General features: G+C 46.0%; 1 protein-coding gene across 3 annotated transcripts; it reads right to left on the reverse strand.

Annotated features, from left to right (window-relative positions):
• Positions 1 to 2,189: 2,189 nt before the first annotated feature.
• On the reverse strand, positions 2,190 to 236,911 carry LOC138526959 (T-cell-interacting, activating receptor on myeloid cells protein 1-like). Of its 3 annotated transcripts, none has more exons than XM_069637914.1 (6): positions 236,869 to 236,911; positions 231,096 to 231,131; positions 171,892 to 172,182; positions 68,513 to 68,800; positions 8,762 to 9,079; positions 2,190 to 6,024 (listed from the first exon to the last, which is right to left on the reverse strand). In XM_069637914.1, exons 1-6 carry the CDS (start codon positions 236,903 to 236,905, stop codon positions 5,885 to 5,887), a joined length of 1,110 nt encoding a protein of 369 aa, XP_069494015.1. In that variant the 5' UTR covers positions 236,906 to 236,911; the 3' UTR covers positions 2,190 to 5,884. The 3 variants fall into 3 exon arrangements, with proteins under 3 accessions (XP_069494015.1, XP_069494005.1, XP_069493996.1); XM_069637904.1 differs by having other exon boundaries at positions 8,771 to 9,079; positions 171,892 to 172,197; XM_069637895.1 differs by having other exon boundaries at positions 171,892 to 172,197.
• Between the last annotated feature and the right edge of the window lie 51,447 nt (positions 236,912 to 288,358).

Below are 288,358 nucleotides of genomic sequence, written 5' to 3' on the forward strand. Positions count from 1 at the left end.
TATAAACTGTGTCTACCACGTGCCCTGTCACTGCCGACCTGCCTCTTCCCCCATGCCCACAAGATCCAGCTCTAGTGACCCATGCCAACATGATAATGTAGCTCTTTCTCGTTTTTTAATGATTCCTCACACCCATGGAGAGTGATAATTCCACCAGTGACCCGAGACATGGTTCCAAAATTGCGTTTTCCATACCTTTAAATGGAAGGTCCTTGTAGGGTACCTTGGAACAACGCGTCCAGAATCTTGGTTACAGGCAGCAATAAAAGAGTATCAGCTACAATGCCTTTTAAACTTGCTCTATACCCTGCCCTAAACTGAATATCTTTGTACACACATAAACTAAAGAGCTGCATAGAGAAACCCACTCTTATGGACAGCTGGCCAACTAAAACTTAGTGTCTGGACCACTGCCATGTTGTCAGACCAAAACATCAATTTTGATGGCTATATATGTCTTTCTACAAATAAAGAGGGTCTTCCTTTTAAACTCATCACATGACCCTCATGCAGCATTACCAGACCCCGGTAGGACCTTTTTTCAATATTCCAATGATAGTCTAGTGAACGTTTCTAACAATGGGTGGCATTCCTTTCCTGTTGGATCCTTATCCACACTCTTGCTTAGCCGCATCCTTTCCTGTCATCTATGATGGGTCAGACCCGTCCCTGTCAAATTTTTGAAAGATAAATATGCCATTGAATATCCTTTCTAGATTGTTTTCTTAGGTACCCACAATCACTCCGACCGGAGGAATAATATACAAGGCAGTCAGGGCAAGGGTTGCAACCAGCTTTAACTCTTAGGCGGTCATGTCCACCTGGTCAGCATCACTTTCGTAAGTGGTTTCCTTTGATGCCCCAAACCATCCTCTATGATCTTTGGTCCAGGCTCACCTCTTGCCCCATTACACCCTATGTATGGCCACATCTGTTCAGTTCATGGGGATGACTGTTTCCCTGGATCACTGGCTGTTTTTGCTATGGTTACTCGCGTCTTCCCCTTTCATGCTATCTGTCTGTAGTAGCTTTATCATTCCCTTAACATTCTGCTTGGCAATACACAAGTCCCTTATTTTACCAGTGCCCTACGATCAATGTTCCCGCCCCATCAGACTATCAGCGCACTTATTTGTATCAATGTGTGTGTAGCATCAACTGCATCTCCCTGTGTTAATGCCCCATAATAATTGACTACCAGCCCTCCACTGTGACATCACTTTGGGTGCAAGGGCTAGTTGTGGCAAAGAGGCATGGGAGCCAACATCTCGTATAATAATACTAGAAACTGATGATCAGAAGGGCCACCGCTACAGTGGTGCCTCCCAAAGGAAGAGCTCCTCCTGCAGGTACGGGGAGCATCTAAGTATCATTTTCGATATGAGATATAGGCAAAATGATTAGTACCCCTTTCACTGGCATGATGCATGTGGTAGGTATTTTAAAGAAAAAAAACATGTTTCTGGGCTGGATTGGGTGCCGTTAGGTGATAACTGATCTTGTGAACGATAACGTATTGCCAAAATGCCTTTTTGTGTGCCCTCTGTTCCCATGATCTTGCTGACATCATTGCTTTTACAGCCCCATCGAGGAGATATTTTGAACAGATTGCTGCCTTCTTCATAGCAGGATTTCTTGCACTATTAGCATGGTTTCCATGTCATTTCATCACAGGATGTTTTTTCGCAGGGTTTTTTACAGTAGATTTTTTTATGAAAAAACTCATGGCATTTTTTTTGGGGGGGGGGGTTCAGCTCCAATACCCCATCACCTTTCATTTTTTAGATATTGATCAGGGATGTCATTTAGGGGTCACCAGAGGTCGCAACTGCAACCTCTGAGGTCTCCCTTGCGACCTCAAAATAAAAAATGCAAGCTCCTGCGCTCTGGCCAGCACCATGTGGCTCTTTACTTCTTGAGTGGCAGGCTTTCTTGTTCAGGCCCCTTTAAAAAAAAAGAAGAAAAATAAGAACAGGAATGCCATAACACTTTCATCTCTGACCCTAAATAAGAAAGAATAGGAATACCAAATAATGTGTCTTTCTGGAATTCTATACAATAATTGCCAGACTCATTAAAGGTATATTTCAGGCACACTTCAGGGAGTGAGTCACTGATTTAGTCTGTTCTTAAACGCCTCAACTCAGCCTTTCATACTTATGAGGTCGATAAATGAGTACCAACACAGGTTTGGTGATATTGGGTGTATATTTTTTCTATATAAAGCGCTTAAGCGTAAGTGCTACATAATAACACATCATTATCATTTGGTCATGGGCGTCTGCTCGCATTCGCAGTCATTTGCTAATATGGGCCTATACACAATGATCTTGATGAAACATATGGCGATCCATTCTTGTATGAAATGTACATCACATTATAGTGATATCGTAACCATATTTTTCGTAGAGTACAATGCTATGTGATGTCACTTCCTGTTTTGTCAACTGGTGAAAAGTCGTGTTCCATCGCTTCCCGTGATATCACCTTGGGGTGGGGTAAAATGACATCACTTCCTGTGATGTCACCAGGGGGTCAAGGGTCGTGTGATGTCACTTCCGCTACCACTGGCATTTTGGTGAAATGCCGTCTCTGATATTGCTGAACACCCACGCCCAATTTATATATTTTTCTAACCGTCCCAAAAAATGTGCAGGAAATAACGCAGCGAAAAAACACCCTGCGATGAAAGGACGTCATACCATTAGCATGTATCATAGCAGGTAGGGCAGTTTCTAGGCAATATGGCGCCATGGGCAAACAGCTAAAGTGCGCCCCCACCAACTTACGCACAGCTCCCTCAAATGCTGCAAACTTGCCCCTGCACGGAGTCTCTTCCCCGAGGCATACCCAACATTAGTGTAGCCCTCTTGACTCAGACATATCATAGCAGAAGGTACAGCTTCCGCAGCTATGGGCCCAATGACCTGGGGGTGGCAAAAGCAATTGTGCATGCTGGCTCCCCACACAGTTAAAGGCCTTGCCCCAGCCAGATCCACCTCTAACCCCCAAACACTGCAATATATTATTCACATCACCCATACATCTCAATCGTTTTGAGCCGCCCAGGTGAATAAAATCAGATTTAGCATAGAGAGCCTGTTGAAATCTATGGATGGTATTTGCCGGCTGTGTTTACGAACTGGCTACATTATGGATGACATGCGCCAAAGCTGTCTGAGTTGCGAGGTTTGCTGTTAGGAAACGATGATACCTTGCATGTGATGATGCTGTGAGTGAGACAAAGCACAAATCAGCATGTGGTGCACATTGCACAAATGATCAACATTATGTATACATATAGTGCAGACATTAAAACTGTGTATGAAAACGTTTTTTGGGTATGCAGTAGGGTGTATTGTAGGCTGGAAAAAGGCCTGACATTTTTCAGGTGTTAGCCAGCCACATGGGGCTTGCAATATGTTTTCAGGAACTGTTGGGAACCGACAACCAATACCAGTAATTGTCCGATAGGGCTGAGTTCTGACACTTACCCGTGCCACCCCCACCAAGTAGGTAACATACAACCTACCAGACAGAGAACCAGCTTGTTATAGAGTAGGAGGCCTCCAAGATCCTGGGAGAGATGAGAGCATTCCATCCATCTTGTTCCCCATTTCTGTGCGTGCAGCACAACCTTTCCTGATCCCCTTCTACTGCCTGTTCCCATCCTCTCCATCTAACATCATTTCTTTTTTTATTCCATTCTGTATTCCTTTCGTTTTTTGTTTAATCCCCTGGTTTCCTTTATTGTTGTTTTTCATTTGACACTTGATTTGTTCTCTTCCTCGTTAATTGCCTTTTGTTTTCCATGCAATGTTAACTTTCTTCCTTTCCCACCTCTTTTCTTTCTTTTTGGCATTCTTCTACATTTTCTTTCTGCGTTTTTGTCCTTTCATTCCTGTGTTCATGTTCTTTGCCCTTTTCCACACACTAACCCCACCCTTGATCTAGCCCTTTTCCACACACTACGCCCCCCCCCCTAGATCTATCCGATAGATCAAGGGTGGGGTTAGTGTGTGGAAAAGGGCAAAGAGGAGGACCTCATTTTCTCCCTAAGTTTGTCCAGCACCCCAAATTCCCCCTTCACCCATCCTGCCTTTCTCTTTAGTTGTACTTGGATTCGGCTTTTACTGTCAGGTGTTTCAGCACCCACTCAGCCCTGGCAACCCCCTCCCTGTGGGGGCTAATGGTCCCAACTTGTCTAAGGCTGGCAGCGCCCTGCGAAAGCTTAGGGCCATTGAGGATGATAAAGAGGTGCGTATGCTTGTGGGAGGTGTCCTGCTGCAGGGAAAAGCAGGCTTCTGTCTTTTGTCCATGGTCAGTGCGCCGCTGACAACAGTCAGTCCATCACTGTATGTAGTCCGATACACACCTGCCCCTGAAGCGCCCCTCCACCACCACTCTCAACCACGGGGCGCCACCCCTAGAAACGGGTCTGATCGCGCGAACTGCACAACACTCCCGCATCAGAAGTAACTTCAGCAGATGCTGTGCTGCTGTGTGCGTATTCGGCATTCCATGCACTGTGTCACTGATATTTCACCACAATAAGTCTCACCCTGTAACAAACAGGAAATCTTCCCTTGGTACACAATGTCCTGTCTTGCATGATGCATCGGGACCTTCAGGTTTCTAGTCTGGAGGCCTGCTGTGTAACATAAAGGCCTATCTCAAAGCAGGAAGTTCTCAGTTGGAGTAGAAAATGCGACCTCGGGACCGGAAGTTCTTTTTATTGCAAGAAAGGCTGTATCATCTTATGTTTATCCTGCTCTTTTTCCTTCCCCAGAGGTCTGGATTCCCCGGGTGTGGTCACAATGTGCTGTGAGACTACTATGGAAGTGATTTGGGGCAGTATAAAAAAACTATTAACATAACAATGGAACAGGAAACCTCACCTTAAAATAGGGCGCATTGCCTTTTAACAGGACCTCTTTCCTTGTAACAAGAATACTGCAGTGAAAATCATTGTGGCGTGCACCTGTATGATTGGTGGTTCTAGCTGGTGGCTCCAAAAATAACGAACTGTTTAGGCTGTTCTATGTCAAGTGACGCCTCAAATGTCCCCAAAGATGCATCCCATTGGCTAAAGGTAAGCAATAAAGTGTGCACCCGCCATTGCAAGTGATAACCATCATTATAGCAATAAACAGAAAACAGGTAGATGATTCAAACAAAAAGGTAGGACCAAGCATATCAGAAGGCCACAAACATACAAAGGAGGGAATAATGACAGATCACTAAGGCAGATGTACAGTCATACACACTTACTATTTACCACTAAACATACCAATAGTTTTTGCTGCAATACGTCTATCTAAAGTGATACTTATGAGCAAAAGCCTATCATGAAAAATATTTGAGCAGGAGGGTGATGTGATATCACAATAAAGAACACAGGCTGGAGGTTCCCTCAGAGCTAAACACTGAAGAGTCTTTCAGGATTTTGTTTTTGCGATTTGTTAGCGTTTCAGTAGTTTGCGTCTACAAACACGGTGCTAGCATTACAAAACGTAATGAACATCCAGTGTACAGAGATTTCTCGCTCTAGTAAGGGAGCAAACATATGCAGTCTGAATGGAGCGTAACACGTCCAATTGATGACCAATTCCTAAAGGGTGGCCATTGCCTACAATAGCCGAAAGAACTTGCTTTAGTGTAGAACATGTGTTGTGCAATCTCGCCTCTCTGCAGTTCACAAACTACCATCCTAGGGAACTCTGTGTTGCGACATATTGTAATATAGTTTGGCTACAACATGTTGATGGCATCCCTTACAGCTTCGAGTCCCACTCTGGTCAACCTTTCATCTCACAATTATTTGGGAAAATATGGGTTCTACCCAACAGGAAGTACCCTGCTCTGGATGGCAGGATTTGTAGGCTTAGCTGCTCATGCGCTTGACTCCTCTCTCTTCAAAACATGCCTCAGCGACGAAGAGCAAAGCCAACAGCAGGACAAGAGCAGCCAGTCCAATCCGTACTAAATTTTCTGTGGAGAGATGGGCCACTTGCGGTCCGGGACCTGAGGTAAATAAAAGCAAAAGAGAACACAAAGATTTTAGTCTGGACTGATCACATAGTGAATACTGGCTTAAAGGGTACATCAGTACATTTCCTGACAGGTCAGTGTCTTTGAATTTGATAATAGAAGAGAGAGCTCTGCCAGAGGCTTTCATGTCACATGCAGACAAGAAAGTTCATCACAGTGGAACTCAGGATTCAGACAAGGGTAATCTATGAGACTGATAGGGTTAGAACGAATAACGGGGCTGGCTGTGTATTGCCGCTGATGCTGGGATTTTCTTTTAAAAGATTAAAGGAAGTAGTGTATTTATCTGTTTTTTGTATGCTCCTAGCTTGTTGCCCTGAGGTCGCTGCATCACCCTTAATGTATGCTCTAACTGCTCAGACAAGGCCTTTGGTCTCATTGAACGATGCACAAAACTCCAAACTACGTTTTGCTTTCAAAAGCAGAGAAAACTTGAGGGACCACCTTGTTCCTTGTTAACAGAGGATAGACATTGAACAATGTAACCATACAATGTAACCATACCAGCCAGAAGTAGTGTGTACTGCAAACATACCCAAGAACCACAGACAGTGAAGTGCATAACCATGATATTGAAGAGGAATTAGGCAAACCTACCAACCGTTGTATTATTTGTACCAGCAAAAATGTCTACACAGGGTTGACCTCAGGAGCAGTTGATATTCGAATTGGGGAAGCCCGCTAAGGTGTTCCATTACAACATATGCACGCGCTTCTAGTCACACACATTTTTTCCAATATTGCCAATGGGATACGGACTGAGATCTCATTTTACCTGACCAGAGAGAGTTCTATCTAGTGTAAGTGATCTTCAATAGATCTCCCACCTAGGCACCTATAAAGAAGGGCTCAATGGAGCAATTTTTGGGCAATTTATGGGTACACTTTACTAGCAAAATCCCATTGATGAAATGTATTGTATCTCTTTCTGCATGACACGATCTTGAATTTTGACCTGCAGTTCACTTTGTGTAATATTTATGATCACAACACTCTGTATGCGAATTTCTGTATCTGCAATTGTTTCCATATTCAAAATAAAATGGGTAGGGCTCATGTAAACTCTGCACCTACTGTCTAGATAGCATACACAAACAAATTATACCTGTTCGCTCAAATGATTTTGAATGTTTACAACTAAACGTATGACATCTGATATTTATGGGTACAGAAACATCTGTCGCAATATGTGACCTAAAATTGGTTCTGTATCTTCTAGAAACATTCACAATTAAGAAGGCTTTCCTACTGATCCGTGCCAGCAGTAGGCACCCACATAGTAATTTAACCACATGAAACATGCTTTTGTAGCCCTACAGATTCGTTACTAAATTGGCTGTATTTTTTAATCTCTTAAACCTGCAAACCCCAGAATGAATAAATTAACCCTAAAATCTCAAGCCATTTAGTCAGGATGAAGACTGTGTCACATATGAAATGTGGGCAATTACCCAAACATAGTTGACTCATTATGGAATCAACATTCTGCATACAAACTTAAAAGACACAATAAATATTGGATGCCTTTGTTATAATTAATACACGAGTGACAAATGTTATACCCGAGAAGGTTCGTATATTTTTTTTTCTTGACTTTGTCTACATGGGTATATCTATTTATATGTGTTTTTGCTGTAATCACTTGGCATGGTGGTGTTGGGTTATTTAGGTAAGGAAGATTAGGTCTTTACATTTGATTTATTTTCATATTTTATTTCAATTTACCTATAAATACCTTTTATATGAATAGATGGCTTGATACACTGTTGTCTTCTATTTCCTTTAGGTTGCTTACATTTTGTTTACTTCCTTGTATGTCTATGATTGATCCTTTCGAGAACTTCCTGTTACACTGCATGCTGCACTGGCTCCCACTGGGTGTTAGAGAGGTATACTCCCTTATCCTGCTTAGAGGACTGTCAGGAGGGACAAAGGTGTCAAGGGCCACCTAGTCGGAAAGGCCCGATATGGCACAGCCTGTGGTGTCTGTTCTGCTTTTCTAGTTTTTATAACTTCAATAAGCGCTGTTATGGAGGCTACAAATAGTATAAGGCTAGTAGCTCAGGATATTCACAAGCCTTGTACAGCTCCTAGGAACCACTGGAGCTCCCACGATGCTAGGGATAGAAGAGAGGTGCGCCATTGGTACAACTCTGGATTCTAGATGCAAGCTTGGTTTCTTTAGTGCGAGTAAGCTTAGGGGCCTATCCAGGTATTATGCTAAGTGCACACGAAACAGTATATTTGTAGGAATATACTTTATTAAAAAGAACCCACAGGACGCAATGGTCTGCTGGTGGAGGCATCAATCCACAACTGACCCTGGCGTCCTTCTCGAACTCCTCAGGGTTCGGAAACAATGCCGGAGCTTACATCATAACACCAGGTTAAAAGTTTGAGTTCAATAGTTGGATCAATATCAGTTTGCAGGTCTCTGGATTGTCTATGAGATGCCATCTAAGTCCAGTCAGCTGAACCATTATTATGCATGGTGATGCTGGTTGGATTTGTGGAAAAGCTGATGAGATTCTAAAGAGGAGGACACCCTCCAAGTGAGCATAACCTAAGATCAGACAGATAATAATAAGCAACAGTAACATGGGGTGTATAGCGCATACTATGCTCTATCTAGGTTCACAGCAACTTATTTTACATTACTTAAACCATTTTCCCTTGTGGCAAGTTTTCCCCAGGCATTGCAGGAGCTCACCGTTTATACCTGGAGCTGAGTGAGGGACCAGCACGGACTGAACACCAAGCGTGAGGTCCTCCTCTGCCTGGTACAAGCAGCCGTATCTCTCTTGTGGGCCCAGAAACCACTCAGTGTCAGTGACGTTAAAGAAGACGTGCATGGTCCTCCCATGATGCACAGGTGACCTCTGTCTGGCAAGGGGTTCCTGCTCCCCTTCTCTGAACAAATAGAACCAGCCAGCTCCCGATGCAGCAGGAGTGGCGGAGCAGTTCACTGCCTTCGCCTGCACTTCTTGGAAAGACTTCACTTGGTGCACCGTTGGCTCAGAGGGTACACCTATGGAGGCAGAAAGAGGAATCGGAAAGGAAGCAGTCAGTGTGGTGGTTAGTTGCAAAATTCTAACAATTGAACATATCCTCCCTCTATTTTCCATGAGGTTTGCCATATTGGTCATCTTTGCCCTTCGGTAGGAAAGTGAAAAGGACCTCAAACCTTTAGGGACTTGCTAGCTTAATATCAGGACTGCGACCAAACATGCGCCAGTAAATTGGGACTGCACTAACAATGGTGGGAGGAGTAGTGCTCTTGTTACTGATGCCCTGGATATCAAAGAAATAATGAAACAGAGCTTGTTGGGTGTTGTGACTGAGTGGAACATGGAACGTGGCCGAACGGAATACAGAAGGGGTTCTCGAGGAAGGAATGGAATGGGGAGGAGGGAGAGGGCGGCGAGAGAGGTACGGTTGGCAGTTAGAGAAATGCAATAAAGGGATAATGAGACAGGCAGAGTCTTGGAGTCATTCCTAATGATATATTGGGTGCTTATATGTATCTGGTGCCAGAATACAACAATTGCCGACGAGGAGATGACCCACGCAGCCAACTAAAAAAAGAAAAGCGACAAGACTAGAGAAACAGTGACAGCCTGCAGAGGAGGCTAAGAGAAGCACACAGCCTGTGGAGGTGGCTAATCGTATTGGTGGAAAGATATCGAGGGACGAATGAGTGACTTGAGGAGGAGGTCGCGATTAAGATTGAAAAAAAAGGGATACAAACAGGGTGAAGGAAAGAGCTGCCGGAAGAAGCCGAAACCGGCAACTGAGAAGCTGATTAAAAGAATGGTTTGCTGGCGAACAATTGAAACAGAGCAAGCAGAACAAAGGTAATGCGAGGAAAGCTGCGAGCGCCACCAAGTAAGAAAGAAGCAGCAACTACGGAAGCGGTAAGATGCGCTGCATAGTCAAGTCCACAAAGGTAATCGAGCCCCAAACAACAAAAGATACACTAAGCTGTGATTTCTTTGACTGTCATCAGACTGCAGCGTACATACTTATAAACATTAGTAACATTAATAGTGCACTGCTGCGCAAGCATTTGTTAACTGTTTAAAAGTCGCACTACTCACTGGTGCATGAAGATAGATCCAGATTCCAAATCAGTATTGAGGTCAGGACGCAGCAGCACGTAACTCCAATTTTAGAGGAAAGGACCCAAACAAGTAAAGAAACGTGCAGCCATATTGGTTTCCGTTGGTGACACAATGAACGTTGTCATAGCAATGCAACGGGGAAAAGGCATTTCTGCTGTTGCAACACTGACTATATAAAGTGAACGAGTCTTAGTGCGCCATCACAGCGCGAAATCAATCTAGTTAGCTAAGGCAAATAAAGACTGCACAAACCCAACGGTGCAATCAAAGAAATAAATAAAAACAAAAGTACCATAACAACATGCATAGTTAATAAAGGTATAAAGGCTACACACAGAGAATAATCAAACCGCACAGACTGCCAAATTGATATAATCAATAAATCGCCTCAAGAGGAGCGACCATATCTAAATGACACCTGAGAGCAAATACTGACATTTATCTACCACGTTTAAAGTAGCAAAGTGCACACAGATGCAAGAAGCAGGAAAAGACAGGTAGACATGTCTTTTAGTAATGCAAGTGGAGATACAACGCTAACCCAAAACATGCTTGGGACACCTACAAACCCAGTTAATTACTTACGCCACCCAAACCCATTCAGCCTGGAGCCACAGGATGATCAAGGACAGTGTTGGCAAGAGTGGGTAGATGAATTTGAGGAATTCCTGGGGGCAGTAGGAAATCAGGATGCCCCGAATAAGTTAGGCATTTTCATACATTTTGTGGGGAAGGAGGTGAAAAGCGTCATTAAGGCCATACCAACTCAAGAAAAAACAACATATCAACTTTGATTACTGCCATTAGCGGACGATTAGTAATCCATCCCAATAGAGATTATGAGCGCTACATATTTAACCAATGCATGCAGGCACCACATGAAACCATTGCGCAATTTGTTATTACGACTACAAAGGAAAGCAACATACTGCGAATTTGCAAGCTTCAATGACGATGAGGCAATTAGATTGAGAGTAATTGAAGGATGCATTATATCACAATTTCGAAAACATCTCCCTCTAAAGGATGTCCTAGAACTGGAAAGATTATATGAGAGAGTCGATACACAAGCAGCGAATATTAAAAATCCCCAAAAAATAGATACCATTGCCGCTGTGGGACCAAACATGCAAGGACAGCCACGATATTTAGGCATGTCACCTCGCCATGATACGTGGAATAACATTCGTAGAAGTCCGCCAGAAAGACAATGGGCCTCATTAGGAGTTTGGAGGTAGCCATGCCGTTTTTAGCAGCATGGCTACCCCCAAACCAGGTACCGGGTCCGGGTCCCAAAAATAGGGAATTACCGGGACATGCCGACTTTAACGGACCCAGTACATCCCCATTCCCATTAATGGGAATGAGGAGGATGCTAACAGGCACATTAATGACGGGCCCGTTGTTAGCATCCTGGACTGCTAGCGGGTCCCGTTCTGCACATCTGGTCTGGCCAGGCGGGCTGCAGACATCGTAATGTGGCGGCCGGGAATGAGCGGTGCCGGTCCCTTACCGGCACTGTTCATTCCGCGGCCGCCTTTGTTGTAATGAGGCCCAATGTTATCGATGTGGATTTGAATTTCCACATAAAGGCCAATGCCCAGCCCTTGGTCAGATGTGCATGCGGTGTGGCCAAGAAAATCATTTTCAGATTGTGTAGCGAGAAAGCCCCATTGCTAGCAGCATACAAGTCCAATATACAGATATTGCCGAATAGGAAATATGGCATGAAAAAAACCTCCAACACAAAGTCATACCAGGAGAGAGACAGCATACGGCCTAACCTTAATAGGACTGCAATAATGTATCAAACACAGCCAGGATTTATTAGGGGAATGGAAAACATGCAAATCGAAACGTCTGAACGTGCAATACAAGAACATGATCAAAATATATAGTCATATCAGAGGGAAAGTCAAGAAGAAGAAAGAGAGACACCGTTGGGAGATCCTTATGAGAATCCACCAATTGAAGAGGAACAATAGTTTAGTTTAGTTTATTTATTTGCAAAGCGCACCTAACCCTGGGGTAACTGGGCCTGTGAACTTAGGACATGGTTACAAGACATTCAGAGACAACATACAGAAATAATAAAGTGGCAAGCCGACAAGAGTTACAGGTTCGGCGGCATACATGTTAATACAGGTAAGTGCTCAAAATAGAGTTGCTGATGGTAACAGTTGGTCTCTGGCGCAAGTGTGGGTAGGTGGCTGTTAACAGGCCTTGTTTGCTAGCCAAATCTTTACTTTGGGCCTCATTACGAGTTCGGAGGTAGCCATGGTGCTATTAGCGCCATGGCTTCCTCCAAACCCGTGTCCGGGTAGTCGGAATGGGGGCTTACCGGGTTATTCCAACCTTGGAGGACCCGGTAACTCCCCATTCTGAAAACCAATCCCCATTCCCATTCGAGCCCCCATAGGGCTCAATGGGAATGGGGAAGGAGCTAATAACGGGCCCGCAAATAGCGGGCCCGTTATTAGCTCCCTGGTCCCTTAGCGTCTCACGCTAAGGGTGGCTGGTAAAACCAGCCAGCCTTAGTGGGACCCGCTAAGGGACCTCGGAATGCGGCGGTAGGGGGTTAACGGCACCGGCATCCTTACGGGTGCCGTTAACCCCCTACCGCCGTACTCGTAATGAGGCTCTTTGTCTCTGAAGGACCATAAAGATTGTTCAGTTCTGATCAGGAGAGGGAGGGAGTTCCAACATTTGGCAGCCAGAACTGGGAAGCTAGCTCCTCCAGCAGTTTTTAAGTTAAACCTCGGGATGCTGAGACAGTGTGAGTATACAGATCTGGTGGGTCTGGCTGGTTAATTTCTGGAAATTTTGTCAGACAGGTATTTTGGTGCAGTGTTAGAGAGGCATTTGTGCATGATAGCAAGAGTGCGGAGCACAATTCTGTCGTGAATCGGGAGACAGTGAGAGTCCCGTCTGAAGCTTGAGATGTGGTGGGACCTGGGTATGCTTAATGCTGCCCTCAAGGCTTTGTTCTGTAGACCTGTAGTCTGTTAAGATTTCACTCTGAGGAACCTAAGAATAGAGAATTGCAATAATCTAACTTAGATAAGACTAGGGCCATAGCTAGTGTAATGCAACTGTTAGGGGACAGGTAGGATTTGCATGCATTAATAAGTTTATTAGTGTAGGCAGTATTGGAGGCAGTGGCGCTCTCTTGTTTCTTGAGTGAGAGGGTAGAATCTAGATAAACTCTGAGGGTCTTGACCTCCTTGGCAACCTTAATGTTGTTACCGTCAATGTTGAATGACATGTAGTGGGGGTCAAGTTTGTTTAAGCGCGCTTGGGTATATCATGCGGCTCAATATCAAGAGTATGATATAGTAGGGAATACGTTAGACTCATCCATGATACCTCTGATGATAGTATCGCTCTGAAGGTAACAGTACATATAGGGGGACAACCTACACCATTTCTTATTGACACGGGAGCCACTGTAAACGTGGTGAGTGAGAACACCTATGAGGGCATAGCGAGCATACATCCTTTGCAACCATCACAAGCCCAGATTTTCCAATGGGGTGCAGTTCAGCCCCTAATATGTAAAGGACAATTTTGGAGTGACCTAGTTCACAGTGGACAATGTGTTTCCGTCAGCATGCACGTCATAGACAGCCCAGCGGTGGGAAGGTGCCTCCTCAGCTGCAAGACCGCTACTGAGTTACAACTTATTGATATTCAGGGGTTTCCTCCACAAACTCATGATTTGCAAGCCTTATCAAAGAAGGAACTAGATATTGATGGACTAAAAATACCTTTCCAAAGCTATTTCAAGGTGTTGGAAAACTGAAAGACAATGGGCTTCATTACACGGTAGGAGGTAGCCATGGTGCTTTTAGCACCATGGCTACCCCCTTACCGCATCCCGGGTCCGGGTTCCTGAAATAGAGACTTACCGGGTCATTCCAACCTTGGACCTTGGAGGACCCGGTAAGTCCCCAATCCGGGAACCATTCCCCATTCCCATTCGAGCCCCCATAGGGCTCAATGGGAATGGGGATAGAGCTAATAACGGTACCGCAATTTGCGGTACCGTTATTAGCTCTGAAGTCCCTTAACGGGTCCCGTCCCCAACACCTGGTCAGACCAGGTGTGAAGGAAGGGACCCGCTAAGGGACCTTGGAATAGGGTGGTAAGGGATTACCGGCACGGGTGCCTTTACCGGTGCCTGTAATCCCTTATCACCTACCGTGTAATGAGGCCCAATGTCATACATCTACACATTGACACTACTGTTCGTCCCGTCCCACAACATCCCAGACAAATAGGATTTCATCTCCAGGCAAGAGTATCTCATGAGTTACAGCAATTACTTGAAAATGATATCATTGAGAGATGAGTATTTCCTTTGGTGGTGGTACCCAAGGTGGATGGGTGTCTTCGCCTATGTGTAGACATGCGAATCCCTAACATTGCGATACAAAGAGAAAGACATCCTGGGCCCAATATTGAGGATATGATAATTAGACTCAACCAAGCTACCAAGTTTTTAAAACTGTATTTGAATCAAGGATACCATCAATTAGTAATTGATCCTACATCTAGGCCCATCACCACATTCACTACTCATGAAGGTCTTTTCCGTTACAAAAGCCTTAATTTTGGTATCTCTTGAGCGGCTGAAATATTTCAGGAAACAATAAGGCGACTCATCACACCTGTTGTAAACGCCTTCAATTATAGTGATGACAACCTAATATTTGGTGTTACTCTGGATCAACATGATGAGGCACTGAGACAGGTTTGCACTATCCTGCAAGACAATGGTCTTGTGCTAAATGGCCCAAAGTGTACCATCAATAGACACAGCCTATGTTTCTTTGGTCACATATTTTCTGACAAAGGGATCAGAGCAGATCCGGATAAAGTGAACGCCATCATGAGTCTGAAGGCCCCACAAGATGTGACAGAATTGCAGTCTTTCTTGGGAATGGCAGGTTATTGTGCCCGTTATCTCCCGAATTACGCAATGCTGACCAACCCGCTCAGACAAATGCTTAGGAAAGACTCTGTATTTACACGGGATGGAACCTGTCAGGCCGCCTTTAATGCAATCAAGAGTGGACTTACCAATAATCACCAACTTGCATACTTCAATCCTGACTGGGATACTGAGATTAGAGTGGACTCTAGTCCGCTTGGCCTGGGTGCCCTCCTGGCTCAGACGGATCCAAAAGGAAAGCATGACAGACACATCATGGCATACGCCAGCAGAGCCTTGAATACCATTGAGCAGGCGTATTTGCAAGCTGAACGGGAAAGCCTCATTTGCAGCGAGGGAGATACGGTTGGCAGTTATAGAAATGCAATAAAGGGATAAGGAGACAGACGGAGTCTTGGAGTCAATTCTAATGATATGTTGGGTGCTTATATATATCCGGGGCCAGAATACAACAATTAGAGCTTGTTGGGTTCTCTAGTAAGCATCCCCGGCCTGAGCTGATGTCCCTCCAACAACTTTTGCAGCGACTGACCCACTCTAACAGTTGGCCTACCAATGCTCCATTCTTACGTAGCATGGAGCATCACAGTAACCATTGCATTCGTTGTCATGTACAGACTCATTCCACATTCCACATTAGCACCCAATCAGGTGCGCCAGAACTCAGCCTTGGATTCCTGCTAAAAGACCATGTTCCCTCCTGCTGGCCGACGCCTTCCAGCCTAGCCCTCTATGACCTGGCCTTCCCTTGATGGGTCCCTGCTGCTTTCCCCCCGATTACACCCACTTCCCGCGCAACCCTCCACCCCTCCCCTTGCACCCTAAACCACCTCCTTACCTCTTGCACCACTACACATGCAGGGTGTCCCCGTAGCCTTGTTTGGCTTCCTCGCCTTTCACAAGCAGTGCCTGCCAACTGCATGGAAAAGAAAGAGGCGCTCTGTGTGCAGCTCTGACTTTTTTCTCCATGGCAACCATTTTTTTTTAAAATACATTTCCACAGGCTATTCACTTGCCATAGTCCGTGGAATATTTCTTATTACTAGCACTTAACACTCCAACGATTTCAGCGGAGTTCTTCTAGCAATAATGACACAGCCCTTATACCCGGTATTGAAGAAAACTATGATTCTCACAAGTGTGCTGCGCCACTTAAATAGGTAAACTTCAGCCACAAATGGTTTATGGTCTTCGTACTCCTTTATTAAATCACAAAGCCCATTACTGAGACCCGTGTTTCGGCACGTGCCGTGCCTTTTTCAATCAGGGCAGTCTTGATTCGTTTGTTCATTTACATATGACCTGAAAGGTCTAAATTCTCTGGTCTCATTGATGTCAAGGGTTAAATCCCATCTATAAAAAGTTCCATGTTAGCCTGCGTGCGTCGGCAAAACTGTGGCTCGGTATTGTTGCATAATTCATTCTCACGTGTGCGCGCGCGCGCACAGACAGATCTGCCTATTTTTTACAAAATGTTTAGAAATTATAACTGTGCAAACCGCTGCCCGGAAAATAATGAGAATGGCAGGTTATATATCACATAGTCCTTGCAACTGTCTGGTTTCTGATAATGACAAATAGTAGATCAGTCCATTTTTTAATCTGAGTCATTCTGTTCAATTAATTTCCCTTATAAAGATCTTTTAATAATATGGGCCTCATTACACGGAAGGCGGTGGACCAAGGTGCTATTAGCACCTTGGTCCATGCCGGTAAAATACCGGCACCGCCTTGGCAGAAAGGGGATTTACCGCCCCATTCCAAGGTTGGAGGGGCGGTAAATCCCCCTTCCACCATTGCCCTTCCCCATTCCCATTTCTGCCCCATAGGGCTCTATGGAAATGGGGAAGGCGCTAATTACGGCACCGCAATTTTGCGGTGCCGTAATTAGCTCCGAGGTCCCTTAGCGGGTTGGATTTTAACGCCTGCAAGAAGCAGGCGTTAAATCCTCCAACCCGCAAAGGGACCTCGTAGTACGGCGGTAAGGGTTAACGGTCACCGTTGCCATTAACGGTGACCGTTAACCCTTACCGCCGTCCGTGTAATGAGGCCATTTGACTGTACTGTGATCTAATCTAGCGCCAAGATACTTACGGGTGTGGGTGCTATCAACAAATGTAATAAATAAATACATGCTCATTTTCAGATTCCCAAATAACAATGGGCCTTATTCTGAGTCTGGCAGTAGTTCGGTGGTAATTCCACCAAATTATTACCAAAAAAATCAGATACCGTTACCGCCACTTGGTCCCGTGGGTTCATCACGGGATTACAAGTGGTCATAGGGCGGTGTTAGTTTCCATTTATATGGACTCCATTGGGCATTTTTGACACAATTACCACCGGCGGAATTACCTGCTGATTACATTCTGCCCATTTTTCGTAGAGAAGTGTGGGATTCACCTCCAGTATCATGTTCTCTGCAGCAAGGGCACGTTGAGAGAGCAGATTTAACAAGATACCAAACATAGTTTTACAATGTCAGATATTGTATACATGGCTGAAACCCCCTCTTAGTCTATTGATGATGTTGCCTCTGTTTATAAAGAGCTGGCAAGCACATGTGCTTTTTGGAATTTGGCAGGTCAATTTACCAGAGAGCAACTCATAGGCCCTCATTACGACCCTGGCGGAAAGGGAAAAACGATGGCGGAAATGCAATACCGCCATCGAATAGCGCTCGGTGCGACTATGACCCGTCACCGCAAAGTACGAAGCCATTAGCGACACCGTAGTGAACGCCAACGCTAACTGCACTAAGCACGCGCGCGCGCGCCATGCCAAACCGCAAACACCACCATGGTGCAACGGTACGCCAATTCCGACCCTAGCGGACATGTACCTAACGCCATCAGGCATGGCGGAATGGACCATTCCGCCATGGCGAGAAGTCCGGCATCGCGAATCAACCGTAAACGGCCCCACTGAGTGCCTGTACACCGCTCCCTGCCCACAAAGTACAACTCCCTGTAGGTGCAATGAAGTCACAATGCAACCATTGAAATGTACAAAGCACCCATGCATGCCAACGAACAAAAGAAACACAACAGGGGCCAATGGGAGCTGCAGGGCACCGATGGCACGAATACAGAAGCCATCCCAATGGACATGACCACAGTCCCCCCCCCCCGAAACGCACGCAAACACAGGCACCTGTGACCAGCAACATTCCGAAAATAACAACATTCCACCAGTCCACCTGGCTGACCGCCATCTGTCACACAAAACCCAATCCCCCGCCCCTGAGCATGACAACATCCAAACTGTCATATAGGCAGCCCCCATCCCTGACCTCACGGGCTCAGTAGGCAAACGCGCCCAGCACAGTACCACGCAACTAAACCCCGAAGCAGGAACCCAATGCAGATCTCCTCACAATACATCGCCCCACATATAGGCACATGCCACATCACTTGCAAAGAAAAACGCTACACGGCCCAAATCAGAATAGAAATTTAATGCACAACAAAATCACCAAGCCCATACAGCCATCAGGCCATGAACTCCAAAACACATTTCACCATTGTGGGCTGCATCCGCAAGAAAAGACCAGCCACTACTTGTGTGACGCCCTGTCCCATCATGGTACACAGAGCCACAATCACGTACGAAAAGGCAAAAAGGAAGCGCACACAACCGCAGGGCCGTCCCAATGGGGAGGCACTAGTCCAGCTGAAAGGCCGAAATGTTGCTCCGAGCCACCAGTACTGCGTAAGGGCATGTGGGCCACTGGCGATCGTCCCATAAGATCGTAATGCTGCTCCACCGATTAACACGAAGCAGCAGGTGTCGGGAGTAAAATCCATCTGCAGGAGTGGCATACAGATGGCAGTGGCAAAAGGGGAGGAGATACCTGTCAACCAAAAGAAAAGAACAAGAACAGAATGGCCATCAGAACTACATTCGAACAACTCACTTCAATGAGCACACGAAATCCACAGCCATATGCATGCCAGCCCACTCCAAAGGATCATCAACACCCCAAAGCCACTTGCGACTCATAACCATCTATACCTAGGTGTAAACACCATCACGAACGAGTGTACCTGTGCATGCGTCTGCCAAAACAGAATCCATCAGATGGGAATGTTAACGTGCATGGACACAAGTGTCTGAGGGCGCGTCGAGACAGGGAGGGCTCAACAAGGCCAGATAGACGATGGTCCCACTATGGCAGCCCTGCATCACATAGCGTAGGGGAGGCGGATAGATCCCAAGAAGCCCTGTACATGGCAAACTCTGCACCAAATCACCTGCCCATGCATCCATTCATCATTCCCTCATCCCGGGATCAAAACGCCTGAATTATTACTCACATGACATTAGAAACGTCCATTGAGTCTGTGCGTAATGCAGCCTGCTACATCCACAGTGCCCCAGCCCGTAAATCCAGTGTTGTGAAGTAACATGTATTTGGGAATGGCCGGCCTCATCGCCCACGTAGCTATTGCGCATCCCAAACTATTCATATCAATCATTGCTCCCTCGCCATGGGCCCTGTCTCAAGGACATAGAACAATAGAACGTTACATTTGCAGTCAGACCTGTGGGCATCTCCTCGCCGCTAGCTGGAAACCGAAAGCGCCGCCCTTCGAATTCCTCATTTGCAACATCACGTCGAAAAGGCATCTGTGGCCGTTTGAAATCACTAATTATTCCATCGAGTGCGGCTGTGTGTGAAAATGGCAACTGCCTTCACCCACAAATGGGACGCCCCGCCCGTCGTTGCAACTCGGTACAGTGATGCATGAGGGCCCACCGTTACTCGAGTACTACGTTCCACTGAGCCTTCACAAGTCCGTTCGCGACTGCACAGATAGTATGGGAAACAATGGGACCACAGCAGAATGAACATATCAACCAATCTTACACGCCCATCGGGTACAAATACATGATTGCAATAGCAAGATACCATTACCCGAATTGCAGCGTAGTGCGCGGGACGTGCTCGGCCAAAGGGGAGAGCCGTTTGCACAGGTGGAATCAATCACCACAGGTGGAGGCCATACAGCCTGAAAACACATAAATTGCACAGCCAGTCTCCTCCCACAACCACAGCGAAATGCTACCGGCAGGACTCGCGATGTTGGCCCTGGGGGACCTGATAGCACTGCAAGTGCTCCGACTCCAAGAAGAAGACGAACAACAACTACAACCAGCCGCACGGAGGAGACGCAGGAGGAGGAGGAGGCCAAGGCAGGGCCAGCAAGGCCCAGCAGCACAGCCACTACCACCACGCAGGCAGCCCGCAATCCCACGCCTCCGAGCACATCCGTTCAACCTCACTGATGAGCAGATCCACACCCTCTACCGTCTGGACCGGGACACCATAGCCGCCATTGTGGACATGACACAGGCTGACCTAGTCAGCATGATAGATAGCCCAACCGCAATCCCACCCCTACTGAAGGTGGTGTCTGTACTCCACTTCCTGGCCACAGGCACCTACCAGCACACAGTCGGACAGTTGCATGGCATATCACAGCCACTGTTTTCACGGACACTATTCCAAGTGCTCGATGCCCTCCTGCAGCACGCAGACGACTACATCTCCCTACCACGCTCGGAGCAGGAAATTACGAACACAAAAGTGGGATTCCATGCACTTGCCGGCATACCGGGTTGCATTGGTGCCATCGACTGCACCCATGTTGAATTGGTCGTCCCACATGCCATGGAGGCCCAGTACCGCAACCGAAAACAATTTCATTCCCTGAATGTACAAATGGTGTGTGACTCCAACAGGATCATTACGCATTGTTGTGCCCGATTCCCTGGATCAACCCATGATTCCATGGTCTTGAGGAACTCTACCATACCACGCTACATGGAGCGACACGCAGGGTACAGATCCTGGCTACTCGGTGAGTCTCATCTCATGCATGATGATGTGGGGTATGTGATTTGGCAATGTACTGGCAGGAAGGGGGGGGGGTGTGCGTACGTATCAATGGCATTCCACATCCTACGTTTATCGTCCACATACAGGTGATGCTGGATATCCACTGAAGAGATGGCTCCTCACACCAGTCCGGAACCCACGGGACCTGCATGAGGAGGACTACAACCATGCCCACTCACGTACCCGTGTAGTCATAGAACAGGCATTCGGCCTACTGAAGACTCGTTTCCGCTGCCTCAGCAGGTCTGGCGGGGCACTCCTGTACCGCCATGAGAAGGTTGCAAAGATGGTCATGGCATGTGTCATGCTCCACAACATGTGCGTACGTAGAAATGTGCCCATGCCCCCTGACGCTGAACTGCAGCCACCGGATGATGGTCATGATGAGGGTGGGGATGTGGCAGCACCTCAAGGAGTCTGCGAGGCACCGGAGGGCCGTGACATCCGTCAGCATCTCATTGATGTATGCTTCTAGCACTCACGCCTGGGGGCTGATACATGGACACGGGACTCGTGGCACTGCGTGTGTCTGGGACATGCACAATATGGACTGTACGCCTATGATGGCCTAGTACACAAAGATCAATGTCCACACATCTCATTGGGTGATCGTGCACTTTTTATGGCATATGTGATATCATGTTGAACACCCTATCGACCCGCCACCCAAGTGAGCCCAACACACCCCCTCCACCCTCCTACCTCCCACCCGAACACCAGTGTCCAAAGATGCTCATTGTCAGTGGCCTGTCGCTATTGCAAGCCCCCTCTGCGGGTATCAGGGGCACCCCTGCCTGTGGAGCGCAGGTTCCTCCCTGATCTACGTTGGGGGCTGCCCTGGACGGAACTTGCAACGGATGATGTGTCTGCCTGCTCACGTCCATGCATGTCCCTAAGGGTTTGCGAGAGCTCAGTGAGCACACGGCGCACTGCGGCAAGTTCGGCACATACGTCTTTGGACGTCGCATGCTGTTCCCCCCTCAGGCTCTCGGTGCTTCTCTCCATTTGGACTCTCAGGCTCTCGGTGCTACTCTCAATTTGTGCCCTTAGCGTCTCTGTACATCTCTCCATTTCTGCCCTAAGTGTCTCTGTTGATGTTTCTATGTCTGCCTTGGTGCCCCCACATTCATCGGCATGGTCCTTGAGGAGTGTGGCCATTTGCTGCTGTTGGACGATTAACTTGTCGAGGGACTGTTGCCTCTGCTGGGCCATGCCCATTTGCGGGGGTGTCACAGAGGGGCTGTTGTCCTCATGTTGCCTTGCCACAGGGCTTGGGGGGGATGGCCAGTCGTCGTCTTGTGGCTGCCCCTGCGTGGTATCCTCATGTTGTACGGGATGGGACAGACAGGGGGATTGGGACAGGTCATGGATGGATCTGACCTCGACATCCCCGTCTTCTGTGTCCGAGCATGCTGCCATCAATGGGGTGTCACCTATGGTGCTGCTGCCACCAGAGGCAGTGCCTTCTGTGGCATCCATTGGGGGGACCTGTGGTGGTGGTGTTGTGGCCATGCTGGCTGCTGGGGTGCCTGTTGATGTTCCCTCCTCTGTGCTACCACCTGATTTGTGCTGCTGCCGTGTCTTGATGCGTGCAGCTGAGGTGGAGGGTCTCTGGCCGTTGGTCTTGGCCCTCTTTGCAGGTGTGCTGGTAGGGGTGTCCTGTGGCTCGTCGTTTGGATCGGACCCTGTGGTGGAGTAAAGGAGGGCGAGGGTTATTGATGGGTCTGTGGGAATTGGAATGGCATTGTATCACATGCTTTGGGGTGGTACCTGAGGGTGATTTGGGTCGGGTCCTTGGAGGTGCTTTGATTTGTGTGTGGAGTGAGGGTGCAGTTGTTTGGCAGCCTGCAGTTTGGGTGTGCCTGCTGCACGTGTAGTGCGTGTATTAGGGGTTTTTAATTATTTATGTATTTATTGTGGGTTTTAACGTGCGCTATCAGGCCGATGTGTGTGGACCTTATCCTGGACATGTGTTTCTGTTGCACTATGTGGACGCATGGTGCTTCACATGGATGGACTGTGTGGCTTGTTATATCTGGCCCACCTACCTGAATCTTCGGATGTCTGCACTCCTTTCTCCATCCCTCCGACTCCCTCAATGCTCTCCATTCCGATGGTGGAGGCACAGATTTCTTCCCAGGGGGTCAACTTGATGGGTGATTCAGGACCTCCCCCGGTGGCTGTGGCAATGTTGCGGTTGGCAGAGAGTATGCTGCGGACGCGTATCCGCAGGTCGTCCCATCGCTTGCGGCATTGCTGTGGGGTGCGGGGTGCGGTCCCCACCGCACTTACCCGCTGTGCCACCAGAGCCCATATGGCCTTCTTGTTTGCAAGTGCCGTCCTGGTCATTTGCGTGGAGAAGACCACGGCAGCATTCTCCTGGAGGGTCTCTGTTAGCACGGTGAGTTCCTCACGGGAGAAGTGGACCTGCCGCTTGCGGTCGCACGCTTTCTTCGCTGCTTTTCCCATTTTTCTTGGTTTCGCTAGGGTGGTTGACGGGGTGGGGTGTGTCTCAGGGTAGTGTTTTTAGTGGTTGTGTGGTTTTAGTGTATTTATAGGTGTACGCCGGGATGTTTCCCGTTCCGGGCCCGTGTTTTAACTTCCGTTTCCGTATATTTCCGGCCACCGTACTTTGCGGTAGGCGCACACTGCGGTGACCGCTAGGAGGGGTGGCGGTATTGCACCTGGGGCCCCGTACGGCGGCGGTGTGGGCCGTTTTGGGGTCTTTTCCGCCATCGCGGACTTAGCACTTCCGCCATGCCGTGGTGCTCGTGCCCGATCGGTCGGAATGGGCCGCACTTTGCTCCTTCGTGCAATGGCGGAAACGCTATTTACGCTGTGGCGCTCCGGTCAGTCGATTTCCGCAAGGGTCGTAATGAGGGCCATAGTGCATTGTTACGACTCCAAATTGCTGGAAGCGCGATGTGTGGTTAAAGGTCCTGTGCTTCAGCCTGTAATCGCCATACCGAAAACAGTCACATTTCCCATCCACTCAATTAGAGAGGTCAAACACATGCAAGTCAAGGAAGAAGTGTGTGCAGTGTTATAAGCATGACAGCACTGGCCTACCCCGAAGACCCATGGATGAGGGCGAATGCAGATGCCCCTTCAATCCTAGACCAAGAGAACATGCATACGAGTGGTTCTGCTGTGGCAGTGAAAATCATCTTGCTAAGGACAGAACATGCCCAGCCATTGGCAAACAGCACATGGAATGCAACAAGATGGAGCGCTTTGCAGCAATATGCAAATGCAAGCCACACTGCCCCGTAGCAGCAGTACAAGATGACCTAGACATGGAAGAACCAATTGCACAGTCAGAAAACTAGGTCCTCTGTAATCATGATGATGCCCAACCTCGGAGAAAACCATTCTGCAATGTAGTCATTGATGGCGTTACAACAAGGCTCCTGGTGTATTTATTTCCAGGATGCAAGAAAAAAGTCTACGAGCCAAACAAATCGCTGAGTGCCTATGGCAGGCACCAAATTTATTACTGGGATACTGAAGAAGAAACGTACTCTTCAAAGTCAGATCCGCCTAAGTAAAAGTGTATATATCAGTCAAAGGACCAGCAGTACTAAGCTGGGATAATAAGAGACTCCTAGAAATCAAGTTTGATCCATATTCCAAGGAACAAGTGTTCTCTGTTCAGCACAAGTAGATACCGGACATCCTTGTTCAGCACACAAATGTGTTCCAGAAGACAACTGGTACCCTTCAACAATATGTCCATAGGGTCATCCTGTACCACTCACGGCACAGAAAGACCTCAGGCTTCTACTCGAGGACTTGCTACACAGCAAGATCATTGTGCCGATGGAAGCACAAAATGCCCGAGCCCAGTGGTCCTCATGAAAAAACAGGACAAGAATATAGTTACCTATTCATATCCTCTTTCCAATATCACAGCCTGGATCTTCTCGAAGTTAGACCACAAGAGTGAATGCCTCCAGGTCCACTTCCACCCAGACTCCAGAGCTAATAATGTTTTCATTACCCAGAGGGCACAAATCCACGTACAAGAAAGCCCTTCAGACTTTCGTCCACAGCTGCAGTCTTACAAAGACTTATCAACCTTCTTCGGGACATACCCAACGTAGCCTTCTTCCAAGAAAACATATTAATCTAAAGCTCGCGTTGGCCAGAGTCCTGCAGAAACTGGAGGATAGCATATTGACCATATCTAAAGGAAAGTGTCAGTAGTGGAGGCAGCTTTCGGTGCGGAGGTTAGGGGGGGCGGGATAATCAGGGCACCAGCAAGAGGCTGGGGCACACCTGGCGCCAGCGGAGATCCAGGAGGGGTGGCTGCCCCTCCCACTCTCCCCGAGCCCTGCCACTGAAAATGCAAACACGAACAATCAGAGCTGGAATGCCTTCGATACACCATTCCAGTGACTGAAATCCACTCGGAAATCTCTCTAAAGGATGTCATTGCCCAGGCAGCATGTCCCAGCAACAAAAAACAACTTTGCTCATTCATTGGCTTGACAGAATATTACCCAACGTTCATCAAAGCATTTGCTTCAAAGATGGAGTCACTCTGCCATCTTCTCAGAAAAGGAGTTTACCTATGCTTGCAGCGTGCCTCTGGGAGTGGGCATCCTGTTTTCTAGCACAATGTTCTGCACCATATGGGCAACCTGGATAGTGCCTCACACTATCACAATGCCCTGTTGCGTCGCTGGAGGGATGCCCTCAGACATTGAAAGTAGCAAGGGAAATCTCAACGACATGCCGGCCCATTCTGATTGCTGCTCCTCTGTTACCTTTCTTTGCATATTATTTTACGTAATTTAATTACAAGTTCACATCATCAGCATTTGTTTATATGACAGGGATTTTATCATTTTGGAGGAGGTGCAGATTTTGTTGTATGGGGTGTATGCTAGTATTTTGCCCTCTGCGCTATTTTGTCCAGCCTATGCCCTGGAAATAGGGTACACATTGAGTTCAGGGAGAGTAGAAAGTGTTCTATTTAAGCAATAATACCACATTCTGAGGGAATTAACCATGGCCAAGTTAAAACAGGCTATTACCATCTGGTATGGCCTGATGAACTGTGAATTATGGCACCAAGATGTAGGGAGACATTTTAAAAACTAATTCTGAGATTTGAGGGCTGGATCAAGACTGTCCTGGTTTTTTGGGAGACCTGATTGAAGAATCCAAGATCGGGCTGTCTACCACTCTCGCCACTCATTTTTCAACCCCCTCCCCATACCTTTTCTCTTCCGCCAGGTCCTCTCTCTGCTAATCAGTGTTCTCTGCCTCTGAAATGCATGGAGACAGGCCACCGACATAGAAGTAGGACTACAGTTTAATCAGAGTCCTGTTGTGTTTTAGTCCTTTTTTGTATTTATCACTGATGCAACTGTAGTCCTACTTCTATGTCAGTGGCCTGTCCTGGATTTTTATTTTGAAAATCTGATCACCTTATCCTGTGGTGCCTTAGAGGATGTAATAGAGGGAAAACGTGGGTCTTTGCAAGCGTGCTACTAGTGGATTCCATTTATGTGAAAAAAATTAAACATGGTTTCCATGCAAATGAAAGCTGGGGCGCCGAACGAAGCCCCTCTTACATTTCTCTGGCATAGATGTCGAGGGGAGAGGCAGGGGGCTAGAAATCGAAGAAGGGGTCTGTTGAGTTCAGAGTCGGGAGTAGGGTGGCCAACTTTTTATATCCTTTTGCGGGACACTTGTTTGTTTGTTTTTTTCTTTATTTATAATGCGCGCCGGACCCGAAGGTATCAGGGCGCGAAGATAAGAATACTTTAGGCTTACAAGTTACAAGGTTACACAATCACAAAAACATACAGATCAATGACAAAAACATGCAGCTCAATGACAAAAACATGCAGATCAATGACAATATAGTCAGTAATACATTTACATAGCAGATAGATACAGTGGAAAGGTCGGTTTAGCTATTGGTCAGTTGGTTGGTAGGTCCACCTATGGCTCGTTTTCTCTGAGCCACTTGATGCAGTTTGATCTGAAGTTTGGGTATGTTTGGCCAATTCTTAAGGTCGGCGAGAGGGAGTTCCACAATTGAGCAGCTTTGACCGGGAAGCTGTTCCCTCCAATTGTAGTCATTTTGAAAGGGGCAACTGCGAGGCAGTTCGTATAGGCAGTTCTCATGGGTCTAGATGTGATTCTTCTTTTGAACCTCTCTGAGAGGTAGCTGGGTGCTAAATTATTGAGACATTTGAATGTTAGGGATGCCGTTTTAAGTTTAATTTCGTTTGTCGTGCATAGCCAATTAGATTCTCTGCTGATTTTTGAGATATGTTCTTTTTTGGAGATTCCTAGTGCCGCTCTAAGGGCGTTGTTTTGCAGTATTTGGATTTTCTGCGTGATGTATTTATTTGCACATAAATAGAGAGCATTGCAGTAATCCAGTTTGGACAACACAAGTGCTCGTGTCAGTGTGGTGCAACTAGTTGTAGAGAGGTAGAGTTTAGCTGACCGGATTAATTTACAAGTGTAGGCTGTGGATTTGTTTGTTTTGCTAAAGTTAAACTGGCGTCGAGGTAAAAACCTAGTGTTTTTACATCCTTGGCAACTTTGATTATGTAGCCGTCTATGACGAAGGTTGTGTAGTCTTGACTGAGTTTCTTGATGTTGTGTGTAGACCCCAGTACGATGAGTTCCATTTTGTCATTATTCAGGCATAGACCATGACGGGCCATCCATGCCTGGATGATGAGGTATATCTTGTTCACCAAGGCCAAATCCTGTTTGTAATCCCCAGAAAGTGGTATGAGAATCTGGGTGTCATCTGCATAGTTAGGGTAGGTGACGCCCAGAGGGTCTAAATCATCAAACAGGGGCTTAGTAAAAATGTTATACATGGTGGGGGAGACGCAAGATCCCTGAGGCACACCGCATGTGATGGGCACAGGGTCGGCAGCTGCTGAGGTGGAGAAGACCCTCATTGTTCTCTCACTTAAGAATGATTTAATCTAAGCTATGGCTTGTGGCGAGAAGTGAGCTGCTGATTTTAGATGGTTGCAGAGCACTTTGTGATCCACCAGGTCGAATGCTGCTGAGAGATCCAAGAGGAGGAGTAAGGCAATTTTTCCTTGGTCTCGTAACTCGTCGACCTGGGCTTTGAGATTGATAAGTGCTGTTCCAGTACCGTGTTGTGGTCTGAATCCAGATTGCCTAGTGCCTAGGAGATGGTGCATCTCCAAGAATTTTTGGATCTGTAAATAGGCCACTCTATCTAGAATGTTTAGTAGAAAGGGCACCGTAGTCATGGACCTGTAATTTGTTGGTATCGCTGAGTCTAGTGTTTGCTTCTTAAAGAGCGGCAGCATCCAAGATTCCTTAAGGTTGCTTGGTATGGTGCCGGAAGAGAATGAAGAGTTAATAAGTTTAGTAATGAATGCGGATAGGTCTCTGGCAGCGTCTTTTATTATTTGAGCCGGGCAGTTATTGTCTCGACAATTTGATGGTTTCAGAGATAGGATTACTTTTTCAACTTCCAGTATGGAGACTTTAGTGAAGTTAAAGTTTTATTTATTTTATTTTATTTTATTTTATTTTTTTACATTTGTTGTATGCCCAGACCCGGAGGTATAATGGCGTAGTTACAGATAACTTGGGAATACAATCTTAGGGTTGAAACAGAATATACATTGGTTACAGACAACTTGGAAGTACAATCTTAGGGTTGATACAGAATATGCATTGGTTACACGTTATTACATTAAGCAAAATGGGTCGAGGACCCTGGAGTGGCTAGGGTTGGGTGATGGAGGTGATTAGTATTGGTCGAAGAGCCAGGTTTTCAGCGATTTTTTGAATAACTGGTGTGATTCTTCATTCTTGATGCTAGTCGGTAGGGCGTTCCAGTGTTTGGGAGCTAGGACTTTGAAGCTGCTGCCCCCAGCTCTTACTCCTTTGTATCGGGGGATTTCAAGGAGAGGGGTGTTGCTGGATCTAAGGTGTCTTGAGGAGGATTTTTTGTGATTGTGTTGTTAATGTATGTGGGGGCTTTGTTAGCGAGGCATTTGTGTGTATAAGTTATGTTCTGGTTTGGCATTGGTAGGTGAGTTGTTAGTTTGGGTGGTTGTCGCAAGTATGTTTAGTTTTTTCTTGTCAATTTTGATTTGGAGTGTGGCAATTTTGTCACTTGGGGCCTTCTGGATGTTAGAGCACCATGTTTTATTTTTGTCACAGTTATCTGGGACTGGGATAGGGTTCTCTAGTTTCTTCAGGATTGTGAAAAGCTCCTTAGTTCGTGATTTGGCTTGCATTATTCCGTTGTCAAACTTTCTTTTTTGGCTCGCTTTATTTTTGTTTTATATTTTGTGGAGATGTTCATGAGGGAGGCTTTATTAATTTCTGATGGCAGTAGTCTCCATGCGGATTCGCACTTGCGTTTTTCTTTCCTTATTGTTTTTAGATAATGGGTAAACCAGGCATTTAAGTGTGCTCTAGGTTTGCTATTTCTTAGTTTTAATGGGGCGATAGTGTCCAGGCCATTGGTCATGACAGTGTTAAATTCTTTGACTAGAGATAAGGGATCTAGTGAGTCCTGCAGCGAGTTTAGGGTTGGGAGAATTAGTGGTAATAGCCTGTCTGTTGTTATATTTTTTTTGTTCCTTGTTAGCGTAGGGGGTGCTAGAGTATTATTTTGAGGTTGGAAGATTTTTACCTCTACAGTAAAGGATATAAGGGCATGGTCTGTCCAGGCTTGTGGGCAGACGGAGGTGATGGTAGTGTTACAATTGTGGTCAGCCACCCAGTCAAGTGTCCGGCCTTTCTCATGGGCCAGCTGTGTCACTCTTTGGGTGAAGCCCAGCTCTGACAGGACATTGGTGATATTTGATGCTTGTACATCTTTTTGATCATTAAAGCCTAGGTTCAGATCTCCTAGTAAGAGGGCTTGTGAGGAGTTTTTCAGGTTATCTGAAAGGATAGTGGAGATGTCCTCCTTGAAAGTCCCAATGGGTCCTGGTGGTCTATAGATGAGGTGTAAGTTGGTTGTTTGTGAGTTAGCTGTTAGGAGCTTGACAGTTAGGGACTCTCAAGATTTTGTGTGGGTAGGTGTTTCTATTCGAAATTGATAGATTAGTTTTGGCGATGATGGCTAGACCTCCTCCGCGGGAGATAGTTCGGTCTTCCCTGAGAATGGTGTAATTGGTCAGTACCGCAAACATCAAGGCTGGGCCAGCCGCTTGGTGTAGCCATGTTTCAGTAATGGCTTGGAAGTCAAAATTGCCTGACTGAATAATGTCGGCTATTAATGACCTGGCATTAATAAGTGCTCCTGTAACTGTAGGGCTGGGTGTGGGTAACGTTGCGGTGGCAGGTGTGTTTTGTTTGGCTGGCTTAGTTTGTGATTTATGATCATTATCTCTTTTGTAGTTGTGATTAGTAGAGTTATTCATCGAGGAGCAGTTTAGTTTTGTAGTGTCCTTCTGAAGACTTCTGCTAAAGGCATTGAGGTGCCTGGTTAGCGGTTCTTGGATTTAAGGTAGTCTCGCGCATAGTTTGGAATTCCTTTGTATGAGATCGCAAGGAATGTTGGTTATAATGGGGTTAGGATAGGGTGTTTTTCCTGGGGTGAGCATATCCAGTCTGGAAATGCAGTTGGCGCTTTTAGTAGTAGTCATCTCTTGAAGGGGTAGGCTCATAAATGACATTATAGGCCTAAGAGCAGTCAGGTAAAGGAGGATGGTGAACATTATAAACTGGTACTGTGTAAGTATCTCAGAAGTGATTGGCGATGCTAGGTAGGATAAGGCAATGGGAGGTCAAGCTAAACAGGGCGTAGGCATGGCACTTGCATAGCATAGCATTGATAAGAGTAACATGGGTTAGGTATAGTTCTGTTGGAGAATCTCTAAATCACAGGCATAGTACACTTAAAATATCCTTAATATTCGTTCTACCAAGAAATGTGATTTTAAAAAAAATTGACAGGCTTCCAATATTGGGCACTCGCATACATATGCAGTCAATGTGGATCATGGTCAGCAATAGCATTTGTAAGATATTCATGTGAAATCAGACATTTGTATTACAATAGAGAAAAAATGTTGGTACTATTAATGGGCAAGGCAGACAATACTAGTTGCCAATGGGATACAGGTACTCTCCCATACCAAGCATGGGGTATAAACAATAGCCATGACATAACAGTACAGTCTTTGGTAATGGCTGCCTTGGGAGAATGTGATTTGCAGCTTCAGGACAGTAATGTTTGTATGAGAGTCTAGTAGGGGGTTTGATCGTGTTCACCTGACAGTAATTCCATGTCTAAGAATTACAGCAGTATAATGGCACCTGGCTCCTGTGGCGCTCTGCCAGATCTGTCAGCATAGGCCTTCTTTCCTAGGCCTTAGTTCGTAGGCCAGCTAGTATCCTGCCGGCTCCTTTGCACAGTGCTTCTTGCCCACAAGGCTGTGATGACATCACAGCATCATTCACGTTTGGCCCGCCCCATTTGTAATTTAAATTTGTTAATGGCTCTTAACACCTGGCTTAATTTCAATGCAAATGGTTTGTCCTCGGGAGGTGATGGTCACGTTTTTTTAACTCCAAACGTGACCATCACGACCCCAGGAACAAAGCATTAGCATTGGAATGAAGACAGGTGTCAGAGCGTTGGCAGCTCGACCTGCAGGCTGAAAAGGAGCTGGGGCTGCGCAGTCGCCCAGAGAAAGAAAGCAACTGGTGGCACCGCTGTGGCGTGTAGACAGCCACTTTAGATTGCAGAGTGGCTGTGCTGCCTGCAGGTTGTCCCGACTTGCTGTCTGCATTTGTCACACTCGGGCGAACAAAGCAAGTCGGGACAACCTGCGTCCCGCACAGCCAATGTGCAAACTGCGGGACAGAGTCTCCAATTACAGGACAATCCTGCAAAATACAGGGCAGTTGGCCACCCTAGTCGGGAGTGGGTAAGAGGTTATAAAGGGACAGAGCATGTGTCAGGAAGGGGCAGGGAAATGGATAGTGGGGCGTGGGCACAATTTGATAAGTGTGGCACAGGGGTATAAAGTGATGATCATCAGCTTTGAACATAAAATTCAATTTTTAAATGAAGCCGGCATTAATGTAAAGATGATTGGCTGGTGGGGGTTCTCCGGGTGACCATAACACGTGACGTCTCCTGTAACTCCCATCAGTTGGCACCCATGCCCACATGCACGCATTCACGTGTGCACACTTACAGACACACACATCGACAAATACACATGAATACATACATATATACAAAGTTTTTGTTTTATACATTTACTGCACTCCCGCTGCCAACACAATGATCTGGATAGCCCCCCTCGAGTAAAAAGAATATTGTTATCAAGCACCCCTGGAATAGAAATAGTGTTGTCGGTCCCCCCCAGATGCCATATCTGCTGATATTTTCTATTGAAAGCAGTCACTTAACCTGCTTTTTGAAGAGCCTTGCGCCTCATTGACCATCCTTCGGGCTCTGCTAGGAGGGCCAGACCCACAGTTTCAAGACCCTTGCTCTACAGGCTGAGTGTATATCCAGCACTTTCCTATGTGTCAACACAAGAGGTGGAGGGGTTGCAGGGCTATGACAAAGGATGATGATTTTGCAAAGCGGGGTTGTGAAGCGAGCTAAAGTATGGTCTCCGCGATAAGAGAGAAAATGAGGCCAAGATGATGTATGGTCAAAGCACTCTGAGAATGGAGGTGGAGTGGGCGTGTGGGGGTACGGGTTTGACGGCAAAAGCAATAGAGGAGCGGACAGTGGGCTACAGTGAGGGGTGTTCGTAGCAGTGTGGGAGTTTGAAGGGCAAGGTGTTGCGGTTTGGCAACAAGAACACTTAGTGAGCTAAGGGGGGTACCCTTCAGTAGGACAGCTCAATAGTCCACATAACCACTGCTCCGTGAAAGTCCGCCACAGGGGAGGAGACAGCGACGATGCTGTGCTGTGAATGAAGTAGCTGGCATGGCTGGTCCTGCACTAGCATACAGTAACAAACGCACATGCTTCAGGATTAAATATTGTGGGTATTAATATGTTACATGGACATTATTTGAAGTATTTACAACTATGAACAGTTGAGACGGCAGGAATAAATACATGCGCAACCACAGTTATATGGACATATTCTTTATATACCGGTAAATGTAAGGACTTGCTAGAGGTTAGAGGCAGGTCATTCCAGATCAGAAGTTCTATAGTTGTATAGAGGAGCCTTCTTAGGTCAACTGTGAAGTCCAACATGAACCAGGACCACAGAACATCAAACTTTTCACAGGATACCCAAGTGGTAACGAGGGAACTGTTTTAACTCAGTGGGTATACATTCTGCTACAAGAGTGAGACAGCTTCAGATTGGCAGAGCAGGATACTGGTCCTGTTTCTATGTGACCCAATGTTAAAGGAAACTGTTATGTAAAGTAGATCTTTGTAGTGAAGCAATGATTAGAATGCAGGGGTGTTATGATGTAGATTAGTTCTAGGACAGGAATGTTATGGTGTTAATTCTTGAAAGTTAGCAGTTGGCTTGGGAGATCAGGAGAGAGAGATGAGGGTCTATTTTATGCTGCTTTAAACCCACAATAAAGCCCGTTGTACCTTTGGTTTGGTGTGGTGCCCATCTTTTCATTGGCGATGAGGATGGGATTAATTTTTCAGCATATCACTTACCTGGTGTGTAACTCCTCATTATGGCAATGGCAAGGGTCCCAGGGCCTCAAATGTTTATGCCTACACTGGAACAGCCTAGGATAAAGTGGGGCCAATGAAGAAGGGTTTCCTACACTATATGAAGGCAGCGTGTGGGAATGGAATGTCTACGGAACGTAAAGTATCAATGTTAGTGCACTTCATAGGGTATGAAGGTCAGAGGATATATGAGACGCTGCCTGATATTCCGCAACTGGATGTGGAAAGTGGTGGAAACAACTTTGACTTGGCTTTGTTGAAGATGGATAAACATTTTGAGACCAAAATTAGTACCGTTTTAGAACGGTACCATTTTGGTATGAGGGCACAACAGGAGGGAGAAACTAGAAGAATTCATAACTGCTTTGAGACATCTGTCTTTAAATTGTAAATTTGGTGTGAAATTGGATGAACACATTAGGGATCAATTTATGCTGCATTGCTCGAATGATAGGATTTGTGAGGAAATATGGTTGAAAGATGACCCAGATCTCAAAGAGGTCATAGGGATAGCGAAGAGGGTGGAACACCCCCTGCAGTGTGTTGCTAAGTTAGCAGGCAAGGAAGTGAAACCTCATGTAAGTGAGATTTTGAGGGTGGTGGAGCAGAAAAGAGATGTTCGCAAAGGTAAGAAGAAATCTAAGGAAAAAAGTGTAAAAGAAAGAGAAGTTACACATGAGAGAGGGGAAATAAAGTAATACCAAGATAAGCCATGGAGAAAGTGACTAAAAAGTGGGAGGAAAGATTATGTTTCTGATGTGGTAGTGCAAGGCACTTATCAACTTCTCCCATATGCCAAGGGAGAAGAACAATTTGTGGGAAATGTAAAAAGTGGGGACACTTTGAAAATTGCTGCAAAAACTACGCAATAGGTGACGGTAGAAAAGTGATGTATGTTGAGGAAAGTAACAAAGTCTCGTCTGTTGACGAGGATGATAGAGAAGTCGAGGTAGTTACGGTCCACATGGTGAAGTGCAAGAGAGAGGATGATTGTGAACATCCCATCGCGTGGGTCTGTGTGAATAGTAGATCAGTAAGGATGATGACGGACTCATGTTCCAAAATTACACTGATGTCTCAAAATGTGCATGAAAATGTAGTGGGTCAGACAAAATCTGGGCTGGTACAATGGCAGCAAGATTGAGGTGATTGGGTGTTGCGTAGCTAGTTTTGAGTTTAAAGGTAGAGTGACTCAAAGGAAAATATATGTTACAAGGAGAGGCGAAACACTATTGGGATGGAGGGAGCAGAAAGGTTTGGGCATAAGGCTAGATCCCAATAAGGAGGAACAAGTTCTTCATGTGCGGAATGAAACAGGTTTGATTGAGAAATACCCTGAAGTATTTACGAACAAGGTGGGTTGCCTAAAAGGAATGGTGCACAAGATTGTACTGAGAAGTGACAGTGTCCGGTGTGTTCCAAATTAAGGTCAGTTCCAAAGTCTATGCGGAATGCCGTACATGAGGAACTGGAAAAGTTGAAAAGGGCAGGAATTATTGAGCCGGCTAAGGCGGTGGAATGGGTTTCGTCTTTGGTGGTGGTAAAGAAACCCAGTGGTGAGTTAAGGGTCTGTGTAGATCTAAGGAAACTGAATAAGTGTGTTATAGCTGATCGCCATCCTTTGCCAAATATGGGAGAATCGTTGAGTCGCATAGGTGATGCTAAGTTCTTTACTAAATTGGACATGGCAAGTGCATATTATCAGGTGGATTTGGACCAAGAATCTAGAAAACTCACAGCATTTATTCTCTATGATGGTATATTCCAATTTAGGCACATGCCTTTTGGTCTAATATCTGCCTCATCAGTATTCCAGAAAGTAATGGATAAAATATTGAAGGGTATGAATAGGGTTTGGTGTTTCCAGGATGATGTGTTAATATGTGGCTAGAGTGAGGATGAGCATGAAAAGAATGTTGAAAGAGTGCTGAGGGTTTTCAAAGAACGTGGGATAACTCTCCTGGGTGAGAAATGTGTGTTTGCCACCAAGGTGGTGGATTATTTGGGCCACAAAATCTCTGAGGAAGGATTGAAACCAAAGAGAGATTTGGGTGAAGGTATCAAGAGAACTCAATCTCTGAGAGGTAAAGGTGAATTGAGATAATTTCTGGGAACAATAGAATTTTACCATAGATTTGTAGAAAACGATGTCGACGGAGTAAAGAAATTGAGGTCTCTATTGAGGAAAGGAGTGGATTTCGAATGGGATGAGGAGTGTGAGAAGGAATTCTGCGAGATAAAGAGAAAAATAGACATGTCAAAGGCGTTAGCCATGTTTGATATGAGCAAGGAAACTATTCTGTCGGTGGATGCAAGTGATTCAGGCATAGGGTTCGTGTTGTCTCAGGTTGATGCCGGCGGAAATGAAGTTGTGGTAACTCATGCCTCAAGGATGTTGATGGGAACTGAACAAAATTATTCGGTTCTTGAAAAAGAGGCTCAAGCGTGTCATTGGGGCATTGAGAAATTGAGAAATTTTGTGTGTGGCAAGGAGTTTGTTTTGCGGACGGACCACAAACCACTCAAAGCTATCTTTGAAAGTAAGGGCTTAGACAAGGTATCGAGAAGGGTTGCCTGCTGGGTGACCAGTCTGCAATGCCATAAACTAAGGATTGAAGTTATACTGGGCAAGGAAAATGTTCAGGCTGATCATGTTTCGAGACTAAGGGCAAACGAAAGCACCAAAGGTATGGATAACGAGAATGATGATGTGTCTGATATGGTTTTTGTCACCAATGAAGGAGTTATTCCCAAGGACGAATGGGTAAGTGCACTGGAAAGAGATGAAATGTGGAGGAGAATAGTTGGATTTGCGCGAGATGGGTGGCCAGAGAAAAGATTGTTGAGTGGTGAGGAGAGGGCATTGTGGGAGGTGAGACTGAAATTGAGTTTGAAGTAAGGATTGGTTTATCGGTGGGATCGTTTGGTGGTGACAAATGGATTGAGGAATAGGTTGATAGAAATAGGGCATTAGGGTCATATTGGTATTTATAAAACCAAGGAAGCCATAAAGGTAGATTATTGGTGGTCGGGACTTGATCGAGATGTGAAAAGAATTGTTGGAAGATGTGAAGAATGCACCAAATCAGGGAAAAAAGTGCAGTCTACATTGCAGCCGATGAATAAAGTAGAGGTACCAGGAGGTGTCTGGCAGGATCTGGCTATGGATATCCTTGGACCAGTGGACTTGGGATATGGACGTAGAAGATTTGTGATTGTGTTGATGGATATGTTTTCGCATTGGAGCGAGTTCAAGGTGGTCAGAGATGTGACGGGGAAAAGTATGGTGGAGTTCCTCCAGAACATATTTGAAAGGGAGGGTTTACCTAGAACGATACTTACGAACAATGGTTCACAGTTTATAGGAGGCATATTCAAGGAGTATCTGAGGAAATGTGGTGTAAAGCATAGACGCATTGCGTTATATTAGCCTCAGAGTAATGGAATGGTGGAGAGAATGAATCGAAGAATTATGGATGCTGTTAGGCTGGCTGGTGTTTGTGGTGGTGATAGAAAGGTGGCTATAAAGGAGCGATTGTATGGCTCCCCATGTGGAAACGGGGATCAGTGCGTTTGAACTCATGAGAGGTAAGAGACCTAATACCATTTTGTCACCGGCATGGTTAGGAAGGGAAAGAGAAACTGATGGCTTTGTGGAAGAGATTAGAAAAAGAATGGATGAGAGAAAGGAACGGTGGGTGAGAAAAAACAATTAAAGGTTTTCAAGAAGAGCAAATGATGTGGAGATTGGTGATATGGTACGGGTGAAGAAGGGTGTGGTGTCGAGAAAAGGAGATCCATTATATTCTGATCCTGTGAGGGTGGTGCAAGTGCTCAAAGGCGCTGTCAGGTTGGAAAGTGGACAAGTGTGGAACATGTCGAGGATTGCCAAGATAAAAAAGTTGAATGATAGAGATGGTGAGATAGTGTGTTCAGTGTTTTGCCCGACGTTAGATGCAACAACATTTGACTAGATGTGTTATTGAGATGACACATATATATATACAGTCATGTTTTTTTTAGCCAAAGTAAATATAGTTATCAACATCAAAAATGTAATAATACATTAGTGTATTGTGTCTATGAAAATTGTTGTATATAAGGGAGGGGGATGTGTTATGTAAAGTAGATCTTTGCAGTGAAGCAATGATTAGAATGCAAGGGTATTATGATGTAGATTAATTCTAGGACAGTAATGTTATGGTGTTTATTCTTGAAAGGTAGCAGTTGGCTTGGGAGATCAGGAGGGAGAAATGGGGGTCTATTGTATGCTGCTTTAAATCCACAATAAAGCCTGTTGTACCTTTGGTTTGGTGTGGTGCCCATCTTTTCAGAAACCCCAGTGTTATAGACAGTGTTTTTTTTCCAAACTGCTCAGGTGCTGTTTTGCAGGTGAACTGATTGGCGGTAACCTTGTGGTCTCCAATTTCTGACCAATGGCAGTGAACTCTTGGCCTGGGTCACGTCAGGGTGAGAGGTCAGTGATGGCAGGGACTGTGGTTCGGTAATATGGTGGCTGTTTAGTTGTATATAAATATCTTCAAGTATGAAATACTGCTGTGGGTTCACTGTGGTATTGGTATGCAAAGAAGATAAAGTACTACTGAAGATGGGCTATTGTACATCTCTTTTCCGTTCATTGGAGTTGGAGGCAACCTGCCAAGGCCAGTGCAAAGTGACATCATACACAAAATGAAATCCCAGGAAGTGATGTCAAATGTTGTTTAACTGTAACATAATGGGAAGTGACGTCGCATTGCCTTTGACCCTGATGACATCGCCACAAGTGATGCTGTGGAGGTAAAGATACATGTAAATAAGCCTTTGTATGAATAAAATAGCAAATAACTAAAATAACGTTTTCTACTTTTAGCTATCAACCATATTAAAAACTAGCATGTTGCCTTGATATGCCATGGGTGGTGTCATCATATGACAAGGGTATACCCAGCAGAACCCACATAGGCCTCGATATGCCAGTACCATTGTATATATGTCCCGTTAATGTCCACTTACTTCCACCTTATGCAAATGATATCCTCACCTAACCCCCCCCCCCAAAAATTGTCCATAGGTGCCCCTCTTTGAGAACAAACACAGCTAAATTGCCTGTTCTTTGGGAAGGCACCCACTCAAGAGTCCACATCCACACTTTAGCTCACTGTACCTTTCACAGAAGGGAAATACCCATTTGCATATGAGTCTTTGTCCTGCCCACATGGGCGGTCCAGCACCGAAATGCTATGGCAATTCTCTTCTGAACAAGAGTACCAACAGCAACCCCAGACACGTGTTTCAGCCTTGTTGGGCCTCATCAGTGAGGTGGAGCTGTGCCTCTCTGAGCACAGGGAGCAAGGGGCCCACTTCTGGATGACCCTAGAAAACCTAGGGTGACTAAACCTAAGTCCCTTAATCAATAAAAAAATTGTCCATAGGCGCCTCTCTTTGAGAACGAAAACTGATATGCAAATGGTTATTTCCCATCTGTGAAAGGTACAGTAAGCTAAAGTGTGGCTGCAGACTCTCGAGTGAGTACCTTCCAAAAGAACAGGTCAATGAGCCATGTTCGTTCTCGCAGAGGGGCGTCTGTGGACTATTTTTTTTTTATTGTTTAAGGGACTTAGGTTTATTCACCCTAGGGTCATCCAGACGTGGACCCCTTTCTCACTGTGCTCAGAGAGGCACAGCTCCACCTCACTGATAAAGCCCAACAAGGCTAAAACAAGTGCATGTGGTTGCTATTGGTACTCATGTTCAGAAGGGAATTGCCATAGCATTTCCGTGCTGAACTGCCCATGTGGGTGGGACAAAGACTGATATGAAAATGAATATTTCCCATCTGTGAAAGGTACAGTGAGCTAAAGTGTGGCTGCGGACTCTCCAGTGGGTACCTTCCCAAAGAACCGGTCACTGGGCCGTGTTCGTTCTCGTAGAGGGGCGCCTATGGACTATTTTTTTATATCCTCACCCAGTACAGATATTGCATGTTAAGTACAGTTTCACATTCCCTGGAGCAGGCATTATATGCAAATTGTAGCTTCCTATATTCAGAAACTGCCTTCTTATGTCTGCTGTAGCCAGTAATGTCAATTCACCAACACGTTATGACTTGCAGATGTGACATCACATGCCCTTTATACCGGCCGGCCTTGATGATATCCCATGAACCACTGATACAACTGCAGGATGTGATGTCATATGAACTTTCACTCCTAAGACATCACAGGAAGAGTACGCTGATGTAAAACAAAACTACAGTATTATAAAAACAAATACACGAATAACTACTTAAGTAGATAGAATAATAGCAATTTGCAAATAAACAAATTACGCTATACATGTAAATTGCATTAGCACTTGGCATGCAGTGGACAGCACAAATACCTTGGCTTTCCACAGTTAATCCAAAACTGTGCAAACTTCCAAACGGAAATAAATATCATTGCAGAGCTATGCAATGGCAACAAAGCAGAAAGTCGCCACAATTGTGCAGATGACGATTTTGGGAGCCAGCATGCAGCTCTAAACGGGTCATTAAAAGGTATCAGGAAAACAAACAGAACATCTTTTTTCAGTGCCACATCCATATGCGCTCCTCCCTGGAATCTGATTGGCTGTTTCCCAGGGGTCAGAAGCAGGGTCCCGAAAGTATCCAAGGTCAAGAACAGGGGTAGTGTATTACGATTGATACCCGGCCCCACGTCTTCAGGGGCTGGACCCACTCAAGATTCGATACTGCTGGGGGGAGGAGGGTCTAGTGGGTGACCTCGACTTCTCTGAGCGTTGCTTTATTCACACCTGCAATCGTGTCACCGTTATGCCTGGTCATTTAATGGGTGTCTTCCAGCTCCAAAGTAATGCAGCAAGTGAAGATGAATTCAATAAAATGAAGAAGCTTCAGCATCTATATGAGAACCCAAAGCATAGCCTCTGTTTCCCGGCCCTGGTCCGTGCAACGGTGTACTCTTCCCTTCACCAGTACAGAGACTGTTCCCATGGATACCACCACCCCCACCCACCAGTCCACCTGGATAGGGAGGGGTGCTGCACCTGCTAAAATAAAATCGTTGTTAACCGGAGATGGGCTACACCTGAGTCTTTTGATCACTAAGGGACACAGACATTAATTTGATAGGGATCCCAAAGGGGACCTCTCTTTATTTAATAAAAATACTTATATAATTTCTATTTCCCCTGGGTTTCCCCTTGCGTGAGTTCCAACTGACGGGGGACCTGCTACCTCATCTCACCCTTCCTTGAAGGAGTCTTAGGGACCCTTAGGGTGAGTCTGGTGCAACAGACTGCTACCTAACGAAGGTAAAACCCATATGGAGTGTGAGGCCAGATGATGGCCTCTGTGGGTGGTCTCATCTTTCTAGGGAGCCTCAGGCAAGCTGCCACACTATCCCACTACCTCACGCCAAAGAACCTCTCCTCTCCCCACTATTTTAATTAATGGCCATCTTTACATAACGTGCTACCCCTACTTAACTTTTAAATCTATTTAACATACTGCCTATTTCTTACCTCAACACTCTCCTTCCCCCGAATTAGTAATTACTGTACATAACAATAATTGAATAAATATATACATATAACATGCATATATACACATTGACTTACAACATATATACAATATAAAATGGTATGTCACAATGGGATGACTGCTGTAGTCAGTCACTCCTTCACAGCACATTGTGTGTCCTTGGGGCGCTGGCTCTGGGCGAACTGGTGCGGGGAGGCTCTTAGATGGTAGCTGGCTGCAGACAAGACTGAAGCTGACTCTGCTGGCCCTGGCAGCAAGGCTGGATGTTGGCGGGCAGGGGGCTGTCCCCTCAGTTGATGGCTTCCACCTGGGTGGGCTCACTTGCCTGGGTGCCCACCGGACATCGCTGCTGTGCCTGTGGCGCCATTTTGTCTTCTGGCTGCCTTCCCTGTTGTCATGGGGTCGCCGCCATGTTCACTGCATCGTTGCCAGCAGCCATCTTGGGTTTGGCTGCAGCCCCATGACAACAGGGATAGCACTCTGCGGCCCCTACGGGTCTTCTGGCCCGCCCCCTCTGTAATGCTTCACAAAACGCAGGGGGCAGGCCCGCTGCCTTTAACTGGGCTGCTCCTCTCGGTGGCCTGGGCCTTTCTTCACCCGGGCCATTCAACGGGGCAGCCCGCGACTTCCACCACCCCCTCTTCACTTTGATCACAGCTTTGTTCACTGCTCCATCCTACTGGGTGTAGCGGGCTTCATCGCTCCCTACTTCACCTCCGAGGATGCGCTTAGCATGCACTGCCCAGGAGGACTTTCACAAAGCGGCAGCCTCACTCGCCATGAGGCGGCCCAGATGGAGGACACGGCCAGGCGGTCCTCCACACACAGCCCGAGCATTCTGCTCTTATTTGGTTCAGGCAGCACCTGGACAGGCAGACATCCACAACGGCCCAGTGCAGCTGAGCTGCCCCTAACATAAGCAGCTTGGCGCCCTTGGATTAGTCCTGGGGGGAGGGAGCTCCCGCAGGCCACCCAGCACCATTTCATGGATTTAGGCTGGTGGACCGCTCAAGGCAGCGACCCCCCCCCCATTAAGTCTCTCTCCTTCTCTCTTTCTCTCTCCCTTCTCCAACTGTCTGCCTTAACTGTCTCTTTGTTTCAAATCCTCTTTGGATTCTTTTTCTGTCCCCTGCCAAGCCCATTCTTGGGCAGGGGAGTTCTGTCCTATTCTCTCTTTACTTTACACATTCCATAAAGTCCCATGGTGAGCTGGATGATTCTGTCCAAAGCACGCACACACACACAAGACACATAAATAAAACACTCACTACACTTTTAATAAAACCTTTATTGCCCTGGTATCTGCATCTTTATTTATAGGTATTCCCTCAGAGGGAGGGCAAGCATGTAGCTGCACTAGTCGGGCCCTCCACCACGCACCTTATTGGGAGACAGGTGTAAGGTGGCACAAAATATACTTATTATATCACTTTAGTGATGACTTGACCCACCTCTTATCTATCCCAAACCCCCACTTCCCTGGGTCCAAGATCACCCTGACAAGTCCCGCTGTGATGTGGAAGAGGAAAGGGCAGAAGGTTAGGGTAGGATTTTCCCCAAATGTCCCAAAGGAAAAAGACACTGGGTTAAAGTAACTGGCACACAAAAGGAAAGGCGGTCAAAGGAATGTTTGTGTACAGTTCTTTTAGTTGTTATAGGCTCAGTTATACTTTTCACTTCCACTAGACCAGCATGGTTTTGAGAGTTTTTTAACAAAAAGGGGCAATCACAAGACATTATATACAATTAAATGAATCCTAGAAGCTGTGTATCTAATAAAAAATATAAAGAGTCCTTTCAAATATTAAAAATGAACAAAAAGTCTTAAAGAAATATATGAACAATTCCATACAGTGCACTGTATCAAAAACTATATATATAAAACACCTTACTTATGAGGCAACCTGGCCAGGGCTGTCTTAAGGTCTTTGCTGCTGTTGTGTCACGATGTTCTCTGGGTCTTGACATTCTCCCTTCTGATGGTTCTGGCAGTCAGACAGCGGGCAACAGCAGCTACAGTGTGTGGGGGCCCAAAACTCTTATATGGCTGGGCTGCTTATGCTAGGAGCAGCCCAGCAGGTAGCAGCAGCATAGAGCGAGTCCCCTATCTTAAGTTGGCCAGGCTGAGTATGTCAGATGCAGCCTGGCGCTGTCTGCAGCAATAGGGGGCCCACAACACTACTGCCAGGTGTGGCCAAGGGAGCCAGGTGGGTCGCCTGTAAGGGGGCAGCCCCTGCATTTATACGCAGCCCAGGGGGACTGAAAACGACTGAAAACGTTGGGTGCTCCCCTGCTGTGGGGAGTGCTGATAATTAGAGGTACGTGGAGCTTGGCGGTGACAGGATGCCACGTGGGAGCGCCAGTGAGGTTTTTCAGGCACCCCCCTATTTGTTAGGGGAGTACCAAACTGAAGGCCCGGGCATCACTGGTGAGCAAGCGCAGAGGGAGCGCCTGTCAACCCTTGTGATGGAGGGGTGAAACCGTTTTTAGAACGGCACTCTGCGCACACCTATAACAGAGCTTTTTAGTAGAGTAAAGGATTCCTTGCATGATCACACGTGAGGGTTTTTTACTCTAATCCTTTTCCCCCCTTTCGCTTTAAGGACCCCTGGCACAGTGTCACATGCCAGGGATCCTTCTCTTTTTTTAAAACCCCTATAGGGGTTTACACTCTCCCCTGTCCCCTATTTAACTATCCTTGGCCCTGGGGATAGCCTTAGCCTGTTCTATGAAGTTGTCAAGCCATGATTTAGAAGGCCAGGCCACCGATAGCCACCAAGTACCCTGAATCTCAGGCATCTCCCACAGTACACCTGAACTCCCAGGAAGATTCTTTAAAGAAGGAGGAATGGGAAATGGAGAGGAACAGGCAATGGGAACCTCACAACGGAACCCTGGTGAATCCTAGGTTAACTTCATAACAGGTCTGCTCTCCCTGGGGGCACGGCCTCATCTAGGTTTTCCTCTTGAACCGGCATTGTGCACTGTGCCACATAAGGGTCCCTGTTGCCCAGTGGAGGAACAGGTAAGGTTTCCTCTACGACAACCATCGTAGTAAGGGTGATTGGAACAGGATCTGCATCGGACTCTGATGGAACACTCTCAAGATGGGGTTCAGGTCCTATGGGTGCAGGGACACATACTAGTGTCTGCTTTCACCATTGGTATGGGTAGACGCCAAACTGATTGCCCTCAGCGTCAGCATCTTCACTGGCTTCCAGCTGGCCTTCTGATTGTCTCATGGTCTCGGTAGCTGGAGAAGCTTCTGAGGATTGAGCCTTCAAAGGATCTTCTTCAGGCCTTTCAGTGTTAAGTCGCTGCTGTCTTGTTACCGGCCTCTTGGCCGGTTCTTCCTCAGTCACCTCTGGTGTCAGCTCAACCTCATTCCTGATTGGGAGCAGTTTGTTCCGTTGCCATTCTTGATATTCCGTGGCCGTCCTTCCTCTCGCAGTCAGTAGACAGGGAACTCTCTTGGCTGGTGCTCTATCATGATGAAAGGCTGAGACTCCCACTTTTCACCTAACTTGTTGCGTCTTCGCTTTCCTAGACTGCGGATCAGAATAAAATCACCAAGTTGAAGTGCATGAAACCGGACCTTGGCGTCATAGCGCTGTTGTTTACTTCCACTGTCTTCTCTGCGTCAGCCTCGGGAAACTGATGTAATTGCTCGAATTGATGATTGATCTGTTTTACATATCAGGCATAGTTCTCTCTGTCTGTTCCATCCATGGACACTCCAAAACACAAGTCTACAGGCAGCCGGGCGTTACTCCCAAACATCAAGAAATACGGTGTAAACCCGGTGGTATCATTCTTTGTAAAGTTCATACAGTTCGTACAGTTCATACAGTTTGTACAGCTAACTCCATCTATTCTTCTCCTCTGGCCTCAGGGTGCGTAGCAATGCCAAGAGGATTTCATTAAACCTCTTCACATGACCATCCCCCTGAGGGTGATATGGAGTTGTACGGGTCTTCTTGATGCCAACCAGTTTTATGAGCGTCGATTTGAAAATCCAGTCCCTGGTCGGAATGAATCCTTAGCGGTCAACCGTAGTGCACAAAGTATTTTTCCCACGGCAGTGGCACACTGATCTTTTTTGGGAATCGCTTGCGCGTACTGAGCGTGTGGAATCAGAAAATACAATATTAAGGCTTTTACACCATGCAAAGAGAAATACACCAACACGGGCTTGTAAAGATTCCCAGAATCTTTATTGCAATACTGTACAGTTTACAAAATAAAGTGCACAAATAGCTATTTGGCCGTCAGTACATCACAGAGACCACCAGAAGGTTCAATGTGAGCAGTGAACAGGAATTGCTAGCTGGACATCAGCGTATTCATACAATTTCTTCATAACGATGTCCAGCCTCCTACAAGTTAATCATGTACTGGTCTAGGGTCGCGCCAGGTTCATTCCTAATTTACATATCTCGTGCATGCGGTTTACTTTTTAATACATTTACTAACAAGCACTATTCTCTGGGTTTAACTTTACACTCTTTACACATTGCTTTGATGCAGGTCAAACAGATGTTTCGCATGACATGTTTTGTAAGTGTTATTGTTCTTATACACTTGTAGGTTAACATCACCGATTCAAGTAATCCCCTGATCCCGAGGTCAACAAAGGACAAGGTCTACATGACCCTAACATGTAGCCTGCAGGCAGGTTGGACATTAACTCTCCTACAAAGGTTGAAGAGTTTAAGTTAGAACAAGAGAACACAGGTTGGCCATTTTAGGCCACGGGGTGACTTTGCACGAATAACTAAAATGGCGGCTTTGACCTAAAATGGAGGCTCGATTAACTTAAGGTTATGACCTTGCAACGCGGATTTTCTCCCAGAGCAACTGGGCATAGGCCAACATATACAATGAGGACGAAACAATACTATATCATTTTTAACAAACCCTCCTTTTGGCCTATGCCAAGTGCTAAACTACCTTCAATCACTCTGCGACTAACTCCACATTTCAACGTCTACACACCCCGAATCATTATCAGACATATCTATTGCCATTGCCATTAGATCAGACACTACAGTTTCTTTCAACACGTACTCCTTGGAAACCTTATCTGGGGCGTACATTCTATGCCCTAAAACACTTGTTGCTTGTGCGCAACACCCCCCTAATACCAAACATATACCAGGGAGACACTGCATACAACAACAAAGGAATAGAAAACTACCCAAGATAATCAGCAGGGTCGAAAACAACTTCCATCCCCATGACCCTAGGAGGTCCCAAAACCATGTACTAAGTTCCCAGTTTCCCTCAGGAACATGTACTTCCGAACTAAGAACATGTAGATTTTGGATCGCCCTAAAGATTGTTGGAGAGGTGTCTGGTACAGCAAGCGGACCCCACCAATTTACATACTCCTCCACGCTCTGCCAGAATGACATCTAATGCCATCCGGTTCTGAAGAGCTACTAGTCTTATCGCTTTCTGTTCTAAAATCATATTATAGAGTATTTCAGTGGTCCGGTTGATGGTTCTCTCCAGTACTCTCGCTAGTCCCCTGATATCTTCTGAATTCATAATTTGCCCAAAAAATGGCACAAAGGATTTCATGATGTCCCCTAGAGTTTGCGCTGGAGTATCCCCCTTCACACCTCGTCGCGGACAAGTCTTCGAAATTTCTGCAGTACTGGCAATAAATACCCCAGGTAACAGAATCCCTAGATAGCAGGTTCCTTGCCAATCCCTGGGCAACCATGGAAATGCCACATTACCGCAAACGAAATAGACAGGTTCACCTACATACAGAGGTCTGTTCTCACTAGTCAAATCCGCAACGTTGGCGCATTTTCTAAAATTACCCATTGACCGTGTTCCATTCCTCTGTATGCAGAAGGAAACTGAATCGGGGCTATGGTTAACAGAATAAAATGGAGGCATGGCATCCTTATTGCCTATAAGAGCCATTTTGAAAGAGATCAAAGACTGAAAAGGATGAGACAATCTATCAGAGGGCCTAACAGAAGCAACATTTGGCTTACTCCTATTTGCAAAAAGCGAGCATCCCAGGGGCATCAAAACACGTTTTTCAAAACTATTCACATTTGTACCATCAAAGTTCCCTGAGATGCTGTCATTCCATCGGCCAAAGAATAGTGCCCTAAGAGAATCATAACAAGCAGTTGTCAAAGGTAAAGGATGAATGTACCAACCTATCCCCTTATCCGCATGTTGCGGTAGATGTGAGCAGATCCAGCAGTTGGTCCTATTCAAAATTGCATGAGTGGCATTCATTATTAACAAAAGAGTATTATTCTGATAATTCCGTCTATGCGAAGAGTCTCTAGGCGACAAGGTATGCAATTGCACGGAAGGAGTGGGGAAAACAGATACATTTTCAACAGGTAAAAAGTCCCCTAGCGGATATGCTTCCTCCAGATACCATAACCCAAAACCAATAGTTACTACAAACCCAGTTATTATTACTAAAAGGCAACAATACATTTTCGGGGTCCCCTTACACGCTTGATCATTGTCTCTGCTAGCCACATTTTAATCTAAAAGTTCAGTGCGAGCGGTAGCGTGTGCAGGCATCGTCGTTTTCATTCGAAAAACACCAATTGTTCATTTTCTGGCGACTCCAGTCACGCGTCTTCTTAAAGGGATGGTCTAGTAAAAATTTTTATTTCAAAAATAGATAGACCACATAAAAAAAAAATACTAGCATCCTCCGTTTTAAAACTTCCTATGTAAAATTTTGAGCTATTCAAGCTCAAAATTCGAAAAAGCAAGCACAGTGGCGCAGCCATTTTGTGAAATGGAGGCCCTCCTGTTCTGGCTTTTGCTTTTGCGGCACTAATGAAGGAAAAGCCAGCCAGCTGTAGTAAACAAAGTCTACCGCTGGGTGGCTTTCCCTTCATTAGTGCCGGGACTCGGAGGACGCGGACCGGAGACCAGAGCAGGAAAGCTGCAGCTGAATCTCGGTAAGTGCTATTTATTTTTTTTACAAAAAATAAGCACTAGCTGCGTTTTTTTTTCTAAGTTTTCCGGGCTGGAGGAGCCCGGAAAACTTAGAAATAAAACCACAGCTTTAAAAACGTATTTATGTTTGCAGTCGCTTTTGAAGCGACCGCAAACATAAATACAACGTTATTGTGTCGGAAAACGCTGCGGTTTTTCGTTCCAAGTTTCTCAGGCTCCTCCGGGTGCCGGCACACGTCTTAGCGAGCTTGTTTTTTATAATGCTGTTGTGCCTTTCCACTAATCCGGCACTTTGGGCATGTCTGGCCGAATGGAACCGTTTATCAATCTGCAATCCTTTGCATATTTGTAGGATTACTGCTGCGATGAAGTGTGGCCCATTATCCGACCAGATGACTCTCAGCAGCCCGAACCTAGGAAAGAACTCCTTTAACAGAGTTTTTGCTGTGGTTATGGCTGTTGCATCTCTAACAGGGAAGGCCTCAACCCACTTGCTAAATGCACACATGACAGCCAACACATATTTAAGATTGTTGCAACGTTCCATCTCAATAAAATCAAAGTGGATAACTTCAAACGGAACAGAAGTTGGAGCGAAGCTGTCATGATGCCTACCCCCGGGCATCCGGATCGAGTCCATCAGCCCCGGGAGCAGGCATTCAGATACTCATTAAAACCCCAACAGCCCCGGCTGGGGGCTGTTTGGATTCAGTCCTGGCGCCGTAGGCGCCAGGCTCATCATAGAAATCAGCCCTGGCACCATAGGCGCCAGGCTCATAGACTTTACTTACCTTATGCAGACCATGTTGCAAATGAGTCCAAGCCAACGTGAGGCCTGGATGGGACTATTTTATTACAGGGACTATTTTTCACTCGGGTGTGGTTCTGGGGAACTTCTTACCTGGGAGTACTTTGCAGGCTATTTAAACCACGCCCGGACAGCAGCCCATGCTTTGCGTTATTCTGCATCCAGCAGCGTAACGCTTACCGTGTCTGCAAGTCAGCATCCAGTCTTCTGCCACGCCCGCCTCGAATCCAGAGCTCCTAGACAAAAGGCAAAGAAAGGAGAAGAGGTTAGATCACAGACATTATTTGATTCCTTACCTGATTCCGGACCCAGACAATCTCCGAGCCTGGAAAGGACATTATTTCAGCACGCGTCGCTTCGCCAGCAGCAGCACCGCGTTATACTCACCAGTCCACCGCATCTTTTGACTCGACGCTGCCTCCATCATTTTCTTCGTCGAAACCCAGCACCTGGGGGGGAAAAAAAAGGAATAACAAGGTGAGCTGAGAAAACCAACAAGGACCATAGGCTTACCTGCTTTACCACCGGAGGTATTATTCTTTAATTCGCCGCATCTTCCTATGCCGCACCTATAAAGGGAGAGAAAACAGCAAGTTAAACTCATGCAACTTTTACCAGACAGTGTTTGGTAATACAGACTCTTACCTGAACGCCATCAGCTGCCTCCAGGCAATATTCTTTTGGACCCAGCTGCAACCTAACGAGGGAATGGAACAAGAGTGAACATCGGACATATTGAACTCTTTGAACTTTATAGACACTGGAGTCAATATTCCTCCGGAACTCCTCCAGTACCTTCAACCCAGTGAAGTAACTGGTATCTATGCACCCCTGCATGCCATGCAGGATGGAGAGCTCATCATTTAAAAACATAAGGTGATGTTACCAAAAGGGAATATCGGAGGTGATTAGTGGGGAGAATGAGAACTGTTGGGGGGCCATCACTAAAGTCCACGGGTGGCTAAATCCCTTTCTCCACTTGCAGGAGAATACTTCTACGAGTCCAACAGACTAGATTAGGCAGGCCAGTCCAGACTGTCATCTCTTCACTACGCATCACGTTGGTGGAGACCGCAGCTGTCCGGGTCCGATCGACGCCCCTGTGGGAACCAGATGAGCGTAACTTCCTCTAGGTGTCGAGGTACCTTTTCCTACATTGTGCTGCAAGCAGACCATGCACCCTTGGACAAAGCGGTCCGCAATTTTGAAAAATGTTTCATTGGCCCATACACTGTGTAACATTTTAGTCAATTTACACGCGCAGACATGGGTCGGACCATGAGCCATAATGACCATCATTGTAATATAGGCGTCAGGGAGTAACCATTTTCCTTCAACATTGTCCACCCAACACCCATCACCATCCAATCTCCCTGCACCCTCGACCCATTTCTTGGTCTCCTCTACAGTAGCATCTGCTTGAATGTCTTTTACAGAATCGATACTTTCACCAAAAGTGCAAACATTTACAGTTTCCCTTACAGCATACATTTCTGAACTAAAGTTGGTAGCAGTTTGTTTAGCTATCTGATCAGCGAAAGCATTCCCTTTTCCTATATCGTCTGTAACCTTTTGATGTGCTGTACATTTTACGATGGCTAACTGCACAGGGAGCGCGAGCACTGAAAGTAATTGCACTATTAAAGTGCCATGCTGAATTTTTGTGGCATGTGAGGTCAAGAAACCTCGTTCTTTCCACAGTCTACTGAAGTTGTGAACTACTCCAAAGGCATACTGACTGTCGGTATATATATTTACCGTAAGCCCTTCAGAAAGTTCACAAGCTCGAGTTAACGCTATAATTTCTGCGGCCTGCGTGGAATTATGCATAATTCTTTTGGTTTCCACAATCATGCTTAAAGTAGTGACGGCATAAGCAGCCGTGGATGTACCATTCGGAAGTTTGAGACAAGAGCCATCACAAAATAGCTCTCGTTGTGGGCTATTCAAAGGCGTGTCTTTTAAATCAATTCTACCTTTAGTCTCTTGTTCTGTAGTATAAAGGGAATCGTGTGACGTTTCGTCACCATCAACAGTATCTTGAGGGATAGGTAAAAGTGCAGCCGGATTTAGTACACAACACCTCTGAATTTGAATGTGGGGAGCAAACAAGATCAATTCGTATCTTGTCAATCGTGCAGAAGTAAGGTGTTGCATTTGAGTTCTATTCAATAAAATATCTACAGAGTGAGGTACCATTAGGGTTAACGCATGACCCAGGACCATTCCCTCGCTCTGTTTTACAGACGCAGCAGCAGCAGCGACAGCTCTCAAACATCTCAGCAAAGCACATGCAACAGGATCAAGGATGGATGAGAAATAGACGCACAGCCTATTCTTCCCTCCATGTTCCTGCGTTAACACAGCCAAAGCACATCCATCGAGGTTCATGCACATACAACACAAAGGCCTTTTCATAATTTGGAGTTCCTAAAACCGGTGCCGAACACAGCGCGGTTTTGAGCAAATCAAATGCTGTCTGGTGTTCCAAAGTCCATGGCAATGGCAAAGAAATGCCCTTCTTTGTCAAAGCCAGCATTGGTTTAATCGTTAACGAAAAGTTAGGGATCCACAATCTGCAGTAAGAAGCCATACCTATTAGGGCTCTAACTTCCTTTTGCGTATTTGGGACAGACATGCCAGAAATAGTTTTTATCCGTTCAGGTGTCAACCTTCTTCCCTCCTTTGACAGGAGATAGCCTAAATAGGCGACCTCCTGGCAACAATATTGTAATTTCTTGAATGAAGCTTTGTGGCCATGTTTTGCTAGATGACAGAGCAACAACACGGTGCCTTCTTTACAGGCACTCTCAGAATCAGCAGCCAAGAGGAGATCATCTACATACTGTAGTAACGTGCAAGTAGTAGGCAACTCGAGAGTATCAAGTTGCTCTTTCAATGCTCTACTATAAATACTTGGACTCTCAGTACTTGGACACCCTTATGGTGCACGAGAGAATGTGAACGAGCGTCCACCTAGGGTAAACGCGAACAAATACATACTATCGTTATGTATAGGAATACTGAAAAATGTGTTTTTTAGGTCTACAACGCTAAAGTGAGTAGCAGAAGCCGGAATCATAGTTAGTATCATGGTACCATCAGGTACAATGGGAAATTGAGGAGCCACAATTTTGTTAATAGCATGCAAATCAATTATAAATCGAAAAGGAATCGCATTATCACCTTTTTTATATACTGGCAAAATCGGGCTATTACACACACTACCTGTAATTTCCTCAATTACTCCACGATGTACAAAATCAGAAACTATACAGTTCAAAGCCTGTTCGCCTTCAACTGAGATCTTATATTGCAGGATGCGAGGCAATTTTACTCCATGTTTCAGAATTATTTTAACAGGTTCAATTTGAAGAATGCCCACATCATTATCATCAATTGCCCATAAGCATTCCGGAATGTTACTGAGTTCTGGCGGTAAAGGTTGAGTTAAAAACTGAGAGGCGAGTGATTGCTGAGGTGAAATTGGTAATCGAACTCCGTCCGGGGAGCAATGTATTACTGCATTCAATTCCTTCAACAAATTCAACCCCAGCCAATTCTCCCCACAGTTTGTAGTAGGTAGAATTGGACAATGCTCCGTAAAGGGACCAAGTGTTATCGGTACCGGCAAAGAGACCGGACAAACTACAGGTGTGCCTGAAAACCCTACGGAAACGTTGGACTGCCCTGACAGGGGAATGTTTGGAACCCGTGAATGGTCAATGGAACACTTTTGTGCTCCGTATCTACTAAAAATAGATGCTTCCTATTTCCCACCGCCATCTCAACGTAGGGGCCTTTCTGATGAACGGGAATAGGCGTTGGTTCCAAATCCTGCTTCGGGCAATCCTAACGAAACAGAATGTCATCAAAAGGAAGCTCTTCAGAGAGGTACGCGGCAGAAGGGTGATCAAAAATGTTTCTATTATCCACACTCGAAACTTGTTTATCCTGTGAGGAAGGTTGCTGTGATTCTGGCGCAAACTGACCTCTGCCAGGGCCCCCTGCACCTGGGCGACCTCTGGATCGTCTACCCATGTTCCCAAATGACCTTTGCTGCAAGGTCGGACATTGTGCGCGCCAGTGACCTTCCTGTCGACTATAGGCACACTGGTTAATGGTTACCGGCGCCAAGGGCGTACTTCCCTGTGGAATGTATTGACCTCTAAATTGATCACCTCCTCTAGGGTTTCTAACAATCTGTTGCAATAGTACTTTTGTTTTTAGGTCACCCTTTTTTTTCTCAAGTTTTTCCTTTTCATTATTTACACGATTTTCATAGTACTGAGCCATGTGCAGTACTTCTGATTGGGACTTCGCCTTCCAAGCGCTTTCGGAGGACATAATCTGTAACTGGATGTCAGGCAGCAATCCACGTACAAATTTGTCGACAAACAGCCTTTTCCCTGACTCTGTGCCTAAGTCTTGTCCACTGAAATCCGAAAATAGCTGTTCAAACCGATTGAAGAACTCAGTGGCACCCTCAGACTTTCCTTGGACACAGGCCGTAAGCTTGTCCCAAAGGATTCTTTTTTCAGGAACTATAGTTTTTAATTTTACAATAATCCTATCGGGCAAAGTTAATATCACTTGAGGCGGTCGCTCGCCAGCTGGTCTTTCTCTGTCGAGCCTAACCATGTTATCCCATGTATCTCCTAACCCAGGTACATCATCTACAGTCCTAATCTGTTTCCATAAATGAACTGGCAGGAGTACGGGAAATAATAAATCGATATCACATAAGGTGAATACCGATGATTGTAAGACCGACTCTATTTCTTTATAGAACCCCGTCGGATTCTTTCTTATATCAAGAATAGATTGCTTTATGGTGTTCACTTCCTGTCTTGAGAACGGGACGTGAACAAACTGCGATACATAATGTGCAGGAATTTCCCCAGCGAGTATAGCTCATGCAGCATCGGCCGCAATCTCAACTTTTGGGACAAATTTCGGAGGGACCTCTCTCATAGGCAACTGAGAAGTAGGCAGCTCTGAACGCTTACTAAGCAACAGGGCCAAATCAAGCACTAAGGCAGTCGAAGAGGTATTCATCGAAAAAGCTCTCTTACAAACACTCAACAATTCTGTGGGACAACAAATCTTTTTTTTTTACACACTCATTCTGCAGGTATTCTACCATAACCTGAATCACTTTCTTTTGCATTTCTAACGTATACTGACCATACGTGTCATATACTTCATCTGGAGTTATCGACATATCCGAAATCCATCTTATCGCATCCTTTGTACAAATTCGTGCTTCCTCACCTTTCAATTCATGGTGAGGAGAAAACCGTTTCTGTAAGAACATAGTACCTAAACTTTCATCCTCTACTTCTTCATTCTGTAACTCTTCCAACTCCTTCCTATACACAAAAATCCTCTTGAAATGCTCATATACTTTCTCCGCAGTATCTCTAGACAACGCTAAGGCGTTCAAATCGCGTAACCCTTGTGGGAGATCTACATCGTTTAATCTATTCCACATTATGCTCAATTGAATTCCTAACCCTTCAATAAAAACATTTTTCTCAGGAATACTTTTAAAATTTTCGAGTGTGGAAAAAACATCCGCTTGTTCACCCTTCTCCATACAATGTTTAGCCCAAGCAATCAATTAATTCTTTTTATCTTGGGACACAGTATTACGAGTCACAACCCTTGATCCCACTCCCTGGTCTACTACAAACGATACGGAATCGCTTGGAAGAGGAAGAGTAGGCACATTCTGAATGTCAACAGGTCTAGGCAAGGGGGCAGGCAAAGGAGCGGCGGCTGGAGGAACAACAGGAAGAACAGCAGGGAGGACCGGAGGAACTATAGGAGGAGGAATAACAACAGGAAGGGGCAAAGCAGCAGGAGGAGGGGCATACGGGGGTGGTGCAGAAGCATCGGGCCTTCGTTCATGCAAAAGTTTGTTAATCAATTCATCGGACGTATGAAAATCTTTCGAAGGGTAGATTTTCTGAATGCCTAATTGAAACGCTCTGTCTGTGTTCCCAATTGCTTATTTTGATCATATAACCATGCCTTTTCGACACTTGTCTTATGTCGACCCATATGCTTCTCTCTACTCTTTTGTTGCTGCAAAGCTTCTGTTTTCCAACTGTGCAATGCATCAAATGCTGCAGGTCTAGCCTTTTTCTTTACCAATACAGACTCTAAATATTCTATACGAGGGATTTCAAAGCTACCATTGGTTGGCCACCGATGATTAGAATTATGTCTGGTCTGTCTGTGCCAAATGTCATTAAATGCTATACTACCAAAGCCTTTCTTACAGTATATAGTACATGCCGGCGACCCCTCCTGTGGTGCGGGATGCCTATCTTCCAAAGATTGTCTGTCGCTGCGGAATAATGCCCTGAAGCAGGCAGACAATTTCCCAGGCATATCAGAGTTCTGGTGTTACCTGGTCAAATAATTGTGCCAAATACAATGCGCCAAATTCAAATTGTCAGGGTCAGATTAAGAATCGGGTCACTATTCACCTGACCAAAGGACTGGGAGGCCCGATCGGGTTACTAAGAACAGTTCTAAGGACCCACGTGTCTGGTGATTTCGGCAAATTTACCCACCTCGATATATGGACCCTCGTCAAGACGTCGTCTCGGGCTACAGCTCACCGTTCAGGGATCGGATCGTGCTGTTCCGCCGAGGAATTCACTTCTCGTCCAGAGGGGCCGTTTTGTTCGCACCGTCCGATCCCGGTCCGATAGCCGAGCCAACCTTCAACGAGACAAAATCAATCTTGAGTGTCCCCATTCGGGCCCCATCTGTGGAATCAGAAAATACAATACTTAGGCTTTTACACCATGCAAAGAGAAATACACCAACACGGGCTTGTAAAGATTCCCAGAATCTTTATTGCAATACTGTACAGTTTACAAAACAAAGTGCACAAATAGCTATTTGGCCGTCAGTACATCACAGAGACCACCAGAAGGTTCAATGTGAACAGTGAACAGGAATTGCTAGCTGGACATCAGCGTATTTATACAATTTCTTCATAACGATGTCCAGCCTCCTACAAGTTAATCATGTACTGGGCTAGAGTCGCGCCAGGTTCATTCCTAATTTACATATCTCATGCATGCGGTTTACTTTTTAATACATTTACTAACAAGCACTATTATTCTCTGGGTTTAACTTTACACTCTTTGCACAATGCTTTAATTCAGGTCAAACAGATGTTTCGCATGACATGTTTTATTAGTGTTATTGTTCTTATACACTTGTAGGTTAACATCACTGATTCAAGTAATCCCCTGATCCCGAGGTCAACAAAGGACAAGGTCTACATGACCCTAACATGTAGCCTGCAGGCAGGTTGGACATTAACTCTCCTACAAAGGTTGAAGAGGTTAAGTTAGAACAGGAGAACACAGGTCGGCCATTTTAGGCCACGGGGTGACTTTGAACGAATAACTAAAATGGCGGCTTTGACCTAAAATGGAGGCTCGATTAAGTTAAGGTTATGACCTTGCAATGCGGATTTTCTCGCAGAGCGACTGGGCATAGGCCAACATATACAATGAGGATGAAACAATACTATATCAGTTTTAACAAGTGAAGGGGTCTGTCACCACCTGAATGTTTTGTACTCCTCGCCTGTCCATCTCCAGTTTGAGGAAGTCAATGCAGACGAGGTCCATGGCCGCGGGACTCGGCAGGTAAGGAAGACAGGCTGCAGGACAAGCTGGAGTCTTCCTGGGGACACACCTGGTGCAGTGCTGGCAATAATACTCGGCATCTGCTTCTAGTTTGGGCCAGAAAAACCTTGAACGGACCAACTCAAAGGTTCTGTCACTGCCAGGATGTCCATGCTGGTCGTGGTATGCATATAATACAGCTCGACAGAATCTCTGTGGCAACACCAGGGGATGTGGTAGCCTGTCTCCAAGAGTTGCTTTCCCTGTACAGGATTCCACCCTTTTGTACAAGTGTCTTCCACTCCTTCAGCATTGCAGCTTGCTCAGGGTCATGAGAAAGTCTCTGGACACATCTGCTCCCGTGGTCTTGGATTCCAGTAACGGAGCGATGCTAGGATCCGCTAGCTGTGACATACAGATCTCATCTCGGGTCAGACGCATTGGCTCAGATACCTTCAAACTGGTGATGTTGCAGTAGATGGCAGGTGCCGCTTCAGGTGAGGATCCCAAGCTATCCATGCTCCTGGCTCTGTCTGGCTCCTGCTGATTGAGCAGGAGGCCTCCGAGAGAGGGCATTGGCTTCGATGTTAGTGCGCCCAGGTCCATACTGTAGACTGTATTGTTTGTGGACAGTGTGACGAGCCATCAGTGTCCGTTAGTATTCAGCTTCGCAGACCTCAACATATACGTAAGAGGTTTGTTGTCCATCCTCACCATGAAGGTGGCACCGTAGAGGTAATCCTGGAACTTCCTGGTGTCTGCATCTTTATTTCTAGGTATTCCCTCAGAGGGCAAGCATCTAGCTGCACTAGCCGGGCTCTGTTGGGCCACTGACTACAAAAGCATGGCTCCTGCCTCTCTGACTACTCCACCCCTTGATCCCTAATTAATACCAGACCTTTTGTCTAAATGTAGTCCGCCCACTCTCAGGTTACCTCTTCATAGGCCCAAGGCCTTGTCTATCCCTAACTTCCCAACCAATCTCATTGCCGTGCATTCCTAAAGGTCCATAAAGCACCTGATCTCAAAAGTCCAATGTCCGCCCACAAAACAAACCCGTCTTTTCTCACCTTGAAGATGATCCACTTGTGTGTGCCTCCAGATTCTCTAAGGACAGGCCAGTGGTGGGGGCCAATGAAAATGTAGCTTCCAAGAGCTTGTCAGCACCACCCCCTTCCTCCAAGCGGAGTGACATTTGTTCAAATGCCGCTCCTGTCCCCCACCCATGTGTTCTTCATGACAGGGCTCTTAATGCAACCGCCCCTCTCTCCAATAACAAGCTTCGTCATCTGTATAGGCATACACAAAGGGGACTGTGATGAATCTTGCAGAGTCCTCACAAAAACCCTACCTAAAGTCTCAACCCAGGTGGCCAGGGGAAAGCAGCTGCTACCTGATCCCAAACCTCGGGGTGGTATTAGCTGGAGGATCACCTGGTGGAGAGGATCCCCAAGGGAGTGGGAGAGCTCCGTTGGGAGGCACATGGTATCTTTCTTCCTCAGAGAAGCAATAATCAGTTATTCCTTAATTTATAATGGTTTGCTGTCAGAGGGAACTATTCTTTCCCAAAGATATTTGTGTGGATGATGACAAATTCTGTTCTCATCAATCCTGTATTGGTAGTGAGAATCCTCTTCCCAAAGTTGCATATACATGTAGAAGTGAAAGCTCCCATGTTCAGAAGTGGAACATTAAATTTGAATCTTTAAATGTTAACTTATTAGATTCTGAGCGTCCTACTTCCCCATGAGATTAAAACTATTCAGTAGAATCTTGTGAAATTCCTTTTAAAGTGATAATTAAGGAAAAAGATAAAAGTGTAAATAATAATCAGATTAAAAGGAACAACTTGAGCATGGGGGACTTCAAGTCCCATAATGCTAAAAGTACTGGGACGAAGAAGAGGAATGCAGGGGCCCTAGCTTGCCAGTTTGGGGTTAATAGGGTTAATGACCCACACCTGGGGGAAGCTGGGAGGCATGAAAGGTACCCTCAGGTTCAGGCCATAGAGAAGAGTAGCAGTGGAAGGTGGAGTGGTTGCAGGGACTCCACATTACAGAAGTTGCAGCTGCAGGAGCATCGAAGCGCCAGAACCACTGTGGCTTGCAGTACGGATGCCGGTTCTGAGAGGGTTTTTCCTTCAGAGACCTCAGATGCACAGATTGTGCAGTGGGAAGCATTATTTTGTACAAGCATCCCCCCTGAAGATCGTGGTTGCAGTGGTAGCGAGGCGAGCCAACGCGCACAGCAGACACGGTGAGTTCACTTTTGTTTTGTGACCCCGGAGCCGTCCGTAACTGCCTGCTTGCCCGAAACAGGTCTTTTGAATACTGAACTAGTAGAAAAGAAGTAAAGTGGCAAAAACACAAGTATGTAGTATGTCGAAATGATGAAAAGCAGAAAGATTATTCTTTTGCATACCAAGAAATTGGCAGTATAAGAGCTTAGCAAGCAAACCATCAGACTATCCTTGTGAGTGTAAAAGTCAGAACAATAACCAACAGTACAAGAGGGCAATATTGCTAGAATCAAATATAAACAACCATTGCCAAAGCCAAGAGGGAACGATTAAGAAACAAGATGTTTGTAAACCCTATTGTTAGAGGAAGAGAGAGGGACAAAAGGTGTACAGGATGAGAGGAGCAGAACCTGCATTGCAAGTGGCAATCAAAAGTGTGTAACGAACAGCATCAATGTGTCTCATGTTTTCCCCAAGAAGTAGTACAAATATTTGTTGAACAAATTATAAGACTTTTGAGTTGTCTGAAGATAAAACTAAACCAACAGATTACTTGTAGAAGTAGTAGTTTTGCTAGTCCTGGCAAGGGAGTACACCAGGACAAAGGAACCTTGTAGTATAGGCCTGGCAGGTGAGTGGCCCAGGCAAAAGTCGCTGAAGTACATTGCTGTGGTTAAAAGTGTTGAAGAAGAAGTGGCAAGTCCTTAAAAGCACATTGTGAATCAATTGTGAAGACATCCTGACCAATCAACAGTGCTGATACAAGTATATTGTAAAATATTGCAGAATCTTCTTGAAGGAAGCCTTTTTGTTGTTCTTGATAAACTCTGTAAACTTCTTTATACTTTGAGGAAAAGTTGTGTCGAACTCTCTGCTTCAAGTGGAGAGACCGAAGAAGAGTTGAATACTTTGAACTGTTTGTTAAATTCAGTTGAGAGACTTATTGAGAATACATTGGATTTTTATTGCAAGGTGGGATTTCCTTATTCTTGTGAACTGTCGGTGGAACTCCTGATTGAATCTGGGGAAGGGAGATTCACCCAGGTCATAAGGAGAAAAACAGTTATTTGATCTTAAATGTAACTGCTGATTTTGTTGTATCTGAATTGCCATATGTTACCTTATTGAGTTTGTTGTATGTACAAGTGTGAGGGAGAGAATTATTTGATTTGATTTATTAATTTCATTTGTTATACACGACCAGGACCCGGAGGTATCACAGCGCTAAATTACATACATAGTTACAGTACAGTACAGAGTTTGTTACAGTGTTTCCTTTAGTTTGCTTTAGGCAGGGAAATCCTCATCAGGGTTGGGGTAGTGAGGTGTTTATCAAACCCTTTTTGAGTTTAATAAAATGGCATCTTTTGATAAACCTTCACAAAGTTGTCCACCTCACATTTCTGACCCCTCACAGGACCTTCAGAATCAAGCTTAGAAATTATTTCACAACTGGAGGGGAGGCACCATGGCATCAGGAGTGGGTTGGCAATCAGTCAGGTTTACCTTTCTCTTCCCAGCCTCTGTCCTCAATCATAGAAGACCTCTCAAACCAGACAGAACTGAGTGTCTTAGCATCACCCATGGCGGTGCCACCTCGTCTTTCAAGCTGATTTATAATACTTGGCACAGCATGGGAGCCTACTCCCTCCAGGATTCTTTTGCATATCCAGCCACACATGCCCGTCTCTGCTAAAACACATGTATAAACGTCACATAAGTCTTGCTTATGCATAGAGTTTGTGTTCATACATATTGTACAATGCAATGAACATGGCTATATATTACCGAAAATAATAGGTGACACTGCATCACAGCAAAAACTAGGGGACTTTAAATTACATGTTGCTTAAGGCCACAATCAGTCATAAAGTCTTCATCTGATACCACACAAGGTGGTCACTTCTGACATGCTGGAATCTCTGGCGACCCTCAATTGACATCCATGATCTCCTGTGTTGGAAGGTACAGATGGTACCAGCTGAGGCAGTTCAGGAAGGAGATGTATTCAGAATACTTTTACTCTTGGGTTTCTTCTAGGTTGCAGCTTAGTTCTCTTGGTTCAGATAGCAAATGCAAGTGGTGGGCTCCGTTAGTGGCCACGGATCGTTGTTTCAGCATTGTTGTGTCAATTATGTGCTGGTCAGGCCAGCATGGCTTTCCCGAAAGCAGCAGCTCTCGAGGGCATCTGACTAGGCTGGGTCTGCTGGTTCTATGCAAGGAATCCACAGTGTTTACTTCACTAAGGTTGGTAGAGTTTTGCTGTCCACAAATACTGAGCAGCGTTTTGCCATTAAAAAGGTTCCTGGAGTGGAGAGCCAAAAGAGCTTCCTCACAATTGCTTTTTCCATGTGGCGTCTTCTTCTTCTGTGCTTTGGAGTCGTTCCCCGTTTGGAAAAGTGAAGGGCCAGGCCTTGGGTAACCCAGCTTCTAACTACAGGATGTGGCCAAGCAGTTTGGGCTGGACTGCCCCTTTTGGGGCGGGACCAAATCCTGATTTGCATATGGTCTTACCCCTTTTGTAATGGCTTGGCAGGCAAAGAATGATGGTCTGGAGGGATGCCCAGAGCAATGCCAGAGGTTAGGATTAATTCTAAACCTTCCAGCCATCACCTCTTTTGTTTTGCTGTAGTCACCCCGAGTGGGACGGGTATGCCCAGACGTGGTTCCCGTGCCTGCTGGGTCTAGAGACCCAAGGCTACTCCTCACTGATGAGGCCCAACAAGGCCGAAACATGTTTGGGGATGCTTGTGGTCTCTTGCAGAAGGGATGTGGCCAAAGAGTTCCAGCTGGACTGCCCCTTTTGGGATGGGGCCAGGCCTGATTTGCATATGGTCTTTCTCCTTTTGTAATGGCTTGGCAGGCGAGGAACAATGGTCTGGAGGGTTGCCCAGAGCAATGCCAGAGGTTAAGATTAATTCTAAACCTTCCAGCCATCCCCTCTTTTGTTTTGTCACATTCATTCAAACTTTTGGTGGCAGTTCAGTCACTGGGAGGCTTCCAGATTCCACTTTCTATGTCACATTTCTGGACTTTCTCTCAGGTATGGATTCAAGCTAGAATCCAAGGCACAACTCACAAGCAGGTAATATCAGGTTCTGGCAACTGGACCCCTTCCTCTTCAAGGCAGGCAATAGTCATGCCCATATACAGCCACATCTGTATATCACCGACTCACTCCTAGGAACAATGTCTAGCCATTGGACTCTGTCGTGCATTTAAACAGGAAATCTCTGTAGGGACTAGAGGCATTGCTAGGGGGACTGAGGGGGCTATAGCCCTGGGTCTTTTGGTTGTAGCCCTGGATAGAAGCACATGGGCTACAACCAAAAGGCTAGCTAGCCCTGAATCCCGAAAGTCCCAACATTGACATAGTCCCAGATCTTTTCCAGACTTAGCAACACCCATGGGAGGGACATCCCCAAACCACAGCCCACTGAAATCGTAGATAGGCTGCAACCAAACACTGGTGACCATGCAGTCAGCTGCACAAGGATACTTGCACTTGGTGTACACTGTTCCTAAGAGACTTAAGGCCTCATTACAAGGTATCTGGTCCGGTAAAATTTTCTCGTAATACCGGCACCAGCATTTTTACCGGACCGCGGAAACCTGAGTGTGCCAGTGGGGGTTCTGATCTACAAGGCAGGCCTGACCTGCTGGTAGATCAGGCCCCTACTGGCAAAGACATTCCAGAATCACAATCATTCCGGCAATCCCATCCCATCGAGTCCTATGGGACTCCATGGAATAGGAACTTACCGCTGTCTCCACTGCCCGTAATATCCCGGGAAAACCGGGATATCAGTCAGCAACGACAGTAGGCGCAGTTTCCCAGCATGCCACTGGAATTGCCGGCAAGATACTGGGAAACCTGTAATGAGCCCCTTACAGTCTCTTAGGAAGCACCATCAATATTTGCTTCTCCAAAGAGGTCTCAAACGAGGACCAATTATGGGAAAGGTCAAGTTAATCAGATAGAGAACATTTGGAAAAACCTGGCTTCCCACTAGAGGCATCCGATGGAACTTTCAGTCTCATATTTTGTCACTGGTTGAAGGGCATATGCCATATGCGCTCAGTAAGAACAATATCAATGTGATGCATCCCAGGTAAGAGTCACAGTCAAATTTGTGTCTTATTAGCAGATTAGCCCACATGAACAACAGCTAAGCACTGCAGCACCAGAGTGCAAATTAGACAGACGTTTACTCTCTGTAGACACAAGTCAATACAATTCCAATAAGCCTCAGACCTGCAGGTTGGCAGGTATAGTAGCTTCTATTCAGGCACATACTCATCTGGCTTTCATTCCCACATGCATGCAGATAGGCATAAGGTAATACTGCCGAGAATGCTGCCAAAGCCCCAAACTAATTTACGTTTACTGCATGCAATAAAAATAATTTTTCAAAAAAAGTAGCAGGCGCTCCTCTCCGGAAAGAACATTGCATGATAACCTGTTCTGAGATGAGAGTTTGCAGCACACGCTTTTTGCTCACTATACCTTTCACAGATGGGACATTTTCATTTGCATATTAGTCTTTGTCCCACCAACATGGGCAGTCCAGCACCGAAATGCTATGGCAATTCCTCTCTGAACAAGAGTACCAACAGCAACCCCATACACGTGTTTCAGCCTTGTTAGGACTCATCAGTGAGGGGAAGCTGCGCCTCTCTAAGCACAGTGAGCAGGGAGTCCACTAAAAATAATGTAACTTGAAGCATCAGCACGAGTTAGTCCCCATTTTGCAAACCCCTAGAACTCCATGGGGATTGCGTACTAATGCATGTGAAATTTACCACATGTGGTAACGCTTTTGTGCAGTGGTAATTACCGCCAAACAAACGCAGGTTAATTTGAATAGGTTCAAACCTGAAACTCACAACTTGTCAGTGTGGTAAAACATCAGTTATTCTAAAATACCTGATGTTTTCTCACTACCTCCAAACGTGTACTCAGGCCTATAGGCATTTCACACAAGGACCTCATTCCAAGTTGGTCGGTGTGATAAAAATGTGGTGTTAATACTGTTACTTATGCATTACTGCACCGCCCAACTACGAGTTTGGGGGTAAGGTGCAGGAAAAACCTCCAGCAAGGAGCTGGAAGTAATTCTGCCACCTTACCATCCAAAATTGCCAATTCTGTGGTATTAGAGCCAACGGTAATAACACTGAAATCACCATGGGAGTCCTATGGAATCCAATTAATGGGAACTAACACTGCATACCAACACCTGTAATCCGGCGGTAAGACCGCCGGACCAATTGGCTGCAATGGTAATACAGTTTGGTGGGATCTCGGCGATACTAGACTTATAATGAGGACCAAAGCAATGATTAGAAAGGTTAGCACTGCCACAGGATGGAAGGGTCAAGGGCTGACCATGAGAGCGTGGCCTTCATTCCAATTATACCGGCGAGTTACCCCTAGACCCGAAAAAAATTACTGACACCTGACTTCCTGGTAACACCGGGGTATTACAACCCCAGCGGCCGGGAAGTCAGGTGCCGGTAATTCTGTTAATTCCCATTCCCATAGAGTCCATTGGGACTCTATGGGAATGGGGAACATGGTAGCACTGACACTGTTAATAACTATGCCGGGGCTACTGTTACGGTCTGCTTACCGGGGCTGCTGTGCCCGGCAGAGTCAGACCTGCTGGGCACAGCGACTCCGGCATGCAGGCCCTTAGTGTGCCGGTCTGGAAACAATAGTGCCGGAAGGCTTATCGACACCGTTGTTTCCGGACCGGCACACTTGTAATAAGGCCCATTATCAACAGTTACCAGGTGTGATAGTGAAACTCAAAGATGGCAGGAAAGTGTCCTTCCTTACGAAGAGTGGAAAGGGGGAGAGGTATTCACCTGCAGCATACGTAGCTAATTAAACAGTGGAACAAACAGCACCAGTGGGCGTTGCCTCCTTATGGAACAAGTTGTGCTTGTTGTTGTTGAAAGTCAAAGACTCTACTGATGTTTTGAAGTCACCCACACAGCAGAGTACCTGTAGTAGTGTTAGGAGATTTATCAAGGAAAGGGATTGTTAGTGGTAGTCCTGGCAGGAAGAAGACACTGAAGTACTATACTGTGGTGAAAGGTTGTGGTGGAAAGAAAATGGCAAGGCCACTGAAATATCTGATGAAATATGGGGAAGGTATCCTGACAAAACATTGTTGTGTATAGAGAAGATTAATACAGTAGTTATCTTTCTCAAGGTAAGAAAAGGTCATATTGAAATATTCATTGGAAGAGTGAAGGCAAAGCTTTATGTTGAAGAGTGTTGAACTTTATTTGATTCTAAGACAATTATGACGCCAAGTGAAACCCTTCAAAAGTAAAGAAACTTTCTGTTGGAAACAGAACTTGGCTATTAGGAGAAACGTGTGCATGTTACCTTTAGAAGTGGAAATTGATTATTGGAGTGAACTTTATTCATTGTAACTTTTTTGGGAAAATTTTGCTTTGATTATGGGGAAGAGGATCCGACCCTGGTTACAAGACTATTTGGTTCTAATTATTATTTTGTTGAATTTGAACAGCCATACGAATACCTGAAAGGCTTTTGTTGTATGTATAAGTGTGGAGGACAGATATCCTTGTGTATTACGGTGTTTTCTTTTAGTCCTAGTTGCATAGGCAGGGAAACCCACGTTAGGTTAGGCAAAGCGAGGCATTTATCACACCCTTTTAAGAGAATAAAATGGCTTCTTGTGAAAAACCTTTACCAAGTTGCCAACCCCGCATTTCTGACCCCTCAGAAGACATTGCTAAATGTAGTTTGAAATCTCTACAGTGAGCCCTACGCCAGAGTTGTGTTAGAAAACATCCTATCACAGTCAGAAAGAGGGATAAGACAGGAGTGCCCACTCTCCAGGACCTTTTGGTGAGCAACTTAGAAGCATGGAATTCTGAACCATGGAATCCACGCTAAGGGGCACACCCATTGGCCCATTCTACATTGCTTCTCTTTATTTTATATACTCTGTTGTCCCTGAGAGAATACATCACTAAGATATTAGGAATCACTATAGAGCTCAGGGTTATTTCAGGATACACAATACATTGTAAGAAACCTGAGAGGATAGACCTGTACCCTGCTTTGGGTGATGTACAGCAATCTCTTAACATTGAAAAGAGACCTGTGATTAGATACCTGGAGATTGAGCTAACAAAGAACCTGACTGTCTTGGTCAAACTAAATTTTGGAACCTTGTAGGACCAAGTATAAATTGACCTGGCAGGATGAAAGGGGCTCACCAGATCACAAGTTAAAGGCACAGATCATAAAGATTGGCAAAGCAGGCAAACTCCCTTCCCTTCAAGCATCTGATATTAGCCAACTTGAGTGACATCTAGATACCTCAATCTGGTAGGTTGACAAAAGATTGGACCTCTAGCTAATGTTGACAATTACTTTTTGGCTTGATAAATACATTTGTAGAAGCAGAGAGAAGATGTACTGGAAAACAACAACTGTGCAGGCCTAAAGCAGATTGGGCGAGACAAACATTTAATTCACTAACCTTTTTAAAGGGATTACAACACAGACAAAGAGCATCTGTCCTCCCTTTTTGAATACTCAGTAATTAAATCCCCACAGATAACTATATCTCTTTGTTGCATCCTTAAGAAACATAACATGTTGTGTTATTTTACCTTCCCGCAATCTCCAGCCAGGAGAAGAAACCCACAAACAATCACAAAAAACAGTCAAAAGCAGACCCCTACTGCTCCTTTGCCAAGGATGAATGTAAAGAAATACTTCAGCGATGACATTGTCACCCAAGTGATGCCACTTCCACGCTCATCTTGTATAACATCACATATAGGATCTACTGGATATCACACTGGATTTCTTCACAAGCCTGTGCTGGAGATGGTGTGGGAACAGAGGCTCACAGGTTCATTTTCTGTAGGATTATCCAAAAATCAAGCAGTTTTGGGGCAAAGTCTGTGACTTCAATGCAGAAGCAATGAGAACTAGAAGTAATGGGCACGGCTGTTTGAGCCAATTGAATTTGCAGAAAGAGGTACAAGAATGGACAAATGAATGAATAAAATGAAGTGACACACTGTTGGCAGCAGCAAGGCGTCCTATTCCCAGAATGGGCTAGGCTAACCATGGATCCAACACCTTGACAATCTAACATAGAAGTTTAGCTCTCTGGTCAGTTCATCTAGTTCACGGAATTGACCTTTAAGCTCACCAATCAGCTGACCAATTTAGTTCTCACCTACCGATATGGGGACTGGAACTTGGTACTTGGGGACAAGCTAGCAGCTCCTTTGAGGCATCAGATCACAAGGTCTACCTTCAAAAGAAGAGGTGTCTACTTCTTTTGGAATTGTTATGTGGAAATGTTTCAATACAAATTGAATGTAAAATTGTATGTAGTTGTAATAAAACGCATCAGACAATCAAATTTAAATTAATTGAATGCTGAACAGTCACAACTTACACAATAACTATCTGATGGCGGGAAAGTATTTCATGTTGGGATGTTAACTACATTATAGGTCCTCGATTAGTGGCACAATAACTCTCTTATGTGGACATGTTTGATGAAAGCATAACTTAATGTTTGACACATGATCATTGGCACAATAACTGGTGTGCACATGTTTACTGTCTGAATGACCTGTTTGGGGAATGATTTCTGGTGCAATGTATTGTTGGGATGCATGCCTTTATAGCAAAGTAATTTATAATGAATGCCCATATATGAAATCTTTTATCTTGAAAAAATGTATAGTGAATGTGTTTTTATTTTATTTTTTGGCCCCGAACCCCCATTTCCCACCCCTAAAAACCCATCCCGACCGTTTCCCAAAAATATTTAACCCTTACCCCATCCTAAATACATTCACTATAAAGGTTTTCAAGATAAAAGATTCGATATATGGGCATTCAATATAAAGGATTCGATATAAACACTGTATACCATATTGCTGCTGCGTCTATGGTTATAGGGACAATACTAGTCATCGGCTAATTTTATTGTTGGCACAATAACCTGCTGTGAAAGGCATGATTGCTGGCACAGTGACTGGCTGTTGGGTGAGGTTTCCTGGCACAGTAACTCCACAATTTTGACATGTCTACTGTGTGGATCCATGCTATTGAGAGCATGTTTTCTAGTGCAATGCAAGTTCAATCAGCACATTTTGGAATTACAGATATCTCTTTCCAATTGATACAATCCTAGATGACTTTTGTTCAGAAAAAACACATCACAAAATGTTTTGTATTACTATAATGAAACGGCATTGTTGTCTATATCCAATTATCTTGAACACATTGGGGGTCATTCCGAGTATGGAGGTAAAACCAGGCGTCCTTAGCGGGTTCCCGCAAGCAGACTCGTAGTGGGGCGGTAAGGGGTTGATGCTCCAGCATCTTTACCGGCGCCGTTAACCCCTTACTGCCTTGGTCGTAATGACCTCCATTATTTTTTTAAAAGCACAAGACTACTCCTGACTTTAGTTTTTATGACATACATCTATGTTGGAATATCTGCTTTTACATGAGTGAATAAACAATATACAAAAATACAAATAGCCATATCAAAACAAAAAATATCACAAAAGCAGGATATCTAATGGAATCTCACACTGTACCTGTCACTCTCAAGTTCAGGTCGTCACTGGGATGTGACCACAGCACAGGTACAGTCTGTCTGTAATAGTAGCAGTTGTATCGTCCTCTCTGGGGAGGTCCCACACTCAGGAGCTGAAACCGGGCAGCGTGCTGCTGGTCCTTGGAGTCTTGCTCATCAATTAAGATTCGCCCCTTATAGAGTGCAAAGGTCACGCCACGGTGAGGCCCCTGGCAGTGGACAGTGGCAGATCCACCATTCTGGATTGGGTTGCTTGGGCTCACAGATATGGCAGGCTTGGGGTACAGCCCTGCAAGTCAAAAAAGTCAGACAAAGAAAAAGTGTGAAGAACGGGTCTTAGCTGCGCGAATGCAGTAACAGTCCATGGAGAATTTGGGACCATACTGGTGCGACTGAACAGCCGGAAGGCCATGGGTACTGTTAGACGGAAACATGGGACTGTCTTTTCTCCAGCCCCGTTGGCCTTCAGCCAATGTGAGGACAAAAAACGCTACTAATAGTAAACAGATCTACTCCTTTGTGCAACTCCTTTCAACTGCAGTTTATTAGTTTGGATAGTGTTGCATCGTAGACCAGATGCTGCCTTGCTTTCATTAGTTCCTTAAAGCATATTAACATAGCATACCGTTTGGCACAGTATAAAGGATTTCTAGTTCAATGTATCACATTACAGCCCATTGCATCCTATCCATTCTATTTCTTGAACATGACCTCAGGTCCAGACATTTACAGGCCGATTCATGGAATAAATGTGCGCCGAAAATCCCGGCGCAGAGGGGCCAATACGTGCGCTGCGCCTAAAATCAGCGCAAAGCGCAGGGAAACCAGCGCACGTCGATTCATGGAAGTCCCTGCGCAAGAAAAGCAGAGGACGTGCGCGGAAAAAACGCGCGGCGCAGGCCGGCGCACAGGTCAACCAACGTCGTGCGCCACGGCCACTGCGCCATCACTCCGAGCGCAGCGCACAGCTCTAAAGTAGGCGGGACACAGGGCGGGACACTCGGAATGGGGAATAAAATGGGGCACAACACTCGGAATGGGGAAGAATGTGGGCGGCACGGGGAAAGTTCAGGAGGCAAGTGCGCGGAACGCCCACACGCTCGCATACAACACGTATTCATGGAATAGAATAGGGCAAAAAAGCGCACGCTCAAAGCAGCGCACAGGCACAAACAGGCACAAACACGACCGCCACAAGAAAGCAGGCGGTAGCGTCTCTGCGCCTGCAAGAAATGTGCGCTAAAAGGTGCGCCAACAAATAGCACCTATATACAGACATGATCAATGTCCAATACTGTGGCCCTCCAGGACAAATGACGTACAAAGGGGTACCCACAAACACAGACACGCGCAGAGAGAAAAAATAAACGTGTGCGTGCATACCGGGGTGCGCGGTAAGTTGCACACGCGATATGGCCGGGTACGTGGATTTCAGGGGTGCGCGGGAAGTTCCACACGCGATATGGCAGGGTACGTGGATTACAGGGGTGCGCGGGAAGTTCCACACGCGATATGGCCGGCTACGTGGATCCCAGGGGTGCGCGGGAAGTTCCACACGCGATATGGCCCGGTACGTGGATTGCAGGGGTGCGCGGGAAGTTCCACACGCGATATGGCAGGGTACGTGGATTGCAGGGGTGCGCGGGAAGTTCCACACGCGATATGGCCGGCTACGTGGATTTCAGGGGTGCGCGGGAAGTTCCACACGCGATATGGCCCGGTACGTGGATTGCAGGGGTGCGCGGGAAGTTCCACACGCGAAATGGCAGGGAACGTGGATTTCAGGGGTGCGCGGGAAGTTCCACACGCGATATGGCCGGCTACGTGGATTGCAGGGGTGCGCGGGAAGTTACACACGCGATATGGCAGGGTACGTGGATTTCAGGGGTGCGCGGGAAGTTGCACACGCGAAATGGCCGGCTACGTGGATTTCAGGGGTGCGCGGGAAGTTCCACACGCGATATGGCCGGCTACGTGGATTCCAGGGGTGCGCGGGAAGTTCCACACGCGATATGGCAGGGTACGTGGATTCCAGGGGTGCGCGGGAAGTTGCACACGCGAAATGGCCGGCTACGTGGATTTCAGGGGTGCGCGGGAAGTCCCACACGCGATATGGCAGGGAACGTGGATTTCAGGGGTGCGCGGGAAGTTCCATACGCGATATGGCCGGCTACGTGGATTGCAGGGGTGCGCGGGAAGTTCCACACGCGATATGGCAGGGTACGTGGATTTCAGGGGTGCGCGGGAAGTTGCACACGCGAAATGGCCGCCTACGTGGATTTCAGGGGTGCGCGGGAAGTTCCACACGCGAAATGGCGGGCTACGTGGATTTCAGGGGTGCGCGGGAAGTTCCACACGCGAAATGGCGGGCTACGTGGATTTCAGGGGTGCGCGGGAAGTTCCACACGCGATATGGCCAGCTACGTGGATTCCAGGGGTGCGCGGGAAGTTGCACACGCGATATGGCAGGGTACGTGGATTTCAGGGGTGCGCGGGAAGTTGCACACGCGAAATGGCCGGCTACGTGGATTTCAGGGGTGCGCGGGAAGTTCCACACGCGAAATGGCGGGCTACGTGGATTTCAGGGGTGCGCGGGAAGTTCCACATGCGATATGGCCGGCTACGTGGATTCCAGGGGTGCGCGGGAAGTTGCACACGCGATATGGCAGGGTACGTGGATTCCAGGGGTGCGCGGGAAGTTCCACACGCGATATGGCCGGCTACGTGGATTCCAGGGGTGCGCGGGAAGTACCACACGCGATATGGCCGGCTACGTGGATTCCAGGGGTGCGCGGGAAGTACCACACGCGATATGGCCGGGTACGTGGATTGCAGGAGTGCGCGGGAAGTTCCACACGCGAATTGGCTGTGTGCTCCCAGGCATTACCTGTACACCCTCCACGGCCCCTGCAGGCAGCACACACAACAGGGAACTACCCTGCACACCTGCTCATGTCTCCCACCACCCCCACCCCCCATCCACCAGGGACACCCTCCACCAGGCCCCCACCCATGTCTCCCACCACCCCCACCCCCAGCACTGTGGGGAACCTGCCAGCAGGCCCCCACCCATGTCCAACCCATGTCTCCCACCACCCCCAACCCCCCATCCACCAGGGGCACCCTCCACCAGGCCCCCACCCATGTCTCCCACCACCCCCAACCCCCCATCCACCAGGGACACCCTCCACCAGGCCCCCACCCATGTCTCCCACCACCCCCACCCCCACCACTGTGGGGAACCTGTCAGCAGGCCCCCACCCATGTCCAACCCATGTCTCCCACCACCCCCAACCCCCATCCACCAGGGACACCCTCCACCAGGCCCCCACCCATGTCTCCCACCACCCCCAACCCCCCATCCACCAGGGGCACCCTCCACCAGGCCCCCACCCATGTCTCCCACCACCCCCACCCCCAGCACTGTGGGGAACCTGCCAGCAGGCCCCCACCCATGTCCAACCCATGTCTCCCACCACCCCCAACCCCCCATCCACCAGGGGCACCCTCCACCAGGCCCCCACCCATGTCTCCCACCACCCCCAACCCCCCATCCACCAGGGACACCCTCCACCAGGCCCCCACCCATGTCTCCCACCACCCCCACCCCCACCACTGTGGGGAACCTGTCAGCAGGCCCCCACCCATGTCCAACCCATGTCTCCCACCACCCCCAACCCCCATCCACCAGGGACACCCTCCACCAGGCCCCCACCCATGTCTCCCACCACCCCCAACCCCCCATCCACCAGGGGCACCCTCCACCAGGCCCCCACCCATGTCTCCCACCACCCCCACCCCCAGCACTGTGGGGAACCTGCCAGCAGGCCCCCACCCATGTCCAACCCATGTCTCCCACCACCCCCAACCCCCATCCACCAGGGACACCCTCCACCAGGCCCCCACCCATGTCTCCCACCACCCCCAACCCCCCATCCACCAGGGACACCCTCCACCAGGCCCCCACCCATGTCTCCCACCACCCCCACCCCCAGCACTGTGGGGAACCTGCCAGCAGGCCCCCACCCATGTCCAACCCATGTCTCCCACCACCCCCAACCCCCCATCCACCAGGGGCACCCTCCACCAGGCCCCCACCCATGTCTCCCACCACCCCCACCCCCAGCACTGTGGGGAACCTGCCAGCAGGCCCCCACCCATGTCCAACCCATGTCTCCCACCACCCCCACCCCCCATCCACCAGGGACACCCTCCACCAGGCCCCCACCCATGTCTCCCACCACCCCCAACCCCCCATCCACCAGGGACACCCTCCACCAGGCCCCCACCCATGTCTCCCACCACCCCCAACCCCCCATCCACCAGGGACACCCTCCACCAGGCCCCCACCCATGTCTCCCACCACCCCCACCCCCACCACTGTGGGGAACCTGCCAGCAGGCCCCCACCCATGTCCAACCCATGTCTCCCACCACCCCCAACCCCCATCCACCAGGGACACCCTCCACCAGGCCCCCACCCATGTCTCCCACCACCCCCAACCCCCCATCCACCAGGGGCACCCTCCACCAGGCCCCCACCCATGTCTCCCACCACCCCCACCCCCAGCACTGTGGGGAACCTGCCAGCAGGCCCCCACCCATGTCCAACCCATGTCTCCCACCACCCCCACCCCCCATCCACCAGGGACACCCTCCACCAGGCCCCCACCCATGTCTCCCACCACCCCCAACCCCCCATCCACCAGGGACACCCTCCACCAGGCCCCCACCCATGTCTCCCACCACCCCCAACCCCCCATCCACCAGGGACACCCTCCACCAGGCCCCCACCCATGTCTCCCACCACCCCCACCCCCAGCACTGTGGGGAACCTGCCAGCAGGCCCCCACCCATGTCCAACCCATGTCTCCCACCACCCCCAACCCCCCATCCACCAGGGGCACCCTCCACCAGGCCCCCACCCATGTCTCCCACCACCCCCAACCCCCCATCCACCAGGGACACTCTCCACCAGGCCCCCACCCATGTCCCCCTGGCCCCTGGTCCTGACGATACACAATAATGGCAGTAATGGCCAGCATACCCAGCACAAACACCCAGGCAAGGATTGCATGCACCCACATAGTGAATGCAATCACATGACACAACCCCAAAGGCAAGTATGCAAAAGAACACATGTCCGCCACACACACATACACAATGGGTGCAAGTGAATGTCAAAACCCATATCATGACATGTAAGAAACCAAAGAAAAAATGACACAAGTGTAAGATAATATAAAAATGTATTAAATAAAAAAATAAGTAAACTAATACAACTATCTGGCAAAGCGAATAAAAGGTCCATGTCCGGGAACAAAAATGAGAAACCAAAAAACAAAGGATAGAAAAATCAATTGATTTTGTCCAAAGCAAACACATGTAGCATGAAATCAAAGAAAAACCATTACGACATGGTGTAAACAATATGAAATTAAAAAAAAGTATCTCCCAAAAAATAACAATATATACAGGAATGTTCAAGGGTCCATGAGCCCAACACCACTAATGAAACCTAATACTAACTAAGTTAAAAAATATGTACAAAAAAGTGGCCATTGTCCAAGCGGTCCAAAATAATAAAAAGAAATAAAGGAAACCTAGCACTAACTAACTACAAAACTATATACAAAGGCAGCGGGCTAGTCCTGCGGCTCACTTGGTGATGCTGGCCAGGGCATCCTCGAACTCCATGTCAATGTCCTGGAGGCGGGACTCAGTCCTGGCCCCGAGGTCTCGCAGGGACAACCCCATGTGCTCACCAAATTCCCTGCGAGCCTCCTCGAGGCACTCAGCCCGCCTCAATGCCTGATGCATGGAGATCTCCGCCCTGGCCATGGCGAGCCGCTCCTCTTCCGCCCGCTGCCGCTCCGCACCTATCCGCTGGCCAAACTCCTCCCACACGGAACACACCGCCATGCCAGGGTTGCCCTGCCCTCCGGCCGATGCCTGCCCCTCTGATCTTGATGGCCCTGAGCCATGATGCCTCCCACGTCGAGCCCGCTGCTGCCTCCGACGCCACTGCCTCTGCCAGCACGACGGCATCCAGGCTGATGGTAACCACCGACGCCGTCGTGCACGTGCCCTGCCCGATGATGCCGGCACATCTTCCATCTGCTGGGGTCCACTTGCTGTGTCGTCCACCCCTGCTGGACCTCCGACTCCCAACTGCGGCAGGGATGGGATCCCCACCGAGCTGGCTGCATTGGTCGGGGCAGGTCCACAGGGGGCCATGGTGGCATCTGGGCCGGAAGACGGCAAGGAGAACGACCGGTGGATAGCCTGCACAGAGGAGGAGAGGGCCGTCAGATTGGCCAACACATGCAGGAACCCCCCGAACATGGCCGATCCCAATTGGGCCACGTCGGCACGGTGCACTTCGTGATGACGTGCGTGCTCCTCCCGGGAAGCACGCACGGCATCACGAATCACAGCCGTGCGCATCGCGACCCCAATCAGGACCTGCTCCACGCGGCCAGGGGTTCCCACGGCCGCAGGTGGAGGGGAGTCAGTTGACATGGACATCCCCTCTACCTGCGGACGGGCCTGGGACGGGGCATCCCTGCTGGTGCATGGTGGTGCACTCACAGGGTCAGGGACAGCGACATGCACAGGCACCTCCACGGTGACCTGTGCTGCCTCCTGCCCCTGGCCCTGGACTGCACCACTTGCACCAGCAGGGATGCTCCCACCAGGCCCCATGTGTGCACCAGTGTCGGCCTCCTCCTCCTCTGTGCAAACCACCAACCTGGATGGCTCCTCACCGTCTCCCGCCGTAGCAGGCCCCTGTGGGGGCTCACCCACCCCTTCCGCTGCAGCCGTGGGGGCATCCCCGCCGCCTTGCTCCACAGCGCCGTCTCCGCCCTCTTCTTCACTAGCCGCTGCGTAGAGGGAGACAAAGGACACAAGCATCAGGCTACTGTACAATGGTCCCCTAGACAGGAAGCAATAGCAGATGAGCACCCCTGTCAAAGTACACTTCCATCATGTCCCTCCACAACACATGGGTCAGTCCAGGCAAAACACACACAGTAACAGGCATGGTGCATGCCATGCACATTTCCATGCATGTCCAATTGACTCTTGAAACATTCAATGATATGTAACTCACATGCATCATGGCTCATGCATATCACATGCACACACTTCACCTCAGTCACATCCATCTGGCCCCAATCACACCGAACACAGGCAAAACAAGGGGAAGTTGGGTGCGTCACTGAATCTGTGCATTGTCACACACATGTGTCATGCATCCATGGCATGCACAAGTCACAGACATGCAGGTCAGGCACACAGACATGACTACCATATATGTACCTGGCATCAGCACCCATCCTTCACCCCCATCCATGTCCAGGTACAGAGACTGGCATGCTCTCATGTCCCAAATCTGCATAGTGCTCCCCATGCCGCATTTCAACACATGCAACAACCATGTGGGTCACACATCACTGGTCGCACATGCATTACCATGATGTCCCAGCACACATACATGCATACATGGCCCATGGCACACATACAGGCAAGTATCATAGAACCAGCACACCGCAACATGCACTGTCTCACACAGTGATGCTTGGACACTTACCGCTCAACTCCAGACGGGCCTCCCTCTCAAGGATCTGGGCGTGGAGCGCTGGGCGTACGCGTTCCAGGACCCTCTTCTGGATGGAACTCATGTGGCCCCGGCCCCCCTCCACGAGGCGCCGGGCCTTCACAAGGGTCCTGGACCTCAAGTCCTCCCAGCGCTTCTTGATCTTCAAGACGTTGTGGGTTGCCACCCCCTCCGCGTTGATGGCAACCACACAGTCGGCCCAGATCCTCTCCCGTCCTTCCTTGCTGGCGCGGGACGATCCAAAGAGGGCATCATACTGCCCCAGGACATGCTCCACCAGGACACCAACTTCGGTGGCAGTGAAGCTGGTGCCCCTCTGCCCCTCTGGCCTGGGGTTGCCACTGGTGCCAGATGTAGAAGTGCCCGACATGGCAACCCCAGAGGCAGGTGTGGGTGGGCAACTGGGTCCTGGGGCTGGGCTGTGGAGCGATGTAATCCCAGTTGGGAGTCTTCAGTTCCAGCAGGGGTGGACACAGCAACTGGACCCCTGCAGATGGCTGATGTGCAGGCACCAAATGGCAGGGCACGGTGGCAGCAGGCAGGCAGGCAGGCAGGCAGCAGCAGATAGCACGTGGGAGGCTGCTCAGGGCACTGGGGGGGCAGTAACTCGGCCTTCGGGGCAGGAGCGTGGTGTTCCGTGTGTTTTCGGGTGGCCAGCTTGATACGGAGTGATTTGGCACGTGAAATTCCTGCACGTCAGCGTGAAATCCGAGGAAAGGCCCTTAGCGCGTAAGTGCGTCAGCACGCATACGCGATTCTATTGGACCAGAGTCCCTCATCGCGTAAGCGCGTCTGACGTGATCCGCACGGGCGTTCCCCACTCAGCACGTGAAGACGGAGCACACGCGGAAATACTGCACGTCAGAGTGTCATCGCGTGTAATTGACCAAAAGTGCGCGTACACGCCATTGGCCTATGTACGTGTATTTCATCGCGTGTAATTGGCCAAAAGTGCGCGTACACGCCATTGGCCTATGTACGTGTATTTCATCGCGTGTAATTGGGCAAAAGTGCGCGTACACGCCATTGGCCTATGTACGTGTATTTCAGGGGTGCGCGGCCACTTACACAAGCAAGTACGTCAGCGCACCTGTATGCCTGCTGCGTGGGAATTTCCACACGCGATTGGAGTGGGAACTCGATTCCAGGGGTGCGAGGCTCACACGCTCGCCTACAACACGCGCAAGGCATTAATTTGCACACTTTTCAATGAACAAGCCAGATGCCAGGATGAACATACCGTTCCTAGCAGCAGTGGCAGTGGGCTACCAAAGGAGGAGGAGGAGGAGAGTCAGGGCCAGAATATTCACACCCAGAACCAGCCTATTCGGGATGCCTGATGACCAGGTGTATGGGAGGTACAGGTTTCCAGCACACATCATACTGGACCTGGTCAGTGAGTGGGAGGATGACCTCACATCACCCACCCTGTGCTCCCAAGCACTCAGCCCCCTGCAGAAGGTCCTGAATGTACTGCACTTCTTGGCCACTGGATCCTTTCAGCGGACAAGTGCCATAGTGGGTGGTGTGTCACAGGCCACGCAGTCACGCTGCCTACACCAGGTCTTGAACATCATCACTGCACGGCCATCAGTCCGCAGGCACATATATCTCCCCAGGACTCATGCAGAAAGGCGGACGTGCATCCAGGAATTCTATGGTGTGGCTCAATTCCCCAAAGTGCTTGGTGCAATTGACTGCACACATGTGGCTCTACGTCCACCCAGGGCAACAGAGCACATCTATAGAAACCGCAAGCACTGGCATTCCATCAACGTGCAAGTTGTATGCAATGCCAAGGGAATAATCACATCAGTATATGCCAACTATCCAGGGTCCACCCACGACAGCTTCATCTACAGAATGTCTACCCTATGCCGGGACCTAGAGGCTGGACAGCATGGAGATACATGGCTGCTTGGTGAGCATGAATGCCACTGCACATGCATGCATGTCAGATACTGGGTCATGACACAACACCACTAATGATACCCATCACCACCTCCACAGGGGACAGTGCCTACCCTATCAGCCCCCACATGATGACCCCAATCCGGAACCCCACCACGCCACCCCAGGTAAGGTACAACACAGCCCACATTGCAACACGGGGCATAGTGGAGCGCACATTCGGAGTGCTCAAGTCACGCTTTCGCTCCCTTGACCGTTCTGGCGGGCAGCTGTTATATGCTCCCCGAATAGTGTGCAGGATCATAGTGGCAGCATGTGTCCTGCACAACGTTGCAACACGCCGGGGCCTGCCCGTGGACATGGTGGTGCCCCCACATCCACAACCACATGCACGCCCGCTGCGCATGGGAGGGGAAAGGGCACGGGGGGAGGCAGCCCGTACGCAACTGGTGGCCAACTTCTTCACCTAGGAATCACAGTGCTGGCTAGTGCACACTGCTCTAGCACATACCATCTGACAATCAATGATGACACTACCTGACAATGTCTGAAATTTACTTGACAATAAACTGTCAGATACACATCAGCCTGAGATTGTTAACATGGAAGTGTCAATATGTGTGCACCCCTAGCTACACATACACCAGCAATGCATCACAACGCAAAGACACAACTCCATCAATCTAATATGCATTGCCACAGGCGATTCACTACATAGCAACATTGCCATGTCACCCCTTCCCTTCACAGTCCCGCCACTGAGGACACCATGTCATGGTATGTGACAGCAAACAAACTGGCCATCACAACATGACACCAGTGTCACAAATAGCAGTGCCCCAAATGGAACATAGCCGCACTTGAGCAGCTAACGGACCTGGAGCCACTACTACACACCTGTGTAAGAGTAATTTCAATCAAATTACACACCAACCCACCCTGAAGCCCACCCAAACAAGACACAATGCATGTAATCAATGGTAGTCTCATTACCTGATTCTGCTGGTATGTCCTCACCGTCCAGATGTACAGTGATGGCGCCATGCAAAAGTGTCAGTGCACATCTACCGACATGTAGTCTGACTCCAGAGAGTATGCCCTTGTGAAGATCTGTGTGAAATACCTGCAAAACATGAGCAACATATGTAAGTAGAGGCACATATCAAACCATCATGCATAGTTAGGTGCAACAACAATGAACACTATGAATGTCTACACAGTATTGACTATGGACTGGCCAACAGCTCATGGGAGTCCAATGTCACCGTGTAATTTGATGTCACTTGGGCACACCCTTTGCAAGCCCATGGAAACGGAAGCAGGAGGGGTGTGGATGTCTGCTACCCAAGCATCGAAACCAAACTCAGGACAAGCCTGCATGTGCCCAGCCACAATACAGTGTATGCCCAGGTACCCACACAAGGCAACACTCTTGCAAAATAAAAATAAAATAGAGAAAAAATGGCCATGAAAGGGCCGGCGGGGGGGGGGGGGGGGGCCACCTATGAGGTCCGAGGACAGGATGCACGCCACAATCCACCTGTGTGGATCATGGGAAACGAAAACACCCCATAGGCTCGTGGCCCACACGGCTACTCTGTTGTGGGAGATGAGTCGCTATGGCTCTGGCCAGACCCTGCAGCTGACTCTGGAGGTGGGGGAGCTGCCTCAGAAGATGGTGTGACAATGGGAGGCAGCCCACGCAAAGCACGAGTTTGCTCCTCCATGGCTGCAAGCAGGCGGGTCTGGTAGTTCTGGTTCTGGGTTATAATCATGCGGAGGTCCCCATGCAGTAACTCCCGGGATGACCTGACCTCCGCACGAGTTGCCTGCATCTCGGCCGAGAGCGTCCGTGTCAGACGCTCCAGCTGCTCCTCTGTCCTTCTATGGGATGAAGCCTCAAGCTCTAACAGGGTCGACCTGAGGTGACGGAGTTCTTCCCTCAGGCCTTCCCTGTGGCGCTGGGACTCCATGGAAAGTGATTCCCGCAGAGTCGCCAGTGCCGCCCGCCTGTCCATGTTGGACGCCAACATATCCTCCCTGTGTGCCTGGCAGATGGACTCTGTAGCCTGCTCCAGTCGCTCCATCAGCCTTTCTGGGGGGACAATGGAAGTGGCCACCCTATCCATGGCCTGTGCAATCATCTCGGATGATGCTGCCTGTTGGGTGGCCATACCGTAGATGGATTGCTCCCAAACGGTATTGCCAGGTGGCATACGGCCACCACGTTGACGGGCACCACACCTGCCTGGGGCAAGGCGGACTGCGCCTTGCTGTGCCGGCAAGGCCTCAGGCTGCAGGACTGCATTCCCTCTCTGATCTGCAGCCCCAGGAACAGGATCAGAGATTGGGTGGTGTGGCCCTGCATCCGTAACCACCGGAGGCTGATCTGCCGACACTGACATCCCCATTGAGGGCAATGGCCCGGCTGCAGGTGGGTCGGACAGAGGAGATTCTCTCCCAAGAACACTCACCTGCGACTGCACATAGGTGTCATCCTCCGAGTCTACACCTGAATACTGCTCGGGGGAGGAACCCCCAGAGACACCCCTCGACAGCACGACCTGCAGCACTTGTGGGTTTTCACCCACAAACACACCACGTCCCTCACTTGTGGTAGGTCGGCCCGGGTTGCCCTCCTGGGACGGCTCAACCACCACATCCCCAGCATCAACAAGTGCTTCGTCCCCTGCAAAGACATGAAAGAGAAAAATGGAAACAGGCATTAGCACCATGGCATGCAACAAGGGCTGATGAACAACAGAGGCAGTAGTTCTACGACACATGTCCCACATGACTGGGAGACCTCCTATGCATTCACCATCACTGGGTCTGTAGGGGAGGCTCAGGGCATACAATGTACAGATTGGAGAGCAACGCCTGCTCACCATGCTGCCTAGCACTGCCATCACACATTGGCCGGTGATTGCCATGTCAAAGGCACATGCCATCACACACATGGCATGTGACATAGCCACCAAGTGAAGAGGGAGAGTAGGGCGAGTTTTTTGGATTTCAACCACTCTGGTCCTGACATTGCATCGTCACTTCAATAAGTATACATGTTGTACATGGATCTGCTAGTCCAAATAGGCCACGATGCACAGTGCCTTGTCTACATCAACAAAATGCAGTAAACAATGTGATTCCACCTCCCCATCACCTGTAAAGGATTCATATTGCATTCGTGAAGCACCGGTCCAGAAATGTATGAAGGTACAGCGGAGCACTGAGGGGTGGTGGGGCAGAAGGGGATGCCAGTCAACAATCCTACTGGTGCTGGTGTCATTCATGTCACGCAAGTGCAGGGGTGGGTGGCACAATGAAGTGCAAGGGGAAGTGGCGGCTGGAAGTGCTGTACAAGGTAAGTAGGACTTGACGTCAAGGGCAGATGGTGTTAGGCGCAGACAAGTGCTGGGGGGGTGGCCTATAGGGGTACAGAGTCAATCATGCAGTGCTGTGGGCTCGGAGGGGACAGGGGAGGTACACACTGCATCTGGCTCGGCAAGGTCCTTGCAGATTTCTATGTGTCCTGCAGAGTTGTCACATGCCGCAGATATGTGCCCTTGGATTGGGGATCTCATCTTGGTGAAAAGGGTGAGGCGCTATTGCCTTTGGAGCATGTGGCAGGCCAGTTTGCCAGAGGATGGCCATGATGCAGGACATTCCCTCTCTGCCACCCGGCACCTGTGGTTTGGGTTCACAAGATCCGAGTCATGCCAGGACTCTGCATTGGCATGGGGCTTCAGACAGGTGGTCATGACCGTGGCAAAGACATCCAGTGTACCTGACATGGAGTGGAGCATGGAGTGGGCCCTGTCAGGATGGGAGTGAGCCTAAGGGGGAGCTGGATGGGGGGGAGATTTTGGCAGCATGAGCCTCGACTGACACACACTTCATGGGTCGGAATACCAAGAAGGTGTGTGACAGTGGTGAGGGTGGCTTTGCCTGTGGGGTGGTGAGGGTGAGCTGGGAGGAGAGGAGAATGTGATCACTCCAGGAGAGAGGAGTGCAGAGATGGACGGAGAGGGGAAAGTCAGATGAGATCAGAGCATCAAGAGTGTGCCCTGCAGAATGAGTAGGGACAGACGGGAGTCTAGAGGGTGAGAGGGAGTTGCTGAGGTCACAGAAAGGTCACGTGGGGGCGTCAACAAGCATGCAGGTGGATGCGTACAGCACCAAGGATGAGGATTTCTGTGTCTGGGGACATGAGTGAGGAGGAGAGGTGAGGACACTCAGAAAGGAAGTAGTACATTTGACCAGTTTTCCCAGACACAGTACGCACTGTTTGAGAATGTCAAGGTGTGGTGGAGAGAGACGTCACACAAGCCATTCCAGAGTGGAGTAGGTCTAAGTAGGAGTGACAGTGGCAGGAATACCCTCAGGGAAGCCAAGGGCACACCCCCCCTGCACAGTAGTGGCGGGCCAAGGAGAGGGTCTCCTGAACATCAGGTAGGAGTGTGTGAAGGATGCAGACAGAGCTGGCCGTCAGACATGTTTCCATGAGACCAAGGATGTCAAGGTGCATAACCTCATGTAAGTGACAGATATCGGAGGAATGCCTGATGCAGCCGCAGTGAAAGGAGTGTAATTGTGGAGGAGGTTGACAGCCTTGTAGGACTTACGGGGAGTGCTAGAGATCAGGGGTGCAGCATGTGTAGGAGTTGGAGTGGGAGGCGGAGAAGGTTCATGGGAGGGTGCAGGGAGGCAGTGCAGGATTGATGAGGAGAGAGGAGGGGGGACAGCAGGAGAGGTAAGGAAGTTGATGAGATGTGGGTAGCTTTTCTCAAGGAGATTGAGGTTGGCCTAAGGGCCTTGGACTGGGACGCTCCCATTACCATGCACATCAATAGTGGCCTCTGAGGATTGGAAGGAGGCCAGGAGTACACCCCAACGGGTCCCACCATTGATGGTGGAAGAGGAGCAAGGAGAGAGGACAGGGACCATGTGAAGGGTCTATGGGACAGGCAAAGGCATGTATGAGCAGATGTCAGTGAGAGTTAGCTTTGAGTAGGCTCAGATGCACTGGTCAGCAATAGGGTGGGTCGCATTGGAGGGCAGGGTGCCCTCATTTGACTTTTGGCAAGCAGGTGTCGTGAGTAGGGCACGATGGTCTGAACTGTAGAAGTCATGGAAGATAGACCATGAAGAGCAGCATGGAGTGTGAGGGAATGGGGCTCGAAACAAGACGGTACCAAAGCCCACAGGTAGGAGGTGGATGTCAAGGCAACATCCACAGTATGACAGCATGTTGGTTGGCATTTATATACAGAGGACGCATTAGCATGTGGTATCATTGCATGTCAGGCATGTGAAGATGAAACTTGAATGGCTGGGGGAAAGTATAGGAATGGTATGTAAGACATCAGATGAATAGACAGGGGAGTATGAGCAACAATGTAGTGACAAAATGACAATTCAAGGGCAACTTCCATGGTGTCGGGCCATATGTGCACTGTTGCCAGTAGGGATAGTGCTGTGGGCAGATGGTGTTGCACTGAACATACTGGATGGGGCACATGGGTGCCACTATCAACTCTGCCACACACCCCCTTGACAGGCACCCAACATGAATGCTTCACACACACACCATGCACATGGATAATACACACATGCATGTGCACTCACCGGATGATGCCTCGTAATCAGGGAGGTCTCCCACACCTTGGAGTTGTCCCTCGGTGACGTAGGATCCAGCTACGGACTCGTGTGGTGTGAGTTCTATTTCCTGTGCTGGGGACCCACCTCCAGTCACCAAGGTTGCGGCATGACTTGAGGCCAGCTTATCCTTTGCCCTGCGCTTAAGGTCATTCCAGCGCTTCTGGCAATCACTAGCTGTGCGCCTCACTACTCCAAGGGCACTTATTCTGTCAGCAATGGTCTGCCAGTGTGCCTGGCGTCTGGCATGTGTGGTCTTGGACCCTGCAACGATGACCATTTCCCTATCATGATCTGACACATACTGAACAAGTGCATTCAGTTCGGCGTCTGTGAAGCTTGGCTTCCTTGATGGGCCGGACTGTGCAGCCGTGCCTGGTGCATCAGCCTGTGCCGGACGTGCACTCTTCCTCTTGCGCTTGGAAGGGGGTGGGGATCCAGAGTGTCCTACGCCGCTGTGGACACTAGGGGCAGGAGCCGTGGTGGACTCAGTACTGGGTGTGTGGGATTGCCCACTCAGCATGGGAGTAGGTGCAGGCATTGGGGGTAGTGGGATGGGGTCAGGCCTGATCTGAGGTGCATGAACTAGGACCGACACAGTCTTGGCAGGGTGTATGAGAGGTGGGGTGGATGGAGCCACACCCTGGCTACGGGGGCCAGCAGATGACCTATCTGGCATAGATGCGCGTGCCCTGATGACACCAATGTGCACCGGTGCACGTGCAGTGGACCTGCTGACCTGGATGTCAGCGATGGGATCACCCTCGGACAGGTCTGGTGCCACAATGGCCTGGTCCGACAAGGGCTGATCAGGGTTGGTATCAGCCACATGACTCTCAACTGGGGGGGGGGGCATGGGTGTCCCTGACTGGTCCTCCAGACTGGGGGGGACAGGGGCACCCTGCAAGTCACAACCACGTCCCCTAGTGGATCCTCCACGGCCACCACGTGTGGCTCGGCCACCTTTGCCACCCTTACGGCTTGCACGCCTCCCAACCATGGCACTGATGGTATTGTGCGTATGGGAGTCGGTGTGCACAATTGTCCTGGGCAATTGGGTGTCAAAGGGGTTGGGTACCAGATGGTATTCGTACCCTAGTGCAGTGGCAAGGCTATATGACACCCCTGGGGAAAGATGACGGGTCACGCAACGCACAGGCACCCCAAAAAAGTTAAGGAACGTGCACAATACCCCTCCTAGACCACGTGTGCTGATGGAAAACCCTGCACTACGCTGTGGCATCCAGTAACACAATGAACGTATGCGTGTCACACGCAGCCTAGAATGACCTCTGAAGGGGTAGGCTACACACGGGGCAAGCACAGAAGTTAGATACGTGCGTGACTCACCGTCTGCCAGGTAAAAGAGCGTGAAAAATGAGCGCGTTTGGTTGGCAACACCCCCGCCAAAAGAAGATGTGTACGCTGTCTGAGGAGACAGGACAACAGTAGAAGGGGACACTGTTTGAGGGAACAGGCCCAGGTAAACCAGTACTAGAGGAAAAAGAGAAAAAGCTGTCAGAGGTAACAGGGAGTACGAACTGGAAACGCTGTGAAGTCAATCGCGTGTGAAACGACAAGAAGTACAGAATTCACCCACTCGCTCTCCACGAAAAGCACGTACAAGGAAATGGTGTTCAACACTACCTTTTATACAGGCCCACACGTACAGCGTCACTTACGGCGTGTACGTGCTTGGCCCATGTTCACCAATCACACGCTTTGTCACTTCTGCGTGTGGATCCTTTTTCACCAATCACACGCTTTGACACTCCTGCGTGTAGCTCACTTTTCACCAATCACACGCTTTGTCACTCCTGCGTGTGGATCCTTTTTCACCAATCACACGCTTTGACACTCCTGCGTGTAGCTCACTTTTCACCAATCACACGCTTTGTCACTCCTGCGTGTAGATCCTTTTTCACCAATCACACGCTTTGACACTGCACGTGCAGGTAACTATTGACGCACATATGCTGGGGACGGCTTTTCGCGCGATTCGCTGAGTGTGGGGTTTTCACGTGCAAAATCACTCCCTATCAGGCTGTCCACGCGTTCAAACACGAAAGACCACGCTCCTGGCCAGGAGGCCAAATTAAAGTCCCCCAGAGCCCTGAGCACGCTCCCACCTGCCATCTGCTGCTGCCTGACTGCCTGCTGGCCACGTGCCCCACAGTGCTGGTGGGTGGGGGTGGTGGGAGACATGGGTGGGGGCCTGGTGGAGGGTGCCCCTGGTGGATGGGGGGTGGGGGTGGTGGGAGACATGGGTGGGGGCCTGATGGCAGGTGCCCCTGCACTGCTGGGGGGTGGGGGTGGTGGGAGACATGGGTGGGGGCCTGGTGGAGGGTGCCCATGGTGGATGGGGGTGCAGGGGGACATGATCAGGTGTGCAGGGTAGTCCACTGTTTTGTGGGCTGCCTGCAGGGGCCGTGGAGGGTGTACAGGGTACACCTGTGAGGGCCCACCCAGCCTATTCGCGTGTGATAATTCCCGCGTACCCCTGTGATACACGTTCCCTGGCCTATCGCGTGTTCTACTTCACGCGTCCCCCTGTAATACACGTTCCCTGGCCAATCGCGTGTTGAACTTCCCGCTACCCCTGTAATACACGCACCCTGGCTGTTCGCGTGTGATAATTCCCGCGTACCCCTGTCATACACGTTCCCTGGCCTATCGCGTGTTCTACTTCACGCGTACCCCTGTAATACACGTACCCTGGCCAATCGCGTGTTGGACTTCCCGCTACCCCTGTAATACACGCACCCTGGCTGTTCGCGTGTGATAATTCCCGCGTACCCCTGTAATACACGTTCCCTGGCCTATTGCGTGTTCTACTTCACGCGTCCCCCTGTAATACACGTTCCCTGGCCAATCGCGTGTTGAACTTCCCGCTACCCCTGTAATACACGCACCCTGGCTGTTCGCGTGTGATAATTCCCGCGTACCCCTGTAATACACGTACCCTGGCCAATCGCGTGTTGGACTTCCCGCTACCCCTGTAATACACGCACCCTGGCTGTTCGCGTGTGATGATTCCCGCGTACCCCTGTAATACACGTTCCCTGGCCTATCGCGTGTTCTACTTCACGCGTACCCCTGTAATACACGTACCCTGGCTGTTCGCGTGTGGTGATTCCCGCGTACCCCTGTAATACACGTTCCCTGGCCTATCGCGTGTTCTACTTCACGCGTACCCCTGTAATACACGCACCCTGGCTGTTCGCGTGTGGTGATTCCCGCGTACCCCTGTAATTCACGTTCCCTGCCTAGTCGCGTGTAGTACTTCCCGCATACTCATGATTTGAAGATTGCCCGCTTTGCTTTCCTTGTTTGCCTGCCCTGTGAAGTGGTCCAGGGTTAGCGCAGCCCTTAGCGATGATTTAGCGATTTTGATGGCTTTTCCTTGCGCGAGGGCGTTCTTGGGGGCCTTACTGGCGCTGCTGCAGGCTCGCTGCGATTCTCTGCGCCACGGCTGGTTTGGGAGCTTGAAATCCATGAATACGCTGTGCGTGGAAATCTGTTTTAGCGCACGTGCCTGGCGCAGACTATCGCAGGCGCACGCTGTGCGCCAGCCGCGTGCGCTACTTGTGCGCTGGATTCTATGAATTAGCCTGTTAGTTGCTCCCTAGAGAGGGTGTTGTAAGAGGATCAGTGCTTCCTAGGGAGCCTCTGAGGGCCATAGGATCCGGGCACAGTCCATGTGGTGCATTAAAGCCTCTATTGTATGATGCTGTTTTCTTAAGTGCGCATTTAAAATATATATATAAATAGCTACTATGCTAAAGTTGGGCCCAGACTACTTATTTCAGTGGTCGCTGGGTGATCGGTATATCTATCTTGACTGCATCTCGCCCCCTTTTGAACGATCGCTATATATCCACGTGAAACTTGGGATTCTGCAGACTGCTTCCTTCACCAGAGGGTGGCAGACGAAACGCTAACTCACTACTTACTGGCGTGTCCTTGTACAATCAATATGAGACATGGCTATTTGAATCCAGTAATAAAAGAAATGAGGATTCTTTGTACAGGCGATGCCATAAAGCTCTTGAGACAATCTTTCCAACCACACGTCATTTTTGCAACTGCTAGATGTACACATAGAGTGTAGTTGCATAGATCAAAAGTTCTAAAGGCCCTCGGAGCAGGAGTTCATCCTATCCAGCCTCATAATACTCACACTGGTTACACGTAATAATGTCGCCACAAAAATCTCGCCATGCAAGAATATCGCTGAAAAATGGCCGTTTTTTGTGGCGACATTATTGCATGGAACATGCGGGGGACACCCCCGCAACCCCCAAACTTTTTTTTGTTCTTTTTTTTTCTTTGTCCCCATATATATGGTCACCCAAATAATATTGCCACAACATTTTCCGGCGATATTATTTACCACAACCATATATATGGGGATATTATTACCTGATACCCTCACACTGGGGCTGCAAGCTCACTCTCCCTGCCAGTATCTATGCAACTGACCATCAGTTCTGTTTTATGAACTATGGCCCATACCTAATGATGTTTTATTTTGTGAGTCTATTTATTTAGCTGGTATCCTTTCAATTAATTATTGTTGTTGTCTCATGAATGAAGGCTTTTATCTGATGACGTTCCATTTATTATAACATTTTTAGTCACTTGTACATTTATGATTTTTACCAAGAAAATTGTAGTGTGTTTTACTATTGTATAACTTGGAGGAAGGTTTTTTATACCGAATAAAAGTCTGTTTGACTGACTGATATATATATAGTTTCATGGGCTTTGCAGCACACTGCACTGCAAGCACTAAGAAGCAAATGTAAGCCAGCATGTTAGTGCTAAGTTATGTTGCATGTTACGTTACATGCTTCTATATCCTGCTAAGCAAACTCTGAGCTATAAGAGCACTGAGACATACTCATTTACAGGGTCCCATGTGCAGTATAGAAACGTTGTGAGATAGTGTTAAAGCTTTGAAGATTTCAGTCAGCTTTCAAAGCAAATGGGAGACAGTTCCATAAGCTAGATCCTCTCACAGTTATGGTTCCCTCCAACTGATTGCAGTCTAAAATTTGAGATGTAAATTGAAACTGATTATTGGGTCGTAAAACCCTATCTAGTATACAGTGCTTAAGTGTAGCTCGGAGGTGCACAGGAGCTGTTTTATAGAAGTATTCATAAGCAGGAGTGGCCACCCATGACATTTTTTCTGGCTGACACAGGGGACACCGAGACAGGGGTTTTGGTGACCACTCAAGCAGCATTATCTTCTGGAATCAGTCTGTTGTTGGCACCTATATAGATGGCCTTTACAGTAATCTAAGCTCGCTCTGCTAATATCCCTGACAATCCCCCTTAAATGTTTTTCATTGTGATAAGGTCTGATTTGCTTCAACAATCACAAGTAGTAGCCAATGTTGCTGATAAATAATCAACTTTTGAAATAAATGACAAGTGTGGATCCAAAAAACATTAAAGATTTTTCACTTAGGGAGTAACCTGCAGCAGAAGAAACTCAACTGTACAAGAAGTAGTAAGGTTTAGCGTTGATTTAATCATGGGCCATGGGTTAATTATCACTAGCTCAATCTTTTTGAAATTCAAATTCAGTCAGCTATTGTCCATTCACTGTTTAATGGAGAGAAATATGTGTTGAAGATTATGGTCATCTATTGAAGAATCACTAGAGAGTTTAAAAAGAGTTGGCTATGATCAGCATAACAGTGGAAGCCTACATTCAAAGAAAGGAAAACATGTTGATGTGATTTAACATTAATATTGAAAATCAATGGTGAGAGGGCTGATATCTGCAGCACTCCGCAAACCACAGGTACTGGTTTAAGTTGTTAGTCCATCAGAAGTGTTAAGCTTGATCTATTTGTTAAAAAGGATCTGAAACCAGGTAGGGCTTTGTCAGACATCATGGGTATGGACTGTAATCTTTTCATAAATTCCTCATGATGTGGATTTTCCTAACCCCCTTGTGTAGGAAAGACTTGATTCTATTAAAGATACAGTGGTGAGTATTATGTTTCTCTCTATATATATTTAACTCAACACAGAAGCTCGAGCAGCAGCTAAAAAATAACAAAGATAACTATTTAACAAAACCTCTGTGTTTTGTTTTACTTTCCCTCCCACCCGCCGCTCTAGGCCAGAGCACAGAGAACACCCGCATTGCAGCTTTTCCATGCCACATTATTTCTGGCACAACGGCTGGGGCTGTCCAAATGGTACCAAGTGCACCGCAATGATGCTGGAGCCAGCAAGTAGTGCGAGGAAGAGAAGTGACGTCCCGTCGGTTCAGTGCATGTAAAGAGGACTTAAGCACCGAGCGGGAAGTTTATGCAGCATCGCAGGAACATAGAAAACAAAAAACAAAGTGGTTATCACTCTGCTCTGAACTTAGCAAATGGGGTTTATAGTGATTCTGGAACTTTATATGGGTTCTCCAACCTGACTTCCCAGAGCCATGTTCTCCTGACAGACCCTCTAGGCAATCCACACCCTTAAGTAGCAGTAGGTTCTCTGACTGGTGGATTTTCCAGGCATGCTGATTGCTCTAAGGCCTTATGGGAAAGGCTGAGGAGCTCATCAAGGAGTCCTGGGTCCTCCCTACTGTGCAATGTTACAAAGCGGCTTGGTCCATGTGTGGAGCATGAAAAAGGGCCTCCATCCCAGTTCAGCACCTTTGAAAACTGTCTTGAATTTACTTGCTGGTTTGATGGATGATGGCAAGGCTTAACGGATGGTGAGCACTTTAATGTTAGCCATCTCAGCGGGGCATGACCTAGCAGAGGGGTCCCAATTGACGTATATATGCAGGTCTGCCATCTCCTCAAGGGTGGAGGTTGATGACTTCTCCGGAGACCCATTATGCTATGCTGTGAGATGTCAACATGATACTAAATCTCTTCCAGACTTGTGATGATAATGGGCCTCATTAGGATCCTGGCGGTAGCCTTGCCCTTATTAAGGGCACGGCTGCCGCCGGTAAAGGTATTTTACCGGGTCCAAGAAAAGGGCAATAACCGGGTTATGCCAACCTTGTGGAGCGGGTAATTGCCCTTTTCTTGGACCCGGTAAAAATCAATCCCCATTCCCATTTGAGCCATATATGGCTCAATGGGAATGGGGAGGATGCTAACAATAGGCCTGTAAATGACGGGCCTGTTAGCATCCTGGCCTGCTAGCGGGTGCCGCTTTTCACGTCTGGTCAGACCAGACGTGAAAAGTGGGACCTGCTAGCAGGCCTCGTAATAGGGCATCCCGTAATGAACGGTGCCTGTCCCGTATCGGCACCGTTCATTACGGGAGTGCCAGGGTCCTAATAAGGCCCAATGACACTTTATCAAGAATGGCGCTTTCCTGTAAGTTAACCACCCTGCTGTGCCTGGTGTCCTGCAGGAGGATCTTGGACATTCGAGCTCTGGACCTGTCCGGCAGGGTATTCTCGAAGGACGGGGTTGGTTTTTCAAGTCTCGATATGCAGTAAGTGCAATTCCAGAGTAATCTCCTTTCCGGTTTTCCCAGATCACCCAAACTGTGCGTAGTACGCTGTTTGAAGGTAAATGAGCATCTAACTGCACCTTTGGGTACAAGAGGTAGCAGCCAGATGCATTGACCGATCTCTAGGCCTCATAACCTTGTCTCCCTCCACTCTCCCCTATGCTGTCTAGATGGGTTTCGTGGATGCTGACAGAGGCTGGATTGGATATAGCTCATTTAGGAACCTACTGCACCAGGGTTAGTGATGGCCTCCAAAGCCTTTCTCCATTTAGAGGGCATCATGAAGGCAGCAGATTGTTCAACCGAGTCAGTCTTCAGAGAGTTCTTCCTACAATCTATTGCGCAGTCGACATCTGTGGTGGTGAGTAAGCTTTGAACAAGAATAATGCATGCCTCCACTCTTGACATAAAATGGAGATTTTCCTAACTCCTTGTAAGAACATCTTGACTCTATTAAAGACAGGGATGTGAGGATAGGATTATCCCTCCCAGCAGTGAAAAGGGAGAGATAAAGTTACTATCAGGCATCAAGAAATTCCAAGAAGCCTGGTTCAGGTCTTTGCTCTTAGAGGTGCTATGGTTCAAACCTCACCTTCATTTGAAAGTGTCCATAGTTCCTACCAACATTCCTGTTTATGGAACGTGGCCGTTCTTGAACCTTCATGGCTTATGAGAGTAAGTAGAAGGGCTTTGCCCTCCTGTTTTCTAGGGCATTTACACATGCCCAGGCTCCCAAATGCACACTGGAATGCTTAAGAGATAGGCTGGCTGCTGCTGAGCCAAAGAAAGTGCTCAGTGTCCTCAAATGTTTCGCGCAGACGGACAAGCCTAGGTGCTATCAGACTACTACAGTGGTGATTTGGTTCAGTATAAAAACTTCGTAACATAACATAAAGAGGAAAAATATGGAAATGTTTGCTCATTTTGCAGCGAGTTGTGTACTTGGCAAATTTGCATTTCTGACATACACTCCTTCCAGAATGTCATTATTAAAAGGGTTTCCATGTAGACTAGCTGCATCATTTCGTTTGCCCATGTAGCCCCTTTTTTCCCAACCCTGGTCCAAGCAAGGGTGTGCACCTCCCTCACCCCGGACCAGGGACAGTCCTATTAGTAGGTAGGGCACTGCACCTCAAAATAAAATTGCAGAAGTGCTACACCCTGAGTTCTTAGATCACTAATGGACACAGACATCAGAGTTACATTTATAGGTATATTTTTTAACACATGTATCTTGTAAACCCTTTGCCCTTTATATTCCCTAGGATTCCCCTGGTGTGAGCACCAACTGACTTATGACCTGCTACCCCAGCTCACCCTTCCTTGGACGGTTTCGTGGGGACCCTTAGGTTGAGTCTGAAATAACAGACCCATTATCTAAACTCAGGTATCACCCTCATAGAGTGTGAGGCCGGAGGATGGCTTCTGTGGGTGGTTGCATGTCGCTAGGCAGCCTGAGGCAGGCCGTCACACTATCCAGCTACCTCAAGCTAGGGTACCATCCCTCTACGCCCTTTTTAGTTAATATCCTTGTATATAACGTCCTACCCATACTCAACTTTTAAGATAGCTTTGTGTATTCCCTAAAGGTGACCATGTGCAAAGGAAAACAAATGTTAACTTACTAGTGCGTGATTTGATATTGTAATGATGGAAACAATGGATCCGCTATATGGATATCTTAGGATCTATATTTGATAACAATTAAATTGATCAGAAAAAGTATATGCAATCGTTTCCATCATTACAATATCAAATCACACACTAGTAAGTTAATGTTCTCCACTTTGACAATTTAATCATTTTATCTCCTTTACATTCCCTGCTATAGTTATGATACACTTTTTGTACAGCTGTAAACAGCACCCATCACTTTGAAATGAGGGATGTATATTTTGTCAGACAAGTGATCTATCTCTTTTCTTTTTTGAATGCATATCTTTACTTTGTCACATGTGATAAAATCAACATTTTCTTTAAGACGAGAGATGCACTTGCTTTAATAAGATTTAATATTGGGCCTCATTAAGAGTTTGGTGGTATCCTGCCAGTAAATCTGGCAGGATACCACCAAAGGGTAATACCATTCCAACCACTTGGTCTGCCGGAATTACCGGCAGATTGCAAGTGGCGGGAAGGGTGGGAATTCCCCATTCCATGCCGTCTGATAAATCGGAGCTTCTGGTAAATCTGGCCACCCCTCCACCAAACTCATAATATGCTGGTGCGGAAACGTGCTGATAAAAGTTATTACTGGGATGTTAATTCTGCACTGAAATACTTATAATGATGCTCAATATATTTCTATTGTGCATCCTATTTCTATCATGATTTCCAGAGACAAAGTGACTAACAGGTAGCACTTGTCTCCCCTCTAGTTTTCTCTTTCTTTTCTCCCTTGACCATCTTCCTCAGGGACCGCTAAATTGGTTATTTTTCCAAATTAGATCATTTCACAATGAGAAGCTTTTGAATCAAGATTGATTTACGTTTAGAGTGACTATTAGGCTTCAATAAACCAGTTTGGGATGGGTCACTGGACCAATTATAGAAATGCATTAATTGTGAATATCGAATTGGAACCATCATGTTTTGTCACATTATATTGAGTAATTCCTATCAGGACTCCTGTTCCCTCTTTTCTCCCTTCACTCTGGCCAGCCGCGATGGGATCTCCCCCCTCTCCTTCCTCTGAAACCAAAAACCTTGGAGTTATCTTCGACTCCGCTCTCACTTTCATTCCTCACATCTTGGACCTTGCCAAGAAGGCCCATTTCCAACTCTACCTCTTCAGAGGCATCCTCCCTTTCCTCACTTTTGCCCAGAAGCTTAATGTCACCATAGCTCTGGTTCTCTCCAGGCTGGACTATTGTAATCTACCTTCTTCTTCTCCCCGCCCCTCTAACTAATCCAGAATAGGGCTGCAAGACTTATCCTTGGCCACAAGCCCAGGGACCGTATATCTCCAGCCCTACAATCTCTCCACTGGCTGCCGGTTGCTGCATGGATCTAATTGAAATCCCTCTGCATCATCCATAAGGCTGTCCTGGGCCGGAGGCCACGCTATCTGCAACTTGCTCTCACCAAATACTCTCCTTCCATATGCCTGCGATCCTCTGGCTCCAACTCTCTGCTCGTCAAGTGCTTCTCTAAGCAGAGAGCAGGCGGCCGTTCCCTTTCCTCAGCTGGCTACCTCCTCTGGAACAGCCTCCCCCTTTCTCTTAGTCTTGAGCCGGATCTCCTCAAGTTCTGCATGCAACTCAAGACGTTCATCTTCTCCTCCTCCTTTCCTCTCTCCCTCCTATGCTATACCCCGCAGTCGCTCTGATTGGTGGCCTGGACCCTTGTGTACTCTGGGTCCTGGCTGCCGTCCCATCACCCGCAGCATCCACCCTCCCCCTGCACTTGCCTTCGGGCACCACTTTGCCTGTGCTGTCTCAATGGCCTGCACTTATAGTATGGGCTGGTGACCCCTCTTCCATCCAGTGGTCACTGCCCGGCACTTGCTTTTGCCCTTGCAACTGGCTCTCTGTCACTTAACTGTTGTCAATGCAATTATCTTGCACTACACCCCCTCTGTGGAACCTCTAGCACTTACCCCCTTCCCCTGTCCTTTCTCTCTCTCTCTGCACTTGCATGATCCAAATGTTCACAAGGCCTAGAAGGACCGTTTTTTGTTTTTTTCTCATCACTGTTATTTTTCTCCATTTTCCATTGTCTTGCTGTTCCCTGTTCCCTTCCCATCCCTTTGCCATCTGGGCGCTTTGAAACACAATTTGTTGATGTATAAGAGCATTACAAATGCCCAATAAAATGTTAAAAATTTCAAATCAAAATTAGATTTTGTTTCAACTGTTATGCACTAACCTTAATAAAGCCACATGCGTGGTGAAACACTAGCATGTGCAAAGGTGTAGGTTTAGCATTTGCTAACTAACTATGTGCACTAATAAACACACAATTAAAAGTACTTTCTATTTGAAGACCTTAGCAGTGGATTCGTTTCAAATGTGTCATTGGAGTTTGTTTTCCTAGGTGCATGGTCACCTTTAGGGAAAATACAAATGTAGCTCAATTAGTTACATTACCAGGAGAAGGTAACACCCCTTACAAAGTACATGCAGCAAGGAATCACTACTATCTACCTATTTTAGAAATTGACTAGCGCGACTCAAACAAATTGTTTGGCGATGGTTTGTTGATTCACCCACTACTTAACTTTTAACCATACACAACATTCCCATTAAACCCCCTATTCCCTACATAACATCCTACTTAACATGTATTAATTATATACATATACATATAACTACACATACATAAATATAGTTACATACAACAGATACCACACATAAAACACAATGGGGTGACTGCTACAGTCAGTCACCCATTTACAGTACCGTCCTGGGTCTGTCCTTGGTGGCTGACTAGCTGGCTGCATAGCTGTTGGTATGGCTGGGTGCATGGCTGGAAGGAGGCCTGTCTCCATGCTGACAAGTGGGGCAAGGCCCCTCTTCTTTCTTCAGGGTGGCCCCCATCCACCACCTGGGGCGACCCACACTTACTGTGCAACTTCGGGGTGGACCTCTGTGTGAGTGAGCATCCGCCCGCTGTCACCACCGCTCCTGCGTCCTCTGTGGATTCCTTAGTGTGGCCCCCTGGGCATGGGGGCCATCTGCGATCACTGCTGCAGCACTCCCCAAATCTTCTGGGTGGGCCCGTTGGCTGAGAGATACACCCACGCTCACCACCACACCTGCAGCATTTTTAAATTGTTCTGGGCAGCTTCATTGACTTGGAGGCCGTCCGCATCACTGCTGCAGCCTCTGGCTGCCATTTTGTCTTCAGGTGGCGTTCCCTGTGTTGTGGGGATGCTGCCGTGATCATTGCCACTCCCACTGCCCTTTTGAAGACAGGCCACATCCCCATGTCAATGGAGACATAGCCGCATTCACTGCCGCATGCCGCGGTCTGTTTTCAACCCGCCTCCTCTGCTATGTGTCATGAGGCACACTGGGCGGGACACGGATCTTCACCTGGGCTGCTCCACTGGGCGGCCCAAGGCTTTCCTTCTCCGAGATGGCCAAAGGAGCAGATGGGACTTTCTCCTTCCTCCTCTGCTCCCGGACTGGCCGGCGAGGCCAGCCCTGGACTTATATTCACTGCTCCACCCTCATGGGTGGAGCACACTTTACTGCTCTTCACCTCCCGGGCTGCACCTGGCATATTCATCCCGGGGGGACTTTTATGAAGGGCCTGCCTCGCTGGCCATGAGATGGGATGTCAGGGGGCACGGCTGGGCAGCCTGGTCTGGGCAACCCCCCCACCCACAAAGTAGCCTGGGCTGTTATTTTTTGGCACAGGCAGCACCTTACACGCTGCCTGGGCCCTTGATACTGCTAGGCCCTTCCGGTCTGGCCCCCAGGTGGGATAACACTCACTCTGGACCTGAGGCAGATGAGCTTCCCCCAGCATCAGCAGCTCAGTCCCCTGAATTAGTCTCTGTGGGGCTCCTCCATGCGCCCCCTGGCGCCTTGGATGAATTTAGGCCTCTCTTTTCTGCTCTCATTTTCAACTGTCTTTCTTAACTGACTTTTTATTTCCAATCCTCTCAGTATTATTTGGCTGGGGAGTTCTGTTCTATTGTTCTTTTCTTTTGTTTTCCTTTTTTTAAACACCTTTATTTATTAGAGAGAAAGACAGATCAATAATACTAAACCAAGTATTTAAGTTGCTTCTGAGTCACTTGGATAGAACAGATGAACGGACAGATGAATGGAATAGATTGAATGGATGGATCGTACAGAATGGACAAATTGAATAGAATGGATGAATTGAATAGAATGGATGAATTGGATAGAACAGATGAACCGGATAGAACTGACAAACTGGTCTAAATGCATGAACTGGATAGGATGGATGGAATAGTTAATAGATGAATGGAACAGATGAACGGATGGAACAGCTTGCGTGGATGGAACAGCTAGTGCAGATGGAATTGCTGAATCGACAATATGAACGGAATAGATTGAATCGATAGAGTAGATGGAATAGGTAGAATGAATAGAGTGAATAGAATAGGTGGAATAAATGACATAGATAACATAGGTGAAATGACTAGATGAAGAGAGAAAAATGGTCGGAGTAGACTGAATTAATGGGGCAGATTATAATGGGTGGAACCTGTCGAAATTCACCCCACACGTTGTATCAGTGTGCACCTGTCCCCCGTGTTGTCGCCATATATCCGTATCCCCTATATATGCTATATATCTGTATCCCCATATATACCTGTATCCCCATATATACCTGTGTCCCCATATATATACCTGTATCGACCCGTCGCTATATGTCCGTATGTCGCTATGTATGTCCCCACCATCCTGTTCACGTGCCTACTCTCACGTGCTTTACAGATAACCACCAGATCACACCACTACGCTTACTCTCTACTATACACCATCAATCAGCTAGAACACAGCTATACCCCTGATAATTCGGCCTAGCTGTTCACATACGAACACGGCCCCACGATCACCTCATCACCCTAATAAAACGCAGCTAGCTGAGCACATTCCGGCTTAGCTGTTCACATAGGCGTTCCTCAGGCCTAACGCAGCCAGAACCCAGTCTGGGTGTCCACCCACCAGACTGCACACATCCAACTGATATCGTCAGCACCACACCTATCGCTAGGAAGCAGCTATCATCCGACAAACACACCAGCTGCACACATATCCGGTACACCCACGCACCATGCAACACTATCTCTCTCTACTGACCTGAACTACGGTTCCCAAGGGCGTTCAACCTACCAGCGCTTTGAGGTCATACCAATGATATATAAAGCGCTATATAAATGCCAAGTAACATAACTTCCAGCAGTTCATTGCATACAACTGAACAATGAGCCTTCCTCAATTGTTATTGTTATTGAGCTTATACCTCGCCAAAGCCTGTGGGCATCCAGGCGCTGAGAGATAGAGGGTACAGAAGGAGTTAAAGTTAAAGAGAACCATTTTCAATTGCTTTCAAAAAGTGAGATGATCCTCCATTTTACGTAGCTGTAAGGGCAGGGCAATCTTGACCTCCTTCCAACATACCACATTACAGCAAAGATCTTCAGTCTATTATTGGATCAATCCTTCCTCTGGTTTCCACTCCTAGCAGGGCCAGATATTTGCAGAGGTTCCATTTATATATCCCAGGAAGTGCATTGTTGACATAGTTGATAAAAGGGAGCCAGATCCCCACATACGACGGATATTTCCCCAATGACAACACTGTGATTTTCTCAGCAGCATGGATCCCCCAAACCTTGCCCCATCACATTGGGATAATCGGAACCTCAGGGGGTTTCCAGTTATGTGCCAGGGGATCTTTGCTGCCAGTATGAGATGGGTAATGAGGGTTGCTCCTTTACCTTTAAGCGGGTAGACCCCATCACACCGGTCCCTCAGCACTACCACCAATGGGTCCATTGGTAAATTGACACCTGTGTTTAATTCAATGTGTGAGAAAAACTCTTACCAGAAGAATTGAGCTTTAGGAAATAACCACCACATATTGTAGTAGATACCCCTCCCTATCCATGCAACCTCTCCAGCTCCTGGGGATCACAATGGTTTAGTAGCTTATAAAGTGTTGAAACTTTCAGTTTTGTCAGTCCCAACAGGTTTGTGAGTTCCAACGCACACAGCGCTCTTGTCCCCCTCTGTTTGACTTCAGGGTTAGAGGCCCAAAGACAATAGCTTTGTGTATCTAAACCTCTCGTTTTCCTTTACATTCCTCGAACATGTGTGTCACGAGTGCGACGCGGAATTGGTCTGTGTGGCGCCGTTGGCGGTATGTACAAGGGGTGCGAAGTTATCCTTCCAAAATGGCGCCCAGTCCTTCGTGCGCTGGTCCAGTCTTTCGATCAGATCAGGAGGGTGTGACTCCTCCCCGTCAACACGGAAGAGTATTTCCCACATCAACACCGATGGACCAGCGCGTTGCTACGACTATCGTGAGCCACGCTCCGTGAGTAATTTAGGATTCATTTGGATATCCCAGACCGCTCTACGTAACCTCTTCTTTTCCTACTTTGCTTGCTTAACCCCTTTTTTTTTGTTCCGCTAGTTGCCTCCTCGCGGACCAATTCACAAGCCAGCCATTCCCGACACCCAACTCTTACTTAGTCATTTCGGCACTTGCCTCCCAGTAAGTAAGCTCATCGATTCTCACAACTCTCCCCTTCTCAGTTGAACCCGCAGTTAACCTTTTTTCTCTCCCACTCGGTATTAGCAAAGGCAGACCCATTCCACCTCTTGAACTACAGTACCCAGACTCCTCCTCTTCCATGGAAGTCACGACTTCTCACAGAAGGAATTATATGCTAGGGTAGGTACGCTACTTATCTCCCGCTCTCTTAGATCAGTCAAATAGTACTCGTTACTTATCTTTACCTTGAATATCTTCAGAACGAATTCCAGTAAACCCTTCTCAGACTGCCGAACGCCAGCCACCTTGTTACCAACACCTGAAACCTTTTAGAATTCCTCCCAAGGTACGAAATTCCTTTCCTCCCCGCTTTTTGAGTATCTTTTACCATAAAAGACAGAACACTTACCTTTCTGGTTTGTATCAACAGTCAGAGGCAAAAAACACGGACACCGACATCCTCGACTCCTTCGTACCTCCGGGGATTGTCTCCCGACGCTCACGAGCCGCGACAGTCCTCGTCGGGAACTCTCAACGATTCCCAGCAACAAGGGTTTTTCCCGACCAAGGGTTTCCCTGACGCCTCCACTCCACGCCTGTTTCCTTAGGCTGGGAGAGGGGGACTCAGGTGTTTCCCTAATATCCACTTTGAGTTTGAAGACAAGGTAAGAGAGTTTGCTGTTATTCTGATTGTCTACCTTTACCGAGATTACCTTTGCCTTAAAGTTAGAAAACCAACTTCTTTGATCGTTTGTTTGGAGCTAGAAAGATAACAGCGTGAGGGATACCCCCCCATTATATTGTTGCCTCATTGGTTAAAGTTTAGCATCAAAAGCCCTGGCATAAAATCCAGGTTATTAAACATCAGAGATAGTGGCCCCAATCCCTGAGAGATACCCCACCTTTCAATTGCTTTATTCAAACACCCTAGGGAAAGTCAAGTGGAGGACAAAAGGGCGAAGCTTGACAGATATTGGGCCGTGCTAATGAAGGGAAGCTGCGAAATGCGCAACCAACTGGGACTCAGAGGCAGTTATCCCCAGGTAAATATATGCACCAACTGGGCTGTTAGGTACTATCGATATACGTCTGGGACTCCTACACCTCCCAACCTGGGGCTTCTCAATAACACTTCCCTTGCTATTCTGGGTCTTCTACCCTTCCAATGGAATGTGAGAATATTATTTTAAAAATATGCAACCTGTACATCAGGATATGTACTGGGAGTTTTAAGAAGGGGTACAGCAATTTGGGCATTGTATTGATCTTTTTGGCTTTGACCCGTCCCAGCCAAGAGATTTCCTGCATAGTCCACCTATGCAGTGTGTCCTCCGCTTCAGTAGATAGAGGAGCAATATTTGTTACCAGTTCTAACTATGTGCTTATATACTTCTCTTGAGGCTATGCGCAAGGAGAGGTTGGGCTGGCACCAGCAAGGTCACAATGGCTGTGGAATTGTGTGACGGACATGCCTCAGGCCATGGGAAATCATCTCCTCGAGAAGTACACGCTGTTCGTGACTACAAGCTGTAACCAGACCCCCAAGGCTAGACTTCCCCGTTCACAGGAATACATTATTCTAAGAACCTGGAAATCCAGGTGGACACCTGTATCGCTTGTCCCTCTCTTGTACCGACATGCCTTACATGGGCCCGGACACAGCAAGCAGGCAGTACTCTAACAGGAGTGATGAGGACTGGAGTAGCCACCTTGTCTGTATAGAAGGATGCAAATGGCCTGAGGTGGGAGAGCAGTCCACCTAGGCGTTTGGTTCCTGCTTTCAACACAGGCTAAACATTTCTACGGGCCTCATCACGAGTTGGGCGGTAACGCCGGCGCTAATAGTGCTGGCGCTATGTGCCCTACCGCCAAACTCACAAGCGCTATTAGCACCGGATCACGGGTTTGGCGGATTTGGAAATCCCCATTCCCCATTGAGCCCATTTGGGAATGCCCCATTCCCCATTGGGCTCAATGGGGAAATTTCATGCTCATACCGCCGGCGGATTTTCCGCCGGTGGTCTGAGCGCAAATTTTCGGCGGATTTCCCCCCAGCTCTCGGGGAGAAATCCGCTGAAGCCCTGATTTGGCAGACCCTTAAATCCGGCGGTAAGAGTGCTACCGCCGGATTTAAGGGTTACCGCCAAACTCATGATGAGGCCCTACTTCTGGTCTGCCGTGTGGTTATTTCAGTGTTGCAGAGTGCAGTGTACGAAGGGCATTGGTGTCGGTAAGCAGGACAGACACTGTAACAAGATTCATCTCATAAAGTGCTTTAATGTTTGAGGGGAATTTTATATCTAGATGAGTCCTGTTTCCATACTATTGGGCATGAGGCGAATATCGCCCTTAATTGCTGCAGAGGGAGCGCAAAAAACGAATCCTTGTGATTTTGAAAAATGTATTAAGAACCCCGGAAACTCACTGAAAACTCTCCAGCTCCTCCATCAGGGCTCTGATTAATGTTCCCACCTCTGTTAATGTTACTAGAACATCGTCGGCATATAGGGAAATCTTATATTCCTAATCCTTGTGTGTTATTACCCTGATAAATCGATTATTCTGAACTCGGGCAGCAGAGGGTTCCATCGAAGAAAAGCAAATAGCAAGGGGGATAGCGGACAACCTTGCCTCGTCCCTCTAGCAACAGGGACTGGGGGGTTGCTTTACTATTGACCCAGATTTTTGTAGTAGGAGCAGCATAATTAGCTAGAAGATATTGCTGAAATATTGGGTCAAAACCATGTCTCAAAGCCTTGAGGTAAATCCAATCCAACTGATCAAACGCTTTATGCAATCACACCCACCTCCAAACCCCATATTTACTGCTATTTCCACAATATTGAGGACCCTTCTGATATTGTCCTGCGTACCTCTCTGACCAATTAAACCTGTTTGGTCTAGGCGAATCAAGGCAGGAAGCACGATCTTCAAATGGCCTGCCAACATTTTTTTGTAAATCTTGGCATCATTGTTCATAAGATTAATCGGGCGGTACGAATTGAGCGACTTGGGGTCTTTATTTGACTTTAAGAGTAGGATAGTCGACGTCGTCTGAATCTTTGTGGACATCGTCCCTATTTTAGAAAAGGAGTTGAACAGCTTTGTTAGGTGGGGAACCAATAGGGCCCAAAATGTTTAAAAGAACTGAGACGTGAAACCGTCTGAGCCAGGAGTGTTGTATTTAAGCAATTTAATGGCCGCCTCTACCGCCTCCTTTAGGATCGTCTGTTCAAGTTGTTTAATTGCCTACTGAGGAGGGGCAGAAAAACTATAGTGCTCAGGTATTCCATCTGGTCCAGTATGTCACGTTTACTATTGTCATCGTGACATAAGATCCCTGATCCATCCCTTAGCACAAAAATATTATTATGCGTTCTGCGCTTGCCAAATTTTTCTGCTAAGATTGTATTTGCCTTTGTTAAATGGGAAATCATATAGTGCCTCCTTTAGATTTATATTGGCCTAAGCCTAGTCGCTCTATGGGGAAAACGGCGCTGCAAGTTCCGATTTCGGATCGACTTTGCCGGCATTTTAGAATCATCCGCCATTTTGATTTCTGTTTATACATTCTCTGTTCTAAAATGGTGGCCTGTGTTTTCAACTTGCAGCCAAGCCTCCCGACCTTTGAGTTCTGTCCAAGGGCTGACTGTTTACACTAGGTAATGAGACCTTGTACTATACATGAACTGTTGTCCTCACATTGTCTGCGCACATAAGAGTCATCCCTGTGTAAACGTTGGGACAATGCAGAGTAAATCCCAAGCGTGGACACAGGCCAAACTACATTGTGAAGGGATATAGACTAAGGTTTACCGCGGATCCGAGAACATATCACCATTGTAACATTGTTGGAAATGCAAACTCATGTAATCCTTCTGCATATTATTGTATAAGCTGTATGTGAACTAGGCACAAACTCTAGATCGCAGATTATTAACATGTAGAGGGGCTGGATAATTTCTGAAAATTGTATAAAAGCACGAATGTTTAGATGTCTAGCACTCTCTCTCCTCTCTTTGACGGGCTGGTACTCATTGCAGGGTGTTGAGAGCCAGATAGCTATCTGTGTTTCCTTGCAACTATACAGAATAAAGATCTGTGAATCTTTCCAGCCCGTGATTGGTGTATTTCCTTTTGTGGTACTCAGTCTCGATATTTCCTTGTTTTTACAGATGGCGCTCGAATAGGGAACCTCAAGATTGATGCCATCTCGTTGAAGTGTTGACGCGGCTATCGGACCGGGATCGGACGGTGAGAAAGGAGGCCCCTTCTTGGATGAGACGCGACACCTAAACAGTACTGCACGACCCGATCCCTGGACGGTGAGCACGGGGTCCGAGACGGCATCTTGATGAGGGTCCATATATCGAGGCGGGCAGTTTTGCTGAAATCACCAACCACAAGGGGCTTTTGTTGTCCTTAGTAATCCGATCAGACCTCCTTAGTCCTTTGATCAGGTGCGTCGTGCCCCGATTCCTAAGTATCCTGATATTTGATTTGGAGCATTGTTCTCGCAAGTACAATTACTGCCAGGTAACACCAGAAATCTGATATGCCTGAGAAATTGTCTGCCTATTTCAGGGCATTATTCCGCAGAGACAGACAATCTTTGGAATTTGGCCATCCGGCACCAGAGGAGGGGTCGCCGGCATGTACTAAGTACTGTAAGTACGGCATTGGTAGTATAGTGTTCAACGATATTTGGCACAGACAAACTAGACATGCTTCCGAACTTCAGTGGCCAATCAATGGTAGCTTTGAGATTTCTCATATAGAATATTTAGAATCTATATTGTTAAAGAAAAAAGCTAGACCTGCAGCATTTGATGCATTACAAAATTGGAAAAAAGAAGATATGCAGCAGCTTAAAAGTAGAGAGAAACATGCGCGCCAGACTATGTCGAACCCCGAGAAAGCGTTATTGTACGATCAACAAAAACAGTCAGAGTCAGTTAGAAACATGGACAGGGCTTTTCAACTTGGCATCCAGAAAATATACCCGTCTAAGGATTTTCATGCATCAGATGAATTAATTGACAAGCTTTTAAATGAACGTAGGCCTGGTGCCACTGCACCACCTCCTTATGTACCTATTCCTGTTGTCTTACCTCTTCCTGCTGTTGCTCCTCCTCCCGTAGTAATTCCTGCTCCTCCTATTGTTCCTCCTATTGCTCCTCCACCGCCAGTCATTGCTCCGTTTCCTATTGCTGTTCCTCTGCCTGTACCTCCACCCTTGCCTACTGTTGTGGTCCCAGAAGATATGTCTTTTGTGCCAGTAATAGCACCTTCATTGCCTATTGTACAAGATTTGTCTACACATTATTTTCCAAGCGGTTCTGCTCCGCTTGTAGTTGATAAGGGAGTGGTTGTTGAATCAAAAATTGTAACTCTTATTCAGTTTCTAAAGAGAGAAAGAGAGACTTGAATGCGTGGGCTAAACAATGCATGGCGAAAGGTGAACAATCTGATGTTTTTGCTACACTCTCTAATCTAGAAGATTTCCTGAGAAAACTGTTTTATTGAAGGACTGGGAATTCATTTATCTGTAATGTGGAACAAACTGAATGATGAAGATGTCCCACAAGGGTTGAGGAATCTGAATGTTTTAGCATATTCAAGAGATACTGCAGAGAAAGTATATGAGCACGTCAAGAGGGTTTTTGAGTATAGAAGGGAGTTGGAAAGGTTACGGAATGATGAAAGAGATGGTGATAGTTTGGGCGCTATGTTTGTACAGAAACGGTTCCTTCCTTTTAGTAAATCGATGAGTGAAGAAACACGAATTTGCACAAGAGATGCACTTAGATGGATTTCAGACATGTCGATATCTCCCGTAGAAGTATATGACACGTACGGTCAGTATACACCATAAATGCAGAGGAAAGTGATACAGGTTATGGTGAATACCTGCAGGATGAATGTATAAAAAGAAAGATTTGTTGTCCCGCAGAATTATTGAATGTCTATAAGAGAGCTTTTTCGTCTGACACTCCTTCAGCTGCTTTAGCGCTCGATTTGGCTCTGTTGCTCAGTAAGCGTTCGGAGTTGCCTACTTCTCAATTGCCTATGAGAGAGGTTCCTCTGACATTTGTCCCTAAAGTTGAGGTTCCGGCTGATGCCGCAACAGGTGTAGCTGCCTATGACATTGATGCACATTATGTATCACAGTTTGTTAACGTCCCGTTCTCAAGACAGGAGGTGAATACCATTAGACAATCTATCCCAGATATTAGGAAGAATCCGACAGGGTTTTATGAAGAAATGGAATCTTTCTTGCAGTCGTCAGTATTCACTCTGGGTGATATAGACTTGTTATTTCCTGTGCTCTTACCTGCTGATTTGTGGAAACAGATTAGGACAGTAGACGATGTACCAGGGTTAGGGGACACATGGGATAATTTGGCTAGGCAAGATAGAGAAAGGAAAGCTGGTGAGAGACCACCACAGATGATACTGACCTTGCCTGATAGAATAGTGACAAAACTGAAAGCCTTAATTCCTGAGAGAAGGATTGTCTGGGACAAACTTACTGCTTGTATTCAAGGAAAATCTGAGGGTGCTACTGAATTCTTTAATAAGTTTGAACAAGTATTTTCAGATTTTAGTGGACAAGATTTAAGCACAGAGTCTGGAAAATGATTATTTAGTGCTTGGCAAGCTAAGTCTCAGTCTGAGGATTGAAAAGAAAAAGGGAGACTTGAAAACTAAGGTGTTGTTGCAACAGATTGTTAGAAGTCCTAGAGGGAGTAGTGCACAGTTTAGGGGACAATATGTTCCACAAGGTAATGTGCCGGTGGGTCCTGTACACGCGAACCAATGTGCTTATTGCAGACAATAATTGGTAATAGAGGGTAATTGGCGAGCACAATGCCCGATCCTCCAGCAGAGGTCGATTAACACATATGGTATCATGGGTAGACGATCCAGAGGCCGCCCTGGGGCAGGGGGTCCTGGTAGAAGCCAGTTTTCTCAGAATTCTCAGTCTTTTTCGCAAGACAATCAGCCACTGAGTGTGGATAATAGAAATATTTTTGATAATCCTTCTACTGCTTATCTCTCTGAAGACCTTCCCTTCAATGATATATTGTTTCGCTAGGATTGCCCGAAGTAGGGTTTGGAACCGACGCCTATTCCCGTTAATCAGAAAGGTCCCTACATTGAAATGATGGTGGGGAATAGGAAGCATCTATTTTTGATAGATACAGGAGCACAGAAGTGTTCCATTGACCATTCACGGGTTCCAGACATTCCACTGTCAGGGCAAACTAATGTTTCTGTAGGGTTTTCTGGTACGCCAGTGGTTAGTCCGGTTTCTTTGACGGTACCGATTTCACTGGGTCCATTCATGGATCACTGTCCGTTTCTTTTGACATCAAACTGTGGTGAGAATTTGTTGGGGTTGAATCTGTTGAAGGATTTAAATGCAGTAATTCATTGTTCTTCGGATGGAGTGCATTTGACGATTTCACCACAGCAATTTTCTGCCTCACAGTTTCTGACTAGACCTTTGCCGCCGGAATTTAGTGACGTTCCGGAGTGTTTATGGCCGATTGATGACAATGATGTCGGTGTTTTACAGATTGAGCCTGTTAAAATCATTTTGAAACCAGGAGTAAAGTTGCCACGTGTTCCACAGTATAAGATTTTGGTTGGTGTTGAGCAAGCTTTGAAGTGTATAGTTTCCGATTTTGTACACTGTGGGGTAATTGAAGAAATTGCAGGTAGTTTGTGCAATAGTCCGATTTTACCGGTGTATAAGAAAGGAGATAATGCAATTCCTTTTAGTTTTATTATTGATTTACGTGCTATCAACAAGGTTGTTGCTCCACAATTTCCTATTGTGCCTGATGTAACGATGATATTAATGATGATTCCAGCTTCTGCTACTCATTTTAGTGTCGTAGATCTTAAGAATGCCTCCTTTAGCATTCCTATACACACAGATAGCAGATACTTGTTCGCGTTCACCCTAGCGGGACGCTCGTTTACATTCAACCGTGGGCCAAAGGGGTACACGGAAAGTCCGAGCATTTACAGTAGGGCTTTGAAAGAACAGCTTGATACACTTGAGTTGCCTGCTACTTGTACATTGTTTCAATATGTTGACAACATTCTTTTAGCTGCAGACTCAGAAAGTGCTTGCAAGGAGGGCACCATGTTATTGCTTATTCACCTAGCAAAGCATGGACATAAAGCTTCACTGAAATAGGTTTTTATTTAGGCTATCTCCTGTCAAAGGAGGGAAGAAGACACCTGAACAAATTAAAATCATTTCTAGCATGTCTGTCCCAAATACACAGAAGGAAGTCAGAGCCTTGATAGGAATGGCTTCTTACTGTAGGCAGTGGATCCCGAACGTTTCACTAGTGATCAAACCAATGTTGACTTTGACAAAGAAGGGCATTTCTTTTCCATTGCCGTGGAACTTGGAACACCAGAAAGCTTTTGATTTGCTCAAGACAGCACTGTGTTCAGCACCGGTTCTGGGAATGCCAAATTATGAAAAGGCCTTTGAGTTGTATGTGCATGAACGTGATGGATGTGCTTTGGCTGTGTTAACGCAGGAACATGGGGGGAAGAATAGGCCATGCGGTTACTTTTCCTCCACCCTTGATCCTGTTGCATGCGCTTTGCCGAGTTGTCTGATGGCTGTTGCTGCTGCTGCGTCTGTAAAACAGAGCGAGGGTATGGTCCTAGGCCATGCTTTAACCTTGTTGGTACCTCACTCTGTAAACGTTCTATTAAATAGAACGCAAACACAACATCTCACTTCTGCACGATTAACAAGATATGAATTGATCTTGTTTTCACCGCATATCAAAATTAAGAGATGTTGTGTACTGAATCCGGCTGAATTATTGCCTCTTCCGCAAGATATTGCTTGCAGTGACGAAATTTCACATGACTGCCTTTATACCACAGAACAAGAAACTAAAGGCAGGATTTATTTGAAAGATACACCTTTGGACGATCCTCAAGAGGAGCTGTTTTGCGATGACTCCTGTTTCAATCTTCCGGATGGTACATCCACTGCTGCTTATGCCATCACTACACTAAGCACGATTGTGGAAACCAAAAGAATTTCGCATAACTCCACGCAGGCCGCAGAGATTATTGCATTGACTCGAGCTTGTGAACCTTCCGAAGGGCTTAGTGTAAACATATATACTGATAGTCAGTATGCCTTTGGGGTAGTTCACAACTTCGGTAGACTTTGGGCAGAACGAGGTTTCTTGAACTCACATGGTGCGAAGATCCAATATGGCACCTTGATAGTTCAGCTACTCTCAGCACTTGCACTTCCCACTCAGCTAGCAATTATGAAGTGCGCGGCACATCAGAAAATCATAGAGGATGTAGGAAAATGGAACGCTTTCGCTGACCAGATAGCCAAACAAACTGCTACTGATCTCTATTCAGATATGTTGTTATGCAATACTAGAACCTTAGGCTAGTTACAATAACTCCCGATTGAATAGGTTTGGAGGTCTTACCTGAGCAGACTGATATGTTCAACGGGAAAGCAAATGCTGAGCTCAAGAATCTCCCCGACCAATGCGTCAACCTCTCAACCGGTAGGGAAACTCAGCGTGAGAGGTACGCACCAGTCAGGGAAACCCTCTGGGGAAGAAAACCCTGGTCGAGCGCAGGATCCGAAGATTGGAGTGTGGTTTGAGTGTGGTTCGCAGGCTGATGACTCCTATTCGATCATGGCGTTGAGTATCGGAAGACTGCTTCTGGAGAGGGGAGAGATGAGAAGCGAAGAGATGAATAGTAGCAGTACAGGAAGGGAAATGGGTAAAAACAGGCAGGAGACTGATTTCCCTGACCTCTTAACCAGCCGGATTAGAAATACCAGGAGAGAAGCCGAGAATACGGGACACAGAGAGTGGTAACTGGAACACTAGTCTGTAAGAAGAAAGTAAAGGTAAGTAGAAACAGATCCTAAAATACTCGAAGAAGGAAGGGACTTGGACGAGAGTTTTTGTTAATACCCAGAATGCAGTAACTCGAGAACTCTGAGGCAGCGTTTCAGAATGAGACGCTAGATGAATCCGGGGAATATGTATCTGCCAAGAATGCTGGATAGAGGATCTGGAAGGTCAAGAGAAGAGGGGTTAGTAATGGTAGAGGTAGAGGCTTTACGAAGGATTGAGATTGCCTAGTTGCGAACTCACGGAGCATCCGCTAGCACAGTAGCGACGCGAAGAGCTGGAAGTCTCCATGGCCTATGAAGAGTCACGTGAGCGGTACGCCGTACCTCTGGCGAACGTGAGAGGACTGGAACGGCAATAGCGGAACCGTTCGTACTGCGATCCACCATCTTGGAGGTACCATTCCGAACGGAACCGCAGAGCCGGCTTCTAGACCAAAGGGACCAGCGCTTCGTGAGTGTAACAGTATGCCCCCTTCTCCTGGGGGGCGACCCTGGTTTCCCTGGATGCAACCTAAAGAATCGTCGGACCAGACGTGGAGCATGAACTCCAGAGGCCGGCTCCCACGTTCTTTCTGCAGGGGAGTACCCCTTCCAGTCCACCAAGAACTGTAGCCTCCCCCTCCGATAACGGGAATCACAGATACTGGCGACTTCATATTCTGGACCAGTATCGGTAGAGATAGGAGGAGGAGGGGTACAATCCGACCGGTGAAATCGATCCGGTACTGTCAACCGAATCTGGGAGAGGTGAAAAACAGGATGAATCCGGGACCATGACGAGGGCAAATCGAGCTTGACTGCCGCAGAACCCACCATCGATAAGATCCTGAATGGACCGAAGAACCTAGGGGATAACTTGGAAGGGACCAGATGCCGGGGAAGAAAGCGAGAAGCCAACCAAACAGTATCTCCCGGGCTCAAAGGTGGGACGTCTTGGCGATGTTTATCAGCAGTCCGCTTGGCCCTATCTTGAGCCATTCGTAATGAGACTCTAGCCGATTTATGTCCTTCTTGTATTTCGGAAATAAGGCCATCCACTCCTGGACAACTAGAAGGGGATAAAGGGACAGAAGGAACAAAGGAAGGATGGAATCCATAAGTACAATGGAAAGGGCTAGTATGAAGGGCCGAATGAAGGGCATTGTTATATGCAAATTCGGCTAAAGGCAACAAGTCCAACCAATTGTCTTGGGCGGCTGATGTGAAACACCGTAGATAGGCCTCCAAGGTTTGGTTAAGGCGTTCCGTCTGTCCGTTCGTCTGTGGGTGATATCCCGAGCTGAGAGCCCGCTTGATTTCTAAGACTTGGCAAACCTTTTCCCAAAACTTGGAGGTGTATTGAGGGCCCCTATCGGAGACCACTGTGTCCGGTAGGCCATGTCTGGAGAAAATTTCAGAAAGGAAAATCTTAGACATTTCCCCAGCCCCAGGCAGCTTGTTCATGGGAGTGAAATGTGCCAATTTCGTAAGATAATCAATGGTGACCATTATGGCGGTCTTGTTGCGTGAGGGAGGAAGATCTACTATAAAGTCGGTAGAGATCACTTGCCAAGGTTTCTCTGGAATCGGCATCCGGGTGAGCAGCCCCAAAGGTGGAGTTCTGGGATTCTTGGATTGGGAACAAACGATGCAGGCTGCTACATAGTCCTGTACATCCTTGCGGACTTCCGGCCACCAAAAATATCTTAGCACTAGGTTCAAAGTGCCTTGAACGCCTCGATGCCCAGCGGCCCGAGAGTCGTGACACATTCGTAATACTTCATGCTGCAACTCTGAAGTAGGGATGAAGACTTGCGATTTGTGAAAGAAAAAGGAATCGTCCTGGGAAAGATGGTAAGTACTGGCTGTCTTCTTGCAGGCGTCAAGGTTAGAAACCGATGCAGTCCTCAATTCGCTTAAGAAGTCGGTGATGACAGCGATGAATCTTGCTTTGGGGAACAATTGTTCAGAGCTGAATTGGGAGACAGGAACGTCCTTACGAGAGAGAGCATCCGCCCTCTGGTTTTGTTTTCCTGGAAGAATAGTGAATTCGATCCGGAATGGAAGGAAGAAATACGCCCAACGTGCTTGTCGGCTGTTGGTTGTATGTGCATTCTGTAGGACCCTGAGATTTTGATGATCTGTTCGTACCACTACAGGAAAGGGTGAACCTAGTAACAAGTGTCTCCACTCTTCAAACGCCCTTTTTATAGCCAACAATTCTTTTTCGAGCACAGAGTAGTTCTGTTCCGAAGCATTGAAGGTTTTAGAAAGATATGCAACTGGTCTTTCATCTCTTTGGTCGGTTTGTTGGAGTAAGACCGCGCCCAGAGCATGATGAGATGCATCAGTTTCCACAAAAAACTGTTTATTCTGGTCGGGGGTAATCAAACAGGATGCAGAAGTGAACAAGGATTTAAGTGTTTGAAATGCAGAATCGGTGGATTTATCCCAAACAAACGGAATTCCCTTCTTTAACAGTCGAGTCAGGGGCAGAATAATATCCGAAAAGTTAGGGATGAATTTCCTATAGAAATTAGCAAAACCTAAAAACCGTTGGATCTCCTTAACGTTAGAAGGTATGGGCCAATCAACCACAGCGGAGATCTTTTTTGGATCCATGGAAATGCCTTGGGCTGACATCACAAACCCGAGATAGGTTACCTGTCTTTGGTGAAATTCACATTTAGATGCTTTACAGTACAGCTGATTTGACTGCAGTCGTTTGAGTACAGTTTCTACATGTATCAGGTGTTCTTCTTGAGAGTAGGAGTATACTAAGATGTCGTCTAAGTAGATGATTACAAAATGGAATAGAATATCTGCGAACAGATGGTCCATGAAACGCTGGAACACAGCAGGTGCGTTCACCAATCCAAAAGGCATGACGTGATACTCAAAATGCCCAAATGGGGTTCGAAATGCTGTCTTCCATTCGTCTCCAGGGGCAATCCGGATGAGATGGTATGCTCCGCGAAGGTCCAGTTTAGTATAAAAGGAAGCTCCTCGGACTGCCTCCAAGATGTCAGGGATTAAAGGCATAGGATATTTATCTGCCACTGTGATTTTGTTAAGACCCCTGTAGTCAATACAAGGTCGAAGTTCATTAGTCTCCTTCTTTGGAATGAAGAAGAGAGAGGCTCCGGCCGGGGAAACCGACTCAGTAATGAGCCCGTTCCTTAAATTGGTTTGGAGATATTCTTTGAGGACTACCTTTTCTTGTTGGGAAAGGACATACATCCTCCCAAACGGGATAGGTTTGTCCGGAAGAAGTTCAATGTGACAGTCATCTCTTCTATGAGGCGGTAGAGTAGGGAACTGGGGATTGGAAAAGACAGACTGATACTTAGAATAGCATTCCGGAACAATCTCCAAGTTGTTTATTGAGGATACTGGTGAAGGGATCGAGTTTTCAGTCGGGATGTAGATGCCAACTGATTCCTTGGCTAAACAATGGCTGACACAGTATTCCGAGCCGAGGAAAAGAGTACCTGCTGTCCAATTTATAAAGGGGTTATGTCTCCTTAACCAGGGGAGACCCAATATAATGGGGAAATGGGCTGCCTTGATTAAATCGAAAGATAAGGTCTCTTTATGAGAGGCAATTTGACAGACAACAGGTTCTGTCTGTTCTCGGATAGGACCAGAACTTAGTGGATGTCCGTCCACTCCTTGAATAGGAGTGACCATCGCTTTGGGTATACAGTTAATTCCATGTTTATTGGCCCATTGGTCATCAATGAAATTCCCTGCAGCACCGCAATCTATCAGAGCAGGTATGTTCTGTACCATCTGAGTGTGAAAAACAAGAGTAACAGAAATAATAACCATGTTTTGAGTGGTTGCTACTGAGTCCAGATTTACAGGGATTCTCTTCGGGGAATCAGAATCTTGCGCCCCTACCGTTGTTCCCCCTGCGGTAGGGCTTTGAAGTTTCCCGACCCCTTGGCTGGAGTGCGTCGGGGGGGAACTAAAGGACAATCTCGTAACTTATGAGACGAAGCTCCGCAATACATGCATAGTCCCATACTCTTCCTTCTCTCTTTCTCACCTATCGATAGGGGCCCTCTCACTGTTCCTATTTGCATAGGCTCGTCTGAAGTGATAGCTTTATTTGTTACGGGGGGATAATCGAGTTGAGATCGTATGCCTCTAGTTTTCTTTTTTTCAAAAGAACGTTCATGTAAGCGGTAATCGATTTGCATGATGAGTGTGATCATATCCGCTAGATTTGCCGGACGCGGAACCTTAGCTACCTCATCCTTTAATTCGTCTGAAAGTCCTCGTCGGAATAAGGTGAGCAACCCATCGTCTGGCCATCCTGACTCAGAGGAAAGCTGTTTGAAGAGAGTGATATAGGTAAGTAGGTCTTTGTTACCTTGTCTAAGATCTAACAGTCTTTCTTGCGTGGATACCGAGATCTCTTGTCTACTAAACATTGCTTTCAAACTGTTGGTGAAAGCAGAATAAGAGTCCAAGATCACATTATTAGAGGTCACTAAAGGTGTAGCCCAGGCCAAAGCAGGTCCGGCCAAATGAGAAATCACAAAGCCAATCTTATCTTTGTCTGTTGGAAAGAAGCGGGACTTGAAGGTAAATTGCACAGTGCAGCTATCAAGAAACTCCTTGAGTTTGTGTGGGTCTCCGTCAAACTTGCCTGTATTCAAACATACTGGAGGAGAGTCTGAGAAGGCACGAGTAACCTGTTGTCGTAATTGGGCATTATCCTGTTTAAGAGCTTGTATCTCTAGGGACATTGATTGCATGGCGGCAATTAGTTGTTGCATTTGCTGTTCCATTGAATCACAGTCTGCCGTAGCCTTATTTTATATTTTTATTTTGGGCGTCGCTAACTGTTATGCAATACTAGAACCTTAGGCTAGTTACAATAACTCCCGATTGAATAGGTTTGGAGGTCTTACCTGAGCAGACTGATATGTTCAACGGGAAAGCAAATGCTGAGCTCAAGAATCTCCCCGACCAATGCGTCAACCTCTCAACCGGTAGGGAAACTCAGCGTGAGAGGTACGCACCAGTCAGGGAAACCCTCTGGGGAAGAAAACCCTGGTCGAGCGCAGGATCCGAAGATTGGAGTGTGGTTTGAGTGTGGTTCGCAGGCTGATGACTCCTATTCGATCATGGCGTTGAGTATCGGAAGACTGCTTCTGGAGAGGGGAGAGATGAGAAGCGAAGAGATGAATAGTAGCAGTACAGGAAGGGAAATGGGTAAAAACAGGCAGGAGACTGATTTCCCTGACCTCTTAACCAGCCGGATTAGAAATACCAGGAGAGAAGCCGAGAATACGGGACACAGAGAGTGGTAACTGGAACACTAGTCTGTAAGAAGAAAGTAAAGGTAAGTAGAAACAGATCCTAAAATACTCGAAGAAGGAAGGGACTTGGACGAGAGTTTTTGTTAATACCCAGAATGCAGTAACTCGAGAACTCTGAGGCAGCGTTTCAGAATGAGACGCTAGATGAATCCGGGGAATATGTATCTGCCAAGAATGCTGGATAGAGGATCTGGAAGGTCAAGAGAAGAGGGGTTAGTAATGGTAGAGGTAGAGGCTTTACGAAGGATTGAGATTGCCTAGTTGCGAACTCACGGAGCATCCGCTAGCACAGTAGCGACGCGAAGAGCTGGAAGTCTCCATGGCCTATGAAGAGTCACGTGAGCGGTACGCCGTACCTCTGGCGAACGTGAGAGGACTGGAACGGCAATAGCGGAACCGTTCGTACTGCGATCCACCATCTTGGAGGTACCATTCCGAACGGAACCGCAGAGCCGGCTTCTAGACCAAAGGGACCAGCGCTTCGTGAGTGTAACATATGTACACTACAAGGGAAGCCACAAATGTCTGTACTATAGATGAAGGAATTGATTCTATAAAAGATATCCAAGCAGATGCCACTCTAGAGGAAACTAAGCAATGGGCTGAGGATTTGGCGAGGTTGGATGATGATGGGTGTTGGGTGGATAACTTGGAGGGAAAATGGATGCTGCCAGACGCGTACATCACTATGATGGTTTCAATGGCTCATGGTCCCACTCACATATGCGCTAGGAAAATTTGCAAAATGTTAGAAACTGTCTGGGTAAATGTTAACATCCTGAAAACAGCTGAGCGTTTTGTCCAGAGTTGCATGGTCTGTCTACAGCACAATATGGGGAAGGGTACATCAACACCAAGGGGTAGTTTTGGTCCACCTTCTGTCCCTTTTGAGGTGATTCACTTTGACTTTATTGAAATGGAGCGTTGTAATAATCTGAAATATGTCCTGGTTGTTATTTGTGCTTTTAGTAAATGGGTTGAAGCCTTCCCTGTAAAAGATGCCACAGCAATGACAACGGCGAAAACCATGCTTAAGGAATATTTTCCTAGGTTTGGTTTGCCGAGGGTCATCTGGTCGGACAATGGTCCACATTTTATCCCTGCTGTAATTCTACAAATATGTGCGGGATTACAGATCGATAAACGGTTCCATTCGGCCAGACATGCTTAGAGTGCTGGATTGGTAGAATGGCACAGTGGAATCTTGAAGAACAAACTTGCTAAGCCGTGTGCCGGCACCAATTTGAAATGGCCGGACGCCTTACCGATAGTGTTACTCTCTATGCGCACGACCCCACAGACTAGGACTGGGCTCTCCCCGTACGAGGTGGTAATGGGGAGGCCAGCTAACATTTGCAATCTTCCTAAACCTAGGTCTTTGAGGGATATAGAGCACATACTTCTTTCAGAATATTGTGAATGGTTAACCCAAAATTTGTATTTGATTCATCAACAGGTGCGAGAAGCCCTCCCGGCCAAATAAGAGGGGCCAGGTCACAGCATCTGACCTGGTGACTGGGTGCTGACCAAATCATTTGAGAGAGCATCCTGTCTCGCACTGCGGTGGAGAGGGCCCCATCAGGTCCTATTGGCCACACAGACTGCTGTACGAGTAGCAGGGAAGCGTCACACGATCCACGCTTCGCATGTCAATAGGATACCTTTCCCTTTGCCACACGATGAAGAAGATAAGGAGAAACTTACTTGCTCTGTTCCCAGCGATCATTCAGCATTGAGCAGCACTGAGGGTGCTTCGGAGACACTCCCTCATCCTGCAGGGCCTGGGGAAACAGCTGTTTTGTCTCCACACTCTTCTGCAGATCCTTTTGCATCTTTGTCTGATTCTGCTGCAAATTCATCACTTCCATCAGGAAGCAACGACAAACTGTTTGCAGATCATACGGTACCAGGAGTCACAAGGTACAATCTGCATCCGCAGCACTAGTCACACTGCATGGATACGACTGTGCCCACAGGAAAATAATTACAGAGCTTGTCCTTTGCCACTTTGTGCACTGAAGGAAAGTAGGTGGCAGGGGATTGGGAAAGACTAAGAAAACGCGTGATCAGGAGATCACCAGCAAACGGACTATGGAGATTTTCGCAGGAACTTATCGGAGAAGAGCTTTAAGGAACAATGCCTGTTATCGACCCTACTTGTGCGGCACAAACAGCCGCGTGTGTAGCCAACAATGACAAGGGGCGATCAAATACATGGTCCTTCCAGACGTGTTGTCTTCTTGTAATTGTGTTAACCAGTTTCATAGTATTAGCTGCTTTAGGATTTTGGTACATGGAAGAAGTACGCCCACTTGAAACATTCTTGCATACTGAGAATGTTCCTACTGTAGCTACACCTTTTGTGCACCTGCACACTCTATCTCCTAGAGACTTTCAACATAGACAGAGCTATCATAATAATACACTACTGCTAATAATGAATGCAACTCATGCCATTTTGAACAGAACAAAATGCTGGATGTGCTCCCATTTACCGCAACATAGGGAAAAAGGGTTGGGCTGGTATATTCATCCTTTGCCTTTAACTACTGCATGTTATGCTTCTCTACAGGCACTATTCTTTGGCCGATGGAATGATAGCATCTCAGGGAACTTTGATGGGACAAATTTGAACAAATTTGAAAGGCGAGTCCTAACGCCTCTGGGATGCTCACTCTTCGCAAATAGGAGCAAGCTCAATGTCGCTTCTATTAGGCCTTCTGATAGATTGTCCCAACCTTTCAATCTTTGATTTCTTTTAAGATGGCTCCTATAGGCAATAGGGATGCCACGCCACCTTCTTACACTGTTAACCATAGCCCCAACTCAGTTTCTTTCTGCATACAAAGGAATGGTACTCAGTCAATGGGCGATGTCAAGAGTTGCACGAGTGTTGTAAACTTGACCAGTGAGGACAGATCTTTGTATGTAGGCGAACCTGTCTACTTCGTTTGCGGTAATGAAGCTTATCCATGGCTACCGAGGGATTGGCAGGGAACTTGTTATTTGGGTATTCTACTACCTAAGGTATATGTAGCCAGTACCACTGAAATCTCTAGGGCTCGTCCTAGGCGGGACGAGAATGGCGATACTTCGTCACAAGTTCTGGGCGATGTAGCAAAATCCTTTGTACCTCTTTGGGGGCAGATTATGAATTCGAGGATATCAGGAGACTAACAAGAGTACTGGAGAAAACCATCAACCGTACCACTGACATACTCTATAACATGACTCTAGAGCAAAAGGCAATCAAATTAGTGGCGCTACAAAACAGTATGGTTTTAGACGTCATCTTGGCTGAGTGTGGTGGAGTATGCAAATTAGTGGGGTCCACTTGCTGTGTTTTCGTACCAGATTCCTCCCCAACTATCTTTAAGGCAATACAAAATCTGCACGTCCTGAGTTCAGAAGTACATGTTCCCGAGGGAAACTTGGATCTTAGTACTTCTTACGATCTTGGGGATGGAAGCTTCTCTCGGTCTTATTGATAATTTTGGGTATTCTGTTGTTCTGCTGTTGCTGTATACAATGCCTTCCTGCCATATGTTCAATGTTAGGGTGTCAAGCTTATAAGGGAATAGGGGTCTCAATCCCCTCTTCCGAACCACAGAAGCCAAATAGATTGACCCCTCCCACCGTGGTTGGCACGGGCGCCTGAAGACTGATATCACAGGAAGCCACGTGGCAGCCAATGGGGGGAAGATTGAGTTAGGGAAAAGGGGATGGAGTGACAAAGGAAAGGAGGGGAACATACACAAGCAAATACATACAATACAGCGATATTCCTGAACCTGAAACTCTATTTACTGAACGCCTAACCTGACCTCCTATACCTGTAATAAACTTGTTACATATGAATCATAATAGCTCTTTAAACACCACTTTGCACCTCATAGAATACAAGCGGATAACCTAGAACATAGACTTGGAACATAACATATGGATTGAACATAACATAGGACTTGGACAGTCATTTCTTGAACACACATAGATTTGCTTACAAGCTAAATGGCACAAACAAAAGGGTGTCCCTTTTTATGAAGACACGAGACACATGGCCCGTCGGGCACAATGAAGCCACAAACAATGATTTAGGAAAGAGGACACACACGAACATGCCCTTGTACGATGTGGACCATGTGAGTTCTTTACATAGTCCTTCCCAGTGCCCAGTTTTATCCGTTCAGAGTTTTATAGCATGTTTCTACACATGGCGTGTCTAATGCATGGCATGTAGCTTAGGGCGTGTTACCTCACACACCCACTACAACGTTGAAGGAGTCAATTAATAAACAAGTAAGCATATAGCAACTCCAGAATATGAAAACACTTAACTGATGGTCCGGATGCCTCACAAGGACATCCGGACCCTGAAGAGCGATGCCCAAAGCTTATGGGAGCCCACTTCACCGCTGCGGCCCGTGGTTGTTCAGCTGTTCATCTCCGTCGCGGCCTGGGGAAACTCCAAGAGTCCTTTGGCGTCTGAGAATTTCTGCATGCCTGCTCCTAAACTGCCGTCGCCCGTGCTAACAATCATTAATTACCTGCACCGAGGCACGGGCGGCTGTGAGTTTTAACTGTTGCTGCTAATTAGCAGCTGTTGTAGCGCGCGATAGAAGAACTACACCTCTCCCACGCCTCATGGGAAATGTAGTTTATCGCCTCTTGCAAAGCAAGAAACGCTGACCTGAAGCTTTCCTCAGATTCCTGACAGTACCTCCTCTCTCAGGGCCCCTTCCAAGTTTTGCCTTCTCTGGATGTTGCAGATGAAATTGTCGCACCAATCTGGGTGCATGAACCGCACTAGCCGGTTCCCATGAACAATCCTCAGGTCCATATCCTACCCACTGGATGAGATACCATAAATGATTCTGTCTCCATCTTGAGTCCAGTACCTTCTTTACTTCATATTCTGCCTGTCCATCCTTGATAATTGCTGGAGGTCTCTGTACTCGCGACCCGGAGCTGCGGGTTTAAGCAAAGACACATGGAACACTGGATGTATCTTTAACGTATTAGGCAACTTTAATTTGCATGCCCCCGTAGATATACATTTCACAATTTCATAGGGTCCAATAAACCTGGGGGCAAATTTACAGGGTCCCTTTAAAGGCAAATTGTGTGTTGAAAGCCAGACCTTATCCCACACTTTATACTGAGGAGCAACTCTCCTATTTCGGTCTGCATATTTCTTATATTGTTCCTTAACCTGGTCTAAATTGGCTCGTGCTTTCAGTCTGAGGTATAGTAGTACCTCTTTTCTATCTTGAAGCATGGGAATATTCTCCATATCAGGTAGATGTTCTGGTAACATATTTTGTGTGTGACCATACAAACACACATTTGGAGACATACCCAATGAAGCGTGTTCAGTGTTATTATAAGTAAACTCAGCCAACCACAAAGATTGTACCCAAGATTCACGACCCTCACTTAAATAACACCGTAAATATTGTTCCAGCGTCTGATTGACTCTCTCTGTTTGTCCATCCGTCTGTGGGTGATAACTGGTGGACAACGCACACTCCATGCCTAACATTTTACAAAAAGCACGCCAAAATTTGGAAGTAAATTGAGGGCCTCTATCAGATACAATACTATGAGGTAGTCCATGTAATCTGACCACATGTTGCAAGAACAATTCCGCCAATCTCCCTGCTCCTGGGATTCCTTTACAAGGTATGAAATGGGCTTGTTTAGAGAGATAATCCACCACCACCCATATTGTGTCATACTGATCATCCGGAGGCAAATCAGTAATGAAATCCATGGATATATGTGTCCAAATCTTCTCCGGGGTGGGTAGTGGCTTGAGTAACCCTGCCTTTTTTTATGGTCTGACTTACTGCGTACACATGTTTCACACTCTTGAATGTACTTCATAGAATCTTGTTTTAACCCTGGCCACCAGAAATATTTCTCCAACAACCCTTGGGACTTTTTGCTTCCTGAATGTCCTGCTAATGGTGAATTATGACACCAATGCATCGCCTCCCTCTGCAAGGCGAGTGTCGGTAAAAACAATTTCCTTGCATAATAAGGAAGCCCATTGTGGAATGTTTCTGCAGGATTTTTTCCCCCATTCAATTGGACCTTTCCTTCCATCTCTTGTTTTACTTGTCTCAGTAATTGAGTCATTACTGCTCCTACAACCTTTTCCGCAGGAATGATAGTCTTCACTTCGGTTACACTGCTTTCCATATTTTGCTGCCTAGATAAAGCGTCCGCCTTACCATTTTTTCTCCCTGGTCTAAAAGTGACTACAAAATTAAACTCATTAAAGTACTGTGACCATCTTAACTGCCTTGGACTTAATGTATGAGCTGTCTTGAAGTATTGTAAGTTTTTATGATCAGTGACCACTGTAACCTGATATTTGGCCCCCAACAAATAATGTTGCCACTCCAAAAAGGCTGCTCTAATCGCCAATGACTCTTTATCAGTGATCGAATAGTTTTGTTCACAGCTAGTAAGCTTGCGAGAGTAGAAAGCTACTGGATGCCATACTCCCTCTTCATCCTTTTGAGACAATATTGCTCCAACAGCCACGTTAGAAGCATCTGTTTCTACATCGAAAGGTTTTTCTGAGTTAGGGTGTCTCAATACAGGAGCAGATGTAAATGCTTTCTTTAACTCTTGAAAAGCTACTTCTGCCTCGGTGTTCCAATCAAACTTAGTGGCTTTCCTCAATAATTTGGTAATGGGGGTAACGATTTGTGAAAAATTTGATATAAAGCGCCTATAAAAGTTTGCAAAACCCAAAAAGGACTGGATATCCTTAATGCATTGAGACGCTGGCCATTCTGTAACTGCTTGTACTTTTTTCTTGTCCATCACAATACCCGAGGGAGTCAAAATAAAACCAAGAAATTCCACTTGAGTGGTATGAAAGGCACATTTTTCCAGTTTTACATACAACTGATGGTCTTGTAATTTTGTTAACACTGCTCTCACATGCTCTATGTGTTGTTTTTCAGAAGAGGAATAAATTAAAATGTCATCAATATAAACTATAACAAACTGATCTGGAAACTCACTCAACACCTCCTGCATAAAGTATTGAAATGCTGCCGGAGCATTACACAAACCAAAAGGCATCACAAGATATTCAAACAAACCAAACTTAGTCCTGAAGGCTGTCTTCCACTCATCCCCCTCTTTCACACGGATCAAATGGTAAGCCCCTCTCAAATCTAATTTCGTATAAACCACTGCTGTTTTTACTTGATCCAATAATACTGAAATCAAAGGCAAGGGGTACCTGTTCTTCACTGTCACCTTATTCAATGCTCTATAATCAATGCATGTCCTAAGTGTTCCCTCTTTCTTTGGGACAAACAACAAAGGTGACGACACAGGAGAGGTGGAGTGTCTAATAAATCCCTTACTTAACATGTCATCCAGGTATTCACGTAAATGCTGGTTTTCTTTTTCAGTCAAAGCGTAGATTCTGCTACAAGGTAATTTAGCCCCTGGTTCTAATTCAATTACACAATCATAAGATCTATGGGGTGGTAACCTGTCTGCTCCCCCTTTGTCAAATACTTTAGCTAAATCTTGATACCGATTTGGAATACTCATAGCCATTGCTCCCACCATTTGTGGTGCTGCCACCTGGTCTGCCAAATATAATGCAGGTATCACCTCCTCCTCCATATGACCCTCACACTCCACTCCTACAAATACCACCTCCCGTTTAATCCAATCAATCCTGGGATTGTGTTTAAGTAACCAAGGCATGCCCAGAATGAGCCCAAACTGAGGTGCCGCTATTAAATCAAATACAATTTCCTCTATATGTCCAGACTCGCACCTCATTAGAATGGGTTTAGTTTGTTGACATATGGGTCCTGAAACCAATGGTGATCCATCCACTGATTGCACCCCCTCAACCTGAGCCTTTTCCCTTAAAGGTAAACCCAATCTTTTAGCCAATCCAATGTCGATGAAATTACCGGTGGCGCCTGAGTCCACCATTGCAGACACTAACTGCTTAGTACAGGCAAAAAGTAAAGTCACCAAAATGTACAAATGTGAATTTCTTTTCCCTGTCGTATTTGCATTCCAATTGGGGAACCTATTAATTTCTGGGCCTGTCGCCTGCGTTCCCCCTAAGGCCGGCCCAGTCCTTTTCCCGTCTCAACCTTGCTTCTATCCACCCCTGCTCCTTTCTTGGGAGTATTCAGGCAAGTTCTAATAAAGTGTCCTGGTTGTCCACAATAAAGGCACAAGTTGTTAGCCTTCCGTTGCTCTTTTTCTGCAACAGACAAGGGCCCCCTTATTCCACCAATTTGCATAGGTTCTCCTTCTGTATTCCTGTTTCCCTTACCTGATCCAACCTAGCAAAAGACAACACTTCTGGTCTTTTCTTCTCCCCCTTGCGTTCTCCAATACGACGATCCAATCTTAGGGCTAAGTCAATCATGACGGTACATGTACTAGGCTGAGGTTCTACTTGAGCAATAGCATCCTTCAATTCTTCTTTGAGCCCTTGATAAAACAACACAGTCTGTTTATTCTCAGGCCAATCAGTTTCAATCACCAACCTGTTAAATTGGGTAACATACGAAACCAAGTCGCGTGTTCCTTGTCTTAAAGCTAATAATTCTTTGTCTTGAGCCAAAGACACCTCTCGGCGATCAAATAACCTACCAAACTCCACTAGAAAACCATCCCAATTATATAATAATGGATCATCCTTTGCACCAACGGCATAGCCCATGCTGCCGCATCTCCAGTTAAATAAGAAATAACAAATGCGGTTCTAGCTTGTGTTGTCTCAAACGCCTTAGGTTTGCACAAGAAATGAAGTCTGCATTGTGTTAAAAAGGTCATGTATTTCTTAGGGTCTCCTGTGAATCTTTCTGGTGCGGCTAATGGCACACTATTAGAGGGCTGCACAATTACAGTAGGCGGGACTCTACCAGTTTGCCCTGCCGTAGAAGTTCCAGCACCATCCAGCGGGGTGCCTTGTGCGACCAACCCTTGTACCTGAGCTTTCAATATACTAGACTATTGCCTAACTTGTACCAATTCTACTTGTATGTCTTGTAGTGCTTTTAGCACATCTGCTAAAGGGGGAGGATTCATATCCATTTGGCCTGGGTGGTTCAATTACCCCGAAATCGGGGGCAGGTAATTCTGTCAAGCTTATAAGGGAATAGGGGTCTCAATCCCCTCTTCCGAACCACAGAAGCCAAATAGATTGACCCCTCCCACCGTGGTTGGCACGGGCGCCTGGAGACTGATATCACAAGAAGCCACGTGGCAGCCAATGGGGGGAAGATGGAGTTAGGGAAAAGGGGATGGAGTGACAAAGGAAAGGAGGGGAACATACACAAGCAAATACATACAATACAGCGATATTCCTGAACCTGAAACTCTATTTCCTGAACGCCTAACCTGACCTCCTATACCTGTAATGAACTTGTTACATATGAATCATAATAGCTCTTTAAACACCACTTTGCATCTCATAGAATACAAGCGGATAACCTAGAACATAGACTTGGAACATAACATATGGATTGAACATAACGTAGGACTTGGACAGTCATTTCTTGAACACACATAGATTTGCTTACAAGCTAAATGGCACAAACAAAAGGGTGTCCCTTTTTATGAAGACACGAGACACATGGCCCGTTGGGCACAATGAAGCCACAAACAATGATATAGGAAAAAGGACACACATGAACATGCCCTTGTACGATGTGGACCATGTGAGTTCTTTACATAGTCCTTCCCAGTGCCCAGTTTTATCCGTTCAGAGTTTTATAGCATGTTTCTACACATGGCGTGTCTAATGCATGGCATGTACCTTAGGGCGTGTTACCTCACACACCCACTACAACGTTGAAGTAGTCAATTAATAAACAAGTAAGCATATAGCAACTCCAGAATATGAAAACACTTAACTGATGATCCGGATGCCTCACAAGGACATCCGGAACCTGAAGAGCGATGCCCAAAGCTTATGGGAGCCCACTTCACCGCCTCGGCCCGTGGTTGTTCAGCTGTTCGTCAACGTCGCGGCCCGGGGAAACTCCAAGAGTCCTTCGGCGTCTGAGAATTTCTGCATGCCTGCTCCTAAGCTGCCGTCGCCCGTGCTAACAATCATTAATTACCTGCACCGAGGCACGGGCGGCGGCGAGTTTTAACCGTTGCTGCTAATTAGCAGCTGTTGTAGCGCGCGATAGAAGAACTACACCTCTCCCATGCCTCATGGGAAATGTAGTTTATCGCCTCTTGCAAAGCAAGAAGCGCCGACCTGAAGCTTTCCTCAGATTCCTGACATAGGGGGATGTTGTGCACCGACTATGGGAACGTTAGGGCCAAAGGTACACGCACCGGAAAGAATGACCAACGGATTTGTGATGAAGGAAATTTCCGCCGCAGATCTTATGGCGATTGATATATCTGATGAATGTGATTCAGGATGTATGGACATTGAGACGTGGAGTTACTCGTAAAGCGACTAGTTTTTAGTTTAGCACTTGGCTTGGGCCAAAAGGAGGGTTTGTTAAACGGGAAATCATATAGTGCCTCCTTTAGATTTATATTGTCTTAAGCCTAGTCACTCTATGGGGAAAACTGTGTTGCAAAGTTCTGATTTTGGAGCGACTTCACCGCTGTTTTAGAATCATCCACCATTTTGATTTCTGTTTGTACATTCTCTGTTCTAAAATGGTGGACTGTGTTTTCAATTTGCAACCAAGCCTCCCGACCTTTGAGTTCTGTTAATGGTTAGACTGTCCAAGGGCTGACTGTTTAGACTAGGTAATGAGACCTTGTACTATACATGAACTGTTGTCCTAACATTGTCTGCGCACATAAGAGTCATCCCTGTGTAAACGTTGGGACAATGCAGAGTAAATATCAAGCGTAGACACAGGCCGAACTACATTGTGAAAGGATATAGACTAAGGCTTACCGCGGATCCGAGAATATACATCACCATTGTAACATTGATGGAAATGCAAACTCATGTAATCCTTCTGCATATTATTGTATAAGCTGTATGTGAACTAGGCGCAAACTCTAGACCGCAGATTATTAACATGTAGAAGGGCTGGACAATTTCTGAAAATTGTATGAAAGCACGAATATTTAGATGTCCATGTAATGCTCACCTGGTATCCACGGGGACGTCACTCAGCCTGTTCTGACCTCTTACGACCTCGAACCCTTCCCTGGAGTCTACTTAACTGGAGACTGGGCCTGAAACACGATTGGTAGAGTTTAACTCCCTATTGTCTCTGTGTGCTTGAACCCCTTCTTCCACAGGGTCCAACCCTTCCCCTTGATCCACAGCTCACCTTGTTTTCTTGGCAAGTGTGCTCTCTGTCCTGCTTTCAGCGCAGGGGCGCGTTGATTGATGTGGGCTCGTTGCTGCCTAGTTACTTCACTGGCAAGAGTCCGACAGGTAAGTATAAGGAGTCTTTTGAACAGATCTCTAACTTCATTTCTTTCCTTCCTTCGATGATGGCCGGGGTTCTGGGATGGCGACGTGCTGCTGAGATGAGTAGCGCTGAAGGTGAGTGAGAGCGTGATGCGCGATGCGACCCTTTCGTATTTGTATTGAACTGAGTTCTTTTTCTGTGTCTTTTAGGGCCCGTGACGTTTTCAGCGTGGATGCCGGTTATGAAGAAGAAATGTGGTAAGCGCGGTATGCGGCGCCTCTAGATGTTTCCACGCTAACCTGGAGTGTCTTTTCCCTCTTGCAGATGGATGAGAAGTTCTGGAGACAGAGTTTCCCCAGAGCGGCTGGGATTCAGGTAAGCGTTTGAAGCTCGTACAGTCTTTAAAAATAAGCGAAGATTTGCTGAATGCTTACTAATGCCTTTTTTTTGTTCTTTTCCCTTTTCCTTAGGAAGCGGCGTGCTGGGATGGGAATGATACCGCCGAAGATGCCCGCAGAACAGAAAAAGCGATGAATGATGGGCAGAAGCGCCGCAAGGTAAGGCTGTTCCTAACGGTGTTCTTGTTCTTGCAGGAGCTGAGCGCAGAAGAAAGATGCAGGGCTACTGGAGACCGATCCGAACACGGTGAGCGTCACACTGCAGGTGCAGAAAACACAAGGCATGTTTCTCAGCCTGGGCGTGGCTTAAATAGTCTCTGGGTATCACAGGTATCTCTGGGCTGAACCACACCCAAAAGACTAGACTGCACATGCAGTTCTGGGAACCGAAATATGTGGGGGCATCCATCTTGTCCGCATCAATGCACTACAAGTCCATTCCCCAATGTTATCCTATGGGAGTGAGTGAGTCTGGTGCTACAAGTGCCAAGTCTGACTCCAAGTGGGTCTTTGGAGGGATGGAGAGGCCCTTGAGGGCCAAGTAGGTGATTGTGGCCTGGCTCCAGCCTGACATCTTGGAGGGCTTTGGACATGAGGGGCAGGAATCATGACAGCACTCCCCCCAAGGCCTCTCTCAAGGTGGCTCTTCTGTCAGGTCCTGGTTTGTTTGGATGGTTTTGATGAAATCATCTAAGCAAGCGAGGTGCATGGATGTACTCCAAAGGCTCCCATGTCCTGCCTTGTGGACCATACCCCTTCCAGTCTACTAAGTAGTATAATTTGCATCTGACGTACTTTGAATCCAGGATGTCCTTGACTTCGAATTCTGGCTCCCCGGCGACTACTACTGGCTGCAGTGGCGTTGCTACCCGGGTCCCAGGTTGAACAGGATTAAGGAGAGACACGTGGAACACAGGATGAATCTGCATGTTTGACGGCAAAGCTAGTCTGACCGCCACAGGATTTATCACGGAGGTGACGGTGAATGGACCCAGGTATCTTGGACGGAAAGTTTGGGTTCCTTTAATGGACACGTGTTTAGACGCCAGCCAGACTTGGTCTCCCACTTGGTAGTTGGGGGCCTTTGCTTGGTGTTGATCAGCAAACTTATTTTGGCGATTCTTAGCTTGAAGTAGGTGTTCAGCTGCCCTTTTAAAGGTTTGAGAAATGGTTGTGTGCAAGGTTTTGACTGCTGGCATTTCCAGGGTTGTAGGAACGTCCAACCCACGTGGGTGCCTGCCATACATGGTATAAAAGGGTGTCTGCCCAGTGCTGGTGTGTAGGGAATTATTATAAGCATATTCAGCCATACATAATAGGTCGAACCAGTTTCCTTCAGCTTGGTGTAACATGCAACGCAGATACTGCTCGAGCGTCTGATTTGTCCTCTCAGTTTGACCATCCGTTTGGGGATGGTGACTGGTGGATAGCCGGATGTCGATCTGGGCCATAGATCAGCATTTCCCCCAGAAGTTAGATACGAATTGAGTGCCTCAGTCTGAGACTAAAACTGAAGGAAGCCCATGGAGCCGTACGATGCCTTCAAGAAATACCTTTGCCGGAGTGGAAGCATTTGGGAGCCCCTTAAGAGGAATCAAATGTGCCATTTTTGAAAATAGGTCCACGACCACAAGAATAGTGTTAAACCCTTGACTGGGTGGTAAGTCAGTAATAAAATCGAGGGACAAAGTGTGCCATGGTGCTGGTGGTATTTCCAATGGTTGTAATAGCCCAACCGGTTTCTGCTTGGATGACTTGTTTTGAGCACACACTCCACAAGATAGGATGAATTGGATAATGTCTTTACGCTACGTGGGCCACCAATAACTTCGTTTTACCTTGGCTAGGGTTTTAGCGATTCCGGGGTGGCCCTCGATCAAGGAATCATGATAACCGGACATGACTTGTTCTTGTAGTTTTGGTTTGGTAAGAATAAACGATTCCTGAAGTAGGGCAACTGATCTTTTATCATGTAATGTTCTCCTTGTGCACTCCACGCATGTAATTGCTCCGGACTCATCAGGTTTTTGATTTCTTCATGTAATTCTTTCTCAGTTATGGTTGCTGTGATTCCTAGGAGCTTGTCACTCGGGATGATTTCTATTGGGTCAGGGGTCTGATACCCTTGCTCTTCCACCCCCATACGGGAAAGGGCATCGGCCTTCCCGTTTTTCACCCCTGGTCGAAATGTAATCACGTGGTCATATTCAGCAAAAAAAAGAGCCCAACATAGTTGTCGTGAGGATTGGGCCTTTGCCGTTTTTAGGTACTGGAGGTTCCGGTGGTCAGTTATTACGGTGATTGTGTGTCTGGCGCCCAAGAGGTAGTGCTGCCATGCCTTAAAGGCTGACTTAATGGCTAGGAGTTATTTGTCTGTGATAGCATAATTGAGTTCAGGTGTGTGAATTTACGCAACCAGAAGGCAACAGGGTGTTACTGGCCCATTTCGGGGTCCTTTTGTGAGAGGACGGCTCCCATAGCCATGCTTGAGGCATCCGTTTCCACCAGGTATGGGAGATCAGGGTGAGGGTGGCATAAGATTCGGGCAGATGTGAATCTTGCTTTGAGTTCCTGGAAAGCTTCCTCGGCTTCTATTGTCCACTGGAACTTTTTGTTGCTTTTCCTTAGCAATGACGTGATGTGATGCACGATTTGCGAAAATCCTGGGATGAACCGGCAGTAGAAGTTTGCAAAACCCAGCATACTTTGAACCCCCTTGAATGAATTTGGGGATGGCCAGTTCAGGATAGCATCTACCTTGTGTACATTCATTCGGATTCCATTCGTGCTGAGAATAAAGCCCAGGAATTCCACCTGAGAGACGTGGAATGAGCACTTTTCGAGCTTGGCGTAGAACTGGTGTTGACGGAGTTTCTCCAATACGGATCGGACGTGTTTAACGTGGTCTGGCTTTGATGCGGAATATACTAGAATATCGTCGATGTACACTAGAGCACAGACATCAATCAATTCCCGTAGGACAAGGTTCATGAAGTATTGAAATGCTGCAGGTGCGTTGCAAAGGCCAAAGGGCATTACTTGTAATTCGTACAAGCCGTATTTTTGGTGCGAAAAGCGGTTTTCCATTCATCCCCCTGTTTTACGTGAACAAGGTGATATGCCCCCCTCAGGTCTAGTTTTGTGTAGATTTGGGCATCTTTGACTTGATCAAGCAATTCAGGGATCAGGGGCAGGGGTTAGCGTTTTTTTACGGTAATCTGGTTCAGTGCGCGATAGTCGATGCACGTTCTCAAGTCCCCCTCCTTTTTCGGTACGAAGAAAAGAGGACTGGCTGCTGGATACTTTGAGGGACGGATGAACCCATTGGCCAGGTATTGGTCAAGATAGGCCTTCAGGTGCTGGTTTTCTGGTTCAGTGAGTGCGTAAATTCACCCACAAGGGATTTGTGCGCCGGGTATCAGGTCAATTTGGCAATCGTATGGTCTATGCGGTGGCAGGGTATGATCCTGTTCTTTCTGAAAGACATCTTGAAAGTCCTGGTATTCACTTGGTAGGGTGCCGATTGCCACAGTCGCCAGCATGGAGGTTCTGGTGTCTATTGGTTATTTCCATTGGCGATAACATGTGTGGGCGCAAGTCTCGGGAAAGGCCAATTCTTTTGCTCGCCAATCGATTCGAGGATTGTGAGCTACCAACCATGGCATTCCCAAAATCAACCGGAACTGTTGTGCCTTGATGAGGTCAAAAACGATAGATTCTTGGTGTCCATCCTGGCACAGAAGGCTTAAAGCTGCAGTGCATTGTGATACTGGACCAGAAGCTCTTTCTGTGCCGTCAACAGTGGTAACAGTGTCAGTGGTTGATTTAGGGCGTAACGGAAGCCCCATCTTTGCCGCAAGATCCTGGTCGATGTAATTCCCAACGGCTCCACTGTCAATGTACGCTCTTACTGCGTGCATCCGAGATGGTTGTTGGTGATTGATCAAGACCACAGATAGTGCAAAATGGGAGGTCTGTAGTTCACTTTCTTCGCTCGACAAGTGGACCCCTACACTTGCCAGGCTTGGGAGTTTTCCGATTCCTTGATGGTATCTTCCTTGTCCGTGGCCCCTACCGTCCTCCTCGGCTTCACAGGGCACTCTTTAAGGAAATGACCTGACCTTCCACAGTACAGACATACTGCTGCTGTCTCCTTTTATCCCTTTCCGCTTTAGTCAAGGGGGATCTGACCCCCCCGATTTGCATTGGTTCTCCTGAACCTTCCATTGTGCGGGCAATATTGTCCTTTGAACGCACATACATAGGGCGAGGGTCCGGTCTGGTTCGATCTGCGCTTCGGTCCTGAAACCTATGATCCAGTTGAACAAGGTCAATAAATTCTGAGCAGTCTTTTGGGGGGTTCACTACTTGTGCGAGAACATCCTTGAGCTCCCCCCGCAACCCCTGGTGAAATAACGTGGTTCTCTTCTCCACTGGCCATTCTGCTTCAACTACGAGTCTATTGAACGTGGCTATGTATATTAATAGGTCTTGATTCCCTTGGTGTAGGGACAGAAGTTCATTGTCTAATGCCTGCCCAAGAGTATGATGGGCTGTGGAATCAGAAAAATACAATATTAAGGCTTTTACACCATGCAAAAGGAAAATACACTGACACGGGCTTGTAAAGATTCCCAGAATCTTTATTACAAAACTGAACAGTTACAAAACAAAGTACACAAATAGCTATTGGCCATCAATACATCACAGAGACCACCAGCAGGGTTCAATGTGAGCAGTGAGCAGGATTTGCTAGCTGGACATCAGCGTATTTATACAGTTTGTTATAACGATGTCCAGCCTCCTACAAGTTAATCATGTACTGGGCTAGGGTCGTGCCAGGTTCATTCCTAATTTACATATCTCGTGCATGCGGTTTCTTTTTAACACATTTGCTAACGAACACTATTATTCTCTAGGTTTAACTATACACTCTTTACACATTGGTTTAATACAGATCATACAGATGTTTCACATATCGTGTTTAGGTTAACATCGCTGATTCAAGTAATCCCCTGATACCGAGGTCAACAAAGGACAAGGTCTACATGACCCTAACATGTAGCCTGAAGGCAGGTTGGACATTAATTCTCCTACAGAGGTTGCAGAGGTTAAAGCAAGAACAAGAGAACACAAGATGGCCATTTTAGGCCACAGGGTGACTTTGTACGATAAACTAAAATGGCAGCTTTAACCTAAAATGGAGGCTTGATTCACTTTAAGGTCATGACCTTGCAATATGGATTTCCTCGCAAAGCGACTGGGCATAGGCCAACATATACAATGAGGACGAAACAATATTATATCAGTTCTAACAAACCCTCCTTTTGGCCTATGCCAAGCACTAAACTACCTTCAATCATTTTGCGATTAACTATCATTGTCAGACATATCTATTGCCATTAGATCAGACACTAGAGTTTCCTTCAACACATACTCTTTGGAAACCTTATCTGGGGCGTATATTTTATGCCCTAATATACTTGTTGCTTGCGCGCAACACCCCGCTAATACTGAGCATATACCAGGGAGACACTATTTACAAAAACAAAGGAATAGAAAACTTCCCAAGATAATCAGCAGGGCCGAAAACAACTTCCATCCCCACGAACGTAGGAGGTCCCAAAACCATGCACTAAGTTCCCAGTTTCCCTCAGGAACATGCACTTCTGAACTAAGAACATGTAGATTTTGGATAGCCCTAAAGATCGTTGGAGAGGAGTCTGGTACGTAAACGCAGCAAGCGGACCCCACTAATTTACATACTCCTCCACGCTCGGCCAGAATGACATCTAATGGCATCCTTTTCTGAAGAGCCACTAATCTTATCGCTTTCTGTTCTAACGTCATATTATAGAGTATGTCAGTGGTCAGGTTGATGGTTCTCTCCAATACTCTCGCTAGTCCCCTGATATCTTCTGAATTCGTAATTTGCCCAAAAAATGGCACAAAGGATTTCATGATGTCCCCTAGAATTTGCGCTGGAGTATCCCCTTTCACACCTCGTCGTGGACGAGTTTTCGAAATTTCTGCAGTGCTGGCAATAAATACCCCAGGTAATAGAATCCCTAAATAGCAGGATCCTTCCCAATCCCTGGGCAACCATGGAAATGCCACATTACCACAAACAAAATAGACAGGTTCACCTACGTACAGAAGTCTGTTCTCACTAGTCAAATTCGCAACGTTGGCGCATTTTCTAAAATCACCCACTGACCGTGTTCCATTCCTCTGTATGCAGAAGGATACTGAATCGGGACTATGATTAACAGAATAAGATGGAGGCGTGGCATCCTTATTGCCTATAGGAGCCATTTTGAAAGAGATTAAAGACTGAAAAGGACGAGACAATCTATCAGAGGGCCTAACAGAAGCAACGTTTGGTTTACTCCTATTTGCAAAAAGCGAGCATCCCAGGGGCATCAAAACACGTTTTTTCAAAACTATTCAAATTTGTACCATCAAAGTTCCCTTAGATGCTGTCATTCCATCGGCCAAAGACTAGTGCTTTAAGAGAAGCATAACAGGCAGTTGTCAAAGGTAGGGGATGAATATACCAACCTAGCACCTTATCCCCATGTTGCGGTAGATGTGAACAGATCCAGCAATTGGTTCTATTTAAAATTGCATGAGTGGCATTCATGATTAACAAAAGGGTATTATGCTGATAGTTCTGTCTATGCGAAGAATCTCTAGGCGATAAAGTATGCAGTTGCACGGAAGGAGTGGGGATAACAGATACATTTTCAATAGGTAAAAAGTCCTCTAGCGGATATGCTTCCTCCAGATACCATGACCCAAAACCAACAGTTACTAAAAATCCAGTTATTATTACAAAAAGGCAACAATACACTTTGGGGGTCCCATTGCATGCTTGATCATTATCTCTGCTAGTCACATATTTATCTAAAAGTTCGGTACGAGCGGTAGCGGGTGCAGGCATTGTAGTCTTCAATCAAAAAAACACCAATTGTTCGTTTGCTGGCGACACCAGTCGCGCGTCTTAATGTCTTTCCCACAACCCTTAGCCAACAGAATCCTTCCGTACAGTCGGGCAAAAAGGCAAGCCCTCAAATGATTTCCTCAATCGCACAGTCAAACCGTTCTGTACGTCTATTTCCTTGGACGTAAATTATATTTCACAATTTCTGGTGCTGAAGGATCAGAAAACAAAGTGTTGTCACTTCCTACTGGAGGTGGCGAGTGAACGGAAATGGGATCAGAAAAGGATTTATCCGGAAGTTCCACTGTTGGAGAGTGCGGAGACAAGATGGCCGTTTTGTCTGGCCTTGCGAATTCTGGAACGGTCTCCGATACTCTCTTGTTGGTTGTTGCTGTTTCAGGCACGTTAGTTACAGCAGTGGGAAGGGATTCTGTGTCTTCTGTATCGTATAGTACGGGCTGGGGGATCCGTTTGGTGCACGTCACATGGATCCAGTTCTTACGACCCGCTACCCGCACAGCAGTCTGGGTGACTAGCAGGACTTGGTAGGGACCCCTCCACCGAGGTGCAAGGCAAGCCGACCTCTCAAAAACTTTTGTGAGGATCCAGTCCACCAGTCGTAGACTGTGACCAGGACCCTCGTATCGTACAGGTAATGCCTCTCGCACCTGGTGATAAATTGAAAACAGATTTTTAGTCAACTGGTTACAGTAATCTGAAAGAAGCACATTCTCTATATCCCGCAACAAACTACTTTTTGGCAAACCCCAAATATTAGCAGGTCTCCCCATTACCACTTCAAAGGGAGAGAGCCCAGTCTTAGTTTGAGGGGTTGTTTTCATCGACAGCAACACGATCGGTAAGGCGTCCGGCCATTTTAACTTGGTGCCAGCACACGTCTTAGTGAGCTTGTTCTTTATAATGCCGTTATGCCTTTCCACTAATCCGGCACTTTGGGCATGTCTGGCCGAATGGAACCGTTTATCAATCTGTAATCCTTTGCATATTTGTAGGATCACAGCAGCGATAAAGTGTGGCCCATTATCCGACCAGATGACACTCGGCAGCCCGAACCTAGGAAAAAACTCTTTCAACAGAGTTTTTGCTGTGGTTATGGCCATTGCATCTCTAACCGGGAAGGCCTCAACCCACTTACTAAAGGCACAAATGACAACCAACACATATTTAAGATTGTTGCAACGTTCCATTTCAATAAAATCAAACTGAATAACCTCAAACAGAACAGAAGGTGGAGCGAAACTTCCTCTAGGAGTCGAGGTACCTTTTCCTACATTGTGCTGCAAGCAGACCATGCACCCTTGGACAAAGCGCTCCGCAATTTTGAAAATCTCATCATTGGCCCATACACTGTGTAGCATTTTAGTCAATTTACGCACGCAGACATGTGTCGGACCATGAGTCATAACAACCATCATTGTAATGTAGGCGTCAGGGAGTAACCATTTTCCTTCAACATTGTCCACCCAACACCCATCATCATCCAACCTCCCTGCACCCTCGACCCATCTCTTAGTTTCCTCTATAGTAGCATCTGCTTGAATGTCTTTTACAGAATCGATACTTTCACCCAAAGTGCAAATATTTACAGTTTCTCTTACAGCATACATTTCTGAACTAAAATCAGTGGCAGTTTATTTAGCTATCTGATCAGCGAAAGCATTCCCTTTTCCTACATAATCTGTAACCTTTTGATGTGCTGCACATTTTATGATAGCTAGCTGAACAGGGAGTGCGAGTGCTGAAAGGAATCGTACTATTAAAGTGCCATGCTGAATTTTCGTGCCATGCAACGTCAAGAAACCTCGTTCTTTCCAAAGTTTACTGAAGTTGTGAACCACCCCAAAAGGATACTGACTATCGGTATATATATTTACTGTAAGCCCTTCAGAAAGTTCACAAGCTCAAGTTAACGCTATAATTTCTGCAGCCTGCGCGGAATTATGCATAATTCTTTTGGTTTCCACAATCGTGCTTAAAGTAGTAACGGCATAAGCAGCCGTGGATGTATCATTCGGAAGTTTAAAACAAGAGCCATCACAAAATAGATCTCCTTGTGGGCTATTCAAAGGCGTGTCTTTCAGATCGATTCTACCTTTAGTCTCTTGTTCTGTCGCATAAAGGCAATCGTATGACGTTTCGTCACCATCAACAGTATCTTGCGGGACAGGTAAAAGTTCAGCCGGATTTAATACACAACACCTCTGAATTTGAATGTGGGGGGCAAACAAGATCAGTTCATATCTTGTCAATTGTGCGGAAGTGAGGTGTTGCGTTTGAGTTCTATTCAATAAAATATCTACAGACTGAGGTACCATTAGGGTTAACGCATGACCCAGGACCATTCCCTCACTCTGTTTTACAGATACAGCAGAAGCAGCAACAGCTCTCAAACATCTCGGCAAAGCGCATGCAACAGGATCAAGGGCGGATGAGAAATAGCTGCACGGCCTATTCTTCCCTCCATGTTCCTGCATTAACACAGCCAAAGCACATCCATCACGTTCATGCACATACAACACAAAGGCCTTGTCATAATTCAGAGTTCCTAAAACCGGCGCTGAACACAGCGCGGATTTGAGAAAATCAAATGCTGTCTGGTGTTCCAAAGTCCATGGCAATGGCAAAGAAATGCCCTTCTTTGTCAAAGCCAGCATTGGTTTAATCGTTAACGAAAAGTAAGGGATCCACAATCTACAGTAAGAAGTCATACCTATCAGGGCTCTAACTTCCTACTGCATATTTGGGACAGACATGCCAGAAATAGTCTTTATTCGTTCAGGTGTCAACCGTCTTCCCTCCTTTGACAGGAGATAGCCTAAATAGGCGACCTCCTGAAATTGTTAACCGAACTCCGTCCGGAGAACAATGTATTACTGCATGCAATTCCTTCAACAAATTTAACCCCAGCAAGTTCTCCCCACAGTTTGTGATAAGTAGAAATGGACACTGCTCTGTGAAGGGACCCAGTGTTATCGGTACCAGCAAAGAGACCGGACAAACTACAGGTGTGCCTGAAAACCCTACGGAAACGTTGGACTGCCCTGACAGGGGAATATTTGGAACCCGTGAATGGTCAATGGAACATTTCTGTGCTCCTGTATCTACTAAAAATAGATGCTTCCTATTTCCCATCGCCATCTCAACGTAGGGGCCTTTCTGATGAACGGGAATAGGCGTCGGTTCCAAATCCTGCTTCGGACAATCCTAGCGAAACAGAATATTATCAAAAGGAAGCTCTTCAGAGAGGTACGCGGCAGAAGGGTGATCAAAAATGTTTCTATTATCCATATTCGAAACTTGCTTATCTTGTGAAGGAGATTGCTGTGATTCTGGTGCAAACTGACCTCTGCCAGGGCCCCCTGCACCTGGGCGACCTCTGGATCATCTACCCATGTTCCCAAATGACCTTTGCTGCAAGGTCGGACATTGTGCGCGCCAGTGGCCTTCCTGTCGACAACAGGCACAGTGGTTAATGGTTACCGGAGCCAGGGGCATACTTCCCTGTGGAAAGTACTGACCTCTAAATTGATTACCCCCTCTAGGGTTTCTAACAATCTGTTGTAATAGGACTTTTGTTTTCAGGTCACTCTTTTTTTTCTCAAGTTTTTCCTTTTCATTATTCACACGATTTTCATAGTACTGAGCCATGTGCAGTACTTCTGATTGAGACTTCGCCTGCCAAGCGCTTTCGGAAGACATAATCTGTAACTGGATGTCGGGCAACAATCCACGTACAAATTTGTCGACAAACAGCCTTTTCCCTGACTCTGTGCCTAAGTCTTGTCCACTGAAATCTGAAAATACCTGCTCGAACCGATTGAAGAAATCGGTAGCACCCTCAGACTTTCCTTGGACACAGGCCGTAAGCTTGTCCCAAATTATTCTTTTTTCAGGAACTATAGTTTTCAATTTTACAATAATCCTATCAGGCATGGTTAATATCACTTGAGGCGGTTGCTCGCCAGCTGGTCTCTCTCTATCTAGCCTAACCATGTTATCCCATGTATCGCCTAACCCAGGTACATCATCTACAGTCCTAATCTGTTTCCACAAATCAACTGGCAGGAGTACGGGAAATAATAAATCAATATCACTTAAGGTGAATACCGATTACTGTAAAACTGACTCTATTTCTTTATAGAACCCGGTCGGATTCTTTCTTACATCGGGAATAGATTGCTTTATGGTGTTTACTTCCTGTCTTGAAAACGGGACGTGAACAAACTGTGATACGTAATGTGCAGGAATTTCCCCAGCGAGTATACCTCGTGCGGCATCGGCCGCAATCTCAACTTTTGGGACAAATGTCGGAGGGACCTCTCTCATAGGCAACTGAGAAGTAGGCAGCTCCGAACGCTTACTAAGCAACAGAGCCAAATCAAGCACTAAGGCAGTCGAAGAAGTATCAACCGAAAAGGCTCTCTTATAAACACTCAACAATTGTGCGGGAAAACAAATCTTTCTTTTTACACACTCATTCTGCAGGTATTCTACCATAACCTGTATCACTTTCTTTTGCATTTCTAACATATACTGACTATATGTGCCATATACTTCATCTGGAGTTATCGACATATCCGAAATCCATCTTATCGCATCCTTTGTACAATTCGCGCTTCCTCACCTTTTAATTCACGGTGAGGAGAAAACCGTTTCTGTAAGTACATAATACCTAAACTACCACCATCTACTTCCTCATTCTGTAACCCTTCCAACTCCTTCCTATACTCAAAAATCTTCTCAACATGCTCATATACTTTCTCCGCAGTATCTCTGGACAACGCTAAGGCGTTCAAATCCCGTAACCCTTGTGGGAAATCTACATCGTTTAATCTATTCCACATTATACTCAAACGAGTCCCTAATCCTTCAATAAAAACATTTTTCTCAGGAATACCTTTTAAATTTTCGAGTGTGTAAAAAACATCAGCTTGTTCACCCTTCTCCATGCAATGTTTAGCCCAAGCGAACAATTCATTCTTTTTTTCTGGGGACACAGTATTACGAGTCACAACCCTTGGTCTCGCTCCCTGGTCTACTACAAGCGATGCAGAATCACTTAGAATAGGAAGAGTAGGCACATTATGAATATCAACAGGTGGAGGCAAGGGGGCAGGCAAAGGAGTGACGGCTGGAAGAACAGGAAGAACAGCAGGGAGGACCGGAGGAACTATAGGAGGGGAAATAACAATGGGAAGTGGCAAAGCGCCAGGAGGAGGGACGTACGGAGGTGGCGCGGAGGCACCGGGCCTTCGTTCATGCAAAAGTTTATTAATCAATTCATCTGACGTATGAAAATCTTTTGAAGGGTACATTTTCTGAATGCCTAATTGAAACGCCCTCTCCATATTCCTAAATGACTCCAATTGTTTATTTGGATCATATAACCGTGCCTTTTCGACACTTGTCATATGTCTACGCATATGTTTCTCTCTACTCTTTTGTTGCTGCAAAGCTTCTGTTTTCCAACTATGCAATACGTCAAATGCTGCAGGTCTAGCCTTTTTCTTTAATAATACAGACTCTAGATATTCTATACGAGGGATTTCAAAGCTACCATTGGTTGGCCACCGAAGATTAGAATTATGTTTGGTCTGTCTGTGCCAAATGTCATTAAATGCTATACTACCAAAGCCTTTCTTACAGTACATAGTACATGCCGGCAACCCCTCCTGTGGTGTGGGACGGCTATCTTCCAAAGATTGTCTGTCACTGCGGAATAATGCCCTAAAGCAGGCAGACAATTTCCCAGGCATATCAAAGTTCTGGTGTTACCTGGTCAAGTAATTGTGCTTGCGCGTACAATGCGCCAAATTCAAATTGTCAGGGTTAAATTAAGAATCGGGTCACGATTCACCTGACCAAAGCACTGGGAGGCCCGATCGGGTTACTAAGGACAATGCCAAGGACCCACGTGTCTGGTGATTTTCGTCAAATTTACCCACCTCGATATATGGACCCTCGTCAAGACGTCGTCTCGGGCTACAGCTCACCGTTCAGGGATTGGATCGTGTTGTTTTGTTGAGGAATTCACTTCTCGTCCAGAGTGGCCGTTTCTGTTGGCACCGTCCGATCCCGGTCCGATAGCCGAGCCAACCTTCAACGAGACAAAGTCGATCTTGAGGGTCCCTATTCGAGCGCCATCTGTGAAATCAGAAAAATACAATATTAAGGCTTTTACACCATGCTAAAGGAAAATACACTGACACGGGCTTGTAAAGATTCCCAGAATCTTTATTACAAAACTGAACAGTACAAAACAAAGTACACACATAGCTATTTGGCCGTCAATACATCACAGAGACCACCAGCAGGGTTCAATGTGAGCAGTGAGCCGGATTTGCTAGCTGGACATCAGCGTATTTATACAGTTTGTTATAACGATGTCCAGCCTCCTACAAGTTAATCATGTAATGGGCTAGGGTCGCGCCAGGTTCGTTCCTAATTTACATATCTCGTGCATGCGGTTTACTTTTTAACACATTTGCTAACGAACACTATTATTCTCTAGGTTTAACTTTACACTCTTTACACATTGCTTTAATACAGATCATACAGATGTTTCACATATCGTGTTTAGATAGCGTTATTGTTCTCATATACTTGTAGGTTAACATCGCTGATTCAAGTAATCCCATGATCCCGAGGTCAACAAAGGACAAGGTCTACATGACCCTAACATGTAGCCTGAAGGCAGGTTGGACATTAACTCTCCTACAGAGGTTGCAGAGGTTAAAGCAAGAACAAGAGAACACAAGACGGCCATTTTAGGCCACAGGGTGACTTTGTACGATAAACTAAAATGGCGGCTTTAACCTAAAATGGAGGCTTGATTCTCTTTAAGGTCACGACCTTGCAATATGGATTTCCTCGCAAAGCGACTGGGCATAAGCCAACATATACAATGAGGGCGAAACAATATTATATCAGTTCTAACAGGGCGAACAGCTTTTCCATCTCCTGCTGAAAGCCCCTGAAGTCATGCAGCAAAGGATCGTCTTGGGCCGCAAAGGGTACAGACCAGTTCACGGCACTACCACTCAGGTAGGATAGCACAACAGCGACCCATGATTGGTCATTCGGAAAGGCCCCTGGTCTACAAAGGAAGTGCAGGCGGCACTGGTTCATGAACGTTGCAAACATCTTGGGATCCCCTGTAAATCGTTTGGGCGGGGCCAAGGGAACTGCCCCAGGAAGGGTTATCTGAACGGGATTGGCTGATGGTGCTGGCATTGAGGGCACGCTTCCCGGCATTGGTGCATGCCCTGCTTGTGAATGGAGAAGTTGCCGGCTTAAATCATCATTGCGTGCTTTGGCTACTATCTGCTCTCTCCTCAGGGTGTTGGTCTCCTGCCTGGCTGCATGTACTTCGGAACATAGCTGCCCCAACATGTGGGCTAACTGGTCAGTTTCTGACGTTTCCATGACGCCCAGGTGGATTTTGATGTGAGGCTTTGTGTTCTGTAACACTCACCTGGTATCCACGGGGACGTCACTCAGCCTGTTCTGACCTCTTACGACCTCAAACACTTCCCTGGAGTCTACTCGACTGGAGACTGGGCCTGAAACATAACTCCCTATTGTCTCTGTGCGCTTGAACCCCTTCTTCCCCGGGGTCCAACCATTCCGCTTGATCCACAGCTCACCTTGTTTTCTTGGAAAGTGTGCTCTCCGTCCTGCTTTCAGCGCAGGGGCACGTTGATTGATGCGGGCTCGTTGCTGCCTAGTTACTTCACTGGCAAGAGTCCGACAGGTAAGTATAATGAGTCTTTTCAACAGTTCTCTAACTTCGTTCCTTTCCTTCCTTAGATGATGGCCGGCGTCCGTGGATGGCGACGTGCTGCTGAGATGAGTAGCGCTGAAGGTGAGTGAGAGCGCAACGCACGATGCGACCCTTTCGTATTTGTATTGAAGTGAGTTCTTTTTCTGTGTCTTTAAGGTGCCGCAACGTTTTCAGCATGGATGCCTGTTATGAAGAAGAAATGCGGTGAGTAAGCGCGGTATGCGGCGCCTCTAGATGTTTCAACGCTAACCTGGAGTGACTTTTCCCTCTTGCAGATGGATGAGAAGTTCCGGAGACAGAGTTCCCCCAGAGCGGCTGGGATTCAGGTAAGCGTTTGAAGCTCGTACAGTCTTTAAAAATAAGCGAAGATTTGCTGAATGCTTACTAATGCCTTTTTCTGTTCTTTTCCCTTTTCCCTAGGAAGCAGCGTGCTGGGATGGGAATGACACCGCCGAAGATGCCCGCAGAACAGAAGAAGCGATGAATGATGGGCAGAAGCGCCGCAAGGTAAGGCTGTTCCTAACGGTGTTCTTGTTCTTGCAGGAGCTTAGCGCAGAAGAAAGATGCAGGCCTACTGGAGACCGATCCGAACACGGTGAGTGTCACGCTGCAGGTGCAGAAAACACAAAGCATGTTTCTCAGCCTGGGCGTGGTTTAAATAGTCTCTGGGTATCCCAGGTATCTCTGGGCTGAACCACACCCAAAAGACTAGACTGCACATGCAGTTCTGGGAACCGAAATATGTGGGGGCATCCATCTTGTCCCCATCAATGCACTACAAGTCCATTCCCCAATGTTATCCTATGGGAGTGAGTGAGTCTGGTGCCACAAGCGCCAAGTCTGACTCCAAGTGGGTCTTTGGAGGGATGGAGAGGCCCTTGAGGGCCATGTAGGTGATCGTGGCCTGGCTCCAGCCTGACCTCTTGGAGGGCTGGGGACATGAGGGGCAGGAATCATGACAGTCCAGCACTCTCTCTCCTCTCTTTGACGGGCTGGTACTCATTGCGGGGTGTTGAGAATCACATAGCTATCTGTGTTTCTTTGTAACTGTACAGAATAAAGATCTGTGAATCTTTCTAGCCCGTGATTGGTGCATTTCCGTTTGTGGTACTTAGCCTCGATATTTCCTTGTTTTTACACCTTATTCTCTCTATTGTAATAATATTGTTTCGTTTTTAGGAGTGCATGAAAGGTTCTCTCAGTTAGGTGGACTTCCAATTGAGTCTTAGCTATTCTCAGCTGGCACATAGCTTTTATTGAACCTGTCGACTTAGGCACTGCCACCCTTCTGCGGACCTCATCCTCCGATTCTATTCTAATTCTTTCCCCTGTTTTGGAGTAGGTGTTGTGAGTTTTATTATTTCACCTTGACCGCGTTCATCGCATGCCAGACCAAACCAAGTGGCAAATCATCTTTAAGGTTAATTTCAAAATATATTGCTATGGCTTCACTAAGCTCCTGACAAATCAATATGTCTTTTAGTATTATATCAAATAGTCTACACTGCTTGTGCATCAGAGGTTCCAGTCCAGTGACCAGAAGTGCAATGTTGGCTTCTGCAATCGAGGAGACCAGCCGTGAGGACACTAAGAGTGTATCAATTTGAGAGGAACCTCTGTGAACATGTGAATAGTGTGTTCAATCTCTTGCTAAATTTCCCAAATCTCCTAATATCTATGAGGGCCATCTCCCTAAGAATCTTAGCAAAAGCTAATGAGTTTCAAAATTCCCCACAAGTGGCCGGCAATGTTTTATCTACTGTGGGTTTGGGAGCTAAGTTAAAGTCCCCACCCATCACAATCGTCCCCTGGGCAAACATCTTGATTTGTCGCAAGAATGCTGCCAAGAAGAGATCTTGCCTGTCATTTCGAGCAAACAGGGAGATAAATGTGAATTTGTGACCCATGAAATTGCCCTTAAAACATATGACTCTCCCATTAGGGTCACGTAAGATCCCTGATTTCACAAATGAGGTGGACCTTGCAAATAGTATTGCTTTTCTTTACCCCACTTGACGCAAAGTAACCTTGCAAACAAAGTTTGTGAGATAGCCTTCCTTTATCCACCTTCACAAGGTGGGTCTCCTGCAGGAATATTACAGAATGGGACATACCACTGAGCTTCGTTAGAACTGATTGTGATGCTGGAAATGCATTGGAGGGACAGGGCCTCCCTGTCCTTGTTCTGTAGTCTTTTTTCATGTGTCTTCTGTATTGTTTTCTGACCAGGAGTCCATGTGGGACTCCTGGCAGTGCAGCTCTTCCTCTTTTTGGTTTGGTGTACAGACCCTTGGGATACCATTATGGCACACATGGGTGGGGGTACAACCCTGTACTCCTAGTGTATGTTTTGGCACCTCTGGGTGGCCCACAGAGCAGGGTATGGGCTGGTGGCAGCTCCATGCTGGATTTGACAGGTGCTATGAGTATCCTCCATTTTGAGATACCCAGGCCCTGCCATGGAATCAGTTGATTCCTGATAGAAGACAAGATGGCCCCTGTGGCCTCTTGCTTTCTATTGCCTGTTACCTTGTTTTCCCCAAAGTCCTGGGAAGCCCTGACTCTGTCCCTTCCCCCTGACTGGCTCTTGTGTGGAAGTTCCATATATGGTATTGTGAGGAAGTCCAGGCCAGACTGGCTGGAGCCTTCCCAGTGACTGTATGTTGTGGGTACACTCTGTGGGTGGCACCTGGGTGAATGGAGTGTGTGACCAATATGCACTTCATGTTATGGGTGTCTGGTTTCTGGTATGTAGTACAATGAATGAGACAGCCCTGTCTGAAACTGGTATGAATGCAGTGTGGAGTGCTGAATGGCTGGGTACTTGTCCCAATACACATTCCTTGTTGTGAGTGTCTGGAGGGAGGTGAATTGACTGAATGCACTGTGAGCCTGATTGGCTGCCTTACTGCCTGAATGCCCTTCTGAGTGATTGGTTGCCTGAGTGTGACCCAGCAGAATGAATGAGAGACAGAACAGTATATATGGGGTCCTCTCACTGCTAGAATTCATTCAGAATCTGAAGTTGACACTTGATGCTTATCCTTGAAGCCCAGCTGGAAGAAGACTTGCTGCTGCATTTGCTTTGACCCGATCTAAAATCTGTCGGGTTTGTCGAGGACTGACCCGAGAGAGGACCTGGCTAGGAGACCTCTTCCTGAGCTACGAGGGAACATCGTGCAGACCACTAAACATTCGCCAAAGCTCCCTGGAAGCCAGCCTTCGAAAGACTGTCGACCGGAGACGGGGACCGCTGAGGAGAACAAAGAAAAGCACTGGACAGCCATCCACCGTCGTCGACCAGGGTTTGGAGGAATGCTGTAAACGCTGGAGGCCCGTCAAAGCTGTGTTGCCCATCAGAGGGGACCGCTTGAGGCCGTGCCGCCGCCTACCAGAGTCACAACGCTCCATTGATTAAGACACTTTGAATCCAAGGATGCTCTCGCCTACACCGTCGACCGCTTTGTCCCGCCAGAGAAAGTCGAGGCCGCCGACGCACCGAGGAACATCCGCTGGTGGGTTTCCCGCCACCCGAAGACCACAGACGCCGGACGACTCGACGCCCTTGCTGGGCCAACCTTCTTCATAGACTCTTTGCGGCAACGAATTATTGTCGTCGAGGTACACCGCAAGCCTCAGCTTCGCAGGACGTCCACGACCGATCATCGATGATCACCGTCAGGACCGAAGCGGCTGCCTCGACTCTGTTGTTCACCATTTCCACGAGGGATCTCGACGATCCGTGGCTCCTGCCTTAAAGGGAGCCACTCAAGAAGGATCTGTCGATGACCCACCGTCGAAATATACTATTCCAGGTACATTGGGGTGGTAGAACTATTTAGAAGGAAATAAGACTCCTAGAAACAATATACGGACTGTGCTTGTATTATATATTTATTTACAGGATGCACAGGTGGGGGGATCCTCATACAGAACTGTGCCTGGTGGTAGGGCCCAGTATTCTTCTTATTTAATTGACCAACCTGCTTTCCTCCTATGTCTACTGTTGGTTCCCTTTATTAACTGATTTGTATGACACTTGAACGGAGTACAGTAATGAATTTTAATGGAATCAAAGCATAATTGTGGTACCACATAGAAACTGTATATATTTGCCATTGTAGATTAACCTGAGCACAAAGTGTGTTATTGTGATTGTGTATATAACCTTGAACCTTATTTATATAAAGAGTGTGTTATCACTAATATAGTGTATGGACATTCCTTTGTGGGTGCTTGGGGACTACACTGTACTTAAGAACCAGCCTGCATCACTTTCTGAGAGCTTAAGCCTTGATTCCTCGTCCACGTTTACCAAATAGAGAATCTTGGCTGGGGTGCTCTGTGCCTCTGCTCTGCCATATAGAGAGCAGGAATACAGATACCCCCCTCCAGTCTTTACACTGATCTCCTCTTAACCGGGGAATTTAAACCTTGTACGTGCCAGGTCAATATCCTAAGGGAGTCTTCTAAGTCTCGATCAGGGAGGCCTATCATGGAGTCTCCACATAAGATTTACAAAATTCTAAAATCCCCCCAACAAAGTGACCAATCCCGTGACTACTACTTGCAACCCGTCTGACTCAACATTGTCTCCCACAAAAACCTTTCTCCCCACCCCCACTGTTCAACATTTCCAAACAAATAAATTGCCACAGATGCCATCAGTTGTAACAACCATCAGACAACCTTGGGGCTAATCCAGATAATGGGGCAGGGCGGAAGGCACCATGAACTACAATTCCAACTCTCCATTTGTCACCCTTTAGCGCATCCCCGGAGCATCCCCCAGAGCTAAAACTTAAACCATTTTCAACCAACCTTCAATTTGAGTCCTCAGGAATCTTCCTCATCAGTTTCACTGCATGTACAATACGATTTTGCCGCTCAAGTTGGGTCTCTGCCGTCCCGCAGGATTTTTCTTGCTTTATGACGTCTTCCTACTTTTGTCCACCGACCCACCCTTGCGACACTATGCCGAGATGGGGAGAGTACCGGATCAGTATGAGCCAGTGTTTCATAGGTCTCCGGTGATAACAGTTGTTTGATCTCCTTAATCGATTTAATCACTCAGTAGCAGTCAGACTAGGTAAATAGTGCCGAAAGGAAGCTGCATCTTTAACTGATCTTTTTCTCTCTAAGCCATTCCGTAATTGGCTTCAGTGCTTTGCGTTTGGCCAGTTTTGCTGCTGCAAAGTATTCATATAACTTGATTGTCGCTCCTCTGAAGCTTATCTCGTCGAATTTTCTCGCTTCAGCCAGAATCCGCTCCTCAAGGGTATAGAAGTGGACTCTCGTGAGTACTTCTGGGATAATTACCTGCTGTGGGGATCCTGCTGGGTGGACACGGTGTGTTCTATCTAACTCCATTTCTTACTCTTCTGAGGAGGCAAGGATATGTTGACAAATGTCCTTAATATACTCTACCACGTCCGGATCTGTTATATTGTTTGCAACGCCTCGTACCTGCACATTATTTTGGCGTGAGCGATTTTTACGCTTCCTCCTGCCTGGACTCAAGCTGATCCACCCTGGCCTCTAAAGCTTCAATTTGTTGGGCCCATTCGTCCACCTTGTACGATTGTTCACACTGGGTGGTTTCAGCCTCTTCAATCGGCCTCTCCGATTCATCAATACGCTTATGCAGCGTGGTTAGTTTCTGCAACACTTTCACCAAGCTCCCCCAAATCTCTGTGTCGATTTCGGCTAGTCAGTGTTGGAGGTCTGATTTTGTGGCCAATTGGGAATCTTCCACTGGGCTTTTACCCTTGTGGACCTGCGCTACATTGACCAATTCCTTCTTTCCTTTATCTTGTGCCTATATGTTAGGCAGAATCCTGTGCAGTTCCTTTAGGGAGCACTACAGAAGATTAGGACTACAGGTGAGAGCAATAAATCCCCTTTGGTATTAGTCTGTACCACAAACATTTAGTTGGTAGCTGTGGCTAAGCAGTCAGACTTATCTGAAGAGGGAGATGAGCAGTATTCAGGGTTTACACAATAACACAATAGGCCTTCAGTACTATGGCAAAAGGAAACACTGACCAAACCTTTGTATTAAAAAGAATATATATTTATTTTACACACTTCTAGTTAAATACATTTATCAAAGTTATTAAGCAAGTGAAATTCAGTCAAAGAAAGTATGCATAACTCCCTAGTTAAATTGTAGACAAGTTTGAGCAAGAGTGAAAACTGAGCAAAACGGCACAGTGAAAACCAAACACAAATGGCACTCTAGCAATTTCTCACGAGGGAGGGAAAACACAAGTTATACAGAAATATCTTCTTACACAGCCTAGCAACACTTCCCATAAGTTTGTGAGTCAGGTTAGGCAAGGCAGTACTTTAGCATAAAGAATACTTAAATGAAAACCGAGCAAAATGGCACTTCACAGGTTATAAAAGTGGGAAGGAAAAGGTAGTTATGAGAAGTAGGTGCAGGTAGGTCCTAGTTGAGAAGCAATCTAGAGAAGGCAGTTTCTAATAAATTCAGCCAGAGTCAATAGGCCTGTGCCAGAGTCAGTGGTACAGGGAAAAGGGCCCAGGAGCAAAATGTTCTTGTAGCTGCAGTCAAGTCTTTGGTTAACGATTTTGAAAGGTGGATGCAGAAGGTGAAAGACAATGTTAAAAGAGAGAGGCGGCCAACCCAACAGGTAGGTAAAGGATTTAAAACACCTTTAGCACTACGACGCGAAAGGGCGGCCAGGCTGAACAATGTACCTTTAAAATGAAGAAGTGGCTCCTGCGGTGGCGGTTGTTCCTGGTAGTTCCTGCAGTTTGGGGCATCCAGCAGAGGAAGAGAGGCTCTCGTCGTGGAGGAAGGTTCGAGTTACTGCACTACCCAGGGATGAAACCAGACGCGGTGCTGCCCGACAAATAAAAGGTATGCTCCTTTAAATCGCGGTCCGGGCGGACTGGTGCCTGGCTATCCGGCCTCCGAGTACAGGATACTGGTGATTTGACCAAGGCGGGTCCGGGAAGGCGATTGGCAAACTGGTTGGCCCCACCAGCTCAAGGGAAGAAGGCTCTTGCAGAGGAAGATCTTCTCTCGTCGTGTGGAGAAAAGTGGTGAGACGCTGAAGCAGGGCTTCACCGGTGGTTCAGTCGTTGCAGATGTCTTTGGCTTCTCTCCTCTTCGGCTTCTTAGTTCCAGTGGCGACGTCTTGCTCTTCCAGTCCTCAGGACCCTGCTTTTATGCAAAAAGATCCCCATTCATACAGCCTAGCTGTCACTCACAAATGGAGTGGTCATCTTGGCGGGAGACCCTGCAGCCTATCAGGATAGAGTGTGACATGGGTTGCTGAGGCAGCCCTGTCCAGGGGTCCTACTCCCCCTCCCACACAATGGACCCACCCCAGACTCAGTGGCGCCGAAAGGAGGGCTTCTCGGCAGAAGCCCGCCAAAAGGACGAACAAAGGATCCCCGACCTGGGTTAGGAGTTTAGAGAAAGACACGAGAAAGAAGTTATATTAAAGTCCTGGCAAATAAAACCCACCGGAGTAAAGTTAATATTAAAATACACCTGCGGTATGTTAGAGGCTGACAGAAAATGTGGTAGCCTCGAACAATGGAAAAATCCCATAGGAAAATATTTGCGGTCGAATATTTACGGTAGTAACCACTGCCACCAGCCAGAAACTTTTGAAAGAGGGACTGTACCCTCTCGAAAATGAACATAAGGGAAAAACTATTAACCCTTCCCAGTACCTCCATAGTAAGATGGGTTGTACTGGTTTAGTTCATAAACATTGACTAGTAAAGTCGATGGGGACTTTACATGCCCAAGGAGACAGTAGTCAGTCCCAGGGTATGGAGTCTGTTGGGGGGTTGCTGTTATGCTTTGGCAGAAAATGGTTCCCCTGCGAAGCACGTCACATTCGCAGACTTCCTTGTGGAACCGCTGCAGGTTGCCATGGCGCCTGTACAAGCTCCGGCACAGTCCGTGTCAGCTGATACACCTTGCACATAGGAAACGTGTGTGCAAGCCACGCCCCCTTGCGGAATAAAACTGCTGGCTTCCGTGGGCTCATTGCTGCTAATTGAGCTTTGCCCGCCGCCACGGTTACTTCCGTTTGTGTTTGTGAAGTATTACTCACATTTCCTGATTGAATACCTGGTTTCGACACTCGCCTGACTTCTGGATTGTTTTCTCTCCTGATTCAGCATTGTTTCCTCGAACGCTACGATACTGACCCGCACCGCCCTGGACTGCCTTCTCTCTCTTCCTGATTACGCTCATCTCTCCTGAGATCTACACGGTCCATGACTGGATTGTTCACCCAGCTCCTACCTCCTTCCTGCAATTACTCGTAAAAGAGTATCCCGGGACGTCTCAACTGTTCCGGAGGCTGTGCCTACCATACACACCAAGGTACACTTGCTTTTCCTGTTATTTTGATTGCCTGTCAGCGCCACCTATTCGCTACTGCTCCACTCATAATTACTGTCCCTGTTGGGAGTCCTTGGACCTTTCCAGTTTCGCTGAACATTTGGAATCTTACGGATTATATTTCTTCCGAACTGTTTTCTAAGTGCATATTGTGACGTTTTCCAGAGATTGCGCCAACTCGGCACTACTGCGACGCTCGTGCCGCCCGGGGTATTACCCTGTACTAATTTACCCGTTTATTATTTTATCCCGTCGTTTTTCTACATCTGGACTACATTTATCCTTGAGATTCCTACCATTCAGGTCTGTTGTTTTGAGGTTAATTATCCTATAGATAGAATCCACTCATATCATATTCTCCTTCTAATTGGGCTCATTTCCTTGGTAGCACAGTCCCATTCCAGGGGAGTCTTCATTCCATTCCTTATCTAGGTATAATTTTCTCCACTACTGTTGTTTGAATACATTACTAGCGTTACTCAACACTGCTAATCCTCTTTGTATTCCTTTTCAGCATTGGTTTGGTGGTGTGTGTTCTCCCCGCTCTTTTATTCAATTGACACCTCTGCCTGTTCAGATTGAAATAGCAGAGAGGTACTTTGTGGAAAAGAGCCCCTCTTTGAGGAAGCCTGAATCATTGTATTCAGGGGACTTGGAACATTATAGGCTGACATCAATTCCTGTATTACCATCGTCTCCAAGGTCCTCTAATACTGAATTCCCAACCTACTTGCCGAGCGGTGAGTAACAGAATTAGCAGCCTGTACAATGTCCACAGAGGCCAGCGATGCCTTGAATCAGATTGTGCAAATGGTCACGGATCTACGAACCGACTTGACCAATGCACAAGAAGCATTGCGCCAACGTATGTACGCGATCCAGGCCTTGGTAACTACTCCAGCCTCACAGGCGATAGGCACTGGGACTACGGCTTCGGGGTCTGGTTTCCCGGCTCCAATACAAGAGGCCCCCCCCTATCATGCTTACTACCCAGTTTCCTCTAGCTCCTCCAGAACGCTTCCTGTGTGATCCTAAACAATACAGGACATTCATTAATCAACGCAAACTACACTTTTAGTGCCATCCTGCTTCTTTTCCTACCTCCACAACTAAGGCCGCTTTTGTTTTGTCACATTTGGGTGGCACCGCGGCCACCTGGGCAAACCCCTTGTTAGAGTCGAACAGTCATGTTCTATACAATTGTGATGCTCTTCTTACTATGATCAGTAAAGTGTTTGATACACTCTATACCACTCAAGCTACGGATCTGGAGCTGCTTAAGCACAGACAAGGGAATAATTCCCTATTGGTTTATTTGGCCCGCTTTAATCAACTGGTAGCTGAGACCGATTGGCCTGAAGAAAAGAAGACTGCGGTCTTCTATCAGGGTCTCTCTGATGAATTAAAAGACATTATCTCTACCGTCCCAGTTGTTCCCGCAATCTTTGGGGAGTTACTTGATTTAGTTCTCCAAGTTGATGCCCGCAAGGCTGAAAGGCGTGGAGAGAAGAAGCCTGCCCTATTCACTTCTGCTCCTGCAGAGACTGCATCTTCAACACTTCCTGCGCCGGAACCTATGCAGATTGGAGCAGTTAGGGGTCCACTCACGCCTGCTCAACGAGAATACCGCAGGTCACATAATCTTTGTTGCCAGAATGTCCGAAAAAGCCCAAAAGAAAGGTGGGAAATGCCAAATCCTGACAGTAGATGGAGTCCCTACATCGGGAGGACCACCTATGGACTCTCCAATATTGATATCTACTCAGTTGTTCCGCCTTCCAGTTACTTTTCTTTGAGCCATGGAGGTTCATTCCAGACGAAGGCAGTGATAGACTCGGGAGCAACGGGTAATTATGTGGATCAATGGTTTGCCTCTATGTCGGGGATACCATTGATTCGCAAAAATGTGCCTGAAACCGTTAATGCAGTGGACGGGTCGATCCTTGTCTCCCGTATGGTAACCCATCAGACGGTCCCATGGATTATGAGCACCGACAAAGGCCATACCGAAGAAATAACATTTGATGTCATTAAAGCTCTGGCATACAAAGTTATTCTGGGTATTCCGTGGCTGCAGTTACATAATCCTGTCATTGATTGGTCGGCACATCAGATCCAATTCCCTTCCAACATCTGCAATACCCAATGCACTTCATTGCTTGGGATCAGCCAGGGTAGTCCGGTCAGGGCACTGGTATCCTCTTCTATGCACATCAGAGCCCTATCAAACAGTGTCCTATCTATTGTACCAACTCAGTATGCAGACTATGCGGACATATTTGACAAAGGGATGGCTGAAACCCTACCTCCGCATCGGATCTATGACTGCCCAATAGACCTACTGCCAGGGATAAAGATACCAGCTGGAAGGGTTTACTCCCTTACTCTCAAGGAAGACGCCGTACTGAAAGAGTACATTGACAAGGCGCTTGCCATGGGATTCATTCGCCCCTCAAAATCTCCAGTTGCGTCCCTGCTTTTTGTAGCAAAAAAAGAAGGGGATTTACGTCCCTGCATCAACTATCGTGCCTTGAACGCAGCCACCATAAAAAAAGCAGTACCCTCTACCTTTGATATCTGTCCTCCTTGACCAATTGGGATCCTCTAAAATCTTTACTAAACTTGATCTCAGAGGGGCATATAATCTGGTGCGTATGAGGAAGGGGATGAGTGGAAGACGGCATTTAAGACACGCTACGGTCTTTATGAATACCTAGTGATGCCCTTTGGGCTCTGCAACGCCCCAGCCACCTTCCAGGCGTTTATGAACGACCTGTTCCACGACATCCTAGATCAGTACGTTGTAGTTTCTCTGGATGACATCCTGATCTATTCCCAAAACCAAGCAGATCATATTCTACATGTCAAAACAGTACTCCAACGGCTGAGAGATCACAAGCTATACGTAAAGGCTGAAAAGTGTATTTTTCACGCCTCAGAAGTGGAATTCTTGGGATACGACCTCACTAACCAGGGGGTCCGTATGAGCCAATCTAAAACCAAAGCCATCTTAGAATGGCCGGTGCCCAAATCTATCAAGACTCTACAATCCTTCCTAGGGTTCGTCAATTTTTATAGGCGTTTTATTAATGGTTTTTCAGAGATTTCAGCACCTCTCACCTCCTTGACCAGCGCCAAGACTCCGTATGTATGGTCATCCAGGGCTCAACAAGCATTTGATCAGTTAAAAGCTGCTCTCACTTCCGCCCCTGTCCTTAAACATCCCGATCCTGACCTCCCGTTCTTTGTAGAAGCTGACGCTTCGGGATATGCAGTTGGTGCTGTCTTGTCTCAAGAGTGTCCCCACTCTGGCAACATACATCCCGTCGCCTACTTCTCTCGCAAACTAACACCCTATGAGAGGAATTATTCTATTACGGAACGGGAGCTCTTAGCCATCAGACCATCCTAGAATGGAGACACCATCTCCTGAGGGCAAGGCATCCTGTAACAGTATATTCAGATCATAGAAGTCTGTTAGCCTTCAAATAAATGAAATGCCTTACTGCCAGGCAGGCGCGTTGGCATTTATTTTTTTCACAGTATCAGTTCATTATCACCTACCAGCCTGCTAAAGCCCAAGTGTCAGCTGACACCCTCTCCCGCCTTCATGCGGGGAACCAATGCCAATGGACTGATATGCTGCCTCTCCTACCAAACAAAGTAATTTGTGGTTGCGCGGTCCAACCCTCCTTACGCTCAGCCATTTCGGATTGGGTTTCTGCCCATCCGGCAGAAATCGCTGAATTGAACCTGGAACTGGTTCATGGTTTGCCATTCATCCAAGGACGTGTCTTTATTCCACCGGGTCAGGCCCACACAATGGCGCTCCAGTGGTCCCATGACTCTATGGTTGCAGCACATCCCGGAAGTCAAAAAACATAGGCATTGCGCCGTTGGGCTTGGTGGTCTTCCATGGCACAAGACATAAAAGACTACATCCTAACATGTGCCATTTGCACCCAATGCAAAAATTCTCGAACCAAGCCTGTGGGGTTATTACAGCCCTTGCCGGTCCCATCCAAACCATGGCAAATGGTGTCGATGGATTTCATCGTTGACTTACCTGACTTTCAAGGACATGACACCATTTGGGTGATTGTGGATTATTTCACGAAATACGCCCTGTTCATCCCTTGCTCTGGATTGCCTTCAGCCCCAGGGCTGGCGAAACTGTTTATGGCAAATGTCTTTCGTTTCTTTGGATTGCCCTCTGTCATCGTCTCAGATCGTGGTACACAGTTTACCTCACAGTTTTGGAAAGCCCTTACGGCTTCCCTTGGCATTGAGGATATATATTCCTCAGCATACCACTCTCCAGGGCTGGACAGCCCCAGCGGGACACCGGGACATCCCCCGGTAGGCCTCTGGCCTGCAGGGCCTCTTTGGAGCAGTTTGATCACGACAGCACATTGCGTTATTTTGATGCATCCGCCTGGGTGGTTTGTGTTGAAATGGCTGTCTGCGGTCCCGGCTGCCACCACCAACCGAGGCATGCGCTGCACATTTTTTTTCTTCTTCCCAGCAGCGCTGGGCCCGCGCCTGTGCTTGAGGGACTCTTGTGCCGGCTCGAACACCCCCCATCCCACCCTCAGCCCCTGCCATATCGCTACCATGGACCTGATCTGAGAGTTGGACCCCGTGGCGCAGTAGAACGTTTTACGATAGGGCGCTCCCCTCTTATTGTTACGGGCAGCGGTGGCTGTTGCACCCCTTTAAAAGGAACCCCCACCACTTCAGCTGTTTTTTAAGCGTGAAACCGATATTTGGTGTAATGGGAGACCCATGACCCCGAAATCTCAACTTAACTGTAGGGCTGTGTTTTCTTTAAAGATTGGACAAATTGGTTATTTTTATGCAACCAACAACTTAAAGGCAAACAGGAGAGACAGCGCTACCTAGATCCTGGGTGGAGTTTGCTTTAGAGCAAACACCCTTGGCTAAACTTGACTTCGGGTGATCTAATATTTTATTCTCGCGTGATATCCCTTGGGCTGCAGGCGGAGGGTAAGCTGTGTCGTGTGTAAACAGTTTGCCTAGCATTGTTTTCTTTGCATTCTGGTATTTGTAGTCTTTCTTGTCGCCTTCTCAACCGTAAGCTACAGACACCAGAATGCAAATCTAAAGTAATAGATAGTTGTATTGAGCAGAGCTGTCATTGCACAGCTTGAGCTCTCGGTTCATCAGAACATACACAACCAGTCGCAAGGATGTTTTGCACATGACAGGATGGCTGTTTGCATTTTTCCAGTTGGTGGGTCCCTACGGAACAATGAGGAAATTTGGCACATGGAGGGTGGATGCATAAATGCCCAAGTGTCCGTGGTGCTAGTTGCACTTTTGACCAGTTCAGTTTTATGTGTATCCAAACGCTCATTGCATGCAGGTCTCGGAGCCTCCTACATGACTCCAAACGGAAACTACGAGTGCCACAATGCAAAGGGACTTTTGTTGAAAGCTAGGAGTTGCTGTAAATAGAACTGCTTGACAGCTATGCGGGTGAGGGCAGTATTGCGGATTGTGGATTAGGGCAGTAGTATTAATTTGTGAATGTTTGGTGTACATCTTTTTATTTGCATGCTGGTACTCTTAGTTAACTTTTTTTATATGTGCCGGACTACATGGCCCAGAATGCAAAGAAAGGAGGTTTGTCAGGGGTGCAGCGAATACCTCTTGGTTAGCATCGTGGAGGATGGTGAAGCTGAATTGCTTGTGAGCCTGGTAATCCAGAAAGCACATCCCTCGTCTAAACCTTTATGCCAACAACCCTTTGCATGATGGAACTTGTAGTTTTCCCTTTAATACATTACAATAATGGGTCTACACAACAAAGTGAAGGTAATTTGGAGGAGGTTTGTCTTCAAAGTGGAATGGATCATCCTGCAGAGCAGTGCCAGATTAAACCCTGTGGAGGCCCCTAGGCAGTCGAAATGTCGCCCCCCACCCCCTCGCAAATGATCTCCTAATACTTTTTAATTTTCTGCACAGCTTTATTTTGATCCGTTGTCCTTGGGCCCCTAAAAGGAGTGGGCCCATAGTCCGGTGCCTGCTTGGCCTAATGGATAATCCGGCACAGCCTGCAGAGTGGTCCTCTTTCTCCCCTACTCTAGCCCATGTTTTCACCCACACACGTTTCTATACCCGCTCAAATATTTGGCGTGTACACACCTGCTCAGCTGCCTTGTCCAACCTAGCTCTCTCCCTGGGAACAGGGTTGGTATCTCTCAACCTACGTCCATGGGCGTAATTTTAGGGGGGGACAGGGGTGTTTGTCCCCCCCAACTTTCATGGCACACCATTTTGTCCCCGTTCATTTGGCTGGGGCACCTTTTCTTCAGATGTCAGGTCCCCCCCAACATTTTCAGCAAAATTACTCCACTGTCTAAGCCAGTGAAAGCCTCCAAACTACAAGGGTTTGCTTGAGCACATCTCAAGCCCATCTATACATCTAGTACCATGCAATGGCAGGTCTGCATTTTGATATCTCAGTAACATTCTGCTCCTACACAAGCTATACTCTCCCATAATATTCTCTTACGCTGACCTATAATCGACCACAGTAAAGAAACCTGCATCTTTGCTGCCGCAGAGATGCTCCCGTGCATGTATCCCAGCGAGACTAATAACTTTCCATACAACCCTTATTCTGTCTCCCTCCTTTACCACTCATAGCTCCTTTCTTACCCAGAGACTGAGCAGGGACGTCATTTAGGGGTCGCCCTTGCAACCCCCTGTGGTTTCCCTTGCTACCCCTAATAATAAAAAACATTTTCTTTCTTTTCAATTTGAAGCTCCTGGGCTGTGGCAAATGCCATGTGGCTGTTTGAGCCATTTGTCTTTCTGAAATTCTAAACAATAATTGCTAGACTCATTAAAGGTTTATTTCAGGCACACTTCAGGGGGTGAGTCACTGATTTAGTCTGTTCTTAAACAATGCAGACAAAAACCTCCAAAAAGCATTTACAGTAGAATAAGCATCCATTTCGGACCATGCATGTTAGTTTTTCGCAAGTTGCAGTTATAGCTTGTTTTTTCTTCTGATACATATGGTGATCCATTCTTGTATGAAATGTATATCACATTATAGTAATATTGTAACCATATTTTCCATAGTGCACTTAGAAACAATGCTATGTGATGCCACTTCCTATTTTGTCAAGGGGTAAACGGTCATGTTCCATCGCATCCTGTGATGTCACTTTGGGGTGGGGTCAAATTACATCACTTCCTGTGATGTCATCAGAGGTGAAGGGTCATGTGATGTCACTTCCGCTACTTCTTGTATTTTGGTGACATGACATACCTGAGACTGAGGTTTGGGTTTGCCCGTTGGAGGTCAATACACCACCTCTCGAACAAAGTCGAGAGCCCTAAGAGCACTGTGGTGATGAAGGGTGCAGTATAACATAACAGCTATACCTGTATGCATGCAAGTCCCAGCATGGAAAGTGCTAATAAATAACCATAGGCAGTGTGTTTTTTTTGTGTGCATAACTTTTAACATTTACCATGAACGTATGTTGTATAGTTTCTGATTTAGCCATTTTAAAAATCCACATCCTTCAAAGCATTTTGGGGTGAGCCGTTATTGCCATGCCCTGAGATATCCCCATTCTGGTCCTTACCTTTTAGGCACTAACACATTGAATTCTGTGACGTGTGGAACCACTTTTTTCCCATTAGCCCTACAAATCACATTGGCCCTCATTACGACCCTGGCGGAAAGTAACTGACCTGACCGCCATAGCGTAAATAGCGTTTCCGCCATTGCACGACGGAGTAAAGTGCGGCTAATTCTGACCCATCGGGCACGAGCACTACGCCATGGCGGAAGTGCAAAGTCCGTGATGGCGGAAATGTCCCCAAAACGCCCCTCACCGCCGTCGTACGGCGCCCTAGGTGCAATTCCGCTACCCATCATAGCGGTCACCGTAATGAGCGGCAATCGGAAAATACGGTGACCGTAAATATACGGAAACGGAAGTAAAAACATGGTCCCGGAACGGGAAACAGCACGCCGTACACCTATAAAATCAGAATTCCCACACAACCATTAAAAATACTACCCTGAGACACATCCCAACCCGTCATCCACCCTAGTGAAAACAATAAAAATGGGAAAAGTAGCGAAAAAAGCGTGCGACCGCAAGCGGCAGGTCCACTTCTCCCGTGAGGAACTCACCGTGCTCACAGAGACCCTCCAGGAGAATGCTGCCGTCGTCTTCTCGACGCAAATGACCAGGACGGCACTTGCGAACAAGAAGGCCATATGGGCCCTGGTGGCACAGCGGGTAAGTGCGGTGGGGACCGCACCCCGCAACCCACAGCAATGCAGAAAGCGATGGGATGACTTGCGGATACGCGTACGGAGCATACTATCAGCCAACCGTAACATTGCCACAGCTACCGGGGGAGGATCGGAATCACCCATCAAGTTGACCCCCTGGGAAGAAATCTGTGCCTCCACCATTGGAATGGAGAGTATAGAGGGAGTCGGAGGGATGGAGAAAGGAGTGCAGACATCCGAAGAATCAGGTAGGTGGGCCAAATAAAACAATGCTAAATCCACAATGTCCAATCATGTGAAGTACCATGTGTCCACATAGTGCAACAGAAACACATGTCCAGGAGAACGTCCACATACATTGGCCTGATAGCGCACTTTAAAAGTCACATTAAATACATAAATAATTAAAAATCCTAAAAACACCCTCTACACGTGCAGCAGGCACACCCTAACTGCAGGCTGCAAAACAACTGCATCCTCAATCCACACAAAAATGAAACCACCTCCAAGGCCCTGACCCAAATCACCCTCAGGTACCACCCCAATGCATGTGATACATTGCCATTCCAATTTCCACAGACCCATTAATAACGCTCGCCCTCCTTTACTCCACCACAGGGTCCGATTCAAACGACGAGCTCCAGGACACCCCTACCAGCACACCTGCAAAGAGGGCCGAGACCAACGGCCAAAGACCCTCCACCTCAGCTGCACGGATCAAGACACGGCAGCAGCACAAATCAAGTGGCAGCACACAGGAGGGGACTTCAACAGGCACCCCAGCAGCCAGCATGCCCACAACAGCACCACCACAGGTCCCCCCAATGGATGCCACAGAAGGCACTGCTTCTGGTGGCAGCAGCACCATAGGTGACACTGCATTAATGGCAGCATGCTCCGACACAGAAAACGGTGATGTCGATGTAGGATCCATCCATGACCTGTCTCAATCCCCCTGTTTGTTTCATCCCGTACACCATGAGGATACCACGCAGGGGCACCCACAAGACGACGACTGGCCATCCCCCACAAGCCCTGTGGCAAGGCAACATGAGGTGATCAGCCCCTCTGTGACACCACCGCAAATGGCCATGGCCCAGCAGAGGCAACAGTCCCTCGACCAGGTGATCGTGAAACAGCAGCAACTGGCCACGCTCCTCAAGGACCATGCTGATGAATGTGGGGGTACTAAGGCAGCCATAGAAACATCTACTGAGACAGTTCGGGCAGAAATGGAGAGAAGTACAGAGACACTAAGGGCACAAATGGAGAGAAGCACCGAGAGCCTGAGGGTACAAATGGAGAGAAGCACCGAGAGCCTGAGAGTACAAATGGAGAGAAGCACCGAGAGCCTGAGGGGGGAACTGCATGCGACGTCCAAAGACGTATGTGCTGAACTTGCCGCTGTGCGCCGTGTGCTCACTGAGCTCTCACAAACCCTTAGGGACATGCATGGACGTGAGCAGGCAGAGACATCATCCGTTGCAAGTTCCGTCCAGGGCAGCCCCCAACGTAGATCTGGGAGGAACCTGCGCTCCACAGGCAGGGGTGCCCCTGATACCCGGAGAGGGGGCTTGCAATAGCGTCTGCCCACTGACAATGAGCATCTTTGGACACTGGTGTTCGGGGGGGAGGTAGGAGGGTGGAGGGGGTGTGTTGGGCTTACTTGGGTGGCGGGTCGATGGGGTGTGTAACATAATTTCACATATGCTATAAACATTTCACAATCATCCAATGAGATGTGTGGACATTGATCTTTGTGTACGAGGCCTTTATAGTCGTACAGTCCATATTGTGCATGTTCCAGACACACACAGTGCCACAAGTCCCGTGTCCATGTATCAGCCACCAGGCGTGAGTGCTAGAAGCATGAATCTATGATAATCTGACGAATTTCACGGCCCTCCTGTGCCTCGCGGACTCCTTGAGGTGCTGCCACATCCCCACCCTCATCATGACCATCTTCAGGTGCTTGCAGTTCTGCGTCAGGGGGCATGGGCACATTTCTACGTACGCACATGTTGTGTAGCATGACACATGCCATGACCATCTTTGCAACCTTCTCATGGCGGTACAGGAGTGCCCCGCCAGACCTGCTGAGGCAGCGGAAACGACCCTTCAGTAGGCCGAATGCCTGTTCTATGACTACACGGGTACGTGAGTGGGCATGGTTGTAGTCCTCCTCATGCTGGTTCTGTGGGTTCCGGAGTGGTGTAAAGAGCCATCTCTTCAGTGGATACCCGGCATCACCTGTATGTGGACAATAAAGGATGTTTGTGGAATGACATTGCTACGTACGCATCCCCCCCCCTTCCTGCCAGGTCATTGCCGCATCACATACCCCACATTATCATGCATGAAATGAGACTCACCGAGTAGCCAGGATCTGTTCCCTGCGTGTCGCTCCATGTAGCGTGGTATTGTAGAGTTCCTCAAGACCATAGAATCATGGGTTGATCCAGGAAATCGGGCACAACAATGTGTAATGATCCTGTTGGAGTCACACACCATTTGTACATTAAGAGAATGATATTGTTTTCGGTTGCGGTACTGGGCCTCCATGGCATGTGGGACAACCAATTCCACATGGGTGCAGTCGATGGCACCAATGCAACCCGGTATGCTGGCAAGTGCATGGAATCCCACTTTTGTGTTCGTAATTTCCTGCTCCGACCGTGGTAGAGAGATGTAGTCGTCTGCGTGCTTCAGGAGGGCATCGAGCACTTGCAATAGTGTCCGTGACAACAGTGGCTGTGAAATGCCATGCAACTGTCCGACTGTGTGCTGGTAGGTGCCTGTGGCCAGGAAGTGGAGTACAGACACCACCTTCAGTAGGGGTGGGATGGCGGTTGGGCTATCTATCATGCTGACAAGGTCAGCGTGTGTCATGTCCACAATGGCGGTTATGGTGTCCCGGTCCAAACGGTAGAGGGTGTGGATATGCTCATCAGTGAGGTTGAACAGATGTGCTCGGAGGCGTGGGATTGCGGGCTGCCTGCGTGGTGGTAGTGGCTGTGCTGGTGGGCCTTGCTGGCCCTGCCTTGCCCTCCTCCTCCTCCTGCGTCTCCTCTGTGCGGCCGGTTGTTGTAGTAGTTGGTGTTCGTCTTCTTCTTGAAGTTGGAGTACTTGCAGTGCTATCAGGTCCCCCAGGGCCAACATCGCTAGTCCTGCCCGTAGCATTTTGGAGTGGGTGTGGTTGTGGGAGGGGGTTGGGTGTGCAATTTATGTGTTTTCAGGCAGTATAGCCTCCACCTGTGGTGATTCATTCCACCTGTGCAAGCTGCAATCCCCTTTGGGCGAGCACGTCCCGCACACAACGCTGCAATTTGACGCATGGCATCTTGCTATTACAATCATGTATTTAATCCCGATGGCAGTGAAATATTGGTTCATATGTTCATTCTGCTATGGTCCCATTGTTTCACATACTATCTTTGCAGTCGCGAACAAACTTGTGAAGGGTCAGTGGAATGTAGTACTCGATTAACGGTGGACCCTCATGCAGCACTGTACCGAGGTTCACCGACGGGCGGGGCGTCCCATTTGTGAGTGAAGCCAGTTGCCATTTTCACACACTGCCGCACTACATGGATGGATTTGTGATTTCAAGCGGTCACAGATGCCTTTTCGACGTGATGTTGCAAATGAGGAATTCGAAGGACAGCGCTTTCGGTTTTCAGCTAGCGGCGAGGAGACGCCCACAGGTCTGACTGCAGATATAAAGTTCTATTGTTTAATGTCCTTCGGACAGGGGCCATGGCGAGAATGCAATGATTGATATGAATAGTATGGGATGCGCAATAGCGTAGTGGACGATAAGGCCGGACGTTCCCAAATACATGTTACTTCACAACACTGGAATTCCGGGCTGGAGCACAGTGGATTTTGCAGACTGCATTACGCACAGACTCAATGGAAATTTCACATGTTATGTGAGTAAATAATCAGGCGTTTTCATACCGGGATGAGGGAATGATGTATGGATGCATGGACAGATGATTTAATAGAGAGTTTGCCATGTACATGGCTTTTTGGAATCTATCCACTTCCCCTGCGCTATGTGATGCAGGGCTGCCATAGTGGGACCATCGTCTATCTGCCCTTGTTGAACCCTCCCTGTCTCGACGCGCCTTCAAACACTTGTGTCTATGCACGTTACTAATCCCATCTAATGGATTCTGTTTTAACAGACGCATGCACACAAACACTCGTTTGTAATAGTGTTTTCACCTCGATTTATATAGTTATGATTCGCAAGTGATTTTTGGGTGGGAATAATCCTTTTGAGTGGGCTAGCATGCATATGGCTGTGGATTTAGTGTGATCATTGAAGTGAGTAATTCAAATGAAGTTCTGATGCCCATACTATTCTTTTTCATTTCATTTGGGTGACAGGTATCTCCTCCCCTTTTGCCGCTGCCATCTGTATGCCACTCCTGCAGATGGCTTTTACTCCCGACACCTGCTGCTTCGTGTTAATCAGTGGAGCACCATTACGATCTTATGGGACGATCGCCAATGGGCCACATGCCCTTACGCAGTACTAGTGGCTAGGAGCAACATATCGACCTTTCAGCTGGACTAGTGCCTACCTAATGGGACGGCCCTGCGGTTCTAGGCGCTTCCATGTTGCCTTTTTGAACGTGAATGTAGCCCCTGTGTACCATGAAGGAACAGGGCGTCACACAAACACAAGAAGAAGCTGGTCATTTATTGCGGATGCAGCCCACAATAATGAAATATATTTTGGAGTTCATGACCTAATAGCTGTATGGGCTTGGTGATTTTGTTGTGCATTAAATTTCTATTCTGATATTAACCGTGTAGCGTTCTTCTTTGCAAGTAATGTAGCATATTCCTATTTGTGGGGCGATGTATTGTGAGAAGATCTGCATTGGGTTCCGGCTTCTGAGTATAGTTGCGTGGTACTGTACTGGGCGCGTTTGCCTACGAAGCCCAGTGAGGTCAGGGATAGGGGCTGCAATTATGACTGTTTTAATGATGTCATGCTCAGGGGCGGGGGATCAGCTTTTGTGTAACAGATGCCGGTCAGCCAGGTGGATTGGTGGAATGATGTGATTATCAGAATATGGCTGGTCACAGGTGCCTGTGTTTGCGTGCGTTTCTTGGAGGGAGACTGAGGTCATGTCCATTGGAATAGCTTCTGTATTCGTGCCATCTGTGCCCTGCAGCTCCCATTGGCCCCTCTTGAGATGAGCCTGGCTGCTCAGTCACTCTGCCAACTTGTGTGGTACATGCTTATGCTGATGGTTGGTTTGTTTACTGGCAGGAGTACAGGGCTGGTGCAGTCTCACTCAGGATACTGCTTTGAATGTTGCCTTACACTGGTGTCAAGCGATGGGGGGCCTGTTTTTGTTTGTCTCATATTTCAGTTCATGTTGCTGTACTTGAACCTTCACATGCCTGTGCTGCATCAGTACGGCAATGGTGCCATGACAAATATGGATGGCCACTCACAAGGCACTTGGAGCCCTTACATTCATTTGTTCGTTGGCATGCATGGGTGACTTGTACATTTCACTGGTTGCATTGTGTGACTTCATTGCACCTACGAGGAGTTGTGCAATGTGGCCAGGGAGTGGTGTACAGGCACTCAGTAGGGCCTTTTACGGTTGGTTCGCGATGCCATACTTCTCACCATGGCGGAATGGTACTTTCCGCCATGCTTGATGGCGTTAGGTAAATGTCCGCTAGGGTCAGAATTCGCGTACCGTTGCGCCATGGTGGTAATTACGGTTTCGCATGGCGCGCGTGCGCGTACTTGGTGCAGTTAGCGTTGGCGTTCACTACGGTGTCGCTAATGGCATCGTACTTTACGGTGACGGGTCATAATCGCACCGAGCGCTATTCGATGGCGGTATTGCATTTCCGCCATCGTTTTTCGATTTCCGCCAGGGTCGTAATGAGGGCCATTGTGTCATGCATTCTTGATGAAATGGCTAGGACTATAAGCAAAAAAAAAAAGTGATGGTTGGACGTTTATGAATTCATCATTAGCACTGGCATGGCCTTCGGCAACCTTCCACACCATTGTTTATTTTTACTCGTTGTGCCATTGCAGATTGGGACCAACCATATCGGTCTGGTCCTGCCACCAATGCGAGCAGTCCGTCCCAAACTGCTAGACCACATCCTCTCTGCACAGAAACACAAGCAACCCCAAAACTGTTCTACATACATGCCAGCATTATCCGGTCCATTCAGGAGGCCCTTCTCTTTAACTTTGCATTGTGGAACTTGAAGTGGATTTCACAATTATAAATCCAGAACTATAAGTCCCAGAATGCAAAGTTAAAACCAGGACTGGACTAGTGTCTTAAAAATGGAATGGCTAATGTTGGCATGAATGGTTTTGTCTTGGCAGAAGATGTCACACATGAAGTGGTCGGACTTTGGTAGTTCCGGGGTGAAAAAAAGCCTTTAAAACCACAATGTTGTGACCGAGAGATTGGAGGTGTGAGGTCTGCTTCTCTCATAGAACCTGTCAGGAAGTGTAGATCGTCAGTCTTATTTTTTGTCTCGCCCTTCTGGGACTTGTAGTCCTGTTTTACAATGAAAACTGCATGTCTTGGAATGAAACGCAAAAAAGCACTGGATTAGCTACTCCACCCTCGGCTGGTATATGTTTTGAGCTCTGCATGCTGAGAACTGGACCCGGCCCTTGTCGGCAGGGCTGGTCTGGCCTACAAGGCACTCTGGAGATTTCCCAGTGGGCCTCTGCACCATGGGCCTCTTTTGTATTATATGTTCTCATTCTCTCATAGGAAAATGGTTGAGCTTGCTCAAAAGTGTAATATGGGGCCACTTTGAAAATTATTTCCAGTGCCTCTTTTGGTTCCCAGTCCACCCCTGCAACCCTCAGACGGATGGACAGACCGAAAGGACCAACGCTACTATTGAACAATTTCCACGTTGTTTATGTCTTCAGTTCCAACAGTCCTGGTTCACCTCCTTACCACACGCCGAATTTGCATATAATCATTCTTTGTAAACATCCACGGGGGTTTGTCCCTTCTTTGCCTTGTATGGTTGCCATCCTAGGGTGCTCCCGTTTGATCCAACCCTGCCGGAAGCCAACCCGGCTGCACATGATTGTGTACGGGACCTGGACCAGACTCATTGGGATGTACGATGCCATTTGTTCCGAGCTCAAGATCGCGCGAAGCGGTATGCAGACGCGCATCGCATCCCAGCACCGACCTATCGGATTGGCATGAAAGTATGGTTGTCTTCCCGTAACTTGCGTATTGCGGGCAAGCGCTCTCTTCTGCCTCGATTTGTGGGGCCTTATACCATCTCGGATATCATTAATCCTGCGGCGGTCAGGTTGTCGCTGCCACGTTCATGGCTCATTCATCCTCGTCCTTCTCCGGTCTTGGTTGCTGGTGAAGAGGAATGCGAGGTGTCCTGCATTCTGGACTGCAGGATCTCTAGGGGTACGGTGTTCTATCTGGTTGATTGGAAGGGTTTTGGCCCTGAGGACCGTACGTGGGAGCCTTTGTCCAACTTGCATTGGACCTTTTGAGGAGTTTTCATTCTGCACAGGGGTTGCCGGTGTCTTTGGGGGAGGATGCCCGTTACGCTTCGGCAGAAAAGGTTCCCCTGCGAAGCACGTCACATTCGCAGACTTCCTTGTGGAATCGTTACAGGTTGCCATGGCGCCTGTACAAGCTCCGGCACAGTCCGTGTCAGCTGACACACCTTGCACGTAGGAAATGTGTGTGCAAGCCATGCCCCCTTGCAGAATAAAACTGCCGGCTTCTGTGGGCTCATTGCTGCTAATTGAGCTTTGCTCGCCGCCACGGTTACGTCCGTTTGTGTTCGTGAAGTATTACTCACATTTCCTGATTGAATATCTGGTTTCGACCCCCGCCTGACTCCTGGATTGTTTTCTCTCCTGATTCGGCATTGTTTCCTCGACTGCTACGATACTGACCCAGACCACCCCTGGACTGCCTTCTCTCTTTTCCTGATTACGCTCATCTCTCCTGGGATCAACACGGTCCGCGACTGAATTGTTCCCCCAGCTTCTACCTCCTCCTTGCAATTACTCGTAAAAGAGTATCCCGGGACGTCTCAACTGTTCCGGAGGCTGTGCCTACCATACACACCAAGGTAGACTTGCTTTTCCTGTTATTTTGATTGCCTGTCAGCACGACCTATTCGCTACTGCTCCACTCATAATTACTGTCCCCGTTGGGAGTCCTTGGACCTTTCCAGTTTCGCTGAACATTTGGAATCTTACGGATTATCATTCTTCTGAACTGTTTTCTAAGTGCATATTGTGACGCTTTCCAGAGATTGCACCAACCCGGCTCTAGTGCGACCCTCGTGCCGCCCGGGGTATTACCCTGAACTAACTTACCTGTTTATTATTTTATCCCGCCGTTTTTCTACATCTGGACTACATTTATCCTTGAGATTCCTTCCATTCAGGTCTGTTGTTTTGAGGTTAATTATCCTATAGATAGAATCCACTCATATCATATTCTCCTTATAATTGGGCTTATTTCCTTTGTAGCACTGTCCCATTCCAGGGGAATCTCCATTCCATTCCTTATCTAGGTATAATTTTCTCCACTACTGTTGTTTGAATACATTACTAGCGTTACTCAACACTGCTAATCCTCTTTGTATTCCTTTTCAGCATTGGTTTGGCGGGGTGTGTTCTCCCCGCTCTTTTATTCAATTGACACCTCTGCCTGTTCAGATTGAAATAGCATAGAGGTACATTGTGGAAAAGAGCCCCTCTTTGGGGAAGCCTGAATCATTGTATTCAGGGGATTTGGAACATTGGAGGCTGACATCAATTCCTGTATTACCATTGTCTCCAAGGTCTCTAATCCTGAATTCCCGACCTACTTGCGGAGCAGTGAGTAACAGTCACTACGACAACCCTGTGTCACTGCACGGAGGGTGCTGTGTAACACATGTGAATAAAGATGGTTGGTATGGGGGTGAGAAAAACCCCATAGACATTTAACACAAAAATAGCCTAGAACACACATAGCAACAATGTCTAAGAGTGAGAGAAAGAGTCTCACTCTTAGCAGGAGAAAAAAAGAAACCCTTCAAATCCAGCAACGCTGGCGGGGGACTCTATAGGTAGGGGAAATTAGCCATAAAATGAGAATTCTCCCTAACACTGTAGTAGGGAGGAAAATGTCTTTGGTCTTTCAACCCTTTCCAGGCTTTGCCATAGTGTGTATCGCACGACCGGCTAACCTCTGGGTGTGCTCCAGTAACAAACAGTGAAGCAACCTCCTTCAACAAAACCAGTAAGCTTGACGTAGGTGTGGAAGAAGAGAGGGGAGAACTTACACCACCTCTCATAGTTGACCTGGGCCTTTCTCATCTCTGCATAGGTGTACCATCATTGCTGGCTAAATACCCCAAGTCACTCTGCAACCAGGAGGTATTCAAGGGAAGGCCTAAAGATGCACCTCCAACCGGCCACCCCAAGGAAGGAACCCTGCGATATCGGATTCCCTCACTCGCATCATGGGGAGCCTCACCTCGGCTAATCCTCCCACTTCTGGCTCTCAGACCCCAGCCTCAGTATGTTATGTTCACCAGATGAGGTTCCGCTTCCCATCAGTGCACCATTCCTCTGCTGCAATGCGGACCCACAGTCATGCCGGCTCCCAGGAAGCGGACGACCACCGGCCTCTAGGGGACAAAGGATCCAAGCCACCTGAGGCACAGATGGCGTCCTCAGGGAAACCTCTGCTAAGCTGCCAGTGTCAGAGCAGCAACGTGGCCCCAGATGGAGCACTTCAACTCCTAGATCCCTCAATTACGATGAGACCCCAAGGAGAGACTAGACCGCCACACACCACACTGGATGCAGATGCGGCCCACATTCCGTGCACGGCTGCCAGTTCCTCGCCCAGCTCTGATAACGCACCAATGCGAGCAATGAGCCACATCCCCCTCCCGGTAGAGTTGTCTCTGTTTACCACTTCCACCGTCAATCCAGGACCGAGGGAGAGGGGAAGTTGTGGTCCTCCCGGCTCTCCAGCCCCATGGCTCCACCCAAGCTCTAGCTTTCCAATCAGTGCCTCAATGGTGCAGCAGCGCCATGCCTGGCAATCTCCTCCCTCTACTTTCACCACACAGCTTCACAACCCTCAAAACCGCATACAGGTTGCAGGTCGGAGATTGAAACTTCACCTTCCAGTACTCCGTAGTTTCAGCTAGTGCCCGGTCTGGGTTAGAACTTAGGTGAGGGTAAAAAAGTTACCTTAATTTGGCCTTCCATAGTTCAATTCTCCGGAGGTGCTCAGGCGGCCATGTTGTTCCTCAGCTCACTAGGCCATACCTCCTCTTTTCTTTTTCTTCAAACATTCCATCCAGCCCTATGGTGGGCTGGATGGTTTAATCCAAACAGAAACACAGGGAACACACACATACAAATAAATAAAGCACACACTTCCCGGTCAAAGCAGCGCAGTTATGGAACTCCCTCCTCCCCTCCTTGAGGGCGGATCAAACCTTTCTTAACTTCAGATTTAACACCATTAAATGGCTCAGAGAAAATGACCACTAAGCTTTTCCATTGATTGTCCTTCATATGCATGTACCATAGCTTTACCCTATAGTTCTGACTGTATAAAGTATCTGCAAACGTTTGAATATGTTTTACATTAACACTGTAAATTATGTAATTATAGACCATCTTGATCTTTACTGTATGTATATATTTGTTTCTAGTTCCCTAATGGCACCTCACCAGGGAACCGTTGTACATTTACTTCTATAACCTATGCAAATTTAGGTTGAAAATATTCTTGTATCTTCCTGCATTCTGCGCCCTGATACCTCTGGGTTTGGTGCACATTACAAATTAATAAACAAACAAACCCTACACATTGAATCAAATGCTTTTATTACACCAAATAGGCTCTATTCCATGCCATCCTTAACTCCTAATTATAACATTCAAAAGTCAAAATTCTGTATCTTTAGTCATGAAACACACAAATTCCAATTACCTACTAATGTACAAATACGCAACAAATAACGTCCATAATGTTGTTTAATGGTTTTCTAAACATTCAAAGCCTTAATGGTTGTCCAAAAGTTCAAAGCCTACACATGTTTCAACTTTCACAAGGTCTTCGCCAGAGCTTGGTAATATATCTCCCGCTAAATTTCACTATAGGCAATAATCAGCACAGTTCATTTTTCTCTCAGCATCTAGTTCTGTCCCACGTGCTCAAATGTTATTACCCAAATTGACCTTTTACAATTGACTTTTTGCTCAATTGACCTAATTATAGTGGTCCTAATTGACCTTCTGCATAATTGACCTTTATATTATTTTAGTTATTTTATATATGTATTGGGTTGGTTTTGGATTATAAATAATATAAGGGGATTGGGTGGGGTTTGGGTGGGGTTTGCAGGGGGTTTTGGATTGTGTGAGGGGGTTGACCCCCGCATATGTGTCCTAATTGACCTTCTAAATTAGGTCAATTCTCCCAAGGTCAATTCTTCTGAGGTCAATTGTGAAAAGGTCAATTAGTATACAACTGCTCAAATATAACATGAATTGTTCATCGATTTCTCCAGAGCTTGTAATTCATATATGCACATCTGCAGCTGTATTTTATAATGTCAGGTGAAAAGAATGGCTTTCATCACCAGTGCTTTTTCACAATTTGATACAATGCATGACTTTCTGCAGAATATTGTGTTACCAACCTTATTATAGCCTCTGATGTTGTTTTCCATACTTTAGGTCTCAAAAGAACTTCTCTTGTCGTTGTCAATCCTCTCCTCCTTGCTCTCTTCACCACTTCCACCTTGTATCCCTTTTGTAAAAAACATCTTGTGATTTCCTCACTTTCAATTTCATAATCTTTATTGGTGATGCAATTTCTGCATGGTCGGATAAATTCTCCTATAGGGATATTGTCAATCACACTAGTCTTGTGGCAACTTGTTCCTAGCAAGATGGAATTAGCCTCTGTAGGTTTTCTAAATGTTCTTGTTTTAAGTTTATGCCCTATGGCTTATATGTGTATATCAAGAAAATTAATCTCTGAACCGTCATTTGACCAAATTGCAATAAGACTTCCTCATTGCCAGACCGGAAATACATTGTCGATGTATCGTACCCACAACTTAAACAGATCGCATTCATAATTTTGGAATTACCTTTACTTGTACAAATGACTTTTCAGAGATTGATTTTCTTGATATACACATATATGCCATTGGGCATACGCTTGAGACAAGAACATTTAGAAAACCTGCAGAGGCTAACTCCATCTTGCTAGGAACAATAGAAGATCTTTTGAAACCTAAAGCACAAAAAGCAACATCAGAAGATATAATAAAGATCGGTAACACAATATTCTGCAGAAACTCATGCATTGTATCTAATTGTGAAAAAGCACTGGTAATGAAAGCCATTCTTTTTGCTTCTCATTATAAAACACAGCTGCAGATGTGCATATATGAATTACAAGCTCTGGAGAAATCAATGAAGAATTCATGTTGTATTTGAGCGTGTGGGACAGAACTAGATGATAAGAGAAAATTGGACTGTGCTGATTATTGCATATAATGAAATTGAGCAGGAGATATATTACCAACCCCTGATGAAGACCATGTGAAAGTCGAAACACGTGTCAGCTTTGAACTTTTGGACAACCATTAAGGCTTTGAATGTTTAGAAAGCCATTAAACAACATTATGGCCATTATTTGTTGTGTATCTGTACATTAGTAGGGAATTGGAATGTGTGTGTTTCATGACGAAAGCTACAGAATTTGGACTTTGGAATGTTATAATTGGGAGTTAAGGAGTGCATGGAATAGAGTCTCCTCGGTGTACTTTTCAGTTATGATCTAGGGCGTAGGTTTTTGACTTGAACCATACTAGCACCCTCCTACCAGTGAGAGCTCTGAATAGTATATATTTAGCTCACTTGCTAAAAAATTGGGAGGAAGCTCAACACAATAACAGCCCACTCAGCTTAAAATGCTTTTATCACCCTGGTGTCTGTGTCTTTATTTCTAGGTGTTCCCTAAGGGGGCAAGCACACAGCCTCTACTAGCTGGGCGCCGTGGGGCCATGGGCTACACACGCGAGTCCGTTGTGGAGCACATTCACTAGTGTTTCATGCCCCCTTTTCTCACCTTTGGCTGGCTATCTGAGGGGCCGCTGACGGCTGATCTTTTGGACACACTGTTGTTCATGTCTTTGGCCTCACTATAGATGGCTAGGTATTATTATACTGTTGGCCTACTCACAAGTAAGGAACCACCCTGTCTCACTGTGAACTAAAATAAAGTCTAGCATGACATGGCACGGAACAAACTCTTAATTATGCCCTTTGTGACACCAAGGTGCCAGCCTTATCAATTTAATCATACTAGTTTGAACACTCCAGTGCCTTACCTTCTATTACCAACAACAATCACTTTTAGACACAGTCTATTCTTGACTCTGTCACTGTTGGCTCAAGCTTGGTAGCCAAAGAATTATCATTCTGGAGTTTGGCCTGGGGTACAACATATAGAGCTGGCTGGGCAATAAGTTACCAAACTTACAGGATGTCCCAATCACACGCTGGAGCCTCTCATGCATCCAACACTACATTAAGTACTAACTTGCAATTCACCAAATTAGCCTTGGGAACAGAACCCAAATACTACAACACATTAGGGCATATCTGGCTCTTCCCTTTTGCAGAACAATAATTCAACTAGCCAGACTGGCATGCACCCTTCTATTACAAAGCGTTCTTCTCCCACTGCATCCAATACTCCCTGTGTCTACTGCATCTATCACAAGCTTTTCCATCCACTTAGCTGTCCCTCACTCAATTTCTTTCCTGCCGCCAGTCTAAGGTCTGGATACCCCTGGCCGGGCACAATACACCACTTCAGAGACAAGTCTAAGCACTCTGAAACTACTACGGTAGCCATTTTGAGACAGTAATAAATAACATAACATAGCCCTTCCTGCTGAGACCTACACTTACCTGGTGTGACTGTGATAGCTTTGCTGAAGTTGGAGGTCATCAGCTTCCCCAACACCCGAGTTTGGTATTGGCATCTGTACTGCCTTTCTGAGACAAGGGTGCCGTTGCCGAAGAGGAAGACTACACTCCAGTTTGTTGCTGAGGCCTTATGCTCTCTCACAGGGAAGTAAGTGTCCCGTTGGTACAGTTTGAACAAGCTGCCGCTGTACTTCCGCGGGGCCAAGCAGACTACTTCATATCCGCCCTTGACAATGGTGGACCTCTGCCAGGTGATGGCGGGCCTGGAGAGATCTGCAAGATGAGAAACTATGAATAAAATGAATAGCATGATAAAGTCTGGTAATATTAGAGTCCTTGGAATCATCGGAATGCATGTAATTTGTTCACAAGCTGCAGATGAAGATTGTATTCCAAAATGTTACTGAATTGGATGTAGTTATAAGGTATGAATTTTCACACATCAAGAAATTAGCAACATTCAAATATTTACTCCCAATAAACTTGAATACAAACACAACACACCTCCTTTCTTTACCAAGCACACCTACACAACACAACACTTTTATAACATTTTAAAGTGTTTAGTAACTTGGATATCTTCAAAAAACAAATGTTTAACTAATAACTTATTTATTAATTTGGAGTTCAGTGACATGCTATATTCATGCAGCGGCACAACAGAGCATCAACAACTCGTACAATAAAAATGCACATATTGAAACTGGCGTGATTCTTTTCATGAGATTCGCTTTCGTTTGATAGAGTTTGCTGGCAGTTTGAATAAGTTTAAGATAGATTTTTTTTCAAGTTTTAAAACTCAGAATCCTCCCCTAAATAGCAATGTTTTCATATATGCCTCTGATATCTCTTGATAGTTACCACAGATCTCCTTGGAAATTACTACAGTTTCCAAAACAGGGCCAAAATTAGCCAACATCTCACACACTGTCAGAGAAATATGGAGAATGAGGAATGCTTGGGAACTGAAGAAAATTATGTCAAATACATAATGGCTCCCCTAAAATCCTGGAGTGTCTGCACTATTTTTTTAATCCCTGCCCCTCTTTGGAAGTGAAAAACAGTGCAGTCCGATTACTTTTCTATCTGACATTCTGCTTTTCTCAGTTTATGGCAATTGCACCATCTGGAAGCGCAGGATAGGGCTGCATTTATAGTTGCTTCTAAAAGAGATTTGCACTGAGGCAGCGAACTATGCGGAGGCCAGCTCTGCCTATTTCACCGCCTCTGAGTAATTTTGATTCCCGGATGGAGCAAGTCATGAAACAGGTAATGCACTCTGCAGGTTTCACTGCTCTGTGCAGGGAATCCGACAGAGTCTCTCCCTGCATCAGATATTGATGTGAGCAGAGAGGCTGAGATCCCTATGAATTTCACATGCTTTTTCATGCTAGAAAAAATCTGATTGGATTCCATAGGGATCCTTTGCCTTGATGGCAGTTTGTACATGGTGGCGACCATTACGGATCACCACTGTACACATGTGCGCTTACAGTGGTAAACAGTGTATTTACCTTCTTGGGCGGAAAATGGGAAGGAAACCCACATCAATTGTCCACATCCCGGTTTCACCATTTAACCAAAGTGTGGGACCCTGGCCAGATTATTTAATCATACTGGCCCTCATTACGACCCTGGCGGAATTCGGAAAACGATGGCGGAAATGCAATACCGCCATCGAATAGCGCTCGGTGCGACTATGACCCGTCACCGCAAAGTACGAAGCCATTAGCGACACCGTAGTGAACGCCAACGCTAACTGCACCAAGCACGCGCGTGCGCGCCATGCCAAACCGTAAACACCACCATGGCGCAAGGGTACGCTAATTCCGACCCTAGCGGACATGTACCTAACGCCATCAAGCATGGCGGAATGAACCATTCCGCCATGGTGAGAAGTACGGCATCGCGAATCAACCGTAAACGGCCCCACTGAGTGCCTGTACACCGCTCCCTGCCCACAAAGTACAACTCCCCGTAGGTGCAATGAAGTCACAATGCAACCATTGAAATGTACAAGTCACCCATGCATGCCAACGAACAAATGAAACACAAGAGGGGCCAATGGGAGCTGCAGGGCACAGATGGCACGAATACAGAAGCCATCCCAATGGACATGACCACAGTCCCCCACCAAGAAACGCACGCAAACACAGGCACCTGTGACCAGCAATATTCCGAAAATCACATCATTCCACCAGTCCACCTGGCTGACCGGCATCTGTTACACAAAACCCAATCCCCCGCCCCTGAGCATGACAACATTCAAACAGTCATATTGGCAGCCCCCATCCCTGACCTCACGGGCTTCGTAGGCAAACGCGTCCAGTACAGTACCACGCAACTAAACTCCGAAGCTGGAACCCAATGCAGATCTCCTCACAATACATCGCTCCCCAAATAGGAATATGCCACATCACTTGCAAAGAAGAACGCTACACGGGCCAAATCAGAATAGAAATTTAATGCACAACAAAATCACCAAGCCCATACAGCCATCAGGCCATGAACTCCAAAACACATTTCACCATTGTGGGCTGCATCCGCAAGAAATGACCAGCCACTACTTGTGTGACGCCCTGTACCATCATGGTACACAGAGCCACATTCACGTACGAAAAGGCAACATGGAAGCGCACAGAACCGCAGGGCCGTCCCAATGGGGAGGCACTAGTCCAGCTGAAAGGCCGAAATGTTGCTCCGAGCCACCAGTACTGCGTAAGGGCATGTGGCCCATTGGCGATCGTCCCATAAGATCGTAATGCTGCTCCACTGATTAACACGAAGCAGCAGGTGTCGGGAGTATAACCCATCTGCAGGAGTGGCATACAGATGGCAGTGGCAAAAGGGGAGGAGATACCTGTCAACCAAAAGAAAAGAAAAAGAACAGAATGGCCATCAGAACTACATTCGAACAACTCACTTCAATGATCACACTAAATCCACAGCCATATGCATGCTAGCCCACTCCAAAGGTTCATCACCACCCAAAAACCACTTGCGACTCATAACTATCTATATCGAGGTGTAAACACCATCACAAACGAGTGTACCTGTGCATGCGTCTGTCAAAACAGAATCCATCAGATGGGATTGGTAACGTGCATGGACACAAGTGTCTGAGGGCGCGTCGAGACAGGGAGGGCTCAACAAGGCCAGATAGACGATGGTCCCACTATGGCAGCCCTGCATCACATAGCGTAGGGGAGGCGTATAGATTCCAAGAAGCCCTGTACATGGCAAACTCTGTATCAAATCACCTGCCCATGCATCCATTCATCATTCCCTCATCCCGGGAGTAAAACGCCTGAATATTTACTCACATAACATTAGAAATATCCATTGAGTCTGTGCGTTATGCAGCCTGCAAAATCCACAGTGCCCCAGCCCGTAATGCCAGTGTTGTGAAGTAACATGTATTTGGGAACGTCCGGCCTCATCGCCCACGTCGCTATTGCGCATCCCAAACCATTCATATCAATCATTGCATCCTCGCCATGGCCCCTGTCCCAAGGACATTGAACAATAGTACGTTATATTTGCAGTCAGACCTGTGGGCATTTCCCCGCCGCTAGCTGAAAACCGAAAGCGCCGCCCTTCGAATTCCTTATTTGCAACATCACGTCGAAGAAGCATCTGTGGCCGTTTGAAATCACTAATTAATCCATCTAGTGCGGCTGTGTGTGAAAATGGCAACTGCCTTCACCCACAAATGGGACGCCCCGCCCGTCGTTGCAACTCGGTACAGTGATGCATGAGGGCCCACCGTTACTCGAGTACTACGTACCACTGACCCTTCACAAGTCTGTTCGCGACTGCACAGATAGTATGTGAAACAATGGGACCATAGCAGAATGAACATATCAACCAATGTTACACGGCCATCGGGTACAAATACATGATTGCAATAGCAAGATGCCATTCCCCGAATTGCAGCGTTGTGTGCGGGACGTGCTCGGCCAAAGGGGAGAGCAGTTTGCACAGGTGGAATGAATCACCACAGGTGGAGGCCATACAGCCTGAAAACACATAAATTGCACAGCCAGTCTCCTCCCACAACCACACCGAAATGCTACCGGCAGGACTCGCGATGTTGGCCCTGGGGGACCTGATAGCACTGCAAGTACTCCAACTCCAGGAAGAAGACGAACACCAACTACAACCGGCCGCACGGAGGAGACGCAGGAGGAGGAGGAGGGCAAGGCAGGGCCAGCAAGGGCCGCCAGCACAGCCACTACCACCACGCAGGCAGCCCGCAATCCCACGCCTCCAAGCACATCCGTTCAACCTCACTGATGAGCAGATCCACACCCTCTACCGTCTGGACCGGGACACCATAGCCGCCATTGTGGACATGACACAGGCTGACCTTGTCAGCATGATAGACAGCCCAACCGCCATCCCACCCCTACTGAAGGTGGTGTCTGTACTCCACTTCCTGGCCACAGGCACCTACCAGCACACAGTCGGACAGTTGCATGGCATTTCTCAGCCACTGTTCTCACAGACACTATTGCAAGTGCTCGATGCCCTCCTGCAGCACGCAGACGACTACATCTCCCTACCACGCTCGGAGCAGGAAATTACCAACACAAAAGTGGGATTCCATGCACTTGCCGGCATACCGGGTTGCATTGGTGCCATCGACTGCACCCATGTGGAATCGGTCGTCCCACATGCCATGGAGGCCCAGTACCGCAACCGAAAACAATTTCATTCTCTGAATGTACAAATGGTGTGTGACTCCAACAGGATCATTACACATTGTTGTGCCCGATTCCCTGGATCAACCCATGATTCTATGGTCTTGAGGAACTCTACAATACCACGCTACATGGAGCGACACGCAGGGAACAGATCCTGGCTACTCGGTGAGTCTCATTACATGCATGATAATGTGGGGTATGTGATTCGGCAATGACCTGGCAGGAAGGGGGGGGGGTGTGCGTACGTAGCAATGGCATTCCACATCATACGTTTCTCGTCCACATACAGGTGATGCTGGATATCCACTGAAGAGATGGCTCCTCACACCAGTCCGGAACCCACGGGACCAGCATGAGGAGGACTACAACCATGCCCACTCACGTACCCGTGTAGTCATAGAACAGGCATTCGGCCTACTGAAGGGTCGTTTCCGCTGCCTCAGCAGGTCTGGCGGGGCACTCCTGTACCGCCATGAGAAGGTTGCAAAGATGGTGATGGCATGTGTCATGCTCCACAACATGTGCGTACGTAGAAATGTGCCCATGCCCCCTGACGCAGAACTGCAAGCACCTGATGATGGTCATGATGAGGGCGGGGATGTGGCAGCACCTCAAGGAGTCTGCGAGGCACCGGAGGGCCGTGACATTCGTCAGCATCTCATTGATGTATGCTTCTAGCACTCACGCCTGGTGGCTGATACATGGACACGGGACTCGTGGCACTGTGTGTGTCTGGGACATGCACAATATGGACTGTACGCCTATGATGGCCTAGTACACAAAGATCAATGTCCACACATCTCATTGGTTGATCGTGCACTGTTTATGGCATATGTGATATCATGTTGAACACCCTATCGACCCGCCACCCAAGTGAGCCCAACACACCCCCTACACCCTCCTACCTCCCCCCCGAACACCAGTGTCCAAAGATGCTCATTGTCAGTGGGCAGTCGCTATTGCAAGCCCCCTCTGCGGGTATCAGGGGCACCCCTGCCTGTGGAGCGCAGGTTCCTCCCAGATCTACGTTGGGGGCTGCCCTGGACGGAACTTGCAACGGATGATGTCTCTGCCTGCTCACGTCCATGCATGTCCCTAAGGGTTTGCGAGAGCTCAGTGAGCACACGGCGCACTGCGGCAAGTTCGGCACATACGTCCTTGGACGTCGCATGCAGTTCCCCCCTCAGGCTCTCGGTGCTTCTCTCCATTTGGACTCCCAGGCTCTCGGTGCTACTCTCCATTTGTGCCCTTAGTGTCTCTGTACCTCTCTCCATTTCTGCCCTAAGTGTCTCAGTTGATGTTTCTATGTCTGCCTTAGTGCCCCCACATTCATCGGCATGGTCCTTGAGGAGCGTGGCCAGTTGCTGCTGTTGCACGATTAACTGGTCGAGGGACTGTTGCCTCTGCTGGGCCATGGCCATTTGCGGGGGTGTCACAGAGGGGCTGTTGACCTCATGTTGCCTTGCCACAGGGCTTGTGGGGGATGGCCAGTCGTCGTCTTGTGGGTGCCCCTGCGTGGTATCCTCATGTTGTACGGGATGGGACAGACAGGGGGATTGGGACAGGTCATGGATGGATCTGTCTTCGACATCCCCGTTTTCTGTGTCGGAGCATGCTGCCATCAATGGGGTGTCACCTATGGTGCTGCTGCCACCAGAGGCAGTGCCTTCTGTGGCATCCGTTGGGGGGACCTGTGGTGGTGGTGGTGTGGGCATGCTGGCTGCTGGGGTGCCTGTTGATGTTCCCTCCTCTGTGCTGCCACCTGATTTGTGCTGCTGCCGTGTCTTGATGCGTGCAGCTGAGGTGGAGGGTCTTTGGCCGTTGGTCTTGGCCCTCTTTGCAGGTGTGCTGGTAGGGGTGTCCTGAAGCTCGTCGTTTGGATCGGACCCTGTGGTGGAGTAAAGGAGGGCGAGGGTTATTGATGGGTCTGTGGGAATTGGAATGGCATTGTATCACATGCATTGGGGTGGTACCTGAGGGTGATTTGGGTCGGGGCCTTGGAGGTGCTTTCATTTGTGTGTGGAGTGAGGGTGCAGTTGTTTGGCAGCCTGCAGTTAGGGTGTGCCTGCTGCACGTGTAGTGCGTGTTTTAGGGGTTTTTAATTATTTATGTATTTATTGTGGGTTTTAACGTGCGCTATCAGGCCGATGTGTGTGGACGTTCTCCTGGACATGTGTTTCTGTTGCACTATGTGGACACATGGTACTTCACATGGTTGGACTTTGTGGATTTGGCATTGTTTTATCTGGCCCACCTACCTGAATCTTCGGATGTCTGCACTCCTTTCTCCATCCCTCCGACTCCCTCTATGCTCTCCATTCCGATGGTGGAGGCACAGATTTCTTCCCAGGGGGTCAACTTGATGGGTGATTCAGGACCTCCCCCGGTGGCTGTGGCAATGTTGCGGTTGGCAGAGAGTATGCTGCGGACGCGTATCCGCAGGTCGTCCCATCGCTTTCGGCATTGCTGTGGGGTGCGGGGTGCGGTCCCCACCGCACTTACCCGCTGTGCCACCAGAGCCCATATGGCCTTCTTGTTTGCAAGTGCCGTCCTGGTCATTTGTGTGCAGAAGACGACGGCAGCATTCTCCTGGAGGGTCTCTGTTAGCACGGTGAGTTCCTCACGGGAGAAGTGGACCTGCCGCTTGCGGTCGCACGCTTTCTTCGCTACTTTTCCCATTTTTCTTGGTTTCGCTAGGGTGGATGACGGGTTGGGGTGTGTCTCAGGGTAGTGTTTTTAGTGGTTGTGTGGTTTTAGTGGTTTTATAGGTGTACGCGGGATGTTTCCCGTTCCGGGCCCATGTTTTAACTTCCGTTTCCGTATATTTCCGGTCACCGTACTTTCCGGTAGGCGCACACTGCGGTGTCCGCTGTGATGGGTGGCAGTATTGCACCTAGGGCGCCGTACGGCGGCGGTGTGGGCCGTTTTGGGGTCTTTTCCGCCATCGCGGACTTTGCACTTCCGCCATGCCGTGGTGCTCGTGCCCGATGGGTCGGAATGGGCCGCACTTTGCTCCTTCGTACAATGGCCGAAACGCTATTTACGCTGTGGCGGTCCGGTCAGTCACTTTCCGCCAGGGTCGTAATGAGGGCCACTGTGTTTTATCTGCAGCTCTGTGATTCACTTCAGAGCTTATGTTAATATATCATTCTGTTATTTAAATAAAACCTGACTATAGAGTTGCTCAACGCATTGAGGTATTTGCTCAAATGCATGACTCCAGATCCAGAAAACTGTATTTGTCTCACAGTGCAGTGATATTTTATGCAAAACTTCTTCAACCAAAAAATAATCTTGGGTTGAAGCCTTTTCTTGGGTGGGATCAAGCCTGGTTTGCATATGGTATTACCCCTTTCTGTAATGGCTTGGCAGGCTAAAGAACAATGCTCTGTTTTGTTTTTCTAGAGCAATGACAGAGGTTAAGATGTATTTAAAACCTTCCTTTTGTTTTGCTATAAGCAAAAATAGAAAGCCAGACCAAAAAGGATGACAATCGTCAATATTTATTTTGTCCACTCTGTCTACTGGTCCTTGCATGCAGAAATGTGATGTATGATAATTATTTATTTAATTAATTATATTTATAAAATAAATTCACCAAACTGTTGTACACAGAAGAAGACATTGGGGCAGATTTACAAACACATATGCATCTCAGTGAGATGCACAAGTATGCATAGATGTATGTACATGATCGCGCCTCTCATAGTGAGGCATGTATTAAAAAAGAAATTAACAAAAATGCAAGGTGGGCTGCACAGCACCAAATGTTGGGCAAAAGAAAAACAAAGCAACAGTGCATCTGACAGCACATACGACACAATGTGCATGTTTCTGGTGCATCCTTCAAATCTGCACTTCTCACATGCAAATGTTGTCAAGTACATCACATTGCATGACAAAACTGTGCACTGAGTCTGATGCACCAAAAGTGGACACATTTACCGTATGGAGGAACACAAGGACACCCTATTTCAGCTATTTGGGCAACAGTAAGGCATTGCCATATGGAATGCTCTTTGGATGGCGTTAAAAACAAACATAAGTGCCCTCGGTGTCACCAATCGCACCTGTAAAGCGAGGAAGAAGAAGGAATCCTTTTAAGGGTGCACAAAGGACAAACTAGGAGACCAAAGTGCCCATGCAAGTCGCACATGCACTGGACTAGCTTCCCAAAGCACCAGTGGCAGTAAACTGTCATTGATTGGTTGCTGGGCCTGGTTGGGCCCTGGCTGAGCAAGCTCACACATCCCTGCCAGGGCAGGCGGCAGTGAGACCAGGCCAGCCCATTGTTGATGGTGTGATTCACACCTTGAGAAATGTACAAGTCTTGAGTGCGCACAGCTTTTGTTTTGTTGTGCATCTCTGATGTCTGCAGGCTGGCTCTGCAGCCAGCAGCAAATCAATGGCAGCACACTCACGGCTGACCTCGGCTAATCTATTCTCGTGACACCGTGACCCGCGAGGGCAGGGGCAGTTTGCCCCCACCCGTGCACACCCCTCGTGATGGCCCTTTTCAGCTTTACCGGATTCACAGATACACAGCTGGCCATACCGCCCTCCTGTGCCTAAAAATGTCTAATGTTCGTTGTCCTTAATCTATGTAGGTCTGCACATGTATTGTCCCCCACAACCTGGTCAGAATTTCACTAAAACTCACACCATTGTAAGGAGCTCACCGATTCCCCTCAATCTGATTTCTTATCTATTGTATGTTCTTTTGTGATCAAAATAGCATTGGTCCTCCCTGTATATAAATTAATAAAAAATAACGAAGAAAATGAGAGACTTAATAGTGAAGCCTATGTGTACCATGCATGCGGGGACATTGCACTCCGTGCCCACTGCACCCCAAACAACCTATTCACATGTCTCAAAATAATAACTTCAGCATGGTGGGGGTAGAAAGTGTACCTCTGTGCTATCTGGCCCTTCTTTACTCTGTCGCTATGCTTTCAACCCATCTATGCCTTTGTCCCCCTTGGGCTTGGATATCTCAAAGTTTTCGCGTTAAAAACAAACTACTTGCTGGGGTCTAACATTCTTTATTTTTCAACAGTGATCTCGTTGACCCATCCTACAAGTGAGTAGCTCACCTCTTAGTTTTTATGTTTCATCCTGATACACCTGGCCTTGGATTTCTAGTGGTAAACGCAAACCCAAAAGTGCCAGAATACAAAAGTGAAAAGAATACTAAGGTCCCCATTTTGTTGCATTTGGCAACACTGTGAGAGTGGGCATAGTAACAACATAGGACTATTGCCCTCTTTTCAGTCAAAAAGTGAATCCATTAGCACTGTTCCACTGTGCTAATATAAATAACTACACTTACATAGCACTGTTTACATTTTGACGTGTCTTCATGCCCCACCAACTAATCTTAACGTTACTCTATTCAATACCACTCTTTTTAATTACCTCAAAATAGTGAGAGCCTGAATGGGCCACATGGATCCAACCCCGTGAATTTCAGGTTACACAAAGATTCTGTAGCGGATGCATTAGACCAACAAGGTAGCTATCAGCTACAGGCTTTACCTGCTCACGCTGACGTCTGGAGGCTTTGGTGAGGTCTAACCGGTCCCTCCAGGCCTCCAGAATGAATCACAGGTGGGCTGTGACTTCATGAGACATGTGAACGATTGTTAGAGGGGAGGAAAAAGCTTGAAGTAGAAATAACCTCCAGCAGTAGGTGAGGATTTCGTGTCAGGGGCTTGAGGGCGAGACGTGCCCGCAAAGCAGAGGGGAGAAAAGTGCACAATAGACAGGATTGTAAGGAATCCTGCAGACAAGAAAGGATAGACAAGTACTACAGACAGGCAACAAAGGCACTGAACAGACAGGGTCAGGGGGCACAAGTAACACAAACACTTTAGAGGCCCACTTGGGGTGTATGCAGAATGGGTGTAGAGTTTCCCACAGGGTCTGGGGAATCTGTAGCCTTCTGAGCTGGTTATATTACAGGGCCCCACTCTGAATGCTCATGGAAAGGAGCAGCAGCACTGGGTGTCTGTGCCTGGACCCTAAGGCACGAACAAGGAACCAGTACTCACAAGACTGAAGCCTGTATGGGTCGAGCAGGAACTGAACAGTGACTGCCTCCCGAAACAGGAACCAGCACACTCTTAAAAATATGGCACATTGTACAATACTGAAACCCGACAAAGGAAAGGGGCAGAGATTGCCTGCTGGGAAACACAGCCAAACCGTGAACAAAGGAATTACACAAGTACAAGTGAGGACAAGAACAGTAACAGAAATATCCAGGGAAGGAATAGGAAGTCAAAGTGAGCAAGGTTCAGGACAGAACAGGAAGAAAGAGCAACAGCAAGAAGACAAGAATCTAAGTGCAAGGGTACAGTTGACTGGAACAGCATACTATAAACTAAGGACTGGAATCAAGGAACAGCACACTGAACTATAAATCAGGAACAAGAAAACTCAGGACCACAACTATGCACTATTTAATACAAGGATTGAACTGCAGACTGGTAACAAGGAAATGTAACTATAGACTGGAATAACAAGGGCACTCAGAACTGGAATCTAGAAAGCTAAAGCCAGGTAACACAGGCTGTGGGCACAGAACAAGGAACTGCAGCCATGGAACAAGATCATTGGTGGTAGAGAGCAAGGAGCTGCATACAGGCAACAAAGGACTGCAGACAGGGGAGCAGTGCTGCAATGCAGGAAGCACAGAGGTGCAAGGCAGTGCATGCAGAGCAGAATGGCTGCAAGGCAGAGAGCACAAGGCACTGGAACAGGAGCAGGTTCTGGAAGCAAAAGGACACAGCAGAAATCCAAGGATCAAAGCACAATGGGCTGGGAGCGAACTCAGTGAAAGAGCCCTGTGCTCCTGCAGGCAGCTGCTTAAATACTGGCCTGCCTTGTGCTGAAGCAGGCATATTAGCAGCACCCGGAGCAGCACACCTGAAGGTAATCTGCCTCGTCCCTGTCTGGTCCTGGGAAAGTGAAAATAGCACTGATCTCTAAGGCTTCTGGGGATTGTGGTTCTAAGGCTTCTGCATAGGAATAGCCAGGGAGTGAGAACTGCCACAAGTTGCATTATGGGATATGTAGTTTGTGAAATTAAATAAGGAAGTACCAAAGTCTTGCAAATGGAAAATAAAGACAAAAATATGAATAGACATTGTCCGGGGAGGATTATGGTGATGAATGCGTCCCAAATATTCCACGATGGGGGCCAATTGGTTCTCCAGTGGTGCAGTCGTGACATTTGGTTAGCAGAAACAAACTCCACAGTTTTCTCCAGGAATTGGGAAGGCCCACTATAGAATCTTACTCAGAAGGAGAGGAGCAGGATAAGGCTTAGAAGCCCTCAGGTTTCTGAGTACCCAGGACAGCACCAGGAGGAAAAACTATAGAAAGGAGAGACAAAAGGGGAGGAAACATAACCAGCACAGAACGAAGTAGGCCGAATGGGAAGATACGGGAAGGACAGAACTCACAAGATTGACGAGAAACAGCGCCCGCTCATTGTGTGTCTGAAACATTGTAGTAGCATAGGAGTAGGGAGTGGCTGCAGTTAATCACTGGGCAGGTTTATCTGCCTTTGCATAGCAGAACAAAGAAAGGTAGCCAATGGAGAACTGAAACAGAAAATGACCACTTATTTGTCAGAGTCACTCCTCCCCCTTAAGATGTGGGGGGTGCAATTACTAGTGCAAAGGATAAAAGTCTACAAAGTGGACCGCAGAGCACTGTAACTACACCTATAGTAAGGTGAACATGGTGACAAACATGACCTTGCTTGTGCTGCCCCTGGGATTTGAGTCATCCTTAAATGTGAAGGGGCTCTGAATGACACGGGCATGCTGAATGGGACCTTTTGTTACCAGGTGGAGCCTGGTCTTGAGTGTTAGCCCTGCACCTTAATGACTCTCTCTTTTTTACCCTCCAGGGTGACAAGAATGATAATGCCAACATGTATATCTGGCCCCAATATCCATTCATGTGACAGCGTAAAATATATCTCTTGTGAACAAGGAGCAATACAATGTATGGATAAAGTACCCCCTACCTACCTTATAGGGATACTGTAAGTCACTGAGGAGTTCCGTGACCAAACAGGAAGGATGCCAAAAGCCGGGTTCCTCTATAAGGTTGCAGATCTTCAAGGTGTATAGTAGTGGGTAGTTTATTCATTGCAATATATGCCCATATGCACTGCCAGCCTGCCAGCCCCTTGAATACCTGGCTGCATGCATAATGTATTGCAAGATCTCTTCCAGTGACTGATACAGTTAACCAATGTAGGAACTTTTTGGATTAAAAGACAACCCAATATGCAGGTTCTAAGGTGTTGCAGAAAAATAGTTTTAAGTTTAATAAAATGCATCCCTTTTCGTTCTGTGATTTAAAATAAGCAATACCTTGCAGATTCTTGCCGACATGCGTTAAACTCCAGCACTGCATGAAATAAACATACTGCTTTAAACAGTCCAGTTGCCATAAACTGTCGCAGAAAGGGAGCATACTAGAAAGAGATTTGGAAAGCATGTCACTTCTTTAATTAAGTGCTATAGAGGCAGATGGAATTATGCCCTGTGCTGGCTCAAGCAGCAGGCATTGTGACATCACAACTGAAGCCCAATAACTGATTACAGAGCAGTTATGATGCAGTTTTCTTATTACAGGTAAGCAGTGATGTCACAACTAGTCTGTAATAAGAAACATATATACAGGCTTTTATATTGCTATTGCATACTGCCATGTATTGTAATATAATAAATAGATAACCTTAAAAGAATTGCATATAGAATTCACAAGTCACTTGCGACAAAAAAAAGCGAGCGCAATTTTTTGGATACGTTTGCACACACTTTGCGTGATTAAGAATTTGTTTTGTATTGGCATATCAAAGAGCAGAACATACGCTGGCAGTTGAAATATGCATAATTTCATGCCGGATATTCCTTTGCACTGTTGTTGGCCTTCCTCAAGTTTGAGCTTTGGGCGAGGTTTACTATGGCGATGTCACTTTACGGTTCAAAGGGGAATCCTTTAAATCTTTCCCAAGTGACAGACACGAATCAGAATCCGGCCCCCATTTGCTTGACTGATCAGTTCAGATTGATCTTAAAATAATGTAATGTTTTTCAGCTAAAATATTCTGTTTCTCTCAGTTAGGATTGGCCTTAACTTCTAAGACAGTCATTTGGATGGGCAATGGTTTGGACAAAAGCCATGTATTACAATTAAGGGCAAACCACAGAGGTGATGGCTGGAAGGTTCTGAATACACCTTAAACTCTGGCATTGCTCTGGGCAACACTCCAGACCATCGTTCTTCACCTACCAAGCTATCACAAAAGGGGAAAGACCATATGCATATCAGGCTTGGCAACAACCCCAAACGGGCAGTCCAGACAGACTGCTTGGTCACATCCCTGCTGCACGAGACCACGCACATCCCCAGACATGTTTCGGCCTCATTGAGCATCATCAGTGAGGAGTAGGCTGGGTCTCTAGGCCCAGCAGGCACGGGACCCACGTCTGGGCAACAGTTACAACTTTGCAGTTATACTTATTGTCACATGTTTGGGATGCTCACACCTGTGTGCATTTTGAAAGTATGTTCTGTTTATATGCTGACTTTCCATCTCTGGCGTCCACTGCATTGTTGATGTCCCCATCTAATAGGCACGTTCTGTGGCTCTAAGTTTCTGCTTTCCAGAATCACGTGTGGTAGTGATATAGTAGTGTTGCTAAAGTTGCACATGAAAGAGGTGCCGGAGAGCACTGCTGTCCTTCCTCATTTTGAAGTTCGAGCACTGCTTCCTTTTATGTTAACTGATTTGGCCCCTAGGTCTGTTTTCTTCCCTGTCTTTACCATGCAGCTCTCACTTCTTTTCAGATATCCCTAATTTCTCTTTCCTTTCCCAACACCAATTCTTTTCCTTGTACTTGTTTCTCCTATCTGTCTCCTAATATATTCTCTCCTCCGTTTCTGTCGCGCTCACAGTTCTCCCGCCACTCTTTCCACATTGTTGCACTAACACATCCCATTGCCACTTTGTGTACCCCTAGAGACGCTCCATACATCACCGCCTCACCCTTTCTCCCCACGTTTCTCATCCTCTACTATCCTATTATGTCTTCTTCCCTTCCCTTCATCCTCCCACCCCTCTACCCACAGTACACATTGATACACAAACTCATACCCTTATCTCCGCATTCACCAAATGATGCATATGGTGACTGGACATACCTCACATCTTACTTGTAATTACTGTATGGAATTACCTACCTTTCTTTGTTATCCCTGAACTTAATTGGGAAACCCCTCTCTCGCACGCTTTCTGAACATATGACAAATCCCTCTCTATCCGATTTGGACACAGGCAAATGTCTTCCTATCTACAGGGTTGGGACTGGGAACTGGGACAACTTTGGGGGCACCTATCAGATAGTTTGTCTAGAGTGTCAAAATTCCTTGCACCAGCTCCAACAACTAAACCTGGAAATGTCACATATCGGGAGTGCGCTCACCAGGGAAAAAACTGGCATTGATTCGTGGCGTTCAAAACGTAAACCCTGTTTAACATCTTCAAACACTATTAGAAGAAAATATATACCCCCTTGGTTTTATGGGTGTGTTGATTTTATGAAAGGCAAATGCCCTTTCGCCCTGTGCTATTTGTATGGTTATGCAAACCCAATTGAGTTAAATTTGCATATTTCGCCTTGATATGCTAATTTCTGGTGACATCACATCCCATTGCATATGTTAATGAGTCCTCCACTGGTGGGAATGCATTTGCAGTCACTGCTGATGAATCAGACAGACGGCTGAACAGAATAGAGGCAACCCGCCTATAAACCCAATGGCTAAACATTTGCAAACAGATGGATGCCAATGTCAATTAACAGATACCGCAGTCTATAATACAGAACGGTTTAATCAACTTAATGACAGCGAAACCTATTTAAAACTAGCTCAAACCCTGCCATTGTCATGAAAGCTGAACTTCGACACCATGCTGAATCCAAAGGCTGGACCAGTACTAACTCTAGAGTATTCTTAGACGCACCCTCTTATGCTAAGAGAACCACCTTTGAGTATAGAGCAGTGGTCTTCAAACTTTTTTGGCCGGGGCCCCCCTGATCAAAATTTGGGCAGGTCGGGACCCCCCAGAAATGCCAAATGGACAGTATATATTGCGCCGTCACCTGCTCCTATCACAGTCGCTGGGCTCCCTCATCCCACTCCTACCCAGTCCCTGGTCTCTCCCCATCCCATTACACACCCTGGGCTCTCCCCACTCTGCTCCCACCACTATCCCATGTTTCCCGACCATTGTGCTCCCACCATAGTCCCTGGGTTCCCCCCATCCCGTTCCCAACACAGTCTGAGGGCCAGTGGCGGCTGGTGATTTGTTTAAGTGGAGGGGCATAACTATTTCCCCCAAAAATGCCATAGTGACCGAGCATAGTGAGGGAGCCCGAACCAAAATGGAGGGATCGGGGGGCGGTTAAACCCCTGTGAATTCTTTTAAAATAAGGGGTTAAAATGTTGCATTGTAGAGCATACTTTTAACAAAAAAATGGGTAAATAGCCAAAAAGTTTGCAAATGGTGCTGGGGGGCCCAGGGGGCAGGCATGACATTTTTTACTGGACATCTATAATAGATTTCCAGTAAAAAGATACCATCCCTGTCCCCTGGGCCCCACTGGGCCTAACACAATCAACATGAGTATGTGTGTATGCAAGGTGCTGCACATTCATACAGCAATCACTCTATCATTCACACGAGCATCCATCACCATACACTCACTCATAACATAAGCATACACGCATCCATACACATGTTTAAATTAAAACAATTAGCATAAACGTATCTTCTGCATTGGCCTGCGTGTGGGTGCTGAAACGCCCTGCTCCAGGCTGCTCTGTCCGTATGTGCGAGGAGGCGCAGGAGCTCCCCCTCGGACATACAGACATGCAGTGCCCCAGCCAGCATTTCCAATGAGCTATGCAATGCTGGCAAAGCAAAACGCCCCAGCACTTGCATGGCTCATTGAGCATGTGCGGCTGGGGAACTAAACTGAACTGTCACAGGGAAACAGTGTTTCCCTTTGACAGTTCAGCCAGCCCAGGAGCACTCCATCAGCTGGAAAAAGCAGCTGAGGGAGTGCTCACTGTTTCACTGGGCTGGCTCCTTAGCTCCTCCATAATGGGTGAGGGGCCACTGGGTGGTGCCCCCTCGCCATTATGGATGGCTTGCCAGCCTATACCAAAAATGTAAAATGCTAGTGTGGGCCAGTCAAAATGGGCCACCATTTTGGCCAATGTGGGCTAGTTTGATGAGTTACTTAACTATGCAGTTAGTAATTTTGACCATTGTTGCTGAATATATCACAATTTACTTACATTTTAACACAAAGCACCCCCTTGGGTACTATTGAAACAGTGGGCCTCATTACAACCCTGGCGGTAGCTGTGCCGGTATAACCGGCACGGCTGCCGTCTGAGTTGCATCCGGGTCCGGCACCCGCGAATGGGCAATTACCGGGTCATGCAGAGTTAGGCGGACCTGATAATTGCCCTTTCGCGGGTGCCGGTACCGGTAGATCCCATTCCCATTGAGCCCCATAAGCTCAATGGGAATGTTAATAACGGTGCCGGTGCATCCGACGAGCTGTGCTCGCAGGTGCCGCACGGCCTGCCAGGTCAGACCTGGCGGGCTGTCAGGCACCCGCAAGCGCAACTCTTACTATGGCGGTACGGTAGCAACGGTGCTGGTAGCTTACCGGCACCGTTGTTACCGTACCACCATAGTTGTAATGAGGCCCAGTCTGTGACTAAAGGAATGAATATCCATTTACAACTGTGGGCCACTTTTTAATTGTTGCCTGAGACAGTTTCATGCTTCAGCCCGACCATGTGAGCCACCCCTGCCCATTTCTTCCAATCTAAAAAAAAGAAGAAAAAAACAAAAATGTCTTTTATATCTCATGCTGAGGTCTCCCACGGACCCCTGGGGGGTCGCGCCCCACAGTTTGAATACCGCTGGGTTAGAGCAACGCATAACAAAATGGTGTACCCGAAATGCTCACTCTTTGTCAAACCGTGAATGATTTACCCATAAGTTTAACAACATCCCGGATGAATGACGTTGCTTCACCTTCTGCAGATCTCATGTTCGAACAGTCACTGGACTTATTTTTTAATTTGCAGGATGATAAGCAGCAGTCCACGCTGTCATCTTCACCATCGCTTTTTTCGCCGGCTGCCCCTTATTTAAGTGCCATCCCTCTGCCAGGAGCAACTACTATTTCAACATTGAAATATGTATTAAATTCTTTGGTAAGGTTATACGAAAATATGAACGTGAACCTGAATGAACAAAAGGTAATTATTACCACAATTAATGCAAAACGATCTTTTTTGGAGAGTCATATAACAGTTTGCGATAAATTGGCAGGGCACACAAAACCGTTGGAGAATGGCTATTCACATTCTTCTCCAATTAATGACGGCTTGGAACCAGCTCTGGTAAGGAGCACCAATACCATGCTACAATGCCAGGTTGATGACCTCACTAATTCAAAGGCAATGAATGAGAATGATAATTCACTACAGATGTTGGACCAGTCAAGCCTTTGATGTCATGAAGAGGGAATTCAGATTTTCCAGACTAATATTTTAAATTACTCTGTTTTTTTACCAGAGAAAGAAACCAAAATCTAAAAATCAAATGGAGTTGAAGGCAAAGAAGTCAAAAAAGAAAAGATCAGTGGACATTAATAAGAACTGCGGCTCTAGAAAAATTCCTGAGGAATCTATCTTTTCCCCCCATCTACAGTTTCCAAATTTGGTGCGTACTTATAACATCATTCTGCAGAAGAAGAAAAAAAGAAACATGGAGCACGATTTAGCAATAAGCTCCAATCAGTAAAGAAAACTACACAGGGAGTTGAAATATTGGAGAACTCTCCTGAGGAGATCACAGACTTACTACTGAATGTTTCAACGTATTTGATGGAGGAACCACTTTTACAACAGACTGAGTCGCACACGTTTTATTCATCTGGAAATGTAGAAGAGCGCAAGGAATCCCGGAAATAACGATTAGTCTGAAAGCAACAGCTGAAACTAAAGAAAAGACAAGCTCTAATAATCGGTTTAGTAAAGAAGTGTGAGAAACCAAAGGGTGTCTCAACCGCTAATCCTCGGGGACTTGTCATCCAGGTGGCCAGGACACGGCCATCGCTTTTGGATTCAGTTCCTGGGGATGGACCGGTGCAGGAGGATCACCTGGGTGATGTGTCTTCAGGGAGTGGGGGTGAGGCGACCGATGGTGAGATGCGGTATTACCCTCTTTCCCATACACATGACCCATCCTATTCTCCATTGTCCCAAATTCCCGCCCTTTCTACACAAACACTGGGCCGAGGAAGAGGGTGACTGAGAGTAAAGAGGCTAACCCTTCCATATCTTATTGGATATGTCCCGTTAATCGGGTCAGGCAAAGTCAGGCACTTGACTTTTTTTTGTTTTTGTAATCTTTGTTTATTCAATGATCACATTACAAGCAGCACGATTCACAGTTATATGCAACACTTCTTCAGTAATCATCACGAGAAACATTTTCAGATGCATACCAGATTGGGTTCAAGAGTTGTCAATATCAGAATTTATCTCACACAAATACATTCTGAATGGGGCCCAAATGTCCTTAGGACGGCATGTCATAGGTACAGAAATAACAAATTGCTCTTCACGTTCATTAACATTGGTTAGCTTGTGTAGCCAGTCGTCGAGGCTGGGTGAATTTTTAGACGTCCAACATTTTAATATGCATTTCTTCGCAACAGCACATCAACATACTTCTTGTAGTCTCAGAGGACTTGCCAATATCACCAAACGGGTACTTGAGAGGAGCCAGAGAGGATGGAATGTGTACTATGTCTTCTTTGGCCTCAGAAACCCTACCCCAGAATGACACAATCAGGGGGCATGACCAGTACATATGGAAAGCATCAGCTTGCAGACTTCCACACTTTAAACATTCACTAGTACAGTCTGGCACGAACTTAGCCATTCTGGCAGGGGTGTAGTGCAATTGGTTCAAGATCTTAAACTGAATCCGCCGCAGCCCAGCATTCAGAGATATCTATTTAGTTAGTTGACAGTATTTACACCATTTATCGTCTCCAATTGTGATATGATATGATATGGCATTTTTAACGTGCCTATACACAAGTGTTTCAAGGCGCGACGATTTTTGTGGCTCCCACAATCCCCTCCCATACTACTTTAATGGAATTCTGAGGAGGAATATGAGACTGTGTTAACCCATGTAACCTGCACACTCAATTTTTCGTGCCATCATTAGACATGATGGCTCTTATACATTCATGCGCATGTGGTTACATCGGGAATGATGGCCATCTCTTGCGGAATGCAGCTCTCATTCGGTGGTATTGCAGCAATTTCAACTTCCTGCCCCCAATAATATCCACAAAATCGTTTTGAGTGACAAATTCACCTTCAGGGTACATGTCGCCTATCTTCAATTGCTTTGCATTTCATCGAACATGGGGGAGATTCCCGGAAAGCACCATAGTGGAGTTCCATGATCATAGGGCACCTCCACACCAATCTTCCCAAAAGTTTCGACCATGAACTGACGGTAGTACTCACAAGGTCAAATATGCAGGAGTCCCTATGCCTTTAACAAAATGTAACTGAGCTAAGGTCAGTGGGGGATGCCACGTATTTCTCTAATGGTATGTGTGTAGCTGTGTCTTCAGGGTTATACCAGTATCTTACAAATTGGGCCTGTGATGCCAGTTTGTAAAGTTAAAAATCGGGTGCCGCAAGACCACCACTTGCATAGGGTTCGGACAGCTTGTGCCAATTTATTCTTGCCAATCCGAGCACCCAGAAAAACGCAGAGGCTAATGATTTAAGCTTGGTGAAGAAGGCACGTCCTGGCCACACGGGGATATTTTCGAAAGAAATATAATAATTTCGGGAGGATCACCATTTTCAAAAGCGCCACCCGCCCATAGAGTGAAATTGAGAATTTTGCCCATAACAGTAGCTTTGTAGATAGTTGTTGGAAGTAACTCTCATCGTTGTCTGCGTATAATGATTATTGGTCGCCCAACACCATGATGCCCAATTACCAGAAGCGTGTCAGTGCCCACCCCGTATGTTGGGTTGATGCATGGTAATAGGTGTGTTGGGAAACAATTCCAATTTGGAATCATTTATTCTGTAGCCTGAATAGTGGGAAATGGCATGAATGTCATTCATTATGGGTGCGAGGTTGTGTTCAGGGTCCCGGACGTATAGGACGTTATCATCGACATATAATGATATAATCTGCAGAGGGTTGTTTATTCTAATCCCCCTGTGTCCATGTACCCTTCTAACCAAAGCGGCCATGGGCTCAATAGTAAATGCAAAGAGTACTGGAGAGAAGGGGCAGCCCTGTCTGGTGCCCCTCCCGAGAGAGAATAATGCCGAAAGTGTCCGATTTGTTAGGACATTTGCTCCCGGGTTGGAATACAGGAGTCGTACATAGCTCAGGGAGTAAGGGCCGATCCCAAAACAGCGCAGCCTCATGAACAGATATCCCCACGACAGAGAGTCAAATGCCTTTTCGGCATCTAGGGTGGCCACTACAGCCGTTGCATGGGGACTCACCTGTGCCATCACCCCGAATAAGCGACAGAGATTCAACGCGGTCGATCTCGTAGGGATAAAGCCCGATTGATTCGGATGCACCAATTGGGGCATACTTGGGAAAAGCCTTGAAGCCATGATTTTCGTGAATATTTTAGCATCCATATTGATCAACGGCAAAGGCCTATATGAGGCCACATCATGCAAGGTTCGGTGAGGTTTAAGTAACACTGTAATAATAGCTTCGCGCATTGACTGCGGGAGTGAACCTTGTTCCATGGATTCCTCCCACCCCCCTAATATGATAGAAGCCAACTCCTGGTTTAATTCCTTATATAGTTCAATCCCCAGGCCAACTGAACCCGGCGCTCTCCAGGTGCCAGTGACCAAATGGCACTGACAATCTCATCTTGTGTTATCCAGAGTGAGTTTGGCTTCGGGCGAGATCGTGGGGAGTTCCAATGCCATTAAGTATCGGGAGAGTTTGTCTTCTGTGACCTCATCGTGATTGGAATATAGAATAGAATAGAATTGTGTGAAAGTGTCATTGAGGCCTTTGTCATGGGTCGTGATCGTACCATGTGCAGCTTGAGTCCCTGCAATGAAATTGCGATAATTCTCTGCTTTTAACAGATTTGCAAGTGATCTACCAGCTTTGTCCCATATCTTCGAGCCCTGGCAGGGGTGGCCATATACAATACCTCCCTATCTGCTCATTTGTAGCATTCACCCAATAGCTCCTGAATCCTTGCTAGGGTCTCCTCCTTGTGTGCCTCGCCATATTTGTTTTCCTGTTCCCTGAGATGGGTTTCAATTTGGCCTAGTTCTCTTCTAATTCTTTTGAGTGATCCAGAGGTTTTGGCCATAATAATGCCCCTTACCCAAACTTTGAATATCTCCCAGAGCACTGCATGAGTGCAGACAGATCCCACATTGATGGCGAAGAATTCAGTGATTTCAACATGTAGAGCTTCAGTCACGCAGGAATCTCATAGGACTGCAGAAGACATCCTCCATCGTGTTGCCTGTGGTGGAGAGTCAGACAGTTCAAGGGTCAGAGACACCAGAAAGTGGTCGGACAATGTGCGTGGGAGGATATCACAACTCTGAACCATATTGGCGATTCGGGCAGTTAATAAGCAATAATCTATACAGGATTCCGAGTCATGAACTGTAGAATAGTACGTGAATTCTTTGCTATGTGGGTGAAATGTTTGCCATATATCCGGGAGGGGGAGCTGTAGTAAGATTTGGTGTAGTATATGTGCTGCTTTCGTGAGCACCCATGGAGCATCAGAGGACCGATCCCACTTTGTGTTTATAATGGTATTAAAATCTCCCCCCATATCACCCAGGTTCCATCTAGTGGGATCAGCATGTCAGCGATTGTATGGTAGAACTCCGGATCATCCAGATTAGGGCTGAAAGTATTAACCAATTCAGTTTGATGGCCAGCTACCTCACCCCACACCAGTACATACCAACCCAGGGGTCAACCCTGCTTCTAGTAAACCGGAAACCCAACGTGGGATGGACAAGAGTAAGGACACCTCTGGCCTGCGTTGAGTATTCTGGGTAATATCTCAAAGGACCCCAATTGTGAGCAAAGGAGGCATGTGTCTTCTGCAACATCAATATCTGGGGTCCGTGCCTTGACACATATCCACTGACTTTCCTTGCCTGACCTGGGTTGTTAACGCCACAGACATTCCAGGTCAGCAGCTTAATTTGCAGCCCTCTACCTTAGGGTCCTTTAGCTGCCATCTACGACAAACTCTGCCAACAAATATAATGTGTGCACACTTATTGTTCATAAAATTGCTTTCAGCATGACCATTGTTTTCAAAATGTTTAACCTCTTCAAACCACCCATCTCTTCCCCCATGCCCTCCAAAACGTATCGACAACCTTTCTGGGAAAGTTGTTCACACCACAACCCCCGCATATTATACCTGACATATCGAGTTCTGACTTAGGTTTAAACTTGGACTGGTTAATACTTGGACCCATCCCACCACCCGCACCATCGACTCCAACTGGATGATTTACCCCCTTTAACTCGTGGAACTTTCCCGAAGTGCGTAAACTGCAGAAACCCATGGCAGCCAACAACCGCACGCCACCACCCGGGCAACTCTAAAACTGATATGTTGGTGCTAACAGATTGCTCAGGCTTTTTGTGCAAAGTATATAGGATATTATAGGCTTCATAGTTCAGTCTGCAGGATCCCTTTTTTCATCGTCGGGCCTCGGGCTTCTGTTTTGGTCTGCGTCCTGGAGCCAGGGTGGAAGCGAAATAGAAGATTCTACATAGTTCATAACTTCAGCAGGATTTTCGAAAAAAATGCACCCTGCCACCGTGTTGAATCCACAGTTTTGCTGGGAAGATCAATGCGTACGGAATCCGGCGTAACCCAAGTTGTCTCTTCACCGGGCCATATGTGCTCCTCTGGGCTTGCACCCGTGCAGCAAAATCTGGGTAGATATGAATATTGCTTTCCTTGTATCTCAACGTACCTAGTTCTCTGGACAGTCTCAGGATTAATTCTCTGTCTTTGTAGTTTAACAGCCTCAGTATAATGGTGCGGTGGGGGAGACCCTGGCCTAGGTGTCGGGGCCAGGGTGTGATGTGCACGTTCCACCAGGAATTGTTCAAAAAATGAAGCTGTGGCAAACAAGGATTTGAGAAGTGCTTCCACAATGATATTCATTTGGCCTTTGCAGGTGGATTCTGGGACTCTGACAATACGTACGTTGTTTCTCCTGGATCTCCACTCCAAATCGTATAGGGGTCCTGTGAGTGAGCTTTAATATAAATGGCTCATGCTGGTCAGAGACACAAACATTCAATGTTTATTGGAGCACCAATATACTATCAGTGTGTGTAAAAGTCCAGTGCTGCTTTTCTTTGTGCGTGCCTTTCTCGGTTAGCTCTGTGAAGATTAGGATGGATTGTAGCCTTCCACATGTAGGAAGACCGCACCATGTGTCAGGGGCCTGCTGCAAGGCATGTCCCGTTAGGGTTTACCCCTGTATTTGGATCCTGGAGGCCAGTGATGGACAATCCACAGCCTCCAACAAGTATATGTGAATATGAGGGTCCTGTGACTGGGCTTGAATATAAATGACTCATGCTGGCCGGAGACACATACATTCAATGTTTGTTGGAGCACCGATGTACTGTCAGCCTATGTAGACGTCCAGCACTGCTTCCGTTTGTTCATGCCCTACTCGTTTTGCCATGTGAGAAATAGGATGGACTGTAGCCTCCCGTGTAATAGAAGACAGCACTGTGCGCCAGGGGCCTCCTGCAAGGACTCCACCTCACCAGAACTGCATGGACTTGTCTTCAGTACCGCCGTCGCAAGGGCACAGGATGTTTCTAGCTTAGACCAACCAGCTGGGTGCCCAGGATTTAATGCACAGCAGCGTGCCCACGTAAGTTTCACCCCCTCTCCCGGGGGAGTACGTGCACACAGAGAACGAGTGGCTAGATGAAGGACTTGTCTTCAGTATCGCCGTCGCAAGGGCGCAGGATATATATAGCTTAGATCAACCAGCTGGGTGCCCAGGATTTAATGCACAGCAGCGGGGCCCGCTTCAGTTTCACCCCCTCTCCCGGGGGAGTACGTGCACACAGAGGCCGAGTGGCTAGATGAGGGATAGGGAGTCTCGTGTACTCACTCGGGTACATTGGGCAAGCCGACCGGCCTCCTCGTGTTGCCCGCCAAGAGTTTATGACCGCAGCACGTCCCAGCTGCACCTGCAGCTACCTCGGATTGTGTCGGCTCTCCATCCGAATAGGGCGCCCAGGAGTGCAGGACAGCAATATCAGGGACCAGTGGGGGCCGGGGGTCAGAAACGGCTGCACCAGTAGCAGAAGCTCAGCACAGCCGATGCATTGTACCACCTCTACGGAGGGGCGGTTAGAGTGGTACCCTTTTGCACCCCCTTTGGGTGACAACGAGACCCTCACACGGTCGTTGCGGGGCCTGCCAACCAGATCCCACTTCAGGGCGGGCTCCCAGCACTGTGCAGACCGTGGTCCACAGCCGAGGGGACAGGGGCTCCCAGCAGTTACTAAGTGGCCGCAGAGCCCACCAAGCGGGAAAACGATGTGGGCGCCCTCGGCAGGGGGATTGGTCTCCTCCTCCCACCCATCCAAAGTCCATCTAGCCAGCAGCCTCTGCCGATGCAGGAGCGGGGAAGCTCAACTCTAGTCTTCACCAAGGGCACGCAGCAGATGGCTCCTCCCTCACTGCGGCCTCTGGAGCTGCGCACTCTCTACCAGCAGGGCGCCCAAGTTCACGGAAGCCCAACGCGGGCTGCAATCACTGCATTTCTTGGCAGACTGACATCAAGAAATCACGTGTCGTTACAGGATGTAGGAAGCTCCAAGCAAAACATTTGCTGCACCAAGCCTTCCGCCACAAAGTTTCAAAACCTTTGTACCGGAAGATAGCACCGTTGAGGATATTTAAGTGTTCAGGATTTAGCCAGAGACGGAGCCTCATGGTTAGGTAGCCATCTCCTTTGCTGCTCAACAGTGCCCCGCCAAGCACTTGACTTTAAGTGCATTCATCTGATACCAATTAGCTCTCCTCACACAGATAAAAGGCGGAACATAGAGACACATGCTGAGCAAGGTTAAACACGAGCAAGAGCAGAACTTCCGGGGTGCAGGCGAACATACTAGAGTAGAGCGACAGACAGAGGGATGAGAGCAAATGGTAGAGAACCCCAGGAGTTCCCTGTGGGAGGTCATTGCCTTGAAAAGACTGTGAAAGACACATGGAGAAGGCCAAATCCCAGACAAGAAGACTGCATTGTGTTTGAATGATGCCAGCGACCCTCTCGGGTGAACAGCAGAGTTGGGACGGTGAGGCCAAGCCTGTAGTATTGACCTTGACTCGTGAATTAAAAACTGCAAAGACAAGAAAGAAATGCACACAGCCGGTGAGTTGTCAAGCGACATGAAAGACCGGTGTGTGTTAAGGAAATATTGCAATTGCAACAGTATATCGCACAATTGAAGGCTGCACGCATGTGGATGAGACGAAAAGGAAGGCAGACCTGTGATGAACTTTGACTTAGCAATAGCTGTGAAACCAGTGACACTGAGTAGCAGAGTGGTCTGGCGAAAGGAAGTAGCCCTCTCGAAAGTCTCTGTGAAAGGTCAAATGTTTTTGTTATGAAGCGATAAAGTGAATGAACTACAAAAAGCAAAGTGATCAAAATTAACCCAGGGAAAAGGGGGGCGGGAGTAAAAAGGGTAAACATTGAACTTTTGTGGTTATAACATTGAACTACCCAGACCAAGAGATACTCTGGCAAATAACACAAGAATGTGAGCTGAAGGGAAAGTCGAAGTGGTCCTGTGGAGGTCTATAGTAAAAGCCATGCACATTCGAAAGTCTTCGACATCAGGAACAGGTCTGAGCCCGACTGAGGGAGGCCAGAAGTGTGATTAGTTAGGGGAAGGGAACCCCTAAAGGAGGTGAATTAAGCTTCGGGAAGGGAATCCCTTCAAGTGTTGTATCTGAAAGGTTCAAGCTCATCTCGGAGGCCTACGTGAAATTTTTGCTTTGACAGGTTCAAGCCCGACTCAGGGAGACCTACGTGAACTTTTTTCTACTTCAAAAGGTCCGAGCCCGACTGAGGGAGAATGGCATGAACTTTTTGTTGAACTGTGTTTTGAAAGTTGGAGAGACTTTAACGTAGAAGGCCAGGCGGGCCTCGATCGTCGTTTTGAACTACCTTTGTTTCGAGAACCTGAGCCAGAGTGTGTCATCCTGTTTACAGGGACCGCCTTACTCCGTGTTGTCTAATGTGGGGAGGAGAGCTGACTCAGCCATATTTATTCTTTACATCCCAACATTACTTACTTCCTACAATGTTTAGGGATGTCAGCATCAAAATTAAAGTGTTCAAAAGAAAGTTCAGAGCTTCTTACAGCTCTTGGCTTATGATCAGCTTTCCCTTCCCCAAGTTCAAAACGGTTCACAAAATATTGGGGCTCCCTTCCACAAGAGTAAAAAAATGTCAGCTTTCAAAATTAACACAGTTCCTTGGGACACTTCCCAGCCCTTCGATATCAATACTTTGTACCAGTACAGTTAGGGCCTCAGTGCGAGTTTGGAGGCAGCCATGCCCTTAGTAAGGGCATGGCTGCCTCCAAACTTGGGTCCGGGTTCCCTGAATGGGGAAATACCGGGCCATTCCGACCTTGGAGGGCCTGCTATTTCCCCTTTCAGATAAACCGGACCCGGACCTTCCCCATTCCCATTCGAGCCCCCATAGGGCTCAATGGGAATGGGCAGGGAGCTAACAACGGGCCGTTAATAACGGGCCCGTTGTTAGCTCCCTGGTCCCCTCACGGGACCCGCTCTGGACATCTGGTAAAACCAGACGTCCAGAGCGGGTCCCGCCCGCAAGCGAACCTCGTAATAGGGCAGAATGGGCTTAACGGCACCGGCACCATTACCGGCGCCGTTAAACCCATTCCGCCAGACTCGTAATGAGGCACTTAGACTTCAAATTCACACATAAGGCTGTTGCATAACCCAAGCTTCTTTATGCATACCTTCATTGGCTTTTCCATGCAGGGTACTAGGTCTAGGCGCAGTTGTCAGACCACACATTACAGGTCACGCAACCGATTCCCTTTCTTACTGTTCCAACAACAATTAGCCACTTCTTCCATCAGACAGTGATGTTTAATTGATTCCCCAGTGTCACACTCTTCAGACACTGTACAGTAACTTGCTTAGCCACATGCACTTTGATATACTATTGTATTCTTCTGGCTCTTGCCAACACAGGATTCCTCTTAGCCTGCCATTCCTGGGCCCCTTTTATCTTTGGGCCAATACTTGGTTTCTCACTTTCATACCCTCCTTAGTATTTTCTTGACTTTGCTAATACATGTTTCTTGGGCCCCTCTTAGCTTTGGGCCAATACTTGGTTTCTCTTTTTCATACCCTCTTTGGTATTCTTTTGACTTTGCCAATACTTGTTTCATGCATTCAGTGATATTTGCCACTTGTAATACTGTGCCTTCACTACATTCCTGTTAAATGTTAAATGTTAAAGGTATTTGTACCGTGCACCGTCACCAACGGAGTTGGCCCCAGGCGCGCTGGCGGATCTGTAAAGGAGAAGGCAGGATGGGTTTGTAAGGTGATGAGGGAGTAGGATAGTGAGAGGAGTGGTGTTCTGTTGGCAACTTCATCTCGGTATACACCATGCGCTGAGCTTTGGTGCGAGTATCGGATCAATGTCAGTCCTCGTGTGCTGTTGGTGCGGCTTATGTGTTGTTGCATTGTGGTGAAGTGCGTGCGGCTTGTTGTGCGAGAGATTGTTGTGTGAGTTTTTGAGTGAGTTAAGTATGCAGAAAGTTTGAGCTTTTTGGTTAGTGGATTATATGACATTTAACCATTAACATGATAACATTCACAACTCTGTCCAAGTGCGGCACATGCTAACACTCGTTCCATCTTAGTATGGCACCTGCCAACATTCGCAATCCTATCTAGATGTGGCGCAGGCCAGTGTTCACAATTCTCTCCAAGTGTGACACATGCTAACATTCAAAGTCCTATCCAGATTTGAGGCAGGGTAGTGTTCAGAATTCCATGCAAGTGTGGCACTTGCTAACCTTGAGAAACCTATCGATATGCGACACTGGCTAGTGTTCACAATTCTGTCTAAGAGTGGCACATGCCAACATTCACCATCCCATCCAGACGCAACCCAGGCTAGTGTTCACAATTCTCTTTTAGTGTGGCACATGCTAACATTCACAATTCCATCTAAGTGTGGCACTTGCTAACCTTCATAATTCCATCTAAGTGTGGCACATGCTAACATTCACAATTCCATCTAAGTGTGGCACTTGCTAACTTTCATAATTCCATCTACGTGTGGCACATGTTACCATTCACAACCCTATCCAGATGCGATGCAGGCAAATGTCCACAGTTCCCTCAAAGCGCGGCACATGCCGACATCCACAATCCCATCCAGATGCTAGGCAGGCTAACCTTCACAACTCCATCTACATGTGGCACATGCGAACATTCACAATTCCATCTAAGTGTGGCACTTGCTAACCTTTATAATTCCATCAAAGTGTGTCACGTGCTAACATTCATGTTTCCATCTAAGTGTGACATATGCTAACTTTCATAATCCTATCTTGATGGGAGGCAGGCTATTGTTCACGATTCCATCTAAGTATGGCACATGCTAACATTCACAACCCCATCTAAGTGCGGCACATGCCAACATTCACAACTCCATCCAAGTGTGATCCTATCTAGACGCGACACAAGCCAGTGTTACCAATTAGTTCCCTCTAAGCGCGGCACATGCCGACATCCACAATCCCATCCAGATGCTAGGCAGGCTAACCTTCACAACTCCATCTACATGTGGCACATGCGAACATTCACAATTCCATCTAAGTGTGGCACTTGCTAACCTTTATAATTCCATCAAAGTGTGGCACATGCTAACTTTCACAGTTCCACCTAAGTGTGGCATATGCTAACATTCACAATCCCATCCAGATGCAAGGCAGGCTAATGTTCACAATTCTCTCTAAGTGTGGCACATGCTAACATTCGCAATCCTATGTAGACGCAACACAGGCTAGTGTTCACAATTCCAACTAAGTGTGGCACGTGCTAATATTCACAGTTCCATCTAAGTGTGGCACATGCTAACATTTGCAATCCTATCTAGACGCGACACAGGCTAGTGTTCACAATTCTATCTAAGTGTGGCAAATGCCAACATTCAAAGTCCCATCTAGATGCGACACAGGCCATTGTTCACAATTCTCTCCAAGTATGACAGATGCCAACATTCACAGTTCCACCTAAGTGTGGCATATGCTAACATTCACAATCCCATCCAGATGCAAGGCAGGCTAATGTTCACAGTTCCATCTAAGTGTGGCACATGCTAACATTTGCAATCCTATCTAGATGCGATACAGGCTAGTGTTCACAATTCTCTCTAAGTGTGGAACATGCTAACATTCACAGTTCCATCTAAGTGTGGCACATGCTAACATTTGCAATCCTATCTAGATGCGACACAGGTTAGTGTTCACAATTCTCTCTAAGTGTGGCACATGCTAACATTCGCAATCCTATGTAGACGCAACACAGGCTAGTGTTCACAATTCCAACTAAGTGTGGCACGTGCTAACATTCACAGTTCCATCTAAGTGTGGCACATGCTAACATTTGCAATCCTATCTAGACGCGACACAGGCTAGTGTTCACAATTCTATCTAAGTGTGGCAAATGCCAACATTCAAAGTTCCATCTAAGTGTGGCATATGCTAACATTCACAATCTTATCTAGATGGGACACAGGCTAGTGTTCACAATTCTCTCTAAGTGTGGCACCTGCTAACATTTGCAATCCTATCTAGATGCGACACAGGCTAGTATTAATAATTCTCTCTAAGTGTGGCACATGCTAACATTCACAAATATTTTTGTATGCGACGCAAGGCAAAATTTACAAATCTGTATGCGTGGTGTAAGTGACGTTTGCCTGGCAGTCTATGTTTTAGAAAGGTTAATGTAGAGTGGCAGGGCTTTCTGGAGCAGAGTAATTGCTCTACTCCCCACACCTGCCACACTTATGTTTTTTGTTGCTGTCTGTTGATGGCTGGCTTCACTGGCTTCCCCTGCGGACACCTGCAGACTCTTCCTTGAGCCGCCATTGTAGGAGCCGACCTTTGCCTAGGGCCCTTCGCTACAGGGGTTGGATAGGCAGAGGGCCGCCCTGGGAGTTTCCCTTATGACCTTCGAATGAACCAATCACGTCGTGGGGGCGGTGAGGGAGGCAGGAGGGAACGAGATCGGGAGGAGGGAGCGGGTTGGGGGAAGCAGCCAGGAATGGTCTCAAAGCCCTGGTTGATTGCAGGCAAATGGGCAATATAGGGCCTCGGCAACCACAGTCAAGAAATAAACGCGGACCTGGCTCAGGATTTGTAAATGGAGCGTGCGGGGACCACACTGGTCGGTAAACCAGGAAACACACATCGAAGCGCCAATCAGGTTGTGGGTCGGTGAGGGAGGCGGGGGTGGGGGGGAGCGAGATCGGGAGGTGGGAGCGGGTTGCGGGAAGCAGCCAGGATGGGTCTCAAAGCCCTGGGTGATTGCAGGCAAATGGGCAATATAGGGCCTAGGCAATCACGGTCCAGAAATATATGCTCGCCTGGCTCAAGATTTGTAAATGGAGCGAGCAGGGACCACGCTGGTCGTTAGACCAGGAAACACACATGCAAGCGCCAATCAGGTCGTGGGGGCGGGAGGGAGGAGGGAGGGAATGATATTGGGAGGAGGGAGCGGGGTGGGGGAACTAGCCAGGAAGGGTCTCAAAGCCCTGGGTGGTTGCAGGCAAGTGAGCAATATAGGGCCTGGGCAACCACAGTCAAGAAATAAACGCTCCCCCGGCTCCAGGTTTGTAAATGGAACGAGCGGGGACCACGCTGGGCGGTAAACCAGGAAACACACATGGAAGTGCCAATCAGGTCCTGGGGGCGGTGAGGGAGGCGGAGACAACGAGATCGGGAGGCGGGAGCAGGTTGGGGGAAGCATCCAGGAAGGGTCTCAAAGCCCTGGGTGATTGTAGGCAAATGGGCAATATAGGGCCTGGGCAACCACGGTCCGGAAATAAACGCTCACCTGGCTCAAGATTTGTAAATGGAGCGAGCGGGGACCACACAGGTCGGTATACCAGGAAACACACATGGAGGTGCCAATCAGGTCGTGGGGGCAGTGAGGGAGGCGGGAGCGGGTAGGGGGAAGCAGGCAGGAAGGGTCTCAAAGCCCTGGGTGATTGCAGGCAAGTGGGCAATATAGGGCCTGGGCCACCACAGTCAAGAAATAAACGCTCACCTGGCTCCAGATTTGTAAATGGAGCGAGCAGGGACCACGCTGGTCGGTACACCAGGAAATACACATGGAAACGCCAATCAGGTCGTGGGGGCGGTGAGGGACGCGGGAGGGAACGATATCGGGAGGCAGGAGCGGGTTGGGGGAAGCAGCCAGGAAGGGTCTCAAAGCCCTAGGTGATTGCAGGCAAATGGGCAATGTAGGGCCCAGGCAACCACGGTCCAGAAATAAACGCTCACTTGGCTCAAGATTTGTAAATCGGAGTATTCATGAGTATTCAACTTGCTTTGTACTTTGTGCAGCATTCAAAAGTGCTTTCTATATCTTTCAATTCACTCAGTATTCTAAAAGTACTTGCTTCGTCATTTAAAAGTACTTTCAATTACTTTCAGTTAGTTCGGCATACAAAAATGACTTTGTTATGCATTACCGGAGCACCCCGGTATGAGTGTGTCACTACTTTACACTCACTGGTCATATACGGCAGCTTCCTTCTGCTTAGCGTCCTTTGCAACAGGCTTCTCAAGGCTTCTTCAGCTTCCCGGCTTCCCAAGACTCTGCCTCTTCCTCGCGGCATCCACAGAGCGGACCGCTCGCTCTCCTGGTTTCCCGCGGCGGCAGCTGGAATCAATGGGAGTTCCACAGCTCCTGCTGGGCAGACCCAACCCTCTTATGGTCGACCACAGCCCTGGTGTCTCTTTCTCCCACACAACAGTGCTCACGGCACCTGCGTCTCCAGCTTACCTTCTTTCCAGCAGGCTCGCCCTCTCCAGCCAGTTTTCCTTCGCTCCATGCTGCAGGCATTTTTATATCCATTAGGTGTATTAAGTGACCCCAGATGTGGGTAATTGAGTTCAATTGCCTAACTATGGTGAACTCCATTAGGCAGACATGCCTGTTTGTTCCACCGGTATGCCTCCATAGCCCTCTTTTTCGTCTCAGTACCAGAGTGGTGTTTGGAACTGTCTGATTTAATAAAAGGAACATTTATAACTCTGTTCTGTCTCTACTATGGGTGTGTATCAGTCAAATGAGGATGTGTCCTCCTAGTTGGTCTCTTCCTCATTCCAGTACTAAGGTGGTGTTTCTGGGGAACAGTTTGGAAGGAAGAAAAGGGAAAGGGTTGACAATATCCTACAAAGGCTTTAGGGATAGAGGGTTCATTGTGAAAAGGGAAAGAGGGATACCATGTCTCAACCAGGGACGTCCTCTCCCCACTCTCCAAGTTCCCTCCACCCAGGTGATCCTCCCTCGCACATCCAGCCCCAGGGTCGGGATCCAAAAGCGGTGGCCTTTCCCTGGCCACCTGAGAGGAGGATACAGTGGGAAAAGAAGTGAGGACGCCCTCAGGTTCCTCACAGTGGGACCAGACTGATATATAAATGGGTATTTCTCCTCTGTGAAGGGTGCAGTGAGCTAAAACATGGTTGTAGACCCTCCTGAGAGAAAGAAATTCCATACAACAGGGAATTTGACCTATGTTCATTCTCAGTATAGGGACTTCCTCACTTCTTTGTACATTATAAAATTAGTTGGCTTCTTTATGCTGATGATCTGGTGCTTTTACATCTCCAATCAGCCTGCAGAGACTGCTGATGGCATTGGAGCAGTGTGTAAAAACTAAGGACTTATCATTGAATATGTGACAAACTAAAATTTAACTTTTAAGATCTGTGAGGAAAAATTCAATGCAAATTGTAAATGGCGATTGAATCAATTAGTGCTGGAAATAGTTCCTTCTTTTTTTATTTTGGTTTCTCTTTGAGTGGTGGTTCTACTTATACGTCTAATCTAAAATGGTTGTTTTTCATTGCTTCCAGTGTTAACATTTTATAAAATGAAAATTGTCCCTATTCTTTCATATGGAGCTGAAATCGTTCTGAATGGGGATGGCATGCAACGGGCTCAATTAGAGATATTTGTGGAAATGTGTTTTACATTGACCCTCTGGTGTCCCCCCAGTGACAATTCGATATGAACTAGGGGTTCTTTTTGTTGGGTGTGATTGTAAATTGTAAAATGGAAAATGCTTTCCTTATTCAGGAAAATTGTGATGGGCAGGAAAACACGCTATGGTGGATGTTGTGATCCTTAGTTGCGAATAAAAGGGATGCAACTCTTTGTTAGAGTACCTACCTGGGGTCTGCTGGAGGACATTCCCGGGCCTGGCAGCTATATTCACGGTTCCAGCTTGCCAAGAGGGTTGTTCTCCGACAAGCGATTGTGCTCTCTAATCAGAGGCATACGCGCACGCAGCGGAAAGCTGTCATCAGTTGCCTAGGCTTGTGTGTCAAGCCTCGTTCTGTCTCGGCATGGCTACGGCGCATGCGTGAGTCGGCCTGCGCTTCAAGCTTTGGTTTCGTGCCAAGTGCTTCATATAGCGTCCGAGTGCAGGAACAGATCGCGTCTTAACGCGGTTTGTTCCTGACATGTAATTAGTGCTTCCGTAATACATATGGATCCCGCTAAGGTTCGTGCAATACTGGAATGGAAACCTCCTAAAGATCTGCGATCTCTTCAATGTTTCCTTGGTATCATCAATTTTTACCGTCGCTTTATTCCATCCTTTTCCAAGTTAACCGCCCCCCCTTTCAAATTTGACCACCATCAAGAAACCCTTTGTTTGGGGATCGGAAGCTGCAGCCTATTTTGAACAACTAAAGAAAGCTTTCAGTACTTCTCCAATACTCCATCATCCCCAGGACGACAAACCATTCATTGTGGAAACCGACGCTTCTAATTTCGCAGTCGGGGCGGTTTTGCTGCAGTATGACCCAAGATTGGAGGTGGAATTCCCTGGGGCATAATATTCCAGAAAACGTACTGCTAGCGAATGGAACTATCCGGTTATTGAGAAAGAACTTCTAGCCATCAAGACAGCCTTTGAGGAGTGGCGACACCATCTTCTGGGGGTCCGGTTTCCTGCGAAGGTACGCACAGACCATCGTAACCTACAATTCCTGCGTTCTCTTCAGTGCAGAACCTCTCGACAGGCTCGGTGGGCCTTCTTCTTTTCACACTTTGACTTCAACATCACCGATGTTCCCAACTGTAGAAATGTGAAAGCAGATGCAGAGGACGACATTAAGCAAGAAGGGCGGGATCAGCCTGTGTTAGCCCCAAAGCATTTCCTCCTGGCTCTCGTACCCTATCTACAGAGAGTTGCACAAGAAACCTTATCTGATCCTACAAGGTCCGTATTAATGAAACACCCCCAAGTAAGAGAAAAGGATGGATTGCTCTTTTTTCGGAGTTAACTATACCTGCCCACGGAGGACCTCTGTAAGATCATATTACAGGGTTTTCATGACTCCAAGATAGGTGGTCACCGTGGCATTCGATCAACGCAAGAACTCATTGCCCGACAATTTTGGTGGCCGGGATGGGCTACTCAAGTCAAGCGTTATGTGGAGTGCTGCCCTGTCTGTGCTCAAGTCAATAATCCATGCAAGAGACCCTTCGGCTTGTTGCAATCTACAGAGAGACCACCATACCCTTGGCACACAATTGCCACAGACTTTGTAGTCGACCTTCCACCCCCCGAAGACCACACCTTTATAATGGTAGCGGTGGACTGCTTTACCAAGATGGCTCATTTCATTCCCTTTGAGAAAGTTCCTACAGCTGCCCAGATGGCACAGTCCTTTTTGCATAACATCTTTCGCTTGCATTGCTTATCGGAGAAGATAATATCAGATCGGGGTTCTCAGTTTGTTTCATCTTTCTGGAGTCAGCTTTGCAACATTTAGGTATCCATCGGGCTCTCAGTTCGGGTCACCAAGCTTCGTTCCGTCTCGGCACAGCCACGGTGCATGCGTGGGTCGTCCTGCGCTTCAAGCCTCGGTTTTCGAGCCGAGTGCTTCATATAGCATCCGAGTGCAGGAACAGATCGCGTATTAACACGGTTTGTTCCTGACTCGCCGCTGCGCTCTTACTTCGTGTTTTTGCTCCAGTTTATGCTCGTTTTCCTTTCTTCTCGTTGGACCTGTCCTTCCCCCTGGTCCTGTCCTATCCTCCTTGGTCCGGGTTCCGTTTGCCTTGAGGTTCTTCACTGGATCCCTGCCTTGCCTTGGATTTCCTCTGAGTACCAGTTTCTCCTTTGGGCTCCAGCTTCTACCTTGGGTCCCTGCTTCTCCCTTGGGTACCAGTCTCTCCTTTGGGATCCAGCCTCTCCCTTGGGTCCCTGCTTCTCCCTTGGGTACCAGTCTCCCCTTTGGGCACCAGTTGTTCCTTGGGTACCTGCTTCCCTGTGGGCCCCTGTCTCTTCCCTGGGGTCTCTTGTTTGCTGTCTGGCCTGTGACCCCCTGTCCTGGCTTGCCTAGCCGGGGACCCAGCTCCTGGTCTGCTGTACCTGCTTCTGCCTGTGCCATCTGGATACCAGCCCCTGGTCTGTCTTCTGTACCTGCTTCTACCTGCGCCATTTGGATACCAACTCCAGGGTGTCATCCCTGCAACTCTTACATGAACTGTGTTTACAACCTGCAAGTTCTTTACAGCGTTCCTACTACTGCCTTCCGAGTATGTACTAGGAGTCGTCTATCTCTTCAGTCAGCTTCCTTGGACATTTTGGGACCGTCTACCTTCCCTGTCAGTGCTTGCACTGTCTTGGTGTCAAGTAAATGCGCAGGGAAGTGTTTCCGTGGCATTAGGAGTTGCTCCCCATCCATACCTGTTTTATCAGGACTGGGTGGAGATTGCTTCCTTGCCTCCCCTTCTCTTCATTCGACTTCCTGATCAAACAGCCTGGATTCTCCAGTTCGAACATCTCCTGGAAATACAGGTACGCGGCGTTCACGTGACGCCCACCTTAACACTCTAAATAAATGGGTGGAAATGTGCCAAACTTTTCTGAATTCAATAGATGCAGCCCCAGAAATGTTAATATTGAATCCTAGTTATGTAAAAAGGAGGCTCTGGAGAGAAGACTGGATAGTTACAATTCGAGATTGTAAAGAGTACAAACTATTCTTGCATGTAATTGTCCTAGAAAAACCACTACAATCGACAGCAGATTATCTTATTACATTTCTGGTTACACGCTGGAGAACGCAATTTTGAAGGACTCAAAATATTGGGCGCGTGGAACAAAGTTGAAACATATCTTAGACTTTTTCATTTTTGTAAGGTACTAAATGTAATAGAAACGCTCTTCCATTTATTATTGGAATGTCATTCTCTATATACTTTATGATCTCAACATTTGGCGAGGCTTCCAAATGAGTTTAGAGTATTATCTCCGGAGGCTGGGTGGATCAAAATACTTGTAGGATCGTAGATTTCTTGGAAATTAGCAGCCGTTATAATTTTAAAGGTATTATTTCCACAATCATTGTTAAATTATTTGAATGTTTTTAAAGTATTTTAGAAATTAAGTATAAAATGAATTTTTGTTAGGATAAAATGTTAGTATGGAACAGGTGGGACAATTTTGCTTTTTTCTTCCAAAAATGTAAATAGAAACTAGATTAGGAATCTCTTTTTACAAGCGGAAGCAAACCTTTTAAGTAGATAATCCTTGATGTATATTGTGTGGTATTTCGCTATGCAATTCTATAAAAAAACAAAAAATGTCTATGGGTAATTTATGTGAATTTTAAATTCCTAATATTGTTTTTTTTAATTTTGTGAAAGATTTATATAATGATAGAGAAGTTCCAGAAACCCTGCCCAACAGCAATCAGGGTTGGCAGTGTCTCCCCTTTATGCTAATAAATAACAACAAGAGACATCTAGAGGATTTTACTGGGCCATGGGTCCATGGAACACTCAGGGCTTCTCTCACTGGTTTACTGATGGCGATAGCAACTTAAAACCCTTTGACATATTGTGCTTCAATCGAATCCTATATTAGATGGTTACAGTTCATATCTTAACCTGGCTTATTAGGGCCTTAGGGGAAGACCCTCATCGGGACTCCTTACCCTTGTGGGAAATGGGCTGGGGATAACTGCGAATGACATCTGGAACCCAAGCTACTTTGTACAGGTCCTTTTATTGAAATTTGACCACGATATCCCAAGGGAAACAAAAGTGGGTTTCATTTTCAAACTATATTGGAATTCTGTCACTATAACAACTAAGGCATTTACGATTTCCATGACAGACATAGTTGACAATCACTGTATAAAATGCAATGTTCCATTCATAGTTAAATGTGGGGACTTGAACATGCCATGTATTGATAACAAAAAAGGTTATATTATTAGGGTTTCTGGCAGTTCACACTAAAGGGGACATACTGGGCAAACCTACCTGGTCTAATGATGTGCAATGTAGAGTTCTGGGTTACTTTTTTGGATTGGGAAACATGATTAATAAGGTAACATCCTTGGAGGACATTGAAAAGAAAAAGTGTGATCATTCCCTCCTGAAATTGACCCGGGAATCTAGAACTCAATTGGTCCATAAATAATACAAATATTTATATGTCAGACTCATATTCCTATTTAGGTTTGCTTTTTTCGAGCGACTGTCTATGGTCTGTACATCAACAGCAGCTGAAAAACCTGCTACTTTCTGGCATGAGGGCTCCTTTTGAGATTTTATTACAATTATGGTAGCCTCCGTTTAGACAAATGCATCCAAGCAATGAAAGCAACGTTTTTTCATCTTTCCTGTATTGTAGCGAAATCTGGGGCAGCTCATTGTGTATTGCCCTGGATTGCAACTTGCACAATTATCTAAGGAAGTTACTTCGCATGGGTTAAGCACCCTGGCGTGTGTGCCGAATTTCGCTTCCTTGATTACTTTCGGAAAATACACTTAGGCCTGTCGAAAAATTGGAATATTAGCAATGTTCTGGGTGAATTGACAAAAACTGTCAGCTATGGAGAATACTCTTGCCATAAAAAGCGATGTGTACTATTTAAAAAGTGGGACATCGATTTTAAACAGTCATACAAGGGCCGGGAGTCCTTGTATGATTTGAAAAAGAAAGCAAGGAACCTTGGTTTTAATCCTGCATCAAATAGTATGTTAAATCTCGGCTCATTGAGATATTTGGCAATGGCAAGGTCTTCTCACGAGGATTTTGGAACACTGAGCAATATTGGGTCTCCCATTCATAGATGTATCTTTGCAATGGTAAGATTAAACGTTTTACCACTCAGGGGACATATGTCGTGGCACTTTAGATCCAAGCTCTGCACCTGTGGCAGTGGTGCAGTTGAGGAGTTACAGCACTTTTTTCTTAACTGTTAAAAATTAGTGGATCTAAGATGCCAATGGCTTAGAAGACATTTTGTTGGTAATAAAGTTAGAACTGTTTTGAAGGCAATGAATTTTGTTCTGTCTTGAGTCGACATATGTTTTGTTAATGATTTATGTGAGTACATTCTTGCCGCTTTTAAGCATCTGGAAAGGACATTTTTATTATATTCCTACATTGTAGATGGTTATAAATGTGTACAATTTTATAATTGAATAATCAATGTTTTCAATATGGTTTTAACCATGTAATCTGTATAAAATGTATTTCTTTTTGTAAATGGCAAAAGCCGGAATAAAGTATTCTTCTTCTTCTTCTAGACCTGATGAAAGAAGCAGAAATTGGTCAATAAATTTGAAAATTTCGCAAGGCAGGCACCGCTTGAGAATTAAACCTCATGATGAAGCTATATTATTATCTAGATACAATTAAAAATAGGACCGACAACAGTTAGACATAAACTATTGCTTGATTTCATCATAAGTGACAAAAAAGGAGCGAACACGTTTTTTATACCTAAACATAGCTGTGATGTTAGAATCACAGTGGAAATAAAACGGCTACGTGTAGTGAGCAGTCCAGCAATTAATCAAACAAAGAACGAGCATAGACCTGAATTGCTTAGAAAAAGGAAACAGAAATATCAAAATTGGTTATCTCTTTATAATGCTCAAATGTTCCAGAAGTATGCCGAGGCGATGATAAACGCTATAAAGAAAAAAGACTTGCGACAAATCAGATGATTTCGTCCCAGAACTAAAGGAAAAAAACAGGGTTCCAACACCAAAGTCCCGAAAATAAATTCACAATTCCACCTCTTCTTACAAGGCAGACCCGGAGATACCATATTGGTGTCTGTATTTCTGCAGAGCAAAAACCCATCCAAAATCACTGGGATGAGCAGGCTGTATCCAGAGGAAACTGTGACACACAATTTTAGTCCTTCTTTTATCTTCTTGAAAAGGACCAAGAACAAAAAGGAAGAGGGACTGAAGCTGGGGTTAGATGGTAGTAGTAGCAGTGGCAGACATAGATGGCTATTGGAACATAGCAGCAACAAGGGAGACCGCAGAGGAAGAAGTGGCGAGTTTGAAGCAGGGGGAGAGGAACAAATACAAACGAGGAACGCTGTGAGGGACGGAGGGAAGAGGAGAAGCTGGTATGAACAAACCAGTCAACGGAGCAACATGAGAGAATGGAGCTCCACGCCAGCTGTGGCATGGAAGCAGCAATACACTAACCTGTGTCAGAAACCTAGCGCATGCGAGATGGGACAACGGAGCCTCGGGGAAACCGCTTCCTTGAAACAACAGGGCAGAGAATTCGGCCCACGCTGCGCGGCGGCAAGTTACCAGCCCTGGCAAGCAGCAATAGAAGACCGAAGGCAGTTGAGGAAGGGACCGGTTTGCACCACCTTTAATGTGTGATGCCAACATAGGCACAGAGCAGCAAAGCATGTTACGGAAAAGAGAAAGGCACCAACGTTGGGACACAGACGGTGTGGAGACGACCCTGAGAAGCCCCGCATTACAGGTGAGCAGGTCTTCTTGGAAGGAACAGAGGACGACTCTAGGAGAGCAGTCCGGGAAACCTTGAGAAACGGAGCATGTAAGCAGACACGCTGCTTTTATTTCATAAAGCCTGCTTTAGTTTCCTAAAGTCGTTTTGGTGTGTGAAGGAAAACATTCAAATTAAAGCTGAAACACACGTGGGGACATACAATATCTTCACTCCTCCTCATTCCAGTACTAAGATTTCTTGAAAAGGGGGAAGGGGCACTCTACTTAGTGGGAGACTATTATTCTCACTCTTCCTCATTCCAGTGAGTGTTTAAAATACAATAATGTATGCATAACAAAACTGTGGACTAACCCAAGTAAGTGTGAAGAATCTATACAGATAATAGATTCAGGTTGGGTAAAAGACTTGGTTAACGACAATTACTTTTTACACTTGGCCAGAAAAGCCTACCAAGTGACCAACCTTGAAGGAAAGAGACCCATAGCAACTACAGACAAGAAGGAAAGACCAGGGAAGGGGAGTTTCCCATGGCATACTGGGCCGTAAAGCCCTGACGACGAGAAGGAAAGACCAGGGAAGGGGAGTGTCCCCCTGGCATAGAGAATTCTAAAAGCTCTGACGACAAGAGGGAAAGACCAAGGAAGGGGAGTGTTCCCCTGGCACATTAGGTTTCAACACCCTAAGAAGTGGATACGACCAGGAAAGGGGAGTGTCCCCCTGGCAAACAACATCTACTTTGAGAACAGTGAATATAGGAGCCATCACAAGGCTTCAGGAAAACAGCCAATTATTGTTTACTTTCCCAGACAATAGTTTTTGTGGTATATTAGGTGTGAGGGTCAGAGTAGGTTTTGGACACAGGACTGTGGTAATTTATTTTTGGACATCCTGACAAAGACTGGTCCACTACTTAGTTTCGTTGAGACAGGGAACACCCTCATAGAATTAGGGACAGTGAGGCATTTTTCCTTCCCCCTTTTGATTTAAATAAAGAAGCTTTGTGAAGCACATTATTGTATCCATCTCTTGTTACTCTCACATCTCACACAGATGATTAATAATCAGACTTCCCCTCAACTAGCCCTCCTTTCAAATGCGGTTACAGAGGAGGACTGGATTACATTTTATGAGAAATTATTTGGTCCTGTGGGTAGGTTCGAGCATTTGAATTAAACAAATCTAGAACAGAATGGGCCTTCCCACTAGAATTTACTGATCTGAAAATCTTAATAAAAAGGCAAATTCGTCGAGAGCGCTAGGCCCCGATGGTCTCACAAATAATATGATCGAAGAGGCCTTGGAAGCCTGGATCCCTTTTATTGCTAAACATTTAGAGCAGGTGATGCAGTTAGGAGATGTGCCTGAAACATGAAGGTCAACTGTAATAGTCCCCATATTCAAGAAGGGCAATAGGGCAGATCCTTCCAACTATCACCCTATTGCCCTCTTGGATGTTTTGGGTAAGCTATTTGCAGCTGTAATCCGGATGCACCAGCAGAAGTGGGTAAGCGACACCGAAAGGCGAGAACCTTGCCAAACGGGTTTCGTAAAGGGAGTGGGGACTGACCTGAACCTCTTTCTTTTGAAAATACTGAAAATGAAAGTTTTAAAAAGTGGTTCAAAAATATACTTGGCCTTTATCGATCTGAAAAAAGCCTTTGATAGTGTTGACAGGCAAATCCTATGGTCTAAGCTTGAGGCATGGGACTGCCCGATTGATGTATTGTTGGCAATTAATTCCTTATACACCCCGACGAAAGTACAAATGAGACTAAATTCTTATAGCCTTTTGACCAAAGAGATTGGTACCCATAGAAGACTCAAACAAGAATGCCTAGTCCTTTTTAATTTATTCTTATCAAACCTCCATGAAACCTTGGATCTTGATAGGGCATTCCCCCCAAAGATGGACGGCTAGGATTTAGCATGGATTCTTTACACGGACGATCATGTCCTGATTTATCAGGTACCCATAGGCTTGCAATGAAGGTTGCCTTGCTTGGATTGGATGAGGAGTAAGCAAAAACCTCCTTTCAGGTGGTAGTTAGGTTGAGATGAACTTACCCAAGTAATCACAATGACCTATTTGGGTTCTTGCATCAACTCTAGTCTAAATGATAGTCCTCATCTAATGGTGCTAAAAATAAAAATACATTGATTCACAAAAAATACAGAAAATGTTCTATCCTCCCTGTCATGACCTTCTACAAATCAAAAGTGATCCCAATTCGAACCTATGGTGTGCAGGCTTTTTTATTCACTCCTTGGAGAATTTGGGAATCACTACAGGGCACTTTTTGGAGAAGGATATTACAACTAACTAGTGGAGTACCTACTTCTGTAATTAGACACGAATTAGGCCTAATATCAATTTACGCAATAACGGTATGGAAGGCTCTCGCCTTATGTTGAAAGTGTATCATGCCTGGATCTGCTCTTCTTAACCATGTATTGATTAGTGAGATTACGAGGGGAAGTACTGATTTGGAACTTATGATGTATTATGGCTATTTTAGAACATCTGGGAACCAAGCGGGAAACATAAGAGAAAAATCCAGAAAAGGTGAAGAAAAGAATATGGCAGCAAGATTGGATATTAATGGTTGAGAGCAAAAATAAACATTGGTTATTCACTAATTTAAGAAATGAAACTAAGGTGTATAATTCTCTCGCAAAATATCTAAACAGATTTCCTAGTCCTCTGCTCTGATACCAATTCATGAGGTTACGAATTAACATATATCCTAGTAAGCAAATCTTGTTTATTTATAAATATAGGAATTAGACACGAGAAGGGTGCTTACGCTCAATACACCCCTGTAATTTGTAACAATCAGCTAATATCAAACAGATATCCCTGTGATCAGTCAGTTGGATCAACGGGTAAGTATTTATTCTTCACATTGTCGACAGCCGACACGTGTTTCGACCCCCTGGTCGTTCTCAGAGCAAACATAAAATATCCGCAATTCTGTCTCTTGAATTTAGATTTGGCTTCTCATGGTATCAATATATCATGATTGATTGATTGATATTTTATTTCTATCGCGCTCGTAAACAAGTGTTTCAGAGCTCGACAAGGCAAGGGAGGGGAACAGGGGAGAACAAAACAGCGATCTTACTAGGCCCAGTGACATTGAGAACGCGCAAGTGCATGGGAGAGGGGGGAGGGGAAAAGTGCATGGAAGGGGGGAGAGGTGAAAAGTGCGAAGCAGAGGAGAAACAGAAAAATAACAATAAATAAATAATAAAGGCAACAAACAGTGGTAATGCAGCCAGCAATTTGCAAGTGCTAGGTTTAAGGCAGCAGACGGGGTAGGTCTGATAAGTGCAGGAAGAAAAAGGGGGGGCTGTATGGGTACAGATACAGACCCCAGTGCAAGGGGTGGCCCGGAGGCAGTGCGGGAGGGTGACAGGATGAGCAGGTACCCTGGGCCCAAAAGACAGAGGGTGGCCAGGTGCACGGTGCCAAAGAGAACAGATCAGCAGGGGAGAGGGGGAGCGAAGGCAGAAGAAAAGAGGAAGGTCTTGAGGTGCTTCCGGAACCGGAAATGGTTCTCCTCAAGTTTTAGATTTGCAGGGAGGCTGTTCCAGAGGGAGGCCCCAGCTGAAGACAGAGATCTACCCCCAGCTCGTTTCTTAGAAAAACGACTGACCCCGAGTGAGTTGGAGGTAGAGGAGCGAAGAGCTCGAGGGGGGAGGTATTTGCGGAGGGATAGCTGAAGGTATTTTGGACCCAGGCCCCAGAAAGCCTTGTGGACGATGCAGAGGGTTTTGAATGTAATCCTTGCATCCACTGGGAGCCAGTGAAGAGATTTCAGAGCTGGAGAGATACGATCCCAGGTTCTTAGCCTCGCAGGTGGGTGTAGGAGGAGGGCCAAGGGAGGCCGGCCAGAGAGTGAGGGGAAAGGATAGTGAAGGTGTGCCGATGAGGAGGATCTCTGTCTTGCTGACATTCAGACAAAGATCATTGGCGGCACACCAATCTTGAATGGCAGTTAGGCAATCAGAGATGAGAGAGGGAGAGGAGGTGGCAGAGGGCAGACTGAAAATGAGTTGAGTGTCCTCAGCGTAGCACTGGAAATTTGAGCAGAAAATGTCAATGCATTGGGCGAGAGTTGCCAGGTATTGGTTGAAAAGCCAGGGCGAGAGGTTAGACCCCTGGGGAACACCACAGGTAAAGAGGCAGATAAATGAAAGGAAGGACCCAAGTTGGACCTGGGAGGGTCGATCTGAGAGGAAAGAGGTCTGCCAGGCCAGAGCCTGATCAGTGATACCCAAGTTTTCACGGAGACGGTTGAGCAGGATGGTATGGTTGACCGTGTCGAAGGCAGAAGAGAGATCGAGGACAGAGGGAATGTTAGAGTCAAGGTTGGTGAGCAGATCTTCACGGATGTTTAGGAGAGCAGTTTCCGTGCTTCTGGCAGCTCTGAAGCCAGACTGGTGGTCATGGAGACAGCCAACAGAATTGGAATGAAGGTTAAACTGAATCCCTATCTGTAAACTGAGAGATGGCCAACTTTTCCAGGAGTTTGCCAAGAAAGGGAATAATGGAAATTGGGCGATAGTTAGCTGGACAAGAAGGATCAGATGTGGGTTTCTTGAGAAGAGGATGCACAAAGGAGTGCTTCAGAGGGGAGGGGAAGGATCCAGAGGCAAAGGAGTGGTTGCAAAAATCAGCAAGGGCTGGAGCGAGGGTGTCAATGTGGTCCTTGATGGTTTTAGAGGAACAGGGATGAACCTGTTTTGAAGAGGATTTCATAGATCGGACTTGTCTAGCAACCTTGTCAGGGGTGAAAAAAGGAAAGGACGAGAAGGATGGTGGGATGGTGGCTAAAGGAGGGTCAGCAAGCACAGATGGAGAGGGAAGAGGAGGAGTGTGGGTGGAGAGGGTGGACAGGATGTCCTGGGTTTTTTAAATGAAGTGAGAGGCAAGGGCATTGCAAAGAGCCTGGGAGGCAACAGGAGGGGTAGAGACTGCAGCAGGGTTGGCCAGCTCCTTGCAGATTTTAAAGAGTTTGGCCGAGTTGTTAGATGCCGCAGAGACACGAGCTTGAATGTGGACTCTCTTCTTGGTGAGGACAGAGAGTCGGTATTGCCTTTGTAGCAGGCGACAGGCCAGTTTGTCAGAGGATGAACAGGAAGTCCTCCATTTCCTCTCAGCTGCCCTACACTTACGTTTAAGTGTAGCTTGGTCAGAGTAATACCAGGAATTGCACTTGGCTTTGGACTTCAAACGGATCCTCATAACAGGGGCAAGAACATCAAGCGTATCAGAAATTGAAGAGTAGAGCAGAGACAGGGCTGTATCAGGATGAGAGACAGCCAAAGGTGGAGGGGGGAGAGAAAGTGGCGGCAAAAGCCTCAACTGACATACGCTTCATGGGCCGGATGTCCGAGAAGGTAGGTGGCAGTGTTGGGGTAGGCTTGGCTTGGGGGGAAGAGAGGGAGAGATGAGATGAGAGGAGGGAGTGATTGCTCCAGAAAATAGGAGTGGTCAGAGGGATGGAGAGGGGGAGGTCAGAGGAGATCAAGACATTGAGTGTGTGCCCTGCAGAGTGAGTCGGGCCAGAGGGGAGGATGGACAGGGAGAGGGAGTCGCAGAGGTCACGGAAGAGTACAGAGGAGGAGCAAGGAGAGTCTAAATGTATATTTAGGTCACCGAGGAGGAGGAGTTGAGTGGTAGAGGCCAGGAGGGAGGAGGAGAGGTCTGCCCACTCAGAAAGAAATGAGGTGATTTGACCAGGAGGCCGGTAGATGGTAACCACAGTAAGAGAATGGGTAGGCGAGAGAGAAAGCCTACAGACAAGGCATTCAAAAGAGAAGTAGGTCTGAGTGGGAATGATAGAGGCAGGAATCCACTCAGGAAAGATCAGGGCTACCCCCCAACCGGACCAGGAGGATCTGGGTGCTGAGAGGATCTTGTAGCCATCAGGGAGGAGAGTGTCAAAGCTCGTAACAGAGCTGGCCGTGAACCATGTCTCAGTAAGACCAAGGACATCAAGGTCTAGTTCTTCAAGGAGGTGGCAGATGTCAGAGGAGTGTTTGACGGCAGAGCGAGAGTTGAGAGTGGCAATATGAAGAAGGTTGCCAGCCTTGAAGACCTTCCGGGGAGGGGTACAGATCAGAGGTACGCCCTGCGGAGGAGAAAGAGCCTTAGGAGGGGCAGAGGAGGAGGAGGAGGAGAGAGAGGGCAGGGTAGTCAAGGGGGGAGAGGAGGGGACAGCAGGAGATGAGAGGAAATTGATGAGGCGAGGGAAGTGCCTATCAAAGAGGAGGAGATTGGCCTGAGGGCCTTGGACCATGACAGGGCCATTTAGGTAGACATTAATGATGACTATAGAGGAGTCGAAGGAAGCCATGAGAACTTCCCAGCGAATGCCACCATTAATGGGAGAGGAGGAGATAGGGCAGAGCACAGAGACCATATGAGGAGTCCATAGATCTGGCGAAGGAACGACAAAGAGGATGTTCATAAGGGTCTGTCTGGCGGAAGCATTGGAGTAGGTGTCGGTGATAGGAAGACCAGGATTAGAGGCCAAGATATCCTTTTTGAACTTCTTCCTACCAGACTTAGTGAGAAGGGAAGGATAGTCAATGGAGAAGCAGTTGGAGAAGATAGGAGAAACAGAAAGCGCCATTGGGGTGGAAGTAAGGAGAGGATGGAGATACTGGGGGGGCTAAGGCAGGTAGGTGTGAGACAAAAGAGAGTGGTGAAGTCACTGGGCTGGCAAGTTACAGAGAAGAAACAGTATACAAGCAAAATACAGAGAATATCGCACTGGGCAGCAAGATATGACTTTTAAGAGCAAAGCAAAAACAGCAAGATTTGACTTTTAAGAGCAAAGCAAAAACAGCAACATTTGACTCTTTAGCACAAAGCAAAAACAGCAAGCTTTGACTTTTTAGCACAAAGCAAAAACAGCAAGATTTGACTTTTTAGCACAAAGCAGAAACAGCAAGAGTTGACTTTTAAGAGCAAAGCAAAAACAGCAAGATTTGACTTTTAAGAGCAAAGCAAAAACAGCAAGATTTGACTTTTTCAATCTTGGAATCGGATGTTGGCAAAGGGTTTAGGAAGCACTGCGCAGCAAGATGACAACATGGGAGCAACAAGCAGAAAGAACAGTGATAGTCAAAGGCAGTAGAAGTGAGTCCATAAGGAGGGAACTAACCCATAGTTCTGGAGGTGGCAAAGTCAAGACAGTCCAGATTTCTTAGAGGAGAGAGGTGGCCGCATCATTGTGGTTAAGATGCAGGGAGGACCACAATAAGCGTTCTGGAAGCGGACAGGGAGCAGACAGGGGCCTTGGAAGTGGGCCTTTGCTGAGAGGGCCAACTGAAGCCTGCCGGTCCCTGATTGGATGGAAGAAAACACTCAGCAACCAATGGGAGTGCAGCACAGGGAGAGGTGATTCAGCACAGCCTGTCTACACAACAAAGAAAACCACGGTGGCCATCTTGGAAGGGCCAAAAACAGTCAAATAAGCAGCAATAGGAGGAAAAAAACGAGTGCTTTCAAAATAGCAACGCAGTTCCAGGAATCTCATAATAAACATTGATTTCAAAGGATGTTGTCAATTTCTAAATGGCTGTGTAATCATAAAATCCAGGGTCTGTTGCCCATAAATGTCATGGATGGGTTATGATATACTTCCCAAATTCAGCTTTCAAATAGCAAGACTTTAACCCCTCATTCAGAAAAAGTAACGGCTGCTCCTTGCGTTGATGCTTCCCAACGCGGGTAAAAATAGGCGACAGAGGATGCTAGATGTAGATCTTGTGTTGCTGAGAGGGTGACGTAAACTTTAAAACATATCACGTTATTTTGAACATGCTTGACCGTGTTAAGAACTAGATACATTGGGAAGTTTCTTGAACCCAGAGAATTTTATGATGCAGAGAAATGGTAGCCCTTATTTTTAGGGGGAGAAAACTTTTCTATTACGTTTGGCTTGATACAAATTTTAAATGAAGTATTTGGCCAGACTAATAAGATGAATTGATGGTTTTTGGGTTATCACAAAGAAATAAACATTTTAGTGTTTTAGGATCGAATTGTTGTATACTGGAAAGATAGACGTTTAGTATTTCATCATAATCGAGGAATGTATAGGTTCTTAATCTTTTTTTGATACATAGTGGGAAAATATATGTAGATGATAATGATATTATGGATTTTATGTGTGGTCCATTTACGTTGTCCTTAAAGTTCATAAAAATACACCAAGTCATCTTTTGGTAGCAGACATACATGGTGTATTGCAGGTACTGCAACCATACATTCGGCCTCATTATAAGTCGCCTGGTATTACAGTGTTGGTATAAATTTATACCACCACTCTACCAGAAAGGCCGACTGCAGGTTTGCTGGTGGCACACATGTGTTACCGTAACACTTAGGGTATGACTAATGACCGATTGGTCTACCTTGCATTCCTACTGTTAAAATGCAACCTTGTAACACTCTGTAACGGTCTCTGGAGAAAACATAGAAATAACGTAGTGTGTAAGTATCACCAGCTTGTTATTACTGTACATTCACGCGCACATACAGACTATCCCTGCTGGAAGAACACCCTGTCCCTATCCCTAACAAGCTCACCTTCGAGGTCGGGTGTTGCACCGCCTATCTAAGAGGGCTAGAGTGAAGAGACTTACAGCCGTGATTCAATATGCATCACAAGCTGTTAGAACAATGAGATCCCACTTACTACACTACGTGTGGGCTGTACTCTGTCATATGATGATTGTGAAATAATGATTTCAATATATTTTTTCATAAATATTTTGCACTAATATCGCTCCCATAATATCTAGATGGACGCCGTAAAATGAATAAACACACACTTGGTGCTCAAAGCTAAGTTATGATATTTGATATCAGATGTAACAGTAATAACAAGTGGGTGATACTTACACACTACATTATTTCTATGTTTTCTCCTGAGACTGTTACAGAGTGTTACAAAAAAACACCTGCGTTACCTCCAGCAAAAAGACACCTTACCGGCAAAAAACACTGTCATTACTAGTACTGGTATTGCTGGTGCCGGTAATGGCGGCAAACCCCCCATGGAGTCCTACGAGACTCCATGAATGGGATTACACCATCACTCGTAATCCGCCGGACCGAGTGCCGGAAACGGTAATAGCATTTACCGGTATCCTGGGGGTTAACCACCAGGATACCTGCATGGTCGTGATGAGGCCCATTTACTTTTTCTATCACAACTAATTCAAAATGCTACGATTTACATAAAAGAAATGGCCAATTTGTTGCAAACACTGACCATGATTTCCATTACACTAAACTATGTATTATTTACAGCTGAGGTTAACACTCTGTATACTTCCATTCCACAAAAATAAAGTCTAGAAGCAGTAAAATGGTGATTACGGGAAACACAATCAGTTGGATCTGAAAAATAATTTATCCTGATCTAGTTGGAAGCAATTTATTCTTCTGAATAATTATTTTTTATCATTAAACGTAGTTTTATATTCAAATATCTGGAACATCATTGGATGCTTTCATGACACCATTTTATGCAAATTGTTTTATTTACAAATTCGAACAAGAAAACATATTGGCTCCTCCATATTGGTCCATCCAAACAACCAAATGATTTTTGTGAGTTGAAAATATTTTAGGTGTTTGGGAAGGTTGCAATTGAAGAGTCAGAAGAATTATTCTGATTCTTGCACACTTTAGGTGAACACATTACATTTTCCATGGTTTGTGCAATTCTCGTATTTTGACAAACAGATCTTTCATCAAAATGTGTGTTGCCAACCTATTTAGGAAGGGCTGTGGCAAGAATAATTTACTACATAGAATGATTTTTTTTTAAAAAGGTAGCAGGCGCTCCTCTCCAGAAAGAACAAGGCATGATAACCTGTTCTGAGATGAGAGTTTGCAGCACACGCTTTTTGCTCACTGTACCTTTCACAGATGGGAAATATCCATTTCGATATCAGTCTTTGTCCCGCCCACATGGGAAGTCCAGCACCGAAATGCTATGGCAATTCCTCTCTGAACAAGAGTACCAACAGCAACCCCATACACGTGTTTCAGCCTTGTTGGGCCTCATCAGTGAGGTGAAGCTGCACCTCTCTGAGCACAGTGAGCAGGGAGTCCACGTCTGGTTGCCCCCAGGTAACTTAGGGTGACCAACCCCAGGTTCCTTGCAAATATTTCAAAAAAAAGGTAGCAGGCGCTCCTCTCCAGAAAGAACAAGGCATGATAACCTGTTCTGAGATGAGAGTTTGCAGCACACGCTTCTTGCTCACTATACCTTTCACAGATGGGAAATACCCATTTGCATATCAGTATTTGTCCCACCCACATGGGCAGTCCAGCACCGAAATGCTATGGCAATTCCTCTCTGAACAAGAGTACCAACAGCAACCCCATACACGTGTTTCAGCCTTGTTGGGCCTCATCAGTGAGGTGAAGCTGCACCTCTCTGAGCACAGTGAGCAGGGAGTCCACGTCTGGTTGCCCCCAGGCAGAATGATTTTTATCCAGATGGAACTGTAAAAGGTCTTCTATATTATTATTAATATTATTATTATTATTATTATTATTATTATATTTATTCAGCACAGACCTAGCTTCGAGAAGCAACAGAGCATTTTACAGAGGCATACACCAGTACAGATACTTAAGAGAGCGCTTTACAGAGTTGTACAACATCACAGATGCATAACGGAGCACTTTTCAGTAGTAACAACAGAACAGATATACAACGGGTGGTAGGATACAGAGGGGGACAGAGGAGGGGTATAGCTGTACTGGGTGGCAGGGAGGAGAGGGGTGGGCAGCGTCTATCAAGTCAGGTGGCATGAGGGGTGACATGATGGCCTAGGTGTTGAGGAGGAGAGACTCCTTGAAGAGGTGAGTTCTTTTCTGAATTGTAAGTGGGTGGGGACGAGTCTGATGCCAATGGGAAGGAGGTTTTATAGGCTTGGGACGTAGGCAGAGAAGGCTTGTTTTCTTGTCCTTTCCTTTTTGCAGCGGCGGATTTCAAGTCTGTACATGTCCTGGCTTCTGGTGCTGCTCTGTCCACCGTAGATGCAGAACTTCTCTGCGAGGTAGCTGTGTGACTTGAGGGCAACTGTCTTATAGATGATGCAGCAGGATTTAAAGGTGATCTGTGCGTGTAGTGGGAGTCAGTGAAGGTTGATGAGGGCCAGGTGTTGTGGTTGTATCTGCGTAGACCCTTGAGGAGGCATGTGGCCATGTGTAGGACACTTCTCAGAGGCACACGTAAGGATGACGGGAGGTCTTTGAGGAGTGCATTGCCCCCATGCAGGTGGGATAGGACCAGTGCTTGAACTGTGGATTTAAAGCTATCCGGAGGGAGGCAGGGCTTCACTTTTCGCAGGCGGAGGGAGATAATACCAAGCTGTCTGAGTTTTCTCCCATTCAACTGTCAGGGGTTAAACATGTCATTAGCCATCATTCAGAAAGTCAATCAATGAGAATAAAATGCAAAACATATTTTTCCAATGAGGATATTCAACTATAGAGATCATGTTAGCTACATCCAAAGTACGTGCGAGAACTAGAACCTAATTACCTGTGCACCACAAAATGCAGACACCACCAAATGTAATGAATGGGTTTTAATATTCTGTTCAGAGTTTACATGTTTAACACATCTTTTGTAACAAATGGTTCAGATGTGCGCATGACACAAAACTATGCTCTTTACTTGCTATTCGACTGACCACAGCATACAGTTGCAGCAACAATTTTCAAGATGTACTAACTTAATCCAAACAACACCACACAAACTCACAAAGCATGTTAAGTACAGCAATTGTAGTACTTGTAATTACATAGTCACGGGTAGCAATTTATATTTCATCGTCAAACTGGAGAGAAAATTATTCTAAAAACATTGGCACCTTGATACATCTACCATTATTTACCTATACAGAATCTGCTATGTAGGAAAAACTGGCAAAATGGCAAAAGTGAATACACACTGCTTTCACATCAGAAAGAGAAATTTGAAGTCGATTATGGCCAGACTTTAATGAAAGAGGACTTCAAATTAATCAAATGAGATTACAAATACTGGAAGTCATACAACTACCATCTCAGAAAGGTAATTTAAAACAAATGATGAATTAGAGAAAGGCCTTCTGGATAGACAGGCTAGATGCCATCATTCCATGGGGCATGAGTGCAATCTTCATTGTTTTCTATGATTTTGATCTAGCATTCTTTGTTTACTCTGAACACACTGACTATGCATAGTTTTCAGAGTTTGGAAATCATTTAATTGAGGTTTCTAGTAATTGTACTTGATTACATTAACAATATTACATTATGAGTTCACATTTATATCAGTTGTTGTCAATACTTGGTGATCCTAACATGCTTATTATTAAGATGTAACCTCATTTAGAATAATGTACTCATTCAGAGATATTAAGTTTAAACATTGGAACAAGAATTTATTTCTAAGAATTGTTATTTAAGAAATGTTATTTAATAAATATTGTGATATAAATTGCTGCTTGACTTGATTCTATTTATAACACAAATATTTGAACTTCATGTATTGTATTTTATTTTTGGAGTAATTAAAGCAATGCAAGTCTGACACATTCAGATACTGAACTGATGTGTTAATAGTGGCATCATCCGTATTATTATCAACAACATTTATTTTTCAGGATAGGCGCGAACACCAATCCGATTTGATTGCATAGAACAGGTTCCAATAAACAGACGGTCAACAAAAGAATTGAGGCAACTTTAAAATGTTTTACAGCACTTTATGTTTGCAAATTTTTCACAGGCACACCATCAGCACGAGAAGATTGTTCCAATCAGATGCATTAGTTATAACAAAGTCACTTGGTGCCTAGTGACTTCTGACGAGCACCCCATCTTTAACCAAACAGCTCGTCTAGGATTAATATTAAGAAGCAATGCCAGCAATTTAATCTATATCAACAAGGACTGGCCGGAGGCAAAATCTTGCCTCCTGACAGTACCTAAAGGAACAATTTCCTTACAAAGCATTTCAATTTCTTGGGCTCATAAGAGTTATAGAAATCTAAATGGGGAACACATATTGGCAGAGAATACCTGGGAAAAACGATGTGCAGCTGTATGGTTAAAGGACAAAGAAGCGCGATTGGAGATTCTGGCTTGCAGTTCCTGTATGCATGTCCCTGGAGCTGATACCAATACTGATGCAGAGCTTTGGTTCTTTCGCCTTTCCCCATTACAGTTTTAGGCGAGACTGGAATCATTTTAAAAAATGTCACTGAATAGGCTGCAAAGATGGTCAGACAAAAATAATGTTATTGGTGCAACAGAGGGGATTCTATGTGAGGCTCAAGGTTGCTGGAGCAATGTCTTAGTTCATGCTTCATTGTTGTTTAGGGCCCTCGTCACGATCTTTGGTGTTTTTCAAAACCTATTGCCACATTCAGTATTTACAGTTACTGCATGCTATAATCTGAGTGTCTCTTCATGATAAGAGCTTTACCATTGCATGATTGATAATGGTAAATTGGCAACTGTGATTAATCCAAAATATGCTTCTTGCATTCGGAAATGACCATTACCACATATGCTAATACCCCACTGCACCACTCGCACTTCCAATATCAACAGCATTGCCAGTTGCTGGTGCTGCACATTTACCATTGCCACAACTACAATCAACCCTGCACCTTCATCTCAGGACCCGTTCGCTCCCTACTGTACAAAGCACTGTTGGTAGCCAAAGGACGGGCCCAACTGGGAAGCCACCTTTTCAGGATTGTACATATGGACATCCTCTAGTATATGCAGGCACCTGAATCGTGTTGTAAATTGGCCAAATGTCTTCTCAATAGTTTAATTATCCTGAGAAGTGCCCCATTGTAACAATGTTTGTGTTAGCTAGGGGGGTCTTGAAAAGGTATTGTCTGCAAAGGCAACAATGGACGCCCTGAGTCACCTACCAAATGAAGGGATGTGATGATGGGAGGGGGGACACAGACTACTTCTGGCACCTGACGGGTATCCATTCATTATACTGACAGAAAAGAACATAATTGGGGAAACAATATCAGCGTGTGGCTGCGTGGTTGAGTCTGTTCCTATTCTTGCATCAAGAATGAAAGTTTGCAAAATAACTATCAGACACATCCACTGTGCCAAGTGTGTCGCCATGCACCTTGGCATGATGCCTTTTGGGCAGGAGCATGGCACTGTGTTTAGGTCTATGGAGCTGCAACAATTTCATTTTACCCCGAGAGGAAGGACCTTGGTTTTATTACTTGAGAAACTCAAGGATTGCATGAACTTGAAAAACAATGAATCAATGTTAACAAAGCCAAACTAAAGATTGAAGGGAAACATTAATCCCTCGAGGCAAAATGTGCAAGTGAGGGACAGGACTTGAGGCATGTTGCTTCTTTTGACTAACTTGGAGTCAGCTTTGCAGATAATTTGGGGAGAACATCACATGTGGAGGAAATGCATTCCCTATTCTGCACAATAAAACAGACTTAACGAAATTCCACGCTTAATTTGAGGATCATTCATTCCAGCTGGCTTTGAAAGGGCTACAACTTAAGTTATTGCTTCATGTCAGGTGGGTGGTGCTTCACCAATTATAACAAACACTTCCGGTGGAAAACACCTATTTATAAATCCTATTATCTATGAGCAAAAAGACCACCACTGTGCTGGTTCGATTGAGCTCTGAGTATGTATGATCAATAGATACTATCACAAAGCGAAAATCATTGCAATTCTTGGTCCGAATATGGTCAAATGAAAGAGCCCCGAGTACAGGGCACCCTGTCATCACTTCGGAAGTGCTAGTGGTGACTTAATTCTTGTGAATAAAAGACGCACAAACTCTTTCTCCACAAAAATGAAAGAATACTATAATCAAGATGGCCACCAGGGACATAAGAAAGCAAGCTCACCAATGAGTCCCTTTTCCATGTTCCTGGAGGCCTGTGGGAGACAGAGAGGCAGAGGTGAAAAGGTGGAAGGTAAGCGATGTTTCCTCTTGGATAGATTAGCATTGCAGGAGTGTGGGAGCTGGTTGTATACTAATTGACCTTTTCACAATGGACCTCGGGAGAATTGACCTTGGGAGAATTGACTTCATTTAGAAGGTCCATTACGATATATATGCGGGGGGAAACCCCCCGCAACCCCACACCCAACCCAAAACCCCCTGCAACCCCCACCCAATCCCTTATATTATTTATAATCCAAAACTAACCCAATACATATATAAAATTACTAAAATAATATAAAGGTCAATTGTGCAGAAGGTCAATTAGGCCATTACAATTAGGTCAATTGTGCAAAAGATCAATTGTAAAAGGTCAATTTGGGTAATACCTGGGAGCTCACTCAGAAGGCAGGGCATTATTGCTGTATTTAAGATATGATTTGAGTGAGTGCATTGGCTGCTAACCGCATACTGGGTGCTAATAGACATTTCATGATATTGCTGTGCACCAATACACTTGATTTGGCGTAAACCCCTGCTCTAATTGAGCAGAACGAGGATGGTTAGGCCTGACTTGCTTTTTGTGAGGAAACTACTCCTTCGGTGATAGCGCATGCTGTGATCCACTGCATCTGGCAGCCTTGGCGGAAGAGGATTCACCCCGAGCATGATTACTTCATCAGCACAACTTTATAAAGTAGTATGCCATTTTAATGGAACATGATAAAATGCTGGACTCTGTATTTGACCTGTTAACTGTTTCCTTATTAATTGCAATGTGTCCAAGGATATTTTGTATCTGAAATAAACATTTTAGAGGTATGGAATAACCACTGGCAGATTTAAAGGGCAGTGGAAACTTCTTCTGGAAAATAAATGAGACAATAAATGAGTGGTCACTAATAGATAGTGGGGACGTGGTCTGAAGTCAAAGGTGAAATGTGAATTCGTTTCTGTGACATAAATAATGACAAATACTCAAGAATACATGCTTCGTCCTTCATGCCTGCTCTGAACAAGATAACAATTGATGGATAGGTCCAGTACTGTTATACAGCTGTAGGAATATCTAGACCTCTGTATTTTCCTTGCAAATAGTGGTGACAGCCTATAGTGCTGCAGAGAATTTGGCCTGTCGAATCCATGAGAATAGCATTATTTGGTGAACTTTAGCAGAGAATGGGGTCCAATACGCCTAGTGGCTCACCGTTATCAGAGGTTTACATGGGAAATTGGGGCTATGACACATGAGGGCTACATACTGCAGGGCATGCCTATATTAGGCACACCTCATCAGTGTGTTCTCTGCTTAACTTAATTATTGCTGAATTCCATTGTAACTGGAGACATTGTTATGACATCAGATGAGGATGCTTTATCTTTCAAGAAAGTGTAAATTGTAAAAGAACATAACTGCTTCCATATACCATAAACTATGAATTTATAGATGCAAACAACAGAAACACGTAAATACTGTGTAGTAAAGTTAGGGCTTAGGCCCATTTGGTTTAATCTGTGATATAAATAATCAAAGATATAACACTGAAAGGAATAATGACATATGTATATCCCACGTTCTAAAATTGGTTAGAGTCCTGAGGAAGGCACAGTCAGAAGTGAAGAGGAGTTTTAATGAAACATTTTGAGATGTTTGTCAAAAGGTATTAAACACTGCTAAAATAACCTTAAATGTATTCATAACAGAATAAAACATTTGATAAGTAAGAAGGGGGGTAGTAATGGATGTGTCATAGAGTCATGTTGGGCAGACTACTCACCACATGTCTAAAAATGTCTGCATGTGAATGAAGGCTGGCAGGGATTTGTATGGTTCAGGCTAATTCATGGCGGATGCAACATCGAATTTACAATTCATAGTAGAAAAACGAATTAGTATCATGTATGTGTATTTGTAAAATATTTGGTGTGTGAATACTTAGGAGGAGTCAGATTTTCCGAATGAGGCGAGAACTCTGAGTGGTAATCCTTTTATAGGAAAAGTGACTCTGTTCAATATTGAAGATTAAGTCAAATGCATCCCTTTGGCAAAGCTATTATTCTATATATGGAGTCGGGGGTGAACAGAATCAGCCAAACGCTTGCCTTCAAAGCATTAGCCCCTTGGATTATTCTATAGAAAAATGAGCAAAGCTTTTTAACCAATAAATCGTAATTACGCATGTTTTGTACCATAAATAAGATCTCCTGGCAAGGCTATTTGAAAACAATGCTTCTTTATGTTGCTTTTTGGGCCTTAGCTTGGTTTCAAAGTTCTATCGCAAAAGATGCACAAAGAAACTATGAAGTCACTTTTCTCTGCTTGCGTTGACTAGCTTGACAGGTTGAACGCATTGAACAAGTCGCGGTGTGAGACTGCCAGTGGTTTAGATCAACTGCTGGCCCACCGCTGTATCCAGAAGGGATGAGCAAACTAAGGAATTCTAGATGGGAAGAACTGTGGGTTTCGCCCTCTCAAACATGGTGGACACCCCCACAACTCCCGCTCCCCTTAAATGGTATAATGGGGTACACCTTTACCGGGTCAAACCACAGCAATCTGCAGCGATTTTTTGTAAAGGTGACATTTTTGCTGCAATTTTGTTACTGCATACCGCAAGTGCGAACCACAAGAGTGGAGGGTATGCAGATGCAAGTGCTGTGGATAGACAGGAGCTAGACAGAATTGGTGTGGAAGGTCAGGGCCTTGAGGATGCATAAGGCCCAGGAAACCAATTCACTAACTGTAGGATTAGCAGAGGAGGGGCGGGGGCATAGGAAAGAGGAAGATCTTGATGAGCTTCTGGAATTTGAGAAGATCCTGCTCAAGGCGCAGGGGCGGGGGGAGACTTTTCCAAGGTAAGGAGCCAGTTGAAGAGAGTGAACGGCCTCCTGCCTTCTGTTTAGGAAAACGCTTTACACACAAGGAGTTGGTGCCAGAGGAGCGTAGTGATTATGTATGACTAATATGACTGATTAAGTTTGACAATACAGCAAAGCTATTTTCACCCCACCAGCCAACAGTGTTGCACTCATGAGTGGCACAGCTTTATAGTGCAAATGAAGGAGTCAACTTTGAAAGAATTCAAAGACTTGGTAAGAAAATCAAAACTATCCTTGAGACTACCACTGCTGCTGAATTTCAAGTCTAAGCAATGAACGTGTTATATCAGAAAAGACCACTTACCGTGGACAGCACCGGACAACTGGCAGAGGAAGCAAACTGTAGGGACCAAATGATGCCCATTAATTGATTTATTTAATGTTATGTATAGTGCATGCAGCAAAGCATTGTACAGAATTACACAAGTATGGTAACAAATATACATGAGGAAAAATGGGCAATCAGCATCATGCTGCATCCTTAACAAAGAGGAGTAGATAGAGGATGAGCATTCAAAGAAGCAAGAGCAGAAGAACCCCAAGCAAAAATCAAAGGCATCTCCTGAGCTTTGACTAAGCAAGCAACCTGTTCCAAAAATGCTGTACTTCAGTTAAGCGTCTGCTAAACCCTCCCAGGCATGAATGGGGTCCAAACGTGTAAATTAGCTGAATACATAGTAAGTGAACATTTTCTTAAAGTGGTTTCCTCATTTCTTAGGGAATACAATAACTGCTTGGGGACGAGAGATGATTAGCACTGCTTGAAACTGCTTTTTAAACAATCCAACTGCTTGATAAATGTGTGAGAAATGTTAAGCAAGCATTTCTCTTTGCCTAGGGGCGAAATTAATAAGGGAGAGCATTCCAAAGTGTAGGTGGCAAGAGGGAGAAGAGCAGAAATAGGACTGAGCAAAATGAGTATGGGAACTGCCAGTAGAAAAAGATATTATGCAGATTGAAGGGAGCGAGGGGGAGAGAAGGCAAAATAAGAGACCAACAATAAGTGGATGGATTAGTGCTGGTGGGCGTCACGAGACCTGCAACAGCAGCACCAAGCAGAGAGGAGAAACGAAGTGTGTGGAAGTACCGTCCTAGCGTCAATCCTCATAGAGAAAGAACTGAGACAATCCAAAAATGGATTATGAAAACACTAGATGATATCATACCTGGAAAAACGTTTAAGCCCTCGCAAAACAAAACAACAGCGAGATGGTCCACACCTCACCTCAGAGCCTTGAAGAAAACAAACAGGGAAATGGAACAAGTCTGGAGGAAAACTTACGACCAGCAGAAGAAAATCACATACCAAAGACAGATACAAAGACTATACAAAGACTCCTCGAAGCAAAAAAACTATGCTCCACCGAACACATCACGAAAGCAAGCAACACCCCAAAAGAGATGCTCAGCATCATCAACGAGATAAGAAACCCGACAGCCTGCAACAACGCACCCACTCCCTCCCAGAAACTGTGTGATGACCTTGAGAACCATTTCTAAAACAGCATCTCATCAAGTGTTTGTCCAAGAACACCAGCAACACCACCAACCACCCAACTCTGAAACTAACCACAAGACTAAACTACTTCTCAACAATTTCGACAGAAAAATTTGCCAACCTAGTGAATCAAAGCAACAACGCAGCCTCACCAGCAGACCCTTGCCCAGCAGATATCTACAATACTATCCTCACCCAAAATAACACCTGCAGAATACTTCAAAAACTTGTTTTACCATTCATTGGCAGCAAGAGAAGTACTGCAAAGTTTCAAAGCAGCATGCATTAAACTACTCGTCAAAGGCCCCTTGGGAAACACAGAAGACCTAAGCAACTACCGACCTCAAACATCCCATTCCCAGCAACGCTCCTAGAAAGCTATGTATACAAACAAATCCTGGAACATGTTGAAAGCAATTGGATACTAGACCAAGCACAAGTTAGTTTCAGACCCATGACAGGAACAGAAACATCCCTACTATCCATCTGGTACGACCTAAAAACCAACACCAACTCCAGCATTGGTAGTGGTATTGTTTATTTGTAAAGCGCCTCTACACAAAGCAAGTGTTTCAACATCACCTCAGCGCTAACACTACTAGACCAATGAGCAGCCTTTGACAGAATCCACCACAAAACCCTCATCAAAAGACTCTGAGAAATAGGAATCAGCAACACAGCTTTACTGTGGTCAAAGTTCTTTCTAACAGACAGAACAGAAACAACCTGACCAACTCCCTTCAACTCAGCACCATGCACACCAACCTATGGAGTCCCACAAGGGTCATCCCTCTCACCACTACTTTTCAACATCTACATGACCCCACTCATCACCTACAACTACACAGATGACACACACATCATTTATAAAATCACCACTACTCGAGAACCAGACCAAACCTTTATCAATTGACAGAAATAAACAAATGGATGAGCACCAACAGCCTTAAACTCAATCCTGACGAAACAGAAATCAGGATCACACCCAACAACCGGTCAAACCAAAATCACATTCCATTGCCTAGTGAAATGGGAAATTGACCGGGGCCTTCCAAAGTAATTAACATTTTCAGCTTAACACTTGAACCGCAGGTCAATCCAGCAGAAAAGAAGTGCTTCTTCGACTTATGCACAATGAAGAGGATGCTACCTTTCCTCACCTTCCCATAGAGAACATTCACCGTCATCCCCCTTGTCATGCCAATAATAGGGTATGCCAACAACATCTACCTGGGAATGCCAGATTACCTCACAAAACAACTACAGCAAATACGGAGCGCGCCAGCAAGACTACGCCTCACACTCTCTAAGAGGGAACACATCACACCAGCACTGTCAATCCTACATTGGATATCAGTCAAAAAAAAGATTTTTTTTCAGACCGCTTTGCATAACCCACAGAGCAATCCACAGCCAAGGAGCAAAATTCATACAGGAAGAAATCTCCATTTACAGACTGAAACAAACCCTGAGATCCAGCAATGGCATTCACATCAAACCAAAGCAATACTCAAAGCTGAAATTTGGTGGAGAAGCATTCTACTGCATCTCAGCAAAACTTTGGAGCTCACTCCCCAAGGAAATACGAACAACGGAAGAGCACCTGAAATTCAGAAAACTAATAAAAACCTAGCTCTTTAAATCATCAAGTAAAACAATAAGTAATATTGCAGAGAAACATTCAACCGCTGCACAAGGAGAGACACCACAAACCAGAAACAACCAAAACTGAATTAACCAAATCTGAGCTGCACCAATGAAAGAAAGAATATTAACGTTAATCACCAAATAAGGATTGGAGCCCAGCCATACAAAAGTAACTCACAAGAATGTATAGACCACTCCCACCACTAGCCCTACTAAAACTTTCCATTCTATTACAAATTCACCTTCAACTAGGGATGCCATTGCTACCCATGCTCTCTCTTGCTACCCCTAAAAATGATTTCTTTAAAGGGCTTTTATTTTAAAGAAAATTAAATGTCCCTCCTGGTCTGTGGCCAGCGCCATGTGGCTGTATTTCTGGAGTGGCTGGCTTTCATGTTCAGGCCTCTTAAAAAAAACTTGGGGTTCCACAAGCATAACCATTTGAGCAGTGACCCCTAAATAAGAAAGAATAGTTAGTCTTTCTGGAATTGTATACATTAATTGCTAGACTCATTAAAGGTTTATTTTAGGCACACTTCAGGGGTTGAGTGACTAATTTAGTCTGTTCTTCAAGAACTCAAATTCACAATGTAGACAAAAAGTACATTTATTTTGCTTTTTGCAAGTTGCAGTTGTAGCATGTTTTTTTCTGTTGTTGTCTCTTTTACAATCATCACAAGACATTCCATCTTGGTGTCCTCATCACTTGACAAAATCCTTGTGCCTAAAAGCTTGTGTACAGTGTAGAAATGTTTGACCATAGCACATCAAGTGGGTGGCCCTTGATTTCATTGTGCCACAATTAATGCTTTGTTTTAATGTGTCTATCTTTCCTATCTCCATGGCATGCTGTTCAGGATTTTTGTTTGCATGTAGGAGGTAACGAGTGCCCAGAGTACAGGATGCCGTGTCAGTGCGCTGCTTTCCCTGCGCTACTCTAAATTCTTTAATACAGTTAAGAACCCTTGCAATGGCATGTATTTTGCCAGCCTCTGAAGCCAAAAATGTAGATCCCCGCAGGCTGGACATGTGGCCAACTTTGCACCAGACCTGCAGATGAACTGCCCTGCTGTTAAATCTCAGTTACCTGTTTATTGGTATCCGCTACCACTACACATTGTAATTTGCTTTCTGACTTTGAGAACATTCAGACATGTAATTTCTCATGTTGCTATAGCCGGTAAGATAGCAGTAGCTGGTAAGTTAGTTCAGTCTTTTGAACAATTGCTGCTGCGATGTGTGTGTGATCTGCAGCTTGCAGGTTCGAATCCTGGCAAGGCCAACTCATCCTTTCATCCTTCTGAGGTGTATAAATGAGGACCAACACAGAATGGGTGATAATGTGTGTATATTTGTTCTATATAAAGCGCTTGAGCGTAAGTGCTTTATAATAACACATCATTATCATTTGACCTTGGACGATGCTTCCATTCACAGTCATTTGGTAATATGGGCCTAGATACACTGATATAAACGATACATATGGTGATTCATTCTTGTATGAAATGTATATCACATTACAGTGATATTGTAACCATATTTATTGTAGTGTACTTAGGAACACTGCTATGTGATGCCACTTCCTGTTTTGTCAAGGGGTGAAAGGTTGGGTGTCATCACTTCCTGTGATGTCACTTCAGGTTGGGGTCAAATGACATCACTTCCTGTGATGTCATCGGAGGTCAAGAGTCGTGTGATGTCACTTCCGCTACCCCTGGCATTTTGGTGTAATGAGTTCCCTGCCTTCAACCACCAAATAAAACACGTGCCTACCTCTACCACAGCACGAACTCTAAATCATACAACAAACTGCGCACATTCTACAAGACCCGACTCAACCCAAAATGCTAAATCCTCCCCAGAAAACTACACCACAGACATGCAACCAATTTCATACACACACACACACCAAAAAAGCACGAAACCCATGGCAACTAAAATCAAGCCCAACACACAGTGACTGTTTTTTTCGAACTGAAGCTGCCAAAAGCAAATCAAAGTCCTCTTGCACTCTCCCTCTCCATCCCAATAAACCCTCCCAAGCACTCCTTCCTTTTCAGATATACCTGTGCACCTGGAGACCATGAAAACGGCAGCGGTGCGCGGTATAAGTCTCAATAAAATAACAAAACATAACATAAGAAATGGCAAAGCAGTGAAAAGATTTCAAGAAAATGCAAAGATACCGAAACTGAAGATAAGCAGGGACACAAAGTCAACAAAGATATGAATGGGGCGGGGGCACAAATAAAAGACGAATGGTTGAGATAAAGCAAAGTAGGGAAAGAGCTTAAGGACGAGGACCAGGAAGAGGTGAATGACTAATCAAGGAACTGCTTGTGAAGTGGAATACAGCGTGTTGATGGTCAATTTTTAAAAATGGAAAAATGGACTCCAAAGTAAACAAAGTGTACCAGTTCCCAGCGCAGGTTTTTTTGTATTGTCTTGGAATGTTTAGGATGGCAGTTGGAATGTTTAGGATGGCAGCAAGGGGCCAGACTGCATCGATGCATATGGATGGCAGTGTCGTGAGCTGGGTGAATGTCCCGATTAGCACACAATCTCCACACTGTAGGTACTGACCCTAATAATATTTACACTTCTTTAAAGAAAGAAAAACACATGAAATCAATATTGAGATTTCAAAATGCACTCTCAGTGGAATAAGGGAAGCAGGTTTGGCAATGCGCTTTCAGCATGATGTCTCTGTGGGCTCAATTTCCCTCAATTTGGCTTAATGAGATAGCCTTGTCTTCTTTGGACAGTGGACTAGATCCAGTCCTTCCCAACTACCTAGGTCAAGGGCACACCATTTTAGAGGCTCTTCAGAATCAACGTGTTTCCTTCCACCTGACAGCTCGCAAACGCCCAAATGCTAGAAAGGGAGAATTGCCTCTTCCCTACGGAGGCTGTAACCGGTCGCCATACTCACGAGCTGCCAGAAGAGCTGCAGCCGTTACTCTCAGCATCCTGACTCCCGAATACTCTGCAGATTCAGCAACGAGGTATAAATATACATAAGAAGAGGAACTCGCGAGACGGGAGTGCGCAATGCACGCAGAGGCGACGGCAGCACGCATTGGGCGGGGTCCTTTGTTTTTTAAAAGCTCCTAACTCGAGAGTTATCCTTTATTACAGCCAAGACCATTTTACTAGCCATGGCTGGACACACAATGTCCCACACGCAGGTAAATGTCTGGCCGCATCATTGCTCAAGCTTTCTAAAGGCATGCTATAACACTGTGCAGGGTATGTATGATGTTTGGGGCCTCTGAAAAGCTGCCGCTTTCAGAGCATTACTGAACTTTAGATGGGGAGCACCTGCAGCGTTATTACTCTGATACTTCATACAGGCCTTCTGGCTTACGCACTCCGGACACCATTTTGGTAAGTGAGTTTAGTGCGTGGGAGGGGCCCACCTTGAAGTTAAGACTGTCCAGGTAATTTACATTTTTCCTCTACAGCTTATATTTACTTTCAACTCATTTCACTTTATTAAGTTCATATCCGGTCACAAGGCCCATATTACTCCATACATTAAAAACAAACTATTACCAAGATATAAGGAAAAGACTAAAGACAGCATAGGGAAAACGAGAGGTTAAAAAACAGAAATCAGTCCATCAAATGAATCAAAGGTTTAAAGCTGGCTTCTATGTGTGTGTTCCCTAGACAAAGAGAACTGTTTACATAATATGTTTGAAGCAGTTGGAATGTTTGGAAGGCATATCCCAAGCAGTGATAAGCATGTCTATTCTACAAGCAGTTCATGTATTCACTGAGCATTGAGTAAACCACTTTGAAGAGGTTTATTGACTATTTAGCTAACATACTTGTTTCATACCCTGTACATTAGTGGGTGGGGCTAAGTAAACACCTGAATAAGGCATTTTGGAAACGCGTCCCTTGCAACAATAGATTAGGCTGATCTATTAAAACTTTTCTCTTTGAATAAATAAATTATCTTTTTTTCCTAATAACAGAATAAATTGGTCAAAAGAACAACAACTGCACTTCATGATCAACTGAAGCCATCCAGAAAGAGCGGGAAAAAAATACCACATTTACTCATCCAATTACCAACTACTGAGTTAAGAAGTAGACAGTTGAATATTTGCCCAGTTATTCGGTGGGAAGATCGGAAGAATTCAGAGTATAGCAATTACTGTTCATCGAATTAGGGACCAAAATGGCGCCTAGAGCTGTGTTAGAAGGCAGTAGGGTGTGGGTAAGAAACCCTTGGGATACAAACCAACTTGCCCAAGCTACTGCTACATTCTTAGACATTTTCTTCTCTACACTTTTGAGATCATCTTCGGTGGTTAATTCAGATATTTTAGCAAGATCACCAATAACGTGCTTTATCCAGGGAATCTTATTACAATAAAGAAGCGCCAAAATGTGGGAGAGCAAACGCTGAGTTACAGCTGCTTTCTTATTGAACTAAATACTTAAAAGCAGGATGGGCGGGGCCGCCAAAAGATCAGAAGGATTTTTCCGACCCAAATCACAGTGGGGCGCATAAGTCAGGGAAGAGAACGACAGACCTAGCAGTGATGCAGCAGATTTGTGGGAGTTTGGAGAGGGGCTGAGTTGTGAAACCCCCAGTCCCCAGCATCATAAGGAGCTGCACATCATGATGATAGCTAGAAGTGCATATCTGACACCTCTACATCCTTCATCAAACTACCCCAATGAAGCTGTCTCTCCACAGGTCTATTTTTGCACATTAACACATTTTGTATGCCCTCTAAAATACAAAATCGCTTGTCTGGGTTGGCATTGAGATCAAGACAGGTACCAAAGTCCTTAACATGTTTATTAATTAGTGTCTGCAGAATACATCTGTATCTAATAGTTCCCACCTAATTGCTCTGCCATTAGAGCAGGTAGCTTCTGTCTTTGCTCTGTTCATGGTAGATTCTCTCTTGTTCTCTTCGACCATATCCAGAAACACAGAGAGGGCTGAGTGATCACTGTCAGATCGTGGCAAAATCTCAAATGATGTAATTGTTTTCCAATAGTTTAACGAAACGAACATATAATCCATTGTTGAGTTCCTTCTAGAAACAGAAAAGTTCAAATTACCTGATATATACCGTTCAAGGATCATAAACCATAGGGCATACAAAATGCATAAAGACATAATACTTGATCGTCCATTCTAAAATCAGTCATATGTGGGGATTTAATCCCGCTAATCATGATTCAATTCTCTGGTAGACCATTGCTTAAATTGGCATTAAAAGTGCCTGTGAAAATTGTTAGTACATTAACTCTATAGTATTTCCTAAGGAGTTTCAATAAAAAATTAAGGGCCTCATCAGAAGTTTGGCGGTATAATTGAGGTAAATCTGCCAGGATACTGCCAACACATATAGCGTTACCTCAACCCGGTCCGGTGCTATTAGCGCCAGATACCAAGTTGCGGCAATGCTGTTACTCCCCATTTCTTCAAGAGTCTATAGGACTCTATGGGCCAGTATTAGCGATATTACCGTCGGTGCTAATAGCGCCACAGTAATAGCACCGCAAATGGGCAGAATGTGGTAAGAGTTACCTCCAGTTCAAAGCTGGAAGTAAATCTGCATTTTTCTGCCCAAACCCAGAATTGGGCAGAGCAGTAATGCAGCGGTAATAGTATTGCTGCCACATTTTTACCACATCACCCAACCTCTGACGAGGCCTTAAATAAACTGTCAAAAACAAGCCTTCATGTTGGGTGCTCTAGAGCAGTTGCATAAGAATAACATGTGGTTGCCAGGGAAAATGCATGCTGTCCTTGAATATACTTTAGAGACAGCATTGAATCAAAAGGCTACATCATTAGCAATCAAAATTAAGAGTCCTCCCAAGTTATGATCTGAGTATTTTTCAATGCTGGGTTAAAGATGGAGTAATAGCTGATCTAATTGGGGGTGGGGGGAACATTTCCCAGGTCACTTGTATACAATAACTGCATACTTTATAAGAAAAGCTACAGTTGAACTTTCTTTACATTTCCAACCCAATCTTGCTATATTCCAAGATCTTTGTTTTTGATGATATATTTGAAAAAAATCAACTTTTCAATATTTTTTTATCACAAACTTAAAATATTTAAACTTCAATAGATTCATTACATTACATAATACCATTTGAAACATCTATACTAAAATAGACTTACTAAATACAGATAAAATTATACACAAAATCTTGTGCCCTCTAGAGAAAATTCAATAGAGTACTTAATCATTAATTCATTCACCAGTTTTCTCACTTTGTTCTATCATATTAAATTTTAAATGATTTAGAAAATTTTCAATTGAATAACCTATTGATTGCTTTTCTGTGTAAAACAATCTCCACCATAAGTCATCTTCTGTTAGGATTTCGTGAGACAAGAAGTGATGTCTAAAATATCTTTTTCTGTCTACACACAGTTTACCACATTCTGTGAGTAGATGTTTTAGTGTTTCACTTTTTAGTTCACAGAAACAACATTTATCATCAGGGTAATTACCCATCTTGCGTCTATACAATGGGGGTCAATATGAGGTTGGAGGTAAGGTATTACCGTCACCGGTAAGGGTGCCGATGCCGGTAATCCCTTACCTCTGTATTCCGAGTTCCCTTTGTGGGTCCTTCCTTACCTCTTGCTTTTAGCAGGAGTTAAGTACGGGACCCGCAAAGGTACCTCGGAGGTAATTAAGGTACCGTAATTTACGGTGCCGTAATTACCTCCTTCCCCATTCCCATTGAGCCCTATGGGGCAGAAATGGGAATGAGGAAGGGCAAAAGGTGAATGGGGAATTACCGGTCCCTCCAACCCTGGAATGGACCGGTAATTACTCCATTCACCATGCCGGGTTTGGGATGGTTTCGGAGGCAACCATGGAGCTAATTACTCCATGGTTAGCTCCAAACCCGGAATGAGACCCAATATCTCTTTTGAGTTCCACAGATTAAATCTAAAACACATAAATCCTGCTTGATAAGATACACTAGGTGACTTCAACAGATACATGGGCAAAATTCCCTGCTTTTTTATGCTTAAAGGATTCAATTGAAAATCTTTATATTTAAAGCATTGCTCTCGTGTGTGAATCCAGTCCATCTGCCAGTGCTTAACTTTTGCCTTATCAGGATTCGTGAGTGTGATGCTGGAAATGCATCAGAGGGACAGAGCCTCTGAATCCTTGTCCCTTACTGCTTTTTTATCGTGTGTTCTGTCATGTTTTCTGCCCAGGAGTCCATGTGGGACTCCTGGCAGTGCAGCTCTCTCTTTTGGTTTGGTGAACAGACCCATGGGATACCCTTATGGCACCCCTGGGTAGGGGTACAACCCTGTGCCCCTAGTGTATGTTTTTGGGCACCTGTGGGTGGCCCACAGAGCAGGGTATGGGCTGGTGGCAGCTCCATGCTGAATTTGACAGGTGCTCTGGGTGTCCTCCATTTTGGGATACCCAGGCCCTGCCATTGGAATCAGTTGATTCCTGATAGGAAACAAGATGGCCCCTGTGGCCTCTTGCTTTCTATTGCCTGTTACATTGTTTTCCCAAAGTCCTGGGAAGCCCTGACTCTGTCCCTTCCCCCTGACTGGCTGTTGGGTGGAAGTTCCATATATGGTGTTGTTGTGAAGGCCCAGCTAGACTGACTGGAGCCTTCCCAGTGACTGTATGTTGTGGGTACCTCCTGTGGGTGGGACCTGGGTGAATGGAGTGTGTGACCAATATACACTCCTTGTTGTGGTTGTCTGGTTTCTGGCATGAGAGACAAAGACTGAGACAGCCCTGCCCGAAACTGGCCTGAATGCAGTGTGTAGTGTTGAATGGCTGGGTACTTGTCCCAATCCACATTCCTTGTTGTGAGTGTCTGAAAGGGAGGAGTGTGGCCTGAATGCACTGTGTGCCTGATTGGCTGACTGACTGCATGAATGCCCCTCTGTATGATTGGCTGCTGAGTGTATGCCAGCAGTGTGGATGAGAGACAGAATAGTATATCTGGGGACCTCTCGCCACTGTTCAGGAGGTTCAGGAACGTTCAGGAACGTTCAGAAGCGTTCAGAAGCTGAGTCTCCACTCAAGAGTAACTGGAATTGCTGATCCTCGACGTCCAGCTGGAAGAAGAAGACTTGCTGTTGCATTTGCTTCGACAGATCTGAAGGTTGCCGAATTCGTCGAGGACTGACCCCGAGAGAGGACCTGGTAAGGCGCCCTCTTCCCGTGCTCCGAGGGACCATCGAGCACCGCTCCATCTTCGCCGAAGCGCCCTGGAAGACAGACCCTCGAAAGGCTGCCGACCCGAGACGGGACCACCGAGGAGATCGAAGTGAAGCACCCGGACATCGACGCCGTCGAAGTCCATTGCCGTCGACCAGGGTTCGAGGGTTTGTGTAACCGCTGGAGGCCCGTCGAAGTTGTGTTGCCCAGCCGTGGGAACCACTTGACGCCGTGCCGCCGACGACCGGAGCCGTCCGCTCCTTGCCTAAGAACATTTGAATCGAAGGACTCCCTCGTCTGCACCGTCGACCGCTTTATCCTGCCGGAGAAAGTCAAGGACGACCAACGCGCCGAGGAGAAACCTGCCGGTGGGTTTCCCGCCACCCGAAGACCACAAAGACTCGAACGACTCGACGCCTTTGCTGGGCCTCCGTCTCCACAATCTTTGCGGTCCAGAACTATTGTCACCGAGGTGCCCCGCACGCCTCTGCCTTGCAGGACGCCGACGCTCCGACGCCGACGAGCACCGCTCGGACGAAGCTGCCGCCTCATCGACGCCGTTCTACCCTGTTTGTCGACGGACGTTCGACGCCCCGTGTCTCCCGCTTGAAAGGGAAGGCATTCAAGAAGGGCCGTCGATTCCCCGCCGCCGAACGCCGAGTTCCTGGACGCCTCTCGACGATCCGTGATTCCCGCTTGAAAGGGGGTCGCTCAAGAAGGATCTGTCGACGCCTCTTCGAAGAACTCGACTCCACCAGGTACAATGGGGGGGTAAAAACATTATAGGAGGGAATAAGACTTGCAGAACAATATATGGACTGGGCTTGTGCTATATCTTTATTTTACAGGTTGCCCAGGTGGGGGGGATCTCCACACAGAACTGTGTCTAGTGGTAGGGGCCAGTATTCTGCCTATTGTTCAACCACCTTATTCTCTCTCTTCTCTCTATTGCTGGTTTCACTCTATTGATCTGTGTGACATGATTACGGTATTGTTGATGCACTTTTCATGAGATCTAATACAAAGGGTGGTACCACTTTAGAACTGTATATATTTGCCATTGTTGATTTTCCTAAGTACAAAGTGAGTTATTATGATAAGTGTACATAACCTTGAATATTGATTATATAAAGACTGTGTTCTAACCAATACAGTGAGTGGACATTCCTTTGTGGGGGCTTGGGACTACACTGTACTTAAGAACCAGCCTGCATCACCTCCTGAGAAGCTAGGCCTTGATTGCTCGTCCATTGCTACCGTAATAGAGAATCTTGGCTGGGGTCTTCTGTGCCTCTCCTCTACCATATAGAGAGCAGAAGTACAGACACCCCCTACCGGTCTTTACAGTGAGTAGTAAATCTAGAGATATATCGGCTTTCATCATGAGGAGCAGTACCTTTGTTTTCCAGTCGACAATAAAATTATGATTGGCTTCCTTTACATATGCAGACATCATGAATAATAGATAATTAGATCTTCTTTCTAGCATACGTTTGCGATAGAGCGCACACAGTTTCCATTTATACAGAGCAAAAAGTGATAGTAGGCCTAGTTCATACCTTAAAACGGGCATAGGCTGAGAATTGGGCAACCTCAGAACAGATTTCCAGTATTTGCTTTCATTTCTTTGCCATAATTCTTGGGTTTTTATCGTTTTAGATTCTGCACCATATAGTAGAACAGGGGTAACTTTCTGTTTATAGTATGTTAATGCGGGATTAAGAGAACATTTTCCATATTTCCCATATATTATTTTTGCTTGGGAAATAGCTGTTATTAATTTGTCATTCAGTCTCTCCTGATATGGAAGATCCTTATAATGATTATTTATACTAAGACCCAAGTGTATATATTCTTTAACAACTGGAAGAATTTCGTTCTGAAGCTGCCATCTTCTGGTTTTCCCATCTTTACTAGCAGGCCCAAACTGCATTACCTCAGTTTTAGTTGTATTTATCGTTAATCCGTTAGCTGTTGGAGGCATTTAACATCGCTTGGAGCCCACGAGTGTCATGAACCGTCGCCTACGTCCTTTCTGGACTTCATGGTCCTTGACACATAGGGGATTGAATGCAGTAATCCTTCCAACATGGCCGCCAGACACGGAACGCTGTTTGCCAGTCCTTGCGCTCCACGCTCTGCGTTCTACTAAACAGACACGCCCCCGCGGCTCTGCGCATCTCAACGCTACCGCTTGCTGTAGTTGGACGTGTGTTGCCGGAGTTCGCTCGGGGCTTTCATCTGCATCCTGTTTCCCAGTTCCTTGAATCCCCCTTCCCTCCTTCCTTTCTTCAAAACTTACCTGTGAACTTCCTGGATTTTCAGCCGCGCTCGGGTCACAGCGTTCCGTGTCTCTGAGCTCGGACATTGCTCCTTCCTGGTCTCCGTCCTGGACATCTGAACGTATCCTGGAGTTGGATTGTCATCCTCACGCTGGAATCCGAAGACCGGCGCATAGGTCTATACAAATCCCGGACCGTGCGAAAGAAGTCACCAAAGAAGGTCTCAAGCAAACAACAAAAACAGGTGCCAAGGGGAGAGACTTGTGACAGATTGATACGCCTAAAAAATGATACAGACACAGAGCTGGAAGCTGCGGTTCAAGACCTCATGCGAGGCATACAGGAACTAACCACAGAAGTTCAGAACCTTAAGGCTGAGAATGCTGCATTAAAGCAGCTAGTCTTGTCACGTGACTCTGCAACTAAGGAAAGTGTGTTATTGGGAGGAGTAGTGGACAAATTTGATGGTTCTTCAAAGACCCTCCGTGCCTTCCTTGATTCATGTTTGGTACATTTCACCTTCAAGCCCACTCCTCGAGCAAATGTGGGGCTCATGATCTCACACCTCACTGGTAACGCCTTGACCTGGGCAACCCCCCTAGTCAATTCGGGCCACGCCCTCCTGGATAATTACGATGGGTTTGTGGAAGCCCTAAAAGCCATGTTTGATCGGCCAGAGCAGGCTTACAGCGCTCAAGAACGCTTACTTGAATTTCAACAAGGATCCCAAGATATGCTTACCTATGTGACCCGCTTTAAACAACTTGTGAAGGAAGCTGATTGGTCTCAAGAAGCCAGCTTCACCCTCTTCCGAAGAGGCCTGAATGAAGAAATAAAGGACGAGTTAGCCAGGGTAGCTCGCCTAAACTCCTTCCATGCTCTTATGGACCTTTCCTTGCAAATCGACTTTCGAATCCAGGAAAGGAAGGCGGAGAAAAAGAAATCCAAATCAACCTTCCAGAAGGCTGCCACAGACCACTCAATCAGACCAGAGCCCACAGCTTCTCCTACCTCGGATCCAGAACCCATGCAACTGGGGGCCTTCCGTAGAACCATTACCCCACAAGAAAGAATGCGCCGAATTCACACTGGTCTATGCATGTATTGCGCCTCCGATAAACATCTTGTGAGAGAGTGCCCTATTGCTCCTCCACAGCATTCGGGAAACGCCAGCTCCCGATCCTAGATGGGGCACAGTTTCGGGAGAGAGATGTCTGCTCCACATCAATTCCTTCCTTGAACTCTCCTGGACAAAATAATCTTGTGATTCTGCAGGCATTCCTATTACCTTCCAAAAAAGAATCTTACCCCATACTGGCATTAGTGGATTGCGGAGCCATGGGCATATTCATAGATCATGATTGGGTCCCTTCTCACAACATTCCACATGAAACTCGAGAGACAATGCAACCTGTAGAAGCTATTGATGGAAGACCCCTGTCTTCGGGACCCTTAACCCTTCAAACTAAAGAGATCCTACTTTCCATAAACCACCATCAAGAGAGGATCAAATTTGACATCATAAGGTCGGCCCACTATCCAATGGTTCTAGGCATGCCCTGGTTACAGAAGCATAAGCCCTACATCAATTGGGCAGCAGGCTCCTTGTTTCTTGGTTCTGAACATTGTATGTCCCACTGCTTATCACAAGACACCTTACCAAGGTCCTCTGAAGACTCTCAAGAAACTCCTCAAAATCCAGTCACTGTTTCTAACATCATCCGGATTCCCAGGGCCCATCAGGCTTACACAGATGTATTCTTGACAGCCATTGTTCAAGCTCTTCCACCACAAAGGCCTGAGGATTGTGCCATTGATACTGAACCTTCAGCAGTAATCCCTTTCGGGAGAATGTTTATTTTGTCAGAACCCGAAAAAAGGGCCCTTCGGGAATACTTGGATACCAACTTGGAAAATTGAACTATACGACTATCCAAGTCCCTGGCTGACGCTTCTCTATTTTTCATCCCCAAGAAGGATTCCATGGAGCTTACACCATGCCTAGATTACCGTGGCCTTAACCAGTGTACTCTCAAGGATCGTTACCCAGTGCCTCTCATCTCGGACATCCTGGAAGCAGTCGAGGTGCAGTCGTCTTCACGAAATTAGATCTCAGGGGTGCCTACCATCTTATTCGTATAAGGGAAGGTGATGAATGGAAGACAGCCTTTAGGACACCCTTTGGCCACTTTGAATACTTGGTTATGCCCTTTGGACTTGCTAATACCCCAGCAATCTTTCAACATTTTATGGATCGGGTGTTTTCTGATATGCTGTTCCTCTTCGTTATTGTATATCTGGACGACATACTGATATACTCCAAGGACCACCTGAAACATGAAGAGCACGTAAAGACAGTCTTACAACGTCTACGTGAACACAAGCTCCTGGCTAAACCCGAGAAGTGTCTCTTCCATGTATCAACTGTTCACTATCTTGGATTCGTTCTTAGCCCAAAAGGAATTAGAATGGACCCCTCAAAGGTTGATTCCATTCTATCCTGGCCTGTTCCAACCACTGTAAAACAAATCCAATCTTTCCTAGGGCTTGCTAACTTCTACCTGAAATTTATACCAGCATTTTCTGAGATTTTGCATCCCATTGTTACATTGTTAAACAAAGATACCCCCTTTCGGTGGACCTCTGCCCAAGATTCAGCGTTCCAGCAGTTGAAGTCGGCGTTCACACAAGCTCCCATTCTAGCTCAACCTGACATTGATCGACCTTTTCTTGTTGAAACTGATGCCTCCAATTACGTCATTGGGGCAGTCCTGAAACAGGAAAGTTAGAACACCCTATCGCCTATCTTTCTCGCACCTTGACCCCCAGTGAAATTCATTATTCCGTCCTGGAAAAGGAATTGCTAGCCATCCGTCAAGCCTTCACTGATTGGCGTCATCTTCTTTTGGGAGCCAAACACCCGGTTCAAGCCTGCACGGACCATCGGAATCTTCAAGTCCTGCAATCCCTAGAATGTAGAAACAGTCGCCAAGCCCGTTGGGACTTCTTTTTTGCCCAATACCAATTTCAAATCCATCATGTTCCTGGAACACATAACATTATAGCCGATGCCTTATCCAGACGTCCTGATTATGAACCCCTTGAAGATCGGACCTATCCTAAGATGTTTCCCCACACAATATTTGTTGCCCAAGCAATTACCCTCCTGGAGGATATTCAAACTCAAACCCAGTCCTCTGAACCTTGGAAGGAGTTTAAGAGAAACAATCGATGGAATCTCAAAACAAAGGACGGATACCTGTTCACGGACAATCACTTGGTCATTCCCACTCCTGGACTGAGACAAAAGATCACAAGCCTATACCACAATACTTTTCATTCAGGACATCGTGGCATCACCAACACTCTCCATCTAATACAAAGACAGTTTTGGTGGCCAAAGATGAAGGATGATATCAAGATCCATATCCAAACATGTTCAGTCTGCAAACAGAACAAACATGATAACAAAAAACCAGCAGGTCTCCTGCTCCAACCAACAATACAAACAAGACCCTGGGAAATCATTGCCACGGATTTTATCGTGGAACTACCCATCTTCCAGGGGCTACACAACTATAATGGTTACCATTGATTTGTTCAATCATATGGCTCATTTTACATCTTTATACAAACTGCCATCCTCATCTGAACTTGCCGGAGTTTTCCTGGAACACATATTCCGGCTTCATGGGCTACCATCCAAGATCATTTCTGACGGGGGACCCCAGTACATATCCCAGTTCTGGAAACAGTTATGTCGTATACTGGGAATCCAACGTGCCTTGTCTTCGGGTTATCACCCACAGACCAATGGAGCCACTGAACGAGTAAACCAAACCCTGGAACAGTATCTTCGTTGCTTTGCCACATAGGTCCAGGATGATTGCTCACTCTTAATACCTGTGGCCGAATTTGCATACAATTCAGATCATTCAGCTATCAAAACCAGTCCTTTCCTCTGCAGTCAAGGATTTCATCCTTCAGTTCTACCGTACATTCTTCCACACCCTACTCCAGTACCTGCGGTTGATTCCTGGATTGAAACACTAATTAATGTGCACAAAGAAGCCAAGGAACACCTTGAAAAGGCCCGAAGAGACGTTAAACATTAGGCAGACTCCAAAAGAAGACCTGGGCCTTCCTATTCAGTAGGTGATAAAGTCTGGTTATCCTCGAAACTCCTTCCCCGTCACCTACGACCAAATAAATTGGCTCACAGGTATTACGGGACCTTTTCTAGAAAAGAAATTGTCAACCCTGTGGCCTTTCGACTTCGACTACCAGAATCATGGAAAAGGATGCATCCAGTCTTCCACACCTCTCTGTTAAAACCATATGTTCAGCCCTTTCGAACTGCTCCAAGATCTTCCCCAGTGATTGTCAATGACCAACTCGAATATGAGGTCTCCAGAATCTGTGACTCTAGGTACCAACGTGGTCAATTTCAATATTTGGTCAAGTGGAAAGGTTATCCACCCAGTGAGCGCACTTGAGAACCCGTGTCAAACATGAATGCCCCCAGGCTGATTCGAAGATACCATCTTATCCATCCAAGCAAACTAAGGAGGACCAAGGCTTCAGAGGAGGCATACTGTCATGAACCGTCGCCTACGTCCTTTCTGGGCTTCGTGGTCCCTGACACATAGGGGATTGAATGCAGTAATCCTTCCAACATGGCCGCCGGACACGGAACGCTATTTGCCAGTCCTTGTGCTCCACGCTCTGCGTTCTACTAAACAGACACGCCCCCGCGGCTCTGCGCATCTCAACGCTACCGCTTGCTGTAGTTGGACGTGTGTTGCCGGAGTTCGCTCGGGGCTTTCATCTGCATCCTGTTACCTGGTTCCTTGAATCCCCCTTCCTTCCTTCCTTTCCTCAAAACTTACCTTCGAACATCCTGGAGTTTTGCCCGCGCTCGGGTCACGGCGTTCCGTGTCTCCGAGCTCGGACATTGCTGTTTCCTGGCCTCCGTCCTGGACATCTGAACGTATCCTGGAGTTGGATTGTCATCCTCACGCTGGAATCCGAAGACCGGCGCACAGGTCTATACAAATCCCGGACCGTGCAAAAGAAGTCACCAAAGAAGGTCTCAAGCAAACAACAAAAACAGGTGAGAAGGGGAGAGACTTGTGACAACGAGGGGTTTTTGAAAAAGGAATAGAAGGAGCACACTCGCTGGTTAATATCAAGGTTAATTTTTATAAAGGGTGAGAAAAGGATTAAGTAATCTGTAGGGTGCAGGGGAGGATAAGTGGCCCTGGCACAGGGCTACCAAAATACACAAAAAGAGAGAAAAGAGGATCCAAAATGGAACCCTCCCGTCCCCTGCACACCGTGATTGTGCGTCACACTGACGCTTTAATATACATTTACAATCATGTCAGTTGCAATTCAAATTAGATAATTTCAAATGAAAAAGCAGTTTAAAACCGAAATGGTAATGATGCAGACAGATATCAGCATATAAAAGTACATGAATCATTTATTTCCAAACGCAGTGGCCAGAGAAAGTTCAGTTCATTGGGTACGGCTGACGCGTTTCGAGAACAAAGTATTCTCTTCTTCAAGAGCCAAAGATTATGCACAAAAAACGGGATACAAGCAATGTAAAGAAAAAGAGAGAAAAAAATAAGGTTACAATCCAGGTGATGTAAGCTAGAGTCCGTAACATATCATTCTACACGAAACCTCATCATCAAGATTACAAGAAATGGTAGTCACAGATATTGTGGAATCGAAGGAAATGATTTTCAAAAATATCAAGTCTGTACAAAACAGAGTTCAATTATATCCAAAGCCAAATATTACTAAAATGAGGGAAGGCCAGTAAATTAAGGAAAATTGTGGAAACTGACTGAGAAAGTGCATTGTTATGGAAATGCTCACCCCCACTCGAGGTCCTTAGTGCTGATATGAAATGGTGGGCCGTTAGGTTTGAATGGTGTAAAATACAGGTCAAAAGTAGACCAAGTAGCGTCCTCTCACGAAAGGGGGAAGACCTCTGTACTGATGTACTGAAAAAAAAGGGAACATAGTCTAAAGTAAGTAAAGGAATCCGGAAGAAAGGCTGCCGGTAACAGTGGTGAAAATGTCTAGCACTTACCACCCCTTCAGGCGGGTGTAATGGAATTGCCGGTTGAAAATGGGTCCAGATGTGGCCACTGTCGGTGTCTAGCCAAAAGGCAGGGATTTCAAGGGACCAGACATCAGGATCTATAAAAGTAATCCAAACGCGGGTGCTGTTAGCTGCTGAAAAAAGCGGCTCAACTAAAGCATGGGTATGTGGTAACAAAGTATCAAAGTTGCATGGTGAAGGTAATGTAACTTACATTATCACGAAGTGCAAGCTCCAGCCACTGCAGAGCGAGCTGGAGGGATGAGTGGAATCAGGGTCGCAATGCTCCGCTATCGAAGCGCGTGGGATCCTCTTTGGAGACAGTTGCTAGGTGATGGACGCTTCCAGCCGAGGCAGAGACCCTCGAGCGAGTCGTCAACTGTATAGTGCGTCCGTCGTTACTAGGCAGAGAGGACGGACTACTGGGTGATCATGAGTAAGTAGAGAGCGGTATGTGTGGAAGGCGACGGCCATCTTAGTATGGGTATTGATCGGATGTGCAGTGTATTGCGAACGGTGCAAAAACACAGGAGATGCACGATATGAGTAAATAAAGTAAAAAGAAAGGCAAAAAAATGCCTTAAAGAGACTCTTATCGTGACTAATGGAAGAAAACAAGGAATAACTGGGGAAGAACCCGGTTCAAACTAATTAATTAAAAAGGAAAGCAAAACTATGCCATAAGAAAATATTTCCACGTGACTACAGGGGAATGACTAGAGTAGCTGGGGGAATGTAAATAGTCACAGAAAATCTTAATCCAACCTCGGCCTTCTGGATTCTAGTAAGGTGGCTTTGAATTTACATGGAGTCAAAAACAGAGGTGATAGACAGATATCACTCTGCGTACATGTAAATCTCCAAAGGGTTGAGTAAATTCTAGACATTTGATATGTAGTCCAGAGATGACATAGTATGATACGTTCATCGTGTACAGCTCAGAGCAGACAACTAGGCTGCATTAATAACCTTATTATTTGGAGAGATGAGGCTAGGAATGTTAGTGCCATATCAGAGAAAACATTTTAGAGAAAATTCATCATTAAGGCCCTTGGGGATTAGGGTGCTTAATGTGTGGATCCAGTATTTCTCTCTTCGCGAGAGTATTGATGAGTAGTCGCCACCTCTATAGGGTTTTTTAACAACCTCTAGCACCTGAAATTTCAGCTGGGCTACAGTATGATTGTTTTCCGTAAAGTGTCTAGAGAGAGGTGATCTGTTGTTCTTACACCTGATGTTGGATTTATGTTCTGTCAGGCGCTCTTTCACAGATCTTGTAGTTTGGCCAACATACAGTTTGCCACAAGGGCATTTTATCGCATAGATAACTCCTGTGGACATACAGGTGGCGAAGTGCCTTATTTTAATCTTTTTGCCTGTGCATGGGTGAACAATGTTGTCACCTTTCGTTACATTGTTACAGTGCTGGCAACAGAGGCAGGGGAAAGTGCCAATTTTCTTAGTTTGCAGAACCAACTGCTTGTCCTTTGGTGATCTTTCCGCTTTCACTAGTCTGTCCCTGAGGTTCCTACCCCGTTTGAAGGCAATCATGGGTGCTTTGGGGAACAATTCTTTGAGTGTCACATCATTGTGTAGAATGTTCCAGTGTTTCCTGATTGTCTTGCCTATTTGGAAGCTCTGTCTGGAATATTTAGTGATATGGAGCAGTGGTGTTTCCTTCGATTTTGTCTTGGGTACGAGCGGTTGTTCTTTGGTAATAAGCTCCGATCTTTCTTTGGCTGCCTCTAGGACAGAATCTGGATAGCCGCGGGCTTTAAATTTCTCGAAGAGTTTACAGTTCTCTATGTCCAAAACAGCTGGATCTGAAATTATCCCTTTGAGTCTGAGTATTTGACTGTATGGTAGGCTGTTCAACATAGATTTCGGGTGGTGGCTTGTGAAATGTAGCAAATTATTAGCATCTGTAGGTTTGTGGAAAATGGTTGTGTAAATCCGGTTGTCTTTGATTTCCATGTCAACGTCAAGGAAGTGTAAATGAGGTGCACCTGTTTCCGTAGTGAACTTGATGCTGTTATGAATAGAGTTCATATAGTTGAAAAATGAGTGAAATTCTTCGCGTGTGCCGCACCAAATCCCGAAAATGTCGTTGATGTACCGTTTCCACATCAAAATCTTAAATGACCACTCATGGTGGTCCAGGACATGCTGATGTTCAAATCTATACATGAATGTATTGGCGTAGACTGGGGCCATGGAAGAGCCCATGGAAGTTCCGGTAGTTTCTAAAAAGAATTTCCCTTGGAACCTGAAGTAACTGTTGTAAAGTATAATCTCCAAGAATTTCAAGATCAACTGGTTGTTACCTGTACTGTTAGGATTATTGGAAATTAGCCATTGGACCGCACGTAAACCCTCGTCGTGGGGGATGGATGTGTATAGGCTACACACATCCATACTGAAGATGATACAATCAGCACTCAAGGCTGTAATGTCATTAATACAATTGAGAAAATCAGTAGTGTCTCTTAGGTAAGTGGGAGTGTCTTGAACAATTTTTTAGAGAGATTTGTCGACATAGATGGCAAGTGGGTCAAAGATGCTATCTGATCCTGCTACTATGGGCCTCAAAGGTGGATTGGTAGGGTTTTTGTGAATCCGTAAAAGACGGGAGTAATAGGATGTTGATTGAGAAGAAATTCTCCAGTTTTGGCATCAATCCATTGATGGTCTAATGCTTCTTCGATAGTCCTGGTGATCAGTGTTTTGATTTTATGGATGGGGTCTCCATCTAATTTAGAGTAGGTGTCTACATCGTTGAGGAGAGTAAGGCACTTGTCTGTGTAGTCCTTTGTGTCCATTATGACAATGGCTACACCTTTATCCGCCGGTTCAATGGTGATTTCTTCATCTCTAGCTAGAGCTTCGATGTGATTAAGTTGGCATTTTTTCATATTGCTATATCTTTTGATAGTTAATCCTTTCAAGGTCTTTAATAACCCTGTTCTCAAATAGGTTGAGCATGGAATTCTGAGTATAAGGGTCGAAATGACTCTCTGGTCGAAATTCAAGATTGTTGATTTCTGAAGGAGGACAGTCCTCATCGGCGTCTGTGTTAAAGAAGATTTTCAATCTTAGCTTTCTCAAGAGTCTATGAAAGCAGACTTTCTCCTCGAATAAGGTTGTGTTACTAGTTGGTATGAAAGACAATCCACGGTTAAGCATGTCGAGTTGGCCACTCGTTAGGTTTTTGTTGGACAGATTCACTACTAAGTTCTCTGTCATTTGTTTTCCTTTTGTTTTGTGCCTTTCCCTCTCCGCGTTTTCTCTTGATGTGTCTCTTATCCCTAAAAAAACACCCGATGAAGCTCCAGGACTGGATGGTCTCTCAGGGATGGTTGTATTGTTGGAAGGTTGATCTGTGGAGTCGATGTCAATGCTAACAGTCTCCTTCCCGGTAGGGCGTCGTCTGTCCTCAGGTTGAATTAGGTCCCCCACACTGCTACTGCTGCTTTTGCTGCCAGAGTTGGACTTATTCTGGAAACGTGATTTTCTTTGTTGATCACGATGATGGTAGAACTCTTGCCATGTGTAGACAATGTCGTTGAGGTAATCGAAAGTGTCGCGTTTAAATTTCCTGAGTTTGCGTTGTTCGATGTCTTGTTTGTAACCCGTAAATTTAAGGTTAATATCAACTAGAAGTGTTGTGAGTTCTTCAGCTGATTTAAATTCGCTCAATTGAATTTTAAGTGTGTTGATTTCTGTGTCAATTGAAGTAAGGGATTTTGATAGTTCTTCGATTGTTAAGAGAATGAGGTCAAGGGAACACTTATTTAGAATTTGGTTCAATTTTTCAACAAAGGTTTTACTTTCACTACAAAGTGTTGGACGCAAGTACACCCTTAATCCACGGGGTATTTTCTGTGATTTATAATACTCAACTAGAGTTGTAGCATGCAATTTCTGTGAAATCTCACGGCGTATGAGTTTCTCTAACTGGAATACTAGCCTCTCAGGGTTTGATTTACATTGCAATGATTTCTCTGTGTCCTTAATGAGGGACAAAATGCGTTTAGCTTCTGAAGCATCAAAGGCCAAAGTGGTGGCACGTTTATCTGTTAAATCATTTATTCGTGAGAAAGACATACTATTTAAGAATTAGGACTAGATTGTCCACATAGAGGAGCCATTGTACTGTGCAATTGCCCAATTTTGGAGAATCTGTTATTATATCCCTAAAACTGTGACCTATTTCAGCTATAAAAAAAAAGTGCTGCTGCAAAAGCACAGCCTTGTTTTAGACCTTGTTCTCTTTTTATTGGAGCTGACAGCAAGCCTGAGGTAGTTAAACGAATCTGAATGGTTGTAGGTGTGTGTAATTGGTAAATAAATTTCAGAATATGCATCGGACACTGTGCAGCAAGCAGTTTTTTAAACAGTAACTCATGAGGCACAGAGTCAAAGCCCATACTAAAGTCCACAAATGTCATGTACAAGGCTTGTTTTGTATGTTGTTCATTTGCTTTCACTGCATTAATTACTAATACATTGACACCAGTTCCCAATCCAGGAATAAAACCTGTTTGATACGGGTCTCTAAATCCTTTTTTCTCTAGCCACCTATTAAAATCCTTTAATAACAGTCCCACAAAGACTTTTCCCGGGCTGTTCAATAGTGCAATAGGTCGATAGGCTGCCGGATTAGTCCAATCCCCCTTTTTAAATAATGGAATTATAATGGATTTTCTCCATGAAGATGGAATTTGTCCTGTATATAGAATTGTTTGATAGATTATAAACAAGATTTGTGCCCAAGCTACTGGATGTGCTTTCAGGACCATGTTAGATAGCCCATCGGGTCCTGTTGCTTTGGAGGAACTTAATTTGTTTATACATACTAACAGTTCTTCTCTATCAAGAAAGAAGTGATAGGGAAGAGCCACATTATCAAATTCAGTATCACTTAAAGGCAAGGATGAATGATAAATAGATGCATGATATTCTTGCCATCGTTGCTCTGTTACAACATTAGCCTGTACCGATATTAGTTTTTTTTTTAGTTTCCCTATTCAATAGGGCCCAGATTCCTGCTGTTGATTTTGATATAATTTGCTTTAGCATTACTTCCCCATCCTTCTGTATCTGCAGGCTCTTCCTTCCTTTTGTCCAGTTTTTATATGCATTTTGCAAAATTCTGGTCTTAATTGTTTTTAGTTATGGGGACAGATTTTTCAGGTTCCTGATGGATTTTCGTAATTCAATCTTTCGTTTTGTAACTTCTGGATCAAATGCGTGTGTATGTTTATAATATACTTTGTTATTCTTGCACAAATTCTTAGTATACTTTTACATACTAGTTCTATATCTCCATCCTGGGCTTCATCATTTAGGCCATTTCTCAGAGACTCATAAAAATCTGAAAGAATTCCATGTGACCATATAATTCTAGATTTCCCACTGTTTACTTTAATTTCTCCCTGGTTCCTTATCCTGTGATTATTGTTGCAATCGCATTGTCAAGCCCAAGTTAATATAAGCTGTTTGTGATCACGATACTCATTATGAATCACCTCTAATGAATGAGCTATGTTCTTACGAAGATAAGGATCACTAAAAATGAAGTCAATTGTGGCTTTTTGGGATCCTCTCTGCCAGGTCTGGTTGGCATGGATGTCTCCTGGGAGAGTTCCATTTAAGATCACTAGGCCTCTTTCTTCCACAAACTTCAGCCATCTTTCTTTAATACGTTTTCCTGCCCACGTTCATCTTTAGACAATGGATGTTAAGGTCTCCTGCAATAATAATGCTGGTCACCCTTCCATCCATGGTTACCATGTGTAGAGCATAATCAACTTGGTAAAAGAAATCATCAGTTGATAATTCCATTCTCCGCCAATATATATTCAATAGAGCAATTGTATATGCCTGCTTGGTAATCTTCACTAATTGTACGTAAGGACACACATGAGGCCAAGTCTCTAATGTAAAATACCTTGACTTTTTAGTAGCCACAAGTAAACCGGACATAGGCCTCCCGCGATTTGAGGGTATTGCTGGTATTGTCAGGACATCAAAATTATTCCATACTGGATCGTTAACTAGCCAGGTTTCTTGTATGGCCATTATGTCGTGATTCTGCATATTATTTGTTGCTGAGTTTATCAAATGTCGATGTCCTCTCGAATTCCATGACATTAACGAAATGTGTTCAGTTTTGTGACATTGTTATGTTTGAAATTGGCTGTCATGTTGTTTTACCACGCCGTGATACCCCAGGGTCTGGGCATGTAACAAATGAAAAAAAATAATAATAAGTAAATTATGTTCTCAGGGCCAGTAACATTAAGTTGTTTTTCCGAATTGTAAATTCAGATGCCCTTTTTTATTTCTTGAATGTTTTGATACAGTGAAAAACCCAATTCATGAAATGTAGACTGTTCTCTCATTAATGTATTTACTACAACACCTGAACTAATGTTTAAACGAGCGATCGTAAGATCATGCTCATGAATGAATTCCACTCTATATATATATATCTGTTGTAGTAACATCCTTCAAATTTGGTATATCTCTCAATATATTTAATATACTCAATCTATTCAAATCATATTGGGTATACGAATGCTCTCTGCATTCTATTATCAGGTGATGATATTTATTTTGCTGAGAATTTCTATGCCCTTGCATAGCAGTTTGCTCCTTCCTCCTCGAGCTTTCGTTTTGTATTTGTGGCATTCTTAGATCTCTTAAAAGGGGCCACTTAGGAATGTCATTTTTCTGCATTTTTGGATCATTTGATCTTGTTACTAGCCCTTGAGACCATTGGGGTGTGTCCCTTTTTTGAATCGGTATCATATTAGGATTATCATATATTTTATTCATAGGAGGGTGTAACAAAGGAAATCCCTGATTTTCATTTACTCTTTGAGTCACTAGTTGATATCCTAGACCATTCAAGATTGGATTGTAGTTTCTAATCGGTAACGTCTCCCTTAGTTATCACATCATTAGATGAAATACGGATGACTGAAGCTCTTTGTATATCTGTTTGATCAGTTTGCATTGAGTTAGTTGGTATCATTATTTGTGTATTTCCTGGGACTGCCAGTACTTGATATGTCTCTATATATGTTGCTAGTGATTTTTGTATTTCTTCCCTCAGCTATTCTATAGTAAGAATTGGTTGAGGGGCTATTGTTACAATAGCTTCAGATTGTTGACCATTATTAGTGGTTCCTTCACTTTGCGATATTACCTTGGCTAAAATTTCCGAAGCCTGAGCAGGTGGAAACATCTGCTGCTGTTGTCTTTCGACACAAGGCATATCACAATTCAATCCTTTATTTTCTTTAATAGAAACTATCAGCTCATCCAATGGTGAGTATGTTAAGTTTAGTTTTCCATCGTTTACTAAATTTTCCCCTATTATGGGTTCTTAGACCACCTTATATCTAATCGTAGGTCGAAGGGGAGTTGTTAAATTTGCGACAAATCTTCGGTCCCGTTCTGATATCTTTAATTGAGGCACGTTTTTAGTCCTTTTCCTCTGTATATTATTCACCAACATTCTCTTTTTTTTTTTAGACAGACCATTAAAAATGTTGAAAGTCAGAGGTTGTTTAGGTAATTTACCAGTAGTCTCAACCTCACTTATTTAATTTGGGTCCATTTCGTCAATCATTTCAACATTCATTATTTCCACCACATTGTTACCCTCTTCAGTCTATATTTTTTGTCTCAGCTCACTCGGATGACTTACAGATATTGTTTCACTATTAGGTTGTGACAAGCAATTGCAATCCTGCTCTTTTTTTCCATTTTAGAGTTGTCCGTTTCAATTTGAAAGATATCTTGCTCTTTCATCCCTTGGGTTATAGAATAAGTTGTGCACTTATTGATATATTTTGTTCTAGAATTTTTGTTAGTAACTCAGCCTGATATATAATTTTGTGATCTAGAGTTTCATATAAACGCACCAATGCTAACAGAGCAGTGTTCATGGCTGTAGGTGTTATATTGACTCCTGACTCTCTTGTCACCTGTTCTTGATTAGATTGAGTATTTGGTGTATTTAAAAATGGTCCACCAGAGCGTCTGGGTGTAGGATTAGCATATGATTGTATTGATAATGAAGAGTGGTTTAAAGAGGGTGCAAACAACAGAGGAGATTGTGACAAATTCTGATCATTTATATCAAAATGGACTTCTGGTAAAACCGGTTGAAAGGAATTTAAGGAGCAATCTGTAATTGTATCTCCATTATCTGTTTCCTCAATTTCCTCCACATCACTTAAATTAGACCCCATACATGTAGGTTCCTCATTAATTTCCTCATTTAATTCACGACACATATTCAGCAAGGACTCCACAGGCTTATAAAGCGCCACTGATGTCTTTACCGCATGGGCCGGAAAAGAAATGTGTTGTATTGTTTCTCTTTGGACATGGTTTTTAGTAGGTGAGATTATTAGAATCTCTGATTTATCTATATTTGCACATATAGCGATGGAATCTGAGAACATAGCTTCTAATGCAGAATTCATAATAGGAATATTTTGTAGTGCATTAAGTTGGTGTGTTGCATTATCACAGTCAGATATTCCAGTGATGCACTGCCGCTTCGACTTTGGTGTCATTACATTTTTCTGACTTTCATCTTTAGATAGTGGATAGTCAGAAATTGTAAATATTGGACGATAGAAGGTCCTAATATCAAGTCCCCTCATGAGATGTTGATTTAGGGATTTCCTGGAGCGAGGTTTCACTGCTGCGGCTGTTATGGACCATCTCAGTGATGTCTGAAAACAATTTGAGTTCTGCCCATTTTTATTCGTGCCAACAAGTGAGTGCATACCAGATTTCATGAGTAAACTCCTGTTAACATGTTTTAGATATATACTGCAGATTACCTTTAAACAACAGGAAACACCCAATAATCAACTTACAGAGAATCAACTGTTATTGGACCAGAACGCAAGTGAGTTTAAAGCCCAGAAGTGCTCCGCTACGGCATTTATCAAGCCGCACTTCTGGATGGGCGTGGTTTGAGGTCGTAGCGGTACAGGAGACATTCCGAAAAGGTTTGTAGCACTGTTTAATGACAACCACTGCTGCGCTTCACAAATGCAACTTTCCACAAGAGTATCGGGCCAAGATAAACATTTAAAGTTAGATGTATGACTCCAACCCGCATGACTCCAACTGTGTGCCGTTTTGTGGCATGGCAGGCATTGAATTATGGAGTGTGTTTTAACTGTTGTTCCTTCACTCATACCTTTATGGTTTTGGCGAAAAGAATTGAGGGAGGAGATGCAGAATGAGCCCACGCTGGAGTCAATGTTGTGTTTGCAGGTAGCCGTCTCATCGGGGTAAAGACTGCAACTCCAGTGGTTGGCTATGAAGTCACACTGCGAGCCCCAATGGTTTGTCTTATTTTTACCAATATTACTAGGTACAGCAGGAAAAGCTTCAAAGAGATATTGTACAAGTGCAGGGGCACTTTTTAAAATTTGATTGTTCATGAATAAATTAAGTATTCTATATCCCTCATTGAGGGATTTGCAGTTTATGGATACTCTTCTACATTGTAGAAGTAGGAAAAAGTTAGTCACACTTCTATACTAAATGATAAACACTCAGATAATGGGTGTATGCATATTCTGATGCATCATAAAGCATTTCGCACCTTGACTGTCGCCCCCCCATTTATCACATAAGGCATTTTACTTCAATGCTCCTCCACTTTTGCCTCGTACATGAAACATTGCCTTCAGAGCTCCTGCTCTCATGTCTCATGCTATTCCTATTTTATATCTCTATATTAGTCGCACTTGAAAAGCGCAGTGTTCACCTTGCCGTATCTTGTTGCTGATCTAAGGTTGATGAAGAGACAGATTCCAGATAGAATCGCATTCAATCTAAGTGGAAGTACAGCGATGGTTCACTTCGGCTGCACATTTTAAGTACATTGGATCTTGTCCTAATATGTACAGGAAGCAATATCCACAGTCTGGAGACCTTGAGGGGATGCTTCTTCCAACCATCTGAGTAAATTCGAAGCTAGGGTCGTTCAGCAGCTTGTTGGTTGGGGCAGAACATTTGAAGAAAGGAATACAGTTTATTAGGGGAAGAATTGGCATAGATCCATGCATAGCTTGATGGACTAAGCAAAAATGCTTTATGCTGGATTTTACATTTCACTGGAGGCCAGAAAAGGCGGCGGGGGGGAGAAGATATGTGATCATGAGGAGCCACTGTACACAGAAGACCAGCAGCCAAATTCTGCACTTGTTGAAGCTCATGAATAGATGCCTTTGGAAGGCAGAAATTGATTGAGTTGCAGTAATCCAGATGAGGTGGCACTAGATTATTTACAATGATCATTTGCGCTTCAAATGTAAGGATTCTCCAGAGTAGACTTATGTGAAAGAAACTAGCTTGTACTTCAGATGTAATCTGAGCAGGCAAAGAAAGAAATTAGTCTAGTTTTACTCCAAGTTTTGGATTTGTTTGGACACCATCTCACACAAGGGGGTCAGTATTCTGCTTACCACCAGACTGTTTTCATTCACCAAGAGCAGCTCTATCCTACCACCATTTAACTTTAGGTGGTTTTAATCAATGTTTTCCAGGCAAGCCTTGAGGTCACATGATGCATCACCACTGCTACCGTCCAGGTAGACGATGATCCTCGTCATCCAAATATGTAAAAAAACAGTCTGAAGAATTGAACCGATGGTGACCTATATAGATTAAACACCAGCAGTGACAAACCCTGTGGAACGCTGCATGTTGGTGGGCTTTCTTGTGACTCATTCAGTCTAAGGGCCACAGTTTGGACTCAGCATGCGATATAAGAGCCAAGCCAGTACAATACTATACCCTGGAAACCTTGCTGAAGAAGTTTTTTTCCGGACAGCCTATAGTGAATGCTATCAAGCACTGCAGAGAGAACCAGCAAGAACAAGGCTGCGGCACCTCCTCTAGTGTCTAGTCCCCAGTGATTGTATAGCACACTGATAAGCACAGACTGTGAGCCCATAAACAGGCATACACAAGCTTGTTTCTGATGTAGAAGGCCATTGTTTTCTACAAACTCTTGGATTTCAGTGGCCACCATTTTCTCCAGTAGTTTTCTTAGAGAGGGTAGTTGTAAGAGGGTGAAAATTGAATGGAATTTTGGGATTGTGGAAGGCCTTTTTAGCAGGGATTGAACTACAGCTGCTTTAGGTTCGCTTGGTACACATCCTTGTGCCAGGGAGGGATGTAATTTGTGAGACAGGTCTTGAAATTAATCTATGAACTAATCGTCTTCATGTTTTTGCTGGCACAATTGCTGCGGGGAGCCCGATGATTTCCTGTTCAGAATCAATTTCTCCAATTTAGCTTCTGACAAGGGAGCAATTTGAAACACTGGCACAATCTCCTTATATGATACTGGAAAATTAGGAGGGGTAATAAAAAAGACCATAGTTTACCATTCCAGTGCAAAAAGTCTAAATTTTATATAAAAAATAATCAGTTACAGAACTGTAAAGTTGTAATAAGGCCAGAATGGAGCAATTAATGGCTGCTGGAATCCAGAGTTGATTTAATAGATTAAACCCCTCATGGAAGCACTTGAATTTGGCAGCTCAAACCACCTATATTTAACCACTTATTGCTAATGGGTCTACTAGCAATTTTTTAGCTGCCCAAATGCAGTGCGTGGCACAATGATATGATAGGTTATTTATAATGCACTTAATACCCAGAGGTTTCTAAGCCGGACCGGGGATTGAACCTGTGTTGCTCCGTATCATCTTGCTTACAAGGCAAGCACGTTGCCCCTGAGCTATCCTCCTGAGACAATGGTTATCGGATGAGGAGACACCTTAACTGACAAACACTGGGCACCCTTAATAACACTTAGAAAGTATATATGGGAACGGGCACAGAGAATGTATATACTCCCCCAATATTCCCATGAGTATGTGCACAGTTGATCAGGGAACCCACAGCAGGAAATTATTAGAAAACTGGTTGTTGAAGGGTTTGTCTGTATGGGAAGATTTGTTTGAGAATGGTTGTTTATTGCCGTTCACTGGTCCCTGTAATAATTGGGCCATAAACAAGGGTAATTTAGGACATCCCTAGCAGAGGAACTGCAGAGGAACCAGAGGACCCGGACAGTAGCCCCCTGCTAACAGGCCTTTATGGTCTAAATGTAGGGCACTGGCCCATCTCTACAATTTATGGTATATTACAAGGGAATACCAAGAAACTGGATTTAGAAATTAGAGCAGACTGAGAAAAGGATTTAGATATAACATTTGAGGATAAACAATGGGACAACATATGCAGTTATTCGAAGTTATATGTCGCGCCTAGAAACATTTGTGTACAGGCAGGTTATAAATTACTTATATCATATCATATATCAAGTCAGTTTCTCGTACTGTGTGTTTGAAACTGGCACAATATGACATATTGCACAGAATTTACTTAACACCAGTACGTTTACACATACTGAACCCGACCAGGACCACATGCTGCACTAGATGTGGCGTGGAAGATGCTGCATTCTTACATACGATTTGGCTTTGTATTCGAGTACACTACTTCTGGGAAGCAGTGGCGGAGAAAATAGATGCATTAAGTGGCCAGTTGGGTAGAGCGGACTCCATCAGCCTGTCTGCTGGGCAAGTTTCCTAGGAAAAAGACTAAAAAACAAATGAATAAAATGGCAGATTTGGCATTAGTGCTGGCAAAAAGACGCATAGCAATGTCTTGGTTTACTCCAACGGGCCCCAGGATTGGAGACTGGGAGAGGGATCTCCTGAAATGGGCTGGAGCGGAATTGGCAGTGTTGATTAGATTGGAAGCTATGTTCACCAACATGAACATGTCGAATACGACAGAATGGGCTGTATTGTTGAATGGACTACTGTACCCATCAGATGACAGACCCCCTAAAAACAATGAAGGTGTATTGATATAAACACTTTATTATCTATATGCGATTATTAATCTAGCCAAATTAGCGTTGCTGTCGAATATAAACCAACGTGCCTGCGTGGGCTATATACTTGATTTAGAGGTGTATGTTTGTAAAGACTGGAGAGGGTTTATCTGTGATATTACCCACTGGTTGGGGTAGAGGCACAGAGGCACCCCAAGCAAAGCTCTCAAATGGTAGTAGTGGATGAGCAACCAAGGCTGAGACTCAAGGGAGGCGATGCCGGCTGGTTCTTAGGTACAGTGAATCCCCAAGCCCCCCACAGAGGAATGTCTACACACTTTGTTATGTGCTACCCAAGTTCTTTTGGTTCTATGTCATATCATCAACAGGCATTTTTATGACAGTTGTTTTTACAGATGTATTTTACCGAAAAAAAGGAATCAAATTTTTATATTTTATTTTTGGGCGGGTGCCCCCCAGCCCCTCTTACCCCACCTATTTTTCTCTGTTTCCGACCCCCCCAAACCACAAACCCTGCACACCAAAATTCTGACGATTTTTCTGGGCAAAGTTTTTTTGTAAAAACACCCGCCGAAAAAAGCAACTGTCGTTGAAACGACATTGTGCCGTTCTTTTATTAACTAACATAAGATTTAGGTTATTACATACAAATAAATAAGACTCAATTTGTATTAAAAAAATTCTACTTCGACAGTTCACACATCATATACAGTTCTAAGTGCTGCCACAGTTATTCTTAGATTTAGCAATAAAGCACCAACTGATCATTGTAATACAAAAGCATCAAAATGACTAAAGACTGATTAACCTTAAAACCACAGGTGTAGAAATGCAGGCAGATCACTCTAGAACATTGGAAGAATACCTTTCAGGATGAAATGCAATTATGTGTGAAGAGCCCCCCCTTCCACACACCCCCTCCCTCCCACTTGGGCAACCTAGAATAAAAGGCATGGTATGTTCTTGGATTTTATACTGACAGCTTGATCAGATGAACCGAAGGTTATGTGTCCACTCACATAATCAGAATGTGGATGCCTGAATCAAAGTCTGAAATGCATCACATGGGAATGATTGACTCATCAAAGGAATAATACAAAAAGGAAGACAGCATGCACAGCCTTGGAGGAAACAGTTCCATCTGCTTTTACAGCTCATTCTTTCCATGCAGGATGTTTATTTGGTGCAACAGCAGAATGCCGGGTAAACCTACAATAACTCCCAACCTCAGCCCCAACTACAAATAAAACTTTTCCAAACATACTATCTGTGCCTTTTTTGACAAATATTTATTGTAAGCGCATTTCTTTGCAATGATTGTTCTGCAGGGACAAATGTAGGCAGTGAATATCCTGCACTGGAATCACTGGGCAATATTACAAAGAGCCCAGACTGCTGCACGAGAGCAGCCTCCATCGTATTATTTAAGTTTATTTAAATTTCCTGCAAGCTGGGGAATTTATATAAAGCATTAGGCTATATAGCCACAAGGTACAACCCTGAGCTGGGGCTCGAACCCTGAACCCTGCATTTTAGAGTTTAACGAACTACACCTTGGGTTACAAGCTTTTGCCAAACTCCCGCTGCAGAGGGTGAAAGCTCCATGTGTACTAATATCACTGAAGACAAGGGAACGCGTAGTGCGGTTATAGGAGGCAAACGAAGAAAATGAACACACACCTCTGGGTATTCAGATGCCTGCTTCATTTTGATTTTGGTTTTTGATCTGTACATCGCGCCGCCATGCAGAAGAATCTGTGTCTAGGCCCTGCAACTAAAATAAGACAGATGGACAGGAAGCGATGGATCATCAGGTCCTCAAGGCCCTACAACATGAGAGCAAAGAATGAGGACTCTGAATACCCAGAGCCAAGACTCTTCAGCGATGAGGACCAGCAGTTAAGAACATACTATCCTGCGAATGCCTTGCATCTAGATTTAGGGACAGTCTATAGGCATTCATTTTAAGTCCGAAGACGGCTATTTGGTTAGTAGAGCTCCAACTTATTTTATAGGTAATGGGGAGCAAGTCCATGAAAACAATGAAAATTAGACCGGATATATTGAATTGAACTCCACAATGTATAAGCAGCCAATGAAGAGATTGTATAGAGGCATAAAAAGGATGTCATGTATTCATACAAAAAGTAGTCCCTAGCACGGCATTCTGATCTAATAGATAGCCAGGAACCCCGGCATAAAGCACGTTTATCTGGTTGAGCCTAGAATTTAATAAAAACATTGACCGCTGCAGCGCACTGGTCCTAACGATGAATGTCTCAATGAGTTGCCGCAATTCGAAGTAGGCAGTTCTCCCCACCTGATGACTAACACTCCAATCTGACTGCCACAGTATGCATAAATGTTTCACCTTGTTGGCATAGGTTGTTTCAATTACAAAACCTGGGGGGAGTGGTGCAAATGGGATGATATTATGAGTCACTAAGCAAATGTTTCGGCCGTAACTGAAAGACACCTGTCTTGGATGGGTTCAGTAGCAGGCAACGGTATACAGTGTTTATATCAATTTTTTTTTTTTATTGAATGCCCATATGTCCATTTTTTTATATTGAAAACCTTAATAGTGAATGCATTTAGAGGTGCGGTAAAGCGTTAAATATTTTTGGGAAACGGTCGGGGTGGCATGTGCATTCAATATACAATATTTGTGTATATAGACATGGAACCAAAACTATGAAGCATCCAGGCACTGACACCATTACACCATTTACCCAAGTCAATAACTGATGAAAATCTTCTTTGCACCCAGAGATCTTACAGCACATCTGAGCATCATCAGCATAAGAGCGACATAAGTCAGGACCCTTAAAAAACAGACCAGTTTCCCAGTGATATACAAAAGCGACCCTGTCCTTGAAACAGGAATTACATCATCCATGCAGGATCACGGAGCAAATCGCTACACAACAACCCTGATAGTCAACCAGATGTCTTCCCCCGTAGGAAGGAATCATTAATATTTCACATATCAAGCAATAAGGAACAAATGAGTTATCTTGGGAAGACCATAGCCAGATGTCACATGACCACAGGGTCTCATCAAATATATGGCAAGATGCGGAATCAAACAATCAGTGAATGTCATCCCATATTCCAAGAGGATGACACCCAACAGAGTTTTCTTTGGAACTGCCCCTTGAAATCCTGAAAGCAATGGGAAAAGATCTCCAAATCCTGGCACATGAAATAAGGGAAAGAAACAACCTGTCTGCTGGAGACAGAAACCATGTCACAGACAAAGGTGTAAATATTATCACTGGAATCACCACCTCTGAAAACCTTGAAGGAAACTTTGTACACAAATTGCAGATACCATCAAAGAAACTACAAGTCAAATATTTTTGTTTTTCAATTAGGGGATTGGAACAAGTCTGAAATCATAGGTGTTATATTAAAGTGGGGCCTATGGTGAAAAGTATTGTGTTGTATCTACCGTGTCTAGCAAGCTAGTCAGTGAAATCCAAAACAAGATCTTTCACACATTTGTCTGAACCCAGGCCTACCTGCTAGAAATAGGCATCCTATTATAAAGAGAGGAAATAGAGCAAATGACCTGCAACGAAGCAGTCATGCATAGCAGCCACTCGCCAATGTACACCATGAATGACATCCTTTGGGTGCAGGCAGGCCTTTCATGGAGAACATTAATGCCTGAGGGGCTATTTATTGTTTTTATTTATTGTACATTTATATGGCACCTACACATCAAAACGTGTTTCCAGGAACCGCAAGACAAAGAGGGAGGGGGAAAAAGAGGAGGATCAACCACATTAAACGGCCCTACCAGGCCTTGTGACAGTCGGATCGTGCAAGTGCAGCAAACAGGGGGAGGGGCAAGTCTGGGCAGAGGGAAGGTAAGGGGAGGTGGATGGAGGATGTAGGAAGGGGGGGCAGGGGTTGGGTAAGTTATGAGGGGTGAGTGCAGGTGGGTAGCCTGGAGGGCAAGTAAAAGGGGAGAGGGGATACGGGTCAACTAGTGCGAGGGGGGTGGACCTGGCTCAGTAGTCTGGTCAGGGAAGGGTGTCCACAGATAAGTACTGGAAGGGATGCTGAGGCAGACTGGACGAGGCAGGGCCTGGTCCCTTTATGACACAGAAGGGAAAAGGGCAAGTTGCCAGTCACAGCAGCAGGGGGGCATTAGCAAGGAAGGGGAGAGAGAAGGAGGAGGAGAAAAGGAGGGTCTTGAGAAGGTTCCAGAACTTTAGGAGATCTGGCTCAAGTCTGACAGGGATGGGGAGGACATTCCAGAGGAAGGCTCCTGCCAAAGAAAGAGATCTACCCCCCACTCTCTGCTTGGAGAAGCGTCTGACCTTCAGAAGGTTAGAGCTAGAGGAACGAAGGACTCTACCAGGGAGGTATTTAGGGAGAGAAAGTTGGATGTAGTGCGGTCCCAGACCCCAGAAAGCCTTGTGGATGATGCAGAGGGTCTTAAATGTGATCCTTGCAGCCACCGGGAGCCAGTGGAGAGACATTAGGGCTGAAGAGATGCGTTCCCTGGGCTTGAGGCCCAGGATAAGTCTCACAGTCCTATTCTGGATTAGTTGAAGAGGGCGGAGGGCGGAAAGGGGCAGATCAATAAAGTGGTTGTTGCATTATTCCAGCCTGGAGAGAACCAGAGCTCTAGAGACAAACAAGTTACTTACCAACTGTAACGTTCTTTCGACTGGATGTTCCTCCCACGTATTCCTCATCTTGTGATAATTCATTATCTCCAGCTTCGCTGCTTCGGAAAAAATAATTCTCGCCAGAGGGCGCTGTGCTCGAGGTCGTGGCATCGATTGTCCCTCGACGGACTCTGTACTCTGTCGACGTCACCGATGGTATAAATAGCTTGAGCCACGCCCGTTGCTTCAGTTCTGTTTTTTCGATGAAACATATAGGAGGAACACCCAAGCGTGCCCCATGACCGATACATTCTTCGTGAGAGGAAAGTGTAAGAAAACGTAAAACTGTACTGTGGGGTAGGATGGGAGGGTCGATGAGGAATACGTGGGAGGAACATCCAGTCGAAAGAATGTTACAGTTGATAAGTAACTTGTTCTTCGAATGGATTGTGTCCTCCCACGTATTCCTCATCTTGTGATAGGCTCCCATAGCAGTAGCAATTTTGGAGGCGGGAGTACTAATTTCAGTTTTCGTGGACAGAATGCAGAACTGCCTTGGCACATAAACCCTCATTAGAGGAGGCAGTATCCAAACAATAACGTTTAACAAAAGTATGCATTGTTTTCCAGGTTGCAGCTGCACAAATATCTGCTGCCGGGACTCCCCTCTTTAGAGCCGCAGAAGTAGCCATTCCCCTTGTAGAATGGGCACAAAGCCCATCTGGTGGTTCTTTTCCTGCTAATCTGTAGCATTCAACTATGGCTAATATGATCCAGCGGGAAATGGTCTGTTTTGTTACAGATAAGCCTAATTTATGACCAGTAGAACCCACAAATAGTTGGTCATCTTGTCTCAATTTAGCCATCCTTGAGATGTAAAAACTAAGAACCCTCTTGGGATCTAGTCTGTGTAATCTCTCCTCTTCCTTGCCCAGATGAGAAGGAGGATAAAAAGTTGGTAGTACTATTTTTTGTGACAAATGGAAGTCCAAGACTACTTTTGGCAAGAACGAAGGTTTAACTTTAAGGACTACCTTATCCTTATAAAAAATAGTATATGGTGGTTTGCGTGAGAGAGCCTGAAGTTCGCTAACCCTGCGGGCTGATGATAGGGCCACAAGAAGGACAGTTTTTAGAGCTAAAAGCCTCAATGGACATGAATGCAGAGGCTCAAAAGGTATGCAAGTCAAGAATTTTAGTACTAAATTTAAATCCCAAGTTGGTACATGAAAAGGTACGGTAGGGTATACATTAGTAAGCCCTTTTAAGAATTGAATGATTAACGGTATTTTGAAATATGAAACCTCTTCCGAGGAGCGCTTGAAAATGGACAGCGCAGCAAGGTATCCTTTGATTGTTCCTATCTGGAGCCCCAGATTAGCTAGATGTAGCAGAAAAGAAAGCACCATTGGGGTGCCACACTGAAAAGGGTCCACATCCTTGTCTTTGCACCAGTTACTAAACCTGTTCCAGTGACATCGGTACAAAGATTTTATTGCTGGTCTTCTGGCCGAAGGCAAGATTTCCATTACGTCATCCGGAAGATCCCAATCCTTGTATCTCAACCTCTCAGAAACCATGCGTGAAGGTTGAGTGTCTTGACCTCTGGATGGAGAACCCGACCTTCCTCTTGTGAGAGAAGATCGTATTGGAGGGCAGATGGACATGTCCAGAAGGTCCGGGTACCACGTCCTCCTGGCCCAATCCGGGGCAATTAGGATCATGGTTTTCCTGAACTTTCTCAACCTCCTGATTACTTGAGGAATTGCGGGGACTGGGGGAACTGCGTACAGCAGTGGACATTTCCACTCCACTACGAATGCGTCTCCCAGAGCTCCTCTTTGAGGAAATTCCCTTGAGCAGCACTGATCGCACTTCCGGTTGATCGCGGTGGCAAACAGATCCACTTGAAGGGTTCCCCAAAGGGCAAAGATCTCCAGAAGGACTTCCTGAGCTATCTCCCACTCGTGAGAGACCGTGCTCTGCCTGCTCAGAGCGTCCGCCGCCATGTTCTTCTCTCCGGCTAGGTGAATTGCCGATAGAGAGATTCCTTCTTGTATTGCCCAGAACCATAGCTGCATTGCCTCTCTGCACAGTGGTAGTGACCCTACTCCTCCTCTTTTGTTGAGGTAGTACATGGCCACAGTGTTGTGCGTTATTATCAGGACATTCTTTCCCTGTACAGAGGGCAGAAAGGCCTTCAGAGCTAGTCTGATTGCCCTCAGCTCCAATAGGTTGATGTGTAGTTTGGACTCAGATGGAGACCAACGACCGCTCATTGTCAGATCGTTGGTGTGTGCTTCCCACCCCGTGAGTGAGGTGTCCGTCACTACTGTTATCTCCGGCCATGGTTGCCAAAAAGACTCTCCCTTGAGAATGTTGTTGTTGCAAGCCCACCATAGAAGATCCTGAGCAACTGCTCTTGGGACTTGCAGAAGACCCAACATATTTCCTGAGAACTGGGACCACTGAGTTCTGAGTGCCCATTGAAGGGATCTCATTCTCAACCTGGCATCTGGTACTAGGAAAATGCAGGATGCCATGAGGCCGAGCAACCTGAGAAAATCGAAGGCCGGTAGACGTTGGGCATTCTGGAACTTCGTTACCATCTGCTGGATGTGGAGAGCTCTCACTTAGGGAGGCGAGGCTTTTCCCGAGGAAGTGTCCAAGACTGCTCCGATAAACTGGAGCTTCTGGGATGGTAGCATGTGGGACTTCTTGAAATTGAGGGAGAAGCCCAATTTGTGGAGGAAGTGGCAGATGATCGAATGATGTTCCTGAGCTTGTTCTGGAGAACTTGGTCTGATCAACCAGTCGTCCAGGTAGGGATACATGTGAATACCTCCTCTCCTGAGAATTGCTGCCACAACCGCCAACAGTTTGGTGAAAACCCTCGGGGCGGAGGTCAACCCGAATGGCAGAACTCGAAACTGATAATGAGTATTGCCAATCGCAAACCTCAGGTACTTTCTGTGCTTTGGATGGATTGGCACATGAAAGTAAGCATCCTGAAGGTCCAATGATACCAATCAATTTTGGAGTTGGAGAGCCTGAAGGATCTGAGAAAGAGTCACCATCTTGAACTTGTCCTTCCTGAGGAACTTGTTCAGGTTTCTCAAGTCCAAGATGGGTCTCAGTCCTCTGTCCTTTTTTGGGATGAGAAAATATGGGGAGTACCAACCCCTGTTCCTCTCCGCTACAGGTACCAGTACTATGGCACCTTTCTCTAGCAGTGTTAAAATGTCCTGCAACAGGAGCGGATGCAGAATTTTGGTGGAGTTGGCTCCCGGTGGATGATTCTGAGGCCTTTTTAGAAAGGGGAGACAGTAACCTTGGGCTACTGTTTCCAGTGCCCAAGCATCTGAGGTAATGCCCCGCCATTCCTTCAGATTTTGAGAGATCCTGCCTCCCACTGGTGTTTTGTGTAACAAGGTCTCAGAGATATTTGGAGGCGGTTGCAGGAGTGGCTGAGGGTACAGATGCCGCTCCTGAGGCTGATTTTGCACCTCTTCCTCGTGCTCCACGAGGGAAGTTTCTTTTGCCCCTTTGTGAAGCCTGTCCTTTTTTCTCTACCAAAAGAGGAGTAGTATTGAAAGAACGACCCCTCCAGGAAAATGAGCTGGAATAGGGTATTAGAGGCTGGCGCAAAGAGCCGCTAAGTGATTTAGCTGCCGCTTTCGAGGTCTGAAGTTTTTCTAGGCTTTCATCAGCCTTTCTGCCAAAGAGCCTCGAGCCATCAAAGGGCATGTTGAGGAGTCTAGCTTGCACGTCTGGTGCAAACCCCGACTTCCTCAACCAAGCAAATCTGCGTAACACAACGCTTGCAGCCATGGATCTGCTGATACTAGCAGCAGTATCCAGTCCAGACTGGAGACATTCCCCCATTGCCTCCTTCCCGTCTTTGACTATATTCAGGAAGCCTTCCCTTTCCTCGCCTTCTGGAATATGATCAGCCGCCGCCGAAATACAGTCCCACAGGGTATGGGTAAACCTGGCTAGGGTACAGGTGACATTTGCCGACTTAAGTGCCATACTGCCTGACGTGAAAACTTTACGTGCCCAGGCATGAACTTTTTTATCCTCTCTATCTGTAGGGATAGTTGGATAAGCAGTTTGTTTTGAAGTAGATGCTGCCTGACTAAACTCTCTGGAGTCAGATGTTTATTCAAATATTCAGGACCTGTTCCAGCTGGTCTATATTTTTTTGGAAAAGTACTATCTGCAGCAGGAGCTATTCTCTGGTTTCTCCCAGTTTTCCTCCACAGCCCTTTGAAGGGCCCTGTGGAAAGGGAGAACAGGATTTTTCTGAGGTCCCTTGACGATTATATCCGTCATGTCATCTTGTTCAAAAATGGGTGAAGTATTACCACAACGCATATATTCAACTACCCTGGTCATAAGACCCCTGTACCCAGCATCTGCATGCTCTGCAGGATCAGATTTGGCAAACCCTAATTCTGGGGATGTGTCAATTCCACTTGCAGAATGTAGAGTATCACTCAGGTCTCTCATTCTAGATTCCTGGTCAATAAGTTCCTCAGGAACTTGTCTTGTACCATAAGTAACTCCCAAAGGAGTAACCTCGTCTTCTTCTGAAGCGGACTCTTCATAAATTGCTGAAATAGATTTGAAAAAGTCTGACCTGGGCAAAGGAGTGAATCTCCTTTCTTCCTCTTCCATCTGCTTCGAAGGAATTGGCAAATCCTTCTAAGTTGTCGAAGGGGTCTTCAAAGTCTTCGAAGATGACTTTGATAATGGCGTCGAGGATGTTTTTGGCTTTGGAGTCAAAATTATTGACGGCGATGGTGTCGATGAAGTCGTCGAAATCTTCGACGACTTGTGTTTCTTGCATGGCACTGGAGAAGTGCTCGACTCTCGAAGAGTCTTCGACGGTTTTACATCGATTCGAGTGTTTTTTAATTCCTCGACGCTACCGGTCTTTGCCATGGTAGTCTTGGACTTCCCTTTGTCGTCCAATGGAGCGACTTTAGGGGTATGGCTTTTTCGAGGGTCTTTCGAGGGGGTCGGGCCACGTTCTCGAAAACCTCCATCATCTTTTTGCGGAATTCTTCCCACTTACTGGGAGAATCCTATTTAGTCGGACAACGAATTTCTTCGGTCGACTCTGAAGAAGAAGATGATGATGAGGGAGATCTATGTCTTCTCATTTTTTTTGATGATGACGAAGAGTGTCTCAATCTACTCCTAGATTGAGACCTCTTTGAGTGCCTATGGCGATCCGATTTCTTAGAATCAGTCGCTTTCTTGTGTCTTTTTGACGTAACCTTTTTTGAGGCCTCTCTCCCCACCGACAGTTTACCTCTCCTCTCACGAAGAACTTTCTCAGTCATTGTTTGGCAGGACCCGCAGTCGTCGGTTCGGTGACTGGAACCTAGACACCAGAGACAAATCCGGTGGGGATCGGTGATCGACATCTTAGACCCACAATCTGCACACTTCTTGAACCCAGTCCTGGGTGTCGAAGGCGTTGAAGATGATGGCATTTTCTTCACAGAAAATAGAAGCGTGCCGTTCTCGATAGCGAAGCAATCGGAAAAATGGAACTGAAGCAAAGGGCGCGGCTCAAGCTATTTATACCATCGACAGAGTACGGAGTCCGTTGAGGGACAATCGACGCCACGACCTCGAGCACAGCGCCCTCTGCCGAGAAAAATGTTTTCTGAAGCAGCGAAGCTGGAGATAACGAATTATCACAAGATGAGGAATACGTGGGAGGACACAATCCATTCAAAATTGGGTTTCTGGGGCAAGGTGAGGAAAGGGAGAATGCCTCTGAAGAGGTGAAGCTGAAAGTGAGCCTTCTTGGCAAGTTCAGCGATATGTGGTGAGGAGAGAGAGAAGTATAAGTTGCCACCCAGGTTTTTTGCCTCACAAGAGGGTGAATGGAGGGGGCCAAGGAGGGCGGCCAGAGAGCGGGGGGAAGGACAGGATGGTGGGAATTCCAATGAGAAGGATCTCAGTCTTGCTGGCGTTGAGACAGAGGTCATTAGCAGCGCACCATGCCTGAATAGTAGACAGACAGTCGGGAATGAGAGAGGAAGGAGAGTATGTAGAGGAGGTAAGCTTAAAGGAGAGCTGAGTGTCATCTGTGTAACACTGCAAGTGAGTAGAGAAGGTGGAGATCAAGTGGGTAAGTGGGGCAAGGTAAATGTTGAAAAGCCACGGTAAGAATATAGAGCCCTGGGGGACGGCACAAGTAGAGAGTGAGGTACAGGAGAGAAATGGCCCAGTTGAACCTGGGAGGGCCGATTCGGAAGGAAAGAGGTTAGCCAGGCCAGTGTGTAGTCAGTGATCGCCAGAGTATCACAGATTCACTTAAGGAAAGAGACATGTAACCATTCCAAGGAGGAAACACGTTACATTACCAAAGTATCAATCCCATCCCATTACAGGAACTATAATCCAATGAAGGGAGCATAAGTGTTATCACCTGATAAATCTAGCAGATAAGAGGGCAGTTCCAAATGTATCTGTGCCTCACTGCAAACATCCTGAGGGGCCCCACAGGACCTGTAGGAACTCCTTCAGTGTAGGACACAGCACAGGGGTTAAACAGGAGACCCTGCAGATCCGGGAGGCCAAACGGGCAGGGAGCATGCATATCACACAGGACTGGCTTACCCAAGAACTGCAATCAAACATGTTATGGAGACGGCACTGTGATCTAAGGTAACTCAAGGTAACCTAAGAGTAAATTAGTGACCCCAGGTTACCCAGCACTGAGGTAACGCTGGAGATCCTGCAAAGTAGCGGTAACCCACACTCTACAGAGTATAAGGCCTTATTCAAACTACAATCCCTCACCCAAGGCAATGTGAGGGACAAAGGCGTTGTGAGTCTGCCCCTGAAGCATGAAGCTTTTTTTTTGTTGCCCTTGCCTGCAAATGCGCCTAAGTTAAAAATCACTGCGGGGGAGGCACGCTTCTGATGTGTGAGGAATATATTAAACACTTCACGTCTGTTTGCATTACCAGTCATCCTTATAGTGCTGGCCATGGCTCCTCCTTATCCTGTCTGATCCGGGCTGCTGTGCTCCACTAGTGCTGCTTTTATCTACGTGAGTGAAATGTAGAGGTTTCTATTTTTCTTGACTTCATCGTGACGGAGACTAGCTAAAGATCACTGCTAAGCCACTCCATTTCATATATAATAAAAGCGGTTCACAACTGCCTGCAATAAAAAAAATGATTAATGCGTATGGGTAATACAATTAAGCCTTTTGCATAATTATAATTGTTTTTTTAATAGCGTGCTTAAAACCGAAAAGGTTTCTAAGTGTGGACCGGGATTCAAACCTTTGTTGCTTTGCGTCGTCTTGCCACTGAGCTATACCACCCATAAAATATCAACACAGTAAATGAATAGGAAATAAAACACTTTACATATAAAATCAACAATATTCAAAATAATTCCAGCAGTTCATATATAACTAATTAATATTATACATTTCATTAACAAATAGCTCCTCAGATTAGGTTATTAAAAATTATAAAAATTACCATTCAGGTTTATGTCACTAGGCCCATTCGTAACTCCGATTTACCTCAAGGCCGGTTCTATACACAATTAGCCATTGCACTGGTTTGCCTTTTTAGGAGTTTCAAATCCTTTCATTAACTCTGCGTTAGTAGTGTGCCTTGTATACTCCCCCAGACATGCATTGCGGCTGCAGTAATCAAAAGGGGCTCACCAGTCACAATCATAGACCAAAACTGATCGGTAACAATGTTGCCTGGCAGTGTGCAGAAACGCTCCAAACCCTTGAGATAAGGGTCAGCTGCCTTCTCGCTTGGCATCAAAATTCGCCTACTAGTTTCTATAGATTTGACACACAAACGGCATAATCTTTTTTCGCGTGGGATATTCTGCCAGACACCAATATTTTCAATAACCAGCTGGATGTTCAAATGCAGATACATGACAAAGCGTCTTAATGTATCTGCACGGCTTATGATATTCAAAACTTTGTTTAACATACTCCCCATAATACCGTTTTTTCTCTAATATGCCAATAGATCTCCCTCTGTCCATACAGCATCAACCAATTTGAGATACGCTTTGTTGCCCCTTCGATAGTGTACATGTCCTTTGGACATAAAAAGTATATCAAGATGGTCCGTTGTGGCACTAGTTTGATTTAGCTTTAAGAATAACTTACCACAAATTTCCTAATGGTGTGTAAGGAAGTGGTGCCAAGTTCCATTCGCAAGACGCACACTGAAACGGTTGTGGGTAGGCTCAGAAGTGACCTGAGTATTTTTCCTTCTAATTTATCTAGCTAATCCACATACTTTTCAGGAACCATTTCGAGGCCATATAGAATACATGGTACAATTGCTTTGGTTTACACTTCCAGTAGTCCCTCTACTGAGTCTCCACCAACTCTCTTATTAAATACCCTCAATACTAACCATTGTCGCATCGCTTTAACATCGGCTTAGTATTGGGAGCATGTGGGAACCAATTTAGTACCGTTAATATACCAACTAAACCTAGTAGCATAACGACCTTTACCCCGAATGTGCATGACCTTGGTCTTTGCATAGTTAATCTTCAGGCGGTTAGCATCCACAAACTGGGCGAGGGTATTAATAGCTTTTGTAGGCCAAGTGGGGTGCGCTCAAGTAAGACCCTGTCATCAGCATAAGTAATCCACAGTATTATTACCCAACAATACGTGGTGGGAAAGTCTGTGCTGGACTTGACTTCGCCCCCATGTCAGCCACATAGAGGTTGAATAACTGGGGCGCAAGTACGCACCCCTGCTTCAATCCCCTACTTGTCGGTATCGGGGGGTAGATATCCCTGTCTTACGAAAGACGTACCGTGACAATAGTATCGGTATATAGGGCCTTAATAAAGTGCAGCAAATATTTGTCAATGGCCCATCTTTCCAGTTCAGACCATAAAATATGACGGTCGACACAATCAAATGGTGGTGTATAATTGACAAAGCATAAACAATGTCTCCATCACTCCCACTTCACACATCAGTGGTAACAAGTGCAACACCCACATAGCCTGTATGGTGGAATAGCCCTTCCTAAATCCTAGCTGCTGGGGTTTAAGCAACTGTTTGTCACTAATCCACTTGTTCAACAATTGTAATAGAATTGTTGCAAAAATGCTGCTGCTTGTATCTAGCATGGCTAATAATCTAAAATTATAAGGGCCTATGCGGGTGTCACGTTTGTGTATCAGCACCAGTATTGAATTAAGCCAGCTACGAGGGAGCACTCCAATGTACACATTTTAATTTGCATTTCATGCAAAACTTCAGCACAGCATTAGCTAACCCATCCAGGCCAGGGGCCCTGAATGGTTTAATCTTGCCAAGATATCAAGATAACACTGGTTTCAATATTCAAAACATGACCACCCAAATAATCAATTGAGGGCTTACATTTCACAATACATTGGTCCCAATAGAGGCCTTTTACATGTGTCTTCCACTCTTCTTCCACTATGGCACAAATTTCCTTGGGAGCCCTCGCAGCCAAATAGGTCCAATATAAGTATCAGAATTTCCGTGAGTCATGTGTGCGAATCAGTCCGTACACCATTTTCCAGTTGGCTGATTTATGGCTACATAACCAATTCTTATAATTAGAAAATATAGACCCAATCTTAATTTTTTGTTCCTTGAAGTTCGGGTACTTGTTTGTCTTAATGGCCCTCACTTTCCTACGTAGCACGCACTTTTCAATGTGAATCTTATAATCAAACATTCTAGAGTTGCTCTTGCCTTGTACAGTCATCTACTATGCCATATAATGCCAAGGCTAATTAGTACACATAGACCACCTTCGGCCCTGTATTAGTATTCGAGAATGTTCAGAGAGCTGCCTCCATTGGTTTTCCGTCATTTACCCAATTAATACATTGTGCATTTAAGTCACCAGCTATTATTATCCTTCCTTTGGGTTCTTTACCTTCCATGTTAGCAATAGCTCTGACACACATTTCAATTGTGAATCAGTGCGAGATCGGTCTGGGGGATCATATACATTAAGAATTAAGGTGCTGCCGTTCCAATCAAGAAAGTTCTTAATTTTAAATGCTAGACCATTGTCACAAGCTGCACCCATATTATACCCCACTGTCGTGTAACTTTGTCTGAGGCCTATATATAAGCCACCTATAGGTCTTCCCATCCGAGCTCTAATAGCGGGCTGTACAAATATTTGGTAACCATCCATTGAAAAAGTCGACGTCAGGCAGGTTTCTTGTAACATGAATATGTAATTTGTGGAAAGAGCAGCATAGCCTATTGGTTGTGTGGTAACAATCTGAATCCCCTTGTGTTCCAGGATAGGACACAACCCGAATTAAAGATGGCCGGAGGTCAAAACAATGGCTCTTCTACCAAAGGCATCCATGTCTCATAGGGCAGAGTTCGCTGTATCGATTTCAATTGTTGTCCTTGGTTGCCCAACAACTTTTTTTGCCCAAGTGGGTTTAGGTGCTACTTTACCTTCCATGATATACACCAGGGACTCAAATCCCTCCTCATTAAGTGGGCCATGGTATAATTGAATACAGTATTGATATTGATGTTTTATTCCTATCGCGCTCGTACACAAGTGTTTCAGAGTGCGACAAGGCAAGGGAGGGGAACAAGGGAGACCAAAACAACGATCTTACTAGGCCCAGTGACATTGAGAACTCTCAAGTGCATGGGAGGGAGGAGTGCATGGAAGGGGGAGAAGTGGAAAGTGCAGAGCAAAGTAGAAACAGATACATAATAATAAACAAATAAATAATAAAGGCAACAAACAGTGGTAGTGCAGCCAGCAAGTGGTAAGTGCTGGATTTAAGACAGCAGACAGGGTAGGTCTGATAAGTGCAGGAAGAAAAAGGGGGGCTGTATGGGTAGAGATACAGAACCCAGTGCAAGGGGTGGCCCGGAGTCAGTGCGGGAGGGTGGAAGGGTGAGCAGGTACCTGGGCCTGGTGGACAGAGGGTGGACAGGTGCACGGTGCCAAGAGAGAACAGATCAGAAGGGGAGAGGGGGAGTGAAGGCAGCAGCAAAGAGGAAGGTCTTGAGGTGCTTACGGAACTGGAGATGGTTCTCCTCAAGTTTTAGAGTGGCAGGGAGGCTGTTCCAGAGGGAGGCCCCAGCCGAAGACAGAGATCTACACCCAGCTAATTTCTTCAAAAAACGACTTACCCTGAGGGAGTTAGAGGTATAGGAGCGAAGAGCTCGAGAGGGAAGGTATTTGCAGAGGGATAGCTGAAGGTGTTTTTGACCCAGAAAGCCTTGTGGACAATGCAGAGGGTTTTGAATTTAATTATTGTATCCACTGGGAGCCAATGGAGAGATTTCAGAGCTGGAGAGATACAATCCCAGGGCTTGAGGCCAAGGACAAGTCTCACAGTCCTGTTCTGGATTAGTTGAAGAGGGCGGCGAGTAGAGGCAGGTAGATTTAGAAAGAGGCTGTTACAATAGTCCAACCTAGAGAGAACCAGAGCTTGGGAGACCAGTAGCCCCTAGCATACAATTCATTAACGAATATCATGAGCTTTCCCACAACCATACAGCCGACACAATTTACCACCCAATTAGATTGACTGTGGAAGGCAGGTTATTCCACCCTTTCAATGTCTTGTGACGTCATAATGGTCAACGCTTCGATTTGTTGAAACAGTAGCATCAGAGTTCCTCTGTTTTCGAATGGACCATAGCTAGTAGGCTCGATTTCCACGATACAGACGCATCGTGGACGATATGTGTTGGAATTTTTGATGGCTTGTCATGCTGCTGATTATAAGGGTGGGTACACGTAAGATGTACTTTGTGTAGGGGCAGACTGATCCTCAGCTGTCGCCAGTATATGAATAGATACGTGGGTTATCTCATTATCAATTGTAGACTTGGGCATTGCCCTCAAATCCGCAGTCTCTGCTGTATTCTGGGGGGTTCCCGGGCCGTGTTCAATCTACATTGTGTGCCCATGTTAATTTTTATCTACTGGACTTTTGCGGCTTGAGTTTTGTCTCTTTGTGTAGATATATTTGAGACCCTCATTTCTAGTCTAGGTGCAGCACTTCCCTCAGGAAATTGTAGCCATTTGTCTAAAGTGCTGCACCGGCACCTAGACTGTCTAATTTAGCCAGCAAATTTCAGAGAATTAACTCCCTTGGCATTCACAGATGTCACACTCTTAATTACGTTTGGGATAGCTGCCAATGACAATACAGTCCCGGGTGTTTCCGCAGGAGCTTGTTTTCTATAGTTAGACGGTTGTTTAATTAAATTTTTTCTCTTTCTGCACTTTTGGGTAGCAAGACACTAGCTTTTCAGAGGTTCTAAAGCTGGCAATTCCTGCATGGACCTCTTTTGGTTCATATCCACAAATGACATAGACTGGTCAGAGATTGAAAGCGGGGTATTTAGCATACTTGGCTCAATTAATGAGTCTTCACCCAAATCTTCTGCAAAAGCCTCCACTACTATTTCGCCCGTATGTCCCCTTTCAACTACACTATTTGTCAGTATTACTTCCACAACCCTAGCCAGAATCCTCTTTATTGCTCTGTTTAAAGGTAGAGAGCCATTATAATTAACATAATCTTAAGTAGTACTTTTTGACATATCTAGGCTCGTGTCTGCCACAATAGTCAAATGCATATTCACAATAGTTTATCACTTTTTTCAAGATCTGGTGTTACTGAAAATTTAGTAGGAGGAAGCGATGCAGGAACTTCAATATTGGGACTATTTCCTGATAAAGATGCACGTCAAGTACAAGCACATATTTAGCAAAGAGTTATTATTGTCAATGTTGGCCATCAAATTAGGGGGACTGGCTACCACAGGGGGACGTCCAGGTCTGATAGTGGTAAGTGTTGGGGAGAATGTAGTTATCTTCTCTTGCTCCTGTGGCAGTCTACTCACTGATCATGTTTGCCTAACACAGTGCAGGCCTTCCTGTATCTTGGTGCGGTCAGGGCCCGCACATAGTAATGCAGGGGAACTAACCCCTCGCTCTTCACATAACATTTGTTCACCAGTGTTAATGTTCACCATATCAATGATGGGTTCAATCGATCCCTTTGTGGGATGTGACTTGGGCATAGCCAAGCTTCTTTAGATCGTGATCCAATGGGAATTCACTTGGCTGTGCAAAGGGTAGGTGCAAGGAGGTGGAAGTTTAGCAAGTTTCTTCTTGTTTCGCTGCCCTTCCCTTTTTGACATTAGTCACGTGGGGGTAAATGCAATGTAGGAAGAATCTGTGGTAAATAAAACAGTTTTTTCACAAGCTCCTACCCACAGTTAAAAGCGTGGTAGCCATTAAAAATTCTTTGCCAATCAATAAATAAAAGCACCCCTTAAAAATTGAAATATACAAAAAAAACGCTGGCCTACTTCATAGAGGCCCAGAATTATAAAAACGTTGACCTTCTTAAATAAGGCCTACTTATCCTTCAATGCCGCACCTGTAGCAGCAGCCAACCCGGCCCTCCCCGCACCGGTGAATATCAGGCACTGACCCGCCAGCCAACACCCCCCACCAGGATGGCAGGAGCACCAACACGCTCTAAATGATCGTAGAAAAAAGGACAAAAAAACAGGCAAAAGGACAGAAGCAATAGCTCAGCAAAAATCATTTACCAGACCATATCTAGGCAAACCTGGAATCGGGCTTGACTAGGCCTTCCACGGCCCAGGTCTCATCCTTTATCAGCCACTCGGAACTCTGGCAACTCTGCGTATCTCCTTCAGTATTCGACACAATCTGAGGAAAGGACCTGGCACGTTAGCGTAAGCGTAAGAATGGGGCCATCAAGCCGCACTGAGTGAACCCAGAACATCGCATCAGCCGCTTCCGGCAACTCTCCTCTCCTCGCGAGTAACAATTGGCATTCTGGATAGATCAAGCCTGCAATAAATATATGCATGGGATGAACTGTAAACTGAAGTATGCATCCTCTGGCGGTGCATGCATAGTCATAGATTAGTGAAATATTTCCACCAGATGTGCCATTCTGGTAATATATTTACACGGAGCAGTTAAAGCTGCTCTTGGCGCGTGATGGTAGCAATTGAACATGTGAAGCTGCAACTTAATTCTGGTGGCTGTAGAATGCATATTGTAAAGTGGGTGAGCTCAACGACTTAAGCAATTGTCTCTGACATGGGTCCAACCTGCACTTCACAAGTTCGAAACACAGCCCTTCATCTTTCCAATTTTGACAAATTCAGGAGTATCAAATTGGGTAATAACTGATATTACTACAGTGCTTAGAAGCAGGAAGAATCATCATGTGTCACTATATAAAATCCTGATATTATTACGAGGCAATATCTGACATTGTATGACATTACGAGGGCAGTTGAGGATGCAGTTAGCATATGATTAAAACAACTGGACATGTCAGACCATGTCATACATTTGATGACAACTATACGACATTAACCAATATTTGATGGCATTTCTGAGGCATTCTAAGATTGTGTTTAGCATATTGTATTGTTTTGTATTGTTTATTTATATAGCACCTAAACATGGGAAAGTGTTTCAGAGCGCTCAAGGAGGGTGGGAACAAAGGGAAAAACAACAGTCGCCCAGAGCCCTTTAAATTCTCATACGATAATAGTCTGCACAGGCAGAGTAAGTACGGAAAATACATTTAACGGTTTAGACAAAGAAAATAGGCAAGACAGAGGGTCGTCCGGGAGACTATTCCAGAGGGAGGCACCTGCCGAGGATAATGATCTCCCTCTAAATCTCTGCGTTGGTAGCAGGACATACACATGTGTGTCTGTTAGTAACATGTGTATGCTGCGCTCCGGCAAGTAGCTCCCAAGTAGCGACTGTTTGCTGGCACGAGATGCTACTCCTACGCCGCATTGGATTTTGCATTGGACTTTCTGTATTGGCAATATTTGGAGTTGGCCCCTCCCCCTCTGCCTGAAAGACTACATATGCCAGAAGCCGCGCGCTATAGCGCGCGCGCTCCAGCAAGTAGCTCCCAAGTAGCGACTGTTTGCTGGCACGAGATTCTACTCCTACACTGCATTGGATTTTGCATTGGACTTTCTGTATTGGCAATATTTGGAGTGGGCCCCTACCCCTCTGCCTGAAAGACTACATATCCCAGAAGTCGCGCGCTCCAGCACGCGCTCTCCGGCAAGTAGCTCCCAAGTAGGGACTGTTTGCTAGCACGAGATTATACTCCTACGTCGCATTGGATTTTGCATTGGACTTTCTGTATTGGTATGCTCTTAATTTGGACTGCACACCTTGGATACCTTAGTATGGTGCTGTGAGAAATATATAATAGCACATATGCGTTTACACACTGTATTTTGCTTTTTCTAGGCAATATTTGGAGTTGGCCCCTCCCCCTCTGCCTGAAAGACTACATATCCCAGAAGCCGCGTGCTCCAGCGCGCGAGCTCTGGCAAGTAGCTCCTAAGTAGCGACTGTTTGCTGTTCGCTGCTCGAGTAGAGGTGGGGAGATGGATACTCTCTTCATACTGCCCACCCAGTTCTTGAGCCTGATGGAATATAGCGATGTACATTGGGACATTTCGCTCCTTTTTTAGTGATTAATGAAATTTATGACACACAAGTGTTGATAAGAGTCTGTTAGGCCGGGAAATGGCTCGCTGACCGAGTACAGCAGTTTCTCCGACGAAGTTCGCGCTGCACGTAAACGCCTGGAACTCTGTATGTCATTTCACCCATAGTGCTACGCCCCGAGGCTTCGCCTCTTTTTTTTCCGGCAAGCATATTCTGCCTTCTGTCTCGCGCATTCGCGCGTGCATACATAAGTTGTGATAAGTGGCTGTTAGGCCGCTAAGCGAGGAGGTGCGAGGGCCAGGATTGCCAGGCTGTAGACAACAATTCAGGAATTTAAAAGTGTGGAGTTTTGTTTTGAAATATAAATGTTATTTATGCAATTGTATGCAAGGTGACTGGCACTCTGGTTTACCCCATAGATGTGATTAAATACTTATGCAACAACCCTTTATTTGTACTGCTAGTGGCAGATAGCTATCAAAGTAATAAAAGGTCCCAATTTGTTTTCATCACATAATATGGCAACTCAGGGAGAAAATGGTTAACGGCCTAAGGAGCAGCAGAAAGCTCACAGGCACCCTACAATACGTGAATATGGACGAGCAAGATATAGTTGAATTGGAAATTTCATGCATCCCTGAAAAGGTTACAGAAAGCACAGAATGTATGGGTACTGATGTAGCTGTGCAACTTCATGGTAGTCCGAAAGTTAACGATGAAAAAAACGAAATTGGGCTGCAGGGTGCACGAATGAATGTTGCTCATGATAGTACTCTTCCAACATAAACATTAAAGTAAATGAACTACATGCATCAGGCTGAAGGCGAGCAAAGTGACCCGGGGGACGGGGGTGAACCAGGGGAGTATGGGACTCCTACATGGATGGAGTATTGCATGAACAGTTCAAAAATAAAATCTCGGACTGTTCTTTAATTGCCCCTGTCATAGAGGAGGAACTGGGAAGACGTATTTGCCGCTCACTGGGTCCCTCTACACCGGTTCAGCTTCGACCAATAGGAGTGCAAAACGTCTTTATGCTCAAGAGCTCTCAGCCGATTAATGATGAGGCAAAAGTACCCACAATTGCTACTGGAATTATAAGGACAGCGTTGGGTCATCAGGACCCCATAGCTCCAACTAAGGTAAAGTCTAGTTATCCTGTTCATGAGTTCAACATTAAATCTGGGGTCATAGACATTGATCTGGAAACAAATTCTCATTATGGTAATGAAAGTAAGAGTAATGAACTCCCTACCGACAACTCTCACCATGGGGGATCAAGTGGTTCATTCATCGAAGCAGAAACACTTCTGGACGGAGAGCATACTTTCCCAGTAATAACACGTATTTTGAATTTATTAGACAAGGGCCACGAACAAACCCATTGGGAAATAAGGTCAATGAAAAATACATTGGTGGAAATTATGGCTAAATTAAATACAATGGATAGAGCGATGTTTACATGTGACGTAATAGCTTCACTGATAATGGAACAACAAAAAATCTAGTTGCACACAATGTCAGATCTTACCGCCTAGTGGGCCTCTCTTGCCGACCACAACTGTAGGCACGTATGGTGATAAAGAGGTGGGGGGAAATTATAAACTCGGTTAACCCCAAGACCTAGCATCAGGATTAAACAGTGGGACTGTGGGTGAAAGGGAAGACCAAAAGGATGGGTGTCTAACGAAAGAAGTAGCATCAAATACTGAGAAATTCAGTGAGCTGATATCTCTGTTAACTACTCTGACGGACGGAATAAAATCTCTGCAATTTATGCAATGTATGGAAGCTACTTTTACCTCCTCCTCCCAGGAGGACATTGCCACACATGATAGTCCTTCGGTCCTGACAGTTTTGATAGATCTAGAAACGGAAGTTGGCAAGGTTGGATCCCAGAGCAATCACAAAAAATTTAGGAGGGGGAGACACATACTGACGGAACCCCAATCGTGGTACTTACCCGTAAAGAAAGATGCTCTATGATGTGCCTAGAAAAACGGAAGGCAAAACAAAATAAAAATTCCCCAAAAAAATGTAACAAATACAAAAGGAAACAGAAAAATCAGTCATGTGATGATGTCCTGAAGGACCTTCACCAGTTGGACAAGGAATCTAAATCCTTACTAGGTATAATGCAAACAACAAATCCTAGTCACCCTCCAAAGCCCCAAATATTGAATAAGAGAAATACGTTGGAAAAAGACAATGAGGTCAAAAAAGGAAGTGACAAACCCGACCCAATTGGGTATAATGACCAGAATGAGAATAAAGGAAATATGGGCCCCGTTCGGGATACTGTGTACCCGACAAGCTTTAAGGAAACGGATGTGTGTATACCCTCGAAAACCTTAACAGAGGAAATGAGGTATAAGGGTACTAAGGGAATTAAAGAGACCGAAAGCAAAGAAATATACCAGCTGTTTTCCAAAAATGTACGAGGACACGATCCCCCATAGAAAGTACCACATGGGATTGGTCTAAAGTCCCAGAATACAGGGCTTCTTAGAAAACCCAGAAAGGTGGGTATGTCCAAGCAGAGGTAAAGAAGAAACTTAATGATCCAAATCCTCCTCCAAATGTGATTAAGGATCAGTTGGTGGGACCGACTACATTTTTGGAGGCATTTAACAAGCAAATCAAATCAGTTAAATCTGTGATACCAAAAGATGACATGGACCATAAATCAGATCCAAGTGCGGGCCTGATTGATAACGATCTGATAGTTATTGTTAAGATAGAAAGTTTTGGATCTTTCCTCCCTGGTCTCTTTGATCAAAAGTACAATTGAACTAACCTTACTACACTATCCAAATTCAATTCAAGTCAAAAACGATATTGTAGTCAGTAATCCGTTGGTTAAGGCAAGTGCTATTCATGATGAAGGTACTAGCGACCCTGCAATAAAGGAGTCTCAAGAACAAGGAACTCCCTTGGATGTTGGAAGAAATAGTGGGAATCATTTCAATGTAGAATCCACACAATATAACGCAGACTTGGAAGGCAATACATTTAATCTTCCCCTGAACGAGGATTTCAGGAAAATCTGTAGGCATAGAGCAATAATGACTGACCATCCAAGCCTATTCCTATTCTTCTTATTCGATTACGGAGGTCCCCCAGCCTGAACAGAAACTGCGTGCTTACCTTGTTCAGGGAAGTTCCTAATTTGAGACTCCTTACATCTGCTGATTTAAAACTGATAGACTACATTTATCCTGAACGCTTTGACTTTGTACGATTAGTTTTCCATTCTCGCACCGTGCACGATTTGGTTCTAAAGGAAATCACGGAACTGAATAGATTGGGATACGATGTCAAAGATTTTAACCTGATCTTAAACACGCAAACCCAGGGCCATATACCAAGTGGAAATAAGAGGGACGATCTTAGAGAAAGACTAGAAGGGTACAGCTGTCAGGACCCTTACCCCTGGCCCTCACTGGCAAGCCAGCCTTCCAGTTAGGGCCAGGTTAAAGGCCTTAGAACCTCATCCAAGACTCTCTTGGAGTCAGTCCAGGCGCCTCTGGCGCCAGGCTCATAACCATCATGAAGACCAACATTAGAATGGGACTATTTACTTGGGACTATTTAACTTAGGGGGGTTCAGCCAACATGGAGGCACACACATAGCTCAGTTACAAGGAACTGAGCTATGCGGTCCAGTCTTTTGGGTGTGGCAGGCCTGAGACTACTTTACCTGGACTACTTTACCTGAGACTATTTAAACCGCACCCAAACAGCATAACATGCTTTGCGTTATTCTGCTGTGGGCAGCGTGGCGCTCACTGTGTCCAGTTCTTTGATGCCAGCTTACCTGAAACCAAGGACCTGCAGAGAGAGAAAGAACACTACGAAACTTACCTGGAACAGTATCCTGTCTTCAATCTATCGCTGACTTCAGTTCCACTCACCTGAAGGTACAAACTCCATCATCCGGCACCGCATTCATCCTGGAATAACATAACCTGAAAAGAGGAGAAAGAAATAAAGCATTAGTAAGCGTTTACTCATGTTTCCTCCCGAATGAAGAAAGCCACACAATTCTTACCTGGGTAGTCATCTCCTGGTCAGTATGATCATTACGGCGCTCGGCGAGGAACATTGCAACCTGCAAGGAGAGAAAAGACACAGGTTAGCAATATTAAAGGCGAAACAGCGCCGCGCATCGTGCATTACTCACCGGACAGCATCGCGCACACCACGCTTTCGCCTACCGGCCCATGCCCATCTTCAAACTGCGTGACAACACCAAAATACCTTTCCATACCTAAAAGGAAAGAAGCAAGACATTATTATTCAAACTAAGAGGAACATAAGAACTGTATATAAAGACTAAAGCAGCAAACCTATGGAGTCTCAGCAGGCCTGGATTCCCATAGGGGGGCTTGCACCAGTGAAGTAACTTGGTCGCTGCTCGCCCCCCACATCTACGCGCCCCTGCCACGAGGAGCAGGACGGAGAATCCACCTTTTACAATATTAAGGTAAGGAGAAGGCCCAAGTGGGAGGAAGGAGTTGAGGCCAAGGGAGGTGGGAAAACATAAAGACAATCTGGTATTGAATCCAGCTTTCCTATATTGCAGACCCATCTTTAACCAGAGGCCTTACCAAGGGACCGGGAGAGGGTTTGAGAGTGCAAATCATCCAACCAGGGCTGGGTGGCGTCCCCGTGGATACCAGGTGAGCGTAACAACAACAGGAATTTCGGGGTTGGCCCCTATGTA

Source organism: Ambystoma mexicanum, chromosome 1q, assembly GCF_040938575.1.
Source record: "Ambystoma mexicanum isolate Mex_15411 chromosome 1q, UKY_AmexF1_1, whole genome shotgun sequence".
In the NCBI taxonomy this organism is placed as follows: domain Eukaryota; kingdom Metazoa; phylum Chordata; class Amphibia; order Caudata; family Ambystomatidae; genus Ambystoma; species Ambystoma mexicanum.

Bases quoted from the DNA above. Each gene is read 5' to 3' on its own strand.
- LOC138526959 (XM_069637895.1), bottom strand. From the start codon at position 236,905: ATGCTGAGAGTAACGGCTGCAGCTCTTCTGGCAGCTC. The intron at 231,132-236,868 runs GTGAGTATGGCG...TGGTCCCTACAG, and splicing joins TGCAGCTCTTCTGGCAGCTC to TTTGCTTCCTCTGCCAGTTG. The intron at 172,198-231,095 runs GTAAGTGGTCTT...TTTTATTCATAG, and splicing joins GTTGTCCGGTGCTGTCCACG to TTTCTCATCTTGCAGATCTC.